The sequence below is a fragment of the Anser anser genome (genome assembly GCF_964211835.1).
Source record: "Anser anser genome assembly, chromosome: 9".
NCBI classification, from domain to species: Eukaryota; Metazoa; Chordata; class Aves; order Anseriformes; family Anatidae; genus Anser; species Anser anser.
This window is the reverse complement of record NC_139729.1, coordinates 4002701-4291058: the sequence shown is the minus strand read 5'-3', so window position 1 is coordinate 4291058 and position 288358 is coordinate 4002701. Positions and strand designations below refer to the sequence as shown.

At 38.7% G+C, this 288358-nt stretch overlaps 2 protein-coding genes and 1 long non-coding RNA gene across 5 annotated transcripts; 2 read left to right on the top strand and 1 right to left on the bottom strand.

Annotated features, from left to right (window-relative positions):
- The first annotated feature begins 11110 nt into the window (after positions 1–11110).
- CHST2 (carbohydrate sulfotransferase 2) lies at positions 11111–14383 on the top strand. The gene has a single exon (XM_083848199.1). The coding sequence runs from the start codon at positions 11231–11233 to the stop codon at positions 12524–12526; it is 1296 nt and encodes a 431-aa protein (XP_083704325.1). The 5' UTR covers positions 11111–11230; the 3' UTR covers positions 12527–14383.
- A 5920-nt stretch (positions 14384–20303) lies between these two features.
- LOC310904041 lies at positions 20304–41198 on the top strand. The gene is made up of 3 exons (XR_014587994.1): positions 20304–20736; positions 37128–37190; positions 38545–41198. It is a non-coding gene; the product is annotated as an uncharacterized lncRNA (long non-coding RNA).
- A 17977-nt stretch (positions 41199–59175) lies between these two features.
- SLC9A9 (solute carrier family 9 member A9) lies at positions 59176–278314 on the bottom strand. 3 transcript variants are annotated; one of them, XR_014587992.1, is made up of 17 exons: positions 277425–278314; positions 270952–271154; positions 265885–265962; positions 265179–265255; positions 231146–231261; positions 221454–221559; positions 194918–195056; positions 193980–194085; positions 183421–183509; positions 158386–158499; positions 156393–156504; positions 152274–152427; positions 132142–132228; positions 121271–121319; positions 115438–115517; positions 59988–60093; positions 59176–59453 (listed from the first exon to the last, which is right to left on the bottom strand). XR_014587992.1 is itself a non-coding variant. In XM_083848189.1 (16 exons), exons 1-16 carry the CDS (start codon positions 277597–277599, stop codon positions 59262–59264), a joined length of 1896 nt encoding a protein of 631 aa, XP_083704315.1. In that variant the 5' UTR covers positions 277600–278311; the 3' UTR covers positions 59176–59261. The 3 variants fall into 3 exon arrangements, 2 of the variants coding, with proteins under 2 accessions (XP_083704315.1, XP_083704316.1); XM_083848189.1 differs by lacking the exon at positions 132142–132228 and having other exon boundaries at positions 277425–278311; XM_083848190.1 differs by lacking the exons at positions 59988–60093; positions 132142–132228 and having other exon boundaries at positions 277425–278310.
- Between the last annotated feature and the right edge of the window lie 10044 nt (positions 278315–288358).

Sequence of the window (288358 nt, the reverse complement as noted above, 5' to 3'; positions counted from 1 at the left end):
ACACAAGGTGTTTTGGATGTACAGACTTTGGCAGCTAAACTATTAGAAACTGTCTAAGTTAATTTTTTCTTAAATGCGTTCTACTCAGACCTGGCACAGACTAGATGAAGTTTTCTAGAGCAAAAAGTAGGTACTAAAATCATTTGAGGATACGAAGATGTTTACTTCAGATCTGCTTAACTTCTTTAAAACTATTATTTTTTGTCTTGGAGCTGCTTGTAAATAGAGGAATGATAAATGGTGCTGTTGTGAGTAAAGTGAGGATAGTTTGCCATAGGAATATTATATCTTCAGAATCAGTTGTGTACTTCATTTACGAGCTTAAAAATCCTCAGGGTAGGCAATCACTTAGCATATGGGTTAGCCAGGCATTTCAATAATTAATTTTGATTTCAGCTTTTATAAAATTTTAATCAGTGATTATAAAAGGTTCAAGCCAAGTAGCTACAGAGCTAAAGGAGCACACCCATTTGTAGTAGCATTTGTTTTGTAGTAGTTTTATAGTAACTTTTGTCAGTATCTTTATTGTCTAAACACCATCTATATAAGCATTCTTCTACCTCTTACTCTTTGCTTCATATCCCTGGCTTTAGACGAGCAGTTTTGTTACTAATAGAATTTTAAGAGCAATTAAGAACCTGTGTACATAACTGGATGCATGGTGGTTGGTTTTGTTTTGTTTTTCCCCCTCCTGTTGAAAAGAACATCCTTTGCTTCTATCTACTCTGCATTTTCTTCCCTGCTTTTATAAGTAGCTTTTGTTCATAATTTGATGTTTCTGCAAAGAAAAGGATATGGGAAACGGTATTTTGGTAGCTTTTTTTTTTTTTTGTAAGACTGCAAATTAGTACTTAAGACTGAAAATTAGGCTGCCTATGTTTTTTTTTGGTAAAGTGACAAGGTGTAGTCACTATGTCCATTACTGTGTGACTTGGGTTTGACTGACTAATGCTCTGTAGCATTTTAGGGTCAAGTGGTGAAAAATCGTCTACTTAACATAGGGTAGGCACAATTTTCATCCCGGGATTCAGCAAGTGAGACTGAGCTGAATCCTTGTGAAAAAAGCTGTAACCTGAAGGGGGTGTGATCCAGTGTTTTCCAGTGTTTTTTTTTTTTTGTGATTCTTTAGGAGGAGAGCCCACTATCCTTTAGTACTCCATAGTCAGGGAGCATCCAAACCTTTGCTTTGGAAGGGAGAGGAGAGATGAATGGATAAGGGGCTTCTGCTTTCTGCTTCTGCCCTGCCTTATGGATGATACCAGAGGTAAATATTCATGCTGCAGCAATTAGCTTTGTCCGAAGCTGAGACACTAACGTAGCTGGCTCCATCTGAGTTCTAGTGTGGCTGAGTAATGCTCCTGCAGCCTCAAAAACCAGCTGGTAAGCCTCATCTTCACATGGGGTCGGAGCTTGGGAAAGGGGTTCACATGAGAAGTTGAGTATACGTTAGATATTCGTAGTAACGTACGAGGGCTTGTCATGCTCATAGATTTTGGCGAAGACTCCCTGGTGCTCTGTATGGCATTGAGTATTACAGCACATTCTGGTTTTACATAAAAACCTAGATGCAGTTACATGTTTGTCTAATTTTTTTCCTGAACCAGTCCTGACTTCTGTGAGTCTCTTAAGAATTGCACTCACACTTTGGAAACGGACCCCATCTCACAGGAGGAAAACTACTTGGTTGCATAGAAACTCCTGACAATTCAAATGTTTTCCTTATTGGTATTACAGAAGTGTTTATAACTTAACTGTCTTTTTAAACCCTGTGACTTCCTTTGACTCCTCTGCACACCAGCTGCGTATACCTTTTGTAATGCTATTTGAGGAAGAGTTGGTTTCTGAACGTCAATGTCAGGCTCGTACTTAGGCACTGGGCACTGTGCAAAAGTTCTGTCTTCTCCTTGCATGTTTAGAAGTGTGAAGATAAAGCATTTATGACCATGGATAACAAATCTTGTTTTACAGATCATATGTTTAGAGTTGTAACCATCCGAAGATTTCACTAGTGCATCTGTCCCAGTGATACCGAATGTAATGCTGCTTTCTGCATTTATAAATCACCTTCTGCACTAGTGAGCCCTTTAAAAGTGCTGAAGTACTGTATTCATTGTTTCTTTGAATGCAGAGTTACTCTAGTGCTTTTTTTGATTATGAACTTTATATTTGTTACTTTGATAGTGTGTCTTGAGTGGACCTAGTTTAATTTTGTACAGACAATTCTCGAGGTTATGCTGCTATTGTCCTAGATGATACTTATTAAAACAATAACAGCAAAAAAAAAGCTGTATAATTTGAAGTTAAGCCCCAACTTGACCCAGATAGGTTTCTTTGAGACAAATGAAACCCTCAAAATGCTCCCCCCTCAAGTCTTAGTTTTTGAGGATACATATTGGTGTGCATATCCTCTAATGTTTTTTCATCACATTTTTTTTAAAAAATGCTAGATTTCCATGAAGACTTTTATTGCCTTAAAAACATGTGCTGGTAGTTGACTCAAGACCCCAACGTTGGGGTAACTTCAAAATGTGTACTGGTTTTTATTTAATGTATTTCCGAGACAGATTTTAAAGCTGATGCTGTAACAACTGCATTGGTAGTCCACTCTGGCACAAATAATGCTTGAAACATCTAGGTTATGCAGCGCTAAAATGGAAAATCCACCTTTAGGAGGACTTAAGGGTCAACCGTTGTTTAAGGCATGTTCTTGGCATATTAAAAAGAGAAAATATTCATGTCTCTTAGCCGTGTCTGTGAAAGAAATCTTGTGATGAAAAACAAGATCAGCCAAAAATGGCAGATTCATTTTGAGCATCTTTGATCACTTCAGGCAATCTTTTTTTCCATCCACACACATTTACAGTCCTTTGTTGGAATTAATGCTTGTAACAAAAATTTGAAGCATTCTTTGTTGTATTTCTGCAGATGGAGTAAGGTCTGAATTTTGTGTCTATGTTTAGATTGCTTGCTTGTACTTTAATAGAGCTACTTGAAGAATTTGGGGAGAGACTTTCTCAAATATTTTGAGTCTGTGCTGAATACTTCCATAAGAACTCATATATGGGTACGTTAAGGTAAAAGCAGATTTTGAAGGACATTTCGAATCACTGCCTTCTAAGTAAAGCTTAGTCTACTTTCCATGTACTTCTTTATTGAAAACAATTTAGATTTTTGGGGTAGTTATGAAGGTCCAACAAGACAAGTGAATTCCGTACAGCTGAAGGCAGCAGCAGTAGAGTAATATACATGCAAATTTTGTAGTTTAGTTCTTTTAAGATCATCTGTTTAGTAATGTGAGATTTGTGAAGTTATAAATCTGATACTAGCAGTCAAACCCTGGAAATAGAGTGAACTTTCTTGAATAAGGCTGTTAAGTTCCTAGATGTGTATTTCATTAAAATATTTCATAGTAATACTAGGAAACTTCTTTTTGTTCTCATTACTGCATGAGATATTGCCAGACTTTCAGTATACCACCAGTTCATGCTGCTGCTCTAACTTCTGTTGCTCGGTATTTAAGTCACTCTTGTAAGAATCATAACTGAAATGTTAATTTTTGTCCACATGTATTTTTCCTGTGTTGGATGCAGAAATCTTAAAGAATCGCATACAATTTTTTCTTCAACCTGCTTCTGTCAGCACAGTCAGTTTTCATGGGTAAGCTTGTTCCATTTGTTACTTTTCTGATGTCTAATCTTGTGCAGGGTTGTTTTACTGTGTAAATCTGTCATAAGCTGGAAAGTTTTCTGTTTGTGGTTATTTAGAGGAAATGATAGTTTCACGTTAACCTTTTTGTCTTTTTTCGTTTTGTATTCTACGCAGAAAATTTTCCAAATGACACGGTGACAATAAAACTGTCAGTTTGCCAATATCCAGAAATGGTTTTCTTTTTAAAGCTGGTGAAGTGTGATGTTCATGCATGTTCTGCTGAGAACAGTGTCCTGGCTTTGCTAGCTCTTCTGGTGGTTGACTTTGATTCTGCCTGTGTTGCCAAGCCGTAATCGCTGCTGCTCTCCTCCTGCTGTTACTAGTGACCTTGTTGTTTCTTAGAAACTCCTTGACGAGGCATGGGCTGTTCACCGTGGAGTTGCTTGTATAGTCCTCTTGAACAAAGAAAACCTCCTGCTTGCAACTGCTATGTAGGTACTGAGATGATGAGCAGCTTTTCAACACCTGAAACTGCTTGCAGGAGCTTCAAGGGAGACCACGTAGGGCTGTGGTGTGAGCCTGTGTGTTATGGTTGAGCCAGGGGCGCAGCTTTTTGCTGCTGCGTGGTGCAGGTCCTGTTCCTGCCTTTCTGTGCCACCTGTTCTGTCACTTATCTGTCCTTTCTGGTGACTTTTATGTCCTCTAAGTAGCTGGTTCAGTTCAGTAAGAGAAAAAGATTTTTTGTGTGTTGGTTTTAGCTTGGTTGACTTTTTTCAGTTGATTTGCCTCACTGCAGGAAACGGGGGCAGCCAACAAGCAGGATGGTGCTTGTTTTTGGTAGTGGTTCACTTGCTAACATGCGACTTCATCCACAGTGTTTTCTTTTGGAGCATTTGTTTGGATAAGATGGGTTGAATCGACGCTGCACTCTGCAGCCTGCTCGCTCCCACTCCTGGTCCCATACTCCTCTCGCCTTCCTGCCACCACCTCTCGTGCTTGTTTGACCACTGAGACCTGCGAGAGCTTGCTAAACCTGGAAAAGGGTAGCCTGGCAAAACAAGCAAAATATAGCTTTATTGCTTCAGGAGGCTGACTCTCCTTGTGGGAAGGTAAGCTGAGCACAGGGGTGGGCAGGTTTGTGTGATGAGGTGCGTGGGAGGAAGGAATCGCAGAATGGTGCCATCTCTTAGCAGCCATGAGCTGCTGCATTGGCTGTGCCTCGCTCTGTCTCCTCTCTTTGTCCATGAAGTTGGAGCCCATCAGTCAGTCTGGGGTGCAAATGCCTCCAAGGCAATTGAGTTCCTGCAAGATGTGAAAGACCAAAAAGGGGAAGGATGCCTTGTGTCCCCACGTGATGAGAGGCTGGAATATGAACCGATGTTGTTCGAGTCCAGAGCAATTGTCTAGGAGAGATTGTATGAATCTCCCAATTATGAACAATCTTACATTTTCACTTAGTTTCTTGACTCACAGTCAAGAAATGTGGTACGTTGTGATACCCCTTGAACTGTTTGCGCTATTCTTGCTTTTGCGTGGACTGGAAAACTTCCTGTAGCTGCTTGTCTAAATACAGACCATCATTTGTACTCTTCAAGGGTTTGTCAGCAAGCCATTGTGGAAACTCTGCATGGCCTGGGGACGGCCCCTTGGTCTGCGGCGGCTGACCAGAGGTGTACTTGACCCCCTTAAGAGGTGTAGGGGTTCCTGGACAATGCAAACCTTGGGGGTGGAGGGTGCTAAGATGTTAATTAACCATTAACACTGTTTTTGGTCATGGGAATATTAAGAATACCTTGAAATGGGTGTAGCAGAGAGTAGTGTATTGGTGCAGTGTGGCTAAGGTGGCTCTTAGGTGTGACCTGCCAAAGGTTGTGCAAGTTTTTGATGTGGAACAACAGTTCAGTGCCTGTTTTAAGGTATGCAGTTATAAAAGTCGAATCTCTTAATTTCCTTTAGAACATAAAACTGTTATACAACAGTTGAGAAGGTGATTTTAATTTTAATAAAAGTCAAATAGAGACTTAACTGCACCATAATGTCCTCAGGACAGTCATAAAATTCTGGAATTCCTTCAGCTGCACAAACAGGACTTTATAAATATTTATTGAAATTAACTTTATTGAAAATGTCACCTGTGTAACTGGAAGTAAACATAAAGGAGAAATATGTGGGTAAGGGAACAGCTTGCTACAGATAGGCTGTCCAGTTTGCTGCATGTTTCTGTTCTGTGACCAGCTACTGACACGTGTTTTAATTTTGGTCCATGTCAGCTGCTTCTGCAGTGCTGGTTCTGCACGCACTGCACAGAAGGAACATCTGAAGAGAAACATACTCGAGAAGGCAGATTGCTGCACCCATCAGTTAATCAAACGTCTGCTGAAGATTTTAGCATCATTGGAGATAATTGTGTTTCAAGGGGAATCAGCTGCTACTACTGCACAAAACTTTCAGTAAGCTGTGAGACATTTCACCCAGTACTAAAAGGAAAGGTGCAAAAATATAAACATCTGTAATTTTTAAGGCTACTGTGCAGTCTTTTCTCACTCATCTCTATTGGTGTTGCTACAATACAGACTTAAATAATTTCATGGGTCTTCTAGTTTGGGCAGCTACTCAATTTTACATAATTTTTGTTCATATTGCCATCTATGAAATCGTCCATTGGTTTTAAGAACCTCACTTTTGAGTGGTGTTTGAGGAATTTGGCATCTGTATTTACCCTGAATAGGTTAGATACATGAGTTTTAATACCCAGAACTTATCACACTCTAAGTTTATTACAGCCTAAGCTTCCATCTTTCATCCAAAATTAATTTGTCTTAAAAGATCAAGCCTTGCTGAAACTTGTTTTCAGGAAGAACAACTTCACCTTGTTCCCACTCCATCCCTCTAACACAGGGGAAAGGCTTGGAGCATTAAAAAGTCATGTCAGGAAGTGTTCTAGTGAAGGTCAAACCTTTCACAGCATTGTGCTTTGCCAGCCCCATCCGTTAAAGGATGGTTCGTTAGTAGGCAGATTTTGGGGAATTCAGGCTAGGGCCATATCGCTTCTGGGGGAATCACTCAGCTAGTCAGGATTTGGGTTGTCTAAATATTACATGTAAAAAATCAAAATATAATTACCACGTATAAAATATTAAGGTGTATCATAAAATATTTAAGCATTAAATGCAAAAAAAAGTTTTTTCCTTGTAGCTTGAATTGTGGAGTTTTGATCACAGTTACTTAACCCTCAGTCAATGCATTGTTCACTGCAGAGGTTGAGGTAAGTGCAGCTGACTTATTTATGTCTGAGGAATGACTGGGTTTTGTAGTGTGGATCTCCACGGGCTACACTGTAATTATACTGTGTATCTGCACCCTTATTAGGGTGTGTACTTGCCCAGGAAAAGATGTGGTTTTGGCTCCTTCAAAGCAAACAAGATGTAATGCTTAAAAAGAGAAGCTGGCCTAGAAATAAGGTTGTTTTATCTGTTTATTTTTAATATAAGGTGAATTGTCATTATCAACAAAAAGATTGTTATTTAACGTGAGTGATCTAGTATACTGAATACTAAGGAGCATAAGTTAGACTGAAATGAGTTAAAATAGAGGATGGAAAATGTATAATGAAATATTTGGACAAATATTTGAAGGGCTGTTTCTGTTCTGCCTTGGAACGTTTGTCTTTCACATAGTTACTGTGGCTCTTATCGCATCAGTTTTTATTCTATGGGTCTTGCATATAGGTGAGACCATAAATGAGGCCATGCAGAGCCTGGACCGGCTGAGAAACACCGAGACTTGCTCTGCCCACTCGCAGAGCTAGGTCTAAGAAACTAAGCAAAGTTTAACCCTAGAAATTACTTGTAAAGATTTAAAATAACTCTTTCACTGTAGTACTGATTTTAATTCACTTTTTGATGGGCTACAGTGCCATCATTAAAATTGAGCAAATACTTAAATATTTCACTGAACCAGGGCTCTATTTCATAGTTTTTTAAAGCCTTAGGGCAGCTGGGGAAATCATGGAGTTAGCTCTGCAAGTGGGAGAAGTTATCAGTCGTCTTTGGTGAGGAACTTGTCCCTGGCCTTGTTATAAAAACCTGCTGCATTGCATTCCTTGATTTTAATTTTAATTTTAATTTATTTTTTTAATCTGTTAGTGTACATATTTTTTCTTCAAGAGCAAAAAATAAAAGTTCGTAACTACCAGCTGTCTGATGATACTTTTTGTTAGTACTTGGCGATAGATGATTGATTCATTGGTACAGTCTGTACACTTCCACAAGTCCATCCTTTAAACTTGGTGTGTGTAAGTGAACTTCTCAGCTACTTGCAGGAATTAAGATCATTGTTGCAGTCCATTGCTCTGGTTTACACAGCCAGAGCCTTACAAAACAGCTGGTATCTGCCCTCCTGCAGCACAGCCCCAAACTCCCTGTTGCAGCCCTTGATGATGACTGCTGCCTGCCTCCATTCTTTCTCTCAAAGACAGGCAAATAATTTAAATTCTAGACTGCAGAATTAAAAAAATAGACAAAACGAACCCAGAATCCCCTTAAGGAGAGTTCTTTGGATGCAAAGACACGGCCCAAAACAGTGCGTCTCATCTTCATCAACAGATCTGCAAAGGGAGTGATCTGTTTTTTTGTTTGTTTTTGCTGTCTATGCTTATAATGCTCTGCATCAGATTGATTTTGAAAAAAACCCAAACTTTGTGTGAATTGGAAGGTGACAGCGTAAATATTTTCCACACAGGCTTATTAAATATTCATTGATACTGAGTTGCTTAGAGTGATAACTTGACTACCAGGTCTGAAACTTGTTCCGGGAGGATCGAATATTGCAGCTGCACTGAACCTGATTGATTTCAGTTGGGTTCTGCATGGGTGCTTGAGTCCACCTGCACAGAATAAATACATACATATCTCCAGTTTTGAAAAAGAAGGTTCCATTTTGCAGTGTGTAGGTCGAAGTAAAGAGCTGCTTGGACCCGTGTTTTCCGAAGTTGAGACAGAGTAGTATAATGAAAGCAGTATTACTGTTAGTACTCATACGTTCACTGATTCAGAGAGATGTAACTGCTGTGTAACAGCAGGGAAGGTGCAGAATCCAATTACAGCTTTTAATGTTTGGATTTACTGATTAGTTTTGTCATTTCAAATGTTCTACTTCTGGTTCTTGTTTGCTTATCTTTGTTACTTGCTAAACTTTAAATTGTACGAGAACTGGAGATGGTGTTGTAGGTCATGTCGTCGTTCATCCCTCCCCCCCCCCCCAATTTTCTACCTGTCTCCAACCAAGTGAAGTGGAAAGAAAGGATTAATGTGAACTTGATGATATTTTAATGATTTTACTGATATGAATTGGTTTTTTGTTTGTTTTTTTTCCCCTCCCGCTAGTCTATGCCCTTTATTGCATTAGTGCTGCAGTACGACACTGGTGGGGGATGCTGCTTTATGAGCTATAGTGTCCCACTACCGATGTAGTTACTCATGATTTAACGTAGCCTAATGCTGTTACAGACCGTTCCAGAATTTAAAATTAACATTTTTTCTTTAGCTAGGTTAAGGTCATTTCATCTTTTAGTGTGTATGTAAAACCAAAGAAATATTAGATCCTTATCTTTATAAAAGGGATATAAATAGAAGCCTTTTTTATGCAAAGAACTCAAGGATTAGGTCCAAAGGATAAAATAGCTGCAGGAGTTTTATGCTGCATAGATGTTTCAGAGATATATCATTTTTCATTATATACTGTGTCCAAAGCTGCAGTTCAATTGTTACAAGCTCATTGGTTTTCAACTTTGTATTTATTTTGTGAAGTAGATGCACTTATTTTTTCAGAATGGGTCTTTAAATGCTTCCTCTGGACTGCTGTAGGTTTAAAAGACAAACAATAACAACATAAAACCCTTTCCCCCTTGCTTTTTGGTGAAATGCACTTTTCTCCAATATTTAGTGTTTCTTTAAATTTTGCTGTTAACAAGTTACCATAAGTCACAGTCACATTGTAACACTGCAGCCGCTGCCATTTGTGGAGCCATTCCCACTTTGTTCCGTGGCGTTTTATCGCTGCAGCTCAGGGGAGCGCAGGGGGTGGAGGTGCCCCCGTCCCCCTGGGCTGCCTGGGGGCCCCGTCAGCCCTCGTGCTTTGGAGGAGTGGGCTGGGGAGAGCAGAGCCCTCCTGCTGTGTTGGGTTAAAACTGCTCACCTTAGACATGCTCTGCTGGCCCCCAAGATTTTCCTAAGAGGAAGCTTAGCTGTTAGTATTGCAGCAGAAAATTTGGGAGGAATAGAGAAATCCTTTTATGAGGAGTGTAAAGATTCCTTACAGTATATTTAGCTCCTTCACCCTACTGCAGGTTTTTTTTGTTGTTTGCTTGTTTACAGAGTGGTACCGGACAAGATAGATGGCAGATAAAATGTAAATTCATCTCTGCACGTGCTGTATTGTTGCATTCCTGCTACACAGAAAATACACGTTCCAGAACTAACTTCAGTCACCGTCATCAGTTGAGGCATGAGCCAGGGGGAGCTCTCCAGCAGCTCCCTTCTACCACCTGCCCTACACCTGGGCTGCATCCTGTGCATGTGCTTGTGTGTCCCTGTCCCAAAGCTGTCTTGCTGCCTCTCTGCAGCTCAGCCGGCACCCAGGCTCCCCATCGCAGGGCTGGGCCTGTGGCCCCCCTGTGCTCAGCACCCAGCGCTCCTCCACCGCTGCTTTCGTGGATGCCAGGGCAGAAAGCGAACGGGGGCTAAACCAACCATTGCAACACCACCACCTGCTTACCGGTGGCAGTCACCGCTCTTTCCAAGAACTGAAGGCAGATAACTCTTCCCTCGGTCGCAGCTCTGCAAAAGCATCATTTTTCTTTTGCTTTTGGAGAAGTTCCTAGCAGAAACACAGAGCAGGTTGAGTTTCTGCAGCTTGGGTAACGGGGCAGGGGCCCTTCCTTAGCGCTGCCAGGCCCTTTGTGTCATCCTCCCCTCTCCTGTCTCCTGGCTCGGCCGCGCTGGCGGCACCCCCCCCCCCCTCCTGGGGAGGGGGCTGCAGGACGAGCCCCCCGGCCCGGGGCCGGCTCCCCGCCCGTTCCTCCCCCCGACACGGACGAGCGGCGCCGGCTGCCGCCAACGGGGGGGGGCGCGGCGAGGGGCGGGGCGGGCTGGGGCCGGGCGCCGCCATTTCGGGCCGCACCTCAGCGGCCGCTCGGGGGGGCCGGGACGGGATGCACGCTGTGGACGCGGGGGCCCCCGCCGGCTCTCCCCGCCCCCGGGGCGGAGCGCAGCGGAGCCCGGCCCGGCGCCGCCTCTGCCCCGGCGGCCGCGGCGAGTTCGGGCTGCGGCGGCGCCGGGCGATGGCGGCGCGGCAGAAGCGCGGGGGGCCGCGCGGCCTCTAAGTAGGGCAGCGGCGGGGCGGGGGGGGGGGCGGCGGCGGCGGCGACGGGGCCGTCACGGCGGCGGCGGCGGCTGCGCCATGTGGGCCGGGCGCGGGGGGCCGGCCGGGAGACGGCGCCGGGGGCGGTGCGCCCTGCTGCCCGCCGCGGGGCCCGGGGCGCCGGGGCGCTGAGCAACAGTTGGCCCCGCTGCCGCCGCCCAGCATGAAAGTGTGCCGGCGGAAGGCGCTGGCGCTGTGCCTGGGCTACGCGCTCCTGCTGCTCCTCGCCGCCCTCAACCTGCTGGAGTACAAGTGGCGGCGGGAGCCGCGGCGCTGCGGTGAGCCCCCGGCGGCCCCCCGGCACCGGCCCCCGCCGCCGCCCCCGGCGCCGTCGGTGGGGAGCCGCGGTCCGCAGGGCGCCCGGCGGCAGCTGGTCTACGTGTTCACCACCTGGCGCTCCGGGTCGTCCTTCTTTGGGGAGCTCTTCAACCAGAACCCCGAGGTCTTCTTCCTCTACGAGCCCGTGTGGCACGTCTGGCAGAAGCTGTACCCCGGGGACGCCGTCTCGCTGCAAGGGGCGGCCCGCGACATGCTGAGCTCCCTGTACCGCTGCGACCTCTCCGTCTTCCAGCTCTACAGCACGGCGGGCGCTGGGAAGAACCTCACCACGCTGGGCATCTTCGGGGCGGCTACCAACAAGGTCATCTGCTCCTCGCCCCTCTGCCCGGCCTACCGCAAGGAGGTGGTGGGCATGGTGGACGACCGGGTGTGCAAGAAGTGCCCCCCGCAGCGCCTCAGCCGCTTCCAGGAGGAGTGCCACAAGTATCGCACGCTGGTCATCAAGGGCGTCCGCGTCTTCGACCTGGCTGTCCTCGCCCCGCTTATGCGGGACCCGACCCTGGACCTCAAAGTCATCCACCTGGTGCGGGACCCGCGGGCGGTTGCCAGCTCCCGCATCAAATCCCGGCACGGCCTCATCCGGGAGAGCCTGCAGGTGGTGAGGAGTCGGGACCCCCGCATCCACCGCATGCCCTTCCTCGACGCTGGCCACAAGCTGGGTGGAAAGAAGGAGGGGGGGGGCGGCTCGGACTACCACGCCCTGGGTGCCATGGAGGTCATCTGCAGCAGCATGGCCAAGACCCTGCAGACTGCCCTGCACCCCCCTGACTGGCTCCAGGGCAATTACATGGCTGTGCGCTACGAGGACCTGGTGGTCGAGCCCATCAAGACTCTGCGGCAGGTGTACGGCTTCGTTAACCTGGCGGTCAGCCCAGAGATGGAGAAGTTCACCCTCAACATGACCAGTGGTCCCGGCTACTCATCCAAGCCCTTTGTGGTGTCGGCCAGGAACGCCACCCAGGCGCTGAGCGCCTGGAGGACTGCACTCAGCTACCAACAGATCAAGCAAGTCGAGGAGTACTGCCACCAGCCCATGGCCTTGCTGGGCTACGAGAGGGTCGGCAGCCCTGAAGAAGTGAAGGACCTCAGCAGAACGTTGCTCAGGAAGCCGCGGCTGTGACCGGGCAGTGCCAGACACTCTCGGGGACGGCTGAGCCCCTCCAGGGAGAGGAGCCGGTCCTGCGGGCTTGAGGGAGGGAGGGAGCTGGGAAAAGCAGCCAGGCTCCTGATTTCCTCCAGAGACTGATGAAGGGTAACATGCAGTAATGTGATGATTTCTTTTTTGTTCATTTGATTGTTTTTTGTTCTTCTTCACTTGCATTGGGTTAGATGCGATTAAAAAAAAAATAAAGTGGAACTGAAAATATGTGGAAAGTCCCTTTCCCCTTCCCTAAAATGCCAGGCGAGCTTCTGTACCAAAATGTTGTTTATGGAGTTCTGGTGGGTTTGAAGATGGTTACAAAAACTCCTGCACAATTCCTAATACTTGTATATCTCCCTTGGTGCAGAGGGGATGCCCTTGGAAAGCGTAATGCTGAAAATACACTTTTGTATGAAAGTAAATGTTCAGACATGATAGTAATAAAAAAACAATAAATGATATTCATTTTTATAATTACCTCAATTGTTTGGGAATTACAGTGTTGCATATGTACAGCTAGAAGGGAGGCTCGTTTAATAATAGGAAGGAGGACTTTTTTAAGGGTATGGGTTGAGGGCTGGACTGTAACGTTTGACGTGTTCAAAGATTACAAGCTGCTCTCGCAAAAACAAGTACAGATCTCACAAATGCAGTTCAGGTTTTATGGCTATGTCAGAGCAGGTTTCCATTTAACGACTGTCCTTTTTGTTGTATTTAAAAAGTCTTTCAAGTGCCACTGTATTAGTGTCCTAAGAGTTTTAAAGTGTTTGCCATCACAGCAGTATTTATTTTTGTCTTGACGTGTATGTCCAGGAGTCACTGTCAAATAGAAGTGGATCTACAGTGTGACAAAAACTGCAGGATTTAAAAGGACATTTATCATACTGGAAACATTAGCATGTGTGAAAACTAAAATAAAATTATAAATATATATATTATATAGTGCTAACGATACAGTGAGATATTTAAGGTATTTCTTGACATTCATTGGTAACAGGCATAGCAGGGAAGCATAGAAAAACACATAAAATGTTTTATTTTCCCCCCTTCTCTAAGTGTCTGAGGGTATATTTATGTATGAGGAGGGAAGAAACATACGGCTGTGTGTTCATAGCTGTAACAGAGCTTTTACAGAGTCAACCTAGCGTTTGAATTCAGAGAGCGCTGGTTAGAGACTCGCTTGTTGTCAATTGTCATTGCTCTACGATGGAGCCAGATGGTGATCTGGCTCTTTCTGGGAGCTTTGCCTAGAGACTCTGTCCTGTTGTTCAACTTGATTTAAAAAAATAAAAATAAAAATAGTAAAAAAAAAGATTTTACTACTAGTTTTATAATTTCCCGAAGAAGTCCCGGTTTGCTAAAGGTCAAATGACGTGTTGCGTACAAGAAGCGCAAACACCTCAAGTACTTTTTAATCTCGGTGGTGGTCACTAATGTTCTTTAAAGGCTCATTTTGGACCTTGTGTTTTTAAACAGAAGTGGTTTTGCCAAACTGTTCTCTTAGGAGACTACAGACTTTTCTACAGGAAGTATATTTTACATTGCCTATCTGTGTGTTGTGCTTTCTGCAAATGTGAAGAGTATGGGTAGGAAGAAGGAAATGGATTTGTGAAAATAAAATGATACAAACAGGATGCTGATAAGTGTGTGCGCGCGTGTATGTGTGAACACGTTAGTGATGTGTAATTTGTCTATTTCTTGTATTAGACTTTAAGTTAAAAAGGTGATAATGAGCTACTATGCTATTTGAATTCTTGGTGAAACCTTGGCATTAGATGTTAAACTTGCTCTGAAAAGGAAATAGACATTTAATAAACTAGTAAAAAGAGGATCGCATAAGGTTGCCTATACACTTGCTGAATGACTGTAAAACATGCTCATTGCCTCAGTTCATCATCAACAGCAGCATAAACAACATTAATGATATCAATCACTGGGAAATCTTATAATTGGCCTATTAAGATGTATTCTCAAATTCCAGAGAGAAGTGCTAAAAATTGAAGGGATAGTTAATTTGGTATTTAAAACACATACTGAGGTACTTGTGTTTTTGTGGAGTTAGGTGGTTTCTGTTACCACTTGTACGTATTCTGATTTGATGCTGAATGGATCCTGGACATCTAGGTTTGAGCTCTATGTTCTTTTTTCTTTTTTTCCCAGTCGCAGTGCTCTGGGACAGTGCTTGAAAATCTGACCTTACAGAGCACGTCGCTTGCTTTTTATCTGCCCATGGCTTCGTGAAATGCCGGTGCTACCCGTTGCAACAGCCGCACAGCGTTCGCCAGCTCTGCTGTCGGCAGGGCGAGCAGTGCCCGGGCAGGCTGCGGTGCCTCTGCAGAGCGGTGTGCCGCCCGCGGGGAAAACAAGCCCTGCTCCCCTCCGGGCTTGGACGCTGCATCCGTGATTTCAGCGCCTGCCATCTGAAGTACAAAGCTTTGCTGCAATTTCTAAACGGGACTTTCTCACGACAGCATGTTACAGCACAAGACCTTTTAATTTTGGGGGGCAGCCTGGTCATTTGTGCGTGCAGAGTTCCTTGCTCTCTTCTGCAAGAGTGTCGTGGTTTAGTAAAGTGAACAGGAATCGCCCTTTTGACTGAGAAATTGATGAGCCCTATTGACTTAGCCTCCTATAGTCTCTTTTGGATTCTAATTATATTAAAAAGCTCTTCCTGTTGTTCTGAGAAAGTGCTCACTGCTCTTGTGATGGTGCATTACAAGCATCTGCTCTTTGCTGATACAAACGGTGTGTCAGTCGAGTTATGCTATCTGAATCTGGTTCATAAATTGAGCTTCACCTACTACATTACAGCAAGGAATTACTCAACACACTCTGCAATTATACCTGGGCATATTTTGGTGGATAGAAGTAGCAATGCAAAGCTGCTTTTGTCAAAAATAAAGAACTGCAATTTTGTTTAGGCAAAGCTTCGGGAGAAATGAGTGGGACTTTGTGTAAAATGCTGGTGGGCTAAGCCCTACGTTTTATGCTGCTCCATTAAATAAGTAGGTAAGCAACTGGCAGTTAAAAGAGGCCATTTTAGTTCTTTTATATATTCAGAAAAGAGGATTAGAGGAATTAAAAAACAATTGAAAAAAAGAAAAAAATGTGGAAAATCATAGAGGAAAAGTAAGATATGAGAGATTATGAGCATGGTTACAAAAGACTTCTGTCCATTGTCAGAAGGGACATCGAGCAGAGGTTGGAATACTTAAATAACACTTGACTCTTATGCTTAAAATAGTGCCTGGGTTTGCTTTCTTTCTAATTTAATAATTACAGCATGCTTCTTAAACTGAAGATAGTTCTTGCATTAGTGAAGAATCAATAGCATAAACTAGATGCTGAGTGCACTAAGTTGCACTGAACTGGGAGGGAGACCATTTTGAAGACGTGGCATGTTGTTTCGACAGACCAGAAAGGCCAGTGCTTAACTATGTGCTGTTTTCTGCTGTGAACAAATGCAGAAAATGGTACAAGCATTGCTAATGATAGCAACCGCTACACGTACAAAAGCACAGGGAAACCCTCTGTCCTCCAAACACTGGATCAACTTAAAACATAATATATGTAAAAGCATGCAAGTTGCTGCAGCTGACCTAAATTAGTGATGAGGAGTTGATAAGGAAAAGATGGTCAGATGAAGTATCTTTGGTTCTTTCTAACAAAAGGGGGAAATTCCTCTTTCTGATCACTTCATTCTTCGTCAGGTGTTTAACTTCATGCTCTGACTGGGAAGAGGAACAGAAGTGACTTAAATTAAGACCACAAACCATGTTTTTCAGTTATGAATTGAACTCGGGTCTTCAGAGATGAAATACAGTGGTTATAATCAATTCTGAAACAAGTGTTTTTCATCCTCTAGGCCATGAGAAGAAGAGTGGGATTATTCTTTATTTCCCTTCCATTTTTAATTGCTGTAGTGTGTTTTAAATGTCCTTGAAAGTGAAGGGTGTTTCAGATGAGCTTCTACATACTGCAAGGGGTGGTCTTAGAGTCTGCGTTTCAGTTTTGCTCCTGTGCATCCCTTAAAATGCAGACGTGGGTCTCTTTTTATCTATGAAAACCAATTGTGTCGCTGCTTAATATGAACAGACTGAACAATGGGCAAATGCTGCCTGCGTTAATCAAATAGATCAAAACTATTCTTATTCCAGTGCCATTTCAATTCAGGGTGTTATAGCAGGATAAATATTACTCTGCTGGAATTATGCAGCGTGAGACTGCTTGCCATTGATGTGTCCAGCTTCGATGGTCACTGCTCTCTGATAATTACCCTGGCAGTCATTGGATGCAGTTCATTTTTTGTATCAGAACTCACAGGAAAGATCTTATGAAAATGTGTGTATGTGTTATAAAATCAAAAATACATGTAGTAGCATTTCAGCAATATTAATTACGCTACAAACACGTAAAGTATAAAAGAAGGTTTACCTGCTTTCTTTGGATTCACTGGTACCAAGTGAGTTGTTAACTTATTTAAACAAGAGCTCTTGGCTGTCACGACATCCATGATTCTTCACTTAAGTTATTAATTCTGCAAAGAAAATGTATAGATCCTGTACAATACAGACTTTTAACACTACAAGTTGGAAAACTTCCGTGTATTTACTTTTCTTTGCAGCTTGGGGTTCCCTGCAATCCCTGCATCACAAGATCATGAAAAGATCACAAGAGTGGCCCTTCGTTATTAAGTATTTAACATATGGGTCTGTGCAAACCCAAAGGGTGTGAAACATTGAGGTGTCCCGTCTTCCCCTGATGTATGAAGAGTTAACATCCCTCAGACACATTCATACAAAAGCTATGAAAATAATCTCTAAATGGTGTTGCAAATGGGAGAACTAGGACGGAGGAGTCATCTGCTTTTGCAGTGAAATGCAAAAACTGTAAAATGCATGTAATAATATATAACAAATTTCTTTGCCAAAGAAAATTCTGTAAGGGGCCTATCTGCAGCACAGGGAGGGACCTCCCCAGCCCCCTTATGCAAGTGAGATCTTTGGCATCCAATTCCATTCTGGTATAAGAATATGCTTATTATAACAGGGTGGTGGGAAGGGAATTGATACTGAGCAGTAAGTTACCATCTCTTTGTTCCTGTCATAGAAGTTGGTGAGTAGCCAGGACAGCCTGTGGCTCTTTTATAGTGTGAGGTACCACAAGCTTGTGTCTAGATATAATAGCATTATTCTGATGGGTTTTGAATGAAAATGGAGCTTTTCTGCTGAAAAACAAGATGAAAATCAGATTGGAGGAACTCTCAGAATGAAAGATTACTAACAAAGCAATCTGAGCAAGGCAGGCTGGTAGGAGCTGCTGAGCAAACTTTCTAATGGCATTAGTGGAAGCTGAAGTTGTTAAGTGGAATGGGCCCTACGGCTACAATTTTAAGGACTCTAAAGATGCTAGTAAGTTTTGAGTAGGATTTTCAAGAATGCCCTCACATGTAATTTCCATTGCACTGGGAGTATTATGCAGGAGTCAGTGGGACGTATATTTTCAGGGTGCCTCCAAAAACCATAGACTCATAAACACATGTTGGAATGGGCCTCAGGAAGTTTCTGGTCCAAACTGCTGCTCAGATCAGGGTCAGCTATGAGATCAAATGAGGTTGCTTCAGGCTTTATCCTGATGGGTACTGGAAGCCTCCAAGGACACAGACTGTATACTCCCTGAGCATCCTTTTGCAGTGCTTGACAGTTCTCATGGTGTACCACGATGCTTTGGCAAAACTTACCCCAAATCACTAATTACGTTACATAAATTTCTTGCTGGCTGCAGTTCAGCTGTTGCAAAGGGCCAGCAGCAAAACAGTTAGTGAGTAGTGATCTGTGGAAAAATGTGGATACACAGAATACTGCAACCAGCAATGTCCCTTGTTTTACCCATGAGTGATAAAGAGGAGAGCAGAGGCAAAGAAATTGATTTAGTAGAAAGGAAAGGAATACAAAGCAGAATCTACCAGAGGTTGCTTTTTCTCTGCTATAAGAAGGAGGAGACACTGTTAAGGAAAATGGAAAGAAACAAATGATACAATGCAGCAAGGTCGGAAGAGGATGAATAAAACCATTTGCATGTTAAAAGCAGAGGATAGACACATAAAGGATATAAGATAAAATGTGCTGATGCTGTGTGCTATAACTACTTGTGATTAATCACGATATGTGGAATGAATTCCTCACTTCTAACAGTTTTAGATTCAACCGTTTTGCTCATAATTTCAAGATGAATTTCAAACAGGAATAGTTTTCATACTTATATGTATACTGTTGGTTTCCTAATTTGTTTTGTGTATAAATAGAAACAGAATAGTTGACCTTTTGTCTAAATATTTCTTTCTTCAAACCTCTATGCATAAATTCTCAAGAAGCCTCCCATGTCTGTTGAATTCTTGGCACCTTCTTATTTTCCATCTGCCAGATGGTTCCTTCTCCCACCAGCCAGGATTATCAGTAATTATCTGTTTCAAGCCATGTGCATGTCTCATAACATTTTATCACAGGAGATGTAAAATGGAAAAGGGACATATTTAGTGTTCATATAACTTCCAGTATCTCTTTTGGCAGCTTTCAGTATTTGATTGTTTGCCAGTGTTTGTACCTATGGATGCTTGCTATACTGGTCTGGCATTAAGCCTTTAATTCTTACATTATCTAGCTCACTTACTAAAACTAGGCACCTTACATACTTGGCAAGCAGGTGTTTTTAGGAATACTAACTTAGTCTCTGGAGTGGTGACCTATTTCATTCTTCAGGACACCCTTTATATCACCTTGTCATCCTCTCCACCTAAGATACAGCAGAACCCACCGATACCATCCTGGGGTGGCTGGGGACATCTGGTGTCTTTCTACCTGTAGAGCAGTGAAAAAGATCTGACTGCCAGAGCAGAGCTGGGGCCTGAAGCATGTTGATCTTGATGGTGTTATGCACTTTCCACCTGCTCTGCTGGCCATAGCTTCAGCTCAGAGCATCAGTGCTGGCAGTGGTAATGAGTATCCATTTCAAAGAGATTTTGGTTCAGCTGTAGCATAGGAAGTATTGTGAAGTGGTTATTTGTGTTTCTCTGTTCCGTTACGGGGACGAGCAAGAAGCAGCCAATGCTGACCTTGATGCTTTCATTTTGTAGAAGTTTAACATCTGGTCCCTAATCACATGTTCTTTCATGCTGAAAAGAGGTGAAAATACACAGTGTAAAAAGTTTAATGTTGTGGCTACTGTCCAGAGGAGATTTCCTGGGTTGTTTTAGTCCAGGAAACCTCATCATAGGGCTCATTTCACAGGTCCTTGAGCCCCCTCAGTTTTATCTTGTTTTAGAAAAGAAATGTTGTGTATGATACCACACCAGAGAAGTAATCACTGACTTTCTGGAGGCAGTGCCACAGAAGTGCCAATTAGGAATCATGTAGCAAGTGGAGGAGGGACACCTGAAAGTAATTGAGGAAGTGTGCTGCTAACCCCTTTTGCTTCGCAGACATGTAACAGTTTCTTGGGAAGATGGGATAAAAACAGAAGTCTTCCCTGCCCTTCCAGATTGCAAGGGGCTGAGCTGCCGCCCCCCCCCCCCCCCTTTATTTTTGTCTGTGTATGTGTCGATACCTGTGTCCCGCTGGGTGCTGGTGAAGGCCTGGCCCAGCTGGTGCCCGTTGATCAAGGGCTGCCATGCGCCATCAGCCTCACAGGCAGCAGCTGGCTGAGGTGAGGGCGGCCCAGCCCTGGGGGGCAAGGAGCACTCCTCAAGGTGGGCTTTGTGGTGATAAGTGCGGGGTGGTGCTTCTCCTTGTGACTGGAGGAGGGCTGTTTTGTGCAGGTGGTGAGGATTTGTTTGGCCCTTCTGAGGGGAAGGAATGCTGCACTTTGAGTGTTTGGTGCAGCCTCAGGACTGCTGAAAATCTGAGGAAAGGAGACTGAGCAAAAACTCTTCTCAGGCCTGGTTCTGGTGGGCTGCAGTGTTCTAATAAATGGAGGGAGGTGGCAAGGTTGCCCAGTTCAGGCACCTTGTAGAAAGTGCCCTTTGGGATGAAGAGCCTTCAAAATGCTTTGAAGAGTATTGGTGGGGACTAAGGAGGTTCCTGAGTGCAGCCTAACAAAAAAAGAAGTTCAAGATAGATGTAGATGGCCCTATGCCACTCAGGAGAAGCAGCTGTGTGAGGAGAAGCTCATGTGGCACCCTGTGGCTGATGGAGGTGAGCTGGGATGGCTGTGCTGTTGCAGTGGGGTGGGTGAATTCAGGATGAGAGTGGGTGCTGCTCTGGTGAGGTCTGGGGGTGGAGATGGAGTGTGTCTGAGAGTGCTGTCAGCTAAACTGAGCTGTGGAGATGGGCACTGGGGTCCGCCTGTCATGGTGGCAGCAGGGCTTTGAGGGTGTTGTTTTGGACTGGTAACTGTAGGGGTTGAAGTCTGAAGAAAACTAGACTGTGACGTTAAAATTAATTAATATGGAATTAAAAATGCCCCCTAGTTAACAGGCTCTCATGGGGTGGGGGGAAGGAAGTCTGTAGCGAGGGCTCTGCTTGCAGGGGCTTTTGAGGAGCCCCTTTGGAGCAGCAGTACCTGCAGACTGTGGCCCTGTGAAATGGTGGGAGTGGGCCAGGAGTCTGGGGTGCCATGGTGTGGGATTCGGGCCCTGTGGGTGCAGCTCTTGTCGAGCTCCTGTCCTCACTGTGACACGCTGGCATGCTGCTGTGGGCTGCAGGGCACTGGCAGGTCCTGCCCGGCACTGTGGGCTTGCCTTCCTGCTTATAGTCACCTCTTCAGGGATGTGCAGCTGCTCAATTGACTGTCCTACAGGTAAGGAGAGGCTTCAGAGTTGATTGTTCCTCATATGCATGTACTGACTGAAAAGAGAAAAACAGCTGTATGTGTTTCCTTGCTTTTCTTAAGTCCTGTTTAGGCTTATGTGGGGTTCTTGCCTAGTGGCAGTCTTCTCCCAAGTGAACTACAGAAACTCTCTGCCTCTTCCCTTCCTTTGCTTACCGAAATGGCTGCAGCCATGGCTGCTGTGACCTATCAGCCTTTTTGCACAGGTGAGCTCTCATCTCGTCACTTGTCTCATTCCGCCTCTGTAGCCGATCAGGCTCCCTGTTGTTTAATTAGTTGTCTTGTAATTAATAATTTGGGAAAATGCTTTGCTGTGGGTGTTAACTAGCCATTTATCTTTATCGCTTTCATGTAAATAAAGACTTGTTTTGAAGTTTAACGCTTCCCAGTTGCTGGTTTTCATTATTACAGAGCTTGTAAGCTGTACTTAGATTCCTTAAATCATATTAAGAAATTGATGGAGACTCTTTCCTCACTGCAGGCTTCAGACCTTGGTACAGTATACAGGAGCCAGTAATGGCTCCTCATCTTCTTTTATGAATCTTTGCATAAGAGATGCTAAGAGAATGTGTGTGGGGGCTCACAGCTGGTACCCTATTGACTACTCTGACCATTGTGAATGTGTGTCCTGATAATCTATAACTCCTTGCTGAAACAATGAATTAGATATAAATTATTCTCACATATAAACCTTAGATGTTCTTGGCTTAAGCGTACAGACAATATGTAACACATTTCTGTGTAGCTGCTGAATTTATCCTTGTGGGAGGGTAAAATGGGGAAAAAAATGAAAAAGCTAAACATAATTTTAGAGAAGAGGAGCTAACTGTGTAGGCAGATGATGCATTTATAATGGTTTGTGTTTAAAAACCCTCATAACAATTTAGTTAACTGTTTTAATTAGAGAGCAGAAGTACTATTTCAAATGTTCTCACCAGTTCTGTATTAGGTTACTGAAGCAAAATCAAGATTCCTGCTCTTATTTCTTCTCTGACTCACCTGTAAAGTGCTTAGAGGAGAGTGGAGGGCTCCCTAACGCTCTCTGTTAGTGCTTGAAGTTTATCATCAGTTCTGGCACTCTGCTTTCCATGTTAGACAAGTAGACTTGGAGGGTAAAAGGGGGTATCCTGTGATATCCGAATGGTAAATGAGCTCCCTGTACCCACACTGGCTATGAGCATGTGTAGCAGCATACTGCAACCCAAGGCTGCCTTGGGTACTCTGGGAATCAATGAACAAGCTGGGCAGTGAGGAGAGGATAATGTGTCTGATGGAATAGACCATGTTACTGTCTGAAAAGTTAGTTTGAAATATGGTTATTCTTGCATGAATATTAAATATCTCATTATACAAAGCTATTACTGTTTCTAACTCAGCTCTCTAGTTCTTCAGGTAAAGCAGCGTATAGTTAGCATTCATTGAAGTGCAATGTGGCACGCTGGCAGCCTTAAGGATGTACAGAACAGGGGCAGGTACTGTGGCACAAGGGGTTGCTCAGTGGCTGGAGCAGCATGAGATAGGCACATGGGGCACTCTAGCTAATTGATTGAACTTACTCTTAATTTGAAATCTATGCTTAGTAAAAGAAAAATAAAAAATGTACATTAATGTAATAGTATATAGTTTTAACCTGTAGGCAATTCTTACATCACCCCTTGTTGAGTAAAAGATTAACTATCTAAGGCAGTTTAGAGAGGGAGACAGCATCTTCTATGCTGGAGTAAGGCTTTAGGGAACACATGCAATTGGTGCAGGCCACACAAGGTGCAGTGTCTGAGGAGCAGAAATTAAGACGGTTTCATTTATGCATGTAGTGGCAGGACCTTATCAGGCAGTAGAATCAGACTGCATTTCTGAAAGCTAGGGATGGGAGCTGAGGTATGGGCAAGACTCAGTTTGGATTTACAATGGAGGCTAGGTGAAGAGGTGGCAAATATACTTTTTGTATTGATTTCCCTTCTTGTTTTAATGTGAAGCATATTGTATAGTAACAACACTTTCTCCTTTCTGTTAAACTGAGTAGTCTTTGAAGTATGTGCTCCCCCTCCCTGAAGTAGAGTTGAAATCCCTAATTGCTTTCAGATGTACTTGAATTCTAATGCAGCCTTATCTTCCTTCTGGAGGCTTGGCTTTCTTCAGAGTCATTGGCACTTCATCTTGCCCTCAATGCCCCTGTGAGCTGCATGCCTTACCCTGCAGCCTAGTACAGAGCAGCATTATGCCTCAGCACTTGCACCAGCCTGCAGCTATGCCACATCCTAACAGCATCCCTAGCATGAGGCTGTTTCAAAATACATAACCCCTTCTCCCCACAGAGTTGTGGTCATCTGTGCTCATGCAGTGGGGATAGTGCCAGTTTCTCTGTAATTGAGCTTTTGGGGACAGAGGAGTACTTCTGGTCCTAGGAGGAATTTAATGTGATCTTCTACTCTGAAACTAGCCTGCTCTAAGAGAAAGTAAGGAGAAATTTTGCCCTGTGCTTCCAGCAGCATTTTTTTTTTTAATAAAAGCATTTTCCTGAGTGCTGCTGCTGTTTCTAGGCTGCTGTAGGAATTCATGTTGCTGATCTGGCACTCTTGTGTTCTTATCTGCTGCTTCATCATGATTTCACTGTAGTGACTTGTCTTGTCAGAAAGTCAATACAGTGAATTTGGAAAGAGCTACAACTGCTTGAGAACTGGATGCATCAAGCTAAACAGTTGATCTATCAGGTTCACTTGCAATATTTGTTTCAGTAATGGATTACAGTCTGATCCCGGTAAGTGATGGCCTCAGCAGTCTCATAAAGACTAACTCAGTCTGGCTGCGCTCAGGTAGGTGGTGCTACAAAAATCTCTTCAAGCAGTAGAAAATGTTTGTGCTGGAATCCCTGAAGGAAAACCAGAGAGTCAGGCTGCAAAGAGGGGAGATGGAGCCTGTTCCTTGTTCCTGATGTATTCTGTTGCTGTTCATATACTTGACGTGTGGGTAGGGGTAAATTTTTTTTGGTACTTGAATATGCTTAGCAAAGTGTTACCATGGGTGGCCACACATTCCTCCACAGTTTTTGCTGTGTAAAAAAAAAAGTGAAAAGCAGATTGAATATGCAGATTGAAATGACTAAAGGTATTTCCAGTATTGTTCCGAGTTGGGATTCAGCTTTGATTGTGTATTTTATTCTTAAATATATTCAGTGCAAAATGCCTTGTGTTTCAGTATGTGAAACGATAGGCGAGGCATCAGCTGTAATGGGCCATGCAGTGACTCATTAGGCAGTGCATCTATTTCAGTGGGAAGTTCAGTTCTCATGGGAGGCAGAAATGATCAGTAGGTGATGCAACAAAATCAGCTGGTTATTTGATGGGGCTGAAAAATGAACTTTGTCCAAAAATATTCACCCTTCACTGATCTAAGAAGGCCATTCAGTGGTTTGTAACATTGCCAAATTCAGACTAGCTACCTGGGAACATGTGAAACACTTGAAGTGCAGAGATTTGACAGTAACATTTTTGCTGAACTTTTATTTGTTTAAGCAGAGGCTCCTGTTCCCCTTTTGCGACCAGGACTGAGTAGGTGGCCTTTGGCTGAGTTGATCCCCTACTCCCAGCCATGGGCACTGCAGCAGAGGGGCTCTGCCAGTGCTGTCCTGAGGCAAGAACCATTTTAGCTTTTCAAAGCGAGGCCGGTCTCTTGCTGCCTCTGTGACTGGCATAATGGCTACTTGCTGTTCTGATGCTCTTCTGGTGGCTGTGCAATACTGTTATTTTGCTACATCAAATGACTCCAGCTGAACTAAAACTGTTGACTAGTATTCCTGCTCTGTGGTGAGCCATGTCCCTTGCTCTCTCTTGCTGTGTCTATGGTGGTGGCCCTGGGAGTTCAGCAAGGCAGCTTCATAGGACCACAGAGAAGTAGAGTGCTTCTTGTAGGCCCTTGGTGCTGGCTGCTTGCTAAACCTCTTTGACCCAAACCTGTTTGAGGCTGAGATCTCCTTGGCAAAGGGGAGAGGATGAGTTTTCTCTGAACAGCATTATTGGAGTTTCCAGGAAACTCTCAATGTGCTGGTTCAGAGCTGGTGATATCCCTTTCTAGTGTGAAGGTGATGATCAAATATGTTAGCAGAACATTTGGAAAACAAAAAAGCTAATTTAAAAAGCTCTCAGGATTAGCAGATGTTCCTAGGAAAAGCTGTCATGCCCAGGATCAATTTTTCCCTGATACTGTCTCAATGATACTTCTCCAGGAGGCTTTTGGAATTCAAATTTTAGAATAATGAATATTTAAGAGGATAGGTACTATTGTCTGGCATTTTTTCTTTATTTTTAAAAGTCATGTAACTTTAATCTAGTCATGTGCAAATATTAAAATCAGGAATTTTCCTATGGGTAATGAAGTTAAAATACTGCCTAATCCTTTCTGAGAGAAGCACTGCTTTAGGAATTGTGGCTTAGAGCTTTCTAGTACGAGTGTTTTCTAAAAAGGGCAGTATTTCTTCCAGACTGACTTGTTTGCAGGGTTCAAGGCAGCAGTGTGATACGCTCTACACCCCCCTAGGTCTAGCATTATAAATAGCCAAAATTATTGAGGTTGTTTTGGAGGAGAGTAGGGGAAAGGTAAAGGTGAGGCTGTGGAACACGGTTGTGGGATAAGGCTGCTCCAGGCTGACTGAGAGGTACTTCTGTTGCTCATTAGGCTGCCGTAGATGTTAAGACCAAACTTCTGTGAAATCAAATGCTCTTTAATACACCTTGGGTGCCAGATACAGGAACATGTCATCTTTTAAGTATTGGCAGCCATCTGCTCAGTTCATGCGCTGTATGGCATGTTGTCCTCACTGAAAGCGTTTGGTGATGGAGAGCAAACAAGTCACCCAGTCAGATAAGTAGATCAGCTTGAAGAGGGAAGCCCAGTACAGAACCATGGCAGCACATTCCAGCCAGCCACGTCTGTGTAAAATGCACCCTTGCTGGTGTGTGGGGCGCCTGCTGGGACTCCAGGTGCTGAATCAGCAGTGCAGATGCGTGGCCATCTTTTGTCTTCTCTGATTATAACTCTCATTATGATCACGCATTGGTATACGGGAGAGGGTGCAATAAACTTGTACAACTTGTTTTCTACTTATTATCAAGCTCTCCTAATTGCAAATAACACGAACTGTTAGTAATCTATTCAATGTACGCTTAATCAAATCTAGCGTATGTTTCAGAACTGGGCCGCAGCTCAAATCCAAATGCATTATTTAGATGTATTTTAACACCAATACTGCACTAGAAACAGACTGTGGCCCTTCAAGATATTTGCTGCTTGGCATTAGTGGACTACTGACAGGAGAATGGCTGATTTGCAAGGGAACTTGAGAAATAAGCAGGGAGAAGTAAAGTTAATTTGTGACTAATGGCTTGTTAGAAGAACTTTATAACATATCTTGGAGAAATGGGGTGAAGCAGGTAAGTTACACTGATGCAGAGACCAGCAATGGTGTTTCTGAGACACGCAGAGCTGTTCAGGGTTGAAGGTGTTAGAGCAGGGTTTCTTATAGGGTTCCTTGAATCTGATTGCCCTCTTGTTCCTGCACTCTTCTCTGGCAGAAAAGCGATGTGTGAAATCCTGCCTTGGGGAGGGCAGGGACCCTCATCCTGCAGTGAGGACTGCAGGGGTATCAAGATCTTGCTCTGAAGCTTTCCTCTGCCAGCTGAAAAGCCATGATGTTGGTAAGCTGAGGAGTTAGTGCCACTCATGTGTTACTGGTGTTACTCCAGTGAGCTCGGCAGAGGTACATATGGAAAGAAATGGGCTATGTGGGCCTGATGCGGTGACGTGAGGCTTTCAGCAGTCGGGTTGATGTGTAGTCTCATCACGACACTTCTGAACTTCTGTGGTGGTTTACACCCACATCATTGTGGCTTCCCAGGGAATGCAGAAATGTACAGGGTGGGGTGTGTGGACCTGCATGTGGTGGCACCCAAGTCACCTCTGAAGCCACAGCCAGTAGCCTCTGCTGTAAGCCTGCATTTCCCATGGATCAGCAGCTATTCCTCTTCCCTGCTCACACCTGGCTGGGGCTCCCTGCCTGGCTAGCTGTGTTGGTGTGACTGTTTTGATGTTGTGCTCTGAACTGTATCAGAGAGCTGGGGGCTGGGTTAAAAATAATCTGTTTTCAGCTGAGGTCCTGTCACAAGTCTGGTGAGTATCAGTCACATGGCTGGCAGACAGGGACCTGCCTCGCAGAGGTGTGGGTGTAGGGAGGAAGAGACATGAGCTCCCGGGAGGCAGAGGGGGCAGCTTGTCAAGCAGGCTGGATGCTGAAATCCCGCACTGTAAAACGAGATGTTAGGGTGCTGCATGTGTTCTAGCAGGGGCTGTGGAAGGGCTGTGCTCAGGGCCCCAGCACCAGGCGTGCAGTGTAGGTGATGGAGCACTTAAAAGAGGACGATGGCTGGCCTTGAAATAGAGCTGTGCTTTGCACTTGTGAAGATGTGAAACCTGTCCAGAGTGGGTGGGAAGGGCTGAGCAAGACAGATGGTGCTCCAGCAGGCTGGGCAGGGAGGTGCAGCCAGCGCAGGCTGTTAGAGCCTCCACGGGAGGAGCAGGAGATGCAGGTTGATTCCTTTCCTAGCTGGAGTTCTTCCTAGCCATCAGTCTAAAGTAAACTTAATAAAGGGGACTCTCAGCCTCTGATATCTCATTTCTACTACTTAAAACTAGGACAAGGCTCAAAAAAGGATGTGTTAATTGTGGCACTGGGGAAGGGTGAACAAGAAAGACCTTGGCTTTGTAGCCTAGTAATTAGAGCATGGAGACTGGTCCCTGCTTCAAGGACTCCGTTTGGTAGTGGTTAAAATGTAATCATCCCACAAGTGAAGCAGCCACATCTTTTGGATTTTTTTTTGCACACCTTCTTGCCTCAGCATCTGTAGCACTGCTCTGAGTTTGCTAGTGTTCTGCAGCTTGTAAGTAGCTAGTGGGATGTGGGGGGGGCTGGTAAGGCAGTCTAATAAACAACAGACTTTTCTCTGTTAATGGTTGCAATTGGGAAGACATGTATAACTGGGCTTCAAATTGAGCCAAAGGCAAGAACAATCGGGTACCCGATCTTTTTTTGAGGTTTTTGTGGGCACAATCACATAGCTAAACATCTAGGTGAAGCAGTTGTAAAACAACAGTACAAAAAGAAAAGACAACATTTAAGATGGAATTTTTAATATTTGACTAGCAAATAATGTGTGGTTGTCATCTACTTACTGTGTGAAGGCAGTAACTGTGTTACTGAAAACAGATGAGAGAACTCTCCGGATGTTGTGTTTGGAAATATCTTAAATTTTCCTTTAAGTGCAGAAATTAGTGGGATTTCAGTCTTCCTGGGTTTTGACCTTTTGAGTTATTTTTGGTTGCTTTTGTTTGTTCATATTTTAAAAATGCAATGTTAAAACCCAAATGCAAACTTCAGCTCTGTTCACAGGCACACGTAAGAGAAATAATGGCTGTTATCCAGAATCATTTTGCATGTGTCTACACCGTGCATTGCTTGACGAGGTAGGTCCCAGAAACAGCATAACTGCATTAACATTGTGCTCTGCCTCTGCAAGCATACCCTCCTCCTCAGCAGAGCTAATTAGCCTAAATAGGAGGCTGCAGTAATGTGTTTACACTGTTTCCAGGGCTGGGAGGTCTGACTGTACTTTGCAATATAAACCTAGCCATCTTTTCCTTCAGTTTCTTCCCTTTAAAATAGATTTTCTCATCTGTGGTGCCATGTACTTGTTATTACCAATATTTTTTCACTATCTCCAGTTGACAATTTTTAATACAAGCTGGAGAGGATGTCTGTAGGTAATGTCAGTAGAAACAATGTTGGTCTTAGAAGTCTCTAAAGTTCTGTGTATTGGTGCTGTGTGACTACTCATCCTTGCTTCTAGAGCTTGCATTTCTGTACAGTTAAAATAGCTGTACTTAAGCTTAATTTTTCAAGCTTTTCGGTTCTGGTAAGATCACAAGATGCTGTGGCTTGTGTGGTGTTTTTTTTTTTCCTCTGAAGAGACCAGGATGATACTGCATTGAAGTCCTATCATAGCTGATTTGAGCCTTACCTGTAGGACATTTTCCTCTGAAAACTCTTCTGTATTTTTGTGGAAACCATGCAAGTGTTTTGTGAACTGGATGAGAAACATTTCCATACTGTGGAATAGTAATCTGATAGAATCTGTAGGTGCATGATGTTTGTCCATATTACTTGTGATTCAACTTGTTGTTCCCATGCTGTCTGTAACTAGGAATATTCACTTGTGGAATCACTTGTTTTTCTCCACACTGAGCATTGCAGCTTACCCAGAGTTTATATTTTAAGGAAGCAATTCATGATTCTCGTTAAGATAAGCCTGTTGCTGTTTGCTTTTTGTGGAAGTTAGTCTTGGTTGTCAATCCATTGCTATATCTTTGGTCTGTTTGTCTTGGCTTAGTTTATTTCTATTCAGATCCAGATCCTATAGTGCAGCTCAGTTGCAGTCACCACCTCTGCAGTCACCACCTCTGGTGACTGTTGCAGTCACCACTTCTCAGTCACCACTGACCCAAAGGCACAAAACCAGGAGGCATTGCAGGACTCTGACACAGTAAGATCTTGGAGCATATAGTGGGGTGGTTTCTGGAGTATGTTGCCGAGCGTGAGGTGTGAGATTGTGGGGATTTGGGCCTGCATGGGGCTTGTGAAAGTAACTACAGGCTGAGGTTATTCGCTGGCATCAGCAAGTAAGATGCTGATTACTGCAGATATTGACTCTGGCGAGAATCCATCCTTACAGTTGATATCCTTGTCTTTAGTGTCAAAGAAACCATACGGCAGTGTCTGCAAAAATTGTCCCAGTTAAATCTCTCTGCAATGTGAAATACTGAATATTAAAGTATTCAGGGCTGTGAACCTGTTGCTCCTCTGGAATCCTAAATCAGCTTGGAAGGATTTGAGTATCTGGTGTTGAAATCTATTGGAGACTATTGATACTGGAGACTTAACTTAACTGTCCATTGTTCTCCACTTCCCCACTTCGTGTCTGTGTTCCTCCAGACAGCTTGAAAACTGGTCTGTCTCAGGGATCTTCGGCTGCCTGTTCTGGTTTCATGCATGTTGACTCAATTTCTCTTGTGCCTACTTAAGGAGACATAACTTGCATTGCTGTTTCTGTTGTTGCTGGATTTAAGCCAACACCTGACTGTCCCTGCAGTGCTTCTCCCTGGCTTATGGCTGTCCCTCTGATCTACAGACTTGGCTGACACGTTGCTCCCTGATAAGGCAGTAGTTACTGATGGTCGTCTCCCAGTAGAGGTCTGTTATCTTTGCTGGCTATTTTTCATTGACAACAGTTTCCTTCCTTGATTCCAAAACTCGTTACTATCTTTTAGTTTGAATGTTCTTGTGAGGCTGATATTTGATTTATTCTTTCAATTTACATGAAACTGTGGTAGCTTCAATTAACAGGCATCCATCTGTGCTCCTGGCATGCTGGTGGTAATTAAAATTAAGTACCTCTATGTTGTTCAAAGCAATATATAGAATGAAATTTCTCAAATGCTTCTTGAAATGTCTAGGTGTAGGGGCTGCCTCTCCTGCCAGCTTCCCTCAGTTTGTAGTGTTAGAATAGAATCATTGCTGTGAATTAAGCATGTATTTTAACAGCTTTGCCTGCTGCTTTTCTTCAAAGCTTAGCAGTGTTTTTTACAGCTACATACAGGAGTTCACATTCTCTGCCCAAGGCTGGGAAGTAGTCCACCAGCTCCTGTGAATTGACAAGGTGCTGGGAAAGCAAAATATAAATTGAAAGCATGACTGCAAAAATTCAGTGCTAGTCAGTCCTACTAGCTGTGCTGAAAGCATTGCTGGAGGCCTACCAAAGAGGGCAGTGTCTGGAGCTTGTGGGTTCCTGCTTGCACCACAACCTCAGTACTAGTGATGCACAGCTGTGTGCTTCATTTAGCCTGCTGACCCAAGTGTGGAAATGACTAACCTACAAAACAGTTATTTTTCTCCTGTTCTGTCTCAAGTTCTAACAGTTTTCATGGTCAGTCCTTAGAGGTTAGTCTTCTCTAGAGTTGTATTGGTATGCTTTCTTATTCAGGAACAGGAGTCTTAACCAAATTTAATGATTGGTTTGCTTGGTACAGCTTATATGTGTTGTTGCTATTTGGTTTTGTCTTCAGGAAAGACAATCAGAAAAGGGAAGAAATACATTGATTAAAGTGGACTTAATCTTTGTGTGTGCCTATATAGTCTATTAAAGGATTTCCCAGACCTCTGGATATCACAATGAACTAGTAGTACCTGATTTCTCACCTGACTGTTTCTTACATGTCAGTCATGACCGCTTTGGAAGCGTTTACTGAAGCTTTTTCAGAAGAGTTGAAAGCCATTTACAAAAGTTAAGCTTTTTAACAGGCATGTAAAGTCAGAATGTGTGCCTGCTGTACAGGTCAGTAGGGGCTGAGACTGCAGGGACCTGGTAGCAAGGCTGCTAACCACGTGCACCAGAACCAAGTGTTGCCTACTTATACAGGCACACATCATGGGGTCTCTTTTTAGATGCTCAAAGTTCACTGAAGATGAACACGTGCTCATTTTTGCTGTATAAAAATCAAATGCAGATCTATGACAATAGTTCAGTATCCAAATAATAGGTTGGATAGTACTACTGTATGTGCAGTTGCACTGCTCTGTAAGAATAAAAGGATAAACCTGCTTTTTTAGTACTGAAAAGTGACCGTTACCACTGCTCATGAAGTACTATGTCACGAACATAACTGTGAAAAGGAAATGCTTTTCATCGGTTTACATTTCCTTTCTTCTTGCTATCACTCCAAAAGCCAGAAAGTACTTTTCAAAAACTATTATTAAATTAAAAAAAAACATAAAGCTTCTCTGCCAACTTGCTCTATCAATTTTAACTCATTTTACTGAGACTTCCTACCTTTGTACCCGGAGTCCTCTTAATAATTCTTGATAATGAAAGTGTGGGAAGATGATGGGGGTTGTTAGCATGGTGTAGTGTGATTACCTCACATCAGATGTCTGCTGCACAGATCTTTAGGTGTGTTTCAAATTAAGTACCATCTCAGGTGCAACTTCAGCTGTCTTTAGTAGAGGACAGGCTATGGTATGAAAGGTGAGAGGGGTAACTTCAGGACACTGGGAACCTGTATGTAAAACGTGAGCCTTGGCCCTCAGACTGGCTCAGTTCACTGGAGAACTGTGTAACCAGCTTGTATTGGGACACCTGAGACACCACAAAATAAGTCTGATATCAAATTGTGGATTTCTTTAAAGTGCACAGACCTTTGCACTTGTGAATTACTGCTAAGTGTGAAGGGAGTTATGGTGACAAGCTGGTTGCAAGCACTGGGCTTTCTTGTACTGCAGGCTACTCAGATTTATTTCTGAGATTTTCAGCTATTAGTTTTGCCTGGTCTTTAGTACATGTAATACGACAGTATCTCATAAGCCAGGTGCCCTCCATGTTATTCGCACCAAAGCTTGCCTTTGACAGTCTTGGAGCAATGCACTGGCTACAACTTGCATCTGTTAGCACTTCTGCTATCAGTGAAAGATTTTGGGGAGCAACAAAGGATGAGTCTGACGGGGAAAAATACATTAAACACAAGAGATGAGCATGTTTTGAAGCTCTTCTTGATTTGATATGATTATTTATCATCATGAAAACATGGTTCTGCTTAAGGATATCAACAGAAATAGGTTTTTAACAAACTGTACCTTGCAATAATTTAGGGACAAATATTTAAAACTTTTACCTTTGATAGCGTGTCAAAAGAAGGATAGTAATACAATCTTAAATTCATTTTTTTTTTCCAGTTACATTTAAAAATCAGTATGCTTTTGACTTGAAGATCTGGTATCTTTAGTGTATTGATATTCATATTTTAAAGTATAGATTGGTTAATACTTGCCTAGCAGTACTGGTAGGTCTGTGGCATCCTGCAGTCATTCAGATCTGAGATACAAAACTTATAGGTTGAAATGATGTATTCTTATGGAAAGGGTGATGTAATTGGGATAAGTAGGAAAGCTTTTCAGGCACAAGGTCCCTACGTTAGGCTTGACAAAATTAGAGCGAACTTGAAGCTAAGGACATCAGCTATTGCTTTTAGCATAACCTCACTGTATCAGTCAGCTGAATAACTTCATGGAAGCGTATGGGTAATTGTAGGTGTGTAAAAGTGTTGTTGTTTCCACTTACCCCCCCAGTAAAACTACTCATGTGGCTACTTAAAGAGCTGTGAATAAGATAGGAAGGATTTCTGGAAAAAACTTGCAGGTAAATGGGTTTTCAGCTTTTTTTTTTTGACCATAGGCTGCTTCAGTGATGAGGCTGTTCCAGGATAGTTCAACAAAAATAACTTGTTGGCTGAAACTGGGATTCCCTGTGAAATGTTCTGTGTTTAATTTTCCATGGCTCAGAGGTGTCTTGAGGAGACCTCTAAATTTTTTTACCTTCTGGGAAAATTGCTTTGCAGCCAAATCTGAGCCTCTAATAACAGCAGGATAAGTGTTGTGAGCAATAATCCCACATTAAATTGTCAGTCATTGTCTTTGTTAACAATGATTAAGCTGTGGAGTTGTTGGAAAATGGGGCTGATTCCAGAGGGGGAAGCACTTAGTTATAAAATAGGATGTATGGTGGGTGTAATGCTTGGGGTCTGACCTGTTAATTCCCCTCAGAAGAGGAGAGTTTGGGGATGGAAATTAATTGTTTAAGCATATATTTGGATGCCCTGCTCATTAGCAGGAGTTTCTGCCTTTGCAGCTCTTTCCCCACTACTCCTGTGAACCTTTTTTCTTCTAAGTACAGTCAAACTCAAAGGCTGTTAACACCGCGGCTGGAATCAGTTCTTTTAAAAACCTGCTGCCCTATATTGATTTATGCTAGACAAAAATCGAAGTTGGAACAGTACCTGGTTCTGTTTCCTGTGTGAGCCCATTTAAAGGCAGGGAAAGAAAAGAAAAAATGCATGCGTACCTAACCAATGTCAGCTAAAAATAAATTGCAAACTTTCAAATGCTTGTTCCTGGTTAAACACAGTAGCCTGATACCTGTGTTGCAATAACAATTATTAATTCAAACAGTTGATGGCATAGATGAAATAGGTCTGATACTTGAATATTCCCTTGAATATTCAAATCCTATATTTCAGGGTATGTAGCTGATTGAAGCTATATCCTTAAATTTTTTTTCCACTTAGAGAGACTAGGTCTAGATTTGTAAAATATAACCCTTAGCAAAAAGTTACTCACCCAGTGTTAGTGGTGTCACAGGGGAATTGCTGTATCTGAACTTGTGTTTTGCGTCTGTGCGTTTTATTCTGTGGAAATATATACAAGAGAGGCAGACTAGAAGGACAGGTGGAGGGAAGATGGGTAAGGAAAATGAAGCAGAGTGTAAGCAACATCAGCAAAGGGAAGAGGCTGAGGGCTGCAGAGTTAATAAAAGGGGAATTGCTGACTGACCAGGAAGTCTTGTGAAGAGCAGACCTTTACTCCACATGTACAGGTGTAATTTGCAGAGCCCTGACTTTCTACTCTATTCCTCTCCTCTCTCTCAGTGAAGACTGCTCACAGCACTGTTAAGCTTTAATTCTTTGCTTTCTGACTTGTTCTGGATCACTTTGAGGATCACTTTGATCTACAGTGTTCCTTTTCACTAAAACAAAGTTATTCAGATAAGGCCAGTGTGTTATTTTTTTGACTCTGTCAATAAATTATTGATGTTGCACCTAAAAATATGTTTTAAAAAGCAAGAGCTGCAAATGCTCCTTATGATATGAAAAGGCATTTCTAGGTTTATTGAAACAAAATAATGGATATGAAATATTCCTGAGACTATTAAAAACCTTGGATGTGCTTTATTGCAGACCACAGGGACAGTGTTAGCACTATTTTATCATTATTTCAGTCTTACGTGGGACGGAGAATGCAATGTAGGAAAACTGGCATGTTCATGTTGCTAATAGCCTCTGTCCATTCCTGTTGCTAATAGCCTCTTGTGTGTTACTGTCTCAACACAGGTCAGATCTCTCTCACTTCTACCTCCCTGCAATGCTATGGAGAGTGTTCCCCACCTCCAAGACCACCTTGTATACCTTGTATCTGAGGGCAGGAGAACATGGCAGTCTGTCTCCTGTGGCTTGGAAAGCGTTGTGGAGCTGAAAAGGAGTGGAGGCAAATCACGTGCTGTCAGGAACGGAGGCCTTAGTACCACTGCTACAGGCCCTGGAGTTAAGGGAGGAGGGGGAAGAGAGGCTTCTAAAAGGCATCTCTGGGTACTTAATAACCCAGCATCAGACACTTGCTTTCCCACTTGTGTTCCTCTTCATTCTGGTCTTTTTTTAACTGAATGGAGGACATGTTTCTTTGCTTTGTCTAATTAAACTAGGTAGTTGCATTAAAATAGGCAAAAGTTATTGCTCACAGTAACAGGGCCTAGGCACTAAACACAGCTCAACATTCTTTTTTTTAAAAAAAAAAAGAGCACACACCCACCCCTCTTCAATCACAGAAAGTGAGCTGAATTTGCAAAATATGTTACCTTTTATTCATTCCTGCACCCTCTGAGATTGCTCCCAAATCAATTCACTTTGAAGAACAATGGAATTATTGTCTCCAGGCTGGCAGCAGTCATTTGTACAGCTTGGCTCAATGAATATTTTTGTCAGAATGTTTTTGCGTTGCCAGTCTTCTATGCGAACCCTCACCCTCAGCTTGGAGCTAATTAGTAATGCATAACAGGGGATGTGCTGCTTTTCTTTGCCTCTCCCCAGAAGAATAACTTGCCCTGCTAACAGATAACTCTTGGCAGTATGTGAAGAACTGGCCACAGAGTGTTTTTCTTTGTTGTAGTAAAAACACAGCTAGGAGGGGTGGGTAACTTTCTGGCGGTTCTCTTGGTATCATTTACATGTACAACATCCAATGTAGCACTGAAAACAGTTATTTGACTGCTCATGCTCCTGGAAATGTGCTGTTCTTACTCTGCTTTTTACTGTATATTTTGTCAAAATTGAATATACTTATATGTCTGCTAGAAAACCAATGATTCACGAGACCACGCTGTCCTGCTTACCCTGTGTTAGTTTATTATCTGAAGTTCCTGCTCTTTGCTTTCCTTCCTTTGTCCTCCACCCATTCCCCTTTACCTTTGCAAATTCTTTTGTGGCGGCTGCTGCTGTCTGAGCCCTTTAGTTGAGATTTGAGTAAAGCTATGTGGTGGTCTCCTTTGGGCTTTGTCTCTCAAAGGTATAAGGTAAACCAGGTATGTTTATAAAAAGATTAATTCCTGTTTTATGGCTAAGAATGGCTCAATTCAAAATCTAACTTACAACATAGTCTGGGGGAAGCATTTAATTACACACCAAGGAGAAGGGGATGAAGAGGGAAGCAGTATCAGGCTCAAACAACACAAAGAAATATATGCTTGGAAAAGCCACCAGAGCTGAAGCAGGCAATACAAACACTTATTAAAAATTGCGTATATCTTTTTTCTTTCTCTCTCGAAGGAAGAGAGCTGCTGTGCATTAATGCTGCTCTGAACAAAGCCCTTTCATCTTCTGGGGATGATTTTGTATTCAGTGGTATTAAAAGAATTCTAATTCAAATTAGCATTAAGGCTATCTGAATTCACCTAAAAATATGTCTGTCTCTAATTTCTGATAACTTGTTCTCCACATAGTACTTTTCATCACTGCGCATTGTGTTATGTCATAAACTGTATTCTTTTATTCACAGGGGGTCTGGCTGCCATCTCACACCAGAGTAATTCAGCAAAGTTACTTTTGATTTTAAGTCAGTGTAAGTGAGAAGTTTGCTTCCTTTATTAAAACTTCCAGCTTATGGTGTTAATTATTGGTGATATAAATTTAGCAGTAAACCTGAGTATTAACTCCTACATTTGCTGTAGAACTTCTGTCTCCTTGGCTGTCAGAGTTCATCTTGAATTTGATTTGAAACATGGTGCCTGCTTGAATGAAAAGTGGGATAAGTTCTGCAATGCAAATATCTTAACCTGGGTGAAACACTGTGTAAAAGTTGTAGGGGGTTCATGGCTGGTTATGATCCCAAATACATATAATTAGCGGGTTGATAGACAAGATCTGTGTTACCCTGTGTTTTTAGCATACAGGTAAGCTTACCATATGGACAATCCTCATCTCTTTTCATGGATGAAGACCTTCTATTAACTTGACTACAACTTCCATTTAGTGTTTACCAAATCAAGTCTTTTTCTAACGCTTATGAAACAAAATCTTACTGAAATAACTGCTTACACACAACAAAAGATGATTATGCAGCTACACTAGAAAATACTTCCCTGAAAGCATTTTTTTAGATTTGCCTTTGTAAATTCATCTTTCTCTAGGGGCAGCTGAAAGGCAGTGTCAAAATGCATGAGTTGGTTTCAAATCTGATCTTGCAGGATCCAAATTCAGCTAAACTTGGTCACAAATTTATCAAAAACAATTAAAAATTAATAACTGTGGAATTAAGAGAAGGTGTGAACATTGAGAATGACAGCGTGATGCTTTTGTCACCAATTAAAAATTAATATTGGCCTAAATTTTTCTTTTCCTCAAGAACTATGTAACGTACATTGCGTTTATGGTGAAAACTATTATTCTAAAAAAACACTATAAAGGTTGTTGTGTGGCTTCTGAGAAGGCTGAACGTAAATCAGCATGTGCTCAATACTTCAACTCTAAGGATCATGTTTAAGCAATTAGAAAGGCTTGAAGTCTTATCTGTGCCTTCAGGGCCTGGGATGACTGGAGCAGTGCAGGGCTGTCTGGGCAACTGGTCAGTGGTGGTCTTTGGAATTATGTTTTTGGGCAGAAACTGGGTGGCTTCAGCCCAGGCTCTGCAAATAAGGCCGTGTGTAGAAACCTGTAATGATTCTGATGAACAGGCTGGTGATCAGCCACCAGGAATTTTGTCTAACCTGCAGATGACCTCTCTCTGGCAAAATATAGCACAGCATTTATGGTTTGCACCTATTACATTCTATCCAAAGGCGTGAGCATATTTTGCAGTAGTTCTATATATTAATTTCTGTCTGCTAGTAAATGTATTTCATGGAAGAATACAGTCACAAGAAAAAATGTTTTGAGTTAGATACAGAAGCCAATTCTTCTGATTTGTTTCTTTTTAGATTTCTGAGCATTACACAGAATTGATAGTCAAGCTTAACTCCTCTCCAGTGAGTGTCCAGTCATGTGAGACATTGTGCTGTCAGTGGCCTTGTTACCATCAATATCAGCGTTTTTGGGAGGATATTGAGAAGTTTCAGGAAACATGCAGCATCTTGCAAGGCTGTATGTTTTTAAGGAATAATAATGCAAAACTATTCCAGGAGCTTTCAGGCATAGCTATTAAACCATTTATTGTTCTTCCACTCCGCATGAACTGTGGCAATGGCATCATGTGAGTAATTGTGGCAACAGGTCTGTGCCTTTCTCTGTGGAAAAGCCAGTTGTAAACTCTGAAGGACTATCAGGAGTACGTCTTTACTGTTGTCCAAGGCATGTGAAGACTCAGTGGAACTGTACTGCTGCTGTTGCCCTTCTGAAAGCAGTCACACTTCGAGAGCATGGACCAAGCTACTCTGTGTACATTTGGGATCTTGCTTGAGCAGATCCTGAAGGATGCCCACAATCTGCAGTCTTACTGTTGTGGATAACTACCTGGATTAAAGCTAGTTGGAGTATTTTTTGATATATTGCAGATGAACTGTATACATATGTTTACCCTGAAAAAGAGGAACACAAACAGCATGCAGGATTGTCCCTATTGTACTAGGTTTTCCCATGGCAATAAGCTGATTCCAAAGGAAGAGCTACACCTTGTTCATTTGCCTCAAACCGATAAAGTTTTCCAATGGCTTAGTAGGATACCTTAGAGCCTAGACATCAACTTTCAGCATCTTGAAGATGAATACATGCTTGTGTACCACAGAAACAGTTCAGGAGGCTGTCTGACATGCTCTCCTTTCTGTCCTGGGATACCTATGTAGTAGGTGTAAGTTCCTCACACTGGTTAATGTCAGTGAACTAGATTCACTTTAGGTAACAACTAACAAGTGAGAGGCTGGTGTATGCCTGAACTTGTCAGTAATATAAACAAGCTTCCTTTAGTATTTCCTTCATTACTTTTTTGAGGGTCTAACTGCAATTTCCATTTATTTTCAATGAAGTGTTCAAGTGTGTGAAACTGGCAATATGCAGAGTTCCCCGCACAATGCCATAGCATGTTTAAAAAAAAAAAAACTGCTGTGTGCTCAGCAACTGGGGGAGTGGAGGGGAGAGTGACACTGAAATAGCAATTAGCAATTTAGTCAAATGTTCAGAGCAAATAAACTTGTGCCTTTTTCCTGTCTTTTTGAAGTTTCTGTGAGCATGTTGCAGAGCTGGAACATAAAGTTCGACATGGCTCTAATTAGCGACTGGGAAAAGAAGGTGGATTGAGTCAGCTGGAAAAATGTGCCTTCAAGGATTCAGCTCTGTTGGTCTTGGATCTGATTTCAAATTGACTTGCAAAACAGCCCTTCAAACTTAGATACTCCTTCAGAAGGATTGCTGTCAAAACAGTAGAAAAAATAGTCATATATCTAACCCTGTAGTGCATGCAAAAAGCAGCTCTAGGAGCAGCATGGCTGACTGCTGTAAATGATGTGCCATAGGCATCCAACTGTGTAGCTTATAAGGCTTCTTCCTCTGGAAATACCCAAGTATCCCTTTATGTTTGAGGCATTATCCAAACTCAAATGTACAATATTTTCTTGGGAATTGAACTGCATTTAAAATGTTCTAGTGGCTTTATCAGACAGTCTGGAAGAAATGCAGTTGGCTGGAATATACATCTGAAAATACAAGAACAATCTCGCCTTTTCTATGCAGGGTTATGTGGGACAGATATGAGAGAGAGAATACTTGTCCACAGAAAATAGTGACATTTCCATTGTGTAACCTCCCAAGCTGTTCTACGTAATTTCATCTGGCTGTTCCAGTAACAAATCCTACCATTTCAGATATATCCATACTTTTGAGATGATTGAAGCTTTGGAGAGTTTGCAACCTAGTGCTGTTTTGCGCTTAACTTTTGCAAATATGTATTTACTTGCTTAGTAGCTTACACTTGAGAAGAGTCTGTAGGATTTTGAGAGTTGAGGAGTTCAGTAGACCTTGATGATGCAGTGAGCTACTGAGAAATGGAATTTCAGTATGAAAGCCAAATTAAAAGTAAAAACAAACAAACAAACAAAAAACCAAAAAAAAACAAACACAAATATCCTGCTTAGATCAAACAAACTTTGTGCATCTATCTTTCAAGAAAAGGGGAAAGAAGCAAATGCTTATTTTGTTGGCAAACCTATTTTTTTTTTAACCCGAAGCCAAGCAGATTTTTGTTTTACTTCACTATTTTCCTCCTCGTTATAACTGATCTTCAGAAACATAATTTCAGGCAACTTAAATGTTCACACTTTGAAAATGTAGAAACAAAATACCTTGGTATTTCCCATGAGAATAATTTAGTGCGAAAATGTTAAAGTGGAGTATTTCAACCTTTTCAAGGATCCCCATCTACGCTTTCGTTCAAAGCCTGTTTGCTGGACTTGATGTGGGTTTGTGACCAGTTTTTTTTCCCTCCGAGCTCCAGTTCTGAGCTTGAAAACAGCAAGCCACGACACAGGATTTGATCTCAATCTATCTGACTGTAGGCATATCACGTGCTCTCTGTCTCCAGTGCTCAAGAGGGGAACACCGCAGACTCATGTACTTGGTTATTCTGTTGTGTAACAAGGCATGCTCAGGGCTTGGACAAAAGCAGACCTTGTGGATTAGGTCTGCAGGGTTTCATGAAACTGCACGTAGCAGTTGGAAGCAGCAGAGCTGGAGGAGCAGTCTGATGCTGTGAAACAGAGCCACCATTCAGAGCAGTTCTGCATCTGTGCCGTGTAGGCTGTAAATGGCTATTGCCAAGCCTGGTCATCTCCAAGAATATATGTATGTACATGGCAACAAATTAGAGCAGCAGTGCAAGTAGCCTGGTGCTCCTGGCTTGGTTCGCTCTAAAGAAATGACCAACCCTCAGTCCAAATCCCTTTTGGCTGCAAAGAAGCAGGGCACAAGTTTAATATTCTGGATAATAAACAGAATACTGAATTAAGATCTGGATGATGCACCAGACAGGGAATCGTTTGTGCTGCTCTGCTTGTTTCTCTTTGGGCTTTTTGCCTAGCTGGCCAGCACCCAGGGAGTGCAAACTGCTGTGGCTCACTCCAGGAGACCAGCAGCCGAGGGAAACTGGTTGGGAATTAAGTCCCACTTCCCATTCCTGATGATGAGAGGCAATTAGCAACTGTGGCAGGGGAGTGGATGGTCTGTCTGAGGAAAGCAGCTTGCTGGGGCTCTGGAGGGAACAGCAGCTGCTTGGAGAGGAGGAGTAAAGCACTTGGACACAATGGTGTGTAAGGCCAAGCCTGCAGCTGTAATACAAAATGTTGTTTTTGAAATCCTGAGCTGATTCAAGCAACAGCCTGGCTAAACAATTTCAGTGCATAATAAATAAGGGATAACAAATACTAAGTGAGAGAGCTGCCTGAAGTACGCGTGCACACAATGCGGTGGGGCAGTTAGAGGTCAGCAGCCAAGGAGGCAGAATGGAGCAGCCTGGGGGTGGTTTTCAGGCTCAGTCAGAGGGTGTGGGGAGGGCGGGGCTAGGGCAGCATCAGGTGCCCTGTATGCAGAGAGAAAGGGGTGGGCATCAGTCAGGAGGCTGCTCTGCAGGGATGTGGGGGGCAGCGCACAAGAGTAATGCAGTATGTGAGGCTGTCACGGGGCGCTGGATGTGTGTGAGGGTAAATATACCTACAAGGAAAAAAGATCACAAAAGTGAAGGGGGGTGCGTCTGGGGTTATAGGAGGTAGGAAGCATGCAAACATCCAATAGGATACCCCTAAAATGAAAGGGCAGGAATGGAGGGAAAGTGGAGAAATTGAATTATTCCTGTATAAAGGGCAAAAGGGATTTGAAAGGGAGCCCGAAAGCATCTTGTAGTCACAAAGTGTACCTGGGGGAGTTGCTTCGACTATGAGTGACCCAGGTTATCACCAACAAATAATTAAATTTCTGTTATAAGCAAGAGAAACTTATAGAACGGGGACACTAATGCACTGTGTAATGATCTGCTGTAGGAGTGTATGCCTCTTTTGTGCGTGGGGAGGCCCAGAGACCTCCAGCAGGGTCTGAGTTTTTCTCATGACGAATGTTGTAAACAGCAGAAGAGCCCAGACAACTTTAAAAATAACTTGAAATTTAAGTGTATTTATGTATCACTGTGGAGAAACTCTTCATAAAAGTCCCAGCAATATGTTATGCCTTAAAAAAGAGGACATAGGTGGGAAGTGAAGAATAACAGAAATGGCAAGAATTGAGTAAATTAAGTTCATAGAAGAGGAGCTCTGAGCTGTAGACAGAAAATAGTGGGAACAGATTTCTCATTTCTGCCAGGTATAGGGAATAGAGTCTTTCCTGACCTTTTAATCAGATAAGTATCTGAAGTCTTATTTACTTTTAATCTTTAGGAAGAAGGGAAGGTGCACAAATCTGCTTTTGTCATGAGAACATAGTGAGACTATTTATAATCACCTGTAACTTATGTGGCTAGATAATGTGTGCTGTTAATTTTGTGGTTTGGAATTGCGGTGTTAAAAGGGTTATTCAGTGTCCTGCATGCATTTACTTGTCCCAAACGCTTTCTCTAAATGAATAGTTCAGGCAGACTGCATTTAATGCCAGTCTGGTTAGAAGTAGGGCTGTTAAATGGGAAGTGGTTTATTAATTACTATTTTTACAAGCTGTGATAGCTTACCTTTATCATTTGGAGAGATTCTTATTTTGCCCTTCCGCTTAGTGCAAGGTCATGGAACCATTGATTCAGCGTTTGGTACAATTTGCAGTTAAAGAGATGGAAACCAGGGGTGAGCAAGTGGAGTGGCTGCAGTTTTAATTTACTTCCCTCCCACCCAACTGATTACCTGCTGCACTTGCAAGTAAAACTAATAACCAGATCGTCAGTTACACGTTTCTGCTCAGTCTGGGGCTTGGCTGGATGCGTTAGTTCTTCCACCAGCAGAGGCCCAGGGATTCTTCGACTGTTGCCTCCACCCTCTTTGCTAAGACAGCAGCAAACCCACGTTGCATACTTTTCTCCAAAAGAGCATATGGTGTTTAGGGTACTGTGCACAGTTAGTCTGTCCTCCAAATTAATTTTAATCCTCTGTAAGACTTTCAACTAATATAGGATGTTTTTTTTAAAGTTGTAAACCGGTGTGATTTGACTGTCCTGGGAAGATATAACTTAAATGCTTCATTGAAACCAAAAGGAACTAACAAACAATGTAGTGCTCTCATATGGAAGGAGGCAGCACAGTGCTGTTAGGGACTGCCTTGCAATCGACAGACTCTGCTTCATGATGCAGTAGCTCTTTGTGGGGGACGGTAAGGATGTCAACTGTAAGGATTTCCATGTGATATGGAAATATCACATGGAATATCACATTTCATATGGAATATCACATTTTCATGTGATATTGGGTTGGAACCACGCTAGCAGCAGCCCTTGTGACCCCAGCTCTGTTTGTGGCACTTGTGCCATTATCAGGTCCTAGCAACTGTGCCTGGCGAGCGGGGAGCTGTGCTCATGGGGCTGCTGCCCTCCTGCCTTGAAATGCTGCCCTCCTTATGCTGCAGGCAGCTCGAGGCAGAAAATGGCCCGACTCCAGCCAGGACTGTGACTGAGCAGTTGGAGAGCAGCTGCTTTGCAAATGGCAGGCCCACTGAAATACCGTGTTTGTGTGTCTTGGCTTCCAGAGCCATGGCGTTCTCCAGGATGAAATACTTTGACAGATGTTAGCTGATGTTTGACAGCTATTGTCCAGAATATATCATACCAGTTAAGATTCCTGTAGGAATACTAGGCTTAGTACTCGGGGTGAGAATAAAATATGGACTGCACAGATTTCTTTTTTCTTTACAAAGAGTTCATGATTAGAATAATCTGTCATAAAGCAGCTGCAAAAAACAACTGAACCCCTGCAGTGTAGTCTCTGGGATTATTTTACATTAAGGAAAAACAATATGGAACAAACTGTCCTTAGCCGCCTTATTATTACGATAACGGAAAGAGGAAAAATCTAACAAAACCTTCAGTAATCCCAGTGATGTGCAGGCACTTCAGGATCTCTGCCAACAATAGCCCAAAGCTCTCTCTGCAACCTCAGCACTAGGTTGCTTCTTGCTCTGTTAGCAGAAGCTTTCTGGTAACAAGTCCTGTTTAGTGTGCTAAGAATTAATTTTATTCTGTGCTTAATAAGTTGTTAGCTCTTGAAAATTTCTGTACTGACAACTGTTGACATGTTTCATTGGCTGTTTTCCCTGGGTTTCTGGAAGTGTGATTGCGTTACCTTTGTAGGTGCTGGTGGTTTAACAGAGGGATGGATGATAGGAAAGGGAATTCCCTGAGAAAATGATGCTATAAAACACACAATGTACAACTTCTTTGGGAAGCTTCTTCATTCTTGTAGCCTTATTCTTTAAAGCATTTCAGATTCAGAAGTGATTGCGTACAATGAGGGCTATCCGCACTATAGAGCCACTTTCAGAAGAAATGTGGGAGGCAAAGGCAATTCCCCTACAGCTAGTAAAAATGAAGATGCATGATTATTTCTCCTGTTTATAAAGAAATGGGGCTTCATATTTATGAGAACAGACAAGCTTATTAGTATTGCAGTAAGCCATGGTCAATACAAATATCACAGGCACTACTTCATCTTGCTAACTATGCTTCATGATGCGGGGAAGGCTTAATCTGTTGCTTGTCATGCCTGGCTAATTGTACTGCTAATAAGAATTTGGTTTTGAGGACTATTGACCTTCATGCCTCTGTGAGAGCTGAGGATGCCCAGCACTGGACAGGATGAAACCTTCTAGTTTTCTCTTGCTGCTGATGTAAATGAGGAGTAAAATTCTTAGATACTCTAGCATGGTTATGGTGAAAGAGAAGACTGGGTGCTTGTGTGTTTTTTTTTTTTTTATTGGTGATACTGGCTGTTGTGGTGGCAGTCACCAGGTGTGAATGATAATGGTGAATGGAGAGGAACATTTCATGGAAACAGGAAATGGCAGATAATAGCAACTGAAATGAAAATGAGCTGGGTCTGCAGCACCTACACAGCAAGGCAGGGAAAGGAGAGAGACAAGACAGGTAATATGGCTTCTCTCATCATGTTTAATTTTTTGATGGGGATGGAAGCCTGAGACGGAGCTGGAGGCAGCAGACTTTCTTGTCTAATCCCCAGGCACTTCCCCCTTTTCAAGAGTAACCAGGGGAACCTGACATTAGTCATTCCTTCAGGTGGCTGGGGAGCAGGAGGGATTTATGGCTGAGCAGCGAAGGGTTTACAAGTCAGTCAGAACACATCTAATCGCAGCCACTGAGCTGACTTTAATTTGAGCATTTGGTGTTGTTGGCAAGCTTTCCATCTATCATAAACAAAGCCACCAAATTAATGAAAATACTTGCCAACCCTCTTACCTCCCCCACAAAAACATTAAACAGGCAAATGGCAAAGACGTGTCTGATGTTGAATTAATACTGGCAGGGGTGGGAGAAAGCATCTATTGATCTGTTTCACATAGGCATGTCTATAACTCAGATGACTGTGTTAAGATGAAATAGCAGGTACAGAGAAGTAGTTTGAGTATCGGAAGAGAAGGAATCTGCCTCTAATAATTGTACACATGGGCAAAGCAGCCTTTAAAGCAAATCAAAGCAAGGAGGTTGGTCTAAATTGAACTCTGCTACAACTCCACCGAGGGCAGTAGCATTACACCATGGATGGATTTGTCTTTCAGCCCTCCACAAAGGGGGCATTATTGTGGCTGCTGAAATGAATTGACAATATAGTGGGTCTCAGGAGGGGATATTCAGAACAGTAAAAGCCCTGGCCAGGTACTGCAGGTGGTGCAAAGGGCTCTGTGTTCCCCACAGTGCCACAGGGAGGCCTTTTTCTTCTTGAAAGGCAGTGATGAGAGTGATAGACGGCAGCCTACCTGCCTGTAGAAGTCGTCATTAATGTTGGCAGAAATAATCAGGCCTTTGTTCTGGGGTGGGGGGAAGCAGCCAGCAGCCTTGCTGAACAAGTGGAAGTGTTAGTCAGGTTGTGTGCATCTCTTCTCTGGGGCAGGGAAGGGAAACACTTGGGAAGACAACGCAAAGCTCATACGGTAGTAATACTCCCTGCTTTATTTACAGTTTGTAGCACTTTCAACTCAGGGTTCTTCAGTGACATCTAAAGCTAAGCAGTACCAGACTTTTCCAGATAAACAACCTTCAACAAAATAACTGTGTGAGGCAACTCTGATTTAGTAAGTGGCACTCTTCTCCCTGACTCAATTCTGTAGCACCAGGAGTCTGGGGACACTGCTGTCATTTAGGCAAGCAATGGTCGAGAGTCCTTGGTTACTTGTGACAGAAAAGATACCTTGCTTCCTTTCTGAAAAAAAAAAAAAAATGTAAGGATTGCATTCATGTTCAGGGTCAGCTCCTTCAGCAACAAAAATGTAGGTTACTCTAAATAAGATTTTTCCGTTGCCTTTCTCAGCTTGTGAATGTGGAAGGGCTGAAAGTGCCACTTCTCTGCCTAAATTTTAACATTTAAAAGTAAACTTTGATTTATGTTCCAGTCTTCCTCCCAGCTTAATTGAAATTTGGATCAGGCCATTTGCAAAGAGGAGAAAAAAAACAAGTACACTCGCTTTTCTGTGAGAACAGTAGTCTTCGAGTTTCAGCAGGGTGAAAATGCCAAGAAGAAAGACTTCATTTTCATAATGATGAGGAACACGCTGGGAGCAACAGATTGAAATTAAGGGAAGAAACTTTAGGCTTTATATCATGAACATAGTCTTGCAGTGAAGCCTATGTGCCACTGTGCTGTGTCCTGAGGAAAGAGGCAGAGCAGGCCAGCAGCTGGCTCTGAAGCAGGAAAGCTGAAACACTGAGCTGGGTGGCTGCTGGTCCTCTGTGATTCCCAGCCTTTCCAAGCTCTGGGCAGAGACTGTTTCAGCCTCAACTCCTGGGGCAGGGGCCAGTAACATGGGGCTGTTCTGCCCCAAGTGTGACTGAAACTGTGTGCAGGGTTTTTGCCAGAGGAGTGAGAAGCAGCCCCTGATGCAATCTGCTCCCACCAGATGGGTCAACTTTTGTCTGCACCATTGAACCTCAGCTCTCTGCTAGTCCAGATGCAAGTCCAAAAAATGTCTGAAGACAAGACTCCACACCCCATCTGCAGCTTGTCATACAACAGAGGCAATGCAACATACTTTTTGCTGGAGCAAATAGGACCTCTGAGTTACCTAGCAGTTGCTGATTTGCATGTAATTGTTTCCAGTAAATGCTGGAACATTCACTGTGTAACACAGTGCCTTCAAGTCCCTTGTCCTCCCATCCTTGGAGTACTGATTTCGGGTCCCTCTTGCAGTTCAGCGGAAAAGATGACTACAGAGGCTCTCTCCCCAGCCTGGCTTCCCGGTATGCAGTGTGGGGATCAGTGAAGGGCAGACGCAGCCTTTCCTGCTTGCTTGGCAGCACTGGCAAGGAGACCAGCCAGGTGTGCGTGGCTGGGATGTCTGGCCCAGTAACTTTCTAAGCTACGTTCCCAACATGAGGTGAGGTGTGGGCTCTAACTCATCCCATTGCAGTGGGACGTGCTTTGAGGTGGAAGGCAGACTGGAAGTTTTTGATGGTATCTCCTTTAAGCTCAAAGATCAGAAATCATTTGATATGTCTACCTTCTGAGTTATAAAAATCCTGAAGTCCCTCAATCCCCTTCAAAAAAAAAAAAAAAAAAGGCAGACCAAGTTGCTAGTCAGAGGGATTTTTTCTCTTGGGAAAATGCTATAGTGCTAGCAGTGCATTAGAGAAATTGGCTGTGCTGTCTAGATGTACACTGTTCAAATAGCTGTAAAACTTCTTTTAGGTATTTGAATTCAAGCTGCTGTTGCAAGACAGGGAAAAGTAGCCCCACAAAACAGGGAGCACTTATAGGGTAACTGCCATTGTGCATGGCAAGCCTCTCTCTTAGCTCAGTAACACTGCCCGCTTGGGGACTAGGGTAGGATTAAGCATCTCACTCATAAGAGAAACCTGCAGCTGAACTCACGCACAGTAAGATTTCAGCAGGTAGATTTGAAATGAAGATCACAGTGGGGTTCCGAGCCCTAAGGGAGCTAAGAGATGTCCTAAGGGAGCATCCCCTCTGACTGACACCCACCTTGCTTGCAGCTACAAAACAGGTGATTAAAATGTGTGTCGGTGCTATTAGTGACCCCTGTCTTATCAACACTGGAGATGAAGGTGGGTGACACAAGGACCCAGCTGCGTAGACCCTGGCTGGCCCGGTTCTGGTGGCAGATGGATGGGTTTTCCCATGGTTGATGTGTTGGGCAAGCAGAGCTGCCCTCTGACAGCACTGCTGCTCCTTTCCAGCCCAGCCGGGAGCCTGCTGGGGCCTCGTCTGCTCTGCTGGTCACAAGTGTCTGTTAGCTCCCCTCCCTGAAACTGAAAGCCGTGTCAGACGTTGAAATTTCTTAACTTCTCTAATTCATTTAAACTGAAAAGGTCCAATTGCAAGAAGAAGAGAGAATACATATATACGAAATATACTTTTTACCCTAACTTTTTTTCTTGAAAAATAACGATTGTATTTCATAGAAACTAAGTAACTGCTCCCCTTGTTATGAAATGATTTCTTTAGTTTGGAATCATGTCATCACAGGGAGAAAAATCCAAGAGAAAAAAGCTCAAAGAAAATGAAAACATCTTTTAAAACTAGGAAAAGTCTAGGCTTTATTCTAGCAAAAGAGATCTGACTGGGGAAAGGGTTTGTGTACTTTTTCTTCAACGAAGTTTTTTCTTCTGTGTGAACTTTCTTGTGTTCTCTTCCCAAGCTTAAAAAGCAAACAAACAACTTTTTGAACTTGGGGAACTTGCCAAGTTCTTCCAAATGTGCAATTCTTATTGTATAGATTTCCTTTTGATACTGAAGGTCGTGATACTTAAATGTCTAAATGTTCTCTGTAGGAGGATAAAATGAATGTTTTTGCTAAAGGGAGAGCTTATGAATGACTTTTGATTTGATTTTTTAAAATGAAAATCTGCCAGCTCCATGCAGCTGGGTGTTTAATTCATAGTGAACAATTTATGCAGAGGACTTGTGTTCATAAGTCCTTTTTTTAACGTAGTCCTAATTTCAGGCTTAACTCCAGTTTAACAGATGCTTTTGCCCATGAACTTATTAATAGACAGTTCTCTTTCCTTTAACTAGTGCGAGTTTCCTGGCTTTGTCATCATGTTCCCATTTAAACCTCTGGGGGTTTTGAGGCCTTGTCATGGAAAAAAGATGATTGTTGTGGGTTGGAGCTTATTTGGGTGAAGCCGACCCTGAGCCAGCAAAGAGAGGAAGCGAGCTGGTTTGAGAGCACAGGAATTCATGTGATAAATGACTTTTTTAATGCTAGCCCATCACTGCTGGAGCAAAGAGATATTTCTCCTGCCTTATCTGGAAGCCCTGTGCGTGTCCTGTGTCTCCGGCTGGGTTGTTGGGCTTTGGGCCAGGGAGCACCTGAGAAGGACGCTTAGCCGAGGCCCAAGGAGGCACATGCGTGGTTTTATATAATGCCTGTTCTAGGGGGGAACAGAAAATCCCCATCTCTGAAATCTTACTCTTTATGAACTTGAATTAAAAACTGAAATTTCTTACGGGATTCAATATTGTTTCACAACTTTAATCTTTTTAGCTTTACTTTTGAATTTGGGTGTAGTATACAATATCAAATAATGTCCTTCTACTAATATTTAACGCAATAAGGAATTAAATGTTCAACACTTGAATCAAAACAATCAGAATGATTGATATTGACTTCTGTTCCATTGAGCTTGTAGTGAAGTCAGTGCAGTATTGTGCAGTATTTGATTTTTGATGTAATGGTGCTTTTTGGATTCCCAAATGTCTGAGCAATATTTTTGATCACTTCCACTGAAGTGCCCTGCAATGATGAGAACTAATTTAACTATGCCCAAGTTGCTCTGAATCCTGTGGCTTATATGAGGTCCTGCAATGGAACAGCAAGGGTGAAGAGTGTCCAAGGGGGGAATGAAATAATAAGGTGCAGAAAACTGACCATCAATGAATGTCAAGAATAGAGGGCTCTGATTTTGTCCTCTGAACTCCTGTACTGGCTTTGCTGGTTGCCTGCCCTGTTGAGATGAAACAGAATACTTAATATACAGAGAAAAAAGGATGCGACTGAGTTCGGGGAAAAGAGGTTTAATTGCTACCTCCAGACACCTTCAAAGGGTGATGCTTGCTGGCCCTCACATTTGTATGAATACAGTTCTTTTTTTTTCTTAAAAAAAAAAAAGTTTTAAGGCGCCATTAGGAGCTGGTGGAGCAGATCATCCTTTGGAGAGGATGCTTCAGGCATTGCTTAGGTCTAGCCATCATGTCTATGGCCTTGCACTGCTGCATCCAAAAGCGATATTTCTCTGTGCAGGAAGGTTCTCAGGACATCCATGTTAACTAAGGTTATGAGCAATAGCCCAGATAGTACAGGAGGCATAAGCTGGAGCAGCCATCACAAAATCCACTGCAGTGCACGCTGAGCTTTCACACAAATCCTGGCTCTCCTGAGAAGTCATGCAGAGTGCCCCCCCCCTGCTTCGGAGGGGAGGCTGAGATGCTAAGCGAAGGATGGAGTCACCGCTCCTCATACTTGCCCAGGTCTTAGCCTGGTTCTCCTGGGTATTGTCTACTTCAAAAAAGAGAAGAGGTGTGGGTGGTAAAGAGAAAGCAATGGCCTGAAGGGCAGTCAATACAGTACTGCTTAAGTCTCCAAATTATTCCTCAAACAGTAGCTGAGTCATAGTGCTATGGAAATTGGTTGCAGTCTTTGAGTAGGGAACTTTATTGTGCTGACCAGAAAAGTGTGTTTTGTGCTATGCCTTTGTTTTACTTCCAAGCCTTGTTGGGAGCAGTGAGTGGTTTTGGCACTTCCGATGCCCTAATTTCAGTGTAATTTGAGGGTTGCAGTAGGCTTCAGTGTGAGCTGCTGTGTATTCATTACTTCTAAAAGTTAGATCACTTATTTAGGAGCTTAAGCTTAGACTTGCTGTTAACCTGAGCAGAGATATTTTTTTTTTAACACGAAACAAAGCTTTGGACAAGCTTGGACTCTTCCAAAATTAATTCAGTAGGAAGCAAATTTAAGGCAAAGCGAGGGTTGTTACCGACTGCCCCAATCTATCCTCTGTCAGGTTGCTGCAGGAAGTGAAGGGGGAAGAGGCAAAGGGGAGGCGGTGCGCTGCTGGCAGCACCTGGACTTTCCCTACCCTAATCCTGAGGGCTGGAGCAGGGCGATAGCGCTGGCTGGGGTCACCCAGTTAGTGTGCTGGTTACTGCGGCAGACTGAGGGGTACTAAAATAACTTTCTAAGTACTCAGAAGTTATTGAGAGGTCCAGAAAATCATTTGGAAAACCCTGAGACAAAATTGATGTACTCTTCTTTACTCCCATTTTGTACTGCTTAGATTTCTTGAAAAGAAAAATATGTAATGGAAGCCTTTGAGGTCATTCAGATCGTACTTATGTTACAGCCAGCTAAAAATCTGTAGAGGAGTTGCACTAAATCATTAAGGAGCTGTGACTATTTCAACTGAGGGCATCCATGAACCCGAATCCACTTTAATAAATGTTGTTAACTGGGGCTTAAATGGTTTCAGAAATTGCTGTCAGATGTCTAGAATAAACAGTTTTCCTTGTTCTCCTGATTAAGGAGAGACACTAAAAAAAAAAGTCAAAAAATACTTGTTAATGCAAATGCATTAAAACTGTTCTGGAGTATATATGTGGTACAAGAAGTGTCACTTGTTTGTTCATTGTAGGTGTTTCATCAGCGTTAAAAAATTACAAGTAACTTCAAAGCTGTGTGTACAGAAGGTATAAAACCTCCATAACGTGGTTATGAGTGTTCTTCCTTGGGAAATCTAGCTGGAATATCTGCCTTTGCTTACAGACTTAGGCAGGTTGTGTTCCTGATGTGTTTCTGAAGTGACAGTTAAGTAGTTATTGGCGAAGGTGGTTTAGAATTACCGTTTGTGAACACCTGAACTACTCTAAAAGTCAGGGACACTGTCTCCATTTTCCTTTCTATGTAATGAAGTTCTCTTCCAGTATTTACAACTTCAGCTTTGGGATAAATCACTGCATTTTCCAGTGAACCAGGTCAGGGTAAAACCCTGCCAGGTGCTGGTGCGTGGGGAGCTTGTCCCGGTGGGGAGGATTTGTTTTAAACCCAACATAGGGAATCGAAGGATCTCTGGCAGATTCTCCATTACTGATGTTCAGGCCTCTAAATATCAGGATCTGAGTGACAGCAGACTGATTCCCGCAGTAAGCGAAGCAGTTATGGAACAGAAAACAAAAAAAAACAGAAAACATTTTTTTTTTGTGTACATGTTGCATTCCGCAGGGTTTCTTTTTTTTTTTTTAAAAAAAAAAATCCTTTATTCTGGTTAATTCCTGTGATAAAATAAAATAAATGAGCACTTGCTTTTAACTTTCATAGCCATAGTGAAGTGCCTGAAGGATACCCCAGTGTGCTTGACCCATCTGTCTTCATGTACAATCTGTACTTGGAGTAGGCATTATGTAGCTGACACGCTCTTACATTGGTTTCTTTTTGAAGAACCATTACATCTTTGGGTGTGAATCCCACACTAAGGGAGAAAGAACTTCATAAAATATTTCTAGCCAAAGCAGTGAGGAAAGTGAAGTTTTCATTCTAAAAGTAAGCCAGAGAAGGTGAAAGAGACAACTTGGTGAAAAAACAAATAGCTGGCAAGGCAGGGGGAGAAGAAATGAAGAAGACTGAGGAACTTATATCTTGAGTTGTTTTTCCACACTTCTGCAAATAGCAGGCTGGGTGTTGCCTTTATTACTTTGCTAACAGTGCTGTTGAAGGATTAGCCTTTCATCCTGGCTCCTTTTTCTTCATTTTCTTTAAATTTGGTCAACCTTCAGCTGGCAGCCATGTCTCCCTTTAGGCCTGTGGAGTGCTAAAGTTTTTACAGTGCAGTATTAGAGCCAGGGATGGAACTCTGGCAAAAGTTTTAGCAGCATTCTTCAGGCTAATTCTTCATTTCTTTGTTGGCAAATACTTTGCTGGAGTTTTTAGTCTGCAGTTGCCACATAATATCTTGGTGATCTTTTTCAATTCAAGTGTCTTCTTTAGCACTGAGTTCTGTCTCCCCTTCCTTCCTCATTCATTTATTCATTTCCCTTTCTTATATTTTCATTTCCAGTCAGGCATGTATGCAAAAGCACTGGGTTACATTTAGATGGTACTGTACCTCTGGAGTCAGAAATTCCATTTTACTTATGGGATATTACCCTACTTCAACTCACTTGCCTGTAACTTGTCCTAGGCCTGCGTAATGCCTCATATCACGGCATAAGGTTATTCCTTTCAATGTTTAGGTTGTTAGGTGTAGTGCTCTCTAGTTTCAAATCCTTACTGAGTGAGGCAGCAGTATGTTATTTATGTCCAGATGCAGCACACAGAAGCAGACAGCTAGGTAGTAAAGAAGGATGTAGTGCTGTGGCTGGAAACCACCCCTGGGCATTCCTCACTGCTGCTTCTGGCACCAAGGTTTCAGGCCCTGCTGGGTTTTCACTGGGTTATGTTCATTCGGTTTGCTCAGATTTGAGAATCCTCTGAGGGCTGAAACAATATTTGTTCTTTTGTACCTCAGATCTGATTTTTGTAGGGGAGTAATAGAGACCAGTGACACTGAATTAAGTGGGAAGATGTTGCCCGTGCTCTGACAGTGGTAGAAAAAGGGTTATTTTGGAGCAGAGTTGTTCCTATGGCCCCCATTGCGCAGCAGAGCTTGTGCAGTGCTCCCTGCCTCCTGTGGTGTGCCCAGAGCCAGGGTGGGCTGCTGTGGGAAGAAGACAATGTGCCTGTTAACAGTGGGGAAACTGGAAGTATGCAATTATGACACTTAAACCTTTAACCCTCCCAATATTGAAGGAAAAATGTGTCCAAACGTTTGTCCAATTCTGCTGAGCAGTAATACCTACTAGGAAAGCTAGTCATTGAGCTAAAGGAAGGCATTTCATGAGCTGAAAATTAACTGGTATTGGGACCGATGCAATAACTTACTGCTTGCTTGGGAAATTTGGATTGACTGGAGAGTTTAAGCTCTGAAAGACTGTTTATAAAATAAAAATGTTGACAAGCCTTTCACGGTTCATGAAGGAGAACTCATGTCTGTTGGGATTATACTGTCAGGGATGAGCTTGCTTGTGTTAAGTTCTTTACAGTGCTCAGAAGTGGTTTGCTGTAAGATGTTGAAAAGGGCTATTTTGCATTTCACTGGAAGGAAGTAGGGGAAAGTAACTTTGCCTTTAGAAGTAGCTTCCAATCTTTAAAGTGGGTATTCAGCTTTTTCCTTAAGTGCGTAATAGATATTAGTGTCCTGAGGATTCACCGTACTCATGAAAAAAACAATTTTGAAAACATGTGTAGTGTTTATGTGCATCTAAAGTGACTTAAGTATCTCGCTGCTTTTGTGTTGTACCCCAATACACCTAGCAATTGGGACCTTACAGGTCTGCATTACTTGATGGCTGATAGCAAAATACAGACCAGCTGTCACAAGGGCAGACAGACCTATTGTACAGATCATTCAAAGCGCAGCATGGAGCTTAGGTTGCTCAGTGAAAGGGGTGTGAAACACTCTTGGCTTCAATGCAATTAGTTTAGCAGCTTAAGTTATGTACAGGGTTAGTTGGTCTGGAGTTAGCCCTAATGTGGTTACTGAGGAAAAATGGGATCTTTTTAACACAGCAGTGCAGATGTTTGCTTCTAGTGGCCCTTGCTTTCAGCGAGGTTACCAAATGTTTCACTTCTCTGTGAAAGTTATCATTGTGACCTGATATTTTTAGACCAGTGTCTTTGGGGCTGGCTCTCCTATCTCCTATTTATATCCTGGATTCATTCTGCTGCTTCCAACCAAGCAGACCAGAGAGTGTTTGCCAAACACTCTCTGCAGCTCAATATAAAACTTCACTTATTACTTCTGAAAACTGAAAGGTTTAGGAGTATTGCAGATTTCTGTCTCTACTAGTATGTTGGCCTTCAAACATACAGTCACTGTTTTGATAATATTTTACATCTCTCTTTTCCAAGCGGTGTTCTATTAGATTAACTTGGATAGGAAGAATAGCTTCACATTTATGTGTAACTTGCGGGTTCAGTCAAATGCAGTGAGATATTGAGTAGTTTAAATCTCTAGCATATGAACTGTATATTAACATTAAAGGCCTTTCAACATCCATTGCTCTGTTTAAATGGTTGTGCAGAATTACTTGTTGCCAGTAATTTTTACTTGAATACAAATATATCATCTGTTCTAATGTTGTTTTAACTCTCTTAAACTGCATGTCACGAAAAGAATAACTTAAAATTAGGCAATGGCAAGGCTGAGTAGTGTAATGGATCATCAGGACTTTTATTGCCATTTAATACAAGTTTCAGGTTTGCTTGCAGCTCAAATTACATTTCCTAAAAGCCAATGGTACTTTTGTTGCTGAGCATAGTCCCGGAGGATAAAGCCCCATCTTTCTGGGACCACTGATTGAGCTTCTTGACAGGCTTAGCATAAAAATCTGACATGAAGAAAGAACTTTCCTGTTACAAGAGATGACTTTCTTTACCAAGTTAAGTTTAGGCATACAGACACAACAGTGAGGGGAGTTTTCACTACTGACTCTTTTTTGAATAAACAGAACTTCAGACCCCAGAGCTCTCCATTTATCACGTTTCTCACAAGTGTGAGAGATCTGGACACAGAGATGACAAATCATCAAAAACTCCGTAGAGTATACTGTGGGATGGGTTGCAGAGCGGAATCTAAGAGCAGAACTCTTTTTGGGAAGAGTTTGTCATTTGCAGTTCATGTAGCAGTTGTAAAAAACAGCTTTGCATCTTCTTAATATAGTAACAGCTTATTGATTTGCACTGTAAGCTCAGGAATGGGGTCCATGCTTCCCAGCGAATTTGGGAAGCCTGGTGGCAAGTACTCAGTACTTCTGAAGAGTGCAACAGGATATCCTGGCTGCTGAAATCAGGACTGTGCTAGTACCTGTCCACGATAATTTCTCATGGTGTTGCCACATATTTATCTCACTGCGGCGTGTCTCTACCTGCTCTCCTGCTTCCAGTTGTCTTTACCACTTCCCACAATATGCTGCAGGATGTGCAGTACTAGGCAATAAAACCTTACTTTCTCACCCTTTCTCCTACTCATGACCTACTACGCATCTTTTTTCCACAACACAAAGCTAAACAAGGCAGGGAGTTGGAAATCCATTACTTTTTCTCAGAACTTTTCATGCCTCATTTTTTTTTTTTTTTAAACTACATGGGGACTAAGTTCCTTTGAAGTTCCTTGTTTAGTGTTTTGGGGAAAAAAAATGCCAGTTTAAACTTCTGATCTTTCATAATGGCATATAGAGATCCAGTGTTCAAACTTATGCTTAAAGCAGTTGTTCTAGAGCCACACTTTTCCAGGCTAATTAATTACTGGTTAAGAATGACTAAAGCTTGATTATATTGAAGCTTGTATTTCAGCTTCCATCTGTGGTGAAATCAAGATGTATTCAGCCTTATAACCATTCATGGAGATGGCTTGATTTTTATTCTTATGGTTTAAAAGTTCCTTGCTTATTGACTGTGCATTTGAGAATGACCCTACTAGAAAAGGTTGATTGGGAAAGTTATCATGCACTGTTAGTTGAAACTGTGGAGGTTAGGAAAGGTACACGTTGTGAGAACAATAGCCTGGTTCTACCACTGTGTTTGCAGTACCTCGCTGGTGCAAATGCTGATCTGCCCTAACGTGTGATGATAGTATGTGGCAGCTCGTTGTGTATGTGATTGACCACTTGTTTAGTCAGTTCCTGCACTTATGCAAACAATCAATACTTTCATACCTAAATTCTGCTCTTGTTTTTATATCTAACTACCACTGACTTCACTACCAATGTGAAAGTGTATGCCCAGAATAAGTACAGAAAGAGGTTTATCCTTGTTGCCAGTCTTAAGATATATTTTTTCCAGATATATTTGATAAGAGACTACTTTTTCCTTAAGGCAATACAAAATGAAACAGATGATTTCTTAAAGTATACACTTAAAATTATTTTACAAACAGCAACGCTGTTTACAGCTTGTAAGTTTTGTGCTGTGAAGCTGTAATGACAAATGCCTTGTGGAATAATTGCTGTATAAACAGTGGTCATGCCCATTCAGTGCAGCAGTGTGTGTGTGTGGGGAGACAGCTGCTGATTTTATCAACTTGAATGCCTCCTGCTACTAATGTTCATTTTGTGGCATCATGGTGTGACCCTATACAAACTATGCTATAAGGTGTATTTAGAAAGCAGCTCCTGGACTGGTTGTCAGGAAAAGGCTACACTGTGAGCATGAAGAAGCTTGATTTACCAAAAGACTGAGGTTCTGCAATGTATGTTAAGTATTTTTATATCATGTACTCTTCAGAAAAATCTTCTTCCTTTCCTGTATAAATTCAATAGTTACTAGAGTTCATGTTTACTGAACTAGTGATATCCATGTCATGCTTGTCTGCTCACATGTATGCGTCTTGTTCATCTTTTCTCCCTCCAAGTATTTTTTCTTTTCTGTACCAAGTGGGACATTCTCCACAGTGGTAGTGTCTATTATTTCAGCATAACTTACTGGCTTGGTGGCTGGAGTCTTTATATTTGGGTGAGGGATGCAGCCTCAAATCCCTTCTAAGCAGAGTTGTTTCCTACATTTTGGGTTATAGAAAATCTTGATGTGGGGAGTGCTGGGTAAAGCAGCACTTCTGATCGTGCTTCATGCAAAAAACCTATGCTAGTTCTTAAATGAATCAAAAGCTTGTATCTTGATGGGAGCCTCCCTGGAGTTTGTAATAAGCAGCTTAAATCTCACTGTTCTCTGGGTCTTGAGACAGCTCTACTTCGTAGCCATCTCCTACTAGCTGCCTCAAGCAGTTCATTTCTGTGTGCAGGCTTTTCTGGATCATTTAGGAGATGCTTTTGTCCTTTTAAAGACAGTCTAGGGAGCACTGGGGCTGTAGATTTGCTAGGCAACAAGAGAACCCAAATTGGGTGCTTTAACTCTGAGTGTTGAGAAACAGATGTTCTTTTTTAGGATGTACCTTAAAGCTTTGAATGCAGGAAATGCTGTTAAATGCTCGCTTTTATTTCTAAAATCCTTTCCATTGTGTTGTGGATCTGTTCAGGAGCAGCTGTATAAAAATTGCTGAGAGCATGAGTATGTTAGGAAGGTATTTCTTTCCATCCTGGCTGGTTAAAGCTGCATTCAAAGGCCAGCGTACATGTGTGAGTGGCATGATACAGTCAAATGCAATGTGAGAAAACACATGACTGTAATGGGTTTACAGTGGGCTGGCAGTGCCTACGGTTTTGATGACAACTGCTATGGTTTAAAAAAAAAGACAAAACTGCATATTGTTGTAGTTATATAAGTGATGGTAAACTTTATGTAGAGGAACAGGAATTTACTTGGTAAGATATGAGGTTTTTGTGCTTAGTAGCTTAGTACACTTTCTAGTATCTTGCTCATGTAATATCTTTTCTTTCTTTGGTTTACTTTTTTTTTTTTTTTTTTTACAATTTAAAATTACTGTTCATGCCAGTGAATTTAGCTGACGTTGACATTATGTGTGTTCAAGCTGGAGTTTGTATGTTCCTAATCCAAGGTCTCCTTCACAAATATCTTCCTTGCCTGTGGCCTGGGTGCAGCCTGTTCTGTCCTGTGTTGGCACTGGTGCATGAGCAGAGGATTCATAGTTTTCACTCAGTTCATCATTATTTATGATATAACCGGTGTCCTCGTTCTTCAGTTGATCCTGTGTTTCAGACAAGGAAAAACATCAGAGGAAGAAACTAGATAGAGAAGGATTTTTAATAAAGCTTAAATGAAAAACAGGTCTGAAGCAATTTTACTTCGATTTTTTTGCCTTTTTTTTTAAGCTACTAATTTACCATGTTAACCTCATCTTGATGTTGATTAAAGCAAATAGTTGCTTACCATGTTCAGCTCTCAGGCAGTACTGGGGAACATAGTTTACCATCCAGACCTAAAATAACTTCAGTACTTAGATATTACTGATGCCAGTGGAATGGGACAGCCAATACTTTCAGCATCTGACTGAATTATTTAAAATATTTCCCATATTTGAAGCTCACAAAATGTGTGGCTGTTCTTGAAAATGTAGCACTGCACCTTCTGAGGCCCCTCCTCTACAATCCTGAAGAAATCCATATAATGCTTATCGTTGAAAATAAGAGGCTTTGGAAAAGGGCTTTTATCAAGGTGTTTCATTGAGTACAGTGGGTTTTGGGTTACTCCTAAAATACCGTTAACTAAGCTAGGTACTTACTCCGTATGCACTGGGGCTGGTCAGAAGTCTGGCAACAGGATTACACCATTCGGGTAACGTCGTTGTGAGAGGTGGACCAGCATGGGTTAAAATAGGTTTTAGGTATCTGTGAAGTTCGTTAAAGAATATCTCCCATATTGGTTATTGATACTAAGATGCTTCTGTATCACGCAAGGAAACTTCATTTCAAAGCTTAAAGTAATTCTCTAATGGAATGGAAACAAAGCAAACACTTCTTTGCTAACCCATTACTGTGTTGGTTCACCTTTCATTAGTTAGGATGACCTGGTGATCATAGCCTGTCCTGAAAGGTACCAGAATGGCTGAAGGGTATGTCACAGGATACAGAAGTGGAGAAAGAATTCAAAGAGAAGAAATACACAGTAGATTATGCTGTTTGCTGTTCTCATCTGCTGGTTGCTGTAAGAGTGATCTCTTATGCAATTATAACAGGAAACGCTTTAAGATGCAACTGTATCAGCTGGTTGTGTAAGAATAATAGTAAACATTTTCTTAAACGTATACTCAAACTTTTGTAAGATCAATGCATTTCTTCAATCAGCGAAGTATATTTCAAATAAAAAATTTCAAATGTAAAGTGTCTTTATTTCTGGGAGTGTATGTAAATTCTTGGTAATACCCTATTCTCAGCATTCAACACATCTTACACTTTATACATCAATGCTCCTTTATATAAAATTATGTAAATGAGTTAAGAACAGGCTTTATGCTATTGTCTCACGCCTGTTTTTCCTGTCTTTTCATCCAAAATGGCTTTATTGAGATAAAAGAAAAACCTACTCATCTTAAGCAATTATATCATCTTTGTATCTGTCAATAATAGCTCTTCCAAGAGTCCTGCAAGTTGACTTATCTCCTCTGCTACTCGCAAAGTAATTTTTGGTGTTCTCTGGGAAGCAGGTCTGTCAGCTATTTGTGCTGCCAGGGAAAACTTGCTTTATTGACTGTTGACCCTCTTTATTCTCCCCCCTGCCCCAGCTCTCTCTCCCCCTCCTTAAAGAGGAGAGTAACAAATGCAAATCTGGTGACTTGAGCTCTGCAGCAACATTGCAGAAATACTGAGTAAGTAGCAGTACGTCTTCAACCTAGCCCTGCCAGTACCACCTTTTCTTTCATAACCCTCTGACATCACTGCTCCACACGCTCTGTACAAACTCTGTCTGCTGAAGAAACTGTCATGTAAAACACCCTTTATGCTCTCAGTTACAAATTGAAAGGCTAGATAATCTGCTCAGCTCTGTGCTAATGACACACAAGTTCTGTAATCTGTTTTTGCTATGTGTATTTTTTCTGTGGAATTTTTTAAAATTAAATGGTATCTGTTAGAAGACCATGCAATTCCTTCATCCAAGATTGTATGCTGAGCTCATGTGAAAAAATGAACGAGTCCACTTCAAAAAAGATTTTAAGACTATATTAAAATCTGATTAAATTGGTCCAGTGGAATTGACCAAGGTGGGAATCTCATGATCAAATTATGTAGGGAAAGTTTAGGTTCTACTTCTGTAGGAGCAAAACTAACTGAAATCTTTCCTGATCCAATCTTATTGGAAACCTCCAGGGAAAAAACCTTCAAAGTGCCAAGTAGTTGAGAACTATTATTAAAAAGCAATGTATAGAAGCTATCAATTTGAGTTTTCTGAAGTGCTTAGAAAAGGCAAAATGGAAGTAGGAGCCTAATTCTATGTTTTTAATTTTTCTTAATACTGGCTTTCTTATTACAAACTTGAATTGTTTGAACTGACTTGTCAGACCCAGCATGAAAAACAGAGGTTTGTAATGGAAGTTAAATTTGATTATTCTGTTTTCTATTATTCCTTCTAGAATAAGTAACTGAGAATGAATATTCCTCTACACTACCTCCTTAATCCAATCTCTTGGATCTCATGTGTAAACAGTCTTATAACTTTATTATAAGCTTTATAGCCCTCAGTGAAATGTGTGTTCTCTTTACCTCCTATGTTATGTACAGATGGCACGCATGCTTCCATGTAGCCCAGCACCATCATGCTGAAATGGGCAGACTACTTGGTTGGCACAGAAGTCTTCAGTGGAGGGAATTCTATTCTACTCCCCCCCCGGCCCCCCCGCCCCAATTTTTTGAGCCACCACACCTTTTTGGATGAACTTCTAGTGTCTGATGTGTTTAACTATTTAGTTGCTATGCATGTACTTTGATGGCTTTTAAAATGAGTGAAGACTTTATTTTGGGCTTCAATGCATCCTCTAAGTTCCCTTCCTTTTCTGCATTTGTTGTGAATTGTCAATGTTTTTGCTTTGTAGTTTCTTCTGATGCAGTTCAAGTGCAAGAAGACTGACTTCACTTTATTGTAATGCTTCTAAACCTGTAATAAATTTACTGCTTTGTTCCTTAGTTAACTAGTAATTATTCAGCCCACTAAGAACTTCACTTGCATGGGCCTATTTTTCATGGTTTTAATGACCTGTGCCATAAATATTTCTTCTTTATTGTTGACACAGTTGCTTTATAGTATTGCAGACATAATCACGTTGTTCAGTGCAGCATGAAAGGGGAATTCTAATCCTTGTGTAATGCTGGCATTTCAAAAATATATCAGACATGGGTCTACAGCATTTTAAGGCTGGCAAAAAAATCTTATCACATTCCAGCTGGTCTGATTACATCTCCAGGGAGAAATAATTTAAATACAGTAATAGAAAAAGATGAATTTTGCACTAAGGCAGCTTTACAAATTGGAAGATACTAAGTGTAGAACTTAGCAGAACTCAGATATAACTGCCTAACCAAATCTATGCCTTCCAAATTCAGGGATGGGGATAAGATAGCAGGAAGATATATCAGTCAACCCACTCTGACTTGCATTTCAGTCCTCTATGGGCATAACAGGCTACCTGCATGTCTCAGATACCATACAGTAAATATACTGTGTTAAAGAATGTTATTATTGGAGCGGTGGTATCTTGTAAGCTGGGAAACTGAGCTCGAGATGTTTGTGTATGTGTATTTATGGCATATAAATTTGTATACAGTGCTGGTGTGTAGCATGCCTTCACTTTTGAAATAGAATGCTAAATTTCCCATTGAATCCCCATATGTCCAAGCTTCTGCTCTCCATTCACGTATCCACAGATCTTTAGCCTGGGTCCCCTTATTGCCATTTGAACATCCTGGCAACTGCTTTGGCAGTTCCATTCTGCAGTTGCTGCTGACCAGGCATAGTTCATCTCTTTTGTACTGCTATCAGACTCAGCATCTAAATCAGTGTTTACTCCTCCCTGGTTCAGCTTCTGTCTTTCTCACTTTAAATCATGAGACTTCCTCATGAAGGGTCTCATCTAGAGGTAGAAAACACGTCTGGCCAATGTAGCCTGAATGCAGATGGGTGGTTTGCTAGGGCTGGTGAGGCTGAACAAGTCAAATGGGCTGTTGGAGGATGCAGCATACTCAAAAACAAGATCTTCAGAGTTTTGCTCTCAAGATTGAATAAGCTTGAGGGTATGAATAGCAAACTTTTTAACGAAATTTTCACAATGGGATCTTGTTTATGCTGGGCTTTCAAATCACCAGGATAGGATTTGAGTTTTTTCTGCTAAGTATAGATCACTTCAAAATAATCTCTTCAGGACTTTTAAGGGGGAAAATTTGGAATTGCTTGATTTTTATTCCCTCTGTCTGCCTGAAACAAATGCTTATTACAGAATTTTTCCTCCCATCTATTAAATGGCTCAGATTACCTGTAATTTTTTAAACAAAACCTTCAAATGAGAGAGATCAGGTAATCCTGATGGCAAATGCTAATACCAGTAACCATACATTTAGGATTTCCATTACGCAGAAAATTTGGAGTTTTCAAAGCTTTTGATTCATGTCAGAATGGGGAAAAAATAGAATCTCAATTTCTTTTGGTTAGTAAGTTTCAAATGACTACACTTCTGTTAAATTCATGCGTTCTGTCAAATTTTTGAGACTGTTGGTAAATGGCTATCTTTTTGACTTAATGGCATTAGCATATTCAAAGAGGGAAAAATATTATGGTGGAAACGCGTCTGTTCTGGCTCTAGGACTTACATTTTTCTTTTGCTTGAGGGTCACATTTCTCTTCTACCTGTGATGGTTTTGTTAAATATGTAATAGTAACTACTGTGCCCTCACTTTCTGCATGCTTGACTGGAGCTTTTGAGAGAAAACTAATTTATATATAGTTTGAAGAAGAAAAAAGCAAAATCCCATGGGCAGGAGAGGTGGCCACAGTTCTTAAATACATGTGGCAGCTCAGCTTTAGCTCTATAAAACACTGCATTAGGCTCAGAAGGTATGTTTTTTTACCTTTTATTTCATTGCATAATGGTGGTTCTGTAATTCAAGGTAATTCCATCCTCCCCAAAGGCCAATACTTTCATACTACAATATTTAGTATTAAAAAGCCCCAAAGTACAGCAATTCTTGTGATACTAGTCAAAATTACATCTGGTGATTTTTCCAGGGGTTACTTTCTTATAGCAGGTAAACTGTATCACAGGTACATGCTTGTTAAAACTATGTCCTTAAATATTCCATTCCCTAGTGTTACTTTTCTTCTGTGCACATATGTCTCTAGAGGCGAATGTTGCCACACCCAGAATCTTTCTTTTGTGCAACTCTTTTAAAGATTCTTGGGGATCGTGGCTTTTATTTTGTGAATACTTCTACTTAAATTGGAGTTTGTAAATTAGTTCTGTCATGAGTTTTTGTTATTTCTCATTTTTATATTTATGAAGAAATGTATATAAGAAAGATAACTCAGAAAATATATAATTTCTGTTCATTCCATGTTTTTCACAGTAAGGACAAATGATATCTTGGTCCTTGGAGAGCTGCAGTTTTCAAGAGTGATTTTGATACTAGCTGTGTCATAGCCTTAAAGAGCAAACACTCCTGTTTTGGTCATGCTTGAGTAGCAGCAGGAAAACCACTGAACTTTAGATTACCTGCAAAAATTTTGTACATGGCTAACTGCTGTTAATAGCTGACCGAGATTATTTAGTAATCTTCATACAACAGCTTGTGCGTGTGACTGAGCTGGTGAGGCAGAGAGACATCTCTAAGTCTTAAATGCATGCCCAGCAGATTAAGGGGGAACTTGTGTAAGGGAGAATGGTCTTTGCTCACATACCAGGGGATTTTCTTCTGAGGATGGAGAGCTATCAGTGTACAGCAGTTGAAAAAGGCAGGGCATGATTATATAGGATTTAATCATTAGAATAACAAGTATCTTTTTGAAAAGAGCATGAGATCTACAGTGATTTAACGTCCAAAGATAACCTGATCTGCATTGTGGAGAAAGCTGAGAAGTGACTAAATCCAGCATAAGTGATATTGGAATTTATCTTTGATATTGGTGAATAGTGCTCTGGTTCTTTGACTTTTTTTTTTTTTTAAATCCTCTCCCTAAATCCCACTGCTGTTTTAATTTGAAATACTAAACAACTCAGGATAAATGGAATTGTACCGTAGTCCTGCGAAGCTTAAATTATTGGGTATATTTGAATGATTTCTAGATCCATTCTCTCTGTCATGTATGAGAGCAGTGAGAGTGGGTGAAAATCAAGGGTAGTAAAAACTAGTTTAATGCATCCTCACAGAAAACTGTCTGACCGTAAAGTTCCAGAACGAGATGTAGTGTCAGACCCAAAGAATGAACTCTGGCTTTGATGCAGAATATGGCTAAAAGTTTGAAGCTTTCAGGTTTGGAATCACTGTAGAGATATGTGCAAAGTGGAAGCAGTTAGCTGAATTGATCTTAGCTGGGTCTTTCTATAGATAAGCAGCTGCAGACTGGGAAGTAGCTTGTTCTCTAGTATGCACTGAGTAAAATGTCTGGGATACTTGCACACCATGGGTTTCTTGTGTTGAGCTCACTGAAGAGGAGAGGAAAATTCAGGCATCTTACTCAAGTTATTTGAAGCCTATTATATTCCAAATTAACACCTCCAAGCAAGAAAAATCCGAGACATAAATGGAGGCTTGCTTATATAATTGATATGTGGGTATCCTGGAAACAGGATAGGGCATGTGGAAGGACAGAATGTTACTCATATAAGACTCAACAGGAGTATGTGAACAGGCACTAATGTCAGGCAAATTAACTATAGAAAGAGGATGCAGACTGAGGTAACTAAAGAGAAGAACAAAAAACCTCCCTCATGTTAGCTGCATAACAAAAACAAGGACATAACCATCTATCTAGCAATAACCCTCCTGATCAAAATACACCCAAATTAAAAAAAAACAACAGCCCTCCCCAATGGGTCTGCATGGGAGTCAGCTACATACCCAACAGAGTTAAGTCTGTGCTGTGCTAGTGACATCAATCACATAATTCATTGTGGAAAAGTATACAGTGAAGTTACAGAGGGTAGCTTTCAGCAGGATATTGCATAGGGGGATGCAAAGGAAATGTTCGTTATTAAGGCAAATGTATGAAAGCAAATTGCTTTGTGTTCTCAGAGCTGCATACAATGGTAAATGTCTCCAAGAAAAAAGTTAGGAACAGTAAGATAAAAGGGTATCTTCCTGGCTACAGTGCAGGATAAAAAAAGGTATTAATAACATCAGTGTGACTTTTCACAAAAAAAAAAAAAGTGATTCAAAACTGGCATCATTGGTAGGTTCCATGTCCCCCATCATCAGACACCTAATAGCAGGATATTTGAAAGAAAACTAATCTATCCATCTTACATTTTCATCAATAAAGAGAAATGGGCAAATCCCAAGGCAGTCTTATCCTGCAGCGCCTAAGTTAATTGGAAAGAATTGCAGCTAGGATGAGTTTCTTTCCCTTTTTTGACTATAAAAATCTGAACTAATAGATGAGACTTAAATGGCTAATAATTAGGTGTCTGAAGTTTGATGAAATGAATCTCTCTTCAGGATTTAGGAAATTAAAAATCCTGAGGCAAAATACATGAAACCAAACACAACATCCTCGATACCAGAGAAACTAAGAGGGTTTGAAAGGCATCCTTTTGTTTTTAATTAGGAAATAATGTATTAAAAGCAGTGTATGCATATTAGAAGAACAAAGGTGCAATACAGATTTCTGAAATAAATTTAATGTCAAAGCCAGAAGCAGAAGTCAAGACTTCAAAATCATTAAGTTTGGGAAAACCTAAATGACAATGGTATTCACAGAAAAATATTTCACCTCAAAATATTAAATAAATAAATCCTGGCATATTTGAAGGCATGGAAAATCTCAGGATGCTTTAAAAACGTGCATACCCATAGCTTGGTAACAGAATGTGTGCTGTGTGCAGTAATTCACCATGCAGAAAAGGAGCTTCTGATAGTGGTACACTTTCAGTGTGGTTACGAAGTTGGAGGTGTCATTGGCTTGGGTAAGCTAAACTGTATCGTTAGAAAAGATGAACAGTGGTGTGACCTGGGAATGCGTAGACCCTTAAGGCCTTAAAAAGACTGATGCCAGCTGCCTCAGATGAGATCACTTTCAAGCTCTTCACATAAAGTATGTCCATTGTAATAAGGTGCTGCAGGCCTGGTATTGGCAGAGGAAATGGCTGCAGAAGAGCAAGCAAGTCAGCAGGGATTTCTGCACTCTGTGGAAGACTGTTTCATGTGGGCATCTTTGTCATCACCATCTGCTCAAGAAGTAATCCAGAAAATAGATGTGTAAAGAATGAGGACTGGCAGTGTTCACAGATACTGCTAACAACCATCTAATACTGGTGGTCCCACCGATCTAATCAATTGCAAGATGCAGGGACAGTAAATCCCCAGATTTAACAGTGAATCATAGAATCATAGAATATCCTGAGTTGGAAGGGACCCATAAGGATCATCAAGTCCAACTCTTGACACCGCACAGGTCTACCCAAAAGTTTAGACCGTGTGACTAAGTGCACAGTCCAATCTCTTCTTAAATTCAGACAGGCTCGGTGCAGTGACCACTTCCCTGGGGAGCCTGTTCCAGTGTGCAACCACCCTCTCTGTGAAGAACCCCCTCCTGATGTCAAGCCTAAATTTCCCCTGCCTCAGCTTAACCCCGTTCCCGCGGGTCCTGTCACTGGTGTTAATGGAGAAAAGGTCTCCTGCCTCTCGACACCCCCTTACGAGGAAGTTGTAGACTGTGATGAGGTCTCCCCTCAGCCTCCTCTTCTCCAGGCTGAACAGGCCCAGTGACCTCAGCCGTTCCTTCCCCTCCAGGCCTTTCACCATCTTCGTAGCCCTCCTCTGTACACTCTCCAACAGTTTCATGTCCTTTTTATACTGTGGTGCCCAGAACTGCACACAGTACTCGAGGTGAGGCCGCACCAGCGCAGAGTAGAGCGGGACAATCACCTCCCTTGACCTACTAGCGATGCCGTGCTTGATGCACCCCAGGACACGGTTGGCCCTCCTGGCTGCCAGGGCACACTGCTGGCTCATATTCAACTTGCTGTCAACCATGACCCCCAGATCCCTCTCTTCTAGGCTGCTCTCTAGCGTCTCATCGCCCAGTCTGTACGTGCAGCCAGGGTTTCCCCGTCCCAGGTGCAGGACCCGGCACTTACTCTTATTGAACTTCATGCGGTTGGTGATCGCCCAGCTCTCCAACCTATCCAGATCCCTCTGCAAGGCCTTTCCACCCTCATTCGAGTCCACAACTCCTCCAAGTTTGGTGTCATCAGCAAACTTGCTCAAAATACCTTCTATTCCTACATCCAGATCGTTTATAAAAATATTGAAAAGTACCGGCCCTAAAATGGAGCCTTGAGGGACCCCACTGGTGACTGCCCGCCAGCCTGACGCAGCCCCATTTACCATAACCCTTTGGGCCCTGCCCGTTAGCCAATTGCTCACCCATCGTATGATGTTTTTATTTAGCTGTATGGTGGACATTTTGTCCAGTAGGATCCTATGGGAAACCGTGTCAAAAGCCTTGCTGAAGTCCAAAAAAATCACATCAGCTGGTTTCCCTTGGTCCATCATACGGGTGTTCTTATCATAAAAGGAAATCAGGTTAGTTAGGCAGGACCTACCCTTCACAAACCCATGCTGGCTGGGACCAATGACTGCTGAAGTTTATCAAGTGAAGTTTAATCAAGTGAGTTACTTCAATCACATCTTAGAGAAAGATCTGATCCGAATACAGTGGAAGCTATAAAGCTTTTAAAAACCTCTCACCAAGAAGTTATATCGGGTACAATGAACCCATGTCTACTAAGATTGGTACTGGGGATAGCGCTGACTGTGGTGCCTCTGCCCTGAGAGAGGAGAGCTGGGGAGCCGGGAGGCTGGTGGAAGTGGGAACGGCTAGCAGGAGAGTCCTGTGAACGATACTTTCCAAACGTGACTGGTGTCATTCAGCTCAAACTAAAATACTGCAATGAAAACAAAGCTGTACAATGGCAGCCAGAACTTTGCAAACGGCAGCTAGAGTAATATGCTTGCTAAAGGCTTCTGGTGACGTGGATTGAGAGCTGAAGTGAGTGCACCAAACTTGTGCTCGAATAGGAAAAAAAATTATTTGGCATTTTTTCAGGAAGTTGGGTATTTCATCACTATAGATATAGCTGTACAATTGCAGTTAAAATGGTTCACAGGCCTGTGGAGACAGTTTTTGATAAATCTCCGGCTTCTGCTTTGCCAAGAATCAGAGAATGATCCCAGTTACAAAGGTGCAACTTGAGATGGAAATATGAACCCCCGTATGAGAAAATCATTTAAAAAAACACTTTTCTTGAACAGTTTTGAACAATGAGATATAAATGTGGAGAAAGGCTTACAGGAACAGTGCATCTTATATTCTGATACTTGATTGTGTTTTTGTACACGTTAGCAAAACATGTACATGTACAAAAACATGTACATCTACATGTTAGCAAAAACAGAAATGAAAGTGCTGATTCATTGTAGTTTTTAGAAAGAAAAAAATGGGGTGTGTAAACAAACAAACAGGATCTTTTTCTCTGTCAGAAGCTTGTGGAGTAAAGAAGAGTAAATAAGGAGATGGGTAACATCCTGGGAGGGAAGAAAATGGTCACTCCAAAGAAAATGAGAATTCTGGAAGTTTTTAGAAGGCTGTTTTGGTACAGTAGTGAACGATAGACTGGAGAGCTATTCTCTTGGCCCAATATGAATCTATAAAAAGCCCTGTGATCAGAGATGTGTGTATCCCTACTAAATATGAAAGCAGAGCACCAAGGTGACATGCTGAGTGAAGCCCATGGCAAAGCTGACAGCAGAGAATTACGTATGATGCATTCACAAAATGATGATATTGCTCATTTATACACTTGTGGGAAAAAAGACTTGTTCCAGATAATGAAGCAGATTCAAAGCCCATGTAACAAGATCAGGGCATGTTTTAAGACTTTTCTTGGAATAGCGCTCTGCTTTCTAGTGTAACATATTGTGCTTATGGACAGTTAGGTAGTGACTAAGAGAGATGCTGGGAGTGCCAAAAAAAAAAGTCTTTTAATCTCACTGAGCTGCTGAGAGCAGGATAGCCTCTGTAAAGCCTTGTTAATAGGAAGCTTGTTTAGTTTAATATATCCTCTGAGAATCTCTAGTCCTATGAGCAGATTGGTATGGAGATTATGCCTGCAGATTCTTTTGTAGCTCTTTCCAATGTGCAACCCATGTTATGTGTGCAATTAGCTAGCTGGATGAAGTTGGAAGTCTCTAATGGGTTTGTTTAAAAAAAAAAAAAAAGCACATTAAGAAGTGGAGGGGTCAGTGTTTGAGGAAGGAAAGACACTGCATGGGAATAGGCTTCACTATAACCCAAATAAAGCAGCCTTCTGGCAAGTCAGATCTTTGCTCTTGAAAATATATTTTAAAATAGAGAAAGACCAGATAGAGAATGCTCATGACATAACATTCCTGAAGAGGTATGGGAATATTGCAACAAAGAACAATTGAGGGTAATGAGTTATGGTAGAGATCCTAGCAACAGAAAGATGTGTACTGAACAAAGGACAATAGGATAATAGCAATGTTTATACTGCTTGGAGCAAAACAAATTCGAGGTATTTATCCTAATTTTACAGCTTAAAATTCTAAATAGGTAAAAGGAAATATTTTGTTTAGGAATAGTGGCAGATTACAATAACAGTACAGGGGATCCATGTTACAAGAACTCGTACTGCCTTTTGATCGGCAGGGAAGTTGATTGAAATATAAAAACAAATAGAAAAACTGTCACTATATTTCTGGTTGGAATAGGTGATCTCACAGCTCCTATTAGATTAGCAGACTAGTCTGGAGTGGGGATGACCAAACTCTTAATATCTGTCTTTGCAGAAAAGAGCTTCCTGGGAGACTGTGAAAGGTACAGAACAGGACGGTCACTGGGAACAGTGTGCTGTGATGGGGGGACTTTGAGATGCAAGGGGAAAAATCAAGATGGATTTTTAGTGTGACGAGTGACTTTCTGTGGTCTGGTTGCAAATGTATCTGGACAAAGTTGGGAAAACTGGATGACTTTTGCTTGAATGAAGCAAAACATAGTTTTGCAAAGATGTGATATTCCAGATAAGAAACTGCAATGAGAATTTATAAGCCTTTCTACTATTTTTCCACATTTTTAAAGGAACGTGGAGATGTAGTGAAATGAAAAGGCACTCACTTTCAGGCAAACCTGACCTATAGTTTTATAGCAGGTATTCAATTTGTAGCAATCGTTTGAAGAAATCATGGACCCTGTGATAAAGGGATGTGTGATCTGGATACTGTAACACTTATTGCTGTGCAAACCAAGAAAATAGAGGGTACCAGACCTTAGGCCTCTTGAAAGGCAAGGAAATTGTCCCCTTTTTGCTCTACACCCTACAAGGAGTACTTGGAGGAGTTTATTTTTTCCGTCTGGTGCTGGAACATCAGCATGATGGTACATGCTCCTGCCACAGTAGGAGGAAATCTGCATCCTTGTAATGTTGTCATTGCTGTATTTGGCTAAAGGTTGTTAAATGCTTTTGTAATCCTTTTTAATGGATAACTGATGTGTTAATAGAGTTGTTGCAGGTATTAGGCACCAGTTTCAGAGAGGTTAAGTCAGTTTCTTAAAACTTGCCTACCTCACGGCTCACAGATCATTATATTTCCAGTGAAAGGTTCCAGAGACAGATTATGAAAGATATTTTTCTTTTAATTTGGCATCTTTCCCTTCTGTTTATTGGTGCAATACACTGTGCACATGTACCAACCCTGGCACTGACCCAAACACAGACAATAATAGAGAAGGGGAAAAGTACAGCATAGCATGAATGAGCATGAGGCTTTCTCATTCTCAGTGTTTCATTACAGATGGAGAGGTCAGCTATTGGGTTTTCAGTCATGAGTGGCTCGTAATACAAAAGGCAGCTATATGCTGCATGAACAAGCGTGGCTGTTCTGGGAATGTGATTTGTTTAAGAAACATTCACAGAGATCACTGCTCTTTTTTTTTTTTCCCCTCTATGACAGAACTCCTGTGCTCAACTCCTAATCCAGATCTGATTTCAAAACTGCTTGCTGATTGATTTCACTCTAATGGGTCATTTCCAAATGCCTTAATATCTTAATGGATTTAGACCTAGATGAGTATTCAAAAAGCCTAGCTCTTTGAGAACTCATGCTCAGTTTTTCTTTCCTAACAGTTGTCCCCCCTCAAAAATACCTATCTAGTCTTTTTTCTATTTTTTTTTTCTTTTTGAGAGGCATGACTTGGGATAACTCAGTTAACTTTAGAATTGTTTTTTTTGGCTCTTGATGAAAGTTTGGCTGGATGATGGCATTTAGATAGTTAAGTACATTGATCTCTTTTCACCCCTGTCAATGTAAGAAGGGATTTGGTCTCTTGAAGGCACTTGGCTTCTCCAGGTTCTTCCTCCCCCTGGTATGGTTCCATTTCTCTGCTGTGGAAAGGAGGCTAAAGATGGCCCTGTCTCTTCTGGGGCTTCGTCTTTCAGGAATTAATTATGTTAGCAGCCTTGCTTGCTTATGTTCCTAAGAGTGTCTGTGATTGCTAAGACCTGGCTGATATCAAAATGATTTCTAAGCCTGTGAGAGCATGGATAGTCTGGCCCTATAAATAACTGACCTTCTGTTATGAATGGTATGGTTTGAGCTAATTCGGTGAAAAAGTGAGTGCTCTAGTGCAGAAGACAGAAGATCAAGCAAAGAACTGAAGTCTTGTCTGGAAGTGCATTTCTCAGTGTGAATAGCTCAGGAGGCACAGTGTGCCTACAGCTCTCCATATGAACTAAGGCAAAGACCAGACTCACTCCGTGTGAGCTGTAGGAGTCCTGTAGGGTGTTTGGAAGTGAAAATCTGATAAAAACGTAGGTTAGTTTGATTTACCTTTCTAACTGAGGCAGTGTTGCATGTATGTGTGGTCTAAGGACAGAATTACCCATGTTGAACTACTATAATTCTACTCTTGGCTAGAGCTTTGCCATAAAAAAAGAAAAAGAAGCTTTTGGCATGCCAAAGCGTGACGTAAGTCGCATAGTTCTCCAAGCCCCTGTTGAACTGAAGCATTCGATAATGCCACCGACACCTTGATCGGCAAGGCTTTGCAGCACTCTGGCATTATTTTATTTTTTATATCTATATGTATCTTGATATAACTAGATTTGTATATCTTGATATGTCTGTAAGTAGTGTCTTGATATATATATATTGATATGGAGTACCGTATATATGAGATTTTCTTGTTAATCCTAACTGAAGGTCACCAATTATTTGTTAGGAAGATTATAAACTTTATTTTTTAAGGCAGAATCCAGGATGGTACTTTTTCCAAGAAAAAAGAAGAGAATTGTAAAAACAAACAAAAAACCAACCAAACAAACTTGGGAACTTAAAAATATACTGCTAAGCTCACTGGATGTCTTAGCAGTAGTCATATTTTTGAACAGTTAATGTATTTTACATAAGGTTGCAGTATAGAAAAGGTTGGCATCAAGGTATTGTCTGAAAAGATATAGAGCTGGCAGTACTCTAGCAGGAAATGAGCTGGCTGAAAGGTCAAATTCTTCTAGGAAAAAATGAAAAATAGGAAAGAAAGGCTCAAATAAATGCACTTGGCTTTGTCTGCAACTTGTTTTTGCACTAGACACCTAAACTTTAAAGAAATGATTTTAAACTAGACAACACTTACCTTCAACCTCCTTACTGTGGAATCTGGGGGCTAAGTATAAAACAGGCCTAATACTGCAAGTTGTTCAAAAATTACATATTAAAAACAAAAGGACCTGCCCAGGTTTTGTGAATCATAATTTAAAGTTGCATTATATAAATTTTTAAAACAACCTCTTAGTCCCTCATGTTTGGTACGAGAAACTTCTCCATCACCTGTAAATGTAGACCTTGCAGATGGACAGCTTTAGACTCTGTATTTAGAACTTTTCTCCTGTGGCTTTCAAGGAAGAATTTAAGTGTGATGTGGTGACAATAGCTGCATTTAACCTACTCATAAGGTTGTAGAGATTGGTTTATACAGGAAATAGATCTTGTTAGACAAATCTAATTTTATCCTTGGATGAAATTACAAGTTTGATTGATAAAAATGATCTGCATTTAATAAACTATGAAAGGGATTTGAAATGACACTATGATTAAAATTAGCTCTTTAAAGTATCAATAAGACATGCATTAAATTGATTAAGAACTGGCTGGTTGATAGACTTGAAACAGTAATTGCCAGAAGAGAACTGCTATGGATTGGTGAGTGTTTTCAAGTGCTCAGTGTTTGGTACAAAATGTGATATTCAGTAACTTGACCATTGTTGGTGGTGATGGTGTGTGGATGGATGATGTAGATTAAATTATGATAAAGACAGAGCAGTTATGTAAACACACCTTGATTACTTGGTAAGCTGGTCTCATTTGGATATATTTCCTTTAGTTGCAATCCTGAAAACAAACTAGCAAGAAGGGCCAAACGTACCTGCAGTGATTGTGGATTGTAGGATTTTCATGAGCTCCAAAAGGGAAAAAAAAAAAAAAAGGCAATGCATGTGAACAGTGAGTTGTGAGTAAAAGTAGTGTCAATACTTCTGTACAAAACACTAGAGAGACCAGTGCTGGAATACCGTGCCCGGTGTAAGTGGCTTCAGAAGGTTCAGAGGATATCAGAAAGAGAACCTTCATTCTGCCCTAAAGATATTAAAACTAAGTGAGAAGTTAAAATAGTGACTTAATGAACTCCTTAAGTATCATTACACGAAAAAATAACTGTTACCGGAATGTTTTTCAGTAAATTAAAGCAGGGTGATAAACTCAATCTGTTCTAAAAGGAAAAAAAAAACATGTTTTAACAGCAACTAACCAGTAGAAAACATTCCTAAGGGAAGTAATAAACTTTCAACTGCTGATTTTCTTCTGATCAGAAATGGATATGTTCCTGGTACCTGTAATACTTGAGCTGGTTCCTGGGATCAGTACAGGATGAAATTTGTGATGTCTAAGAGGTCAGACTGGATAATGTAAAGACCCCTTGTGGACTAAAATTTGTGCTTTACGAATTTAATTACTTAACACTTCAGAAGTTCTTTGACACTAGAAAAATCATAAAGGGGTTGCTTCAGTGAATTCTTTCTGGAAAGATAGTTGGCTTAGTATCAGAGAAATATTTAATCTTTAAGCACTTTATTTTATTTTTTTTTTTTTTTATATTTTCTTCCTCTCTTATGTGCCTAGTTGTCCCAAATCATGTCTGTGTGACTCCACTTGCTAATCCTTGTCTTTCTAGCTTCCTAGCTCTGCTTCATTTAGCTTGGTAACATTCTGTGCAAGCACATCATCTAAGCTCCTCTTTGTTCTCTACCAGTGGAATAAATATTTCATCATCGTTGTGTATGAACCTGTAGGTCTTGAATGAGCTTGACAAATTTGTATTTTCTTTGTACTCAGTTATAATCATTGACGTGAAGTTTGTCAACAACATAATGCAGGGGATGCTTAACTCATTTGGCATCTTGAGGACTCTGTCTAAGAGAATTAGATTTAAAATCATTTTTTTTAACTTCTGCTTCCAACATATATGAAAGCAATTACAGGAGTGAACTATTCTCTCATGTGATCTGGAGATATTTTTTTACAGTATCTAATATCTCATGGATGTTGACACCACTTCAAAGCAGTGTCCAGCTCTGCAGAACTGTTATTAATATGTTGTGGCAAGATACTTGTGGTGCATAGGGAAAGCACTGTCCCAGTCAGCACGCGATTAGTGATGGGCAACTTTAAGAGAGTCAAATGTTTTTGCTGCAGTTGTCACAAACAATAGATGTCCCAGACAAACGATGCCTTCAGTGCTGTCACAGAAGCTGACTTAAAGCTATGTGTTAACTAGAATCATTCTTCAGGAGCATCGTGATGCCAAATGCCTGATGCTGAACAATATCAGAATTACTAGGTTGTTGTAGTATCTATAATCCTGGCTTTGTGCATGGCCCTGTATCACTGCCCTGTATCACTCTGCCTAGCTTGGACAATCCTCTCTCCATTCAACGTCATTCTTCAGTTCTGTGCTACCCAGTCCTGAGAGAGAGCAGCTGGGAGTATGTGGGCCAAGGAAAACAGGGGCAAAGAAGGAAGGGAGCTGTGTTGGGGCTGGGTGTTCCCAGTGCCTCTGCCCACGGCAGTCGATATCCCAGGGGATCTGCTGGGGAGTTGGTGAGATGTAAGAGAAATACTAGGTATGGTTTGCAGAAAACAGATCAGCTCCTCTTCCAGAAGGCTTAACAGTATGGCAGTAGTGGGTAGGAGAGTGGTGCCTTGTTGGCGTCAGTATCATGACAGAGCTAAACGAGGCTTTCTCTCCTTTAGTTTCACTTCAGTCAAAGGAACACCTAAGGAGACAATTTCCCTTCATCCATCCCTGTTGGGTCATTGGCATTGGTATGATCCAAGACCTATGACACCTTTATTACAAATATTTTTTTGCCTGCATTGCTAATAATCTTCTACCTTATCACCATTAGAACAGCCCCCTCTGCTGCTTTAGCCCCCCCACCCTGATTACAGGCAGTAGATGTCTTTACTCCTTAATTATTTTTTTTTGTACTTGAGTGTGACACTCTGAATTCTGGCATAGCATTTCTTGCCTATTGCACATTGAGAGAAGTTCTTTTTGATCAGACTACAATTCTTGTGAGATACCAAGTTAACGTTTATAATAGAGATATAGTTGATTTCTCAGATGGAAATGTTTCTCTTTTTAGATGCCTAACACTTCAATGAAGAGTCAGAATTTTCCAAGAACGTTTTTATTCAGTTGAAAGTTTCTTCTTCTGTTGAAAACAGTTTTGAGGGAAAATATTTGACCACCACAGTTAAGGTCCAACTGTACATATGTATGTACAGCTTTGTATGACCTAGGGTAGCCATCAAGGACATAGGACTGTAAGTATTTTGGGTTGAGGGATGGATATGTTAGTCTGACCTCAGTACTAAGTGAAGTCTTTGAACAGTGAAAGAAAAGGGTAATCAAGGACTTGAAGTTATATGGAAAAATGGATAAAATGCCATGTGCTTCAACAAAAGCAAATTGTGTCAGGCTAGACTGGTATCTTTCTTTGATAAGATAACTGATTTGCTAGACAAGGTCAAAATGACAGATCAAATATCTACGTAGGTTTAAGCAAAACATATGAGGTACGGTGTCTCATGGGGAAAAGATTATTTGAGAGGCAAAAGGGAATAGTATATATTAGAAGACAGGTAAGAAATTGATTTCCCATTTAGCCAGCTTGTGTCACCTTACAAAAGGCATCCAAGAATGGAGAGAGACTGTGAGAGGTGTGTCTCAGCCCTCAGTCTTGGGAATAGTCCTGTTAAACTGAAGTGAGGCTAACGCATGAAGCAGTGTTCATGAGCAGACTTCATAAACAGGTGCAAGCAAGGATGGTATCACCAGTGCTGAGGAGGATTAGATTCCTCTGCTTGAGCAAAGAGATGATCCTGAAGAGAGCAGGAATAGGGAAGAAATTTAATAGAATAAAATACAATCAAGTACCTAGTGGCAAGTAAAATGAGAAAACACTGCACAAAGGTCTTGGTTAATACATTTTCCTCCTTAGCTAGCAAGTCCATAGCCAATAACACCACCTCTAAGGCAAGAAAAGCTCCTTAGTAGCTGGAGATCAAAAGCAGTGTGGCTCTGAGTGTCTGTAAACAACTTTCTCAAGAATTGCTTACCTAAATTACTTAGGTACAGTGACATTTGTCACACCTTAAGAACAGCTTTTCAGGATGTTTTCTGTAATTCCTAGATTTGGATATGTGAAGATACTACTTCAATAACATGAATTTAAGTTTGTTTCTAACCCTGTAGAAGTGTGTGCAAACACTCACAAATTCTCCTTACAGGGGAACTATGAAGCATTAGAGTGGAAAAATGAAATTCATTTGTTCCATTAGGCTTGTGACTCATTTTTAAAAGCAAAACTGTGTAAAAGAAAAAAGCATCAGTTTGTGTCTAAAAATTTTTGATAACGTCTTCCTATATTTCAAGTTTGATTCTTGCTTAAATGTTTGGCTTAAATCTTATTTTATTCCAACAAATTTGCGAAGTGTTTGATTACTGGCTGTTCTTTGCATACTTTCCACTGAAAGCTATTCTCTTGAGAGATGATCACGCTTTGCACATATTTCAGTGCTTCACAAATATTACTTGAACTTTGCAGCATACGTGTCAAATATCATTTTAGTAATCCTGTTTTGTGGAATGATAAACTGAAAAATGTATTTAAAAATGCAAAAATGCTTTGACTGAGCTAGGATTCCTATCTCTTCAATTCAAAGGTACCATATTTTTGTAATTTGCTCTATTTCTGTGAATTTATTAATGAAACCCTCCCTTCTTCTGATTTAAATCATCTGTAAAATAACTTTGAAAAGATATTCCATTTGAAAAGCAGACTTTTGTATCTATAGTTCAAACTGTTGAAGTAGACAGATTTTCCAAAGAACGTGGCAGTTCTTACTGAGTGTTGTTGCCTCTAATGTTAATGATTTTTAATTCACACTGACTGTCCAACAAATTAGATTTTTAAAGGGTTACATTTTAAAACCTTGATATTGTTTATTTGGTGTTGAGACTGAAAGAAACTTGAAACTGAAATAAATGAAAATCAGAAAATAAAATATGGTGACTTTTATAAAACTTTATTACTTTATTAATAGTGTGATTTAGTCCTAGATTGAATGCCAGCTATTGAAACAGTCATCAGTTATGTCGATTTACAAAGTAGACAGAAGTAAAACAAGGCAGACAGTGTAACCTTCTGGCAGTCTTAATGTGAGACGATATTTGACATGAAAATGCATTTAGATGACAAATTTTATGCAGTGTAATGGTTTGCATCTGTTAATCTGCAATATTACCTTCGACCTAAATAAAAGTAAATTTCTGGTTTATTTATCTCTCATTACTCTACTCTTTAAATTTAGTTTACTCTTGCTTTTGTGATCATAGCTCTCAAATAGATTAATCCTAAACCAATTTACTGAGAAGATGGTAAGAGGTAATTTCTATTAAAACATCTGAAAAATGTTATTGGCACACATGATTGTTATTTGATCAGATCCTTTTCATGAGGTGAAGTCTGACAGCAAGATAAGCTGCATGTCATTTAAAGATAAGTAATAAAAAAAATCCACCCTCCTTTTGTGTGGTCTTGTATTTTTTTGTGTGGTGGTATAAATGGAACATCACTACAAGTTTGAAATTACAAGAAGTAGATAGTTACTTAAAAGGAAAGGATGGAAAAAGAATCATAGTGCAATTTCAACTCTAGTTTGTCATAATTATTTAGTTTGGCTTCCTTATTGTAAGAGTTCATCCATTGTGGGCATTGAGCCCATTGTACAAATGGCACTTGGATACCTACGCTATTATTTTCCTATTTCATAAAGTGTGTTAAACAGGTCGCGTGCACATGCTGAGGAATGTGGTTTGATACAAAATCTGTCTTGGGCAATTGTAAACAAAATTATTCTGAACCTTCAGCTAAAGCTAGGCACCTAGCTCTGAATCTTTTGGCCTGTGTTATAACTTGCTTCCTAGTATCTGTGTTCATGTGTGTATGCAGTGGACTAAAAGCATCATCTTAGCAGAGCAATAAAAACAGGAACCAGAGGTTCAATGTATTATGTAGCATTAGGGTTACTCTAGAAGTTATCCTTCTGGACTGTTCTTTTTTTTCTTTCCTCTGTTCCATAGGAATGGGGGTCTGCAGTATGTGAAGTTTACAGGATTCCACAATTTTTTTTGTGGATTGTGAAAATGATTTACTAATCTTAATGTGAATTTATGTGTATACTACCTAGGTTTTATACGGCATTTTTCTTTCAAACAGCATTTTTCTTCCAAATATCTGAACATTATTAACTGATGTTTGTTGTAGTGTTGTATACAAGCTACTGTTTTTGGACCTACCAGAAATTGTGAGATTTTTCAACTTTTGCCAATTTGCTTGTGCCCTAAGGAACAAAGTCCTCAGTTGTTATAACCTGTTTGATTTTCATTATTGTCCTCTTTTACTTGCTGACTCCTGAATTAATTCATGCAAGTTTATTTAGGTTAATGGTGTTACTGCAGGTGAATAGACACAAATCATTACACACAGCATATGAATTTACCATCTAAACATATTTTCATTTCAACGACTCTCAGATTAACCACCAAGGTTCTGAACTGCCAACCTTACTTTACCTTTATCTGTTTTATAAATACTTTTACTTTTTGCTCAAATGAGGGTTGTGTTTTATTTTCTATGTAGCAAATAATTCTACTTTTCCTACCAGGAGAAAGATGAAAGGAAATATGAACCTTTAATCATCAATTGTAAATGATAAATTCCAGACAAGTACTTTTAAAAAGAATTTGAAATGAAAGGGCTGACCCTTAAAATTCAAACTTCTTGCAGCCAAGTTGATGTTTGGTGACACTGTCTAACAGGAGGATGAATTGTTTTTCCTCCAAAAAGCAATTGTAGCATATGCTTAATGATTGTAACTCGGTGTTTTTTTTTTTTCTTTTTTAACCAACTATACTAGTAAGGTAAGAATAGTAATACTGGAATGATATGAGAAACTATTTGTATTAACTTATTTAAACTACTGGAGGCAATTGGAATAGTATGACCCCAACAATAAGAAACCTGATAATATTTTGGCAAACAGTTTAGCAAACCAACATGATTTCCAAGGTTACAGGCAAGTCCGTCACATTGAAAAGAATACTCAGTGTGTTACTTTACATGGTTCACAAGGTAGTGAAGTGTGTTGGAAAGTATATGACACAAGAAACTAAAAGGCCTACAATCTTCCTAGTCTTCAGTGTTTGTGATGTTTGACAGGCCACTTAACTTTCCATGATTCCTCCCTCCCTCTTTATCTTGTTTGTCTTTTAAATTAGTGGTAAAGACAGTCCTGTCATCTCAACAAGCACTTAGAAATGTACGTGTAAAAAATTTGTCATGCAGTTCATAGGTATCCTTCCTCAGAGGTATCTGCAGAGAGGTTGAGAACTGAACTGGGGGGGGCAAAGTGAGGTGCTCTGCCTAACACACTTGATCCCCATCAGAGCATGGTGAAGTGGTGGAGTACTGCCACAACCCTGTGCTGACCTTTGCTGTGCTCGTGAATTGCATTTACTATAAAAGTGTTCAGAAGTTAGATTCTCACTCTGTAATTCCCTTCTTGCTTTTGTTATTTCTAGGCATTTCTCTTGTAGTAGCAGGCTGATTGTCATTTACTGTGAAGTGTCCTGATGGGGTGAGAGAGGTGCCTGAGCAGTGCATGTTTTCACTCCCGTCATGCTGGGACAGTCTGTGAGGTGTTCTGTGAATCTCGTCAGGTCAGCATATCCAAAGGTGGTGCTGACATAGGAAGTGGAAAAGTTTAATAGCAAACTGCTATTTTGACCTCACAGTTTTGGCAATGAAACTCTTCTTGCAACATTATCTTGAGAAGCAAAGTTTTTTTTTTTTTTTTTTCTGAAAGAAAAGATGACAGCATGTTCCTTTACAGCTGCAGTAACATCTGAATGGATGAATGGATGAGTTGGGCTCCTGTGGTTGTTTATGGATGAGACAGAACTCTTGAGCAGACCTAGCAGAGTTTTGGGATGACGTGTCAGGTAGTTTTTTTGTCTGCATCTCAGCAATGCTGCTAAGGAAACTAAGACAATTAATTCATGGTCTTTAGCTAGGCCCTGCTGAACAGCATCATCTTAAAGTTCTGCCCAGAGCATCGCAAATCTCCAGAAAATGCTTAGTGGTTTCCTTGAGGAATTTGGGCAGCAGGTCCAACTCCCAGTTAATATTTGCGACTCTGCTGTATGAAGTCACTTTGTTTTAATCTTCGGCATGGTCTTTACCTGCAGTATGGTTTTTAGTCAGTATAGTGGTAGGTCCGTGTGTGCGTGTGTGTCTGAGAAACTGTAAAGATTAACATTGGGCGATGGCCTAACAAGGGATGAAGAATTCAAATGTACAGTACTTATATTAATATTTTGATTCTTTTATTGGTGGTATAGTGATACCTAAAAGCACCCCACTCAGACTAGACAATATATTGTAATCTAAATAATATATTATAAAACACTTGATCAGATGAAACATTGTTTCAAGGAATTTAAGTACACAATGGTGGAAAATAAGCTCTTGCGCTCATTAAAATTGTGAGTAAGCTTTACTTCATGGCACTCCTGTGGCAATAGGAAAACAGCTAAATTACTTGAACTCATAAGTATTCTGATTTTGAATGCTTTTTCAATAACCAAGGGACGATTTTAGGAAATATTTGTGATTCACTTTCCTCTCTCCTCCAGTTCTGAACCAGTCCTGATGATCTGTCTCACAAATGCTAAGATAAATGATTTTACATGTGCATTTGGGAACACATCATAGAAATTAATGGGAGCATGGTGATTGGGAGGTAGTAAAAAGGGATAACAAATAGTGTAATCAGATGAATTTTGTGTCTAGGTGTCTCTTAGGCAAACTAGATTGGGGGGGGGGGGACGTTTACCAGCTTAGTCTCCCTGTATTCGTTCACTTCTGATGTTTGGATGGAGAACTGGGAGGTGACTAAAGCCCTACAGTGGGAAGGTCAGAGAAAAGTGATGTGCACTGACACTGAAATGGGAACAAGAGCCATCTGAGGAGAAAAAGTGGGCCTTGTTGAAAAAACATTGCGCACCATGATACAAATTGTGTACTGCATACACAAGGGACTGACTGACAATAGCAAGACTGTCTAACTTTTGAAGCTGTAACACTGCAACTTTAAAAGGAGAGTGAAGCATTTCAGTGTGCTGCTGGTGTTAAGAGAGATCCTGCTGAGGGGCTGCTGACGTATCCCCCAGTTTTCAGGCTTGGCAACAATTAGTCATGCTAAATCCCAGGGGTGTTCATGTGCATAGTCTGCTCTCCTTTTTTTCTGTCCTGCTAGGACTCCTCCTTTTCTGTTTCCCCAGATTTTATCTGATTGACATCATTTTCATGGATTTACCCCACCCTGTCATTTGTCTCTCTATGGAGTAGGAGCTCTCCTTCTGCCTCTGCTTGGTGAAGCATCCTAGCTCACATTATCAATCTGTTAAATTTTCCAGAAAGCACATTCTTTGTGTCTGTCTCTTACACTTGCATAGAGTTTCCTTAGAGAAGTGCTCAAGACTTAAACTCTAAATACGTAAAGTTCCTTAAAATATCTTCTTAAAGCTTACTGCTATGTCACAGGCAGCCATCCTACGCTCTCCAGAATCAAATATCTTTCTATTCCTAAATGCCCAAACAAGATGCAATAATTGTTAGTTATCAATCTTCCAATACCACAGCCTATTCTCTTATCAGATACTGTTTGGTAATTTTCTTCTACGTTTCCCAAAGCATTAGGCTGAATCTCTGTGCATTTCACCCTGTGAAAGGTGAAGGGTGCTGGGATAAGGAGAAGGTGTTAAACTGAGACCGGGAACTAGTGAGGTTTGTCAGCTGTTCTTAAGTCCTGTAGCAGAGGTGAAGCAATTACTGCCCTGTAATTCATGAAGAAAGATTCCTACCCAATATACACAGCTGCTTTTCCTGGGTTTTGCAGGTTATTGGTTGCTTCCCCTCTACCTGTCCTAGTTCCCAGGAGATGTCAGAATAACATAATGTTCAGGTATCTTTCCCCAGCCTAACAGCTACTATTAGTAATTCATAATACTGTTAGCAAGGATTGCCAAAGAATGTTTTTTTTTTATTTTTTTGTTTAGAAGTACACTATAAATCTAAGCCATGAGCAAAACATAATGAAAACCATATGGGGAAAGAACAAAAGAAAGCATAAAGGTTTCATTAAGAGATGGTAGGAAGTTAATTTGTAGAAAACATAAAATCAAGTGCAATTGTGAAGCACAGAAAAAGGACTCAACACACTAAACCCACTGTTCTTTCCTCATAGTGTGTGTGACAGAGCTTACTAAGAGCAGTATTTATTTTTATTTAATCTGTGCTTTTCCACATAAAATAACATGAAATCTAATTTTTGTCTAACTCTTGATCCTCACAGTATTAGAGAACTCATAAAACAAAAATAAAACTTTCTCTTTGCAAGTTGTTTCATGTCCCTTCTGTTGTATATTTGATGTATGTAGGTTTTTACGTTTTGTGGAGTTTTGCTTTAAATTGCTTGAAACACAAGAGCAGTATAAGCCCAACCCAACATGACTTACTAGCACAGCACAGTCTCCCTATCCGGGAGGTCCTTGTGACTTATCAAAAAGACAGGACTCCAAAAACTGCAACTATCTGATTTGGACAGAATTTCAGCATCCCTCCCCTTTTTGCATTTCTGAGTAAATAAAGCATCTTGCAAAAATAAGTAAGCCAAGAGCCTGTACCTGTAAGTGGCAGTGTGATAACACATCACCACAGCCACTGCAGCACTCCCTCAGGAGGCTGTGTGCTGGTGCTGGGTGTGCCTGAGTGGTGCCCAGCAGACAAGAGGCCCAGGCAGCTGACTGGCAGTGCCCAAGAACAGAAGCTGGATTATTAACACAGACTGCTCCCACTGCCGCTGCAAAGGGAGAATACCGTAGTGCTGTGGGCTAAGCTCTACCCCACTGTTGGGAGCACTGCTGCCTGTTTGGATGTACTGGGCCTCTGTTCTGGTGGGTGGTGGGAGCCACAAACACATCAAAAAGGATGACTTGTGCAGCCTTCCTGAGTGTCAGAAATGAAGATCTGAACATATTGAAAGCAATGTACTTGTGGCAATGTTTTAGTTGGCAACTGGTTTGAGGAAACAATTTTTCTTATGTGAAAAAATGACTGGTTGCATTCCTAGCTCCTTTACACCTCCTTCAGTGGCTATAAGTACTTCCAGAATGTGAAACAAATCTCTATGGGAACCTATTTTTAAAACTTTGGCAGTAAATCTGGCAACTTGGGGTGATGGTAGGATGACAAGCATGATATATTTTTATATCAGAGTTTAGTCATAAATTTATTTTATGAAACATGATAAAATTTTTAAGTGCTGGGTTCTAGGGACTCACCCCTTGTCATACTCAGAAAATGTTAGCAATGTCTTTTTGTAGCTACAGTAAGGTTAATGTGCAGTATGTATATTTTTGGGAAGCAAGCAAATATGACTATAGTTAGCATCAGATTAATTCTCAAACAAGGTGACAGAAAAACAAATTTCTAGCCTTCACATCTGATCCTTGATTAAAGCATTATTGCCACCATACAGACAATTACACCCCACCTAATGTTGCCAGTTATGCTGCCACCGATCCCAGTTTTACAGACAACTAGACGTGTCCTCAGAGAAGCTCATCCTGACAGAGATACTCTCCTGGATATGACATGTAATTGCAAGTAATTCCTTTGATGTAATGGAACTGAAGTAACTTGTACAAATTAGGAATTTGTCCTACAAATTTTTATTTGGAAATCTCTTAATCTATTTTTAAAATACTCTTTCAGATTAAGGCAAATGTTACTACTAATAATCTAAACTTTTTTTTTTTAAAGTGATAAAACTTTCAGTAAGAAACATTTCTTAAAAATTCTTTAATGCAGAGTTTTAAACATTTTTGCAAATTTCTGGTAGCAAAGAGTCACACGGTAATATATTTAAGTTGCTACTTATAGGTAGCACTTAGGGCTTAGTGGTGCCCCTGTAAAATGTGTTTAAAAAAAGGTGGCCAAATTCTGCTGGCACAACTGCACAGTGCTACTAGGAAGTCTACTGTGATTTTCAGTTCAGCATATATAAGGAGAAAAAATAGAAGGTGAAATCTGCTGTGCAGGTATCAGGAGAATTTTCTCCCAACTGACATAGTCTGGTCAAAGTTCAGTCGGGACATGGACTACCAATGCAGGTTGCTTTTTGAAGATGTATTTCAAGTCAGCATGTAAAAACTCAAAAAAAAAAAAAAAAAAAAAAGAAGTCAAAAGCAGTGGTTATTTAGTAGAGCAGAGTAACTGCATGTTCTTCAAATGATTTTTATAAAATGCTGTTCTTTTCTTTCCTGTTCTTATCTAGGTTAGCACTCAGACTTGCAATCCCCATCTCATTCTTTACTATGGCTATTCTTTTTGCTTCCAGCTGTGTTAACAACTTATTACACTTGGCTGTGTTTTAGCAACACCTCTTCATAGCACTCAAAATACTCAGCACTCAAGGATGACACTGTAAAGGGAGGATAATGTATTTGAAAACCATGTTAGCTTTGTAGCCACCCCACACTGCAGAGTGATTCATTGTAACCCAAATTTCCTGCGTGAGTTCCATGTAAGCTTTTGTGTTTTCTATTTGGTATTAGAATGCTCTTAATATATTTTTTTTTGTCATCTTCTCCCTTTGTGCATTATCTTCTGATAAAAATCTCCCATTTTTGCTGGGGACAATTTCAGGCAGGAGGAGTCTTGGAGACTAATTTTAAATGAAGTTTTGATGAAAGCATGGCATGGCTGGTGGATATTCAAATTCTCCAAGGAGGACAAAGATCTCTGGTCTCAAGGTGTTTTACTATTACTAACAGGATTATACTCTGAATATTAGTTTCATGCCAGTTTGTATAAATAAAGGAAAAATTATGTTGAGTACATTCATTATTATTGCTGCATGTTCTTAATAAGTATTGACACCTTCACTAATAGCTACTTGCATATGCACAAATGTAGAACACATTTTGGTTATTAAAAATGCATTTTTGAAAGCACCTCATTTTGTAGTAATTTCTACTGCCAATGGCAGCAACTGTATTTGTCTCCTATAGATGCATACAGGTGTGCAGTCTTTAGTCTATTGGAATAAAAATCTGTTTGTATCCATCTTCGAGAGAAAGTGAGGGTAAATAAACTATTGGAGACAATGGATAGTACCAGGATGCTTTTGTTACACAGAATGGTATTCTTTTTTTTTTTATAAAAAAAAAGCTTAAGTCCTTGAAGTTTGGATTTTTTTTTTAATGCAGTAAACTTTTCTTATTTGCAACAAACATGACCAAATGTCATCTAGTCTCAAAAGCCTTCAAAAACATTCTCAATCTGGGTATTTAAATGTCGTTTATATGATTAAAGGATTAATGAACTGGCTTTGTCTGTAGATACAGAAAAACTACAAAAAGATTACTGAAAGCACAGGAATATTCTCAGATTTTGATTTTAAGGACTTAATTGATATAACTATTCATATATTAAAAAAACGTTTGTAACAACAGAAGTAAGAAATCCAGTTCATCTCAAAAAAGTTCATTTCAAAATCAGACTTTTGGAGTCCTGTTCATATTGTAGTTTGTAACGAAGGCATAGTATGCTGATGGGTGTTTGAATACACAAAATGCCCATTAGCCTACTTGTACATGTGCACAGATTAATGTATTCATACCAGGAGCCAGTGCAAAACACAGATGGGAACTTTTTGAAAAATTGATTTGTTCATGAAGTTAATTTATTCTGTTTGTTATTAAATTTTGGCATCTCTCCAAAGAGCAACCAGAGTGCTCATTGCTGTTTTGCTACCTAATTCATTAGGTCAGGGCACGGTTACATTCAGAGCTGTACCACTGAAACTTAAGTAATTCATTCATAAATTCTGTTAAGTGTCTTGTGAACTGCAGGTGTCCACTCAGTTTTGCACTACTTCAAATAAGTTTTAAAATATCACTGTTGGTCCAGTATAACTTTGAATGAAGACTGGGTATAAATTCTCCACCCTGCTTAACTGGGTAATGCTGAGAGAAAGGGAAGAGATTTTTCTTTGTAATGCCAACAGACCCACAGTAGGATAAAACAAGCTGTCAGCTGAAAAGAGTTAGCAAGCTTATGCAACACAGCCCTCCAAAGGTGGATTGCTTCCCTTTCTCATATCCTGTCTAGCCAGTGTGGTTGGGCAGGCATTTCTGTTCTGAGACAGGAGAACCCAGTGCCACTGCGGGGGCTGGAAGTGTCTCTGAGAACAGAAAAGGAAGTATCTTGTCTTTGTGATCAGCTGTAGTGTGAGATACACTCCAGGATGGAGGCTCCAGCAGTTAGCGTGCTTTGTTTTCTCACTGGTGGAAATACAAACACTCAGGGCAGAAATTTAGCTACCAGAAAATGTAGGTGTTTCCGGGTTCACAAATGGAGAGCACCATGTCTCCCATTTAGGTTGATAAGCATCAGTATATGTAAAAGCTTGGAAGCTTCTAACTTGTTTTGGATGCTTTTGGGGGAATGACAGGACTCCCTGTTATGGTGCTTTTCATGCTCTTATACCTTCAGTTAAATATACTGCAAGCATGTCCTTGAATTCAATGGTTTTGTTTCTTTGGGTTTATCCTATAAATTAAGTTATAGCTATTATATGAAAAAAAAATTACAGTCTTAAATACACCAGGAGCGTAATATATATTTCAGTTGAGCTCAGCACTGCAAGCCATTTGAGGAAACTGTTTACACTGAGAAACACAATAATAGAAGGAGTAATTCATGTGAGACATCTATGCAAATCAGGTCAGCATATACAGAAAGGAACAGGTAATTGATATCTTTGGGTGACAGACTGAAGAGGAAATAGAAAGGTGAGAAATAGTGTACTAAATCAAAGAGTTATTGTTAGAATTAGCAGCTCTTCTCAGGACGTCTGCCTGCAAAGTTGAAATTTATGGAATTCCATTTACACTAGTTAGCCAAGAAAAGTATTTACTCAAAAAAATAAAAAGCCGGATATTCTTTTACTTGGGGTTGTTCCTCTCTGCTTTCGAATGCTGTGCAGTCTAGTGCACTGCGTTTCTGGGCTTACATGCTTATCCAGAAGATTATTGTCTGGTCATGCTAAGGATTTCCTGTACTGAAAAACCCGGGGTGTGTGGCAGAGAATTTTCTAATTACAGTGGACCCTTTTCCAGTGTGTGTATATACACACCTTTGTACACAATAAGTATGCATACGTTATAACTATTTCTTTTGTACTCCAGATACACAGCCTCTGTATTTGGGGCTGGACACAAAAAAAAAAAAAAAAAGAGGCTGGTAGAGTCAGCAAGAAAGGTGTTCACAGCAAACATGCGTAGGAAGGAAAGCTAAACGAGTATTTTGAAAAAAAAATCAACTTAAAAACCAACCTAACTGACTAGGTTTTGACAACATTAAGCAGTTTTTCTGTTGGACTGTTTTCGTGTGGTCTTAATGACATAAAGATCACAAAAGTGGGCACAGTAATCAAGCCTTACTTGTTATCTCATTAAATACGTGGAAGAGTGCTTTGCCAATTAATGCAAAAATTGTCAGATAAACCTGTTCTCCCCAGATATTCTATCTCCATAAGTCTTCTTTTCTTGGACCGTTCCTTTACCAACTAGATGTTGTCTGCCTCCTCTGATTAGGGCTCTGCTCCCTAGTAGCCACGGCTTTGGAAAGAGGACCTCGATAAGTAAATCAAGCTGCTGAGAAAGAAGGAAAGGAGACAGCTGGTACTGCAAGAAGCTCGGGGGGGGGACATGACACGACACACTATGCAGTGGCTAAGAGGCTAAGTTCCTTCCTCAGTTACTCTCTTACACTTAGATTCATATAATATTCCTCATTTCACTGCTAAGATTGAGTTTAAGGGAATTTCTGTGCATTATCAGGTCCCCATTCTGGTTACAAATGAAACAAATGTCCTGTGATCACCACCCTTCCCTTGGATCTGTTCTTTTCCCTTTTTATAGCTGCTGCTACAGGTATTTTTCTTTTCCAGCCATGACTCACCTTTTAATACATAGGTAATAACTCATCTCCTCATTTTCAAATTGAGTGTTACATTCAGAATTCTGCATTTAATATATTACATCGTAATTCAATATCAGTAACAGCTGACTTAATGTTATTTCATTTTTCTTTGTATGTAAACCTGTAAATACTTTAAAAATATCTACAGTGTCTGACCTCTGTGATTACTAAGCCTGAAATTTGGTTTTTAAGTTTTTGCTCTATGCTTTTCCATGTCAACAGAACATTAAGATTGGATTAGGTCTGTGAATTATATTGCAAAACTCTTGTATGGTACTGAATGCAGGTAGTTTTTGTGGATTGGTTATAATTTACTCTGGCTTTTAGAAAAGTGAGAACTGATGGCACTGCTTGATATCTGCCCAAAGAACAGCAGGAAGTATTCAAGTTTCTGCTCTTAAATCCAAACATACTCTTTAGTTGTGACCTGAAACATATTTACTTATCTATTGCTCTACTGAAAGCAAACTCTGTGTTTGAGAAAAAAATTCTTAGTGCTGTTTGACACTTAGTGCTCTGCTCATACTATAATAAGATGTATTTTATCTCTCATTCTATCTTGGATTTATTATTAAGCATTGATTTTAGTATTAAGGGATGAATGGCTTGTGCATTAGCTGGTTTAAAATGATTATATATCATTATTCATTCAATATGTAATTTGATGTTTTTTGAGACACATTCTGGTTCTCCTATGAAGAGCACTGAAATACTTCTCATTAGAGGTATTCAGATAGTATAGTATATATCTACATCTTTGTAAAAAAAAAAAAAGAGTTGTTAAAATGGAAAATGATTAGTCAATAAAATGTGGAATGACACTACCTTCTGTTCTGAAGTTCATGAGATGCACGCCTTTTGCACCTATCAGAGTAACAGAAGCTTATTCCTTCCTGCATAGCAGATACTGCAGCTATGGACATGCAGTTGGGGTATTGTGCCAGGACATAGTATTAAGAAGCTTGAAAGGAAAACAAGCTTGTCTTCAAGACGGTCATCTTAATCTGGTTGGTAAATGTACCTACACCAACATTGTTGGTGGCAGTTTGTCTCAAATTGGCAGAGGGTATTTTCTGCTTCACAGAAATATGTGAAATAAAGGTGCCCAAAGATGACATACCTCCCTATAGGAAACCTTGAAAATGATAAAGGAAACATCAAAATAAAAACAACCCCCAAACAAGCAAGAACAACAACTAAAAACCCACCAAAATGCCTTCTGAGGCATTCAGAGTGATACTCTGAAAAAATTCTTTTTTAAAACAAAACCAAACCAAACCTGACCCAACTGATCTTAGAAAATGCCTACTTAGTCTTAATTTAAGGTCACAGATGCGTGTTGGGCTGTTCTAATACTGAAGGGCAACATTTGAATCACAGTAAGAACTACACAGGAGTTTTGTCCAATTAGGTATTGATATTAATGAGTTTATTTTAGGTTTGTGGATTAGTTAAGGTATGGAAGAGACTGAGATTTGTGGCAGTATGTTTATGATGTTTGTATTTTCATTATAGAAACATTTGGAGGTTCTTGTGACAGTCTTGACTGCATTTTGCTAGTTGCTATGTATAGATAGAATAAGAAAGAGACAAAAGCATAGCCTAGATAGAGAAAAACCAAGAAAGCTAACCAAAGATTTTCTAGCAGTTTGTGGGGAGGGCAGTTGATGTAGTCTGAATGCCCTTAAGCACTCTGCTGGCCACATCATTTTCTTATGGTATGGATTTCTGACACTTCAAGTTCAGACTATCTGTTATCCTGGGCGATCTGGATACTCGTGAGCTCTCAGGTACGGACATGGGAGTAGCTACTTCCAGGGAGCCTGGTAAACACACTGTGGGACTTTATTGTACTTTCATTGTGGCAGCAAGTAAGGAGAATCCTCTGAAATTTGTCAAATTATTTTGGCCCTTACAGTGCTTACTAGAAGCTGAATTTTCTCAAAGCTACAGTCCATTTCCTTTATACCTGTCTCTTTCAACAAATACTGAAAGACATTATTGTAATTAATGTATTTCCATTATGGTCTGAAGCTGCCCCTGACAGCCCTCACTGTAAGTAGTGCAGCGTGAGTACGGCAGGCCCTGAACCTGCCATGGGTCCTGCCTGCAGCTCTTCTAACTCTGTGCTAAGTCAGAAAGGTGCACGTGAAGACTTCATCCAGCAGCAAGGAAGGCTACAACTGGATGATTTTATTGTGCTCAAAGTAGACAGCTGTGCATAGGGCTGGTATGACAGTGGAGAGTTGAGAGGGTCTGATCTCGCCCCGTGCTGCTTACCTGACCAAGGATTCTTGCTCTGCTGTGGATCATTTGTAGGCAATTATTATGACAGAAATAAGATTTATCAGTTAGCAGTTCTGTCAGGACTTTGGGTTGCACAAGGAATTAAATTTATTCCATTTTGGCATTCGGCATGTTTTTAGCAGAGAATTATCAGTCTAGTTTTTTTTTAAAGACAGGATTCAAATATAGTAAAATAAGAGAAAATGTCATGAAATGCAGATTAAGAGGAGCGAAGCATAGGGCTGTGCCACATGGACTCTGGAATTTCTTCTAAGTCTAGGAATGTTATTTAAGAACCAGGGCTTGGATCTATTCAGTTCATTTATGAAGCTTCTATATGGCAGCCTGATATGTGAGATAAATCAGGTTCTCAAAGAGCAGCATTCTGCATAGGCTTCAACCTTTTTTAAAAAGTTGTCAACTAGTAAAGGCCAAATGCAGTTAATATTCTTAGTCATCTGCACAATGCAACAAGGTGTGTTTCAGTCCCATTTCACCAGCTCTGGTACTCTAGAATCACTTTCCCCTAATCAGATTACTGCAGAGGTAAATGATGTCACCTGATAAGAGCTGAAGTGAGAGAAATGCACAGCACCTCTCAAATAACCATATGCTCATCAGTGCTCATTTGGGTTTTCCAAGGATAGTCAAGGTTGGCACTCCAGCTGTAGAAACCAGTGAATCATTCCCCTCAGAAAACACATGCATCAGTTTCTCTCTTACAACGGAAAAAAGGTGAGAAGAGAAATGTAATAACAACCACTTGTGGAAAGGACAGAAGTTTAACGTGAGTTTTTAAATGGCATGTCAAATGGTTATGTCATTTTTAAGGAACCATTATATTTTTAGCTACTGTAAGGTGTTTCTTTGCATAATATTAAAACGTATTTCGTATTCGTGTGCATAGCAGTAGAAAAATATGGATACTGTAATGCTGGCAAGCGTGTACATTTTGGAAAGGACAGATGCTATTAGAATTCATCTCAGTAGGAAGTCCACTGAAACCATCAGGCTTCCACGTACAAGTAGGTCAAGGAAGATGTTTTCCAAAATTTGTACTTCTTAGTTGCAAATAGGAAAATTTCCCTCATTTTCAGGTCCAAAAGGCTATATTAAACCTGATCTCAAGCTTATGTATGGTTTTGCTTGACCTTATTCAGAATCCCGTCTGCTAGAAAATTGCCTTTTGTTGTCACTTAAAATATATTTCACTGTCAACATTACTCAGCATTCAAAAAGAAGAGCTTTCAATCCAGTTATAGAGGTACAGTGCAATCCTGACTTCACTGATGCCAGTGGTAATATTTCCACCTGTTCTGATGGGACTAAGATTTTCTTCCACTATCTTTATTGATTCAGTTGCTTTCATTGGATTCCTCCCCCCCTCTATTTTTCCTCTGTATTACAAAAAAGCGTTATTTTGACAGAGCAGTGTATCTGTACATATAGAAACCTTCAGTCCCTCATTTATGCAATGGCAGTAACATTTACATAACAGCAGCATTATTGTGTTTTCATCACTTCATCTGTATGAAGGTAATGGCTCTCCAACTACATAAGAAGTGCACAAAAGCTGAATTATAAAATGTACTTCTTGTTCTGTTGTTTCTTCTAATTTTTCGTAGCAAGAACACTGACCCTGCCAGCAGCCATCAATCAGCCAGCATAAGAAATGCTCACTGGCCAGTTTTGCAGCTTTCTTCTCTAGTCAACATGAAATCTGATGAGAAAATTTTGATGAGAGCTGGAACAATAGCAAATAGGGATGTCTAATGCTCCTGAAATGTTTCCATGCAGTCTTTTTACTTTTTCTTTAATGAAATTATTTGGGAATATCTTGAAGTTTCTTTTTTCTTTTATACATAAATTGTGTAATGCGATATTCTGATGTGTTCACAGATATAACTCTGATTAGGCAGATGTTAGGCAGATATAACTATGATTATGCAGAGGATTCCAATTTTAGCTTAATGTCTTAAAATCTCTCTAGTACTTAAGAGCAAAAGCAGGACTTCTATACAGGATCTATCAAGTTAATGTTTTTCTTTCTTTCCACCGTTTTTAAACATTTCTGTTCTCTCTTGACTGTCTACCAGAGCACAAACATTTTTCTCATCTCTTGGCAAGTACACAATTTAAAAGAAATTTCTTATAAAGAGTGTGAATCATCTGTGAAGGTAAAGTTACAGGTGCAATTTATTGTCACTGCATCTGTAGAAATAGACATCTGGGTCAACAATCGGTATCTTAACTACTGTGTATTGTGGTTTATTCAGCTGCAGAAAGGGAACAGTAATATTTACATCATGGGTGAATTTGAAAGAATAAATATTGTGAGGTGCTTTGAGACCCGTGTTGAGTCTCTACTGCAATATCCATTACAGAGCTTTGGCTCGAAAACTGCGTGCCCAGGCCTGCATGTATTAAAATGGATGGAAAAGCTCCTCTTGATTTTAGTGGTGCTGTTCATGACCCACACAACTCCTGCAAAGTTATGCAGTGAAACTGTTCAGCAGCCTGGAAGTAAAGCCTATGATCCTTTAGCTTGCAAACATCTATCCTATGCTTTAAATATAAGTAAAATAGGGGTTGCTAAGGATTCCTATTTAAACCTCAGAGAATTTATGATTCAGTAACTCTTGAATATTTTGTGAAGTTTTCCTCCTTAAATTAGTCATTCTTAAAGAAAAATATCCTGACTGTTTTGTAATACCCTTGATTTATGTCCAAGCTGTACTAACAAAATTAAGACATGTAGCAGCAGCACGAAAACGGACTTGCCTACTGTCTTGACATGTGCATCTCATGGAATGATTGCTCATTGGTGAAAATGCCAATCATTAGGGAAAGTGATTCATTTTCAGGAGTAGATGATATCTCCTGATGTCACATGGCATAGAATCAATGGTGTGGGAACCAGCCACGGACAATTTTTAAAGTACTTGAGTGAAATTTCAGTCTTCAGAATACTCCCATAGAAAGAATTACATTTCTACCCTCTTGTAATCACAGAAGAGGAGGAGTTGCTTTTAGAAGAACATCTGAGTAAAGAAAAATAGCAAACTACTGATGGAAAAAAATCTGTGTATCCCACCATTATTAATTTTGGTAAAAAGGACAAGTAATGCCTCCTGCCCACTCCATGCTCACACACCAGTGCTGGAGACTGAAGTTATCATGGGAACTGCAGTGAGCACAGGAAGCGCTCAGTTGTTTCCAATAGGGTGAGCAGGTGGACTTTGCCAAAGCCCTGTGCTGGGGAATTTGGGGTGCTGCTGCCCCTGGGGACGTGCAGCCATAGGGCACAGCATCTGGGGTTTCCCAACTGCATGGACTGTGCAGAGAGAGGGTGGAAAAGGGAGTGGGTGAGCTGGATTGTTCTTCTGAAAAGCTATCAGCTCTGTGAGCCAGGACCTTTTTTTGTTGTTGAAATGCCAAAGTTCATTTTTCTGATTTGTCACTTATTCCCCAGATTCACTGATACCTCAGTGCAACTGCAGCCTTGGCAGCTCCTGCTGAGTGTTATGTTAGCTAGCTTGTGGCAGTGCAGTGGCAGGAGCAGCACGGCTCAGGGTGGGCCAACTGTTAGGGAATGCACCCCGTTCCCAGGATAGGACTGTTAGGGAATGCACCCTGTTCTCAGGATAGGCACCATACTGCCAGAAGTAGAGCAAGCATGCAAGAGTTGTCATAGCCCTTAAATTAAGTAAGATGCAGAGCATGCTCTCATCTATCAGGAGTAAAGAGAAAGTTAAGTTTCATTAGCAGGACATTATCAAATGCTTATGAAAATCAGAAAATTGGTTTCCGTTCACACAAGCTTAGCCATTTGCCTTCTCCAGTGACTGTTACTGATGGCCTGCTGGTATTGTAACTTGCAGTTTCCTAAGCAGCAGCCATGCTGGTGGTCTCAGTGAAGAATGAGGAGCCCTGAGAGACTTGCGCTTGAATTGTGAAAAACAAAATCTTTAAAAGTCTCTAAACAAAACAAACTGAATACATTTATACGGAGAAGTGCTGATTTGCAAATGGAAGACAACTTGGTGCTTTTGCAAAAAAAAAAAAAAGGGGGGGAGGGAATGAGGGGTGGGGTGGGAGAAACCACCATGAAACAGTAAGGCTAAAGAGGATTTTAGCTACTTTGGTATTTCACAGATTACCGAGAGGCAATTTTGTTAATGAAGCAGTGGGCAGCACTTTCCCTGTTCTTGCTGTATCAAAGCAACCGATGGTTGAGAAAGGTATTTTGTTCTATGCCATTGAGACTTCTCCAGGTATTGACAGATGGAGAAAATACCGCAGCAGGTTATTCTGAATCACAAGGTTACCAGCTTGCAATTTTCAGGCTGGAGGTGGAGAGCTACACTTAAATATGTGATCCTATATTGCTCCCCTTATGCGTCACTTTGAAACATGGCAATGGCTCTTTATGGGGAAGAACAGGGATAATTACAATGGTGGTAGACCCTGTGTGTAATTATGGAAATCACCTTACTAAAGTAAATGGAGAGCTTTTAAATGTCCCAGTTTGGAGCTCTATTATATTGCCTATGGCTGGATTAATATTTATGAAAAAGGTTGTACTTGGTTTTTGCATACAGCTCATTCATGTCATTTATCACACTATTGTATAGGAAGAAGGTTAACAAACAGATGATACTACTGTGTGTCTGGAAAATGTGTCTGCGTGTAGCTTCTAAAGCCAGTCATGATGCATCTTGAAAGCCTGTTGAAAATGTTGCACTAATGGTTTGAGTGAGAAAATGGATGATTCCAATAAAAACAATAATGCGAATCAAATACTTGTTGATTGATGGAGATCTTTTAACTTACAGGTTGGAGGTCACTAGAATACTGTTTCTTTTATGCAGGTTGTTTTTAAGTGATGTTAAACATGCAGAAATTTAGATCAAAGATGCTGTAGGATGGCCATAATGAAAGGATCTTACAGACTTATTTTAAATTGTTCTAAGGAAGCATGACTTATGATGTTTATCCAAGTTTCAACTCTTCACGTTTTACAAGAGTCCCTTCAGACCTTTTGGAGAAAAATTATTGCTCGTAGACAATAGTTACAACAGTCTCACAGAGGCTGAAAACATTACATATGGTATCTAGTGGTTGTGTTGCAATCTCAGTTCTGGCAGCAATTTAATATCTGACCTGTGGTTAGATACTCTAGGCCCAAAGGGTTCTGAAAAGATAGGTTTTACAGCTATGCTCCTAAAGGATGAGTATTTATTGGAAGCCTGTTGCAACTACAAAATGCTAGGCAAGTGTTTATAGATGGTAGAATGAGAGCTTAAAAACATATACTTACAATAAAGCTTTTTTGTCTACTGATACAGGCAGATCTAAAAGGCACTGTACTTTGTGCCTTGCTAACTTTGACCTTTGACTTGTGCCATGAACCATGATTTTTTTTTTTTTTTACCTCTTTCCAACAAAGCCTGCTGTTTCAATTTCCAAACTCCTTTAGGTCGACTAGAGTTTCATCATATGGAGAACACGTAGTCTTCCTTCATATGCTTACTAGAGCTTTCCCTATCACTTTTCCCATCACTTTGAGATGCCACAAGTGCATCTCACCAAACAGTGAGGTATATTCTGATTTTTTTTTTCATTTTCTGTACTTCTTTTGGTACTACCCATAAATAGTTATCATAGAATGTCACAGTCATGCTGTAAGATTGAGGGTGTGCGCATCCTCAGTAAGGGATGTGAGGTATGCACAGAGAAACCTAGATCTTATGAGATAATGGAATAAATGATTGTGTTTTTGTCTGGTCTTTTGCTACTATATTTTTTTTTAGCTGTATCTACCTAAACTGAAGGTCATCTGTTAAAAATAGAACAGCATCCTGAAAAACATATTTTACTAGTAGCCATAGTCTGTTTTGGAAAAAAAAAAAAGAAATATCAAAAAGCAGAGAGGAAAATTAAGAGCTCTAACATGAAAACATCTGAGTCTATTGAAAATTCCGACTTGAGCTGAGCTACAGATTTAAGGCCCTTTCAAACTCAGGTGGACACAAAATACAGAAAGAGGTAGAGGAACTATACAATTGCAACTGGATACTGGCAGAAGAGGAGCAAGAATTGGAGAAGTGAAGAGATGCAGTGCTTCACTGAGAATCAGAGGATTGGAATGAAATACCGAAATATGAACTCCTTAATATTCACTAACAAAACCAACAACACTAAAGAATTTTGGCTATACTGTTGTATTGGTATTAACGTATATGGTTATGGCAGTTGAAGATTTACTAGATCATGAGGGAAAAAGCAGATACATTTTCAACAAATGTCTTGGAAGGAATTCGGCTATCCAATGAAAAGACTAGTGCTGTGCTGACTGCAGAAATATCGCTAACCTGTTTCTCAGAACTGAAGGAAATTTTGAACATATGAAGGTGCAGGTGTTTTAGATACATGCTCAGAAACTCAGATAATTAATCTTAATCAGTGTGAGTAAATAAGGATGCTAAAGAAAAAGGGTGAATATATTCCTTTACCAGGAGAATGAAACTGTCCTCTGTACCCCAAACAGAGGACCAGAAATGGTTAACTTTCAATCTGTAAATGCCAGCATGGGAAGGATAAAACAGGGAAATGATGGTTAATGATCGTTCAGAGCTTGATTCATCATTCATGGCTTTAAAGCAGATTTACAAATCATGATCAGCTGTTTGCTTCCAACTGAACAATGTTCCTTTTCCTTTGGAAATCACAATAACAAGCCCCTAGAGTTAACTTCCTGCTGAGAAGGTGGCTGTTCCTATTTCACACAGTTAATAGATCACCTTGTCTTTGTATGGCTGCACTCGTTAGTTTTGGCTTGCAATTTGCAGGTTAACTTTGCAGCCAAGAGTATTATCAGCTTCCCAGTTGCAGTATATTAGCATGGTTTGGCATTTCAGAAAAAAATGGGTTATATATTATTTTAAAATGCCATCATATCTGTGAGTAGAGAAGATATAACTGAATAAATACAGCTTTAAATATAGGCTGCTTGTTTTTTTCCTAGTGTGTCAGTAATAATTTCCCTTACATTTTGTCATGATATATTTAATAATGTAGGAATCTTAAGGGAAGACTGAAGCTGAATGAAGTTTTTACTTATATTCCCATTAACTACATAACTTTTACACACACGCCCTGAAGAGATGTGTCTCTCCTTAATATGTCTGACTCCTTTACATTGCCTGTTTTCTGTGCTGTTTTTCCATACAACTTATAAATAGCCTATGTATATTATGTTAAAAACTCTGTATATGTTTGTGAAAGCATCTTAGATCACGTAGAGCACTTTAGTTAGGTTGCAGAACTTGAAGCTGGTCCCTCCCCTGTGGGATGATGCATGCCAACAGGTCAGGCCTCTGCTCTGCAGGCCTCTGGTGGGCCGGCTGGCTCTGTGTGCAGGTGCCCTGGTGTTCTCAGGTTCCTTGTGCTCAGCTTGGGCTTGCTTCAGCTTTCAGAGCAGATCACAGTAAAGTAGCTCAGGCTGTAGTAGAAATTGACTGCAAGCACAATTCCAGTGCCAGAACTCCTTTAAGCTTAGTTTCTATGATTTCTGTTGTGCCTGGGGCAAAAGAGAGGTGGTGGAGTCTCCGTCCTTGGAGATCTTCACAAGCAGCCTGGACATGGTTGTGGGCAACTTGCTCTAGATGCCCCTGTTTGAGCAGGGGGGTTTGGCCAGATGGCCCCTGGAGGTCCCTGCCAACCTTAATCATTTGGTGAAAAGGAAGCAGGAATAGTTATTTCAGCACCTTCTTGTGAAAGAGGACCAGAGCCTGCGTACAGCGGGGCTCAGATATCTACCCATCCACTGGTCAGTGCAGGATGCGCGTGACCTTGACTATTGTTCCCAGATAGTGATAGTTATGGATCAACACTGCAGTGTACACTGAACCATGCACTCTTCAAGGCAGGCCACCCTTGCATCCGTTTTCATAACGCAGTGAGACAACAGGAAGGAATCACCAAGGAAAATTCTGCCCCCAGTTACAGCAGTGTTAATGCAGAGTAACTGAGTCCATCTGTGCTGGATTTAGCACTTGGAACAAGAGCTAAATTCTGTCAGGAGTCATATCAATTCCACTCATTCCAAGGGACTTATTTTGGATTTACTTTTTCATTGGGTCGTGTGTTGTTTTATTGACACTAATACAAGATGGCAGGGAATGCATGTTATTTTTTTGCATGTAACTCATCTCTATACTTTTCCTGTATGCTCTTTTCATAACAATTTGTGTAACCCTAGTTTTAAAATAGAACATCAAATAGGCAGGACAAACAAAATAAAGAAAAGAAGTCACCTTTAGGCTCAGATAACACAACTGTTACAAATGCAATTAATGCACGGTCTAAGGGGACTAGCTGAAATTCTCTGCAGAATCATTATACCCTATGACCTTCCAAGCTTTGTCATTTATTGTGGAATTTGTTGCTAGAGAAATTCTCCTTTCTTTTGCTTTTATTTCCCTGAAACGTGTGCATTCTAGCAGTAGTCATCAGAACTGCAGGTATTAAGACATAGGGTAGGGAAACTTAAGAATCCAATAATCTCTTGAATGCGTGTGATAGATTTAGAATTAGTCTTGAGCATTGTTTGATGGCTGCAGTTCTGCACACAGTAGCTCTAAAAAATGTTAATTGCTGAGGAGCTTACACCCAACCTAGTAAGCAACTAGAATCCAAATTAATGCTAATGAGAACTATTCATACATCACAAGGAGAACAGAATGCCAGAAAAGTCATTTTTCTCCTGAAGCAGCCCGTCTCCTTGACTCTGTCAGGAGCAGGAATGCATACCGTAGGAAATCAGTCTTCTCTTGTTAATTCCAGCCGAAATACCCCAGAAATGTTTCTTGCAAGTGTTTTGACAGAAAGTACAGAGATAGATTGGAGGCCTGGTCCTGGGTGTCGCAGCTGGAAGTAACACGGGAAGGCTTTTCTAAAGGAATATGGTGAGGGGGCTCCACAGCCAAACTGGGAACTTATGCATTAATATTCAAGTCAAAGTAAAGCTTCTACATTTAAAAACTGACAACAAAATAAAAAGCAGAAAAAAATTCCTGAGAAACAGGAAGATCAAAAATAGATCAAAAACATTTAACAAATGGAAATAAGCACTTAATCCTCCAGTGTGCTAAAGAAAAAGGGCTCACAAAGGCTGGTGCTGACAACATAAAACCTTATGAGAGGAAATTTTCAGGAAGGGCCCCATGCACATGAAATGCAAAGCAAATGAGCGTTTTAATTCAATCTGTCAAAATTAATTAGAAATGAGATTAAAAGAAAAAACCCACACAATCAGATGAAGCATTAGCTTATTAATGTTAATTCCTGTTCTGTTATTGTTTGTGATAAACTGAGTCATAGCTATTTGCTCTGCCATTGATGAACTGCTCTGTAGAATCTGAATTTTCTTTTTACTTACCCCTGAAAGCTTGAGCAGAAAATGCCTATCTGTAGTGACAAGCTCATAACCATATCTCCTCAGCCTGTTTCAGAAGCTTGAGGAGGGAGGTTTTGGGTGTAAAGGTCTTGCTGAGGCTTCTCCTGTGGGAATTCCCTGCCCTAGGGAAGTGTGCACTTTTCAGGGAAGGTCCTGGGAGCTGCTCCCAGATGTTGCATGTTATGAGGAGTTCCTGAGAAGGCCTGTGAGCATGTGTTGCATTTGCCCTGAGCTTCTAGCCTCCTCTGATCCTTGGCTATTTGCTGTAGCTTCTTCACTGCATCTCATAGCATACTTAGTTGGTCTTTCCCTGCTGTGTGCACTCAGGAGATAGTTGCTCAGCCTTGGTATTACTTGTATGGAGTGTGACTGTTAGATTGCAGTTGCCTTGCGTGTAGAGGCTGGGAGAGCATGTGTCTGCTTGCTAGAGAAGGTGCAGGCATTTTTGTTCATTTGTGTTGATTGGACCTGACGCTCTGTGCATGAAATCACACCTCAGATGTTCATAATGTTTGTGCCAGATTGGCAAGAGGAATATTGCTGTAAATGCCCCTAAATAGGTGTTGTGCATTTCTGGAAGGAACACTACATGTCTGGACCGAGTGCGGGAAGGTCTGGTGCAAGGGTTGACTATTTTGATCAGACACGTCTGATGTTAGGAAAATGTTATCAGTCCATTCTTATTGGAAAAGGTCACAGATCACTGTTCTGTGCTGTACGAAGGATAGGTATGTCGATAAAGACCTAGTAAGCATTATGTCTAAGACATTATGCTCATTTTGTATTCATACTTGTAAGCAGTCACATCTTTATACTTAAAAATAAATAAATAAATAAAAATCTAGCTCTCCTAAGTGCAAAAGTAAAGATGGCACCATAAATACATGGCTGCCTTGTTGAATCTGCAGCAACAGAGCATAAACCAAAAACATATAGAGATGTGGAGTATATATATTGTCATATAAAAAGTTACAATAAAAATATAATTTTCAATGCTCCTTTATGTTCATGGATATATTAATGAAGATATATATTACAGTAAAATGAGCAGATTTAAGAACAAACCATGAGACATCTGCATTTTTAGCTAGAAATTTCTATAGGTTCCTAATCCTATCCCTATGCACTCTAAGAGGCAATCTGGGCTGGGGAGGGAGACATCAAAGAGGCAGACACCTCCGAATCACTGCAGTTTGGAGGTGGTTGTGGAGATATTTCATTTATGCCTTGTTTCCCAGAGTGACATGCTAAGTTAGGTGTCCTTGTGCCATCCCTAACTCATTGAGACAGCAGTGAACTGAACCAAAAAATCTCAGCTGCCAGGTGAGTTACTGGCTTTTTTTTTCTTTTTAAACATAATAGCTTAGGTGTTAAAGCACTCATCTGAGAAGTGACAATTGGGATTTTTGGTTCCTCTTGGACCAACAGGGGTTGAATTAATTGTTGCTGTTTCCTGAGAAAATTATCCTAGCAGGCAAGATACCAATCAGCCTCTAGTGAGGCTGTGTTGTTTCTATATGAATACAGCTGCTGAGGCTGCACCATTATGTAATTGAGAATGAAAGTGAGGGAAAAGACAGAGTTGAAAAATATTCATACATTTGATGTGGAGTATGTAAGTATTTTATACTTACGTATTTTTCACGTTATTTTTATTCTTTCCTTGTATTTTAAAATGTAAGGTGTTGTTGAATTGAGTAGCAGATAAGAAAACATAAAAACTATACATTGCTTCTTTAAATTTGGGTAGCAACCTGTGGAACAATCAGATCCAAGGCTGTTTTATATGCATTTTCACGGATCATTAATAAATAGCATTTTCTGCATATCACAAAATATGAGCCTCTAGTTTAGCTAGAAGGACCAAGCCCTACAGGCCAACCACATCTTTATTTGCTCCACTTTCCCTCTGGCCATGATGCAAAATATTAATAGCAGTTTAACTATGTCTTAGCATACTGTATATGTACACATAGATATACATTTTCAAATCTGAGTTTTAGTTAAATGTGAGTGAACCTGATATGCAGTCATTTGTGCAGCAAGTGTAATCATATTTTATGCATTTGAGAATTTTGGATGCCTGAAGTACATGAAAAGAACTTTATGAGTACTTGCATTATTGCATATTTCATTATAATGTAATTCTATATTAGATATTCTATTTATGCAGAATCCAAAAATAGTTTGCGCTGTGTAGCAATGCAAATTTCAGTGAATAATCCACAAAGAATTTCAAAACCTTAACCATTTGTGACATGCACAGTCCTGTAACTTTAATGAAGAATCAAGCTTTGAATAAATCATGCTGTGCTTTTTATGAGTAAAAACCATTTCTGTGCTTCCCTATTAAAAAGGGGTCTGTCAATTCTTATCTTAATCATATTGGAAATATTAGGGATTATCATTACTTTTCAAAATTATTCAAACTGGTTTTAGATATTCTGTTGATAGTTAAATTGTAAATCAGGTTTCTAAACTCTAAGGCTGAGCTCCCCCTTCCCACCTGACAGCTGGCCACTGGGGAATCAGACAGCATAAGCAGCTTCACGACCAAGGCTATGTAGGATAGTGTAACAGCTGTGGGAAAATCTGCTTCCCCCATCCTTTTTTTTCTAAAACACAGAATGGAGGAAATTTCTTTCTTACTAGTTTGGAAAAGAGCAGACGTTAATAGGGAAGCTTTGTTTTACTGGTGCAACTGAGGCTCTTACGAGATTGAAGCCAAAAGCATGTCTAATGAAAGGCTTGAAGACTATATGCTTTGATAACTTCTCTTCTACTGGTGTAAACTACGACTAATGGACTGCCCTAAAGTTGGTGGTATTAACCTTGATGTTACAACCACAGCTCAAGTCATCTCAGAGTTCAGACCGCAGGTTCTCAGCAGCGTGCATAAAAATATAAAGTGAAATGAGGAAGGAATCTCTTCTTGAACTATTCATAGACATTGCAAAGGAAGAGCAGGGACTTTTCTTTAAAATAGGTAGTACCGAGCAGAAGTTTGCCTAATAATGGTATAAGAAAAGATCCAACAATAATTGTTTATAGCTGGATCTTTTATAAATAAATAACAATTTACCATTGCTTAAACAATTCAAGATGATAGTGAATTAAGAAATTCCCTGTTTCAAAGAACTGTAGACAAATGTTTCATTTTTCAACTGTTTTTCTCTATTTCTGCATATAAAGTTAAATATTTAAAGTGCTATAATGTGATAAAGAATCAGTTCAGAAAAATCACCAGGTTGCTTTTACGAGATTGAGTATTTCACTGTCTGGTTGTTAGAAATTTTATAGGGTGTGTTTTATTCGAAGTCCATCACTGCTGCCTAGGAACTTCAAAGAACTTGAGATTTTACCATTCGTAGACTGTGTCCCTACTACATAATTACATGGAAAAACATAAAAAAGAAAAAGATCTATAAAAAATTGTCTGCATAAATATTGCATGCTTTACAATAACTTCTAAATATATATTTAAGAGGTTAAAACTGTTTTCATCAGGTACAATAGTACAATATAAAAAAAAATCTGACTAAACTCAGCAGCCCCAAACACTTATTCTATTCCTTTATGTAATTAAAGATGCATTTCCTAACCTTTCATGACAGTATTTGTTGCTTCTTGAAATAGCAGCTCCAGAACACTGGAGACACAATTTTTTGGTATTGTTTTCATGATCTTTTAGGTGCACTGTATACCCTATGTGAAACCTACTATTTTACAATCTGTTAATTATTTCTCTGCTCTGGGCACTTCTATGACTGGTTGTGACCTAGCCACAAAGGAGCAGCTGAAAACATTCTGTGCAGCCAGCTACTCCTTTATTGTCCATCTTTAGGAACAGCCCCTTCTTCTAAAAGTAGAAAGAACAGAGTTCATAGAATAAAATAATTGGTCTGTTCCACTCTGTCACAGGCCAAACCCTGTAAGTCATAGCATATTCCTTTTCCCCTCTACCACTAAGAACAGAGGGTAATAGGTTTTGTGGTTGTGATGCTGTCTTTATGGTAATAGAACCAGCTGAGGCTGATTTTCTTTATCTGTAAGTCAAATTAGACTCTGTTTATGATAACTAGAAACAAAAACAAAAAAACACTCAACCCCAAAACAATTAATATCTACCCCTCAGTCCCCTGGGATGTTCTAGGTCTGTACTTATGAATTTATTTATCTGAATTAATAAGCTGTATTCCTCTTGGCTCTATACTCAGGCTTTAATTATACTTTTGAAGCTCATAGTGCAGTGTTAAGATGAAAGACAGACTTTGTCTCTCCTGCTTTGGACTTACGCATCCTGTGAAAGTAGTTAAAATGAGCTCCTGAAATGTAATGTCCTGCCACAACCCCTCATGCAAGCCTATAGTCAGCCTTGTATCAGTATTTTCATTCTTCTGATTTATTCCCTCCACCTTCCCTTTACGTCCCCTTGAGGAGAAGTGCAAATATATTGATTCACCTTATATTTGAATGTGTGATGATGCATGTGTTATGGTGAATCAGGCACCTATTTCAATATCAGAAAACAGAAAACAGCTCTTGGGTTTTTCTGCTGTCGAGAAGTGCATTATTTTGAATCACTGATTGCTGGAGTTTTCTTAAAATTAGAGGCACGCATTTTTTTTTTTCCCCTTCACGCATTTGTATTTTTGCCTTAGCCTGATTGATGGTTCTGTGTTTGAGGATGCTGAAGCAGTTGCACTCAACTCAGCCATCAGAGCCCATACCAGCAGTGCCCGTTCTACAGCCACCTCCTAGGTAGGAAGAATGCCAGGCTACAGACAAAGCTTCTGAATAAGGCCTATTGAGGGTCCAATCCACACCCACTGGAACATTTGTCCAGTGTTTAAGGGCTTTGCATCCTGATATTAGCTTTCTATAAAAGAGTTCAATTCAACAATACTTTCTAATACATGGCAAATCATTAATGTGCCCTTTGGATTCCTGGTAATAACCTTAATCATACTGCATTCCTTTATAGTCTTAGGGCTTTTATGAGAATACCACTGTGATTTAACATTAATGACAAACCCTTATGAGGAAGTACAACCACTTTCTTGCTTAGGTAATGTTCTAATTAACAACATCTTGCTGTGACAATTGCTGCTATAAAAGAAGTACCATTTATAGATGGTATTACGTATGCAGCATGTGCTGCGTGCACATCCAAGCATCCTGATATGTGCTAAGTGGCTCAGAAGACAGTGGAAGATACACATGCAGAAGAACATTTGAAAACACTTTCGGTGTAATGCAAAGTAACTTTTTGTGCATCCAGGGCTGTAAATGAAATAATAAGAGCCTTAGAAGAAGAATCTAAGTATGGTTGATTAAGTCTACGTTAGGTGCTTCCGGTATTCCTGTATCATATTTAGGTCTCCTGGGTACTGTTAAGTATTGTCAGCCAACAAACTAATTTCATGCTCAAGTGGACTAATACAAGCATAGGCCTCTGCTGCTTTGTATGTTCAGGCTACAGTACGTTGTAATAATAAAGTGAGAAGTGGAGAAAAAATAAAGCAGAATTAAGAATTGTCACATGGAATAATAATCAATATCCACCAGTAAAATCAAATGCTAAGGTAGCCTGAGCAGTAGTTTGTCCAGGTCAATAAACTGTGAGTGCGTTCACTTCAATGGGCTTTGGATCAACTCCTTCAAGTTCTGTATTTGAGTGGATAGGTATGGTAACTTACAGCTGTACAGGCAGAAGTATGCTGCAGAAACGGATTTTTTTTTTTTTTAATGAAGGAATTTTTCTAGTTGTAAATTCTGTCCATTCTAGAGCATTTGACTCTTGGCCAATATCAATTAATATAGTACTTCTGTACAAAATATGCCTATATTCCTCTCATGGTAAAGCATAAATCTTGATACTGTTTAGATTTAACATGCAACAGCTGTCTGTGGTGGCTTAATGCAGCTGAAAAAAACATTAAGGGAAAAATGAAAGCAGTTCTGCGAGCTGGATTGCCTTACTGAGGCCTTGGTTGTATGAAGTGCTATGTGCTCGTAGTGGGGATTGAAAGTCTGCTGAATAGCTTCAGAACTGGCCCTTGGTAAATCTGGGAGGAATGACTCAAATATCTCAGCCCTGGGGTGTAGGCAAAGGTTCCTTAGGCCGGGGTACTGTTGGCTCCCCAGGGGGCATGAAGCAGGTGGTGGTGCTTGCAGAGAAAGGGGCTTCTTAAAATTTAGCTGCTAGAACAGGAAATTAGGCAGACCCAGTCAAAAACTTACAGATATGTTATCTCTGTGTCTAAAGCACTGGTTCACTGATAATAATAATAAAACAAAAAGTCCAATTCAGTGAGTGGCATGATAGACTGGAACTTTACTAGGTTTCCTGTCCCTCTCCCCTTTACTCCCCTGGCTCCAGCAACCCATGTGGAAGGTACATTAACAGCCTCTGCTGAGAGCCCCACAAAAGGCAGACTACAGAGTCTCCAGTTCCACTTCTCTACATTTTTGTCAACTTTCTGACTTTCTGGTGGGCTGCCAGATTCTATGCAGTGGATGAACCTTGGAAATGTTTCAGAAACATTCCAAAAAATAACATTTTGACTTTTAAAATAAGCTTTGGAGTTGTTTTGTACCAAAAAAAATAAAATGTCACTTTTTTTTAATGAATAATTTTATTTTTGAAACTTAGAACACCTTGTGGGATGAGGATTGTAGTTTCTAGCTGTTGCAGATCTTAACATGGTTTAATATAGGTTTACGTGAAAGGAAGTGGCATAGCTGCACAAAGACCCATGCAGTTATATTAGGCTTGGTAGCCTCAATGAAACATTCTTTTTGTTGTGGTCCTTGTCACCAGAAATTGAAAGAATCCCTTGAACAGCACAAACAAAATGTATGCTACGTCAAATGAGCCAGGATGTTAAATGCAAAAAACTGGTGATTCTACACTAAATCGTCTAGAATAAGCTGTAGGCCAAGCTCTGCATTAGATACCAAACAGAACTCCTACAAAAATCAATGACCGTTCGATGCCAAGTACAGAAAATAGAACCAGGCCCTGCATGTCTCCAAAGGACAGCAACATGGATTCAGTAGCAGCTTACAGAACGTTTTTCTGAACTTCACTGTGAATCTCTTATCACACTGAATCAGTTTGCCTTTTCTTAGCTCGCAACAGCAATGATATGCTCGCCCTTTCCACTAGTATCATGCCTGCACTACTTAGGCATTATTTTGAACATTGATTTTTGAAATCCTATAAAGTTTCCCCAATGTTTCCCTATTCCTTCCTTTAAAGGCAAAAATACTGCATACTCTGAAGATATTAAAGAAATCTTATATGATAGCTTAGCTACCAGTGAAGTAAAGAGTAAAGCCTTTGGAGAGGAAAAAAGAAAAAGTTCACTCTCAGAATGACTTTAAAATAAAATTAGACTATGAAAAAGAATCCAACCTTTCTGTTGTCTTCAATTGTCAGTTTTTCTTCATAACTATTTTTTTCTTTGCTATTTTTTCAGCTCTAAACATGTAAATAGATCTTTCCACAGTGTATTGAGTCAGAATGAAAAATCTAAATAGCAAAAAATTCAAACTTTATCTCCTTTTGATTATATTTTGTGGAACCAAAGTTCCTGCAGCTCCTGTCTTCCTTCATAATCATGGTGGGGAAAGGGTGAGTTCAAAGACTTATGTTGTGCAGTAAAAACAAGAAACTGTCACAAATCTTTACATAAGTCTTTATGCAACAGAATGGTGAAAAGTAGCATGTGTCAAATACTGTAAAAGAACCTTTTTTTTTTTTTTCATTTAGAACTTTGTATTTTTTATTCATAGCTGGTATTTAACTCATTTTTAGTAATATTTTCTTGTAAAAAAATACCTGGACAGGAAAGAGACTTTCAAGGAACTGAGGTGAGACAAACTTCCCAAATGAGAATTTTACTTGCATAATCAATGTGGATTGTTTAAGAATTGTTCATTCAGTTTTCCTTCTGTGAGTGGAGGACAAACTGAGGTCACTTATTATTCTGGCTAATCATTAGCCATGTTTATTTATTAGGTTAATTTGCAGAGTTTCAACAATCTTGCGTCCTTGGAAAGGGTCAGGTAATGGCACCAAATCAGATATACTGATTATCTGTGCTGTAAAAAGAACAATGAGTTTTCATAGATCGCAAGCTTTCAAATGTGTTGTTTGAATGAGGTTTGAACCAAGTTTAGGCAATTAGTGCTACTAATAAAATGTCTTTTGGGGACCTTGTCCTTCTCAAGTTTGCAGTGCTTGACAGAGCTTTATGATAGTCAACTGCTCTTGTGTCCTGCTTATGTAATGATGTCTCATGTAATGATGTCCACTCCAATCCATTGACTGGTATTTTTGCTTTCCTCTCAGATTTTATTATGATCTGCTTGTAACACCTGCAAAACCTGATCCCTGTGCTAGATTAGCACTTCTCCGCTGTGGATCCCACCTTTTGCTAGCAGCGAATTCTACATTACTGTTTGTGTGAGCTACTTGAATTTGCTTATATTGCCTTATCTGATGCTTCTTTGGTTCATAACAAAACTGAAGTCTCTGATATAGAGTTATCTTTACTCAGTTTGGAAGCTCTTTAGCAAAATAAGGTCTTGGTCCAAAGCTAGGACACTGAGTACTATTTTACTCTTGTCACTGAAGTGATAAATATTACCAAATCAGAATATTAGTAATTAAGAAAACTTTCCTTCTCTAGCAAGTGAAAGAAAATGGTGTGCACACGCATGCTTTTATCGCCTCTTGTCTTTTCTTTCCAAAGACATCTATTTCTGACAGGTCAGTAGCAAGTCATCTCTTAAGGAAAATTCAGCTGAAGGCCACAAAATGCTGAATTTTTCTTTGATTGTCAGTTCATCCTGGAATGGACTTTTGCTTTTAGCAGATTTCCCATTTTCTCCCAGGCACAGAATAGTACTTATCTTACTTTATAGGCAGCCATTATGTCTGTTTTATCCATGTACAAAGCACAGGAGAAATAAAATGATAGGTGCCCTGATAAGTTAAGGAGGATAAACTGAAGTCTACAAATAATGCAATTCCTTTTGGCTGATTGATTTCAGGTAAGTGCAAGGGACACAAACAACCTTTTTTAAACTGAAAGGAATGCATCTGAATGATGGATAACTGCAGTTCAAGTAGAAATGCTTTTAGAAGTTGCTTTATGGAGAATTGGCTCTCACAGTCCCACACTCCTGCTTCTATTCAGGGTAACTGAATGTTAGTTCCTCAAATTCAAAAGAAATCTGTAAAGGAGGAGAAACCTCTCCTCCTACTACTATTTGTGACAGTGTGCATGTGAGGGCACCAAAAATCACAGCTCAGTGGAAGTCAGACAGCAATATTCCTAGGAGGACTTGCCAACTTGGAGAGATATGAAAGATGCAGGTGTGTCACCGTAACACCTATAGTACCCATGCTTGCCAGCTGACAACAACTATCCTACCTCTTCTCAGCCCTCATGTCTGCCAAAGATAGGTAGCCCTAGAACTTTGGTCATTTGGTCTTGGCCACATCACGCAATCCCAATTTACCCCGCTGCCAGAGAAAAAAGGATTAGACTTGGCTGTAGGTGGGCACAAGGTCTATCTTTTTCAGTTTAACACTTACTAAATATTAAAAGAAACTTACCATGAATGTAAAGCCATCCTCTCTCTTCCTTCTCTTCTTACTTTCCTCTATCGTAGTTTTGCATGTTTTCATATTACAAAGTAACTATTCTCAATATAAATTTGAGCCTGTGGTATTAAAGAGTAAAGCTCACCTTTTAAACGTATGTATCCTGCTACATAATGTAGGCTTCTCCTTATGAAGATCATGAGCATTTATGGATGGAGACATCTTAGCAGATACATTATGTTCCCTTTTTTATCTTCAGTTTATCAGTTTTATCTTCAGTTTCAGTTATTTCTGCATTTTTGCATCCCAAATACCTTCTCTCAGTACACAGTGTAAGAAGCAGAACAGTGCAGTCATCTTCCTGACTGATGCTACAGAACAGCCAGTGAGAGCAAAAATAACCCCACACGCGGCAGACAGTATTGTATGAATACAGAGAGAGCAAGAAGTCTTAGTGGACACAAAGCCTTGGGTAATATTGTATTAAACTAGAAATTATTGCAGAAGGTTAGTCCAAAGGAGCTGGAAAAGCAGGTAAAGACTCTTTGCAAGACATGCTTAGATTCATTTTACTTTGATTTTAAGCAATAGCTTGTGACTGGGAATACAGGCCTATGTAGACGAGAAAGAATTCCAACTCTAGACAGGGATACAATGTCTTGGGATTAGGCAACAAGAAACGGTGATACTCTTATATACAACCTGGCTGCAGTAAGCAAGTAAAGACTGAGAAGAGTTAAAAGCAAATTGCTACTAGCTGGGAGCAAAGCTACAATTTTGTGGGATGTGTAGGACTGGACAACTTTGCTCACCATTTGTTTGAGCTCTGTCCTTATGTACACAGGTTCTTGTCCTTGCAGGACAAAATTTCCACCTACTTACTCATTAGCTAAAGCTGGCTACATCTGCTTTGGAGAAAAAACAACAACCACAAAACCCCATCAACAATACAAAGACATGCTTATAGAGCTGTTTTTTTCCCCCAAACAAATTCTTAAAATTTTTTTCCTTCCTCACATCTCCACTAGCCTTTAGGAGTATACCACAGCTTCAAATGGTAATGTACCAAAAGGCTGTAAAAACAAGGAAGCTGAAATAAATTCAGTGGAATTTACCCACTGTCAGATACCAAGTATTTTGTTTTATATTGTAATTGTTTAAATTACTGAAATGAATATCCAAGATGTTATCTTGGATCAGCATCCTCACTTATGATGACTTAAATGATGTCATCTTCATTTTTGTTATTCCAATATTAACATTTCTTAGCCTAGATTTTAGAGAACAGTATGTTTCTCTTAGGTGTCAATACCTCTTTCAAAGATACTTGCTTAAAGAAAACAACCTATATTGAATCCATCTGACTCTGGATCAGGAGTCAGATGGACTCCTACTTTTTCATTCAGAACAAAAATAAAATCTGATTCTCAGTCTTTTTTTTTTTTTTTGGTACAGTTCTACCCTAGTTGGGCCCTTTTCTGTTGTCTAGTACACACCTTCTTGACTTCTTCAGTGTTGTTTCTTCCCTTTAGCTTTTTGCCCATGAAATGAACAGGCATATAAGAGGTGTTATTGCCAGAAGAATGAGCATATTTGTGTTAATACCTAAGAGCAAATGTCGAAATATAGAAATGTTGCAGCCATGTATACTTTTGAAGTATATTACCAAAAAGATTGTTATTTTTCAGTATGTTTTCTTTGGAAACTTTATCATAATCCTCTGTACAACCTTGCACTAGGCATAAGTGCTGTGCTACATGACAATTTCTTGTTTTAAATTTAGCAGCACAGTTTCGTAGCATTAGGCAGAGAAAAGCAAACCTAGAAAGTTTGGGTGGATAATTTCTGTCTCCCTGAAAATAATGTATTTCAGAAATATAGTGAATAAATAAATGCTCAGTGCTGCAAGTTACAGCATTAGTGAGTTGAACCGTTATTGTATATGGACATACATTTTTGGTATTAGTAAAATATGGATGTACTGTTTGTAATGAAAATATATTTCAGGATATTGGCATGGCTATAATTTCTGAAAATCTGAATTCTGAAGGAAGATTATGACTTGAAGAGATTGAAAAGAATGTACTCTTTTTAAGAATCTTTAAAAGAAAACACAAACACTTTTACAATATTTTCCTGAAGTGCAGAAGACTTAGAAACCAGATTTTCTAGCGTGGAGCATCAGAAACCCCACTTCAAGATCTGTACTATACAGAAAACCTCTGAGAAGACAGTAGAAAAGACAACCTTTGTTTTCACTTCTGGTGAATGAATTCTACAGTCTTTTCGCTTTGCATGTAATGATGTCCAACTATTTCATATTGATTTCTGGCTTTTCCTTCTGTCTCTATCCCTTGTTTTCTAGCTCTACCCTTGTTGCTTCTTTCATTCTTTTTTCATACCTTTGCCCAGTTCTTGCCTTTCTTAGTTCATGTTTTCTTGTTTTCTCTCTCTCCTTTTTCTGTTTCAGAGCACAAAAATTTATTTATTTTTTCCATGTTCATCTGTCCCTTTCAACTTACAGCTGCTAATATGCAACCACAGGCTATTCCTTCTGAAAAAGAAGTGGGACTGGGTGGTATTTAAACCAGTTATGCTTGTACTCAGCATTAATTTTTAAACATTTTCCACTTCATACTGCATTTACCTGCTATTTCTAAGTATCCTTAAATAATTATCCTAGGGAAACATTTTAATTCTAAGCAATTTTTGGCCCTTAAAACTGTTCTGGTAGTTGAATTAGGGTAATGCATTCATTTTTAACCAAAAAAATGTTTTTTTCTTTTTTTCCATCAGACGTCTCTTTGAAGGATAACTTCACTTGAACTCCTCTTAGGAAGCTATATTCCCCAAGGGTAGCATTTTATCTGCTGAAATATTTCATGCTAGTTTGCTGTAGCTCTTATCAGAAAAAAACATACATGTAGTTGGAATGTTAATTTCTGCTGAGTAGTGAAGGGCAATGGAATAATTAATAGATGTGTTACTGAATAATGGAGACTACTGGTAGAGCTTTGCATGTATGTGTGGAACTTAGCAGGAGGACTTCTATTATATTCATTGTGTTTTCTGTTAAAGGCTTAGGGCATGATTGTTATCATGGGATCTCACTGATATCTATGCAAAGCCTCTTCAGAGTCAGATTAAAATGACAAATTAGAATTGTAGCTTTAATGTCTCTTTGCCACCGGCAGTAGTGACAGCATGGGTGTCAAAGAGTGTATGCTCTACCTTTGCTTTGGGAAGATGTAGCTGTAAGTGTTTTGTCTCAGTAGGAATGTGAATGGAAGCACAAAAGCTCAGAAATCTAAGGAATATGAAGTATGAGCTCCAGGGAAATCCTGGGAGCTACATCTTCACAATGGGTGCATCTTTCTCTGCGGTTTGTAAGAGGTGTGGGTAAACCAGTGTTTTCTTATTTTTGCTTCTTCTTGGGTAGCTACCACTCTGAGGATATAAAAGTTCAGAAGCCACTGGGCTGCTTCAGTCTATATAATCTCTTGGTTTCCCAAACACAGAATTTAAACCAGATCTGATTTATAACTGGCTTAGTTTTCTCCTGCGATTTAAAAGGTTAATTTGTTTAAACCTATTGACTATATACTGCTGTAGGGCAGAGGTTCTGATCGCAGCTGGTTCTCACTGCTATAGCCTAACCACTGCACTGCCCTGCTTCTCAACAACTTCTGTGTATTTGAACTTTGAAGAATTCTTCTCCTTACAAAAGTGTAATTTCTTTTAATGTGTTTAGAAATGTTTAACGTGTTTCTGAACATACAACCTTTTTTTTTTTTTTGAGTATTTCAAAGGTGCCAGTTGTAATGAAACTATCATCTGTGGCTTATGACAGAAAAGGATACCTGTGATCAAAGGCATACCATACTCTGAACAGCCAAGCGCTCTCAGCTTTGGTTGTATTTTTATCCGAGTTAGATGCACTCTGCAAAATGAATAAATAAAAAAGTGAAAAGCATTTTTATGTCATAAATAAAATATGAAGTTCTAATATTAAAAATACATGTCAAACTGAATTACAATTAACTGCTTTTTTTTTTTTTCCTTTTAATTTAAAAAGCCTCTTTCGTGCAGGAATGTCATCTCTGTGAATGGGTTCATGAGTAAATGGGCTCATATAGCACATTTCTCATAGCTATATACTCACTAGAAGAGTGCAGCATTTAGTTTTATTAATGATTCCAATTTTATTAAGCAGATGAGAAGCACTATATTCTAAGATCAATAGAATGATATTTCGATTTAATTGCTATTGTGGGATTACTTCAGTTTACTCCTATAAGCTCAGATGCTATTTGCGTATGGCTAACAAAATGTCATTCCCAAAGGGAACCTGATATTCTAATAATTATGACACTACTTTCTGTGCTTCTTTCCAAGGTTATAGGAACACAGGAGAATAGTAAGGGTAATTTTAAGTACCAAAATGCACTGACTCAAAACACTGCATTCGATGCTGCAACCTAACTCTGGGGCACAGGTAGATGGGCTGTCATTTTACTCAACGTCATATTTTGGAATGATGCATTTGTAACGGTCTTCTGTGCAGACAGATAGTTTGGTCATGCTCTGGGCATCACAGCGGAAGAACCAGTGGCAGGATGGAATTAGGAATGGGACTGCCAGCTCTCTAAAGGATACTTCATTATTGTCTTGTGTCTGTTTTGCTGCAAGCTAGATTTCTTTTTAATGGAAATGTTTTTCTTTGTGCAATTTTAAACCTATTTAATAATTTTTCTTTTAATCTAATAGTACATTAAAATTTTATTTTCCTGTAATACATAAACATGCATGTAAATGGGCCAATGATAATAATATTAATGGATAAGGTTATATGGAGACAGAAACTATGTTGTAGCTGTTGCTGATTTTGCTAACAGCAGAGCTGGTCGCAGTGAATTTACAAATGCACTGAATAGGCCAAATATTATTCTCGGGTTCAGATTCTTTATTACTGAATTGAGTATTTTAGGACAGAATCTAGTAGCTGGGAGGGTTGGAGGGGGGTAGAAGATGGTGCTAATCCCTAAGAGAGCAGCAGAGCACTCTTCTAGGCCCTCGATATCTTAACAGTGCATTTTGACAAGTGTCCTGGTTCCAGTTAGGACAGAGTTAATTTTCCTCCTAGTAGCTGGTAGGGTGCTATGTTTTGGATTAGGATGAGAAGAGCGCTGATAACATGCTGATGTTTTAATTGTTGCAGAGCAGTGTTTACACCAGGCCAAGGACTTTTCGGCTTCTTGCTCTGTCCTGCCAGCGAGCAGGCTGGGGGTGCAGCAGGAGCTGGGAGGGGACAGACCCAGGACAGCTGACCCAAACTGGCCAAAGGGGTATTCCATACCATCTGGCGTCATGCTAAACAATATATAGGGGTGGCTGGCCGGGGTGGGGGGGCCGGCTGCTCGGGAATAGGCTGGGCATCGGTCAGCGGGTGGTGAGCAATTGCATTGTGCATCACTTGTTTTCTTACACATTATTATTGTTAATACTATTATCATTATCACTATTATTATTATTATTGTTATTATTATATTCCTTATATTCCTGTCTTAATAAACTGTCTTTATCTCAACTCACCGGCTTCACTTTCCCGTTTCTCTCCCCCATCCCAGAGAGGGAGGGGGGAGGGTGAGCGAACGGCTGTGTGGTGTTTAGCTGCCAGCCGGGTTAAACCACAACAACAAGATAGACACAGATGGGAAAAAGGGTCAAAAGGCTTAAATGGGAAGTGTGATGGCAGGTAAGATCTATGTTAGGTCAGTTCTGGGATAAACCGTACAGAAAAAAAAATACTGAAAGAAAGAGGACAGTGAAGGACTAAAGTGGACAGAGATACAGATGAGAAGAGGACAATCATGAAAACAGACATCGTGATGGAGTGGGCTGCAGCAAACAGCCAATGAGCACAATGCAGAGGAAGGATACTTAAAAGCACAGCGAGCTCTGCAAATGGCCCTTGTGTACTTGGTTTTCATACTAACATCTCCAGGAGCCATAATTGCCAATTAATTCCTCTTTCCAAACTCACTGTATCTCTAGCTTCTTCTTGCATTCATGTTTCCATGTGAAAGCAGTGGACAAAAAAGTCTGCCCCAGAGTATAACTCTCCCAGAGTATGCAAGTCCTGCCTTGGGCCTATTTTTATTTCTTGAGTTAATGTTTACCGCTGCTTTGCTCCACACCTGATCTGCTGGGCTGGAACCTCTGTCTGCTTTGAGCTCTGAAGGTGTTGCACCTTCCTCCTGTATATGAAACCTGTGCTGTCTTGTCAGCTTTTGCGTTAATAGGAACGTGCGTAGTTCTCTGTCGTGCAGCTCCTGCAGAAGCAGAACAGTTAAGGGAAGGCAGGAGATGTCAGTGTGAATGCTTTTGGGCTGTTGCTGGTCTTAGGGTCCTACGGTCTTAAAAAGTAGCTTTTTACTTTCCCTGCAGTTCAGGGAGGTAACGGCTGGGGAGACAGCTCATCTCCTCTTCTGGACACAAACTTCTCTGTGAAGTGAAATGCCAATGTTTCTCATCCCCTACTCAGGAACTGGCGATTCTTCTAATTAGTCCCTTGCAATAAATTCACCAACCAGCTGGTGGATGAAGCTGATGGGGAAAGGTACTAATACTGTCCTTTATTATACTAATAAAGATATAGTCATAGTTAAACTATGAACATAATCTTGACAGAGATTATTTTGATAGGTGTTTTATCAGGTGTCCAGTTTTCTCCTGAGATCAATACTACATCTACCCCAGTCTTCCAAAATTTTTGTAGAAAATGTATCACACTGTCTTGCTGGAGATTAACATAGCAGAATTTCTGAGCTACAAACACCATCTGAATAAAAAATGTTACTTTTTTTTTGTTTTAAATGGGGAAATTAATTAAAAAGCTCATTGCCATGAAAGCTTTTGCCTTTTTTTTCTTTGTGGTTAATAGATACATTTTGTAACTCTGCTTAGTCATTATTTATCCTGCATTCTGCTAATTAGAGTTAGCTTTTGGTGTTTATACTCTGAATGTATACAATATGCAGCAAAGTGACTGCTTTTGGTTATTTCTATATCTAATTTTTTATATGATAATATATGCTATCTGTAGCAGTCCATCAGTAAATAAATAGATATGAGTGTAAGGCTGATTTTTCTTCTGTTAATGCTTTTGTAATGATAACAATTTGATGATAAACACGTTTTAAGGAAAAGCAAGGCAGAACTGATGCAAAGAAACTGAAAGATGGTTTTGATGTATGAAATCATAGCATTGTGAAATATAGATGGTAATTATAAATTAGAATATTGTATACCTTTGCTAGGGAACGAGCCCTGGATTTCCAAGTCTTACAACTAGTCCAGGTCTTACTACTAGAATTGGAATTTGCTGTTGGCTGACTGCCCAAAATACTGGTTGAGCCAGCCCAGGATAAAAAAGTGAGCATCATCAGAAGTCCTACAACTGTGTACAAGGAACTTGTAACTTAAATAAGTTACAGGCATACATAAAAAATTAAACTCTAAGGTGCCAACATCATTGCCTGTGTATTAGTACATGTATAGATATAACAAGCTTTAATTCAGGGCAAACTCTTTTAGTCTTGTGAGGTTACCTACGTTCTGCCAAATGGGATTTCGTTTTGATAAGAACTCAAAATATAATTGAGGTCTTACTTGTCTCGTTTGGACATTAGAGTCAGTTTTCATCATGTATAAAGTTTGCGTCAGCTCATATCTTGAATTTCCCTTTCTAGGGCTGTTGCTTTTCATTCCCTATAATAACATTTAATAAATAACATTTTAGGTGGATGACGCTTGTTTATATGGGGTATACATAAGAAAAATGACTTATTTTATTGTGAAGACACGCTTAATGTAGTAAGAAAATTAAAAGCAGGTAAAATAAAACTATCATGTTAGGAATAAAGGGAAAGAAAAAAAGACAAGGGGAGGGGAAGAGTAATGAAAGAGATGAGATAAAAGAGAAAATTAAAAGAAATAACCTAGAATAATTTGAACAACTCTGATATGTACTTAGTTAAAGAGGGTTACAGGCGACGCTGTAGAGATCTGAATTAGTAAAAGATTGAGATGTCAAATACAAAAAGCTCAGTGAAATCACAATGGAAGACCACAGGGTAGAAGAAATCATAGCAGCAAAGTTATTTTCCAAGGTAAAATTTATTCTGTAAGGAGTGCTGACATGGACATGACAGGGCATGAAAGGTGTTATATTTATTTACACCTTCTGTATTCTGTTGCAGAGTTTTGTCAACAGAGGTAGGTGTTGATTCACAGGGCACAGCTGGGACACTGGATGTGTTACTGTTATTCATAAACATGATTGTTTTCATTTTTAATACAAGGAGGAGGAAACCAGAAGCCTGTTGGATTCTGAAGAAATCTTGTTTTCACAAAACATATTAATTCAGTCAATATGTATACTGTTCAATTCAGCATTCTGTTATGTTGCTAATTTGTGACTGCTGCAAAGGAGAATATTTCCAAAATTAAATAGTTTTGAAATCCTAGCAAGAACAGATTAACATTAAGAATAAGGTTCTGTGTCCTGTCTTTGGTCAGAATTTGGGCAGAGGCATCGTAGGGATTACTACCAAGATGCTTACGAGAGTGATATTAGTGCTTAGTCCCTTCAGCTTCAAAATAAATCAATATCTTGTCTTGGTGAAATGGAGTGATAGCCCTTTTAATAGTGACTGAGATGTAAAAACTAAGGATATGATCAGATATGAATCATCTTTTTCTGTCTTTTCAGAGATACTTTAAGACATTTAGGCACCTGAATTCCAGTTTCAATGAGTGTTGAGACTCTAAATGCATCTTATTCATGTCTTGCTCTAACTCATTTTCTACATTTCTCTCATTTTTCAGTAATTCCAATTTCACTTGTAGTTGGGTGGTCTGAAGGAATGCATGGGATGGTATTACCTAGAAAGAGGAAGACAGTATTCTTTTTTGGCACTCTTTTTGTTTTTCACTTTGGCAATTTGTCAACTGTCATGCTGATTTTCCCTAGTCCTACTGGTGTTCCATTTACCAAGCTGGAGGATGTCCTGTTTGCGTACAGACTCTCATACAGATTTATACTGCTGTTGCAGACAATGCCGCACTTGAAACAATTCCATACATATATGACAAAAAAAAAAAGGGAGGTTGACAGATGAACAGCTGCAGCTTGCTAGATAGCCTCTTTTAGTTTAAAGTTTTCAAGTTCTCAATACACTCAGGTTTCAATGTTAAAATATTTCCAGAAACATGACCTATTAGGATTAAGCATTATATGCCTTCCTTTTTTAATCCAGGAAATTAAATGTTGTTATGAAATGTCTCATTTCCATAAGTGTGACATTTGGATGGTGATAAATAGTTGAATTTATGAAGGCCATACTTCTATTATTTTGCTTATTTGACTTCTCATGATATCTTTGCATTTATTTATAATTTTCTTCAAAGCTCTATAACATTTTCAGTTAAAAAATTTTAATGATACAAACACACTAAAAAATATATCTCCTTTCTTTGTACCTTGTACTATAAAGATACTTTACAGCTCCTTTTTATTTTTAATTTCCCTGTTTTAACAATTTCCAGCTATAACGCTATATTTGACAAACACATTCTACCAACTTCTGAATAACTTTTAATTCAGCACATACATCTGAAATCCCAACTTACCTGGCTTGCAGCTTGTCCTTTGAGGTCTTCATCTGGATCTACACCAACTCTGTTTTTTTTTTAAAAAAAACAAAAACAACAAAAAACAACATGGTAATGGTCTGATGTATAAGAGAGCTTTAAGGATAGAAATTTTTCTCTTGTGCCACTCATTTCCTACTAGGTGAACAATGCAGAGGAGCTGACAAAACATTAAGATCACTTTTCAAATCAAGAAGTTCAAGTTATTACAAACACCAAGACTGTTAAACTGCTGCTACTTGTAACAGCTGAGATTTGGTCTTCACTTTAGCTTTGATTCATATCTGGTAAAAGACAACCAAGTCAACCAAGGAGGAACTGGCGTTTAAGAGGGATATGGAGGAGATGGCAGGACTGAGGAGTTTCTTGACTATGCTGCATCACAGATGGCTTGTAGCATTTGGCAGGGCTTTGTTTGGCACACAGAGTACAAGGGAGCAAACCAGAGGGCCAAGGAGGTTGCAGTGGGTGATATGCAAGATGTTGAGAACCTGGAAAGCACTTTACTTATATGGACAGGGAAAAAAAATTTGCATTATTAAAGTGACATGATGGAAGAATTGGCATACTTTGAGTCCAGCTGATGCTCAGAACTGAAGACAAATGCAACTGAGAGATGTTATGAGCTGAACAACAGAGGAAGGCTTGTGCTGATGTTCACACCAAGGAAGGAAAAAGCAGAGAGCGGTCACTGGAATCTGAAGTCCACAGCTAGCAAACAGCATGTCTCACAAGCTCCCACATATTACCAGTTCCACTCAGCTAACGCGGAATTACTGACATGAAGAAAATGTATTAATTCCCCAGATACTCATTTAAGGTCACTGTGCTGTTTTTCTGACAATCCAACTTCTTGAGTATGTTTTTGCTTCCAGTAATATATTTTACACAAACATATTAAAACAATATATTTTAAAATCATATTTAATATTAACAATTACATACTCAACATTCTTTCCTCTAAATATTATGCGTAAACTTTTCAGTCAGAGACAATGACAGGAACTACATGCAAAGTAGTAATTTTTTATATGTAAATACTAGATGGAAGAGTTGAAAGGAGGTTTGTTTCTGTCACAGCTTTTGAGTTTCAACAAAGCTGTGTCCTCCAGGCACAAGTATTTCTATCTTTTTATTAAAAATAATGATCCTGATACTGACTCAACAAGGAGACAATGAACAGCTGTTTCTTTTCCTTTTTGTCCCGTTCTTTAAATTGCTAGAACAAGTTTCTGATGGCACTAACCTATTTGTTAGTTTAGAGTAAAAGCAAATTAAGTTTTTTCCATTTCATTAGAACAGAAACATTTACATGGGAAAAGAAACATACATGAAGGTTTAACCACCTGACACTGGATTTGTAGAGAAGCATGGTATTTAGGGCCTTCTCTGTGTCAGCATTGTGCAAAGCAGGCCCTGCAGTGCAGAGTGTATGGCTTGGTGGCAGCAGGATAGGAAGGCTGCTACAGCCGGAGGTGCAACTGTCCCAGACTCAAAAAGCAGGTCAGAACCAGAAAGAAAAATCGAGTCTCCTAAACCCAATTGTACATCCACTTATTAGACTGTGCTTGTTCACTGGATGTGTTCACCGACATTACTTGGCCAATGCAGAAAAACACCAGCAGTACAATAGTTAAGGGACTGCACAGTTCTGGGAAAAAAAACCAAAACAGAGCATTTACGAATGATAGGTACAGCTGAAAGGCTACAGCACAAACTTCCCCACACTCTCTTCTTAATGAGCTTGACTTGACCTCAAAGAATCAGTCTCCTGGGACAGAAGTAATTTAGCCTTCGTGCAGTTCTGAACTTGCTGGAGTTGAGAAACTGCCAGTTCTGACTGATTGTGTGTGTTGGAGTTGTGATGCGTTTATTACAGAATGAGCTAAGACAACAGCAAGCATTTCACCCGAGACTAAAAGAACTGTAAGCACGAATGCAAAAAAGGCTAGACAGTGGGACCAACAGGAACCGGTTTCTGGCTGCTATACTATTTCAGCAACAGTGATATAACTGCTAACTAATCGGGAACAACAGGAATCCACTGGCACAGAAAAAATCTAGGCTTAAAGAGTTTTGTAGAATTTGTTTTTTCCTCTGGTATGCTTAAGCTTCTCTGCATGTACAATGTTGAGTTCTTCTGCCTATACAGATAACTAGTGCTTCTGCCTTGTTTGTTCTGTACACAATAGATTATTATAATATAGCACAGATGAAGATATTCAAATGAAATCTTAGCAGGAGTATTGCAATATAAAGCCAGAAAAAACAGCAATAAGTATGTAATGAAATCACACTTCTGTCTTAGATTTTTCACATATGAAAAAGGAAAGGAATGCCACAGAGCTACAGCTGATGCTTTCTTTTTGGTCTGTTCTCTGCTGCTATCTAAAACAGGCATGGATGCCATCGTCCTTCTTCTAATGGAAGAGTATCTCATTCTCAGATAACACTGTCTTATCTACTGAAGTCCCTTGGGAAAAGGACCAGATCTTACTTTGCATTCTATGAGAGAGTCTCTTAATGTATTAGAATTAAAAAAAAAAAAAAATAATAATTTGAATGCTAGCAATTTTATTAAGTATACACTAAGCAGACTCAGTTCAGTCAGTTCTGAAATTAAGGCTAATTATTTCATATCTAGACATAGGCTTGGAAGCCTAACATCAGGCACCTAGTATTGAAAACCATAGTCTGCTATAATTAACTCTGATATAGCTGATATGAACTAGAGTGCTATTTTTAAATTGCAAATATTGAAAAAACAAAGCATAGCAAATTGCATGAGACAGTCAAGACAACTGAAATTAAGCAGTTATGTGCTTCAAATTTACATCCTTGACCTCCTCAGAAGACCTGCAGCATCTAATGCTCTTATCACTAGAATCTGTAAACTTGAAATTTGTCTCAATTACTATGAAGATCTCTAAGAAATATTCAACTCTTAATGTTGTTACAAGCATCGTTTCCTATTTAACATTCTCAATTTTCAATTTCTGTGAGAAGATTTAATGGATGAAGAGAAAAATATTTTCTGAACTTAGTATCATTTTTCCTTCCTTGCTGTCAATTATGTTCCTTTTCTCCTGTCATCTTGTCTTATTGCTTGAATTCTCCCTGTTCCATCCTTCTGTCTCATTTCCTGATTGTGCTCTATTCCTTGTTCATTTCTTCTTGACTCTTCTAAAAACTGTTGCTATTATTTCTACCTTTCTGTTTTGTACCTTTTTATTCTCTGTTTTAAGCATTTTGGATAACCTCTTAACAAATCTATTTGGATTGATTATAGAGTAGATGGCTTTTTCTTTGGTATAAAACGGCAGCTAAGAAAAAAATCTGACTTATTGAAATATTGGTATCACTGTGATCTTTACCTTTTTTTTTCTTTTTTTTTTTTTTTTAGTGAAAACATTGCTGAAGACAATTCTTGGTGTAACATTCATTGTTCACCATGATCTGTATCTTTAGAAGACAAAGAAGCAAAGCAAAATCCTTTGTTTACAGCACTTAATAGAAAAGATGCTAGGCAGATTATTTCTTTTAGTATTTAATACTACGTAGTCTTCAAAGGTATTAAATATGACTGGAATATTTTGCACGTCACAGGTGCAAACATCTGTGAAACAGGCCTATCTATTCAAATACGGAACTTATGTCAGCTGCTGGTTGTGATAAGAGATGTGGTTTGATGCAGGATGGTGGCATAGACAATTTGGTGCACTTTGAGAGCAACGCAAATTAAAATTAATCTAGTTTACTTAAAACAGCCTCTGCAAGCTCTGCTTCCCCTCCCTTCTGTCCCACTGGAGAAATCTCTTCACACCCTCTCTGTTCTGGCTTGGACTCCTTCTCCAGCCCAGAACCAGCTGAGATTACTTTGGCTGCAAACCCATACATAGCTTGGTTTTGCAATAGCATAAAGTGATTTATTCCTATGTTGTGAGAACGTGAAATATGGCATTTTACTGAATAGATTTCTCAGCATCAGCTTATGATGGGTAGCTTTAGATAAAGTAGGAGGCCAGCAGGACTGGTTGAAGGCAGCTGTAGGAAAAAGCAAGTTTTCTTTCCGTAGCAAAAACTTCCTTCTGGTGGTATCTGCTTCTTCCTGTGTTTGTTGAACCCTTTCTGGTTTGGAGCTGTGATATTGACAAATAGCATGAGGATTTGTGAATTTAGATTGTGCTTATTCTAGCTGTTGCTAATCATAGAAAAACTATTTTTTTTCCTACTATATGAACTATATGAATCAGATTGTACGAAGGGAGAATTAGGTTAAAAGAAAACCAAATAAATCAAACCACTTTTTTTTTTTTTTTTTTTTTGGGTGGGGGGATTTTGAAGAATCTATTGGTAAGCTTTTTCATTTTTTTACAGGCTTTCCTTTTAAATTTTATTAAAATATTTTAAGGATATTTTTGCTGAAATGTACACATCCCAAGGAGAATCTAGGTTTTAGTTAAACCAATGTTGTTGTTTTTTCCATAGAACAAAATGCAGTGATGACTTTTTAAACAGATCTTTATTGCAGTGCAGTTTACCTCCTGTAAATATTTTGGTAGGCTTTAGTAATGTCTTAGATATGAAGGAATTAAAAATCCTGAAAGCTGGTCTATGTTGTTCGTTCTGTCTTCCTATAATGGCCAGATCAAAACCTGGATTTAGACATTGTTCAGAGTTGCTGTATTCAAAACCTGGAGCTGAAGCTTGTGACTGCAGCCAGTTTCTAGCAATTAGGCCAGAGCGTTGCTAGGAATTGCGCTGGCCTGCAGAAGGACTCTTTGCACTTGTTGGGATTTAAATCCCCATGTGCTATGAAGTGCATCATTTTTTTAGCAACAGTCAGAATGCTTTTGATTATAAGAAGAGGATTTTGTCACTGAATACAAAGCAGTCAATAACATCTTTTATTATGTGGTTTGAAATGAAAATGGATGGAAAGATAAATCCCAAATTGTCAGGGGAACCAGGAGTAAGAAATACAAAACCAGTCTATAGGAATACTGAGTAGTAAATTACTATTCTGACACTACAAAATTTTCATTCTCCCATTTAAATCACCACCAAGTCAACACTGTAGGATTATATCTCTGCTTTCTGCAGTAAAGCAAAAAAAAAAAAAAAAAGGGGGGGCAGAAACACTTGTGTTCTCATAAAGATCTAGGCACCGTAGAGCAGAACTTGGGAAGTTTTTGGTGTCTATACCTACAGGTATGATTCTCAGCCCTCCCTCATTTTAGGTGCCAGAAAATCTCTAAATAGAGACATTTCTCTGACATTTGAATTCTGAGTATTGAAATTCTATTTTTTGGCCTGTCTAAGCTTTCTGTATTTACAGCCCAGTGCCTAGTTCATGCAAGTTGAATCATGTGTGCAGTCCCAGCTAGTCTGGTTTGCACCTACAGTGTACTCACAGAGGTGAGCAGTGCTCCAGATGAAGCAGCCAAGACTGTTTTTAGTTGAAAACATGACAGCAAGGAGTTGATTCCATGCCCTTTTTATTTAATGACTAATGTATTAGAGCATCCTACAAGGAACTGGGAAGCCTGCTCTCATCAATAACCTGAACTGAGGTGATTCCACACTGCAGCTCCTGGAAGCACCATAAATACTGGCCTGGAAATGATATGGAGGGTGGCAATATACCCTGTCCTGCTGAGGTTGTCATGTTGTACCAAACATCATTCAGCTTCAAGCACTGATGAAGCCATGAGAAACTTTTTTTTTTTTAATTTTATGTATATTATTTAATGTGGTTTATGATAGAGATCTATTTTATAGATCTGTCAGATACGGGTCAGAATTAGCAATAGCTCCTTTACTTCTTTTTTTAGATTAGAAGGGAAAAGAAAGCAATTCAAGAAGTGAAAAGTCTGGCAACTGCTTCTGACCTCTTGCTATAAAATGGGGATAATGCTTCTTCTGCACTGGTGCTCATCTGTCTTGTGTATTTAGATTGTAAGTGCATATCCTACAAATATATTATGCATTTGTACAAGGTCTACCTTAGGAGAGCTATGATTTTGTTTAGTGTCTTAGGAGTGCTGCTGTAAAATAATTAATAACAATATTGGCTTCTTTCCCAAACTGTCAAAACTTTTACTGAAAGAAGTAACCTTCTTGATGCAATTGCCTCAACCTTCCACAGGCTGTCAATGCAGCTAAAATGGTCTGTAAGCCTCAGTTTCTATCACAAAACCTGCATATACCAGGAAGGGTTTTTTGAATAAGTGATTTATAACCCAATTTTCAAAGATGGTCATTAAACAGCATTTGCAAGAGAAGTCTTGAATATTTTTGCATGAATAAATCTGAAGCTTGTGGCTATCCATCATGAGCATATTGAATTCAGTACAGAATTATTAACTGTGAAGTCTAGAAACATGAGCAAAATCCAAAAAAAGATTGTTTCACCATCTCTAATAAATCATTACAATTGAAATTAAAAAACCTTCAGAATAAATAATGATTGCTCAGGCCATGATTCTTGTCCACATGGCAGTAAGTGTGATGCGTATTCCTAACAAACTGACACCTAAAATGTGCTTTTCCTTATGGATTGCTATTAGTTGCTTTATATTGCTGCTGTTGTGGACTGATGCCCTCAGAAATACCTGCTTTTTATAGTACAATGTTTTGATTGACATAAACTTCTTGGAGAATTATGGCATGAGAATAGGTCTTCAAAGTTCAGCTCAAGCTGATTTTGTTAATAATTGAGAACACTTTAGCTTAAGTTTAAGGCAAGAAAAATCACTTGTGTCTCACAGCAGAAACAACAAATCAGTTTAATTTCATGCTGAGAAGGATTAAAATAGATTATCAGCTAAATGATTCTAAATGGCTGTGACAGCTGTTTGTCATGTGGCTAATGCCGTCTATCTTATATATATATCACAGAGCAAAGAGTATCATTTTAAATCTGTAGAATCATGTGAATGAGATGTGTGCTATAGTTTGATTTTTTAACTTCTAATTTCATAAAGTTGGTATGATAATTTGTTGGGAAAAGGTAGTGCAAAACATTGCTCCTACAGACAAGGCCCATGGACCATTTTTGGGGGACAGACAACTATTTGGTTGCAGAGTTGGCAATTAAACTAAATTAATGTACAGACGTAACTGTATAGATGCCTTCCAAGTAAAGAAAGGCTGCAGCACATGAAGGTAATGCATAAATGCAACTAGAAGAGAATGTCAAATTAAGGAACTGCAAAGCTCTGTAACAGAGATCCACAAGTTATACTCTTTAGATGTGATGTTACGTATTGAAAGGATTGAGAAATTGTGGATAATACCACTGCATAAAATTTTATAAATCACTTCCCTACAGCTGTGCAGCTTTGTGAAGTAAAACACTAAAATTTAAAAATAGATGATGGTTTACATTTACATCATGCTTTTATGCAGATAGTAACCAGAAAGATGAACTGGATCTTCAGATATCTAGTATCTCATTCACTGTTCTGTTAATCCTGCTATATCTTGATGTCAGTGGAGGGACTAAAATAGTTTGGTCACTACGAAGTAATGTAAGGTACATCTGTGTGGCAGAATGCGCTATTAGATGTCTTATAATCACGACAGCATGGCATTCCAGCTCATGAGAAGCAGTGATTTATGTCCCTATAATGCTTCTGGCACACAAAGTAGGTTATGAACGTCATTGTTCTATGTGGACATAGTTGCAGTGAGGAATCGAGCCTCCTACTCAAAAATACAAACCACAGCAGACTAAATTGAGCATCATTTTAACTACTGTGGAATTTCTGGAAATCATCATTTGTAGTATTATCAGTGCATGTAATACAATTGGTATAAAATAAGCGTGAGGATTGGCAGCAACTAAAATAATTTGAACTTAGTTCTGCGTGGTTACACCATAAGAGCTGGAGCTTGTTTTCAGATTAAGGGGAAGATCGTTGCAGTAGATTCTGTCTAGAATAAGAGATGTTAGATTGTTCATTACACTGTGACATATGGGCTGCTCATTACACCACAGATTACCAAATCTTAGCTGACACAGGAAATACAAGTTATGTATTTATCTCCACAATTTATCTGCAGCAATTTCATGAATTACATTGAATTCAATGTCAAAACAGAGAAAAACAGCAGCTACTAACTGCTAAATCCACTCTGCACACTTACTTAGCCATAATGGTACACTACCTACAGCTAAGCAGATCTTTGTAACTGGTAAATTTGCTGTTTTAGAAGATGCCATAAACTCTGTATGACTGAAGCTGCTTTTAAATCTTGATGGGGATCATTCCTGTACTTTGGTACATTGATTTGGTACATCATTCCTGTACTTTGGTTTTAAATTTTGATGGGATCATTCCTGTTCTTTGATAGATGCTTTAACTATATTTGAGTTAAATAACATTTAGGAACATCTATGTCGATTGGTCATCACCTTTGAAATGAATAAGCATGCTTCAAAATTGCTGCAAGTCAGTTGAGGACTTTCATTTCCAGGCAGTGGGCTACATCTGATTCTCACTTTGAAGCTTGCTTCTGAAAAAAAGTAGGGTAAGGCCATTTTACATTTGTGTGTACGTGTGTGCAGACTTTAGGAGTCCATGCTCATACTTGCATTCTGCCTCTCATACAAAGTGACTCTGTGACAAACTAGGTATCTCTAGAATGGTTAGTTCTAGAGTTCTAGTTTCTCTAGGTTATTTTCTTGGCCTTGTCCAATTAAATATCTTGAATACTACACTTGTGGCCTTTAGGCGGTGAAACCCACAGACCCTTGGCAGCAATGTTAAAAAAGATCATCCACTTGGTGCATAAGTTGATTGAAACTATCTTGATTCTGTGAAAGACAGTGACTGAACAGTGTTAGAGAACATAAGAACAAACAAAAAAATCTGGCCACAGGAAACAACTCAAACATGCAATAGCAAAAGATATTTTCCATGGGAAGGATAAATTTAATCATTAGAAATCATGTTTTATCATTAGTAAGCAAGAATGCTCTACAGACACCTATATATATATATATATGATATGATTAATCATATCATATGGTCATATGAATCATATTCGTTCATATGACCATATCATATAAAGATATGATATACTTACGATCCTATGAACATCATTAAAACTTTGACCCTGAAGGAGCAGCTGTAACAGTATGGCTGTATTCAGATTAGAACTTTAGATATATAGGTACATCTGTACTTGTGTCTCAGTAGGTGTGTGTCAATCGGAAACACAATAGATTATAATTTACTAAACAACAAAATATATGAAAGTCCTAGGCCCTTAATTTTATACTTGCTCTGTAATCTATCTTCTCTTGTGCCTTGTGCAATATGTAGCATGAATGGTTTAAAGTCTCTAAAAACTTTCTCTGCAATTCTTTCCTCTTTGCCATAAGTAGTAGTCCATGACTTCTGTTGCAGCTGCTTGTCACTTTATTGTCCCCGCTTAGAAGTCATACCACATCAGTACTTTCAGTATGGTTGCTGAATGTTGCAGAACCCTGTACCACTTTGTAGTATCACATTCTGCAAATAAAGGGGTGTTTTCTGTACCGAGGTCTTTTCTGTGAAAGTCTCCTTCACTTTACATGTTTTTTGCCTTTTTTTTTTTTGCTTTATTTTTGGTATTCTTATTTATATATGCTTATAGTCATGTTGTTCCTGTGCCTTTCATTGCACTGCAGTATGTGGTAGAGCTATCACTTTACATTTTGCCATTTACAGCTCTGCTTCGCCAAGTAACGATTCACTTACATGTTTTATTTTTCTACTCTAGCCTTAGGGAGAAGAAAAGCATTTCATAAAATGTTATATTTAGTAGTCTGAATTGAGATTCATACCCTTTGTTTGTGTGGAAAACACCACCACCACTCTTTTCCCCCCTTTATATTCTTATCTGGAAACCATATCTTCCAGTTGGGACTGTTTATCTAGGAACCAGACAAAGTCCAGATCCCTCTGTCAGCTGGGCAAAACTTTGTTCTGCTCCCTCATCATTAATATGGATGGGACTGGATGTAGTGTGCCTGTGTGTCAGCCATTCCCCCCCACAAGAAGAGCAGTTTTTCTTCATCCTTCCTTTTTCTAAAATGCCCCCTGTGTTTTTTGTATAGATTTTGAATTGCAGTTTTGGGGGGAAGGGGCACAAGGTGCTGCTCAGCAGGCACCTAACCCCTCCTTGTTCAAGGCGAAGTCCCTAGTGTCACTTCAAAAGGAGGAAAACTAGACCAGCTCTGATTGTGCCTAAAGAGCCTTTTCTTAGGTGGCATTTTTTGCCATCTATCAGCATTCCTGAGCTATTTGGGATTGTGATGGTCATTTTAGTATTCCACTTAGCATCGTACTGGCATCACCCACCTAACGCATGGCTCAGTAGCACGTGAATGGCGATTCCCAGTATTGCAATCAGTTGCTGTTTTCTCAGTGAAAGCAATAGATTGTTTCATGCAACTGATTTATGTAAAAAACAAACAAACTATAGAGGAAGGTGACTACTTCATTGCCTGCTTTTTAAGTATTTAAATCTGCTTATAAGCTAGTAGAAATGGTAATATTAAATTGTGCTACAAAGTTATTAAAATAAGGTTTGTTCCAAAGTAGAAGAAATCTGTTCAGATTCAATCAAGATATAGGCATCTCTGGAGAAAAATGTGGTTAGAAGGTCACATCATTCCGGAATACTACATCGTGATTAGAGACACTGAACAGTAAAAACATGAAAAATAATGTAACTTGGATAAGTCTTTAAAACTGCAAGAGAAGCTTAGATATGATGAACATGCATGGTAGTAGCTGGGATATACAGTGCAACTACAACTTTCTCAATAGAACCATATTTTGCTAGTTAATTCTCACCTGAGTGTTATGTCTCAGATGAAAGATGAGACTCCAAGAATAAGAAAATCCCTTGTTATCATATGGTAGCATTGGTGCAGCATTGACCTAGGAGAAAGGACGGGATTTGGTATCTCTTTAGGTGGTAATGAGGTGGTTCTTTGGAGTGCCAACCCAGTAAACCCCAACAAAGCTGAGCTTTTGAAATATTACTGGGTCAAAGCACACGAGTGACTGATGCCTTCCATCCAAACTCTTTTTCCTGTAACTATTGTGGGGAAAAAAAAAAAGAAAGTGTCTCGATTTACCTCACCTTAAGCTAAATGATCTTGTATTTTTAATACTATCTACTGGGACTGATATCAGCCAACCTGTGTTAAGAACAAGTGATCATGGAGAGATAAGGGTCTACTCTCGTGATGCCAGGTGCATTTTTCCTTTAACTTAAGATGTTACAAAGTGGAGAGATACGGACGTATAAATGCATTTCTGTGTCATCCTATTTCAAGAGGCAATGCACAAACCACAGCGTTACACAGTATTGATCAGCCTCCACGTGCTTTAAGAAACTCAGTGTTATCATACCTATCCCCATGCTGTGAGCAAGTCTGTAGATCAAATGCCCTGCACACAATTCTCAAATTAAAAAAATCCTTGGAATATTATTAAAAATGCATTTTCAGCTAATACAAAGAGAAAGAAACATCACTACATTACAAGAAGTATCTCTTTTTTGTTGTTTTTTGTTTTTTTTTTCTGTTTTTTTTTTGCATATAGCAAATATCCTGATTGCTACTTTTATGAACTCTTGGAGAGAATAAAGCTTTCAAAAAAAAAAAAAAAAGTCAGGAATTAGGCCATTTTGTTGGCATCTCACTTAGACTACTAATGAGCTTTGCCAGCAAGGAAAAATGAGAACTGATTCTACAAAAGATCTGTACGAGCAAAAGAAACTGTACTCAGATGTATTTTGACAATTTCCTGCAGATGAAGCTAGTTAATTCTTGGCTCAGAAATAACAGTTCTCTCCAGTGAATTATGTCAATGATTTTTAGAGCAGTAAAATGTTTATTCTCTGAATCACTTTAGGTGTCTGTTCCTTTATTTTCCTTGAACATAAACAGCACAGCTTTGGAAAGAAGCCAGGCCATTGTAGATGCATTACATTACTGTTAATGTGATTAACCCAAAGTAAAACATTAAATGCTCCTGAGGCATTTGTCTAAATAATGAGATGACCAACTCTGAGTTCCCTGGGCTCACAGCATGGGGAGACATATGCCATGTACTTAATCTTTCATATTGACATTTGAGATTTATCACCTAAAGCTGGCACTATGGGCAAGTCTACACATAGCTATTGTCAATAAATGCCGGCCAAGCTAAATGTATGCCTCAACCAAAAAGTACTGTGGAAATGCTGCTGGCTTTGCTGATGAGATATGGTGACTAGTTACCTTGCATGAAAGCTGTCACTGTCACCGATCTTTCTGTTGCTCACTTCACAAGCAGTTTGGAAATTAGCTGTATTGCTTAAGTTCATAGTTAATTCCCAGTTTAAAATATGTTAACCTAAACACTGTCTGAAATGCTCAGACAACTAGTACATGATAGTAAGAACTTGTAAAGATTCATTGACCCAAGACTGTATAAAATAAATGCATGGTATATTGGAGAATGTACTTGCAAAGATATGCTGTGCAGTTGTTTTATCAAAGGGCAAATCAACATGATATTTCTGAATTCCTGAAATGGTTTTAACCATGCGTGCACAATAGCTTTGAGACTCGAGGCTACTACATGTAGCAGACAGTGCAGCTGGTAATCTGAGTACGCATCGATATGGTTTCTGCATGCTTCCATTGTCTAAGAGTAAATATTGTAGGGCAGTGAGTGTTCAGTTGGCTGTAACGTAGTCATATAAGCATAGACAAATAATTATGAAATTAAAAATGCACATTATTATATGAACGACCAGTTGCACACATTAAATTTTGCCTATTCAGGGCTTTCACCTTTTCACATCTTAAAGTACAGGTCAAACTTTATAAGGGAAGAACCTAGGGAAAAGTGTCAGACTGAATAAAAGACTGTGTGCTTGAATGGAAGAGTTTTGCATAAATTTTAGTTGTCTGATGTGTGTGGTGTCAACAATTATTACCCTTTCAGTTTTAATGGCAGAGAAATACCTCTGCACATTGGTGTACAAACACTCTTTAAAGCTGCTCTAAGGATAAACAATAGTAGGATAAACAATAGTGTCATTTGTGAAGACAATGTTCTAAAATACTGCTTAATGTAAAATTTAACTTTTCACTTCTTTTACCACGGTTTGCTTCTCAACAACAAAGAGTAATAAAATGACTTAAAAAAAAAGTCACTTTAATTTTTTTACTCTACTATTCTAACAAAGAATGCTACATCACATACTCCTGACACCATAAATTTCAGTTAACCTGTAATAGTCTTTTTGACAGAGTGACTCTTTGCAAGTGCTGGAAAGGCGTGCTCCCCTTCATGATGTAGTATTCATCTCATTCCATGTCATTTTTAATTATTGAATTGTTTTATTCCAATATGATCTTGATCTGATGTTTCACTGTTCAGTTTAGGGTAGATTTTAGCTTTTAGATTTTAAATTTGCTTTTGCAACATAGTCCTATCTTCAGAAACTTGACTATGCTCACCAATTTCAGGCAATGCCCTTAGCTCTCATGTGGCTGTTTCATATAATATTTAGGTCATTCATAGAAAACCACACTGTCTCTAAAATAGATCCTGATCTGTAGTCACACTGTTTGCAATACTGGACAATGCAAAAGCTACTATTAATATAAATGCATGTGTGTTAATATTTGTAGACTTTCCAAGTCTTTGTACTACAGTTTCCAGAGGGGGAAAAATGTTTTTAAGTGTTGTTGGCACATTTAGACCAGATGTCACCCATAGTAGTTTAAGTTTTGCTAATTACAAGGTAATAGTGGAGTAGTATATAGCTTTGATAAAATATTCTTTTTTTTTTTTTTTTTTTCAATTACTCTCACACTGTCAAAGTACTCTTGCATTCTCAAATATGTCTGGCTTGAGAATAAATTCATTCTCATGGAGAGAGTAGAAGCTTAAGAAGAACATGGTACCAGACCTGCGCTTCTGGGCCATTCCTTATGTTGCTGAAATTGAGCTGATGTACATACATTTGCATTATGGCATGTTTTAGAAGCATTTAGGAAATATCAGTCACTTATTGAGCTTTTGAAAATACTTTGCCTGTTCTGAAGTGAAGATTTCAAATGCGAACACTAGCTTTTCTCTTTTGTGTCAGCACATCAACAGTGGCTGCAGAGCTCTTGATTTTTCTAATTCTGTACATGTTGAGTCAAACATTTCACAATTTAATTTTTTCAATTTTTTTTTTGGGCCATGAACTGAATTGACATTCTTGTTTGGTTTGCTGGGGACTTTCTCCTAAATGTGCTGTTCTGAGATTTTATGCTGTCTACACTAGTGCTCACTAGTGCTTACAAGCCTTTTATGAACACCCAGGAGGAAGGCGTCACCTATTTGTTGAATAGTACTGAAATAGAGTAGTTAAGATTGATAAAAATTGATAAAAGGTGACTCCATTTTAATCAATTAAAGTCTTCATCTTTTTACAAGAACATCTGGAGACTTTTTTTTTTTGACCTTGTACCTATATGCAGCTTGAGCATGAAGTCTGAAGCACCCAGTTGAACTTGGCTGCCATTTACAGTGAGTGTGTTGGAAGAGGAGTGCTGGGAGGATGAGACAGGGACTGTACTGTAAATATTCATAGTTTACTGCATTATAGTCGAGATAGAGACTCTACTTCGTTCCCGTTGTGTTTTTGTCTTCTGAAAATAAGTTGTATATAGCAACTATGAGCCAACATCTGAATTCAAGCAGTGATGACAATGAAAGCAGTAAGCTTGCATAAGATAATGAAAAGGCAAAGTGAGAAAGGACAGAGTGAGAAATTGCCTCAATCAGAGATCCCCAAAGCATATTACACTTCTGCCTACAGGCCAAGAAAATAAATGAACGTTATGCTGACAGTCTTTAGCCATTGACATTCAGCTTTCCTGGGGCTGTAAGTAATTCTCTACAGCTAGCGACTTCAGGCATACGTGATAGCTCTGTCAGTGTATTCATAAATATACGACACTTTGACATTGGCTCCAGGTTTGTACCTTACTGAAGAGAGCAAGAAACTTGATAGCTGAAAGGCAAGACTGGTGCTTAAAATTCCACATACCCTGCCACCTAATGAATCAGTAAATACTGTAAGACAGTACTTCTTAAATCTAAAGGATTTGCTGTGTGTTTGAGGTATAACATTGGGATCCAGAAAGAGTATATAAGTGAAAGCTGATTCTTAAACTGCAAAAGCTATTATAATTTTTAAAAGCCCTATAAAGTAAAACTTCCTTCTTGTCTAAAGAGAGGAGTTATTGATAAAATCATCCATAAATTAAGCTTTTTGAAAAGTTTTTTTTTCTTTTTTTTTTTTTCTTCTTTCTAGTTATTTGTTAGGATGAATGCTGACAGTCTATTTAGCGTAGTATGACTGAGACTGTTGTATGAGAAAACCCAGAGAGCTTGCTATCTAAAAGGCAAAACTGTGAAGGTAAGATACACTGGGAAACTAAGATAAAAGATTAAATTTAAATGTATCACTGTTCCTTTCTGGGAACATGCATCTTTTATGTAAGCATAGTGCAAGTTGAGGTACATGTAATAAATTAGATTGAAAGCTGTGACATTTGCTTAATCTAAAATGGAGAATCCGTCACATGTTTGTAATTTAGATTTTTAATGTAAGTGATAGCAAAATGGCACGCAGGCATTATGACTTGGAATTGAAAATGATATGGCAGTACAAAGACATGCTCTGACACTAGGTCTGATATAATATTTGTTTTTCCAGTATTGTATTGAACATAAGAAAGGATGTAGGCTTCAGACTGCCTTTTAGAATCAAGTTGGTTAAATGGCTGATTTAATTACTTATCAATGTGAAAGTATTAAAGCAAAGGCTGCTAGAAGGAAACGTAGTTTTTTTGGTCAGTAAACTAATACATGGCTATTGAGGTAACTTTGGCAAGTTATTTTAAGGACTGAGAAGTTTCCTTAATACTTTCAGAAACTGAAATATAAAGCCATAACCCATCATCAGTTTAAAAAGTAACATAGCACTCAAGAGACTAAATGGTGCTCACTTAAATTGGGAGCTAGTCACCCAAAGCCTGAGATCCTCAGATCAATAAGGGCCAGTCAGATTGATGGGAGATAATGCAGTCCCACTAATTTCAAGAGGAAAAAATCACGATCTTTGGTCTTTATCTTGATCTTAACTGAATTCAAATTGTATGTATGGGTCACTAGGTCAGAAAGCAAATGAGCAATCATTATTCTGTAGGCTACTGAATAGGGTACTGAAAGAAAAGAGACCTGTTTTCTGTTCTTTGCTACCCAGAAGATTACTGTATTTTAGGTGATGAAACACTTGGACAGGAGCTGGAACCTTCCTAGTGAACACAATAAAGGCTAGTCTATGGAATAATTTTATCTCATTTTATCTCATTTTCTGATTCAGTAAATTAAAATTAAATTCTGCTTTCCTCATCTAATGCATACATGTTGAGAGCTGCCTACACCATGGTGAGGTTTGGGCTAGGAATCCTCCAGAAAGGTGACAGAAAAATGTGGGTATCCAGTGAGGCAGAGGAACTTGACACAGTGAGGCCATACCACAAGATGATGGGATGCAGCAGGCAAGAGAGAGGTCAAGCCCTCTTTTGTTGTGTCTCAAATGGAAACAGGCTGCCATGGCATTTGTAGGAATATGTCTGGGTGGAGATTAAAAAAGCTCTGGGACTGACCAAGACTCAGGAGATTTGAGCAGAATACCTGAATGTATACTGTGATTGCTGACTGGGCTTAATGCAACAAGTAAGTGAATAGCTAAGGCAATTGGGAAGTTTCAGTGTCACAGTGTGCACCCTGCCTACTTGTAAGATTACAAGATTATTATTATTTTTTGCTTAGATAGCAAAATTGTTTTAAATACAACTTGTATGCAGTCAGGAGGAAGGTTAGACTCACAAGTGGAAATACTACCGAGGTGTAAAGCATTGATCTAAGTGATTTGGAAGCACTAAAAAAAAAACGCAACAGCTGCAAGTCCTCTATGATCATTTACATTTAATGTTAATTTGTAAGTTCTGATTAGAAAGCAATATATGGCTTGCCATAAGTGTTGTTCCTCTGCCTTCAGTGAACTGTAATTGACTGGGGTAATAGATAGCCTTCCAACAAAGATTCCTCTATCTGCTGTTTCAGTAACATTTGAAAGAGTGAGTATTTAGCGTCACTAAATTATACCTATCAGTGAAGAAGAAAAAAGGAAGACTGAATACAGATATTTATACAAACAAAACAAAACACACCCTAACAAACAACATTCCATGCAGTGACCTGAACTAAGACTTCAGATGCTTCACATCTGGTATATATTTGTATTTACATGGAAAACATCTTGGATTTATTAAAACAGGATAATTTCATGCACATTTTAAAGATTCCTTTATATATTATCTGTTATGTGACAAAATGGTGAATCTCTTTGAATAAATAGAAGAAAATGAGGAAACCAGTGATACATTTTTAAGTACATTGAAATCAATTACTTCCTTACTAAGATAAGAGGTAATTTCCTCATTTAAATCTCATAGACGTACTGACCAGCAAATCACTTTTGGTCCATTCCTGCACTGATAATTCAGTATAAAAAGCTTGTGTTCTAGCATAATTAGCTGTTTACTGAATGCTAAAAGCCCATACTGATATACCGCGCCAAAGTTATAAAATATCTGCTTTAATTACCGTTTCACCTTCAACTAACTCTGGAACAATTTGCTAGATTTGTTATCAAAGGTGCCAGAGCTTTCCTTCTACCCAATTTTTTTTTTTGCAAGAAAAAATAAAAATTCAAAACTCCCAGTGGAATGTTTTGTGACAGTTCAGGTTTGCTCCTGCCTTGCTCTGTTCACGTAGCCAGTAGGGCAGCTTCATGGGGAAGCTGAAAAGTTATGAACTTAAGCAGTGAGCATGGATGGAGGGAGAGGTGCACAATGTTCACTGCAGAATTGAAGTCACACGGTTCTCTTCTGTCACTAAGTCACTCTGCAAAACCAGCTATGCAGTTATACCAACATATGATTTTATTTGTTTAGATTTATAAGACTTCTATCTATCCTAGCCTGTGTACCATCTAAGACTGTTAAGGTCTAATGCTCGTCCCAACTAGCATCTTTTTTCTTGTAAGAAGTCAGAACAGTTTTTTTTTTTTTCCCTCTACACTTCATGTATAGTTAAAAAATGGAATTAAATGTTCTTCTACTATGTGAAATACATGATATCAGAACGAAAAACCTCAGGAAAGCTTAAAATAAATTGAAAGAAACTGAGATTTTTTTTTCCAGACTGAAATAATATTTTAAGTCAAAATGAAACTTTCATCCATTCAAAATGAAACACTCATTTCATATTTTCTTGCTGAAGGAGTTCCAATGTTATTTTTCAAGCAAAATGGGGGAAGAATGAATGTATACAATTTGGAAACAAAGCAAATGAACAAATGTGAATAATATTATTTTCATTCCCTTCTATTTTTTTTTGGGCCAGCTGACATTATTACACAGTTCTTTAAACATGAAAGTTCAGTGAGTTTCCAGAGTAATTATTTTGCAGAAAGCAACAGTATCTGATCAATAATACAGAGAGTTAAGAGGATTTTGATCAATACCTAAAAACCAGGCACATAAATTTCATCTCAGTAAAATTTTACCATTTTTTTTCTAGAGCCATGATTTCTTACTACATATCTATCTCTAACTTCTAAAGACTCAAATTTCTTTCCTCGACATTCTATTTCATTCTAAGTAACTCAGTTTTTAGACGTGCTTGAAGTCAACTGGGTTCATGCTTGCATCCATTTAATTCTGGGGGACTAGGTAGAAGTCCAAATTAATTTGGTGTATTTTGATATGAAGTAATAAATCAGCAGTTTGTTCTGAAGTCCTAGACAATTAAGAAGTTCCCTAGCAGTATTTCTGGATAGGTTTATTTGATTCTTTTTTTTTTCCTTTTTTTTTCTTTGTAATTTGTGCAACTTTATCATGTTTGCTGTATAAAAGCTACTTTGATATGTTGTAATGGAAGAAAAATGTTACTGGATGAAATGGAAGAACACTTTTTTCTTTTTGCCTACTCAGACATATTAATGCAACAGTATTTTAAAAGTTAACAAAAGAAATTCTTTAATTGACACAAGTCCTAAATTGCTGCTGGATAGATTATATGCCAAGCTATAGGCTTATTTATAATTTTCTGGAAATCCCTATAAATTATTCTGTTTTTTTGAGATACGCGGAATTCACCTAACTGTAAATTTCAGTTTTACTTTCAATAAACTGAAAGGTGTGGATCTTTCTTACTGCTATGTAATTTTCCCTCTCATAACAAATATTCTAGCAATAAAAGTGTATCTTTCATTTCATCTTTCCTTTTTTGTTTTCAATAGCCATGCGGAGCTAGAAATACAAGGTATATGAGGTGGGATTTAACCATCAGCCTGATATGTTAGGAGACTGCCCGACATTAGACCCCTCAGGCCAGTAAGGACCAACAGAGTTGACAGCAGAAGACACACGTCTCACACAAGTCACAACTGTAGTCCCAAAACTCCCATTCAGCAGCGTCCCTGGACTGCCTTTCCAGTCGGAGACAGAAAGTCCAAGTCCTCTGTGTTTTGTTCTTTGTATTTTGTTATCAAGGACTATTGCAACACAAATGTTTATAAACCTTGTTTAATATCATTCAGGCAAACTGCTATGGTGAATAACTCCAATAGATCAAATACACACCTTATCTTAGCAGGAAAGTACCTTGCAAGTAAATGATAGGCATTTCAGCAGATCACTGAGATTCATTCCCTGAACAATTTCTCATTTTCAGATAGAAATGAAAGGAAATTATCCAATTTCTCTTTTTATAATAACATCCAATACATTTAATGTCCAATTTTTATACTGCTTCTTGATTTATAGCATTTACTGGGCTACTCCTGCTCTAGCTACTATTATCAAAGTAGTTATTGTATTAACCCTTTTGGTGTGGGTGTGCCCCAAAAGGAGTTTTCTTTGCTCAGAGGTATATCTCATGTGTGATGCTGAACAACATTGCAGGTTCAAAGCAGAATGTGTTTCCCTAATATGTTTTTAGTCAGGCACACAAGACCATTCCCTGTTTCTCGTAGATGCTACGTACACACTAAGGTTATGCATACATGCAAGTCAAAAACTGGTGGCAAAGACCACCAGGCAAAGGAAGATTATCACATCTAGCAACACTTTTGTATTAAAAATACCTTTAGCTAGGATATAAACCAATGTTTTAGCAAGTCTGTGCTACCAGATCAAAGGGGATGAAGTGATAAACCGGAATCTGATCTTGCACTCCCTGTGACCTGTATCATGAGTAATCAACAGATCACCATGCAAATTAATCAAATGCGTCACAGCAATGATCTGTGATGTGCTTGGCCAAACTTGAAATTGCTGATAGTTCTTCACACAGGCTGAGTGTCTTACAGTTGAAGCTAAGTCTGCCTCTTGCTCTGTCTTTCTGGGTCACTTGTTACCCAAATACTGGGTAAGATGCAATGCAGTTTCCTGCCTCAGTCAACTGAAGACTACTATTTTTCTGTCACACCCAGAGTATTGTGCAGGAATGTGTGTGTGTGGGCTCATCAGCAAAGCTGTGTCTTGCAGATAACACCTCTTTGATAAACAGGGAAACGGTGTCTTCTCTGAGCTATTATTTCAGACTTCCATGAGCTCAAACCCTTCCTAGTTACATTTTCTTTAGAATCATTTTCAGGTTGTGATTCATAACCGGCATACTTACCTTTTAAATGGTAATGTAGATTTTTGATTTATTTATTTTTTTAACCTGAGAGTCTGCACTTAAATCAGCAATACCTTAATGCCGAGGAGAGCCTATGGAGGCAGAAACGTGGCCTCTTGTGTATCAGTCTGCAGTTCATGTTTGTTAGCATAGCAACATTCAAACTATCATCATTATAAAAGATGTTAATCAAAATGCTGTCCTTTATATGTTCATAGATACAGACAGCTGGCCAAGTACAGTTGTCATTTTAGAGTAACAGCAGTGTTAATGGTTAGGCTTGTTATGTTGTTACAGGTGTTTCTGGATTTCAGAGGCTTTCATTAGCATTTAAAAGACTTTCCAGGCAGACAGTATGATCACCAGTGAAAGCATGTATGGGTTAAGAGGAACTCAGTGGGCAGAAGTCGCTGTGCTGAAGCTGGGCTCCCAACAGGTGTGTTTATTGTAGCAGGACTTAGAGTCCTTACCGCACTATTGCTAAAGAAGAATCTGACCAAGGAAACAAAGGAAGAGCTTCGTTTATTGGAGCTATTCTGGTATGGCGAGGGAATACCAGTTGGACTGATTGTGAGTATTTTAAAAACAAAATAATAAGCTGTCTGAAGTGCACAGAAATATAGCAGTACTTGAAAACATAGTGCCGTTAATTTAACCGTTTATCTCTGTGTTGTGGTCACTTGCAAATTACAGTTGAAGATACTCAGGCTGACATTCTGCTTTCAGTAGTAAATCAACAGACCCTTCACTTTCACTAAATTGTTTTCGAGGACTCTAGAGGAAATATGACCCAAAGAAATACAGTTGTAGAAGAGAGAATGTGCCGAGGCCGAGAGAAAACATTTAATTAAAACTCCTTTTCTAAACTGACCTTCCTTTCTCTTGACAAATGGTGACAGGGAAATATGTTCAAAGGAATACAAGCAAAACAATTAAGAAGGCTTGTAATAATTTATAACTATTGAATTATGGATCACCTGAAGATATGAACACATGCTTCTGGCTGTTGATTTCAGAGTATGTATCTCAAGGATGAGCTGTGTTTCAGAAGGGAAAATCCTTGCATGCCTACATAAGGCTTAAAATGGAAAGCCAAGATGCATTTACTCAGAGCAAACTTTCCACTTAATTTAGGAATAAACAATGAGCAGTAGAGCACAACCTCCTGCATGAATCTAGTTCATGTCAAATGGCTGCAAGGAAATGCACTCTTTCACGCCCTTCTCTGTGAGCAGAGCAGAAGTCAGAAAAGGAGCACCGTACTCTGGCTGGGCTCTTCTGAACCAGGCCACAGTATCCCTCCTCACCTCAGCTGCCTGCAGCCTCTTAGCCTGGATGGTCACGACACCATTCCTCCCAGTGCTGTAATCATGTTACTGGTTTTCCTTTCCACATATTGCCCTCTCCCTTGCTATCCCCAAGGCAGCATGAGAAACCCTGTAGGTGCTCCCAGTAGTGTGATGAGAGCACGCAGGCACTGCAGTGCTTGTGGCAGTGGTGGACACAGAACGGGGGCACAGAGGGAGCAATGTGGAGCAGAAGCTGACACTTCTTGATATAACAATGATCGAGAATAAACTTTGGCTTACCATCCAGTTTCATTTTTTTCATCTGTATATAAAAGGCCTATGTAAGGAAGAGCTTCTCACCCCAGTAACATTTGCAAGGGCATTGCTCCACTTAGCATTACACAAAGCTGTCTAAATCAAACTTCTGAGTGGCTTAGTGGCTTAGGAGCTTCAGCTCCCTTGAACTTATATGTACTTGAGGTTTCTAGCCACTCTTGACTATGGTACTTTGCAATTCAGCATAGAATGTGTGTTTAATACTTGCTATTATTTGTTTTATAGTTTGGAAATCTACAGAGAACGGTCATTTTATCTCTCTGACAGTTTTATTATAGTCAGAAAAATCTTGAGATTCTCACTACTTGTATTTTAAAAGAGAGTGCCTCAGGAGCTGGGGGTGCTCAGTCAGCTGCTGGTGAGAAATAAAAAGGGCCCAGGACAGTTTGTTTTTAAAGCACTGCAGCAGGAGGTTGTCAAGCACGTACCAATGGTTTCAGATGAGGTTTAGGCTGAGATTTGTGTGACCTCTGCCTGAGTTTGCTGTGTTTGACTATCTTAAAGCTGTAAATGCCAGACAGAACAGACAGTTGCACATTGTGTCCATCTCAATATCTAAAAGGCTTCTACTTCGTTATCAGGTAAAGATTCAGAATCTCAACCTGGATAGCGATGGAAGAAGCCTTACCTGAGAAGAATTTCCTGTCAAGTTAAAGGTGAAACTGAGCAGTTTCTGATAATGGCTTGATCACTGGTAGTGTTGAGTAATACAAGATTCCAGCCTTGTGCCCACAGCACAGCAGATGTGGCAAATAGAGGCTGATAGGAAAATAATGGTTAACATGAGCTTTAACGTTGCCTATATCATGGTTAGGTCACTTTTAAGCTAGTATTGTCCAAATTTTTGGTATTTGGTATTGTCCAAAGACTTCCATTTAGCATACCTTGTTGGGATTAAGCACTAGTAATGTAGGGGTCCAGTTACATCACCACCTCTCCCATAGATCCCATTCATACAGATTTGACATGTGGTCTTGAAGAAGAAAAATTCTGTTATAATTACCATTTGAATAAGGAGAACAAATAATCCACGTACTGCAAGCATACGATAGCAAATCAGAATTAAACTCTGTCTAAGCACAGGAATAGGTAGATTTTTAATAATAATTCAGTAGGGAATTTTTAATAACAAAGACCTGTATGTCATTATAAAAACAAAAAATATCAATCTTACTATAGAACTGGAAAATTATAGTAATGTTGGCTGCACCATTCACCTTGCCCAGAACAACCTGTTAATGTTTTAATCTAAAAGTGCATCCTGCTTTGTTCTTAGGATGTGGTAAGGAAAGGTTCCTGCCCTGAGGCTCAATCATACTTTTTCCATTTTAGCCCCTAGACTTCTTACCACAACTGTTGTTTTTCTAGATAAGGCAGAGTTCTTTCCACAGCCTGCATTTTTTTTTTTTTTTTAATTTGAAGGGCCTCTGCTGGAAAGCAGAAAGAACAACTTTGGAAGCTTAAAGTACTGACCAAACCTGATGAAAGCTTCCACCTTGGCAGCGAAGAGTGCTACAACTGTGGCATTGTAAACTGCCATTCTGCAGCATCTCTTTGAACACAGCTGCTTCTAGGCATGGGAATACTACCATAGAGTTTGGGAATAACGAAAAGTATGTTTCTGTTACTGAAAGAGTAGCACTTAAAAGACTGGCCAATGTCATATTGTGACTCCAGTCACTCCATCATAAAGTTCTGTCTTTTAACACTTTATACCCAGTTGATAAAGGGCTGGGATAAGCATGGAATCTTACTTTAACATTTTTTTTGGTAGACAGCCACTGCCATGGTTACGAGCAGTCAAGCCACAGCTTATAGTCCATTTCCTCACCCTGCTGCCAACCTGCATCCCTAATGAGATGTTCTGGTAAACAAACACACTACATTAGCCTTTCCTAAATTATTTTTTGAGATCAAGAAGATGATTTCAGACTTTGAAATTGAAGCAATGGATTAAAGAGTTCCCTGCTGAAGGACCCAAAATTTTGATGTCTTGGAAGAATAACTTATCCACAGAATATTTAATTGTAAAGAGATATGCCAGGATTCCCAAGGATATTGGACTCTTCTGGTTCATATATTTTGGATGCTGATGTTTGTTGAAAGCTCGTTTCCTATCCTATTCAGTAGATTTGTAATACAGAAATAGGTGGGAGCTCAGGAGTTAGCAGTGTTTTGATCTTCCTACTTTTTCACCATAACACTGAATAGTTATAATTTTATGTTTCAGAGGAGATACAGTCAAATAGTTGGCCATATTTCAAAAGCATTAACAGCTATGCCAGATTCTCAAAATGTTTTGGATGCAATCCTATAATTTTCTTCCCCCCCCCTCTTTTTTTTTTTTTAAATTTAGAAAACAGTGCTGTAGCCAAGCCATACCACATAGAAAACCCCACAAAAGAATCCAGATGCTTATGAACTTGTACAAGTGGAGCAACAAAAAATCAAAGTAAAACTATAATCTTCAAAAGTTTAAATTTGCCAGTATAGCAGTATATTACAAGTTGGTGAGAAGTACTCCAATTAGTTCTTAGAGTTCTTATGTTCTGTCAGAATTATTCAATGCAGATTTACAGTCAAAATAGATAGGGGTAAACCCCTATAAGGGCTATATATTTGGTTTGATTGATTCAGTGTGTAAAGAATGAATGGAAGGACCAAACACGTCATTCAGACAACTCTTTTGACTTCAGTGGCTTCATATCACGGATAGAGTTATGTCTTCACATAATCTGTAACAGATTTTTCCTTTCCTTCATGGCTTTAGGTCTATATGGAAGGTTACTTCATGCTTGATCCTTGATAATGGCAAACGTTTTTTTCATGCTAATAACAATATTGCTCCCAGCTTACCTCCACTCTACTGTTAGAGCCAGTCAGCACCATTTCCCTTACAAACCAGAAAAGTGTCTCTGCAGCAATGATAGCCCCTTTGCTTATCTAATCCCTTCAAGCAGTTAGGTCTGAGGACTTTCAAATTAGAGGATAAGAATCCTCACCTCTTATTCTTGTTACATTCATTAGGCTGTTTTTTTTAGTGGTATTTTTTACACTTGACATATTTTTATATTTTATATTCTCAGAGATCATTGACTACATTAAGGTATGCTATATTTATGCCAGTGTAGTATGAATGAATGATCAGATGCTTTTCATCATCAGAGATCTTCTGTCTCCACCCATGCATAGAAAGTTTTGGAAGCATGCCTTGACATTTTTAGGTTTAGTTTTGACTAGATGGGCAATGAGAAATAGCTGCTGGTGGTTATAAAGCTGGAATCTGAACAGTAGAAACAATTAGCAGAGCTCTGGGAAATCTCTGAAAGCAAATCTGAAAGCTTGGGACAATTAGAAGGACATTAGAAAATAATAGTTTGAATATTAGAAGAATAGTTTGTTTTGATTAATTTCATTTCCTGGATTGGTGCTTTCTCATAGAACAGTTCAATGAGGAGATGCTCCTGCTAAGAATGGGAATTTGGACAGCCTTGGTCATCCCCCAAAAATATGGCGTGCCAGGCACTGGAGTTTAGAGAAAGTTGGAGGTCTGCAACTGAAGCTTTAGGTGAACTAGGTATGGCATGTTTTAAGGGCAGCCAGGCACACAGACATTTGCAGCCAGTTTGTAAAATACATACCAAAGGCAATGGCTGGATAGGCACAGTATTAAAAGTTACTATTCAGTGATGCTTTTTATTTATTCAGAATATGGAATAAAAATCTTACTCACTGAAGAACTGATATAAAAAATAAAAAATATGCACAGAATCTGGGAATCCCTTGACAAACATTTACATGGGAGGTGATGATAAACAAACAAGACTTAATACTTAGCACAACAATACTTTTAGAGGACATGTTTTATTAACAGCTTTGTATTTCTTCTCTGCCTGTCAGGAGATTCCTCTATTCCCAAACCACTCATTGCAGGTTTACTGTAAAATGTAGCTTGCTATTTTTAATCAGAGTATGAGAAATGAGGGGAGACGTAGATCCAAGAGCATTAGCAGGTAATACTCAACATCTCTGAAGGCACATTTATTGAATACTTCAATTTGACTGTGAACTCATGCTTAAATGGCTGTCTTTGTTTCGCTGCTGATATATCGTGATATTACTCTCATATACTGATGCAGGTTTATTCATTGTCTGCCAGGCACAGCATATTGTAGTCCTTTCACATGGGGAATAAAGAAAGTTTTTTTCTAGTTATAAGCGTCAGATAAACCAAAAGATAAGGTATTATTTAGTGACACGGTGCAATCAGTTCTTTCAGAATGCCAGTTGATAATACAGTGACTGTGCATGTGCCTTTATGCTCAGAAATGGTATGTTACTGTGCCAGAGAATGGGGAACATTTAAATAGGACCCAATTTTCAGAAAGGCAATACACTTGCTGAAACTTGGAGTTTAAAATCAGTGTGTCTGAAAAAAGGAGACAGCTAGAATAAATAAGACATTTTGGAAAACATATGCCATATTTTTTTAGAACAAAATTTAAAATTATTCAGACTGCCAAGAATTTTAAGACCCATTTTGAAGGCTACTCTGCATGAGTAAATACATTAGTAAAATAACTAGAATGATTCATATGGATTTCTTTTAAAATTTTGGAATATAGAGGCATGTAAACATAAATTCTGCCATTAGCAAGTCAGATTTCCAAGGCTTTAAGGATCTCTCTTAGATTCAAGGTACAGTTTAAGTAGGAGCATATATTTCAATATAATTCATTTGTTAAATGAAGAGACTTATAATTGTGAATTTTAATAGAATTGGGTGAACTCTTAGGATCCATTTAAGTGTCTTTTTAAGAAAACTCTCAGCACAGCTAGCCTTTGCAGCCTTGTGAGATAGCTGAAAGATACTGCTGCAAGAAATGGAAGTGGAGTCTTTTTCAGTAGCACTAGGTTAGTTTTGATAATACAACAACCTGTATGTTTTGGCAACAATTTAGAAGTGTTGTATCAGCTGTACGTACTCCTGGAAGAAGTCAGCTGCTAGTTATCTGTGAGGACAAATCTTTATCTTTTCTCTAAAAATGGTGACAGGTTTTATTTACATTGTTGAATTTTAACTAGAAAAAAGAAAAACAGATCTAATGCTATTGCTGTCAGGATCAGTGAAGGCTTATGGAAATTCCACATATGGAAACAAAGACTGATTTTTAAGAAGACCATCACTACTACTATTTTAAAATTATCATTGCTTTTTTCCTGGTACTCTGTTGATATATGACTAATCTTGGTTACAATTATGAGGATTTCACACTGTAAATTACAGAGAACGCAATAAATCATTGAAACATAGATTAATGTGTAGAGAATAATACAAAATAAGTAGGCCATACAGATCTTGAATACTGTCTTTTACTTTGACTAACACTGTAACATTTTGTGTTAAAGTGAGTAGTAAATATATTAGTATTAATTACATGTAATTTATGTCATTTTTACATGTCTTCAACTTAATGGATGACAGATTCATTTAGGTTTTACAGCCAAAATGTGGGTAAGTTGGTCTGTAACAAGTAAACTCAAACATTTACCTCTAATATAAGACTAACTTGATAAAACCTGATGAGTTGAATTGCATATTCTAAACTACTGGTAGGAACTGCAACCTATTCCACATTACTAGTGGAATAGCTAGTGGGACTAGCAGAGATTGAATGTATGTGAATAAGATTCCATTCACCTAAATAGTCTCAGAAATCACATGTTCCTCTTTTATTGTCCTCTGAATACCTTCTATTCCAAAACAAAACAAAAAACAAACAACACCCCAAAAACCACACTGAAAAATCATTTTATGATGAAATCGTTAATTGGCAATAAAAGAGCACTCAACAATGGACTTTTATTTGCCTGATCACTGTATTTTTGGCCATTCCTGTCTCCTGAGAAGGTTTATCTGTACAGTAACTCATAGGTGGTATAGGGAAATCCGATGTAATCGCTGTGACCTCAGTGCAACCATTCATGCATTTTTCATTTCCTATAAGTACTTACTTAATTTTTAACAATGTGAGTAACCTTATTTCTATTTTTAGATTAACTGATCTCGCACTGTGCTTTGGATTTGAACAGTAGTGGTAAATCTGGTTCCCTAAAGCACCGTGAAATCACTCCAGAAGTGGTTTTATACTGCCTTGGGATGGTTCTAACTTCATATCAGTGGGACATTTTTGGGTGACTGTGAGATCAGTCTCTTTTCGGTGTCTACAGATATAGTTGCAGCATTTCATTGGCTTCATCCTTTTTTTTTTTCTTTCCTGTAATCGATGCTATACCAACCCATTCCACTGAGTCTCTTCACAGGCAATCACATCAATTTTATACGCATAATGCAGTCGCTTTTGGCTTCATGAGCAAAATCCTCCAAACTAGCATGACAAAATGCAGTCTCTCCCTTCTAATTTTATTAAAACAAAACAAAAAAACCCTGAAGATAAATGCAGCTCAGAACTGCCATTTAGCCACAGCCGCAGACATACTGGGGACTGTGTCCTAAGCAAGATGGTATAAAAGAGAGCAGCCCCATAACTGTCTTAGCAAATCCAAGTCCGCTAGAAACCCTTCAGGTATTAATTGTTATGAATTACCACTACCTTTAATAAAATTATTTAGCAAATTATTTACTTAAGACTGAGATAACAAATGCAGGCACCTAAAATTCCATAGTGGGGTGTAATAAATTATAAAGACTGTTATATATAATCAGTAGAAAGAAATTGGAACCTTAAATTACGTTTGTAATTAAAATGTCTATTTAAAATTTTATCTTAGTTTGACCACACACTCATAATTTTTGAAGCTGAGTGTTTTGATGTAAGAATTTAAGTTGGCGTTGTGAACCTAATAGCTTTTTAGGATGAAAATCTTGGTCCAGTTACAAAACCAAACTATTTGGTTACTAAATCTAGATCCTGGCAGATCTGCTGGGATTCAGAGGAGATCTGAAAAGAGATGAGCATTTCAGAACAATAATGACTATCTACTTCCAGTGTCTTTGATAAAATCAACAGTACAGGTGGTTAAAGTAAGAAGCACATGTTTGCATTGAACAGTACAAATAGTTAATGTGTGCATCAGCCCCTTGTTTGTGGTCTTGTGGGTCTTCCCACCTCTGGTAGTACCTCTGGTAGCAGAAGAAATGCCATTGTATCAATTAAGTTGTTTGTATTACTGAAAGCTTGCAACAACAATCATTTAAAAATTTCCTAAAGAGCTGGACTAGGACAGGCATCTAGTGAGATAAGTTCATCCTTGGACTAGACATGTGACTACTGTTCCCAGCTCCTGTTTCCCTTACTGTATTTTCAAAAGTGTTTTTAATCTCATATTATAGCAACATAGTCCGCGAGATCTAGCCAGATTATTCCTCCTCACCCACATATCTGTTTCCGTACAGAGCAACTCTATTGCTGACCAACAGTGAAAAAATGGCAAATCTCAGAAAGATTGGCTGAGAGTGGTGGAGTATATTCAAACCCTATTAACTTGATTGACATTATGGCACATGAGAGATATTGTGAAAAAAATCAAACATCATGGAAACAGCCCCAACATTGCATATGGATGCCTGCGTTTTATGTTTATACAGTGTATTTTATGTTTATACAGTGCATTTGTACATTGCCCCTTATTTTGTCTGCAAACCTTTATGTCTGCTCTTTATTAAATCTTCTATTTAGTTATTTTCAGCTCGTATTTTATAGCAACAGTCTGACACAAAGGCTTGTTAATCAGACATCATTTTATAAAAAAGCAAAGTGTGTGCTATATATATAGGATAAATGATATGGAATTGTGAATTACAAACCTATATTCATACTGAGATTTTCTTTGGTGACGTTATGAACCATTGCAGGGACTCAGCTATGGCATTAGACTTTTATTGTTAAAGGTGGGATTTTAAAAAAGCATGTTGGGCAGGACACCATCTTTAAATTAAATATTAATTGTACCAGTTTTCTCATCTCTCTTTTTTCTCATTTAACCTCCCTGGTCTTTCATTGCTGTCTGTGAATACAAGTGACTATAAGGTAATTGAGAAAATAATGCTGTGAAGGAGCATATATAAGACAGTGAGCAATAAATTAATGGTTGAAAGGTATACAAAAGTAGGTAGATTTCCTTGGATATTCACAGTATAAACAGAAATACGTTCTATATGACATGTTTGTATAATAAATACACATTTATAGATGAGGGGAAGATCTGCCTTCATAGCTATTTTTTTTTTCCAGCAGTGAGGAGGACGCTCACAGTATTTAAAAGGATTAGTAGTGAAACAAATTTAGGAAATAAGGACACATTTGACCTAGGTCCAAACCTTTAACAAGCCTGGGAAGAACCTGTTCTTTGTGGTCTAGAGCTACCTCTACCAGGTAGCCAAATACTTGCTCTGTGCTTGTAAAACTCTATTAAAAAGCACATAATTAAGTCTTAGAAAGCTCTAGGAATGTAAAAATCACAGTGAACATAGTGACTGCATTATATTTTGATGGTTAATCTTGTAAAGTGAGTACTAACCTGATCTGAAGCCATGTGAGCATTGGTGTTGTGCCTCCACCAAATACCCAGACTGTGAAAAACACAATAAGCAGTGCTGTTGTGAACATCATTTGTTTGGGCTGGGATCCTGTGTCTCGAATAGCCAATGCAAATGCTATTGCACCACGTAAACCTGAAAAATGGATGAGAATGGTGAACTTAATGTGATGGAGAAATAGAATTTTACTCTTTCCAACCTAAACCTGATTCCAAGGGCAGAAGGGATTTTCAGCCACAATCATAATTATAATTTGTTGAATCATGGTAGTTGAAAGCATGGTGTTTAATGCAAGTGGAAGCAACTTAGCAAAAGTGGACAATGAAACCTCTATGATAATCACATAATAATTACACATCTGTTTTCTATCCACTGAATTCTCTGTTGTGAATAATTTTATATTAAACAGTAATTGGGCCTTTATGCATGTTAAAAAAATATCTTTTCCTTGTATTTTTTCAACAACTTCAGTAGAATTACTCATGAAATCAGGTGCAGGCGAGGAAAAGGGCTGGCATAAAAATCTGTACACAAATATAGTACTCATTTCTTGCTTGAAGCAATGGAAAACTTCATTTTTTAAAATATTCACTTGTACTAAGAACAGTCATAAAAATTATGATTTAAAAACAGTGAATAGATTTCAAAAGATAATTTTAAGTATCTGAAAAAGGGGATGCAGAATACATACAGATTTTTAGCAGTAACTTGAAAATACTTGAATATTTTAATAGTCATAAAATTATATACCTGAGTAAACAGAAAATCTTACAGATATGGAGAAAACAGCTAATACTGAGTTTAAAAAAAGCCCCATGGGTAGTAACAAGCTAATTAAATAGGTCCTCATACAGTGACACATTAAAAAAAGACAGGAAAATAAAGTCCACTAATGCTTCCAGACCTAAGGATGCATAATACAAATAATACTCTCTATTTTCTAATGCTGTTCATTAATCTATTTAAATTTACTTTATAGTTTACTAAAAAAAAATCTATAAAATATATGTAGAGAGCAAAGCCATTGCATATATACAATACACACTGAATCTTTGCAAATATCAAGAGATTAAACCTAACTATTAAAACTTTTGTAAGGTACTGATGGTTTACGCAGAATCATTTAATCAACAGCTAAAAACCCTATTTTTTTTAGTGGAGCTCCAAAGCTTTTTAGAGTGCATAGCTAGGCTATGAATTATTTGGTATAGAAGATAAACAGTTTATCCAGAGAACACAAAGCCATTTCTACAAGGCAGCACCAGACTGTAGTTACACCAGTTGAACTTCTTCAGTGGCAGAGGTTTAAAATCTCTGCTTTTATGAAAGTGACACTAAAGTCAACAAGGAGACTTGTCATTGATTTTGCTTTTATGTAAAAGACATCCCTAAGGATGCTTATGCTTTACTATTTTCTTCAAAGAAAAAACCATCAGCTCATTTTAAACGCGTTTCTGAGGACGGAATGAGCCACCATTTACATGGTCTTTTTCCGGTAGTTAAAGTGGTAATCTAGATGACTAGCTCAAATTAAATTTAACACATTAAAATATTTCTTTTTCACATGAGTTGAGACGGCTGGCCTGCTCATTTTAGCTAATGTTGAACTTAATTTGAGAAGCTGAGGCTTAATTACACATAGACTAATCTAGTTTTGATTTACAATGCGTTTTTATCAGGAATCATGATTAAACATAATTGTAAAAGTGAATCTACCCTCTGTAACATGATGCTAGAAGAGGGATACAAACAGATGAAGAATATAATAAATTAAATTGCTGCATAATCCACTTCCAAGACTAACTCATCCACCTTTCCTCAAATATATTAGTACTTCTCAAAAAGTAGCATTCAATAACTTCAGTAAAATTCTTGGCAAAGTCAGGTGTACTCAAATGCTAACTGGCAATGTACTTGCCCAATCTTAATTGCTTTTTTTTTCAGACTTTGATATGCATGGTGACTATGGCCATAAAACTCAGTAAAGAAAATAGTAATGTTGGGTGCATTTGGTAACCATATGATTGAAGGCAAAACTAATCCCAAATTCTTTGTTTTCATATCTTGGTGTGTGATGATGTGGTGAGTGAAGCCCAGTTTTCTCCGTGGCCTACTGGAACCTGAAGTTATGCCAGAACATTGCTTCAAAAGCTCTGCTGATCTTGCATAGGCACTGGCAGTAAGCAAGTGAGGGCGTTCCTCCAAACGCAAATTCAGTGTCTTGTTTACTCGTATCAGAAATGTGTCTTGCTTCTGGCAGTCATTGTCTTCTCTGTTTACCACTATACACAGGATGATCAGTTTGTAGTAAATAAGAACATTATTGGTAACTGAGCATAGATCTTAACACTTATAATAAAATGCAATTACATGGAAAATCCACACATCAGTGAAGTGTGAAGCTGCTGGCAGTGTGAAAGGCAGTGAGTCCTTATTGGTCTTCTGGCAGATTATGCCATTTATTTAAAAAAAAATGTTTTACAGATATTTCTCTCAAAAAAATACAGTATCTCTTTGAAAACAGTTAAAAATACTTTCTGACTATTTTAACATTTGCATTTTAGAAATTTTCGATACTACCATTTTCGGTCTTCAGCTGCCAGATTACGTTGGGAAGCTAATGTGTACTCACACAGTAAGTCCTCACTGGCTGCTTTCTGCTTCTAGCTCTGTGGAGAATGAAATTTGACTGAAGAAACAAGGACAGAAAAGTTGATGAATAAGATATATTTTAGAATACTTTGAAATCCATACTTTATCTGAGCAAAAATAAAAGAAAAATGAGGCCTGGAAACTGGACAACTAATGATAGCAATTTTTTTTTTCATGCTGTTGTTTATTTGGCCACCTGCTAGCTTTATCAGAGTGATCTACATATATATCTCACACCACTAACAACTGTAGATGAGCAGGCGGTCTGAAAGCCAGTTTGTAATGGATGTATGTCATCATCTCTGACTACAATCTAGCTGGTATTAACTGACATTTTCAGTGGCAGCTTTTAGCAGAAGGATTGAATGGATGTAGAAATGAACTACTGTGCTGCTCTCTAGAGATATGGAATTATATAGGCATAAATGAGGCACCCTGATGAGGAGTATTCCTGATGAGGAAGCTCGAAATGTAGTGCATTGTATTCTACTTCTTACCTGGCTAAATGGATCAGTGTACAGCAAGGCTGTCAATCAAGAACTTTTATCCATTAAAAACTGGAATAATTTTTTGTATAAAAAGCAAGAAAAAGACAAAAAAGTTCTGACTTTCTAACTTTATAAAATGATTTCATAAATGGCATCGGGGGATCTGTGTTTCTGTCTTTCAGTGAACAAATATTCTTAGCTTATTAGGGAATTTTTTTCTAAGCAGCCTCAGAAAGTCAAGTGGAGGTATTTCTAGCTTATGCAAATCCAAAAATATAGTTTTCAGCTGATATTTTAACAATTCAGTGGATCAGTGGATGATGCCCTGAGAATAGAAGATGGCTCCCTCTCCTGGATTTTTTTTAAATTTTTTTTTATTCTTATTCTTCATTGCTAATCAGATTTTAAAATGAATATAACCACTATTTAGAAAGTAAACTTGAATTTAGAAGGTAAAGTCCTTAGATATCAGGCTGGAAAACACATGAAAATGTCTGTGGAATTAAGGTCTCCTAATCTCATGTTTCAAAGTCAAACTGTTCACTGAAGTTAAAAAGAATTGCCAAAGACCATGATTGAGTATCAGTACTAACACCTTTAAAGTTGGGTATTTATTTCCTGGCAGATAAGCATACTGCTAGATATACTACAAATGCCTCTCAAACAACCCAACATGAAAATATGGTATTTCCAAATTGGCATGGAAGTGTTGAGACAGGATGAGGGACAACAGATTAAAAGACTGGCTTCTGGGTAACAGGTTTCCAAAAAAGTTAAATAAAATAGGTTCAGAGCACAGCGAATTGCTGAGAGTACGTCCATTTGCTTCAATGACTTTGAGGAGGCTATCCTGAGTACTAAAATGGTGACTTCTTTGTGACAGACGTGACTTCTAGTGATAGATGACTGTCTTTGTTAGTTGTTAAATGTGGACAGGAAAAATACCAAAATAGCACTTACCTGAAAACATCATCATGTGTTGAAAGTTCCTGGGAATCTTTTGTTTTCGACCCAAATTCAAAAGGAAAGAAAGCGGATATATGTTGCAAGCTCTTGCTATAAAAACTGCCACCTAAAATGTAAGATGTTAAGGAAAATGGTGGAGAAACTACTGAAAGAACAGTCAATTTAAATCCAGTATTTCTTCATAGTTATTTTAAAAGTGTAATTAAAATGAATATGAGATTATCTCCCTTCGTATTTTATATATCACATCCTTCTGGTTCCAACTTCATTATAAAACCATGCAGTAGCAGAGATTGTCTTCCCCAGACATCCTGTTTTCAGATTGATCATTATATATCCCACTTCAATCACTCTACTTTCACTCATCAAATTTGTATCACATGTGACTTCATCTACAGTCCTTCAGTAAAATGCCTGTCATCAATTGCAGGGATGGCATTATCTCCTTCAGCAGCAATTTGCAAAGAATAAATGTGCTTTTGGACATGATTACTTTCTTATTTCCTGAGGATTCATATTGTCTATATCCAGCATTTTTTTTTTTTTTTGAGATTTTTCAAAAGGGGTTCTTTATTACTGCCCTGTGGAACTATCATGAAAGTAGCTTTAATTAGAAACATAACGCTATTTCAGATTTAAAAAAAAAAGACGATCATATCTCCTTATACATGCTTTTGGCAGGTGCTGTCCTTCCCTTGTCTTGTGACTCTTAGGGCTCAATCACAGCTGCAAGAGTCTGAGACATGCTGTGGAGTGTAGAATCAATGAAGCACTCGAATGCCAGTGTCTGGGTGCATCCTATCTATGAGGCCAAGGGCCTGCTTAAAGCTCCCACGGACCTGGGAGAACAAGAGTTAGCAGTGGTTGCTTCACATGCCTTGTGCTGGCCAGACTAGCGCAACCCTGTTGCAGTCTGGTGGTTCTTAGTGTGAGGGAACAAGGGAGAGGGGTCCCTGCAGTGCTCTGCAACACAGTCTCCCATCTGGGTTGCTGAGTGCTGCTCTCGTGTTCAGCTGTCTCCCTGTGCTAGGACTGCAGGATGCAATATTGCACTTGCGTCATTGCAGTGGTGGATTGCAATGGGCTCTTGGGCTCCTCTCTGTCATCTAAAGCAACCTGTAGTGAAAGGAACTGGAATGCAGTTCTTATTATTCATTTGGAAATTGCACATACAATTACTGCAAGTAACAGTGTGATCTCAACTTTCAAAGCTTCTATAGTTCATCAAAAAGTAATGAGCAAAGGGCCACTGCTTGAAGTTTTTTTGTTTTTGTTTTTTGTTTTTAATAATTTGATGAATGAATTGTAAAAATGAATTATAAAATGAATTTGCTGAGAAACCATGGCAGAACTGAAGACACAGACTTTCCTACCCACCTCTGGGGCACTCATGATGTAAATAATTCCCTGTACACTAGAAATATCAAATACAAAGAAGGAAAGATATGAGCAATGCTAAGCTGTTGGATTTTTTTCAGGACTTTATATAATTATGTAGTTTTGGGGAAGTTCTGCTTATGGCACATAAGTTCTGCTTATGGCACTCTCTGAAGGCAGCTCTACAGTTTGTGGATCTACACTGGCTTTGTATGAGCAGAAAGATTTTGTGTGCCTGCACCTGTCCGCACAGATCTGTCCCAATACATATCCCAATTTCCTACCCCACCTCTAAACCTAATATCAAGTCCAGTGTCAGAAATTCCCTGGCTGGTTTAAAGCTATTTGCCTTATATCTGCAAACCAGAAGCCATAAGACCACGAACTTACATGCAGTGAGGCAGTTTTTGAGATATGCATAATAAAGACAATTGCTTTTTTTTTTTTTTTAACATCTAAGGAGCTAATAGGTTTGCTATTGACTTATTTATTTATTTATTTATTTTTTATGGAGCACACATGCTTTATACATACCCAGAAATATAAATATATTAACATATATAAATATATATATAAACACAGATAAATACTTCTTTAGAGCAAAGGATACAAATGCACCAAAAATAAAAAGAGGATTGAAGATATGATTTTGAAATGTGAATAGTGCGAGTCCCATGTAACAGAAGATGACATTCTCAGCCAAAAAATTCATGAACTCGAACAACTTAAATGAGAGGGAGAGAGAAAACACAATTATGATTCCTGCCTGTAACTAAATACTCTGTCACAAAGTTTCCTTGGCATATGGAACAATTTAGATGAAAGGAAAAGGAATTGCACTCATTTCAAGGGTAGATTTTAAAACCATTTAATTTGTTATATGGTTTAGGTAGTCCCAGTTACATGTTTTTCTCTGATTTGTGTATGAAAACTTGACACAGACAACTGGTAAAATACAGAAACAGCAATTAAGTTATACAAGCTTCAGTGGAAACTGTAAGGAAGCTGAGGGGATTTAGCTTTGGTCAGGTTTACACAGGTGAACCTGGGAACTGGCTCAGATCCTGACTACACAAATGACAGCACAGTACAGTAACAGGGATGGTACAGTAATGTCAAGAGAGAAAAAAAATCCTGAGTGCATTTTTAAGAACCTGTGCCTTTAAAATATAACATGATCTTTTTATTATCAAGAATATTATTCCGTAGGTGATGATTTTACCACATTATACGGGTGTCAGTATGAAGTTCTCATTTCAAACCAAAGTGTTTAAGATATCATTTAGACATATTATAAATAAGGCTAAAATACATTATTATGGTAGGATTTCTTCTGTGAAAAAAACAAGCAAAGCCAAAATACTCATTTGCCTTTAGGGGATGTTCCTGATTGCATTTGCAGCTTATTATATAAAAACTAATATAAAATATAAATTTTCATATTTATCCACATCTGGAAAAAATCAATCATTGCTGCCAAATAACTACAGAGGAGCGAAGATGAGGATTTAGACTTCTGAAATCACTTTTGGGCTCAGGAGATACAGAATTAGGGCTGAAGTTTGTCAGTCTGTCTACAAACAGTCATACGTCACTCTACCAGGATTGTTACTATGGAGATATTTTCTTCATCCTCAGTGGGCTTATGTACTTTTCTTAATACGTTTGTGCTTCTAAAAATAAATATCCAATAGCAGTCAATAAGATCTAACAAAGAAAAAATGAGAGCTGTCAGAATCATTATTTTAAACAAATTTCAGAGGCAAAAAAAACTAGTAGTATATGGGAAGATATTGTGGACCCTGTGGCAGCGCCATTAATTATCCCAAGCTCACATTCTGTGGTCCCCATTTTGTACTGCATTGCTGAACAACATGAAAACAAACACAAGAAATATTTGCAATCTAGTAGACTTTAATTAAATTTAATTTATATTTAAATGATAAGCTAGTTATTAAAATGTCCCAAATTATGGGTTCTAGTGATCCATAAGAATTATTAAGATATATCTTTGCATTTCCATATTGGGAGCAAACAGGATCCCATTTCTTTGCGGGCTTGTCACCTTGTGCATTTTTTCTAATGATGTAAACTTTCAGGAGTGTCATGACAGGATTTGCATATCTATATCTATACATTTGTATATATATATATATATATATATAAATCTTTGGAGGGAAGGGAACTGCTATGATGAGCCACGATTGTGAGCTTTAGTTGTTGTGATGAGGTAAAGGTACTCTAGAGGTTTCAATGCTGGGTGACGTTTTGCTCTTCATTTATAAAATCTCATTCAAGACTTAATGTAAAGTGAATCTACTGTTAGTAGTTTCAAAAGCTAAAGTTTATTATATTTCCAAAGTGTTTGTTGACATACAGTTTTGGAAGGAAAATAGATTTTGCTGTATCATTGCTTTTGCTGTACATTCTTCCTCAATTGTCTTCAACAGTAAATTCACACTCTTAACTCCTGCCTGAAGTGCTTTCATGACATTACTGCTTTCAGACTTCTCACCCCTTGTCTCCAAGCAATCTGGTCAAAATGCAATCATTAGGTATTTCTGTGAATTCATTCAGAGCAACTTTTATGTTTCCCTATAGCTTCACTCTTTCTGGCTACATGCATATTTTTTCAAACCTTCAGAACTATTTCAATAAGTGATTCCTAAAAATAAAAATCTCTAATTCTTGACTATGTGTTTCCAGTCAACATGAACAGCATGTACAGTATATTACTTTGCTCACTGGGACAGTGTTTCCTATGTCACGAGCATAAGACTATTTGTTCTCTTAGGCTATATTTTACAGTTTATGTGATGCTTGTTAGCCACATCATCTATGTAAGATACATACAAGACTGTAATCCATTGCAGTTCTTGAATCATGTTCCTGGGCATGAACTGGTTTGTTTGCAAGAGCAAACAATCCAAATCCTGTGTTTTGTTATTTTTTTTCATATGAATTTTAGTCCCGAACCATGCTTTTTTTTTTTTTTTAAATAAAATCTCTACTTTCTTAGTATTTCAATCTCCCAGTATCAGAGCACTGCCTGCTAGTTTACTTCCTTTTTGTAGCAAAAATCCAAGCGCTATTTGAATAGCTGATTTAGGGTAGACTCTAAAGAAATGAGACTCCTTCCTATTCCAGGCACAGGTATGAGGGATTCAGCTCCTTAGAACAGTAAAATTAGTTCTTTAGCCTCATTCATGGTCTTCTGTATTCCCCCTATAGTTTGCTCTCTCTTTTCAAAAACGTCACTCATATGATGCATTCATTCATGAAGTGCAGCCTGTTCAAATTTCCTACCCTGCGTTAACAAAAAAACAGAATATTAAAACTGTCCTTCAGAACTAGTTATTGGCACAAAAGAAGTGGTATTTGAGTGTCTTTCCTGGAACATGACACTTGTAGATATAATGTAAAACTTAAACATGGTCCTCCAGACTTCCCAAGATTTTCTGTTCCTTCACTTTTATTCCTGTATTCAGCAGTGTTTCTTCATATTCTGTTTTTTTTTTTGTTCAATAGCAATTGTGGTGGTTTAACAACTGATGGGCAGCTCAGCTCCACCATGCTGCTCTCTCACTCCTCTCCTCAGAAGGACAGAGAGATGAAAATATGATGAAAAAAATGAAAGCTTGTGGTTTGAGGTAAGGAACAGTTTAGTTAAAGGAAAGTAAATAAATAAAGCAAAGGCCACTCAGAAGGAAAAGGAGAAAACAATTATTCACTACTTCCCATAAGCAAGTGATGTTCAGCGATGTCTTGAGAAACAGGGCCTCAATATGGATAATGGTCGCTTGGGAAGACCAGTGCTTTCGTAACAAAAGCTCCCCCCCAGCTTCTTCCCCTTCCCCAGCTTTTACTGCTCTGTGTGACAACATTTGGTGTGGAATCTCCCTTTGGTAGGTTTACCTCAGCTGTCCTGGTGAGGTTTCCTCCCCAACTCTTGCCCACTGCCAGCCTACGTGCTGTGGGGGTTTGGAGAGCTGGCCTTGGTGCTGAGCCAGCACTGCTCAGCGATGGCCAAAGCGCTGCTGGGACAGCAGCGCTGCTCTGGCTACCGGTGCACAGCACAGCCCTGTATGGGCTGCTGCGGGGAAAGTTAACTCCATCCCAGCCAGACCCAGCACAGCAATCCAGGGCTTATGGAGATACTCCGTTAAGCATTTAACTGACACTGCTGTGTAGCATAAATCCCACCAGAACAAAACAATTTATTCTAAGGAGAACTTCTGAGAGCCTCTTTAAGAAACAGCTTCCATAGAAGCACATTCCCAGACTCTCATGCCTTTCACATTAATGTTTCTGTCAAGGTCGGACTAGGTGATCTTGGAGGTCTCTTCCAACCTAGGTGATTTTGTGATTCCGTGATATTTTAAAGATGAGATGTCAAGACCTTTTGATAAGAAGTGGAAGAATAGGAGGAGTAAGTTTTCTTCTGGAGGTCATAATTTCCTGGGACACCCAAGGATTTCCAAGAAGAGTTGCATTACACACATCAGTCTCTGAAAAATGCCTTTTTTTTTTTTTTTTTTGTCTGTGCAGACATAAGCAAGGTCCATACTATGGTCCGTAGTCTGCTTAAATGGGACTCAAAATTTTCCCTTATGTTGAATATATATTCTTGTAAGTGGGGCTACTTTCATGGAAAAAAAAAAAAAGAAAGGATTAGAATCCTAGATATTAAGTCCTTAGAAGTATTTTGTTCATAACCATAAATTCTCTTTCTTTGCCTCCCACACAGGCCACTATCCTATTTCTACTTTAAATGGAATAGATATTAAAATGTTCATATGCTGCCATTAGTTTCCCTAAGGCTACCAGAAAATTATACTAGAAACCATTTTAATATACACATAGTAATAAGACTTTTTTTCTGTATAAAACTAAAAGAACCCTAATTTTTAATGTGCCATTTCTACCTCTCCACATAGCCTATAAATCTGCTTATAGTTCTAAAGTAAGAGATGTAATAAATCACTAATGTAAGTTTGAAGTAATGTCAACATGTCTAAGGATAGAGTATTAATTACAAAAATATAAGTGCAACCTGAGCGCTTGGTTTAGGTGTTACCTCAGTGAATTACTGACACTGCTATGTGCTATTTGCTTTGGTTTGTTTATTTTCTCCATAAGAGTGGGTATTACAAAAGACTGATGTTAAAAATATCTATTAAATTCAACATAATATTTATGTATTTAAAACCTCATTGTTTGCCAGATATACCAATTTTGTTGTTGTTTTTGTTATTATTTTATTATTATTATTCTCAGCCCTTGTAAGAGCTTAGAGGGATCTGCAAAGAATCAGTTTCAGGTTGGGACATTCTTCTGGGAAGCGTCACCTGGAATTCTCACTGGTAGAGAAAGGAATGAATGCAAATAATGTACACCTTAAGCCTTGCTGTAACCACTAAGTTTCTCTCTTCTGATGTTTTACTCTAAGTCATGTGAACCATTTTATATAATATTAAGACTGTATTAGTTCTAACTTTTGAGTGAGGTAAGGGAAGCACTTTCTTTTTTCTTCTCCTTCCTTCATTCCTTCCCTCCATCTCTGCAGTTACGTTCAGGCCAAATAGGGAAACTACAGCAGAATATGTTTTGCAAGTTGATCCACTTTATAGAACTACTTAAATTTTCACTGAGTGTTAGAGAGATTATCTAGGTAAGTAATTAGTGCACCTGGAAGATGGGACACACTAAGTTTCCATTTCTGCTGCACTAAAAATAGAAAAGGACAAAATGAACATATTCTAGACCACGGTCTTTAAAGGACAAAATGAACATATTCTAGACCATAATCCCCTTATGGTTGGGGATATGGAAAATGAAAGATTTATCAAATCCTAATATTTTAAACAGCATTCTTTCGTCTCAGGGGAATAATGTTAGTATGAGATTATTGGGTAAGAGCAGAATTACAAACAGCATTCTTTCATCTCAGGGGAATAATGTTAGTATAAGAGTGTTGGGTAAAAGCTGAATTAGATCATCAAGAATTTATTTCCTGGAAAACTCAGTGAATTTTACTCACTAATGGGAATATTACATTCTTCCATTTAATTTAATACCCGTTGAAGGAATGTCATCCACCTCTTGCAGGTACTTGCAAGCCTCTAGTTGCATTGATTTATCTAGCAACATGAAGGAATGCCACCTGTCTAGGGGTTACATCTTACAGTGATATATTCTTGCGTGACATCAAAACAGGGAGAGTTGCAATAGTCCGACAGCAGCTGGGAAGCTGGGATGTGAAACTGATTATACTTTGTAAGAGAAATTTGGAGGTGACAGAGCTCTTAAAATCCCAAGCAGTTGGTGTTAAGTGATGGTTATGAAATTTATGATATTTGAATAATGCTATTTAATTAGAACACAGCTATAAAAAATGTTCCATGAAGTCAAGGATATTGATAAATCAATAGTTGATGAAAATGGCTTTTCCCTAACTATTTTGAATTAAAATGTAGTGGGAATCATATTTTTGTAAGATTGTAGAAGCCTTTATTATAGCCTAATTTCTTTATTTAATCTTTCTCTTTTGATTAAAAGTTTCAAAATCTGAAAAAGAAGGTTTGACTTGAAACTCTTGCCTGAAATCCTTTATACAGCTGTAATGAATCTTCACAGCACAGTGATATAGTGCTCATTTCTAGAATAACAGTCTTAGATGAAAGAATCAGCAAAAGTAACTCAAATTCATGATAGACTATAAACTTGTATATGGTGATAATTTTGATATCCAAGAATATTTGACTGTAAACTTACACCAACAGAAGCAAATTCTTACAAGATCTTTTTTTATGTCCCGGTGCAAAGTTCTGGTCTTTTTTATCAGTAGGCTTTGCTACCGAATTCAATAAATTTAACCCTAAGAGATTTATGGAAGGCACACAATAACTTTTTATTTCTCTCTAGAGCTGAGAGGTTAAAAAGATTCTTAAGGGCTGAGGAAGAAGTGGGAAACCAAAAGGAAGAAGAAATAAAGAAAGCATCAGAACCAAGGGAGAGGAAAGGCCAACAATGTTTTGCATTTACACATTATGATTAATCTTTGTGGCATAATCTACACACCACCACTAAAGTTCAGCATGGGAGAAGCTGGATAAATTACTGGCACAGGACATGTTAGCTTCTGACTATCAACAGCAAAGTAAAAATATTGGTCCCAGACATTAAAAAAAATCACAGAATCACAGAATCGTCTAGGTTGGAAGAGACCTCTAAGATCACCGAGTCCAACCTCTGCCCTAACACTAACAAGTCCTACACTAAACCATATCACTAAGGGCTACATCTAAACGTCTTTTAAAGACCTCCAGGGATGGCGACTCAACCACCTCCCTGGGCAGTCCATTCCAGTGCCTAACAACCCTTTCAGTAAAGAAGTTCTTCCTAACATCCAACCTAAACCTCCCCTGGCGCAACTTTAGCCCATTCCCCCTCGTCCTGTCACCAGGCACGTGGGAGAATAGACCAACCCCCACCTCTCTACAGCCTCCTTTAAGGTACTTATAGAGAGTGATGAGGTCTCCCCTGAGCCTCCTCTTCTCCAGGCTAAACAACCCCAGCTCCCTCAGCCGCTCCTCGTAAGACTTGTTCTCCAGACCCCTCACCAGATTCGTTGCCCTTCTCTGGACTCTCTCGAGCACCTCCATGTCCTTCTTGTAGCGAGGGGCCCAAAACTGAACACAGTACTCGAGGTGCGGCCTCACCAGAGCCGAGTACAGGGGGACAATCACCTCCCTAGACCTGCTGGCCACACTGCTTCTTATGCAAGCCAGGATGCTGTTGGCCTTCTTGGCCACCTGAGCACACTGCTGGCTCATATTCAGCTGCCTATCAATCAGTACTCCCAGGTCCTTCTCAGCCAGGCAGCTTTCCAGCCACTCTTCTCCCAGCCTGTAGCGCTGCTTGGGGTTGTTACGCCCTAGATGCAGGACCCGGCACTTGGGCTTGTTGAACTTCATGCAGTTGACCTCAGCCCATCGGTCCAGCCTATCCAGACCCTCCTGCAGAGCCTTCCTGCCCTCGAGCAGATCGACACACGCGCCTAACTTGGTGTCATCTGCAAACTTACTGAGGGTGCACTCGATCCCCTCATCCAGGTCATCGATAAAGATATTAAAGAGGACCGGCCCCAGCACTGAGCCCTGGGGGACTCCACTAGTGACCGGCCTCCAACTGGATTTGGCTCCATTCACCACAACTCTTTGGGCCCAGCCATCCAGCCAGTTTTTAACCCAACAAAGCGTACGCCACTCCAAGCCACGAGCGGCCAGTTTCTTGAGGAGAATGTTGTGGGAAACGGTGTCACAAGCCTTACTGAAGTCAAGGTAGATCACATCCACAGCCTTCCCCTCATCCACCAAGCGCGTCACTTGGTCATAGAAGGAGATCAGGTTCATCAAGCAGGACCTACCTTCCATAAACCCATGCTGACTGGGCCTGATCGCCTGGTTGCCCTGCAAGTGCCGCGTGATGACACATCAGATAATCAGATTATCACAGATAATCTGCTCCATGAGCTTCGCTGGCACTGAGGTCAAGCTAACAGGCCTATAGTTCCCCGGGTCTACCCTCTGGCCCCTCTTGTAGATGGGCATCACATTTGCTAGCCGCCAGTCGACTGGGACCTCCCCTGATAGCCAGGACTGCCGGTAAATAATGGAAAGTGGCTTGGCCAGCTCCTCCGCCAGTTCGCTCAGTACCCTCGGGTGGATCCCATCCGGCCCCATCGACTTGCGTACATCCAAGTGTTGTAGCAGGTTGACAACCATTTCCTCATGGATAGCGAGGGCCACATCCTGCTCCCCATCCCCTTCCACCAGCTCAGGGTACCAGGTATCCAGAGAACAACCGGTCCTGCCGCTAAAGACTGAGGCAAAGAAAGCATTGAGCACCTCAGCCTTTTCCTCATCTTTTGTAACTAAGTTTCCCCCCGCATCCAGTAAAGGATGGAGATTCTCCTTAGTCATCCTTCTTGTGTTGATGTATTTGTAAAAACGTTTTTTGTTATCTTTAACGGCAGTAGCCAGATTGAGCTCCAGATGAGCTTTGGCCTTTCTAATTTTGTCCCTGCACAGCCTCGCAACATCCTTATAGTCCTCCTGAGTAGCCTCCCCTCTTTTCCAAAGATTATAAACCCTCCTTTTTCTCCTAAGCTCAAGCCACAACTCTCTGCTCAGCCAGGCCAGTCTAGTTCCACGTCGGCTCGTCTTTGGGCACGTGGGGACAGACCGCTCCTGAGCCATTAAGATTTCCTTCTTGAGGAGTGCCCAGCCTTCCTGGACTCCTTTGCCCTTCAGAACCTCCTCCCAAGGGACTCTGCCAACCAGTGTCCTGAACAGCTCAAAGTCAGCCCTCCGGAAGTCCAAGACAGCGGTTTTACTGGTCCCCTTCCTGACTTCACCAAGAATAGAGAACTCTACCATTTCGTGGTCACTCTGCCCGAGACAGCTCTCGACCACCACATCTCCCACCAGTCCGTCACTGTTTGTGAACAGAAGGTCTAGCGGGGCACCTCCCCTGGTAGGCTCTCTAACCAGCTGCATCAGGAAGCTATCTTCCACGCTCTCCAGAAACCTCCTAGACTGCTTTCTCTGGGCTGTGTTGTGCTTCCAGGATATGTCTGGGAAGTTGAAGTCCCCCACAAGAACAAGCGCTGACGATTTCGCGGCTTCTGCCAGCTGCCTGTAGAACTCCTCATCCGTCTCCTCATCCTGGTTCGGCGGTCTATAACAGACCCCCACCAGGATGCTTGCCTTGTTGGCCTTCCCTCTGATCCTAACGCATAGGGACTCAACCTTATCATTCCCAGCCTCAAGTTCCTCAACATCTAAACACTCTCTAATATAGAGAGCCACACCACCACCCCTTCTGTGCTGCCTGTCCCTTCTGAAGAGCCTATAGCCAGACATTGCAACACTCCAGTCATGAGAGTGGTCCCACCACGTTTCCGTGATGGCAACCAAGTCATAGCCTTCCCGCTGCACGATGGCTTCCAGCTCCTCCTGTTTGTTGCCCATGCTGCGTGCATTAGTGTAGATGCACTTCAGCTGGGCCATTGCCTTCGTCCCCGGCTCTGCCATTGTTCCCCCCGGCACAGCTCCAACAAGCCTAATTTCAGTCCCATCCCCCTTCTTTCCTAGTTTAAAGCCCTCTCGATGAGCCCTGCTAGCTCCTGGGCTAGGATCCGTTTTCCCCTTAGAGATAGGGACCCGTCTGCGGCCATCAGGCCGGGTGCCGAGTAAAGCGCCCCATGGTCAAAAAACCCAAAATTTCTGTGTTGGCACCAGCCTCTGAGCCACGTATTAATCAGGTGGGCTTTCCGTGTCCTCTCGGTACCCCTACCTGCTACTGCAGGGATAGATGAAAACACCACCTGTACTCCCGCTCCATCCACTAACCGTCCCAGTCCCCTAAAGTCCCGTTTGATAGCCTTCAGGCTTCTCTCATCAATATCATCACTGCCAGCCTGGAAAATCCTTTCCATTATTAAAAATGTCATAGGTCTGGAATATCTTTGCTGAACAAAAGAAGTTTAAACCAAAAATATTGAAATTTAAGATGAATTCAAATATTTTTCTTGTTCTAAGCTACTTGGAGCAATGGAAACAAGAGTGAGAATGATTTAAGAATTAAAAACATCAGAACTTCTAAAAAGGTTTGACCTCGGGGTGAATAGAAGCACAGGTTGGTTTGTATTTACAATGAATCTGCCAACATCATTAATTACTTGATTCAAATCAGCCCTCAGAAAGAACTTTGTTATTTCCTTTTATCAATTAATTGGCAAGTAAGAGAGACTGTTCAAAATCTAAAACTCAATATACTCATTTCTTATATGTGTTGGGCATGGAAAGCAGTAGAAACTTTGCTATGCACTTGTGATAGATAGTATAGCCAGATTCAGAGCCTCCTGAGAATTTATATGTTGACTTCAATAGGCTTTGGATCTAGCTGTAGAAAAATTAATTATTCTATCATTACTCTTGTAATTAAGTTGCCTAGGAACGGGGATGGGGGGAGGGGATGTCTGCAAACTTTTTTTTTTTTTTTTCAAATGTGCATCATTTGTAAGAGAGTAAACCTTTTAGACCACTATCTGCCTTCCCTGCAGTACAACCAGCTTTTACAGCTATAAATCAAGCATTAAGTTGTTCCTATAAACGACCTGAGTAAGACACCTTAATGGAAGATATTGCCAAAATGGAGAGGATGATGCTGTTGCTCCTAGAGCTTCTCATCTAACTTGTTATTTAGTACACGAAGTGAGAACAACCATTTTCAAAGTGCTTATTTATCTTTAATTCCTGCATTGAGATGTTGCAGGCACAAAGGGAAGAAGATCCTCAGTGATCGGCTGTATCAAGATAATATGCTCAGGGATTACTGCAGTTAAAGCTCTGCACCTTTACTCTAGCAGTGAGTGCTGTGCTGTTCTGTAAGCATTAAGGAAGGGTTCTGCTCAAGACAGAGCACACCAGATTGTAGTTGAAGAATCGTTTGAAAGGTTTTAAAGAACTTTTGACTGGTCAGCAATTAATGGTGGTGCTAGGATCATAGTGTATAGGGATGAATTTGGAATTTTCTGGGAATGTTGATAGCTGTTCTGTTAGCTGATAGAGGAAAAGGAAAAGGAAGAGGCCATGAACAGCATGTGTTGTCTAGGATTAAGCTAGTATTCTTACAAACCTGAGATCAGAGAATAAAATATATCAAGACGAAAAAGAACTAAAAAAACTGCAAAATAATAATGACATCAATAAAAAGGAAGCTTTTGCTTATGACCTATTGTGGATATCTTGAAAGAGACTTTCTTAGAAGCTGTCCTTCTGGGGCAGTAAATTGCGAATCAGGTGGAAGAAGAGACATTATGCATTGACAGTTAAGGGCTATGGAACATCGGTAAAAAATAAGCAAAAGAAAGGAAGAGTTTGTGGCTTTGCTAAAGCCAATTTCAACATGCTTTTTTCACAGCTAACAAAGGAGACTTTAAAACCTGACTGCTCTCCTTCTGGTCAAAGAGAAACAGTAATGTTGTCAATATAATCTAGTTTGTAAAATTGTGATGAACTAACACATTTTTTGTGTTTGTGCATTTATGTTAGAATTAGAGGAACTACTGCTGAGTTTTCAAAAGCAAAACTCTAAATCAATCTCGTCTTCCTCTTTTTTTTTTCTTTTTTTTTTTTTCCACCCCCTCAAGTGTTTTTCTATGACTTGCTATTGCAGTCCTAACCTCAAACGATCAATTCAATTTCCATGGAGGACAAATGCAATTTATTCCATTTCAATTTGCTGAGAAGAAATATTCTGTAATATTAATTCTGGAAGTGAGTTCATAAAAACAATTTCCTCCCTTGCCAAATTTTGAGTGTTTGAAAGAAATTCACTTAGTCTTTGACATATTAGGAGCTAGTAATCAATACGAAGGCCTTTAACCTATCAGGAAGAGAAAAAGAAGTCTTCTTATCAAGTCTGTGGTGTCCTCTCTTTGTGCTTTCTGGCAAGAACCAAGACTGCAAAAAATTATTTGATGTCAATGACTTCCATCCCATTGCAAATTCAACATACGTGACAAGATATTTTCTCTCTTTGCACCTATAGAAACAGCAGTATTGCAGCCTCTGTCTACCTGTATTAATGCTGCCCTTTACAGTCTGTAAAATTTCAGTGAAAAATGCTCTAGAGCTGCAAATCAAGTCTCTAATTTATCTAAATCCAGAAAACAGTAGCAGTATTTGCATATGGTTTTCTAATGAGAGGCAGCTCTATTTTTGTCGAGTGCGTATTCTAAGATAGGAGAGTGCTTACTAAATAACTTCTCGACTTTCTGTGCCATAGCTATTTGTTCAGGGCTTTTCTAGAAATGTGGTGTTTTGTTATGTGTCTGTTTACAGTGGTTCAGGAGAATGGACACAAGACTTTGTCACTTTCTAATGTACAGAGTTTCCTCTAAGAACTCTTGCTCTAACTGGTGATGAATAACAAGAGCTCCTGACCATGTTAAGCTATATTTATTATTCTGAAAGACCTATTGCTGATAAACTGACTTTTAACTACATTACTATGGTAGAATGCTACCCATTAGAATTGTTCTGTAGCATTATTTGCAATTACTCTGCAGACTTGCATACCAGTTTCTGTAGCAGGATATTGAATTAGTAGTACCAATGATCTGATCTTATATGGGTGGGATTTTTTTTTTTGTTTTGTTTCATTTCTAGGATCATCCTTAAACAGCTTTCCTGCCTCTCTTCATGTAGGCTACAGTTTAAGATTTGATGATCCATTCAGATAAAAGACAGAAATGTGAATATCAACTATGTTTTTGTGTCACGTTTTTTGCCTAGGTATTGGAATATATGTCTTTTCTAATCTAGCAGTCACCTATGCTTACAGATATAATCTAGAGTGCAGACTGTACGGAGTTGAGATAAATGAGGCACAGAATGTGCGGGGGTTTTGCTTGAACATTAAGTGTGAAAGGTCCAATTACTTAAATACAGAAAATGTCAGATACTCACTGGTGATGCATATTAAAAAGGACCTTCTTGTGCATAAAGCACAGGGAAGCTGTCATCAAGTACAAGTTAGCTTGGAAGCGGCTGCAACCTTGGTACTTCCAGTCTGAGTAAATAATTGGCTACAGTGAAGAGCTGTATAACACACTGCATGTGTATCTGTGAGATACAGTAAAAAATTGCAGATGAAGGGTAAGTGGAGATGAACTTAAAATTAAAGAAAGGAAATTATCAGCAATGCTTATATGTCCATTTTACATAGCATAGAGTGTACCTCTGTGCATGTGTGTGTATTCACACACCGATAGCACATGTAAAAGCTGGTGGAGACAAATAGGTAGGATTAAGCACAACCAGGACAAAAATTTAAAAGGGCAAAAATACAAAAGCTACAACAGATGGATATTGCTAGGGTGCAGAGTCTGAAAGGTGAAATCTTGATCCCGAAGTGTGCACACAAACAAAGGGAGCCTGTTGATACTTGAATCCAAATGATAGAATCATAATTAATTTCAGTGGGACATATCCGCATTTGGCTATAATGACTTGATACGAAATGACCAGAAACCATTGGAGAAAGTATTGTAAAGAATTCCGGTGTTTTCAGATCTACTATGTCACTACTAGTGCCCTTGGTGTTGTTTCACAAATACCACTACTGATCCCAGAAACAAACAAAACACTGTAAGACAAGTAGAAATTAAAATCCCTAAACTAAGATACACCTTCAACTGTACTTTTAAATCCAAGAGTTCAGGCCACTCCTTATTTTTCATAAAAATAGCATGTTTAGTGAATAAATAAAACTAGTCTTTCTTTGATGCATTTTTAAAACAGCTCTTAATATGAATCTGTACGAAAGTGGGAGGTGGGTGGAATAGAGAAGTGTCATCTGGCACCTCGTACAAAGAAGTGGTTTTTCAAGAAAAGTATTAGTCACTACATGAGGGTGTGCTTCTGAGGATGCTGAGTGTCTGTATTGAATTATCAAACACCCAGAACTCTTCTGAAGTTTGCTGGAGTCAAAGGGTGGTCCACACCAACTAAACTAGTAGGACTGAAGCAGAGGAGAAAGAAATTGATGCTCAAACTTACGTGATATTTTCAGTATTTTAGGTGAATGGAAGCAGGTATGTACGCTGCAAAAAGAAAGGACACTTTTAAATGAATTTTAGTCATGATGTAGACATTTACTTTGAAAGATTTTGTCTAAGGGCTTTTTAGCCCTTGATGATTTCTGCAGATGGCACCATGAGAAACAGATGAGATACAGTTAGCTGTTTAGTATTTCTTGCACTGTGCTACCATTTTGTACAAATGTCTCTTTTGAAGGTATACAGTCCATTAATCACATAATGGAAACACAGCTGTGCAGTCACTAAAAAGATGGGATACTGGCAAATAGTTTAGACGGTTACAGTGCCTCATTTTTATTTATTTATTTTCTTCTTATTCCAACTCATTGTGCGAGAATTTTAGTGTTAGTTACATATTTTGAAAAAGTTTTGACCAAGGTTTTTGTGCGGGTTTTAGTTGATACTGAGATCTACAGAGCGTGGCAAGTGACCAGCAGTCATGTAAGAGTCATACAAATTAAAAAGCAAACGTACAAAATAAATTTCAGATTGCAAGAATGGACCTTAGTCAACAGCAGCTCGGTAATGCCAGAAACTACAAAACAGCTCAGATTCTTTCACGCCTCCCACTGCCCTAAGCCTCTCTGGGCAGTGCAAAGTCATTGCTGTTTGCAGAGGAAGGAGAAGCCCCAAAACATGAGCAAATCTGTTAGCTCCCAAACCATGCCAACTTCCTTCTGTCAGGTCAGTGCACATTTGTGATAAAACACTTGATGCTTTATAAAAATCACACTGTAACCTACCTAACCGTGCAAGAAATACCTGTCTTAATTACTACACCAAACACAGTGTCCCCACAGTAAAGCACATATTGACACATTCTCATGCAAGTGTAAGGGCTATACGGAAGGAACCTATTAGTAATACCCTCAAAATTAAAACTTTTTAAAACTATATGCTTAATGCTTCCATTGCATTGTGATTTAGAGGTTGGGAACACTTGGTTTGATTAGCTTGGAGAAAAGAAGACTGAGAGGTGATCTCACTGCTCTCTGAAACTTTCTGAGCAGGGGAAATGGAGAAGGAGGCATTGGCCACCAAAGACGGGATGCGCGGGAACAGCACAACGCTGTGCCAGGGCACGTTCAGGACATTAGGAAGAACTTCTTCACTGGGAGGGTGGTCAAACACTGGAACAGGCTTCCTGGTGAGGTGGTTGATGCCCCAGGCCTGTCAGTGCTCAAGAAGCATTTGGGTAATGCCTTTAATAATATGCTTTAACTTTGGCTAGCCCTGAGGTGGTCAGGCAGTTGGACTCTGGTATTTGTAGGTCCCTTCCAACTGTTCTGTTCTGTTCCATTCTATTCTATTCTATTCTATGTATAATAAACAACACAAAGTAATACAAAACAGATGCTTTACAGAGGTTCATTCCATAATCAGGAAATTCACTATCCTGTAGTAAAATCACCTAACACAATACATGTGAAGCGTCAGTGTTTCAGACAAAGAGAAAATTAAAGAGAAAATCATTACGATTAGGACAATATTTTATATTACATTACTATATTTTAAGAAAGAATCTCAGTACTTTTACTTGTATATTAATATTATATTTGGAGCCTCCTCATTTATAGCATAATCCAAATCTCATTAAAGTCAGAAGACTTTAGTTCTTGACATAAAACTATTAAATTTGTTTACCTGTATGAAAAATGAAGAGATACTTACATGAAGAATCCTACCTTTATTTATTTATTTTTAATCTCTGTCACAAATTCTAAGATGAAAGAGTTGTGATCATGAGTGTTTAAGGGGATGCTGTATTTATCAGCTTTTAGAAAAATCAGAAATTGACTAAAATATAATTCAACATAAAAGTAACTATATATACTCTAAGAATGGGATATTAAACTACACTTTGCTCTGTTTCAGTCCTACATGTTGATGGTGCAATAATATTTTCATAGGCCAGGATTAGTTTGATTTTGTTTTGCTTTTCCTCCCTGTGTATTCAACAACTGCAGTGACATGGAGATATCAATAATTAGGAAGAGACCTGATCTGATGGTCAACGTACTTAGATGAAATTCTCTTCACAACACTAGAAGATGCACTTTACAGAGCTGAGGTATAAGGCTGGATCTTTGCATGGGCACAGACCTAAAAATTGGGGATAAGTGCTAGCAACTCACAGTAAGGAGAAATGTTTCAGAGGTCATTCTTCAAACCTCTCGTGAAAAGACTGAGAGATACAATAATAGACATGTGAAATAAAATTACATGACCTGCATAGCTCTATGAATCAGCTTTTTGATTCTGCAGTAGCTTACTTAGCCCCATACAATTTGACTCCCCCATACAGATTTAGACATATGAGAGTCTCATTTGTATTTCAGAGCCTCTTTCAAAGAAAATACAGCATGTGTCTCCACTTGGAATTCCCATATATATTCCTCTATATGCCAATGAGAATTTGGCCTGTAGGTTTTAATTTCAGTTGGTATATGTTAGCTAATGGCTGGCATCTGCTACTGTGCCGTAAAGAGTAAACTATAACCTTAACAATCAAAGGACTATATTAATATTTAAAGAAAATGTTTAATGTTTAAACAGATTGTAAAAACTTTAATGAAGCTATTTGGGAACTAGTTTGCATATGGCATTATGCTGCCTTAGCCTACCAGCATCAAAAATGACATCATTTTCCAACAAGATGAGCTTCTCTGTAAGAATTATTGCTTTCACTACAGTTCTGGCTTTCTTCAGGGTGTGAATTACATTTGAGTGTGTGTATTTTCCATTTCCTGTGCTTAAGCAAAATGAATAAAAATTGTTTTACTTTGTTTTTCAAGATTTATTTTTCATAGGTCCAAAATACTTTCTTTATTCATGGGTGTGTGTGGGTGGAAGATACTATTCCTTAAAAAATGCTGATAACAAAGGGACACATGCTTGATAGAAACTAATGAGGCCAGGGTGAATCTGCACATTCTCAGTTGAGGAAACACGTAAACTGGTATGCAAAACCGGAGAGAAAAACAGATTAAAGAATAGAGTGTAGAATTGGATATACGGACAGGATTACTGTATGTGGACACTGAGTATTTTCAGTATTATGGCTAGGATAGCAATGTGTCTGATCTCTTCCTTTGAAAAAGTTTTTTTTTTTTTTTTAAGCATTTAATTAGCGATATACTATAGTTATAAATGTTATCATCTTGTAGCAATGTTTCCTATCTGCTTACCAACCATCACGTAGCACACAGGTAAAAGAGAGAAAACAATTAAAACATCTCCACATAAATTTAAGGGGAGCTGCATGTGAGGAGAGTGCAGATTAACATTCTTTTAGCATGTTAAGTAATCAGGAACATCAGTCAGATAATGGGGGATTTTGCTGAGAAATTCAGATTGAAAGACATGGTAGTATAATTCCTTTTACAGAAATCACGATTTTCTTGTGTTGTTATGATTCTTCTTGTTAAACCCACATAGTAAGCAGCTTTAGCTTTCTTTATAGCATTATACAATTCTACAGGGTTCCATAAGATCTTATGGTACATCTGGTCAAACAATGCATCTGGCACACTTCCCATCTTCAGCTTTTTCTGCTAAACACAGAAAATAACTCTGTAGAAAACTGAAATTAATTGTACACTTCCTGTCAATTCCAGTCCATTTTAAAGGTAATAATTATTACAAGCACTAAGCATGTGGTGCATATTCAATTAGAGATAAGAAGGCAATTTAGAAACTAGGGCAGCCTGTTTGTAACAGACCCACTGACTTTAGAGATGCACACGAAGGTCCAGCTCAGGCAGGCACTGCTAAGTGCACACTGTGCTGGTGGTGCAGCTGGAGCTCAGTGCCTCGGGAGGTAAACCTGGACATTGTAAGAGAAAGGGTGGGACAGGAGCGAGTGGCTACAACGAGGGGTTGCTTCTCACCACGGTGCCAGGCTAAAGCTGTAAGGATAGCTAATACCTAAAGATATGTGAGCTTTTGGACTTTTAGCAGGGTCTAAAACTGTGACTTGTCTTGTTTTCCATATGTTAGCTGTCCCAAAATTAGCAGAAATTTCTAAACAATTTCACATATCTACTCTTATCAGCCATGTGCTAAATGCAGCATAAGCCACGTCCGTCCTTCCTTCCTCCCTCCCTCCCTCTTTCCTTCTGTATGTTTGCAACCTTTTCATGTTTGTATAACTTTCCTCTCTCAGAAGGACAAGTGACAGGGACATTTCTATAAGAAGACAGAAAATACCCTGAAGTTAGAGAAATCTAGGGACCCAGTACAATCTTCTGCCATGATTTCAGCATCTGAGTGTTAGCTAAATCTTAGACAAGGGAGCAGAGAGAATATTGCTTTCCTCCTGATCATTTTGAATAGTTGCAAAATGGAGGCTTTTCTATAGGTCCTGTCTCAAAAAAAGCAAAACCCCCAAACAACCCCCCTCCCCGAACCCAGAATCTAGGTGAAATATATAAGAAAATATATAAGAAAATATATATAAGAAAATATATAAGAAAATATGACTTTTTTTTCCTCCCTAAGATAACATTACCAAAGTTTTTAATTTAAGCAAAATTGGCTAAAACAATGATATGACATGGTCTGAACTTTTGGGTAGACCTGTGCGGTATCGAGAGTTGGACTTGATGATCCTTAAGGGTCCCTTCCAACTCAGGATATTCTATGATTCTATAAAACTATACTAATACTATTCCAATAGGAATAAATCTTCCCAAGATAGCATTTAATTTTCTCATTCTTGTTATCATAATTTGGTGCTTCTTCAGACTGTACTGACCTCTGTAGCTTGGTCACCTGGACTCTTTCCTGAGCAGCACTGGCTGAAGCCCCAGTCTTTATTGCTGTTGAGTCTGGACTTGAATGGGTTCAAAGAAGCTGGAAATCAGCTTTTGTTGTTATTGTTGTTGTTGTCCAGCTGCAGAAAATAAACCATGGGGCAGAAGGGAAAATGTCCATCAGACCTGACTTTTATGCTTGGTCTCCACTTAAATGGAAGAAAGTGCTTTATGCATGCAACCTGTTTAATGCTCAATAGGAACTTGCACTTTATTGGCTCCTTTAGGCAAGGATCTCTTTTTGTCTGAGAGTGCCAGACCTGAGTTTCGTCTATTAGTTAGACAGAATTTCCATTTTACTCTCACAGTATTAACCATCAAGCACGTCATCTTACTTCAGCCGGTACTGTATTTCATTGGTACTGTATATCTGAGAAGCTAATGAAAAAATAGCCTAGTAAGAAAATTTCCTGCAGGCGCAGTGATTGTGGGATGCTGGGTAAACAGCTTCCTCCTGCAGAGCACTTAGGCAGGGACTGATTAGAATCTGGTACTGGTGGTAGTCTTGTTTCAAAGATAACTTTATTTTCTTTCCGTCTTTCTCTCTGCCAGTCATTTACGTGGAGACACCTGACCTCTCAGTGCCTTAAAGGCCATTTCTTCCTAAGTAGAGTTCCTGAACAAATCACAACAGCAGCTGCCAATTAGGCTGTTCATTTGAAAAGGATGAGAATTATGTTTTGCGGTGGTTGCTCCTTTGCTAATTATCAAAGACATTTTGCTACAAGTAGGGTTTTCCTTGGTTTTGAAATGCTCTCGAGTTTTTTAAAAGTCAAGAGACTGGATTGTAAGAGCCATTATATCCTGACATTTTTGTGGCCTTTTCTTCCTAGAAGCGTAAACTAATTATCTATAAACAATCCAACGTCTGATAACAGAAAATAGTTGTCATTAACCAGAGCTAAATTAATATAGGCTGTATGCTTTACAAGTATGCATAGCTCTAAATGTTTTACCTCTTAAGGACTCATACAAATAGCAGGACCAAAACCAGAGGGCCCATACTTGTCCTGTGTGACTGTGGAGGCTTTAAGATAAGGAGCACTAAACCCATTTCGTTTTGTGCTGTTGGTCCCTCTGATTTGAGAGGGCTGCTTCTCCCAAATGCACAACAGGTGCAAGGTGTCATGAGTGGGATGCCTCACAAACAGCAGATTGACACAGTTGGGCAGTAGTAGCACATAGCCATCTCTACTCAGCTGTTCCTCTTCTCTCATGGGAAGATAAAAACAGAAGCTGCAGTCCTGGCACGTGCTTTTAACAATTACAAGCTCAGGAGAAAGCATTCTGCTACTGGAGCAGAATTTGCAGTAGATTATTTCTTTTCTTAGGAAAAGAAAGCTGAGGGAAGAATCCTGTAGAAATCTCCTCTGTATCTAAAGAGAGGAGATTTGTTGTTTAAACTGAGTGTAGGTCTGCTTTTGTGTAACTTGTTTATAGAGATATTTAAGCCAGTAGAAATGCAGTAAAACACCTAGATCACAGTGATGGTGCTTCATTTGGCTATAGGGAGCTAAAAGCTGACTTTAGCTACCTCTTTGCCTTTAGTCCTAGAACATTAATTTCACTAATCAATCTGATGGTATTCAGGAAACACTCCTTTGACTCACTGACTTTTTTCCTCTGTCTGGTAGGTCTGGATATCACCATTGTGGTAATTCACTTTTTAAGTTATATCCTGCTGTTCAGATGTGTTCAGATGTGTTCCAGTTTGCTTCAGAAGTCAGTCTATAACTATGGATGGAACAGCAAAGTCTAAAATCTATATCAAAGCTATTCAGTGGCATATCAGGGTCCAGTCTCTATAATGATTTCGTTTTTGATGAATTAAATATAAATATATATACTTGTGACTTTCATCAGTCTTCTTCAATCGGTATGGTTAATAAGCATTAAATGAAATAATATGCTTATAAACACAACCCTTTTACACCCAACAGCTTTTGCAATAGAGCTCAACTTATGATGTAGATATTAGATGATTAATCCCTACCCTGTTTCCTTGACGAAAAATGTATAGCTATGTCATGAGCTAAACCAGTTTTAAGAACTGATTGTATTTTCAAGAGTTTTCCAGAAGATACTAACTACCTCTCTGTAAGGTGATGACTTTCCATAATCAGAGATAATCATATCTGCCTTATTGTGAGATTAAAATTTGAATCGATCAGTATCCATCAATGATCAAAGATCTAAGATCCCAGTCTGAATTTTCAATCCTTCAGAATAAGTTAGTTTGCTCAAGCAGTCCTAGTAATGCTACGTGCTTCAGTAAAGTTACTCAGAAGTTATGCAGCGCTGAGTTCTTTTGTTTTACTTTTACCCTGTTCTCAACCTTGGAGGTGAAGGGCCACTGAAATCTTAACACAATCTTGTACATACTGCACTCCCAGCACAGCTGAACAATCAGGCCAGAAACTTTTCTCTATAAGGTAGGTGTTCCCTAATGGGTTTGCTCTCAGGATCAGGAAAAAATGTGAGTAATTGTTTAACTAGTAATGTGGTAAGAGAGCCCCTTACACTTAATTTCAGAAAGCAGCCCTCACGAACTTGTTAGACACAAGTATTTCAGAGGTCACTATGTAAACAACTTTTAGACTGGTGGAATGACTGGAGACAGGCAGGGCAGTATGTAACATAACCCTTTGCAGGCTGGACATGCTTTGCTGTGCCTTTCAGTAGTTCCCTTTCTCTGCTTCCACCAGAGATGTGTTTCAGAATTCCCTTTTCAGAATCTATATACCTTGCTGGCACAGCATTTGGTCTGAAAGCAGAGTTCTCCAAACCCTTGTACACTTACCCAAAGAGAGGTATTACTCTCTTTTCATTGTGACTGTTCCCAGGAATTAAAGGAAAATAACTAGATGATGTAACTCACAACTATGTTGGATAACAGTTATAGCTGTTAGAGAAAGTTAGAAGCTTCTCTTAATAATCCATCAATAGGAAACTGGGCTGGTCTTAGTTTGGTATTTGAGTGAAACTGAGGGAGGGCAGAGACAAAAAAAATAGTGATGAATGTCTTCTTTTCATGCAGAAAATACAGTATTGTCCATGCATCCCTTTCTAGAGCTGATGTATAGAGATACAGTCTGCCCACTTTCAACAAGCCAGTAATTTCTCTTTATCTAGCAACATCCTGCCCAGCCGCTGACTTACTTGTAGCTGAGCAAATCAACCAAATACAACTGTACATCTGAAGAACCTAATTCAAAATATGGTCCATAATGTCCCAAGATTTAGAAGCAGCTGTTGTTTGCCTGCAGCATAACGTGAGGTTATACTTGCAGCTGTAAATAATTCTAGTGAAAGCTGCACAGAATCAAATATCTTTTGATAAGGTCCTAGCAGTTTCGTCTTCTCCTTCACTGAAGATATACTGCATAAATTAAACTTTATATGCATCCAACTCAGGAACACTCTGTTTGACCTAATCTTGTTGCCATGGAAGGCAGTGTCAATTTTAATGTTAAAATCACTGTGACCATAATCAGGTCAATGATGATGACTTAAAAATACTGCCATAAAACATCATTCACACTAAAAACAAGCTATAAAAACACATAGAATTTGTCTGAATACTTAGTGAGACTTGGGACTTTTGTATGAATGAAAACTCTCTCAAGTCTGTATTTTCACTAAATCTTTGTCATCTTTTCTTATGACAGCATTAAAATAATCCATTGTTTGTGACACGATTTATGTTACTTTGTAGTTTCAGAGTCTGTAAGTTTCAGATCCTTAAAATGTAATACTTCTCTTTTACGGAATGTTAATCAGCGATTGACTGGATAATAAAGGATACATGGGGACTAATAATTATACAGCATCTTTCAGCAGCCATTCTTAATAGAGGTTCTTAAATGCGAATTTAAGGTTTTAAATAGGCTTTAATTTTATATCAACATCTGAAGAAAATCATACCAGTCTCTTTTTATTTGTGTGTTCTTTTAGACCAAATGATGAGGTATTATGAGAAATGTAGGACTCAGCAATATGGCCAGAAACACCACCACTGTCATTGTATAGCGAATTTTACCATCAAGATATGAAATGCTAACAGCCAGTAGAAAATGTAAAGAAGATTATGCAAAATAAAGGAGAAAAAACATTTGTTTAAAGACAACTAACACAATTTCACAGTCAGATTTACAGTTTTAAATCTGATTTCCATGTTCTTCGTTAGTTTTAGCTCCAGCCTTAACTCACTGTCTTGTCAGTGTGCATTACAGCTCACCAATCCTTACTGAAAGGCCTGTCATATTGTAACAAAAGAGACAGAGTGCCCTGGAATAATTCTGTAAATGAACTGAAAAGCCTGTGATTTCGGCCAGTAATGAGCAATAAAAATGATTTAAATTGGGAGCGAGGCCATCTGTCTGAGCAACAATGTCCATTTATAATGCACTAAAGACATACATGATTGTGACAGTGCTGAGTGTGTGGCTTAGTAAATTTTCTTCAAGGTAATTCTTGGGGGGAGAGAAAGAAAATGACAGTGCAGATCTCACCGAAACAGCTACATATGAACGGGTGATCTATGGATTAGAAAATAAATTAGAAGAATACAGAGGAATTTGACAACAATTTTTGAACAGTAATATTGTAAGGGAGGCTGAGGATTAAGAGTTTATGGGGGAAGAGAAAAACAGAATTGAAAGGGTGCATAAAACTCATAGGTTCTTAGAGAAACACAATTCTTTTTCTGTGTGTTCAAGTGTAGATTCAGTTTATTTTCACTGTTTTGTTTTGAACTGCTGAATGTGAAGGAATAAAAGCATGAACATGAACAAAACCATTATGCATTTAAACTAAATGCTAATTCTGTTGTTGAAAATATTCATATGTAATTGGAATTTCCTTGCCGTCTATCTCTTTCTAGCTATGTATCACTAAATCATGCAGATGAATCTCTGAAAAAGCCTTGTATTCAAATTTCAACAATTATACGCAAGGGCAGTAATAGCACATAGAATTCAGTATATCTGCAAAATAAAAAAAAATCTGTAGTAGATATAAATGCTATGCTATTGTCTTAAAATACAGTCACCAGGGAAAGTTACTGTCTTCTGCTGGAATATTTTCTTGAAGTATCAACAGCTTCTGCAGGTATGAAGAAATGCAATTGAGAAGACTTACCCTGTTTGCTAGCTAACATTTCATTCTGGAAGTACGAACCAGAAACATTTTCTGATTTAAAATCTGTGAGAGTCTGACAGTTGAACTGATACTGTGGCCAGTATTTTTTCTATCAAACTGTTTGTTACAGAATATTGGATTTTTGATTAAATTGAGATGTGCAAGAAGAGATGAAATTTTCTGCATAAAATTTCTAATGCTTACAACAGAGGAACTGCTGAGAAGGGTACCAGATTGCATCACGAAAATTGTAACCTTGGAGCATATGTTTCCATTTTGTTCTAAGAGATAGATTTTCTATAACCTGGGGTTCTTGGGACATACGAGTCAACATTAAAAGGGAAGAAAACAGCATTTAAATGACTTGTCTCAGGAGCTAGGTAGTGACAAGGTAGTCTAATATTATTCCTTGTGCTGGAAAATATTTTCAACATTGCAATGCAATATCTCCTGTACTGAGAACAGCCCCAAGTTTTTCAAAATAATTACAATTATACTACTCACCTGTTTGGACTAAAAGCAGCTCATGTAATTTCTCATCTCTAAACTTTAAATAACAAAACGGAAAATTTTCACAATCTCTATAATTATATCAGATTTTTAATGAGATAGAAATAAAATGATGTCATTGCTCAAGTGTGGGGGCTGGACAGTCTGGACTGTTTCTACAGTCCCCTTCTAAAAGTCAATATGGGTCTACTTTCTCAGACCACTTCTTTCCTGTTTACCAGAGCTCTTGGATTTCTTTAACCATGCAGCATTTTTGTATGGAAACTGCTGTAAACTATTATCTCCTTACTCTTCATCTCCGTGATTGACATTTTGGGTCTCTTGGGAAGAACACATTTTTTGTTTGGCCAGAGAATTGTTACTGTTTTCCTGGCAAAATCTCATCTTCCCCCTAATGAAGTCATGGGCCTTTTCATTTACATTAATGGAATCCCATCCAGCTATGTTCCAGTATGTCTGTCTATTCCTTGTACCAGTTGAAGACATAAAGTCAGTTATTTCCATGCCCTACCTGTTTAGTTCTCATCCTGGAATCTAATGACAGATTGTTGTAGGTATAGTGGGCCTGCGTGACTCCACAGAAAAGGACTGCAACAATACCTGAAATCCAAAGAAAAGACAGTTAGCTGCTTCTATTTTCTTTCCTAGGTCTTTCAAAGGGCTGCATGAAAAAGCTAATTAGACTGTTAAAAGCATTTGGTAACAAAAGAACTGTAAGATATGTTTCATAAGAGCATCTTTCAAATAAACTAGAAGTTTTTCTTTGCTAAAAACCATAAAGGTCTTGAATCTTCTAGCTGGCGTCAGGCATTCATAACATTTCTACTGCTGTGCCTTTGGCCCGGGAGCATAGTATAATTTGTTTGAATTAATATGTGCTAACATCTGACCATAACCTGACAATTAGGCAGGACTAAAATAATTGTGATATGAAGGACTTCAGACTATATGAAAATTTTGGCAGAGACTGAATAGGAAAGGAAAAAAATAATTTCTCATTTTTAAATACTTTCTCCCCAGACCTGACCCTGCCTCTAACTCACTAGAACCGCTGAGTAACATCACTGCAATGCCATATTGTAATTAGAGTAGCTGATATGATTGTAACTGCAATTTGCTGTCAGCTCTGGACGTAGACCAAGCAGAAGAAACTGACACAGAAAGAAAATAGAAAATAAAAGTGTCCACCAGTGATCATATGCAAATGCTCACGAAGAAGAAAGCTCTGTGTTTTTCTTAAACTCCGGGCATATTTACATTGATAGTTACTTACACAACAGCTCAGGGCTTGTCCATGTCCATTCCAATCATCATTTCCCTGAAAACCTCCACCCACATTTCCTGAAGCATGAAGAGTAAACAAGTTCTGCTGGGTTTCTAGACACACACCTCCTCAGCATCCCCTGGTTCTGTACAAAGCCAGCTTGCAGTGTGGTCACAGCATGCCTGTGATCTCCAGGGCTCACAGACAGGCAGTTTTCTGCCATTCATCCCACGATGCTTTAGTTCTTATGCCTTTCAGCCCTTCCACTTGCTGCCTCCTGTCTAAGATGTACAACATGCCCTGATTGGCATTACAGTTCTGATTCCTCCTGGACTGCTCTGCGACTTGTTAGGTAATTTTTAGCTCATAGGCTGCTGACGTGTACTGAAATAACATTAGCGAATTCTACAAAACTCATTGAGGCATCAAAGCAAGCACAAATATACCAGCCCAGGGTTGGGCGATATTCATCATTGCAATGTGACTGTGTAACAGCTTTCTAGGCTTTCATTGGGTTAAACTGTCATGAACTAAATCATATACATCAATTCTACTGGAAGCAAAAGGCTTCCCAATTCTCAGAATTGGGAAAATAATCAGTTCTGTGCCTTCAGGCCTGGACTTGAAACTGGGAAAGGCTTCTCTCAGCTTCTCCAAGACGGTGACTCTCCTGAATTTATGAAGACCAGCCGGAAGGAGCTCAGTAAGGGGTACAAAATCTACAGTGCTGCAGGCTTCAGTACAGCAAAACTGACATAAAACAATCTGCTACTTCAAAAGGATTAAAAGAAGCAGGCCAAGCTTAACACAGTCACAGGGGACGAAGGGTAGTAATGTGCTGAACAAGCATCAGGTGAAAGTGCTGGTGCCTTGACAGGTCCTTTAACAGTCTTATCCAAACCTCCAAGTGTTTGAATTTTAGCAAGAGGGCCTCTGTGGCTCTCTGGGTGAAATCTCCTCCTCCCTTAAAGCAAAGCAGAGATAAGGAAACATGAAAAAGTAAAAATTTAGATAATGCTAAAACTATTTCACTTGTGGGAGTATGTGTGCAGGGGAAAAGCACACCAATACATACCACTTTGCCATTACTACCTTACCACATCTTTCTCAAGTTTCTGACTCTTTGGATTGCTAACCATGGAAGTGCTGTCCAACAAGATCCAACTGTCTTTATTTGCAAGCCTCTCTTGTTTCTGGGAAGAACTAAGGCCTGGCATTAATATGCCCTTGATGGAAATAAAAGCATGGAGGAACAAAACACTGATATGTATTTAGCACAAGGAATAAGTGAAAAAAATGAGAAAGCAAATATATATATATATATTTTTCTCTCCCACAAAGCAGCTTAGACATTTTCTTTGCTTCTAGGTCCTTTATTTATTTACCGGTCCTTTTCCTACAGAACACAGGCTCTGCAGCCAATAGATATTCCACTGAGCTTTAACTGCTGTCTTTGGTTTATAATATTTATTTTCTTGTGCCTGTTTTGATCATAGAATCATAGAATGGATCGGGTTGGAAGGGACCTTAAAGACCATCTAGTTCCACTCCCCCTCCCATGGGCAGGGATGCCAGGGCCTCATCCAACCTGGTCTTAAACTCCGGGGATGGAGCATCCACAATATATATTGATATATATATTTTTTCTAACTGCACTAAGGCTTTTCTTTGCAGTAAATAATATGGGTAGTGGTGAGATTGTCACTGACTAAATATGTTCCAGGAAGTTCATGTTTTTATTGAGGCATAATTGTTCTTCTAAATATGTCTTTTTTCTTGGTAACTGTATTTTATTATGAAGAAGTAATCTGGAGAGTTTATTATTTCTCAAGGCATTAAAATATGTAATGGGATGCTCAAACAATGACATCTGAGTTAAAAAAACCATACCTAATCAGTAATGTTGCTAAGTGTCACTAGCTCCAGGCTCAGTAATCGGAATGGAGATAAGAGTTTGTGATTTACTTTCTTCTACATGAATCATCGTCATGCCAAGTCTTGCATTTTTAAATTGACTAGTAAATTCAACTATGATTATACAATGCTTTTTGACTGCTAAGAAACTGTTAATTATTGGTAGCAAGAGAACTGAGTGACATAAGGAATAAAATGGCTTAAATCTGATTTTACAATAGGAATAAATGATCTGAACCGTGTAATTATGCAAGTGTAGAAACCAGAAACCCTGTTTCCCAGGGAATGAGGTGGAATATTTCAATCGCTACAATTGGAGGCTTAATATGTACCAGCTATGTCTTTCAAAATGAATGCTTCATTAAAAAGCTTGCAGAAAATTGTAATGCATTTCCTTAAAAATGATTACTTAAGACTAACGACCAATTACATGCTAATGCAACTACTTAAGAAAGAGGAGAGCAGCGCCTAAACAGGCAAATACGGAACTTTTTAGGTAGAAGGAAAAAATGGGATGAAGTATGGATTTCTTTCTAAGACTATTAAAGCTGAATTTTGACATTAGCTGGGTTGCAAAATACAATATGGCATATAAATTAGGTTGTTAAATTTTTGCTTTTTTTTCACAGAGAAATAGATAAGAATAAACGTGATAATTCTGGAACTGTAAACAGAACTAATTTAGGTGCAGTGAGGCAGATAAAGTGAGACAGTCCCTTTTACCAGTCTTTAGCAATCAAAGCTGTAATTTCAGGGTGCTGTAGATTAGCTCACTTTTTCAGTATTGTTTCATTATTTCAATTTTTAAGTGGCAAAGTTAGCTATTGCTGAGAGACTTAGTACTACAATTGCTGAACACAATGTGAACAGGAAAAGTTTAGAGATTAAATGGGTAATCAGCTGTTGAGTGCAATATAGCTGCTTGTCTCTCTATAGATAAAGTTACTGAAAATTTTCACTTGATATAAGAACGAGAAACTTAACAATACAATGTTGATAGTCACTAGTGAAGTTTCAGCTGAAGCTTAATCTTTTTGAAAAGGTTTCATTAGGTATAAAAGCCTACCATTTTACTTGATTTTTTGTTTCCTATGTAACAGAGAAATAACTTGTTAATTGTTAATGTAATTAGAGAACTTACTGTTAGTTTTGCTGAATACTTGTTGAAATCCTTGATAGGATAAAAACTAGATAATATAGGAAGGACAAAGGAGTAACTTATATCTTTAAAAGTATTTTGCTGATGCTGTGAACATTAACATGACACTATAAAAATTAATGCATACATACTAATCTTAAAATAATTTCTGTATTGTGAGCAAAAGAGGATAAACATCCTTCAATCATTTCACAAATAGGCAAAAGGATATATACCCTCATTTTCCAATATCTTCTGCTAAAATGGGAAAAAAATCTGTACTTTGTCAGAGAAGGGCAGCATGTCTAGTGGGTGCTTTTAATGAAAACCAAAGTGACTGGCTACAATTTAAACTTCAGAACTTGCTAATCAGAGAGAAAAAACTTAGATTGTGTCTCCAGTTGTCAGGTCTTTTAATGGTAAAAGTAAGAATTTAGAAAAAAAATATACAAATAAAACAACACTCTAACTTCTGGGGAAACAAAGGAGTAAATTACTCCTTTGTAGAATGTAGAACTTCTTTCAAAAAGGCAGACTGACTGGATTTCACCCCAACTTTGAAGCATTCCAGAGCTTCAGGGATGTAGGGATGCCCAGTGTGCTGCATATGCCACAGTACAACAGATGACCCAATCTTGCATCAAAGGGTGAAATGTGGGAAAAGAGGAAAGTGAGAACTGGAAAATAGAGAACTTATTTAAATCAAACAACATGGAATATTGTCAGAATGGAATGGAATTCATGGAATTATGTCAGAATATCTCCACAGAGCCCACTGGGCATATACCAGTTGTCCTGGTTTCAGTTAGGATAGAGTTAATTTTCCTCCTAGTAGCTGGTGGGGTGCTATGTTTTGGATTAGGATGAGAAGAGCGCTGATAACATGCTGATGTTTTAATTGTTGCAGAGCAGTGTTTACACCAGGCCAAGGACTTTTCGGCTTCTCGCTCTGTCCTGCCAGCGAGCAGGCTGGGGGTGCAGCAGGAGCTGGGAGGGGACAGACCCAGGACAGCTGACCCAAACTGGCCAAAGGGGTATTCCATACCATCTGGCGTCATGCTAAACAATATATAGGGGTGGCTAGCCAGGGTGGGGGGGCCGGCTGCTCGGGGATAAGCTGGGCATCGGTCAGCGGGTGGTGAGCAATTGCATTGTGCATCACTGTTTTGTACACATTATTATTAGTAGTACTATTATCATTATTATTATTATTATTATTTTCCTGTCTTAATAAACTGTCTTTATCTGAACTCACAGGCTTCACTGTCCCGTTTCTCTCCCCCATCCCAGAGAGGGAGGGGGGAAGGTGAGCAAACGGCTGTGTGGTGTTTAGCTGCTGACCGGGTTAAACCACAACACCAGTGCAGACTGAATCTGTGAGTGACAGGAAATGAGACACTGTCTTCTTCATCAAAGTAATAAGGCTATAAACCAAATAGCAACATCAACCCTATTCAGTCTGTTTTCACCATGGATAAGAAGTGTGGCTAATCATTTTCTTAAACCTACACCAACGCAGAACCAGAGTTGGTTCTTTTCTCATGGAACTCTCATCTTTGTAATTCTTAGGTTGATTTTATGTTGGAATGACAGAAAAAAACAAAAGACAGAGCTGAGGGAAATTTTTAGGTCCTCATTTGAGAAATTAGCTTTGATACTGCCCCTGTCTACTTCAAGTGAGACCTGAACTTCAACGTGGTGAGACATGCCAGGTTTTATTCTAGACATGCTAGGAGTGTTTTTTCTGTTTATCCTAACACTATTGACTAGCAATAATACCGCAAATTAACATGGATACTTACCCTCAGCTAAGAGTTACTAGTCTGATTTTATGCAACTGATCATCAGTCTCAGCCTCATGCTGTGCTAGAATAGGTACTTCAACAGCAAATGTCTTTCTCCTCTTCGCTTACTGTTTTAAAAGGGTGTACCTACAGCAGCACCATGTTAGCCAGACCAAAGCAGAGCCTGAAGTATGTCCATAGTCTGGTCAAGTGACACTGTTGCAAAGGTGAATGGTTTAACTAAAACTGCATAGAGTATTGGATTTAGCATTTATTTCAGCAAAGGATGTCTAGAACATCCTCGGAAGTACAGGATTCATTCCTGACATTCTCTGTCTTAGAATACCACAAAGATCATGCAGGACCATCTCTGATTTCCTGCAGACAAGTAATGGGTTAGTAATTAGTGTCAAACTTTCCCGGTTGTCATCTGTCTCTGCACTGTGGTGCAAATGCCATCTTCGTAAGCATGAAGAGCCTGCTTTCCTAATTAGACCCAAATTTCATCTTTTCCTTCTAGGAGTGGCAAAACTGTAGCTTAAGAGAGCTGAAGAAGTTTCTTTCCTTTTAACCTAGAAGCCAAGCTATGCCCTCTCCCTTATTACTGCATGGAGTCTACCTACTTATGTGTATGACACAACACGACACGTTACATATGAATAAGGAAAGAAAACCACAAAGTTGAGAATTTAAAGCCTGGAATAATGTCCTTTCATGGAATAATTTCAGGCCAGTGAACTAAAGACAATCAGATACTAAACTGCACTGTGCTTACACTCAACTGCAGAGAGAAAGAAATGTTTTGATCTCTTCTGAGAGGGATATAAGAAGAAGAACTGGTCCCAGCAGTTCAGTAAAGCAAGGAAGTAGATGACTGATCCTAGACAAATCACAGCAAACAGATGGAAGCAGTGAACAGCTACAAGGATGAATTCACTTTGTCAGCAGTATTAAAGGAACTGGGAGTTGGTGCATTTGTTCTTGCTATGTCCCAAATACAATGGGTAGCACAAAAGTGCCCCAGTGGTAGACCAGATCTTTGGAGTACTCTTTGGACTAGTCCTAGGTACATCAGTCATAAATAATTTGCTTATTTATATTTGGAGAAAACCCTTCGTCACTAGGTAGACTGTGCTCCTGTATGAGGCCCAAAATAAGAAAGCACGTCAGATATATCATGAAATGTTCAGAAAATAATTGCTGGGGATGAATAAATAAATTTGTGATCATAAACTATTTAATTCATAATGACTAGACAACAATCATTTTGGGCTGAGTTCTGAAAACCAGTCAGGGAACAAAGATGATCTCCTGCCAGATTTCTTCCTTCAAGACTTGTTTTTCCTAGCACAGGTCTCTGGCATTTAAATCAGAAGCTGAAAAGGTTTGAAGAAACCCTTCTTTTGGGATCTACATAATTTATTCAGCATCTCTTACACCTGCTCAGGAGACACTTTTCACTAGGAAAGTAGAGTAGTTGGCCATAATTTTGATGCTTTTGCACTGATAAATTACTTTGAAGTATGCATGAAATGGATACATACATGTATTTGAATGATATATCAACCGCTGTTTGAGTGTCTGCTTAGTTCAAACACCTGCAAATACAGAGGGCCTAGCCGAGGTGAATGTTACATACCCATGCATTTCATGGAATCTTTCACAGACTAATGACTGAATGATCACTTAAAAATTAGCAAATTTTGTCAATTAGAAAGCAAGAGAATAAGCAATTAATAAATGCAAGATGTACTTCCCTCACTTGTTTTGACAAATGTTTCGTTTATTTTTTTATGATTGTTTTTTCATAGCTTTTTAGTAAGTACTCTGTAATGAAGTTTGGAAATGAATGCAGCTTTATTAACACTGACCTTACCATAGTACTGTGCTATTACAACTTAGCAGTCAGGAATTATACACTTCAGGGCAAATCAGAAAATGCACAAATTAGATTCTACTGTGTAAGAATCAATTTATCATGCATATGTTAAAGCTTGATGATATAGCTATAAGATTAATAATGATTATATTAATTTATGAACTGTAGTTATCTGTTTAACAATAATTGTGTAGTCATCCCAGATTTGCATTTTGTTTTGCTGGTTTGATTGTATCGATTTTTCAATCAGGGTCAGATTCACATATTATGTGTTATATATCATGGGATATCTTGAGGAAGAGGAATAAATTTTGTATAAAATATTGCCCTGTACTAATGCCCTTTCACGTTAAAAAAAAATCCGCAAGTCCAACAGTGAGATCTACCACCCACTATACCTACACAAAACACAGTATAGTCCTTTGTTTATAAATTGACATACTTCTGTATTAGACTTGAAAAGGTGCGTAGTGATTGAAGAGATCGTGCGGAAAGCATTACAAGAATAAAATTAATTTGAAATTACATTACTTAGTAGCTACAGGGAAATACTGATGTCTGTGTTAATCTTTTGAAGTTTGTTCAGAAGGAATGAGTAGAGCAACCACAATATGCAAGGAAAATGAATATGAATATAGGTGTAAATGATGTACAATGGATTAATTTTTGAAGCGAGTCTGCTGAAGGCAAAGATTTTAACCTAGGAATTCAGTTCATTGAATGGGGTAGTAGAGCACAGCCATTCCATGGCTATGATGTTCTCTTAATTCTAATGATTGCTGGAGACTGGAAAGAGACTGGAAATGTCTCTCAATTCTAATGATTGCTGGAGACTGCTGAAGACTGGAAAAGATACCACATGGAGTACAAGCTCAGTGTGTTCTGAAGGACAAAAAGCTTCTCCCCTTCTGCAAGAGCCACCTCTGAAATCTATGCATCCAACAGAACCTAATTCAGCTGAAATTTTTTTGTCCTGGAAGTTTAAAATCATACTACCAATGGAGGAGATTTAGAGCTATTTCAGATTAGATTGAGAGAATATTAAATCAAAACTGGTTAAACCAAACAACTAAAAATATCCACTCTAAACTGTGATGTTAACACAGTATTAATAATGTCAATATATTTAGAAAATATTGCTTTGAGCTTATGAAGCTACAACAAAGGCTCCTTGAGGTTTTTTCACTCTAACAGCTTCTGACAAAAGCCTTCCACAGAAACTAAACAACAAAGACCTAATTGATAAAACTCTCAAGATTAAACTTTGCCTCCTTACAACAGTGTGATTAAACATTTTCCAGCTGAAACTCACAACACATGCCTGAAAAAAGGCTAGTGACAGATCTAAAAGGTCTTGCGTGTTTTCCTTGCAATTTCTGTATTGGCAGAGCAAATCTGTTTTATAAATCTATACCAATTCCTTTACTTATATGAAATAGCTAAATTTCCCTATAATTTTCTATTTTTCCCATTAATTGAATCTTGACTTTTGTTCCACTCTCTTTCTCTGGCTCTTCTTCTGTCCATTTAAAATTCCTTGCCAAGGCTAGCATAAAAACCATCTGTGGGATTCAGTAAGTGTTTCATTTCAGATATTTTATATGTTGCAAAAATAAGGAAAAATGGAACACTCTTCAGAGTGACTAACAGAAGAGACTGCACTGTCTGTCATCTCATTTGCAGTATGCAAAAAAGGCATATGACAATTATTTTTTGGTGCCTATGCAGTCTGCTCCTGTGCCCAAGAAATGGAAATTACCTTTGGCAAAGCACCTGGGGCTTTAAAAGATATTGATATTTCCCTTACAAATCCCCTTTTTGGGTATAATGTTTAACTTAGAGATTATGCATTTGGTCCTTGATGTAACATAGGATCCTTGTTCTCAGCCTGGAATGTATTTTAAAACATCTTTCATTGGGAAGTCAGTGATTTAGAAAATCATTACCTTCAGTTGAAGGCAAGAGATTATCATACTTCTTTGGTGATTTTTAGTAATGGCATCACATTTTAAAGAGCCGTTAAGCACAAAGAAACAAAATGGACAGATTTTCTCCATGAAACAGAATACAACACTTTTGTTCAGTTCATGTGCCCCTCTTTGTATTCATTAGCTTGAAGATTTTGTCAGGAAGCAGGACACAGAATTATATATTTAATAAGGCAAAGATGTCAGAAGATGCAGGTGTTAATACTATTTCAAAAATCATTTTAATTGTGTATTAATACTAAAAAAGTAACATGCTGGCTCTGTAGAGGTCAGTGGAAATATAACTATTAACTTCAGAAGCTTTGAACAATTTTGCAAACAAAACAGCATGGGCTGCATTAACACTCCCATTAAGCAGTTTTCTTCCCCTGACATTTCATGCCACTAATTAGAGGTGACAGCATCAAGAACATTAAAATGATGAAGCTATTATGAAGTTTGTTCTTTCGAATCACTCTACACAATAGATGGTTACCTGGGTAAACTATACAAATTTAGAATTTAGAACAATCAGAACATATGTGTTTTTTACTTTTCACTAAGACCTGAATGTACCTCTCTCCAGTTGCAAAAGGTGTTTACATAGGCACACTGAACAAGATGATTTATTTTTCAGAAAAATCCAGAGGTGGCTGCACCCCACTGGCAAAGGTGAAGACGACCCTGTCTTCCATTTTAGCATTGAGGCTAGGGAAACAGGAGGAGAGACCCAGACAAGAAAAGTAGGAAGAGGAGCTCACTGGCCATGACAGTCAAACAGCACTGTATATTTTGTTCCTCATGCTTACTGTCATCTATTGCTCTGTTGCTCTATAGGTGGGCAACAAATAGCGGGATTAATAGTGGGACAAAGAGTGCTGGGAAAATGTAGGTGGATGGGAAAGAAGACTGGGGAATTTAGCCTCCTTTAATAAGTCTTTGGAAGAACCATTCAATGTCCCTACAAATTTGTTTTTAGAGATGAAACAACCTCCAATGTAGCAACTGGCTTTTAGAAGCTTTATACAAGATGATAAGATGTCATGCCCAAAATAAACATGCCATTTTCCCACGCTAGAGGTATATTATAAAACTCCTTTTATTCAATAAAATGCTACACTTACCTGTGAGACCAGCAGCTTCTGCTGATAAGAAGGCGCTCCAAGATAGGAGGAAAAACAGACCTGTCTCCAGCATGGGGAACTCACACAGCTTTGTAAATTTTGTCAGGTGATGAAAGGTTGCTAAGGAGAAGTAAAAACCAACTATTTTATAAGCTTAAATTGTCCACAAACAGGAAAAAAAAAAAAGAGAGACACCTCCCTCCCCCATCTATACAAGGAAATTCAGGAAAAACTGCACAACTTCTAAATTATCTCAAAGAGGAAAATCCAGCACAGGTTTTAAATGAGTGAATTGTGCAAGTCTGCTATTTGAAGTGCTTCTGTGGTTTTTGAACCAATGCTTAATCGGTTGCATTTTATGTTATTTCCCCAGAAATAGAGGAAAGAAGCTCATTTTGTCCAGTTCTGTATTGATTGGCATTTGTTTGACATTTTCATCAATGCAAGAAATATGAAAATAGCTGCTCTTCATTCTTCATAGTATTTTACATGAAGAACTGTAAAACACAAAAAAAGTGCAGGGCAACAGATATGCCTTTTGTTTCTGTTTTAGGTAGACTGACTGTCTTCCTTTGTAGTCTGGAGTTTGCCTTGCATTTTTCTGTGATTGCTGCTAGTCTATAGTTCACAATTAAGTTCATGTAGTTCATACATTCACATTTTAACCTCAAAACATGTCAAAACCTCAATATCTCACTATTTGCAAACAGTAAAGACCAAAGTCTTGCCTAATGTTAAAATAGATTTGCATAAAATTTGGAAATAGTCTGAGGTCTTTGTGGATTCTGACAAATTAAATGTCTTGTCAGTCATGACTTAACTGTTTGCAAAGTCTTGAGTCGACAGTGAAAAGGTTCAAGCTCAAAGTAAAGATGGTCACGTTCAGATACTATACATATATATTGATGATCTCTCTGAAAACAACCCATGAAGGATATTAAAGCTGTGACAACAGCATAAGAGGATCCCATAGCAAATGATCCAGCAAAGATCCCCAGGAAATTTCCCACTGACTGGAAGAAAGCAGCAGCATCAAACGCATTAGGATTCTCCTTAGGACTGTAAATGGATATAGAGCTGAAAAGAAAACAAAGAGATTGGGGAGAGGGAGAGAAAATGGAATAATGAATACAAACACATTATTATGATACTGGAACCACTAACTGAAAATAGACATTTTTAGGGACTCAAAATGCAAAACAAGGCTTCTTGGTGCTGATAGCAGATGGGAAGGCAAAGCAGATGGAGACTGGGGTGGGAAACAGTTTATTTTCAAGGTATCACAACGGAAATCAATAGTCTGCTGCCAGTCAGTAAACATTTTTATACAAGAAGTGCCATAAAGAATATTGTTTCCAAGCCGACTAAACATTAATAGGTGGTAGGTGTATAAGAAATGTGCAGGGAAGATAGATAACTTTGAATTATTTATTGACCATATGTCTTCGGTACAGTTATATATTCACAAATATTCCTGATAAAAACTGCAGCTTTATAGCTGAGGCTCAAATGGATGATACAAATCACAGTAGGTACCAAATCTGCAGCAGCAATCTTGTCATAAACCACCTAGTAGTTCCCTTCTTGGTGTAACCCTTCATAAATACAACTGAAAGCATATCAAGAACTCAACAACAGGAAGCCTTGAGGACAGAATGAATGTTGTCCCACAGGAAGAAACTGCTGAAGTTGTCAGAGGTCATCTCCCATGTCCCACCTCTGAGCACAACCATCAAGAGTATTTCTGAATGGGAAATGATGTCACCGCAGGGGAGATTGTGCACTTAAAACATTTCTGAGACTTTCAGGATTAGTATTTGCCACTAGCCAGTTATTTCCATAGAAATACCAAATATATATGCATTTTTTGCTTCTGGAGCCATTAAACTTAACAGATACACAATAACCCTGAGCCTCCTAAACACTAATTAAGCAACATTTCAGATCTTTGTGGTTCTGTTGCATTCAGTACTGTAGGCCTTTTATGTTTGTTGTGAAAGAAAATGTACTGAGCTTGGCACTGGATTCCAGAATGTAGCTTGGGTTGCTGGAAAATGGTTGGTATTTTAAGCATTAAAAATTTAGAATTTTTAAAATGTTTTGAATATTTTAAGCTCTTGCATATTAAGTATGTGGTCCCAGCAGTATGATGTCTTCCATCTGGAGTTAAGACTTAGAGACATAGCTCTTTATGGAGGATTTTCTAAACAGTTACATTGATTTAGGAATCTGCAAATAATATGAAGACAAGTGAAAACAGACATCATACTTTCAATCTGTAAAAAAGGCACAAGGATTCTGAAACATGGTGAAGCACCACTAAATATGGGAGGTAAATACTAACGCACTAGAATGGAAATCACTAAGCACCAAAATCTGGTATCTCTAGTTATGCTGATCAGCACCATCACAAAACTAGTGAGATGATTCATACTGGAAAGTGCTATTAATATAACTACACAAAATACTGTTCCCAGAGGAAATGCTATTTGACAAAATGCTGCTCTCTAAGTTTTCAGTCCTCTTTCAGCTGTGACTCTCTTTGACCCTATTCTTAGACCAAGGGTCAGTTATAGTTCTTTGCTTCTCTTGCCTTCAAATGACTCTTGAAATGTTTGTCTTCTCTGCCCTATTGAATATTTGTTGTTTTAGACCTCGTAGGAAATAAAGAACTATATTAAACCACAGATATATTTGCTAAATGGATGGAATCGATATCTCTGTCAAAGGAAATCCTATCTGTAGTGATACTGTGCAATTATGTTTATTCTAGAGAAGAGAAGGCTCTCTGGACCTTATATTTTAGCATCCTTCCAATACTTAAAGGAGTCTTACAAGAAAGATGTGGAAAAGCTCTTTACCGGGATGTATAGCAATAGGACAAGGGGTAACGAACTTCAAGTAAAAGAAAGAAAATTTAGATTAGCTCTAAGGAAAAAATTCTACATTCAGAGGGTGGTGAGGCCCTGGCCCAGGCAAGCTGTGGGTGCCCCATCCCTGGCAGTGCCCAAGGCCAGGCTGGATGGGGCTTTGGGCAGCCCGGGCCGGTGGGAGGTGTCCCTGCCCATGGCAGGGTGTTGGGACTGGGTGGGCTTTAAGGTCCCTTCCAACCCAAATTTTTCTATAATTCTGTGATTCTATAAACTAATCTGCTAAGTGTATTTTGTATACTTAGGGAGGGCTTCAGTTTAGTTAGTTAGAGTTGAAAATCTTTAGTAGTGTAACTAGAAATGCTAGATCTAAAACTTTAGGCATGTCTTGACTGTAAAGCAGACACTTGGTTCTCTTTTATTTAACTCAAATAAGTATACAGTGCCTGCAGCTCTTACTATATATTGCTTAATGAATTATAAATCAGGAATTGATCATTTGTGTCACAGGTGCTCTGAATTCACTACTCACAAACATTGAGTGGTGAATTTAGGGAGGTCAGCCTGACCACATCCTAAAATAAAGCAAAACCATTCAATTATATTGATGGGCTCTGTCCTCAGAAAAGAATGCTCAGTAATAAAAAGTGAAACAACCAAAAAAAAGTATTGACATGGAGAGAAAGTTTACTAGTCAAATTTCAGCTATTGCCATTAATGGACTTTTATTTATTTATTTTTTATTTTTTATTATGTACGTTAACCTTAAGGCAAGAGAAGTTGACTTTGTTAATACCAGTCAGGGTTACAATTTACCAACAGCTTTCAGGTGTAGAGACAGCTAGAAGAAAACATCCTATTCTTGATGTAGTTATTTCAGCAACTAATATGGAGTGACTCATTCTCAGTGGGAAATTTTTCTACTCAATATGCTCGCCCAAAAACATGGTATTTTTTTTAACCTCCATAGCACAACATATGCTCATTATACCAACTACGGTTTCTGCTATAAATCTTTTCAGAACTAAGGTTTCCCATATACCAATTTCCTACAGTTCAAAGAGTATTTAGTTCTATTTTTCATTCTGTATTATTCTGAACTAGATTTATTATTTTCCTTTTCTGAATGTTTCTTCTTTAATACTATATTTTAGCTATATTTTAAGCATCCAAAATACATGCTAATTTACCTGGTAGTTTTTCTTTATGAGCTACACATAGATGGAACAGAGTTTTATACTGTTTATTCCAGTACTTCCTGCCAAGTCAATTATTTGATCTAAAAGCAAAATTTCAAAGTTTAACACTGGAGAGAAACATAATTAAACTTAGAGAGCCTCTACTCTTCTGCCTCTTCTCAGAGAGCAATTCAAGAAACACGCTGGCATGGCTTGCTGTTGCTGTTAGTCTGCTCTCTGTGCCTGTTGCAAAAGGGGGTGATCTCTGTTCATTATCAAGCAGTGTGTGAAACTTTGATATTAAATTTGAAACTGCATTTAGTTTTTTAATATTAGGGGTTTTCTAATTGTTAAACTAGTATAACTAAAAAATTGTGTGTTTAGATAAGTTTGTATCAACGTTGGATTTAGGAAATCCTAAAAATAAATACAATAGAAAACTGTCTTCAGAGTTTGATAACTGAACAGAACTAATGTCAAAGATATGCTTTACTGACCACCTATAGTGAGAAACAATTGAGGGACAGAGTGAAAGATTTTTGTTAGGTCCTCAGTGAGTGCTTGACAGACATATCTCACAAACACCTCCCCCAGTCCCTACTATCCTACTGGTTCTTATAAAGATTAACTAGTACCTCCTGTATTAGAAACCTATTTCATGGATCCCTTTTTCTACTCAGTTCTTCTGTGCTTCCTTGACCAAATATCAATGGACAGGGTCAAGTGTTTTCACAGCTTTCAAAATGGAAATATAGGCAATATTTATTTAGACAATAAAGTGTAAGTTGCGATCATAGCTTTTGCTTGAGACAGAAAGAAGGATTTATAGCTTGTGCCATTTATACCACACAGATCATTCTGCTTCTTCCCTCCATGACCTGTTAAGATCATTTTAGGATGAAACCTCAGGATGGTGAATGGTTCTTTCTATGGGGTTGTATAGAGATATAATACTAAAAGTTTCCATGGTAAGTAGAATTTTAAGTGCTGTCGTAGTAGGAAGAGTATAGCCATGTTTCAATTTACATCTTAATTGATTAGTTTTTACATCCCAATATTCTCAAGAAATATCTTATTTACTCGTAATATACTTTTCTTGCTACAATTTTTTCCAGTCTGTGAATTGGGAAATAGTCTGTGAATCTGTGAATATAATTTCATTTAAATGATAGTATTTTACTTTAAAAAATTGAATGTATTTAGGATTAGAGCAAAGGTTTTTCAAGAAGTCATGAAAGCTTTATGAGGAAAAATCTGTATATGAGGTTAAATCTTGTATTCTGCCTTTGGCCCCTGTCAAGGCCTGACATGCCTCGGGCTGGCATGGCAGCATCAAACAGAGAGGTGTTAATCTGTTGTAACTAACAGAACAGCACAAAGATCCTTGGTTTTGATAAAAGCCAAAGTGATGCAACACATGTATTAGATGAGTTTTAAAAAAAGATGATATGCTAGAAAAAAAGGCATGCAAGGATCAGAATAAAAATATGTGCAAACTGCAGAAAATTTCTGATAGAATGATGTGGAATCAGTTATTAGAAATAACTAGTAGATAAACTGGTTTATTCTTTTCTTTCTTCCTCTGTTTATTTGACCAACATGAAAGCAAAAAGCTTATGATCTTCAGAAAAAGACTTTTTTCCACTTGCTAGGTCAAAGGGCTTCCTATTGCCCAGTGGCCTTTTTCCTGTTTGCTGTACTGCTGTGTGCTACATAATACTGCACAGAAGAGAATCAGGGACAATGTTAAAAATAAAATCATGCTGAATATACAGAAACATGAGATATTCCTTAAAATACCTTCACGGAGTGAGAGGGATTTCCCTCAGGTGATAAATAATTATAGAACTACATGGTGATTTTATCAGCTGCTAATTAAGAAAAACAAAATAGGCCATTTTATGACAGAGTTCAAGGTTGTTTTTGAGAGGGAAAGAATGTTCTTCTTTCCTAACATTATACTTATACAGATAAAGGTAGGTCACTCTACTGTGTTAGAAAACTTGGAGTTTTCAGAGAAGTGGAGTGAACTGAACAATTTCTGTTCCCTCTAAACTTTTTAACTATATGATTTTCCTAAAAGTGTTCGAAGAAAGCCCGAAGCACAGAACTGTAATTTTCCCAAAAGGCAAGTGTTTGAACCAGAAGCTCAATGTGAAAGTGCGTGTGTACCACTAGACACCTACACCTTCTCTTGGCAAGTTTTAGGTTGGTAAAGGCTTCCGGGCTGCCTCATAAAATAGCTCCTTGCCCAGTAATAGCAAGTAGATGAACTATAAAAATGAAAACAAATGAGATAAGATTGGGATGTGAGTATGCTAAGCAAATAAAAGCATCTGTGAAGTAGAGACAAGCTTTGCAGATGATTAAGGGAGAGGAAAGAAGTGGCACACTGCTGCAGGAAGTCTTTAGGACTTGCAAAAGCAACCTATTGTAACAGTAGATTGAGGCAAGTATGTGGAGATCCTCTAGATGAAAACTTCCAAAACCAAACTTACTGCATTTTTCAGACATATTTAGAATGGTGTTTGGTAAACAAAGTCCACGCACAGAAGGTGCATTAGAAGAACATAGATGAGTCTATGTTCATCCTTCATTGTAAAGAAATCTGTCTCCCTGGAATTTATTCCTGACAATATTTGTGAATGTTCAGAAGATTAAGGCTCCAGAAGTGTGGAGTTCACAGAAATTTGGACTTTCTATTTATATACTTATAAGTACTGCAAAAAAAGTTGCAGTTGCATCCAAATCTGAATGTCCAAAATATTGCAGTGACATCCAAATCTGGATGTCGAAAACTTTATTCTTGGCAGTACATCACATCATGGTTTTATTCCACTCGCAATCTGGTTTTAGCACACTGTTAGTAGTTCTATTGGTTTTAGTTCTAGAAGAAGATCTAGCAGCTATTTAAGAATCTACCTTATAGAAGGAATTACACTCTATTACATTTTCTCCGTGTAATGGAATATTTGCTTCCTTTCTTTCCTGTCCTTACCTTTGTTCCTTTCTAGGCTTTTCTAGACATTATGAGCTGTTATTGGACTTCTTGTTTTGATTAATTCAAACCAAACTAACACTTTCTGTCATAGAACATAGGGATTTTACTGTTTATAGAAACCTTTCTTAAAGTAGATTTGTTATCAATTCCAAAGTGGCTAGCTGATGGCAGATGTCAAAGCACAAGGCATGGTAGAAAGGTACAACTGTCATAGAGTTTATGGAAAACATAAGTTTTCCCATTTATGAGGAAATGCAACATCTGCATGAAAATGAAGAAGGAATTCAGTCTCTCTGCTAAATTTTCACTTAACATAAAATATCTAGAGTTACTGATAGATTCAATCTTCTTTTTAAATGACACAAGGCATTTTCAGACCAGATTTAACTGCATAGCTTAGCATTTTTGATAGCTACTGACAAATATTTTCTACACTGGTAATTATTTCAGTTTTCTTCTGTGTTCAGGCCTGAGCTGACACAGAGCAGCACCTGGCAGTACAGCTGGAGCAAATAATGAGTAGTTTGTGTTGTTCCAGGTAGACATTCCCTAATGCACATCTTAGTTTTCATCTGCCCTCAAACATCAGGGGGCTGCAGAAAACCTGTCATTCTCCCTCCATCTCCACTGCCTCCCTAGCCATTACCCTTAGGGAGCCTCTTGCACCCTTAGAGAGTCATAGGTACCATCTCTTTACCACGGTGATCCTGCCCTGAAAGTTCCACCACCTTCACCTTTAAAGGAGCTGGTCGCTCACCCACCTTCATGGGGTTGAACCCAGTGTCCTGGTGCCCAAGAAGACCTCTGCAAGCTCCTCCTGACAGAAGTGCTGGGAACTCCCCCACCCTCTAATCCTGTTCAGAACTAGGTCCCTACAGACTTTTAGTCACTGCAGACACATAGAAAGGAGATGTGAGATTACAGTTTTGATGATGAGTGATACCCTAATGGGCTTGCAGACTGAACAATTTCAAGTCCAAAGCCATATCTCAACTAGTAGGGGTATTCTTTACCTGTGTACATCTGAGAAACAGGATGTACTGTTTGTGAAACCTGACATTCATACTCATTAAGGCATGGTGCAGTAGAAAAATTAAAGTAGGGCATAAATTTCTAAGTACCCCAGGCACACAAATTATGTTCCTTATACTGAAATTGGTGCCTTTGAACATGTTGTGCCACAGTATTCTTCAATTCTTGTAGTTTTCTAAACTAAATTCCAAGTGAATTAAATTTTTGCTTCTCTTCTCATAAGCACTGGATACAAACAACACGTTTTTATAACTGAGTCATGTACATATACAGTATGAAGCCTGTAAAAGAGTTATTGTGTCTGGAAGACATGATAAAGGTGAGGAACCAGATACACCCCCATGGATTCAGAACAGCACACTAATCTTTTCAGCAAAGGTGGCAGTGTCCTGATCACTAATATTCTAAAATCTACCTTTTTTGGAGTAGTTTTTCCTCTCAAAATGAGAGGAAAACATGCTGAACCCCTAGCTCAGCTGTGTCTTAATTCTTCCTTACCAAGTTTTCCCTTTTCTTTCCACAAGAAGTGTGTATGTACTTCTCCTACACTTAGTGTTCTGAGGCATACACAATATGGCATATCGTATATGTACAGGAGTCCTAACATTGTCATTACCTTGTCCTAGGCAAATGCTGCCTTCTTTTTATCTTTAATAGAAAGAAAGCCTGATAAACTGCAACCCTGACATAATTCTTTGTAAAATCAAACTAAGGCTTTAATAGTAAAATATGTTAGCATTTATCTGAGGCTTGGTATAGGAATATTTCTTTCTTAAATGACAGCTATTGCTTCTAAATGTCTAATTTTCATACATCTTTTTGAAAATATCACAGTCATTTTGCAGTGACAACTCTGTTCCCAAAAGCCTGCCCCATATCTTTGAGAGGAATGAAGCACATCAGCAGAAAACAGATGGCTGATAGTGGTTCATCTATGACGGTATGTGCTGTATTCTGCATTAAGCTGTTACCACTGTCCTTACTTATCAGCTGATCATATCAAAAAGCGCATAATTTAGAAACTTCTGTGCCTGCAACTGTGATTATTTCTCATTTGGGTATCACTAATGTAATCCACCTCAGTGTTTAACTTCCATTGTTTTCAAACATAGCAAAAAGAGAAATGGCTTGTGTATCTAAAGCGACCTGAAGGGTGTCCTCACATTTAGGGAGCTCTGAGTGGCAGCTGTAAAGATGCTTGTAGTGGGAAGAAAGTAGAAACAAAGAATCAATGTCCAAGGAACATAAATATGTAAACGTAAATTATTAATGTATTAATATGAAGAGCTGGATTTCTCTTCTGCCTTGCATCTCTCTGTAATAACTTATGCCCAAGTAAAATAGAATTTACAAATTAAAACAGTACTGTAAAAACTGTGCAGTTTTTCTGCATAGAAAACACGACTGTAAAAGTTACTAACCAGGGATGTATCAAACTGCCAACCCTCTGAGTTAACAAGAAAAAATGAACAAGGAAAAATCCTCCAAACACTTTCTGGAGAAACTGAAAGAAATACAGTCCTATGTGGTATTTGAAACAATTCTGCTCCACCATGCTACTTAAACAACCAGACATGAATGGCAGAGCATGTCTAATGAATAAGAGTACTTTAAATATAATATAATAAAAGTATAAAAGTAAAAAATAAATAAATAAATAAAAAATAAAAAAGAATAAAAGTACTTCATACTTTGTGAAGGCATTCTCAGACATCCAGGCACTAATCCCCAGAAAGTGCGTCAAATAAAATTGTTTCCTGAACAAGATGACAATGATAAAAAACAAAAAGAGAAACTAAAAATTTGAAGAGATATATTGTGCCATTAAGGGAATTAGATGTAGTGTATGAATTAACACTTCTGCTAACATTTGTCCATGACCCTAGACCACCTTTTTGCCTCCTTACTACTGATACCTGACTTAAAATAGCTGCTGTCCATTCTCAGCTTTCACATCTCTAGACCCAACCATCCAAACTTGTTTAAATGATTTAATGATTTTTATTTATCTAATAGTAAAATAAGGAACAGCACTTGCTTTCTTCTTATATGCTTGGACCTTTCTCTCCTATCACCTTTATATTATTCTTCTTTATTATATCATTCTTCATCTTTGTATTATCCTTCAGTTTTTTGCCTGTGAACCGTTCGCCACTATTTACTTAAAGCAGAGTTGATAAATATTTATCAGAAACATTTATACAACCTTCAATTTATGTGACAGTTCTTATATTAGGCCAGGGTGATGTGTTCATGAAATAAGGATATTCACTGAAAATGGTATTTCTCTTTTGAAAGACAAAAATTGAATTCAAGTGTAATTGCAAATGTTCCATGAGTGTAGGGCAAAGAGTTTAATGTCCTCTTGGAGGTCTAATTCTATCCGCAGCTCAGTTTTATTTTTACAAAAGTGGCAAAAGGTGATACTACGGGACTTATTTTACTCTATACACCCGGAGCGCAAAGAATAAAACATCAGAGCTAACAAGATGCTGACTGATATGTCTATAAGAAGCACGGGAGGTGATTGCTGACTGGATGGGTAGTTTTAATTAAGCCTCCCCTTGTACTAAAATTATTGGGATAACTCCAGAATGAGACATTGGAGCCATTGAACTACCCTTGCCTTTTACGGTGACGGCATTAATGCAAATAAATGCGATATTCATCTATGTCAATTGAATTCTACCTTCCTGTTGGTAAAATGATACTGCCTGATGGTTGCCTGCACTGAGTGATACACGTTAGAATGCTGCAGCAGATTACTATTAAATGATTGTGATTTACTGTCATTCTGCTTGAACACTCTGGATGAGAAACTGCCTCAAACTGCTTTTACAATGATGAACATCTGAAGTAACTCCACTGATTCAGTGCAATCGTTCCAGATTTGCACTGGAGTCATAAAAAAGTAGAATTTGACCCAAACACTTTATGAAACATCTCAAGGAGACTGACTAGCCATGATAAATCCTTTGCCCCTGTGGGCAACTAGTAGAGCTTTGGGGGACACAGTTTGTGCTAAACCCTTACTGAACCGTAATTTTATTTCTCAGAATCATACAGCCCATAGTTTTGCTCAGGAGAAGCTTAAAACTGAAATAAAAGAAAGTGATGTATATTTTATTTCAGACAATACTTCCTTCATTTAGAGTTTGACTCAGCGTCATAACATTGTAGCAGAACTCACAACAGCTATCTGCCTTGTAAAATACTGAGGGATGAATAACAACCTTCCATTTTTTAGGAATATCTAGTCCTTATCCTCCACAAACACACAGTCCTACTTGCATCACTCTCCTCTGGGATTTAAATCAACTTCTCCTTGAGAGCTAGGTGGTTAAACAGTATTATGCTGTACTATAATCTTCTAGCAACCTGGAAATCCCCTGGAATGAATCCAAATACAGGGGTAGAGAGGCAATGTCAGTTTGCTAGCTGATCAATGAAGGAACTGATGTGATAAGTTCTTATTCAATAGTCAAAGAGTTTTTCTTTTCTGTGGCCTCTGCTTATGAAGATCCTGATGTGTTTAAGTGTGGTGTGTCCCATTTGTGCTCTCAAGACAGCACTCCAGATTCACAGGAGGCCTGCCTGTAAATTACTCAGCTCCCAGAGACAGAGCAAGGAAGTTGTAAGTACCCAGAGCTCCTCATCTTGAGGAAAACAAATAGCCTGTTCTTTCACTCATTCTCTCCTCTTTGCAGCAAAACAGGAAAGAACCCCATTCTTTGGGGGTAAATTTGCTTTGGTAAATTTACCTCAGGCACCACAGAAGTAATTTTATTCTTTTTTCTCTGTTTTTCCTCTATGTTACCTCCCTGAAATAAGCTGTCCGTGGCACAAAAGTAATTTACTGAAGCAGGAAGCAGGACTACATGACAATGTGTGTTCAAAAGAACCCCAGAGTTCTGTAACTAGTCAGTGAAATATGGTACTGCTTGTCTGTTAAGAGGTCTTGTAAGCTACTGTTTTTGATTAAAATATTATATCCCAGACAGAGCTACATCTGCTTTTAGAGGATGCATGTAGTTGCTAGAGTGGCTGGATAGTCTATTGTCAGTACCAAAGTCCTCTGCCAAATTTCTGGCCTACCAACAACCTTGGGCTTTTTTACTTCCAGAATGTAAGAGATCCTATACGAGATTAGGAAAAGAGCCCTCAGTCTCCCTTCACACAACCTGAGCATCTTTAGCAACTTGTGAAAAGAGCAGTGCATTCAGGGGCCTGGTGCTGAATACAACTGAGGAAGATAAATTATGTTAAAGCCCATAAAGTAGAGTGAAAGTTATCTGAAAGTCTTTCTAAAATTCTTTTCAGTTTTAGCATGGTCCTCCTCTCCCACCTAAGACTCTCTAAAGTGTAAGAAATAAGAAAAATGTTCTTTGGTATGTGTCCACATTGTGGTACGTGGTCACCTTTCAGTCTGTGCTTACAAGCCACATTTTATCCTTGTTTGAAGGGATCTAAATAGGAAAACAGCTTTAGATTTCATGTATATTTTCAACGTCTGGGATACAGTTTGTTGATCTACCCAGATTCTTGTGGAGATTTTAAAAAGTGATTTAATGTTCTGAGAAATGTTGGAAGCATAAAGAAAATGGCCTATGTGATTCCTAAAGTACCTGGGCCATATGCTGAATGACTACACCTCAATCCTGACTTGGAACATGTACCTTGAGGCTGGCGCAAAACTGCCCTCATTAGCCACATTTTAATAGGGGAAATAGTACATTGTTACCTTGGGTAGCCCAGTAGGTTGCAAATGATATGAAGGAAAATCTTGAAGGATAGCTCATTTTGAACTATTTTGTGTTAGTATTGCAAACTGCCTATGAATTTTTTCATTGTGTTAGATATTAGCTTGTTTCAAGGATGGGTCACATCCTTTTTCCCTCAGTGAAGACACACCCTTCATGTATACTCAGTTTGCTGTCTCTGTGTTTCAGCTGAGAACGTAGCTGTTATGGGAATGATTTTCAAATCTCGGTACCCTAACAATTTTTTTCAAACCCCCACCAAACAGATGAAAATTTTTGGCTCTTGATAATCTGGATTTGAGATGAGCCAGTAATCTAAAGAAGAAAATCTTTATAATCGCCTGAGCTGTCCAATCCCACCTACATTTCATTATTGAAAATATTTTCTAAATTTTTCTTTAAAAAAAAAAAAAAGGAAAGGCTAGAGAAAAATGACTCTGGTGTTGTCTGAATGAAATACTATCTTGATAACAGAGCTTCTCTCACAAATATTAGTTCCACTTCTGTTGCTTTATAATAAATGGTTGCAGTTGTTGCCATGGCAAATTTCATTTTAAAAAATGTATCCAAGTGAAGACAAGAAATGCAGCTGTTATCATGAGAAAGTCTAAAATAAATCCAGATGTGAACTGCATGCTCTAGTGTTGGCAGTAACAATGTCAAAAACAAAACATGTTACATGTTTTGTCTTCTTGACATAGTGGAGCTGAGAATAGGGATTTAGGGATATTTTGAATTGTAGGTCTCTGGTTCCAATCTAAATATAGCAAATGAACAGAATAAAACTTACCTTAGGGAAAGACACTTCACTTGCTACAAAAGCTGGTCAGCCTCGCACTGAGAATGACAGTAATATTCCTATAGGAACAAGTTGGACTTGAAGCTCTTCTCATTTACCTTTCTGGTAATACTAATATTCTGGTACTTACAGCTTATAAAAAGAAAGAAAAACCCAAGCCATGGTACAAATTTTCAAATTGCAATTTTATTACTTGTTGTCTTATCACTCTGTATCCTGAAGTTCTTTAAAATCACTGCTATACATTTAATATTAGACACAGAATATTAAAACAAAATCATGGGACAGTGCACTACAAGGAAGGTTGGATTCAGCAAGTCCCAACACACCCACTTATAGTCAGGCACTGGAAAACTACACTATATCGGTTAGGTGTAGTCCATTTAAGTTACTGTAGAGAAAAAAGCATTTAAGGATAGAATTTCTGAGAAAGAGATAAAGGAACAGCTCTGGACTTATTTCAAAGTGAAGAAAAAAAGTCACAGTATGGACTTTTATCTTCCAAAGCAGGAATTAATTGTCCAAAGCATGAGCAAGAAAGTTTAGTTTAGAGACCGACTGTCTAGTCTGATAGAGTATGGAACATGGGCTGGATGCAGACACTGAAAGGCAGCTTTGCATCAAGCTTTTTCCTTTTCTCCTTGCCTGGGAGCTGCAGAAGACTACTTTAGCTGAAGCTATTCTGAATTGTACCTGGGTGTCCACAACCTCACTGGGTTGTTTCAGCAGCTTGCGGCTGCCGAGAACAACAGAGAGATGGCTGTGGAAGCTTGTGAAAATTGTTGTACTCAAGAGTTAAGTCAGTGTTGACTATGAAAACTGCAAATACCCTTTACTATGGAGCATTACTCAGACTCACTCACGATAAAATTAAAGAAGGGGGAGGAATCACCAGTTAGGCAATGAAGATGATGTGGATAGAATTTCAGTCCCAAACTCTAAGTCAATCACAATCGCAAAAATTATTTTTTCCTTAAAGACTATAGCTAGAAGAGAAATACTAGAACAGACATACCGTGTGTCTGGCTTCTATCTCCAGGGATATTTCTCTCAAAACTGTTGGTATCACATTTATTTCCCAATCCCTAGTAGTTTGAAATGAGCAAAATTTAAACAGTGCTACATGAACATGCGCCACTCTTGAAAAACAATCTAAAAGATAATTGGAATTTTGAAAATAGTTTGGATAATTGAATCCTAAAAAAAAACAAAACCAACCAAACAAAAAAAACCACGATGCAGTTCCTTAAATATATTGCAAATCCCTTAATCAAATAAACCTTATACCAAATATATTAAATGTGAATTCTTGCTTAAGAATATATTATTCAGAAGTACATATGCTAAGGTTCTTGGACATGCAGCTTATTTTGAACTATTTCTCAACTGCAAGATTAAAATAGTTAAGTAAGATCTCCCTTTGTTTAAAATTAAGATCTCTGCTTATTATCTGTGGACTTGATCCAATGCACTCTGGAAAATCTCACAGAAATGATAGGCAACCAAACATAATTTTTGCTTCTGGATTCATAAAGATTCCATTGATTTACTGTTTTAGTATGATGCATTAAGTTCCACTACTTAGTTTTCAAATAGATGCTTTCCCCAGACAGGCAGTTCCATGAGGCTTAACCATAGCTATTAATAAATGAAAATAATTCTCACTAGCTTCATCACCCTCATAATTACTAGAATAAAGAAGTCTTTCCTCACAAACTTTTGCATTCACCTCTCTCTTACAATGTGCAGTGAAAACACTCTCCTAGCTATGGGCTCAGTCATGCTAGCTCTAGAAATAGAATGTAAAACTGCAAACAAGGGTCCTAACATGATCCTAACGTCCCTTTAGCATTATTCTGTAGGAATAAAAATACTGTAATAAAGAATATGTATACTGCTAAAGTGGTTCAGGAGACTGAAACATTTTCTTCAGTAATATTTTCATCTAGCCATAACCATTTTCCAGTGTATTTAAGGCAGCTAACAGCATTCTGCTATGCACTCTTATTCTCATCTCTCTTGCTGTCATTTCTGTCTGCTTGCTACACATCAGCAAACAATGTAGAAAGGAACAACGGATTTATTATTATTATTACTGAGTATAAGCATGTAATGAATGGGGATACAAAATGAAAACACTGTGTTTAATGATGATTTCACTTTTGTGAAGTTTTGTAATGGAGAAATTGCTAAGGGAAAAGGGTGCATATCAATTTATTCAATGAATTGTTGGGATGCTATTTTGTTCAAAGTTTTAATCATCTTTAAAGCTTCCTTTTCAAAATACAAATTCTAATGTCACCAGGTCTCCCCAGAAATGTACTGAAATTTCAGTATGAATCCAAACATACACATAATAAATTCAAAATATGTAGATCATTATAATTAGCAGTTAGTTGGAGAACATCAAAGTACCACACGTATTAGGAGGAAACCGATAAGAGTAGATTTTTTATTTGGTACAGTGGTCTTTACAGCAAGTGTTCATAAGTCCCATTTCCCTAAGCGCAGTAGAAACTAACAAGCTTTGTCACGCTGGCCTCTCTCAGGGCCACTTAGACCACTGCTGCCCTGACTGTCTGATGTCTTTCAGTCTAGCTCACGCCTGCAGTGTGCCAGGCAATGCCCTAATTTTATGTCGGCATTGGTTTTTCCTGGTTTGTGCCTTTGCAAACTGACACTGATAAGGCTATATTTCCATGTTGTATTTCCACTTTTCATGACGACTTTTTTTTTTTTCTTTTGAGATTACTGCAGCTGAAATCTAGCCATTTTGCAAAACCAGTATAGAGAAAATACATTTATTTGCCTATCTTGGACAAAAACTGTACAATTGCATAAGTATAAGGCTTTCTCACTATTCCACTTTGAAATTCAGACTTGTCTCTCCTAAGGGGAAGAAAGGAAATTACCCGTCTGTTGCTCCTGTGTCTTTCACTGCTATGAAAAGATGCCTGAGTCTAGCAATATTTTAAGGTTTCGGAAATGTTTAGCTGACAAATCTCAGTAGAGATCAGATAAAACTCATCAGCTAAACATCTTCTAAGACCCTATTTGCATTAGGCTTGTGCCATCTAAAATTCAAATGTGATTTTTTTTCCTGCAATTGCTGTTCCTCAAACTCTTCCGCCTACTGTTTGACCAGCCATCAGAACTGACCAGCAGCATCACTCTCTTGTCCTCCTCTCTCCCGTTTTTCACGAAGTAGTAAGGAGGAGAACTAAGAGCTATGTGTACCAGAAATAAAGAGGGGATATCTCTTGGCTTTAGGTAAAGAAAGAGATTGGTTTAGCAGTTTACAGTCCTGGATTATGCTTTAGAAATAATTTCTTTCCATCTCAGATGGGAGAGAAAAAGACTGGTGACTGCAGCAGTAGTGCTGGAGTAGGTCAATCAATTCAGGGGAACAGGTGGAGCGAGATAGAGACAGTGACCCTTGTCTATTGAAAAGATAAAAGTGAGAGAAAGAAGAAGATTGGGACAAAAACAAAATCAGGTGGAAATGATGAGAGAGTGGAGCTCTATAGCCATTGGAATAAATTCTAAGAATAGAAGTTTGCTGAGTCTCACCATTTAAGTAGCTCTGAAATGCACTAGCTAGAGGTATATGCTCCTCCTGCTGTGCCTGGCATGCAGGGAAGGCAGCTGCATGCTGCTGCTATCAATTATTCTCTTTGCTCAAGTGACAAAAGTTTATTCTGAAAACACTAAAGTTCCTAATCCAAATGTCAAACCACACGCACTGAGGTAATGTCTTGGATATGGACTGAGGGAGGTTTCTGTGGATGAAAAATAAACCCTAAAAATTACATTTGATTAAAATGTTTACAGGAGGTGTGTCTCCATTCCTCTTCTGTAAGACATGAAAATATATTTTGGGCATTATATAACTTTTGAGTACTTGATAACATTTGTGTTATTTTGATGTACGTCACGGATGACTCCCCATGTAAACACAAGCCTATATGTACATGTGTGCACATGCAAAAGAGTTTTATGTGGATTGATGTTGGTTCACTCTAACAGACTCAACAGTTTATGGATTTGAGTCTTAAAATAGAAAGGCTTGCAGTAGAAACCAGTTTACCTGATGCTGCTGCTGGTCAAATAAAAAAGAGGAATTAGAGCAGGTTAGAATGATAAAATTCAAATTAAGCTGGGGAGGATCACTAGGGACTTCAGTCTTTCCTGCTGCTGGGTAGCCACTGGAAATACGCAGCCCATTCTACCACAGTGTGAACAGGTTCTTCTTGCATCTCTTTCATGCGATCACAACCTGATCTCCAAAGAATAAAAGAATTTTGATGGGGTTTTATACTGTTGGAACACAACCTCTGTGTCATTGAAATAGCCGTACTCTTCAATACAGTATTTCTGGAAAGGTTTTCAACAGTGAATAGGTATTGATGGGTACCAGTAAATGAACTGGCAAACTCTCCCTTGCCTTTCCAGTACATACACCTTTCCTACTGTCTGTCCTCCCAGGAAGACTTGAAAATATGTTCTACTGCAAGTACCAGGCAGACTGTTATGGACAGTGCCCTCATCCAGATGTGCTTTCTTTTGCAACACTTCAAGGGAAATAGTATCAATACATTCATTTTCGACTAAGAGGGAGTTGTCTCTCTAAGTGGAATTAGACTCTGTATGTAATTATCTTCCTCAGAAAATCTGTGTCATTCACTAGAGAAAGGTTATTTGGATAAAGAAAAACATCTGGAAGAGCTCAAAAAATAAGCTGACTCGTACCAGGGTGTATTTCAGTTATGAAGAGTTCCCAACTGAAATCTTTGAAATGAAGAAGCTTTGATGCCAATTCAGTCATTTGTATGGAAAATGTAGCTAAATAAATGCCTCTTAGATGTGATTTGCAAGCTCTGCAAGCAGCATGCTTAATTCCGAGCTTGCATTTCAAATTTTTAAATGTTATCATTTTGTTTGTGTAAAAGTGGACAGAAATACCTCCAGCAAGCCTGATTTGATTGGATATGACAAGTACAGACATTCCCAGCTGATTTGAGCTAAGTTACATTTTCATACATCCCTGAGGGTAATCTCCATAACAGTAGTCACTGAAATCTATTCTAGTTTACCAGACAGCAAACGGAGGCTGCCTATTCAAATAAATTGCATAAACAAAACAGAGTCAATTAGATAGCTTATAGCTAGAGACACCTTTAGCATATATTTACTAGAAGCTAAGTAGAATTTTAATGTGGAGCTGACATTGGAAAAAGAGGTATGAAACATTAAAAAGTGAAAGAAACACAGTGATGAGGAATATCACTATTTCCTGAAAACGGTCTGTTCCAAGCCTCCATTTCATAGTGAAATTCCAGCTACAGCAAGCATTACAGAAATTCAATAGTATTTTTCCCTTGATTTAAGCACAAAACTGTTCTGTACAGTAAGGTTCACGGAGAAAAAAAAAGAAATGAAGTTCTAATAAGCAAGGACTCCACCATATTATGTAGGATTTCCTCTATTCTAGGAAAGAAGCTCTTTTAAAGTTCACGCTAATAGCAAGCTTGGTCAGCTTCCCAGTGTTTGCATCTCCTGTTCCAGATGGTCAGTGACGTGAATCTCTAATTATCATCAACAAAATAAGCAGGGACTAAACCCTTCCTCAAAGGTAAAAAGAGCAGATGGGCAACCATAATTTCATTATTATAGAAATAATAGTTTGAAAGGATTCCACATCCCCCTTCTTAAATCACTCACTACTTGCACAATTAACTCCTTGCTCTATTAATTTATCAGTTACTCTTATTTGTTTGGTTGAGTGGCTGCTTGGTATATAAGCCTTTCTAACAGTAGTAGTAATAGTAGCCAATTTCACCTTGTCCAAGGGGAACCAGCAAGTGAAATGTTTGGGCTGAGCTTCCATCCAGCATTTTGCTTTCTTTCATGTTTTTCAGCAAATCCTATTTATTCCCCTCCACAATGTAGCAGTCATTCCTTCCCAGGAATCTTTGTGAGAATAATCACAAATAGTATTTTATGTGGAATGAGGCTGTGGCTGACTCCAGAGGTCTGGTTCTTAGTCATTTGTTCAGAACTGCAGCTCACAGAATTACTGCAATCTCCAAATCTTTGTCAAGGATTCAGAGTCATGCAAGACAGTATCATGGAGCAGCTCTTCATATGCCCGTTGTGAGGCAGCGCTGGTCTCTCTTCGACCGGCAAGTTCTCGGTCAGGTTGCACAAAGAGCAACCACCCATCTAAGCCTACCACTGCTCAAACTGAGCACAGAGAAGCTCCAGTTCCTCTAGGTCTGCCAAATTTATTTATGTAAAAACAGCTCCAAAGGAGGGGTCTGGGGACATATCCCATATATTCTGTTTCTGGCAGAATCTCATTGCTTTCCTGAATCAGATTCATCACCTGATTAGACTGCACCATTCTTTAGAACTAACTGACCTAACTATTACACTTTTCAGTTTCCTTCCACTTCAGGAGCACATTTTCAACTTACGGATTTCAAACACAGACATTGCTAACAAAACAAAATAAAATTCTGCAGAACTGCACCAGAGGAAAAATAACCATGCATGTAAACTAAGGTTTTCCTCTCCATCCCTATGAATGAACAAGAGTTAAGAGAACTTGTCTTAAGAGTTTACAATCTACAGGTTTCTGTATCAATGTCATGATCTGCATTTACACAGTGTGCCACATCTTGGTTTCTTACTATGTCTTTTCTTATGCTTGCTTCTTTTTTTCTAGCCATGTCTTCATAACGTCCATTTGTTGCCCTCAGCCTTTCAGTTTCATACTTTTTCTTTCATCCCTATTTCAGCATCCCTTCCCATTCTTAGAAGTCTATATGCCACTTATGTTCTTTAGGCAAGAAAATGTTGCTTTTGTTAATCCTTTTTACCTTTTTCTCATCTGTCCGATGGCACGTGCCTGTATTTTCCTCTTTTCTTCCTTGGCCAGAAGTATACCTCTGTGTGCTATTTGTACAGTAGCTGGCAAAGAATGAGGCTTATACACTTCTGAGAAAGAAGGACATAGGTTGAAGAGTTCTACGTGTGGGTACACTAAAGCTATTAATTGTGTGTGCAGAAGTGCCCACTTTTGAATAGGATGTTTTTTACACTATGATTTACATACTGATTTGCCTAGGTTGTGTGAGTAACAGCTTGTCAACACATTTATGCATGTTAATATACATGTTAGAAATAAATAGATAAATAGAATTTAAATGTTGTTGTTGTTGTTGGTCACTTTTTGTTCTTGTTTTATTTTTTTACTTCAGTGACTGAAAAAGTATGATAGTAGACATTGAGAGATGGTATGAATAAATGGTTAAAATGGCTAAAAATACAGGGACAAGGAAGCAACAGTCTTTTTTTTTTATTATTATGCTATAACTCAATACTGAAGCAATCATAGTTTTCACTGTTTTCTAACAGTTCCTAATAAATCTGAGCAGGAGATATGGGTTACAGGCTGGCAGACTTCACCATATTCTTAGATTGAATGAAATCCTATTTACTTACAGATGATGGGGAAACTGAAACAAAGCATTGGTGATAGAAAAGTCTTAAATGACTGCATATAACACGAAAGGTTTTGAGACAGTAAATATGAGATCCCACCATGTCACTTTTAATGGCCATTTCCTGACTGCAACTGCAGTATAAGGGAAAAATATGAGATGAGAACATTCAGCTGTCTTTCCTCTGAAATTTGTTATTCAGTGGGTTCAGGGATCAAAGTGTGGCAAACTCTATACAGAATAATGCTCTGAAAATTGAAGGGCAAAGAACCCAAATCATAGACAGTCCATGACAAAAGAAGAAAGCTTAAAATATTCTTAAAGGGAGCCTTACATCTAGTGAGATATGCACCAAGGAGACACCCATCATAACTTTCAAAGCCAATATTATTTCCTGCAAATCCCAGCTCCTAATTTCATTATTCAGCAGCATAGTTACACTGTCTTTTCTTTTCCTGTATAGGACTACTGATTTTAATATAAAATAAACAAGGAATCACAATTAGAAATAAAGCCTGCTTGTGAAAAGTAAGAAAGTAACATTTGCTGATAATGGTTGTTAATTAACCAAACCAGTGACCAAGTTAAATGGAATATAAACTGAATATTTGTACCTGTATTTGGTGTGTGTCAAATGTCTGTTTCTTCAGTCTCTGACTACATTTTTCCTCCTTTGTAAACTTACCCTCTTGTTCGATGCCATACCAATAGAATTTAAACCTCAGAAGTAATAAAAATACTGGTAAACAAATAAATATCTAAACCCAGAAAGATTTAAAGGTTCTTATTCATCTTCTATTTGAGGTCCATTTGATCAAAAGAGTTTCATGTATTTTGGAGAGATCTGAACTGAACTAAAATTAGTAATATCATGACTGTACCTATTATTAAGGATCACCGGTGTGACAGAAGGAATTCTCTTGACTTCCTAAGGCAATCATAGGGATCGCTGTCTGAGAAATGTCAACCTTAGAAGGAACTAGCAAAAACTGAGCTGAACACTGGCTTCTGAGTTATTTCCCATGGAAATTGATACTGTTTATCAAAAAATTTCTCTCACCTCTGCTCACTTGTCTCAGTTACCTCTGCTGTGTTACTTTAGAAAGCCCTATGCAATTACCAGAACTTCTGAGAAGACAGAATGGTTTGAACATGACATTAATTTGCATATGGTACTGCTAGACTAGAATGAAAATATTTTTTGAGCAGAGAAGAGCTATGCTATGAAAAGTGTTGGAACATGTCCATCCTAGAAATATTTAAGAGGAGCCATGAAACTACTTTTATAAAGGATTTCCCTACGGGGCATAGTAATGCTGATCATTATTCATTTGCCCTGCCCCCTTTCTCCTCAATACTAAGCCCTGCAATACTGCCCCCTTTCCCCTCAATACTAACCCACAAACAGACTGAATAATTGGAACGCCTCCATTATGCTGTATTCTATTCTAGTGGATAAGCTCTGATGTTTATTTTGAAGAAGGAAAGACAAAAGCAAGATGAAATAGGCTGTTTCCAAATTATTTGTCTTAAATTACAAGTCTTTAAAACTATTACAAAGGAGTTTGGATTCTAAGGACAGTTAATTTATCAAGCACGGATATGGTGTCATGTGCTGTAGCTGGATCATGAAAAAAGGACTTGAAATATATCTGTTTTTAGAGAAAAGTCATATTCCAACAATGCTGGGAAATGAAATTTCTTCATCGTAGTAAACTGCTTGGTAAATCTTTGAACCAACCCAGGGAAGTTTATTTTATAGAATGGGTTGCAGCACCTTTTTACTAGCGTAGATTTTCCAAAACAAAACAAAACAAAAGGAATGTTGCACATTCGTGCCATTTTATCTGGCCAATAGAGGCTCACTGAATTCCTGAAACATACAGTAACAGGACCTGTTACCCTTCCAGCTCCTACTGCTCTAAGAATTTAGCTTTTTAGTGCTGGTTCTAGATTTTTGCAAAAGGATCCTTACATCTTGACTATGTCAAAGTCCAAGCCTTCCATAGCCTAATTTTTGCCAATAAGCATGAGTGAACTTTATGAAATGCATCCAACCTGTTGATACTTTACAAAAGAGGCAGGATATCCAATTTGAACCAACTCAGTATTTTTCAGTTATGTTCCTCTTCACCTTCTTCTACAGAACCTCCAAGGTTATCATCTCTTCCTTTACATACCATTTAAGGTACCTAAAAACAACAAGCCAAACTTTATAAGAAAACTATGTTTGCAGTATTACTTTCCTCTCTGCCCAGAAATATCCAAACTTGGCAGTTTTCTAGGGCAATTAGCATTCTGACAAGGTAGGACTTCATTTCCTATGTCAGCTAGAATCCATGTTCTCTGGCTTCTCTGCTACGTGATCTTCCTCTACACTTTTTATCCCCAGGATTTCCACTTCACTCACGTATCAAACTGTTCTTGATTGCATATAACAGAGGGATGGGCAATAATAATTCAATTTCTTGTTGGAACTAATAAATCCATGTCCAAATGTCATACGTCCCATGTCCCCTGGCTGCCACTCACTTCTGATGATTACATATGAAAGACAATATCATATGTTGATCGTAGATTTTTTTATACATATTAGCTAACATGCTTGCTGCCAGTGTGACTTCTACACTATCACATCTTCTAGGAAGGAGATGAAACTCATCAGGCGAACTGAGCAATGGTACAAAAGCCAGTGGAGAAATGGAGGCACCTCTTTTGCATAACGATGATACAAACACTTCTCACACTGACAACAATGCAAACATTTCTTGTGCAATGTTCTCTAAGATAATTTGTTAGCAGAGAACATGTATCAGTATTCATTACTGCTTTCCACATCCTGCACTCAGAGAGCGCTCAGCATGAGGAATATTAAATAGCTCTGCTAAATATACTATCTTGATGCTAATGACCTGTTCAGCTACTTTTCTGTCATATCTCAAGCTATTCGGTGCTATTTTTACAACTTCTTCCACACTTTCTTATACAAATTCCTCTGTAAATATGCAAAAACTATGCGAAGTCCAAAACTACAGCATGTGCACTCAAAATATATGCAAATGTTTGCTTCAACAATTTTTATATGGTACATAGAACAATGAAAATGGAAAGAAAGCGAAATAAGAGGTTAATCTTAAAGATTTGCTCAAAAATATTCATAAATTATTAATTTTCAACCCGATTCAACAATCTTCATCACACACAATTCTGAATTTACTGAAGTTACTGGGATGTTTCTCCGTTATGATCTTTAGAATGCAGTCCACAGCTAGTAAGTTCCCCAGTGCACAAACACTTCTTCGTTCATTGTATTTGTCTATAAAGTAGTATTTACATTTTTTAGTAATGATAAATATTCCTCAGTCTGGAATTCATAAATGAAATATATCACCTTGAATGTTTCATCCTACAGCTTTCATAAAAGGTTGCTGCAATCTGATGTTTAAAATTAGATTCCAAATAGGGATGTTACACTATTCTAATCACAAAGTGGTTTCACTCTCTAATCACAAAGACTATATATAGCACCTTTAAACACCCAAAAGAAGCTCAAATATCTATTTTCCTATGTATGCCTTGTTTGTTTGTTTTAATTTTGGCACATATAAACTACTTCTAGAGATAAAGCTTAGGCTGTAAATAGACAGAGAATAAGTACACAGGTGACAAGTCCATTTCCTGGAGAACAAAGTACATAGTAAATATTCATGGCATAATTATTCATATAGCTTTTTCCACATAAAAGCAGGCATGTTTAGTCAGCTAATGAGTATTCTCTTGTAGCTCTGTTATTATTTTTCTTAAATATCATGAATCCTTGGTATAAACAATCCTTAATATAAACATTAAAATGACTAATTTTGAATGTTTAAAATGTGAAACGTAGGGTAACTGGTCTGACTGCTGTCCTTCTTAACTAAATGATACACAGTGCAGTAAAAATAGATGTTGGAGGGAGAAGCTGGAGGAAAAGACAGGTATCAATATAAAGCCCTGTTGGCAGATAGCCATGCTACTACCTTCACCTTGCCAAATCATCAACAGTTAACCATAAGGGGTTTCCCTCTTTTCTCTTCCTTTCCTGTAATGAGTCATTCCTGCAGACATTAACTTGGTTATTTTGTGAGTTGATGAAACACACTGTGTATTCACTGTGTACAAAATGACTTGTTATTGCTTTTCCGTATTTGTAAATATTATTCTCACACCTTTTTAAATAGTTCCCTATTACTGTAATTATGAGCATGCTGTGTTTGCACCATCCTGAAAATGTGTATACGTTACAGAGAAAAAAATAAACAAACAAACAAAAACACAAAAACCCCTAGCAGTTCTTTCATAGTGACAGAAAAATAATATTCTTCATTTAAATTCGGTTTGGTTTACTGGGTTGTTAACACATTGAAGCTGACATTATTAACAGTATAGCTTTACTTACAAAGCTACAGAAAGGAAGATCATTTTAAGTTGCAGAAACATTTCCTCTGTGCAGAAGCTGATTATTTAAGCCAGAAATTAAGGAAATGTGAAACTGACAATGCCATATATTCTCTTCAGTCTCTGCAAATGACTAAATCTATTAGAGTAATCGAGGTATTACTCACACTGGATATACAGAACAATACACTAATTTTCCAGGGACAAGAGATTCTATAGTAAAGAAAGTTTGTAATGTACCATGTATAGCTAAGAAAGCAGAAGAAGGAGATAGCCAGCATTTGTGTCAGGCACCATTCCTGTTGATTTTTTTATCCATGTACAGGCTGAGGGTCCTAACCTAGACCTGAGTACAGGGAAGCTGAGCAGAGGCTAGAAAGTCATGAATCAGGTGCTATCTGATAGTACTTTTCTTCCTAGATTTGTTTTGCAGTTGAGTTTCAGTTTTGAAGAGACCCATGCGCTTTGACATCACAGTGACTGAAAACTACAGGCACTTAAAACATTCTGAGTGTCCCTGTGCTGCATGTAGCATAATTGTTACACAGCCTATAGGAATCTTGCTTTAACAAATGAAGAGTCTAAATGAGCTGTAAATGTCTAGGTCTCTATTAAACAAAGCCAAATGAAACAGAGAAGAAAATTTCAGTCTTTTTGTCACCTACAAGCTTCTTTCCAAGTTTTAAAGCTGCCTTAATGGATGCTTTTCTGTCCCCTCTACCGAGGTTGCCATTCCTTGCTTAGTTTTCCTTTTGCGCATTTTATTATCTGACATACTAGATGCTCTGCTAAGTGGCATATTCCAACCCAGATGTGCTCAGACGATTCAGCATTTGAAAATATCATTCTTGCTCTAAAAACAATGCAAGGAGTTTAGTGTAGGTGAACATAACTAGACTGATAACTGTAATATAATAAATTAAATAGGATTACTATTTTTAGTACCTTGAAACTACTTTTTAAAAAAATTCAACTATTATAATTGTTTCAGACAAAATGTGAGGTCATTTTTTAATGACTAACCTTTGTAAAAATCTTTTTTTTTTCTTTTTCATTTTTTTTTCAAGAATAGCATAAATCCTAGTTCAAGGATCTGTATTTTAAGGAAAAAGGTGGCATTGAATTGGGGCTTAATGTGAAGCACCTTCAAGCATTCCAGAAAACTGAATTTGATTTTGCAGTTATGTTACTTTACAATTATTTCAGAGGATTATTTGTATTTCTAGCAAAGCTCTAGTAAGCTAATACATGTAGAGTGGAGTTAACTTGAGATCCTGTTAGTCATGTACTTAGCATCTCTCTTTTTAGGACAGCACATGATTTTTACCCATCATTTGTGATGTTTGAGGATTCCTGAGAATGAAAAGGCTTTATATAAATTTAAGATAACATTACCAGCTGAAACTCTGTCAGATTTAATAGGCAGAAGGAGATAAGCTGGGCTACAGTGTACCACTTTGTGGTTTTAATCATGGAAAACAATAGATTGCAAAAAGTAAAAGAATAAAAGATATCTTCTATTTCAAAAGTTCTGACTCCAATTTTACGGTTGCCCTATGTCCTAGGTGCCCATTCAGCATTATTTTTTCAATATATGTTGTTGAGAAAAGAAATCATGTTAAATTAAATATGCACATTTTACAGAATATACTGCTTTCTAGGCTGAAGAAAATGAAAGAAATGAAAGTTGCATTTTGGATACTCAATTGCTATTAATAATATTGGAATTATTTTATTTAACAAACCAAGAACAACTCCAAAATGACATCTCTGTGGTGAAAACTTAAAATGCTTTATCTATATTTGGACAAACAATATAATTTGAAAACGATATCAGCAATTAAAGCTTGGAATTACCTCACCAAGTAAAGAATCAAAGTGGCTGTACTTACTATGTCAGCACGATAGCCACAGCATCATTTAGAACACTCTCTCCAAACAGTAGTGTGTACAAATCTGTGTCCACATGCAGCTCATGGAAAATAGCAAGGACTGTCACTGTATGGAGACAAAACAGTGAATTTGTTATTTTCATATTCCTCTGGCAGTTCAAGAAATAAAGTAATGTTAGGGTGTGGGCTTTGAAAAGTCTAATCTGATTTACTACCCAAGTGGCTAATAACAGGGGTCAACTGAAGTATATAAGATACTAAAATCCAGCAAGTCTATGTATTTTGTTGCTTCAGCTAGTTAGGAAAAAGATTTCCCTCTTACACACAGAATCATGCATAAATGAAAATGTCACAGTATATTTTATTGTACACAAAGGACTTGGATCTTGTCACCAAGGAGTAATAAGGGTGCTGAAAAGAGTTGGGTTTGCTATGGGCTTTGTGGGTGATTAAAGTAGTGGTTTACCTGTTTTAAGAAGGTATAATAATGTTTATCCATCTGTAACGTGTTTTTATTGAGGAACACTCAAAGGGAAAAATAACCTTGTATCCTGTCCTACCAACAACAAAACCACTTTCACCTCAAGTGTAGCACGTCTGTAGTCATGAAGCTTTCATGCAGATCAGGACAACTGATATTTACAACCCATTTTAAGGTTCCTTCAGTGTATCATTGATTTAAGTCCCTTCCTACTCTCCAAGTGGTATGCTATATCTGACTTTTACCTTACCAGTGCAATAGAAAAAATTTAGATTGTGTCATATTTAAACTTGTTGGCTAAATCATTTAGACACACATCCTCAAGGACATTTAGATACCTGTACCATATTTAGGATTTTAAAGGACACCTTGTTTGCTTTATGCCTCAGTTTCCTAACCTGTACACAATCCTTTCCTAGACCTTCCTAGCATTTCATAATCTCTAAATGAAAAAAGCTATCCATGTTCTTTGTTGATATTAGTATTCTCTCTTTGCATGGAGGAAGCAGAGCTTTCACTTTTCAAACATCATTTAATGTAAATGCCTCCAAATATTTGTATGGTTGAAAATTACATGGTAACTCACTGCTTCACTGGTGCTCATTCTAGTAAGTAATTGTGCAATTGATTCAGTCCTTATAGCCTACAAATCTCAAATATTAGGAGTGCCTTCAGGATGACATGTTAACATCTGACATTTCAGAAATGGAAATTATACACTTTCATATTGAGATGACTGCTGATAGCTCACAAATACATGAACAGGTGATTATATTCTGTCTTAATCAAATTTACTGGAAATTTGAAATCATAAAATTTTCTGAAAGGTGCTTAAATATCTAAGTAATCTAAATATATACATATATATATATATATATATAAATGTACAAACCTAAAACAGATTGTCAGTTCTCCTGTGGGATTTTATGTCACAGTGATCTCTGTTGATGTGTTATCTTTGAAGAATTCTGGAAGTGTTATTCTACAGAAGGCAATTTAAGAGATATGTGTGGATAAACATTTGCTGATATAGCTATATTTAAATGAACTAGCTTATTTCACAATCATGATAAACTCACCCATCTAGACCTACTATGATTATACCTTAAACCAGGAAAAGAGTTATTTCCTCAGAACAGCTCTAAGGTATAGGAATAACCTTTATCGGCAAGGATATTTTCTTGGTTCACCAATACTCCGACTCTACTCTGTGCTGGTGCGGCCTCATCTCCAGTACTGCATACAGTTCTGGGCACCGCAATATAAGAAGGACATAAAAATATTAGAGGACATATAAAGGAAGGCAACAAAGATGGTGAAGGGTCTAGAGGGGAAGATGTATGAATGTCTGAAGTCCCTTGGTTTGTTCAGCCCTGAGAAGAGCAGACTGAGGGGAGGCCTCATGGCGGCCTGCAGCTCCCTCACAAGGGGAGCGGAGGGGCAGGCGCTGAGCTCTGCTCTCTGGGGACAGCGACAGGACCCGAGGGATGGCATGGAGCTGGGACTGGGGAGGGTCAGGCTGGGGGTTAGGGAAATGTTCTTCACCCAGAGCATGGTCGGGCGCTGGGACAGGCTCCCCAGGGAAATGGTCACAGCACTGAGCCTGCTGGAGTTCAAGAAACATTTAGGCAACACTCTTCAGACATATGGTTTAATTTTTAAGCAGTCCTGTGTGGAGCCAGGAGTTGGACTTGATCATCCTTGTGGGTCCCTTCCAACTTGGGATATTCTATGATTCTATGAATATCTCTCTCTCTCTTTTTTTTTTTTTTTTGCTTGATGAGGCAATGCTGCCTAAATTTGCTAAATGTGCACCCAATTTAGTCTCACATTCTTTGATGGCATAACAACAGACCAGTTTTCTAAAACTCTTTGCCACTTCCAGCTTTTGCTTATTAGCATAATACTTTGGGCTTGCACTAATACTCCCTCTAGAAATGATAGAAGGGAAACAGAACAGTAATCAAAGTCCAAGATACTGTTGGTATTTAAGTAGAGTAGACCAAGCTAATTAGACAGATGCCTACATATTCCTCTCCTTCCTCTTGCCTCCTACAAAAACAACACCTTTTCTTTTATGTAACAAGCATATTCTCTTACTCTCTGAACTCTATTCCCCAAATCTGGTTCCAGATCTTTTTGAATGAAAGCAAAATAATAAAGCAATCAACACAATAACGCGCCACTTGCCTCCTCTGTGAAAGACTCAACTAGTTCACCCACTTCTTTGGAAGTATCTTCCATTTTGTATGTCTCTCCCACTCCCATTGGAGGTTATTGGATCTTCTTTTCAGCATTTTCTGTCCCTTGCTGAAGAATCTTGGTCTCTGGAGGAAGACCACTACCAGTATCCACTCTGTCCTTAACCCCCCCCCTCCCCCCCAGCCCAAGACACTATAGGCTATCAGTGATACGTGTCATCACTGATGACACATATTTATCTGATCTGTTTTTAAAGAACTGAAGTGTTTCTGGTTTCACAAATCCCAGGGAAACTAATCCACTCTTCAGTTTATAAATGCAATTATTCCTGAATGTCTAACCTATATTTCCCCTCCTACTCTTCAAGTCTGTAATTTCCATTCCTAACCTAATGAGACACAAATAATTTGGCATATTTATTGACTTTTTCTTTCTTTCAGCAACATTTTTCCTATTCAAAGATTCATTTCAGATATATCCTCTCTAAACTGACTTGCTTCCTCCGATCATCTCCTTTCAAAAATATTTTCTATCCCTTTGAATACTAGCTAAAAAAAAACTCCGAACATTTTCTAATCACTTGGTATCTTTCTTGAAATACAGTGCTCATAACCCTATCCAGTTACTGTAGCTGATGCTTGCTGTCAAGAAATAGAGTGAAATGATGCTGTAGAATATGTTTATGAAACTGAAACTGTTTTCCTCCCCCCCCCCCCCCCATTTTAGTTATTAGTCCTGATGACTCATTTTCAGGTTGTAAACTTGAAATCCTTCTCAGCAGTAAATGCCAATTTCTTAGCTTCTATCTATTAAGATGACTATTCCTAACTGTAGCATTTATCCTTGTTGATTTTAAACTATTGCAAGGATTAAGTTGAATTCTAATCCTGTTTTTCAAAGTGCTTGCTATCTCCTCTCAGCATATTATTATATGTTAAAGAAGCATCCTCTATTGCATTAGCCAACTCATTAATGAAAATGTTAAATGGTATCTGCACAAGAACAGAGAGCAGCAGAACCTTTAGCACATCCATCCCATGTAAGAATTCAGTAAAACATTTACATTTTTTTTGCCAAAACCATATAGTCATTTATTCAAGATCACATTTGCTTTTATTGCTTATGAGAATCTATGGATACACGTGAGAACGGGCACATTAAAAAGGACATGACACTGAACTAAGGGAGAAAAAAAATGGAATTACTCTCCGGATAGAAGAATACTTTGTGAATAGTCATTGTTGTCCGAAATAGTCACACTATGTTTTGTCTGATGGACGACTTTAAAAGAGAACAAATTTAAAGATTCAGCATTTACCATCATATCACAGTAATCTGTGACATCTAATCTGTGGGAAGATTTACATTTAAGTAAAGTTTATAGTCTTTAGATACTACATTGCAGTATGGCCTCCCTAGATTTCTGAAGGCACAGTAGGTAGGACTTAATTTTTGTGTGGTAAACTTCTTAAAGACTGGTATAATTCATTAGATACATTGTGATAGTATGTATTAAAAAAATACTAAACTACATTTCCTTAAACTACACAGTGACTCTTAAGCTCTTATTTCAATCTAAGCATACGAGGACAGAGATAGAGACAGGTAAAGAACTAAACAGAAGTGTTGGTAATTTGGGGACAGCAAACATTTTTTTGTGGCAGTAGAAAACTCCCACAAATAGAAATAAACAAAACAAAAAAAATACGTCTAACAGAGCTCCTGACTCAGAAAAGGTAGTGAAATTCATTAAAAGAATCAGTGGTGGGAAGCCTGAAATAATGAAGCATCTAAGATTTTCTCAGTACTTGTGCCAAGAGAAATCTGATTCTCTTCTTCCTTGACTTCATGGACTGAGGGAACATCTGTTAGATTCTAAGCATAGCATGATTTTGATTGTATCCAAGTCAGAACTGGTGTCCATGGAGCTGGTCTGTGAAAGATATCTTTTGACATATATAGAAAAAAATTGACTTGATCTTAATTGCTGTAAAAAGGATAATTGAAAATGTATAACTGAAATATCAGCAAACTTCAACAATCCGTAAGCTAACTGTATCCAATACTTCTTTGCTGTTGTGTTTGAAAAGAACAAGGAAACTCAGAAAATAAATGCAACCATTATATAAATTACTGGTTTTATCTTACCTTAATATTCTGACTAGAACAATTAATATCCTTCATAACTCATGGGCTCTTAGGAGTTCAGTATCAAATGTAATGTAAATCCGATGAAAGAAGTCTCACTTATGTTTTCCATCAATTTTTCTTTAAAAATAACAATTCCAATTTTAATTATAGACTCTTTTCCCTAATAAACACCACTCACAGAGTAGATCAGGGGTGTATAAGGAGAAAGAAAAAATATTTTAATTAAAAACATGCATATAAACAGGCCTATAGAACCAGTGCAAAAATGTATTACTCTGCTGTATTTATAAACTGTGCTTTTTAATGCAAAATCCTCTGATTTTATGAGAAACAGGAACTGCTCTTTCTGATAAATATCCAATTTTATCAATAACAGCAGCAGTGCAACTCACATCTTAGGTTCAGCTGTAACCATAGTAACTTCAAATAGAAAAGAGCCTTGTGATTATCAATATGACCAAAGGTAAGGGAGTTCATATAGCTCAGAAATAGCTGTGCTTCAGCAAACCTTGTGAAGGTAAATCTGTTTTCTATGCTTGAAATGTCAAAAGTTAAAAAAAATAAGTGCTAAAGATACATGAAATGTCTCTGGATTGGAAGGTCATTGCACAAAATGTGTTAATAACAACAGCTATGACAAACTGCCAAAGCTATATTTTCCTATTATTTTTTGGTGGCTAAGGCAGAGGTCAAATCTTTTAGTTCATGTGCCAGTTTTGTTCTGTCATTCACATTATTCCATTACAGCTACTGGTACCCTGAAGCAGCCTGTTCCTGGGACTTATTGTTGTGTCTGCCTTTCAGCAACACAAGACAGTTGATGCCAGATATCCTTATCCATGCTCACACATGAGGCAGTTTCATTTTGCAAGTCTCTGTGCCCAGAGACCTAGAGTTAGGGCTCTATTCTCCACTCCAGCCCCTTTTCCACAGCCTTTTTGGTGCTCTTGATGAGTGACATGTGCACCAGAACACAGGCGTGAACAACTGCTCTGTCCCTTTTGAATGCATCACAACAAAAAAACTTCCAGCCTCCAGAGTTAGGTTATATTAGAAATCATAATGTAGTACTAAAACAAGGGAAACACTTTCAACAGTGAAAACAGTGAAACAAGTCTGTGCTGTTTTACATAGATTGACTAATGAGAAGACATGATTTCCCCAAATACATGATAAATGATATCTGTTGATCAGATTGAAAGATACTGGTCTGATGTTTAAAATCGAAGACTAACGAAGAGAGAATTTGGTGATGTTTTAAAATATTACTTCTTAAAAATTAAACTTCTCACCTGATGTCTTGAAATGAGAAGCTTTTTCTGTCAATAATGAATAAATTATTGGAAAGAGATATTTCTTGTAAAGTGATTGATTCACTTGAAAACAACCTGTCTGTCCAATAAAGTTTCCTTTTTTTTTTTTTTTTTTTTTTTTTTTACCGGAGATCTGAGAGCTTCTATAAAGCAAAATGTAGAAACATAACTAAATATTTTAGGGAGCTAAGATTCTTAAACTGTAACACTCAAAGGATTTTCTCTTTTTAATTTTTCTTTTTAGTTCAACGTTTGGTGTAATAATGGTTTCTATATCAGCTTGTGATAATTCATCTTTATTGGGAAGTAGATAAAGGAATCTCAAATACAGTCCCAAGTATAAACAATCATAATTTAATTTCTAAATTTTAGTTCAAATGCAATTTTCTATAGAAGGCAACCTATGGAATATTGTTGAAATTTTTCTGAATTAATTTTATGCCAAAATCTCTATATGAAGATCTTTAAATGCTCACCTAGAGAGTGCTATGATGTTATTTCCTTTTTCCTAACAATATAAGGAACTTCTAAATGGCACATATTTATTTACTGCCCTGGTAGTAAAATTCTTCATTTAACATGTAAACATCTACAAGTCATCTTTAGTATTACAAATAAGGAACTCAATCAAAACAACTTCTGTTGAGTCAACAGATCGGTTTTTAACATCTTTTGAGACTTAATTGCTTTTCATAACCAAGGGAAATTAAAACTGGTTTTGGAATGAGTTTATAATCCTACACAGTGAAAAATTAAATGAAAAATCAGGTAGCATATCTGACAAGAATTTCTTATTTCATACTAGGACAGTAATTTATTTTTCTATTCTACAACACCAACAACATTTCACCAGAGATTTCTCTCTTTTAAAGCTAGATATCAAATGTAAAATCACATATAAAACTGATTATTTTATATGCTTTATATGAGCTATCAGTCCTTCAGAGGATTGTGTTTTCACTGATTTTGGAATTCCTTTGAGCTCTTTGCATGGCTTGAGATTATAATTCACTAGCAAATTCTACAGGACAGTGAAATATTTTCAGCAATGTCTATCATTAAATTAAGCAAAAATTTAATGTAAAATTCTCTAATCCTTTAGGGGACTGAAATTAGATTAGATCAGTAAAACATCTAACAGCTTAGATAACAGAAGGAGCAAGACTGAACATTCAAACAAACCTTGGACATACACAGGTACTCTATATAAGCAGAAGAGTAATTACCAACAGCATTGATAGATGACAGTTTGTCCCACTAAAAGTTTTCACAACTGCAGTAAAGTAATCCTTGTCATTTCTTATTCCTTCCAGTGAAAGAGGAAGTTCTCTCCATCCCACCCCCCCTCCCCCCCAACTTTGCCAGATTATTCAGTGGTGATTTAACACTATTGTAATCAAAATCACAGTGTTTGTCTTATGTGTATATCGCCTTGTAAATCAGCATTTTCATTTGTGTAACTAAATAGTATTGGAATGGAAAATGGGAAAAGAAACTAAGCCAACTACGAAACTATTCATAGCACAATCAAGAAATGTACTTGGAAGCTTTAAGCAACCTTTTATTCCATATGCAATTATTTTTCTTATGTTTAATTTGTGCTTTTAGTTTCTGTGTTGTTCTCTTGTTCTGAGGATAGGCTCTGATCATGTGCTGAACCTTATTAAAGTAGTTGGGGGATTTTATAAGTGGCAGCATATTGGATGCTGGCTTAATTTGAGAATAACAATTTGATGCAGCTTTTACAGCAATCTTGCAACAACAGGTTTTGTTGAAATAAATTGTTTTACACCATATTTTTAAGCCATCAGAATGATAAATCACAAGCTCTCAAAGTCTTTTGTTAAATATTCAGGTTTCATTTAAAGAATGGAACAAATTTGTGGAACAATGTTTCTTTTTATCACTCCTTTTAATAGCCAAGAATTTGAAAGACTTATTCATATGTTTCTCAGAGAAGCTTGTCAGGGGTATTAGCACTAACACAGCATGTCATGTGCATCGTGAAATGCTTTTTGTTCTCTTTCCTGTAACCACTCAACTGAAAATTTTGCAAAAATCCAGTGTACCTTTCCATATTTTGCACTTTGTCTTTTACATGGTATTGTAGTTAGGATATCAACAAATTCTCTTTTCACCTCCTCCTTCACAGTTTTTCCATAGATGCAAAACCACTATTTTGACACCAGAATAGTCTTACTGTGAACATAGTCAATGTAACAAAAACTTGCTAAGTCTGTGAATAACTTTGAGGTTAGCCCTGTTTTAATTATTAAGTTGGATAGGAAATACTCCAGAGGTCCCTTCAGATATACACAATTCTATAACTTTATGACTGAATTCCACTGAATCTGTTTCTCCCACACTTGGGTATTTACTGTAACTGTAGGCTTTAAACCTCACATCTGCAAGTTCAGGTCAACATATTGGTACCGATCTTTTCAGAATTGTATTTACCATGCAACACTGCATTCAAATTCTAAATTGATACCTTATAAACTATATTTATATGGCCATATCTGAAAGCTAGTTCCCCATATCTTTAAACTAGGTTAGATCACACATTTTATAAATGATCTGGATGCAGGACTCAAATGCATACTAAGTAAGTTTGTAGATGATACTAAATTAGGAGGTGCTGTTGACTCCCTCAAGGGTAGAGAGGCTTTGCAGAAAGATCTTGACAAACTAGAGGGCTGGGCACTCACCATCTGTATGAAATTTAAAAAGAGCAAGTGTACCTGGGGTGTGGCAATCCTGAATACACATGCAGGCTGGGGGACAAGAGAAAGGATCTGCAGCTCCTGGTTGATTGCAAATTGAATTTAAGCCAGCAGTGTGCCCTGGCAGCCAAAAGGGCCAACCATAGCCTGAGGTGCGTTGGGCACGGCATGGCTGGCTGGCTGAGGGAAGTGACCTGATCTACTCTGCACAGGTGTGGCCTCAACCTCCAGTACTGTGTGCAGTTTTGGGCACCACAATATTAAGGAGGATATAGAAATGTTAGAGGGCATATGAAGAAGGGTAACAAAGATGGTGAAGGGTCTAGAGCGGAAGATGTATGAGGAGTGTCTGAAGTCACTTTGTTTGTTCAGCTCAGAGAAGACGAGACTGAGGGGAGGCCTCGTGGCAGCCTGCAGCCTCCTCACGAGGGGAGCAGAGTGGCAGGCTCGATGATCCTTGTGGGTCCCTTCTAACTCAGGATTTTCTCTGTTTCTGTGAATGTCTACATTAATTAACCATAAGGTTTAAGGCTTACAGAAGTTCTCATATTAGCAATAAACAGTCAGGTGTCCCGGGGGCTGGAGAACATTATTCCAATCTCTTCAGCAACTTCATTTGTAAAGTTTGTAAGATTAACACAGGTAAAATTTACGCACGGGATCTCTGGAGGCAATTTGACGTATGATAATCAGAATATCAGACATTTAAAGCTATGAGAATCAAAATCGAGAACAGACACTCAACATTTTTATGGCACATACAGACATATTTTTATTTACTCTTCTGACTTTTGAAAAAAATACATTATTTTAAATTGTTACCTGGATCTGTGGCAGACATCAGTGATCCAAAAAATAAACAGTCAGTGAAGTGGAATTCCCATGCTTTTAACTGGCCAATGTGTACCATGGCCTTCACAAAACCATACATTATCAACCTGTCAGAGGAAAGAAAAGACAGTCATTACGACACAGTATATAACACTTATGCATATTTCACCATACTAAGCAGTTTCTTGTTCTCTTCAGCTTCTTTTAAATAAACATACTGTATGAATACTGATCATAAACTGCTGTCATAAAAATCCTATTTCCTATTCAACTATTCAAGCATTGTGTCAAACTTTATAGATAATCCAAATGCAAAGACTTTTCTGAATAATTGCCATCTGCTGTTGTCAGAGGGCAATACCGTTTATTTTTTAAAGCTGTTTATTTTTCAGAAGGAAAGACAATATAAGCTTAAGAAGACTAATTCGACTAATATTGTAGAAACTTTACATAAAGACAGTTCTACAATCAGCTATGTGGCTTGTTCTAATATTTCTAAATGAAATTATTATCAGCTTTTAAATTTTAGTTGCATTCAACATTCCAGGTGATGTCTCTAAATGAGACAGCCATTGAACAACTCAAAATGACAGTGAGGCAACAAGGTCACACTTTAAAATGCATCGATAAATCTTCAGTAATTTCACAGAAAATCATTGGTTAAATAATTAGGTAATAATATCAGGGATGTGTATTCTAAGAAGATTCTTGAAATATCTTGAAAAAATGAATTTGCTTGCTGTTACAACCTGTAGTAGATTTTTTAAAAAATTCATGCAATTCCAATCCAATTAATAGTGAAAAAAATCCATTCAATACCTTTTCCACAAACAACACACAAGTTAACAGCTGTGCTCTTCTATCTACACATTTTAAAAAATTATTTAAACAGAGTAACATGCATCCACGTATTCAGCTACGTTTTGTCCTCAGCTGTATTCCTTAGAAGTTTCTGAAGTCACATGAATACAGAAGATCTGAGTGACAGATAAGTGCTAAAAAAACCAAACAACCAAACAAAAAAAACCAACAGCCTGAAAGTTAATTACAAATTGTTTTCAGTACCTCACCAAGCTGTATATTTTAGCTGTAGTACACTAAACCAATTAAATTAAGAGGGAAACAGATAGGTCACCACAGAATTTGTGATAGTTGGAAATATATATGTATGTATTTACATCAGCTACCTAGTTAATCCCAAATTGTACTAAAACAATTTATCCATCTGTGGGTTTTCCTGAGTGATGAGCGCACATTTTCTCTGTTCCCAGACAACAACAATTCAAGACCCTGTAATGAAGATAGTCTTTTTATCCCCAGCACAAATATGTATGTTTTTAGGAAAGAGTTCTTCAGTGCTGATTTGCAATTTTCTCAAATGTCAGCAGTAATTGAGGTTAACATATAAGTGTCTTTTAGAAATAATTGCCTGAAGCTACTCACAGTTTTGATCAGGGATATTCTTCTGATTCAGTTAAAATACTTTAAAATAATAATTAAAAATAAGATTTGACTGTCTGGCATATTTAGTCCTGATAATTCTTTAAATACCTACTGGAGTAATCATTCTGGACTTTAGCATTGTTTCTTATACAATAATAAGTATTCACAGTATGTCTGTCACAGTACAGAGTTGTAGATGAACTGGACAAGCTTGGATTCAGGTGTCAGGAGTCCTTTACTGACATAGGAGGTCTAAGTTTGCCATAAAGCTTAGTACGGTAGGAGACTTAGGGAACCTGGTCTTCATTCACATACTATTCAGTTCTTGGCTGCACAGGAAAGGGAAATAAAACTGAAGATTGGACTAAACAATGATGCTAATCACTGAGAGGTTAAGCTTCTCTTTGTCTTAGTATTCTTTTTTAATTCGAGAGATATTTAATCCATTTTGATAATGCTACAGTGGCAAAGGTCTGATTTTTTGAATATAAACCCAATTAAGTGCAGGCAAGGATTTGGATTGTGTGAGAAACTGCTGGCTTAAATAAACCTCAAGAACCTGTACTTGTACCACTGAGCACATATGAAAACATGTACACAAATCATTTCATATTGTGAATTAATTTTTCAAACACATTGGTTTATCTTTCTTCAAAAGCTGTAGATTTTTAATGAAGGCAATACATTATTCAAAGTGATCATTAATCATCATTTATGAGAGTAATTTCTTAATGGATACAGCCACACAAAATGCAAAAAAGCCTACTTAACTTCATATAACTTTAAAATATCTTAGAATTACTTTGAAACAGAACTAATTTCTTTCATCTTCAATTGTCACTTTCTCCTCATCTCCAAATTCAGTTTCTTGTCATCCTCTCCAAACTACACAAAAAAGTTCATCTTAGAGGCTATTTTGAAAAGTGGAAATCAAAGGGCAGTTCTGAACTGGAGTAAATTCTCTGATGTTTGTAAAATTAATGGAACTATGGCAGTTCATACCAGCTGAGAGTTTGCTCTTGGAAAAAATCATTTAATAAATTCTTCATAACACAGGATAGACTCACACATCTGATTAAAAATTTCAATTTTAATGGATTGTATTTCTTTAGAAATATCACAAGCTGAGCATGTCATGTGTTTAGTTTTTTTTTTTTAATTTACATTTTAAATTAAAATGCATAGTAACTCCTGTGATTTAGGTGGAATTTTAATTTGTTCTAACCTATGAAACTGAGAAAAGGATCTGATTTCATATGGAGCACAACTAAAGCAATTTTGAGTGCTAAAAATGAGATCAGGCTCTAGCACTGTGTATTCCAGCTTGTTATTTTTTATTAATAAAAAATGCCAGCCTGGCTTTATCATTTATTCACTGACCAAGAATATTTAGGTGACACAGTCTAGTATAGTCAAATTTAAATAATAAAGCAATTTACCTATGAGAAATGTTAACAACAAATCTCATTAGAGTAATAGTTAATAATGAATTGTGACTTTTCCAATGTATATTTAAAAGTTGGATCTCAGCTGGATACTTGAGCTCCTAACTATAGTGCTATTAAACATCAATACAGTACTGCACAACATAGCTGTTCTTAGTGGAAACCCAAGGAGCAAAGCATACCCCAATGACAGCAGCACATGAATCCCAATGAAACACCTTCATTTTTCCTAAATACTAACTTGCCAAAGAGAGACTCTAAGTTCCCCATGCCTAAAATCTGCTCCACCTTGCTTATCATTAGCCATTATTCATTAAATTAATTAGCTGAAAAGTGCATGAATGTGAAAGTGTGATGTGGTAACTGGTGATCTGGGTCCTCATCCTGTGTGAGGGAAGTCTGAGTGTGAGGCTACACTTCGATGTCTACTTCTTTTCTGCTCTACCCCTCCAGCTTTGTTTAGGTAACTTGAAGCTGTGGATTTTGCTAGGTGAAAAAGTGTCTCTCACCATGTCTGTTTTGGATCTAGGAATATACGGCTATTTAAGGAACTATGTGCAATCAATACATAGCAGGAACTTATTTTGGGTTGCTTCTTATCATGAATAAATATGCAAATTCAACAATTTCCATGTATGACCAGAAACTAGATGATTAGAAACATTATATTTTAGAAAAAAATGCCAAGTAAACAGATTAGTAATAAATAGTTACTGAAGACGTCAGATGGACTCGTTGGTGCTAGTTCACTAATGCAAGCAATATTTGTGAATAACTGATTTGGTCAGGGATTTGGAATATTAATCAAGGAATACAATAGGAGAATAAAACTCAGATTAGCTGTGCTGTAGAAAAGCTGACATTTTCTACACAAACGTAATTTTTATTGAAAGCATGGGGAGGAGCACATCAAGCCAGAGCAAGTATTTTGCACCTTTAACAGAAAAAGGAAAAAACAGTAATGTAATGAAACACAGGAGAATTCAGAATTTTCCAGATGATGCAAGTCTGGCACATACAAAGTGCCTCATCTCTAAAAAATGCTACATACGATACTGTCATTGCACAGTAGAGGAGACACCATATAAGTATTTGACTTGAATTGTTTTCTGGGAAACTGAGCTTTTACTATCAGTATTTCTGGTATGAATAAACAAGTAGACCACATGGAATTTCAATAGAACACAAAATAAACTTCAGACTGACCAAAAAAAAAAAAAAATTTTTTTAAAATATCTAAGTAAACAAATACCAAAGAACTAGAACAATCCCACATGGCATCAGTGGTTCTGAGCATCTGACCACCCTTGCTTATTTAGAAGTCGGACCATATTTAAACTCGTGTGAATAAAGGGGGAAGAATATCACAGAATCACAGAATCACAGAATCGTCTAGGTTGGAAGAGACCTCCAAGATCATCTAGTCCAACCTCTGTCCTAACACTAACAAGTCCTACACTAAACCATATCACTAAGGGCTACATCTAAACGTCTTTTAAAGACCTCCAGGGATGGTGACTCAACCACCTCCCTGGGCAGTCCATTCCAATGCCTAACAACCCTTTCAGTAAAGAAGTTCTTCCTAACATCCAACCTAAACCTCCCCTGGCGCAACTTTAGCCCATTCCCTCTCGTCCTGTCACCAGGCACGTGGGAGAATAGACCAACCCCCACCTCTCTACAGCCTCCTTTAAGGTACTTATAGAGAGCGATGAGGTCTCCCCTGAGCCTCCTCTTCTCCAGGCTGAACAAGCCCAGCTCCCTCAGCCACTCCTCGTAAGACTTGTTCTCCAGACCCCTCACCAGCTTCGTTGCCCTTCTCTGGACTCTCTCGAGCACCTCCATGTCCTTCTTGTAGCGAGGGGCCCAAAACTGAACACAGTACTCGAGGTGTGGCCTCACCAGAGCCGAGTACAGGGGGACAATCACCTCCCTAGACCTGCTGGCCACACTGCTTCTTATGCAAGCCAGGATGCTGTTGGCCTTCTTGGCCACCTGAGCACACTGCTGGCTCATATTCAGCTGACTATCAACCAATACTCCCAGGTCCTTCTCTGCCAGGCAGCTTTCCAGCCACTCATCTCCCAGCCTGTAGCGCTGCTTGGGGTTGTTACGCCCCAGATGCAGGACCCGGCACTTGGCCTTGTTGAACTTCATGCAGTTGACCTCAGCCCATCGGTCCAGCCTATCCAGACCCTCCTGCAGAGCCTTCCTTCCCTCGAGCAGATCGACACACGCGCCTAACTTGGTGTCATCTGCAAACTTACTGAGGGTGCACTCAATCCCCTCATCCAGGTCATCGATAAAGATATTAAAGAGGACCGGCCCCAGCACTGAGCCCTGGGGGACTCCACTAGTGACCGGCCTCCAACTGGATTTGGCTCCATTCACCACAACTCTTTGGGCCCAGCCATCCAGCCAGTTTTTAACCCAACAAAGCGTACGCCAGTCCAAGCCACGAGCAGCCAGTTTCTTGAGGAGAATGTTGTGGGAAACGGTGTCAAAAGCCTTACTGAAGTCAAGGTAGATCACATCCACAGCCTTCCCCTCATCCACCAAGCGTGTCACTTGGTCATAGAAGGAGATCAGGTTCGTCAAGCAGGACCTACCTTTCATAAACCCATGCTGACTGGGCCTGATCGCCTGGTTGCCCTGCAAGTGCCGCGTGATGACACATCAGATAATCAGATTATCACAGATAATCTGCTCCATGAGCTTCGCTGGCACTGAGGTCAAGCTAACAGGCCTATAGTTCCCCGGGTCTACCCTCTGGCCCTTCTTGTAGATGGGCGTCACGTTTGCTAGCCGCCAGTCGACTGGGACCTCCCCTGATAGCCAGGACTGCCGATAAATGATGGAAAGCTGCTTGGCCAGCTCCTCCGCCAGTTCACTCAGTACCCTCGGGTGGATCCCATCCGGCCCCATTGACTTGCATACATCCAAGTGTTGTAGCAGGTTGACAACCATTTCCTCATGGATAGTGAGGGCCAAATATCTGTATTTAAAAGGTGTAGGTATTTAACTACCACTGTAACTACTGCTGCTACTAACCTTTTATTGCTGTGCCTTCAAGAATTCAAGGATTCAGAGAGCACATTGCTATCTGGGTACTGCTGAAAGTTTCCAAAGGATTTATTTATAAAGCTGCTCTCTAGGAAGGCTAGTCTGGGATTGGGACATCTTTGAACCAGCTGCTGTTTAAATGTAAAGTAAGAAAAAGAGCCCTCTCCTAAAGACTTTAGAGTAACGACTACACAAGAAACTATTTCAATGCTCAGGAAAAGCTGTAGATGCAGCTGAACAGAAGCCTGTTTTTCACAAGAGTTTCCTTTAGCAACAGCTGGTTTTAAGAAGTGTTGTGAAGAGATACCGAAATTGCTTTGGTTTTTTTTTGGGAAGCTCTTGTCAGAAAATTCTAACAGTGAAACACTATCCAACACACAGCTAGTAGAAGAGAAATAATTTGTAGTTTTACAGTGGAGACAAGCAGGGTCTGTTTGATGTGGAATAGAATGGGGAAGCTGTAGGAAAGATTCAAGGAGAAGCTGTCAAGGGGCTGGGAAAACAATTTTAACAGAAACATTGTGAATAGCCACAAATGGGGTCAGGCTACATGAGGCAAGGCATGAGGAAAAAGATACTGGAATCATCAAGACAGGAAATGAGAGCCTGGCAAGAATTTTAGCTACATGGCTGGACAAGAAAGGCTACATAAGAGACATACCCGATATCTAAAAAGCTAACAAAAGGCTATACTATACCTAAACACAGCTGGCAAACAGCAACCCAAGATAGTAGCATTTCTGGGAACACAATACCACAGGATGTCCCAAAGAACTGTTGAGAGGGTTATATATTCATGAACAGTGAACAAAGTAGGGGAAAAGGTGACAATGACAGGCAGAGGTTGCCACAGACAACAGAAGAACCCTACCACATCTCCTAGTTTTGTGCTTTTTGACCTTCAAAAAGGAAATAAATTGCTTCCACCTAAAGTTTTTGTCTTCGCTTAAAAAGCACAAAAGTGATGCTTGCTGGTTCAGAAGAAAACTTTTTGTAGAATCACTGTCAAACAGCTGTTGATATTGTGGCTAAAAATGGTTCACCTTTACTAGTCTCAAATGCATATAGAACAAGAGGGTGAAACAGCAGAATCATAAGGGTTGAAATGAAGAAAAAAGGAAAAAAAAAGCAACAGAAACTACCCAACACTGTCCCATCAATGCAGCAGATGATTTATAGAACATAACCAATACAAAAGAAAATTGGTATTATGCTCACTCATATTTCCAGAGACTGACTCCAAGAAGCAGTGCTGTCTCTGGGCTCTGACCTGGCCTACTACACAAATGTATAGATTATTCTGTGTTTGTGTTAGGTAGCTTAGGCACATATGAGGTGAGAGAAATACAAGTTGAAATAAATCCTGCAAATCTCTCATGGTAAAAATGAGCCTGAACGGTGTAGTCAGAAAAGAAAACTTGTGTTGAGCCTTGATTACTAAAAAGTCCTGGCCAAATCCTCAGCTTGCATAACGTAGCATCACAGTACCTGGCCCTCTGCATTACAACAAAGTGAAAAAAATATGGCAATAAATACATATTGGCAGGTCGGTTTACAGGACGCTTCTTCTTTAGTAAGTAACTGCATCTTCATATGCAAGCTAAAGGGAAAACCTATCAGTTCCACAAGACTCTACTCTCAATTTAAATCTGTAGGCAACATAATTAGAATGTAACAGAAACTGCTAAATGAAGATGTACAATATACATACCATATCCTCAATACAGGCAGCCGCATCTGCATGATAACTTTATCAGAAGTAGTATTTTCTTCAGTTTTTTTATTCAGTGCAACATCACTGCTGAATCTCACTGCTTCAAGTCTTCACTGTGTTAAAGGTTTAAAAAAACGTAATTCCACATTGAAAGTGGGTGTGCAGTTGTGCTATGTATGAATGGGACCTGCAATTTAAAGATTTCTAGCCAAATTTTCTAATCTGCAGAGAATTTTTCATCTCATATTTTAACTCTCCAAAGAATCTTACTCTATCTAGGCATGCTAGACATGGTTATCTTGTAGCCTGAAGTCAGTTGAACATACATAGCTATAGATTGTAATCATGCTAAAAAATGAAAAAAAAAAAATATGAGGAGTTGCATTTCTTTCTTTTCACAAGGAATAGCAATATTAATAAATCAACAATAGGCAAAGGAGAAGAAAGATGTTATTCTTGCTCATGTATGAAGTAATATAGTGGTTGACTGATTGATATCACAACACTAATAAAAAGAGCCACTAGTCAGAATTTAAAATGTATGCTGCAAGCCATAAATAGTAGTGATGAAAATGAAATACTCATTCCTTTATACTCATTTCCTTTTAGAAAGCTCAGAAGCTTTCTATTTCTACCACACCAATATATTCCTATAACTTCTGTATAGTGGAATGTTTCACATCATTGTTTTTGCTACAATGATTCATTATCTCAAAGTGCTCTATGTGCTAGTATATTCTTTTTGTCATCTTCTAAATCAGTTTTGTCACTAGAAAGGTTATTATCGTGAGTTTTTCTTCAGTAAATCACTTGGTAACTAATCAAAGCAAGAGAAGACCTCAGTGAAGTGTTTCAGGTAACAGTGCACCAATAATAAATTGATATTAAACTGTTCTGCGTAAATTTCACACGTAGAAAACCCCTTTGGTTATACAAATAAATGGAAAAACAGAAGAGAAATGGGCTTTACATATCATATGTGTTTACCTGAGGTACAATGACTGTTCAACAGCTGAGTATCAGTACTGCTATATAAATAATTTTGTATCTATGGACCTGACAGCAACTGTTCAAATGAGCACAGCTTTGCCCCAGCAGGACATCAGCTGATGTAAGAAGAGCTTTTGCTTAACATTTTCCAATGTGCGTGATTTTTTTTTACTAGTTAGAGATTATCTCCTGTTTCCCCTCTTAACTCAGAAGTTTTGATGGGGAGGCCTAATGGAGAGAAACACACACCTCAGAGGTAGGATGATGTATGTGGGTGGGAGTAAGAAAGGTTGCATTCAGTAACCATGGTATCTTAGCTCATTAGGTATTCCTATCGTCTTGGACTTTTGGGAAAGTAATGCCTCTTCGGAGTTGTTCAAATAGGCAGGCAAACAGATAATGAATGTGGATGAAAAAATGCAGCTCATTCATTATATGAATAAATTTGGGGATGACTGGTAACAGAAAGTTCAAACTCAAATTATTCATATTATTCAAAATATTTATCTTAGGTGTTATACCACCCTTTATTAGTACAGGACCAAAGAGGGACTGTCCTTACTTATGCTAAAACTAGGAGAGATCACCTGAAACACATGCAATCACATCCAAGCATGGGCTTCAGCAAGGTGTCTACATGCAGGAGGGCAGCTCAGAGGTTACCGTGGGTACTGTGTCTGTACCCAGTCACAAGGCTGTTATGCCTGAGTAGGCTAAAGTAGTCAAAGCTTCCTTTGTCTTTAGGAAAAGCCCAACCATACTTGTGTTTGATGCTTTAGGTACGGCCTGAATGAGACTATGCAGAATGTGTGAGTGGTCAGAAAACCTGAAGGTCTGAGCCTTTGTTTAAAAGAACCCTCCTATGGAGTCTTGCTCAAAAAAGTAAAGACTTGCTACATTTCGGTATTTTGGTTAGTCTCCTGTAATGTTTTTGACCATGGAAAATGTCTATTGTGATACTAAGATGTATTTTGCTCAGGTTCAAAATTTAAAGGTGCAATTGTAGATTTTCCTAAGTAATGCTAACAATGTGGCAAAAGTAAGTCAAAGTAAGCCACATTCATCTCATTCTGCCCCAACTGAATGCTGTCCTCAAGCATATTTCACCACATGTAAATCAGTTGATATACTATTGTTTGGTTATGTCATGGTCTGTCTATTAATCTGTCTAAGAATTAACTAGGAAACCACCACAACTTTTTTTTTTTCCCCTTATAGAAGAATGATGCAATAGTACCATATGTTGCCAATATTTTGACTTTATGATCTATTAACTCATTCTTTGCATTGATTTCCAAGTGAGGGGTGTAGCTGTGTGAGCTGAAAAGTCAACTGAGGTCACTAAACATAGCTGCAAACTGTCAATAAATGGGATTTCAGGTTGTTATACTAAAACAAAACAAAACACTCTTTTTCAGATTGGATTTTAAATAGTCCTTTCTGTACTACAGTTTCACAACATTTTGCATTAAAGACATACCAACCAATCCACCTCAGTTTACAACTGCACAATATTATTTAATGCTTTTTAAATATTCCTGTTATGAGTGTATCACAACTCCAGGATTCCTGTGTTCCTGAGCTCCATTTAAATCACAGCCATTATGCATTATATAGATAAAAAACTGAGTGTCTTTGCAATGAAAAAGCTGCACTTGATCTTTGAGTGATGACTACAATCTCGTAATTACTTGGGCAAATGAGCCATGAAACATTGTCAACTGTACTGTGTCCAAAACATACTGCCTCTGAATATTTTATTGCACTACAAAGATTTAAACATTACATCAAGATTTACTTAGCTCCATATTATTTGTTGAGAGAACCTCCAATAAATACTGGATAATTGACAATATTACACACATATTTTGAGACAGATATAATAATGACAGTTTAAAAAAAAATAAATAAATAAAAAATGAGATGTATGATTTTCCAGACATGATAATGGTAAATTATTTTAGAAATCCATTAACAGATGTTATACAAGTGCTGGCAGAATTCTGGGAAAAATATTAGCAACACTAAGAGACTTCCATATGAAAACAGAAGGACTGAAAATACCTAGTTTGCAGAAGGGATAATAAAAATTTGATTTAGATTTTTTTTTTTTGATACTCCTGTATTATCAACAGGAGTTGAAAACATGATAATTTCAAGTCAATAATTCTCAGTTCTCAGACTACTCAACTGTTTTCACATAATGAACTAAAACAGAAAGTCAGGATGTTGGGTAAATGAGATTCACTAATGAATTGGCTAATTCATTTGGTCAGCACTGATTCAGTTCACCAAGCAGTTATTCCAATGATTATCAATCATTATTATCGCCATCATAAAATGCAAGATTCTTTCTATACCTAGAAGGTATTGATATCCTGAAGAATTTAGCTTGGTCAAAACATTGAAAAGTTTTCCTAAGTTCAGGAAAACCTGTTGCAGACAAACAAAATTGCTTTCTATAAGAGAAGTTCCTTTCTACTCCTTAGATGAATGGGTGCTTTGTATTCTGAAATGTGAAGACCTAATCCCATCTCATTATCAATATAAATGTCTGATTTTATTAATGATTCTGCTAAATCCATGGCTTTAACACAGTCTGATAGCAGTAAGCATCACAGATTAGCTACAGACTAAGAACAAAAGTTTATATGTTTCCTTCACCTTTGATCAGCTTCAAAAATGCTAATCTTTACTATCACTGAGTATCAACTCATTATTATATTGACAGAGGGATGAAATGAGGATCATTTTGTCTTTTCTTTTTTTTTACCTCAAGAACATTCCCTGTGTCAAAAAAATTTTATTGGAAATTTCTTCAGAACTCCACATAACAGCAAAATCCTACTTTCAAAACCAGGTTTCAAGACAGTTAAGAATGTTAGTATGAAAGACTGAAGAGAAATCTTCAAACCTCATGGACCTCAATGATTAAAAGGAATTAAAAAGCCTGATTCAGCAGAAATTCCGATGAAGCAGTATTTTGAGTTAAGAAAGTGAGAATCAACAATGTTTTGAACTTTCTCTCCAAGTATTGAAAAATTGCTAGATAGTAACCTGCTATCAAGCTGTGTGGAAGACAGCATGTCTCTGGCTATTATTCACTCTGAATTAATTAATGAGTATCTCAGCTGTTCTCTAAATTTCAGAATAAAAAAAAAAGAAAAAGATTCTGAAACAGCAATGTTTTTGCCCCACGTTTAAAAAAACCAAACAAACCCAACATTGTTTAAATACTAAACACTACATTTAAAACATGAAAATCATTTCATTTAATATTTTCCAACAACACACAGAAAACCTATGATCTTATGTTTGCGAGGACCTGTTACAACAGGTTTTCACTTGGGCACCTGATGTTCCCTTTAAATGAATTTGTATTATCATCAAAAGATAATTACGATCAGTTTGTGATTTCAAAATAATGTAAATTAGATTAGAGAATAATCTGCTGTAAAATAGGGCATAAAATGAACTATAAAGAAATGTTGGAAACCATTTTAGCATTTTTATTGGTTTAGCTCAGGCAAATAGTGATAAAAGTGCTCAAGAACAAAGAAAAGAAGAACTCATACCCATACTTAAAGTGGAGGTTGTCAGGTATCCTAGATGGACATTTAATTTACAGTGCAATTTTCAAACATAAAATATTTTTGATAGAACTGTTGAATATTTTAAGCACAGACAGGGACCTTGCTGAGGCTTGAGAGTTTTCAGGTATCTATCTACATGTGCTTGGTTCAATATCCCACAGAAAGAAGGGATACATCAACATCAACTCTGAGTTTCACATTTCCAAGCTGGGATGTGGTTACCTCTTGGTATATGGTTCAGATTTTATTTCCTAATAATTGAAATCCAAATATTAGATGCCTGAAAGTCTGAGAATCTCTGTAAATGTGTAGGCAGGAAAAAAAAGCCCATCCTTTAACAAACATCTTAATTCTTGTTTTATTTTTTAAGCAGAATGAAAAACTGAAACCTTAGAGAGGATAAAATAAAAACTTATTTAGGTAGTGGCCATATTCTTACATTAATACTTCATTTAGACTAGGTACTGGTCCTTGCTCCAAGATGTTACATTTTAAATTGGTGCTTAGTGTTATGCTGGCTTCTCTGTGCCCATGTCATGTGTCATGCTCTTGGCCTTTTCTGTACCTACAGCTTTCCACATATGAATCAGCCCCCTTTTGTCTGGAATAGACGATACAAGATTTTGACAGATAAAATTTCAACGGAAGATTACTTATCCCTGGTGGCTAAACCAGCATCCTTTCTATAGCAAACAAGGAAGGAGGAGAATGGCAAGATTTCATGTGTACAGGCTAGGTCCTATTTCCAGGGACATGAGAGTATTAATGTACAATGATGTACACTGGTCAACTGCAAACTGGTTTTTATTTATTTTTTTTGAAAGAAAATATGTTAACTGAACAATGGACAGCCAGACATGTCTAAAGTGACAAGAAACTAGGGTGGAAAATAGTCAGAAATAGGAACCTTTTATGCCAGTAAATAATTTCTGAGGGTGAAAGTATTTGGCCTGATATGATTCAGAATGAGTCAGCAAGCAATGAGCTTCAGAACGCTGTAACTTGTGGCTAACAGGTTATCTCCTGCTTACACTGTCATCCTTAATTAGTACAGTGGATAGAAATATTGTTTTAATACACTAAACATAGCAGCAGAGTCCCAAAGAAGCTTACTGTTATGCTACTGTCTTTTTATTTTAAAAACACTCATATTTAATAGGTTTGCGGCTTCTGAAGTTGTAATAAAAATAAATGTGACTAGTATCAGTGCCCTAGAAGTGGACTGAATCTGCAGTTATGAATCTGCGGTTTTATGAGAGTTGCATCTTCCCCAACCTAATTATATTACTGTATCATAAAGATTACAATGTTCAGTGGGTTCACCAATATTTTAATCAGATCTTTCAGCGTTGTCGGTTCTGCTTCATGAAACATAGCTCTTTCTTTGTTGTAGTTTTGTTGTTTTTATACAAAAAAATCCATCAAATAAAGATCTGTTAAAATAGTTCTTTAATTATGGCTTATTATGATAATAATAATGTTGTCCTGCAGTTTTGACTTTTTCCTCTCTGATGCCAGAAAACCCCTGTGTCAAAGATACCTCAGTTAGCTACCATATCTGAGGAGCACAGGAATGGGGAAAGAGTGGATATCAGGTAACAGGAAGGAAATAAGGACTTTTGCTTCCCGATTCACAGTCCATTCCGGTCCCTGCTCCTCAGGTAGCCACAGGGAATGGTTTATGCCAGTGACTAGCCAGAAGGAAGAAGGTCCCAAGAACTTCCACCAGATTTCTTGCAAAAATTATCCACCTTCATCCTCAAGAGTACTTAATACTATGTTGCTCCAGCACTTTGACAGAAAATCTTCTGGGGCAAATGCTAATAATGACCAAACATATTGCACGTTAGGCAACTGCACTTAGTGAAGAGTGTGAGGGTTGGGATTAGAGAAGTCATTCTGTAATCCTCTGCTTTTAAATATGTTTCAAAGGAATTGACAAGTGCAAGGTACTGTCAATGGAAATGAAAACCTTATCCACACTGCCAAGAATGTACTAGATATTCAGAGTGCACACTGCTTTTTGTCAGATCTAGACTATACAAGAGTGATCTGCAAACTTCTGCCTTGCCAGTTTTAGTCTTGCAAAGAGAGCTATGCAGAAATTATTATTATTTTTTTTATTAGTATTTTGAGTTCATACTACTCCAACTGCAATCACACAGCAGAGGGAAGTATGTTCTGTGGCGCTATCCTGTACTCATGCTCCTCACTAATTAACAACCAAGAATAAGTGAAGTCCATAAATAAGTCCTGTCCAAGCTTCCCATGGAAGAGCACATGTTCTCGAGTACTTGATTAATATTTCTAGTGAAAGTCAGTGCTTTGCAGACACTAGTCTTGTCCAGTTACAGATTAGGAATTGCCAGGAAATTTGGTTATTGCTAGTAGATGGCAGCAAGTGGAAGTTATTGCCTATTCCTTTTAGTTTGTAGGATATATGATTGAACCACCAGAATAAATCTACAGATGTGTCAGGATCTACTTCAATCCCTCTCCAGTTTTTCATTTCCTTTCCCCTGAAGGCAGAACAACCTCCTAAAGAATCATTCTGTATTTTACTGTCACTAGGATCTGTTTAAGAAGACTTACACTGGCACAAGAGTCAGCTGTATAAAAGACAGTTTTACCACAGAATTCGTGACTGGTTTGTGCAAGTAACATCTTGAGGAAAAATTGACTGGATGCATTTCATGAAGGACACTTTTCTAAACTCCAAGGCTTGCCCAGTTACGGGACACGCTATTTCCATTGTAGGGTCTTCATAATGGTTGTGTGTCTTGTTTAACTAAGAAATAAAATATACCATTCTACAGGATAAGGTCTGACAATCTTTAAAACCTAAGACTATTCCTGTAGCTTTTAGTAGGAATGATTAAGTAGAAAATTGCCTTAAATATTTCCTGGGTGAGTCAAATGAATGATAATTAAATTGATTAAATGGAAATGCAGTTGTGAGGTATTGGATGCTTTCACATGGAAAAAGTACTTTGTAAACATATGAAGAATAAATGGGTTTTATGAGAAAAGATCAAGATATTTGTATAAAATACTTTGACTTTGGAACAGCTCTAACAGTCGTAGTGGATCACATTGGAGATAATATCTTAAGTGTGTATGTAAAGACATCAAACCAGGGGACAAATAATTTTTGCATAACTCATGTGAAATACTTATCAAGTTAAATGAGATTACAGACATGAATAAGGCAGGCATATGGGATTTGCTCTAATCTAGCTGAAAATAACACTAAAAACCAACTGTGTCTCCTTTTCTTCACTTGTTCAGATTGAGTATCGCTAGAAGCTGACTCCTGTCCATAGGGTGCAATTGCAGAGTAAACTCATGAGCAAATTGGGATGTACACTGCTATTCACTGGGCATGATTGCCAGTCCCAGACACCTCCCTCAACAGGAGTTTGGTATATTCTATTGATCTTTGAGTATTTAGAGAGCTCAGAGAAAGAGTCCCCTTGTCTTTTCTAGGCAAGAAGAATTCTGTCAGATTAATCATACAAACATTTGCATTTCAGTGTTTAGTAGCATAAATTTATAATAAAACAGAGGAAAGTAAACTCAACTTCCCCTGTAAGAACAAACTGTTTATTCTGTTTATTTCATTGCAAATACCTCCCCTCCCCAACATGTCTATGATGACTGACTGAATGACATTTTCCCTTTACCTGGCATATCACGGCTTCTGCACTTGAACCAAGTGCTATAAAGGAGCAAGTAGAGCTGTGACCTTGGTGTAACAAATGATCTGTCCTCACCTCTACCATGCCCATTGCTCACATGAGCAGTCTGACAGCATGCCAGTTCTGTGCTGCTTCAGCTACCTCCTTTTCCCATGGGGATCTTTAACCTGGCCAGATTACAGCACTTATGTGCTGGGTGAGGGAGACAAAAATGCTGTACCAGATCTGAGAACTGTGTGCTAAGCTTAAACTGACTGTAAGTTCCCAGGCTGAAGGCAGAAAAACACTACTGACTGGGAGAAGAGCAGGTACAACTTACTCATATTCAGGTTAAATTTATAAGTATGTGTCAGTCACACTGTGCAGGTACATTTGCATCAGAACACAGCATGTAGAACAGGGAATGAGAAATACAGCCTGCAATCAAAACTGCAGGGGAAGCCTGGGTGAGAAATATGCAGTGTAATTATTATAGCTTAAGCTGGTAAGGACACTGGGGCAAATGTCACTATTCGTGCAAGAGTGTGTGATGGGATTTGTATACATGCATTATTCAGGACATCAAGAAGTTTTACAGTTCTTCTAGAAGCACAGTTACCCTTGCAGGCTATGCTGGGTGGTATTCTATTAAAGGTGAACGGAGTATTTACTGAACCACTGACACTGCTGTATGAAATACAGTTTCATACACGTCAGCATTGGCTTCAGAAATTCACACCACAGCCCTCCACTGATGTGGGCCAGGACATGGGTGGAGTAAAGCGGCTACGTGGTAATGCACTGCAATCAGACAAGAGATTTGACAAGAGACTGGAAAATATTTTTCCAGCAATAGGACTGATTAGACATTCACAGCTAGAGCTGCAGAGCTGTAGAAATGCAAATAGATTTGTTCTCTGTAATAGCAGCAATTACTGCTTTGCTTCATCGTATAGCTGGATCAAAGCAGAGAGAAAAGAACTGACATTTCTGCACACTAGGATTGTTCCTTCATTATTTCCATGCTCCCAGGTTTTTATGTGTACTGGACAAAGCACCCATGAATGTACTGCAGAGTAGCCTTTTAGGGATGGAATAATGAGCTGTATGGTCTAATAGCTCTTTTCTTGCTCTAATTTCTCTGCCTCCATGTTCATTTCATGACTTCAAAGATCAGAGAAAGAAGATTATATTCCTAAATAAGCCAGACTGAAGAACATTCCCTTCTTGGAGGACGCTGATACTACATCACTGAGCATTGCCTACTGTGAGCTGTGGTAACTTTTGTTCTTGATATTATTATGCAGCAGCTGTAGCCAAATATGTTTAACACACAAACACAGTTTTAAGGAGCATCTGTTTAGACTTCATTGAAAACTTAAAGTTGCAAAAATCACCCCCCCCCCCCCTTTTTTCCCCATAAATCTCATATGGACAATCAATTACTCAAAATGCTTGCCAGTAGCAGTGTGTACCATAGGCTGAACCACAGCTCACAAAATACTGCTCACATCACATTAGAGAAATCTTTCCTAAATCAGGCAGGATATCCACAGATGTGCAGATTTTTTTGAAGACTATTCACAAAAATAAGAAGTGCTTCAGAAATAAGGAAACATTAGCTGTTTTAGGTTGCCTGTTGGTATAGCTCCAAGTAATTAAGTTAACAAGTATTTTTGGAATTTATTAACAAAACTTTAAGAAGTGGCCATAACATCTCTACGTCCTTCAGTTTGGAGTTCTTGCTATGCTGAATTATGTTTTTTTTTTTTTTTTTTTTTCTTAATATTACATTCCAGTGTTTTATACACAGGCACACACTTTTTTTTTTTTTTTTTTTTTTTTTTTCCCCCCACAATAACAATTTCTCCTGTAGTGTAATCATTGGTCTATGTTATGGAGCACTGAAAGGGTTAGAGACCTTACAGAATTACTTTTTCTTGTCAAACACGTCAAACACCTACTGAAGTCAACAGAAGTTTGGGCTGCAGAAGGAAATAATGATGATGATATTTTTTCTAGTAACTGAATATATGGTAAAAGAATATGAGAGACAAGACAGAAGAACACAGCAGAGCTGCCTGCAGAAATAGCACTAGCAACAAGAGAACAGGGAATAAATCTTGATCCCATATGATAGACGAAGAAGGCTCAAGACTGGAAATGAATGTTAAATATCCACTCAGTCTCTTGAAGCTGCGTGGGTTGGGAACGGGGCGATCACCAGTTCCGACCAGTTTCCCGAGTCCGTGTATGAACTGCACTTTGCCACCCCCTGCTGTCCATATCCTGTTCAAGCAGCAGTCATTTAATCCAGTTAAAACCTTGTTTGAAGCAAACTATGTTTGCCGTGGCACAGAACTAACACAGTGAGTAGCGTTGTCTTCCAGTATCCTTCTAATTCCTGAAATCTTACAGGAGCTTGGTTCTGGGATGTTCTCAGCTCCCAGAACAAACCCAGAAAGGGAGCTGTAAGTATAACTTTGGTACATTCTGTTTGCCACTTCCCTTGCTAACACTTCGGCTGATTGCAGTTGGGATGTGACGCTGCTTCAGAAGGACAGGCAGGATTCTGCACCAAAGCCTCTGGCCCACAAGGCATTCTGTTGGTACCATACAGCATAACACTTTGACCTGGCCTAAGGAGTCCCCGAGGATGAACTTTTCCTGCTCTTCCTCGTCTTCTTGCAGCTCCAGCCTGAAGAATACCAGAGCCTTGTTTGTTCTAGAAAGACTGTTTGTACCTGCTTCTGCTGGTTGAAAATATTTTTGATCTTAAATTAATTTTAGTGAGTGTTAGAACTTCTAAGGGATAAAAAACATACCTAGAAGCTCCATTTACATTCACTGAAGCTTGAGTCCATTTGGTGGTGTAGAAAGCAGAGCTGCCTGCAACACCTTGCCAGGAGAAAAAGCCCAGATGAAAGGAGGAATTGTGGCACTAAGGATTTTATATTTCCATTACACTTTGATGTTCAGCTTTCACTTCCCTCCCTTCCCAAAGCTAGCTAACACCATGGTGTGTGACTATATGCTTCTAAGTGGTTGAATCTGCCTCCAGGCACCCTCCTTGTAGTCTTCCTTGCTACACTTGAAAGATCATCTGCCTCCCCATCATCTGTTCAAGAGTGATGACGATCAATGCTAAAGGAAGAGAAGGGGCATCCCAATGGCAATTTTATCAACTGGAAATCATACGTGAGGCTTTTGATATGGGTTAGCAAGAGGAAATTAAGAATAGGTTAGAAAACTATAATGATCAAACAGATCAAAAAGGGAGAGAAAGATGGGAAAGTAACTCTGACATGCTTTAAAGGCAGAAGCCCCTGCAGAAAAGGATGAAGGCACAGATATCTCAGCACAGCATCTTGGTACTGCAGTGTTACATATTCTCTTGAGATAGGGGCTTATATAGTATCACTATAGAAAGAAGACAGCATTCCCGCAGGGTTATTGGCTGAATAACACAGCAGTGTTTCCATGTTAAAAAAGCACCAAAAGATAAAAAATAAGTCCTCAAACAAGATCTTTATTAAATGACATAGTTGTATTCTTTGGCTTGTGCAGTTTTAAGTTTGCAGTTGGATCATATTTTCCAGTTCTTTACAATGAGGCATTAAAAAAAATAGAATATGAGCTCTTTGAACAATGAGAATATCCCATAGTGTGGCACCTAAATTAAAATATCAAAGATAATGAGGTTTACCAATAAAACCAGGCTTAATAGCCCAAGGTGTGGCACACCTCTGAAAGGTGCTGCTTTGCTTCAGCATCTGTCCTGGCTGTTACCAAAGGTTTTTGTCCTTGTAGCACAATGAGGTTAGTATCTAGTAGTGGAAAAAAGACACACATGCAGAGTTTGAATAATTAATTCTTTCAAAGCAGAAGCCATACAGAGGTCAGGACCTAATGAAGAGATGAAACATTGAAACAACACTGAAAAAAGTTTTGAATGACATTGCTACAGGCTTCTTGTTTATGGCCCATGACAAGTCAACCTCATGGTGTAGCATATGTTTTTCCTCAGCAGAGAAGCTCTTCCTAAGGCTCTTTAATCAGAGGGGACATTATTTGAGAAGGTTTGTGGGGATGCTTGTCCTTCACAAACTGTTTGTGGGCAATCATTCGAAAATGTGTTAAGCTGCTACCAGTGTGCCTCACTGAAGTGGAAGCAGAAGCAGCCTGTCTGGATGCTCCATAGCAAAGGCTTTTCCAGGTAAACCTGAGGGTTTAAAGATTTAAATCTGATTCAAATTTAGATAATTTAGAGAATCAGTGGGAAAAAAATGGAATTTGTTCTTCCATTATATTGAATATTTTTTGCCTGTACAACCCAGTGGCTACCCAGCACTGAAAGCCTATGAAATGGCAATTCAGCAAGAGAGTAACGTGAATACTACAAAGGAATGAAGGCCGACTTAAATAAACCTCAGGTGACCATTGGCACCTGAAGAGAAAAGTTGATCAAGTTTTTAGGGGAGAGGGAGAAGTTACTTTTTGACTTGACTCACTGAGAAAAAATGACAAAATTTATGTGCTTGCAATTATCATTAGATCTTAATTTTTGGCAGGTTTAACTACTACCTTCTCTTCCCATTTATTTTTGAGTTGTGTGTTCATGTATGTGCCAGTTTGATAGCCCCAAAGACAGAGAGCATCTGTTTGCCTATAAAGGAAATATATTTACAACATTCACTTCCACAAACTGCTCCCAAAAGAGTGCTTCAGTCACACACTTGAGGGGCTAACAAAAGGATCGGTAATGGAAAGCCCCCATCATCTTGCCAAGCATACTAATAAGGCTGCAATTAGCCAGTGAGAGGTTGCAGCAGTTTTGCAGACTATTCCTTATATTAGAAATGCAATGTAACAAGTAGTTCGGGCTTCTGAGTCACTTCCAAGCCTGTAAGTGTTCCCGTAACTAATGTTATTTTGCTGGTGCCGTCTTCAAATTGTTGTTTTGCAATTCTGGTAACTAGTTTGTACTTCGAAAACTAAGTAAAGCCATCTGAAAATCAGGCTGATTATTAATATTCTGACATTTAGCTACTGTGGCGTTGTGGTTTAACCCGGCTGGCAGCTAAACACCACACAGCCGTTCACTCACCCTCCCCCCTCCCTCTCTGGGATGGGGGAGAGAAACGGGAAAGTGAAGCCTTTGAGTGGAGATAAAGACAGTTTTTTAAGACAGGAAAATAATAACAACAACGATAATAATAGTATTAATAATAATAATGTGTACGAAACAAGTGATGCACAATGCAATTGCTCACCACCCGTTGACCGATGCCCAGCCTATCCCCGAGCAGCCGGCCCCCCCACCCCGGCCAGCCACCCCTATATATTGTTTAGCATGACGCCAGATGGTATGGAATACCCCTTTGGCCAGTTTGGGTCAGCTGTCCTGGGTCTGTCCCCTCCCAGCTCCTGCTGCACCCCCAGCCTGCTCGCTGGCAGGACAGAGCGAGAAGCCGAAAAGTCCTTGGCCTGGTGTAAACACTGCTCTGCAACAATTAAAACATCAGCATGTTATCAGCGCTCTTCTCATCCTAATCCAAAACATAGCACCCTACCAGCTACTAGGAGGAAAATTAACTCTGTCCTAACTGGAACCAGGACACGTGGATAACAAATTTAGCTAATAGACTGCCTCATGCCTATGACATCCCTAGTTTACTAATAACCATCACCAGAATTGTTTAATTTACTGTGTTATTCCGAGTTCTTGGATAGATCAGTGTTTGAAGCAATCTGTGAAGACTGATGCTTCCTTGATAATTCTTAATCTTCCCTTACAACCAATACTACAAGTTGGAGAGAAGAGCAGTGTGACCTAGCCCGTGCAGGCTTTGCAAACTGTTCCCACCACACCATGAACGAGGGCGCTGGTAGTCACTCTTGCTGATTTGGAATTGGAGCGTTACCTTGCTCTGGTTATCCTGAATCTGGATGCCAACATATCAGGCCCACGATGTGGGTAGTTTCCCCACTACTAGCCTAGCAAAGAGATCTAAATAAAGAACAGTGGTGGTGGAGTGGGGGGTGGTGGTAGTGAAGTTTTGTTTGAAGTAAAATGAAATGAAATGCTTTTTCTCTTCCTTTTTCATTAATCATCCAAAAATCAACTCAAAATCTGCCTTTGGATTGGCCTGGCATTTCTCCAGCCTCTGACATTCAGCAAAACCTTGCTTTACTCCACAGCCTGGGCAGGATGCCGTGCACGGAGCAGTGCTGCCCAGGCACTTATGACTTTCTGAGCCTTCCCCACCGCCCTCACACTCGCACAAAACCGAATAACCGCGACGAGGAAGGCTGCCAGAGCTTTAGATTTAAGCGGCCTCCAAATAAGCTCCTCACCGCGGCCTCCCGGACCACAGCGGCCGGGGGCTCAAGCAGAGCGCGGCCGCCACCTGCTGGCTGCCGCCGGGCAACGCCGGCCCGGCCCGGCCCGTGAGGGAGGCGTCAGGCGTCGGTGATCCGACCATGGACCAGGCCCGTACGCGAAAGCGTTGTGTTAAATTTTTCTCGCTGCAGTACAGGGTGCTAAAGTGAAATACTTGTATTTGCTGCTTCTCTCATTGCCTCTCGTTGTGGTGGAAAGAAATGCTGATGGGCTGTTTCTTTAACAGGGAAAGGAACTTACAAACTGTTCAAGCAAATGTGCTGTGTGTTACACGTATGACTCAGCTCAACAGCAAAACAGGATTATTCAGGATATTATTAAAACCATAAGTAAGGCTCTAGCACTGAATGACTAATTCAGGATCAAACGCAAAAGCTTTCTGGCTATGTTAGAACGCTGTTTCGGAAAGATGTCAAAATGGGATTATGACTTGGACAGGAAACTAGATTGTGTAGTAACCCACTTACATTTGTCAGCCCTCAGGCTCTGGCAGTGCTCTTTGATGCTGGCCTCACCATGGCTCTTCTCTCTTCCATTATACATGAAGTTTTGAGTCACCTGAATGGTGATGGCAAAAAGGGCTTTTCAGATACCCACAGTGGTAGACCAAATGGCATACCATAGATTAGAGCAGCGTGCTGGCGTTCAGAGTTGTCTCTCAGCTCTGCCACTGGCATGGGCTGAAACAGTCCCATCCCTTAATCATAGAATCATAGGGTAGCATGGGTTGGAAAGGACCTTAAAGATCATCTAACCCCAACTCCCCTGCCATAGGCACGGATGCCAATCACTAGATCAGGTTGACCAAGGCCCCATCCAGCCTGGCCTTGAACACCTCCAGGACATCCACAACTTCTCTGAGGAACCTGTTCCAGTGCTTCCCTATCCTTATATTGAAGGATTTCTTCCTAATGTCTAATAAATCTATCCTCTTCTAGATTAAGACCATTACCCCTTGTCCTATCATTATCTACCTGAGTAAAGAGTCCTTCTCCATCCTTTTTATAAAACCCCTCTAAGTATTGGAAGGCTGCTGTGAGGTCTCCCCGGAGCCTTATCTTCTCCAGGCTGAACATCTCCAGCTCTCTCAGCCTTTCTTCATAGGAGAGGTGTTCCAGCCCTCTGATCATCTCTATAATCCTCCTCCTCGCTCCACATCTTTCTTGTGCTGGAGGACCCAAACCTGAATGCAGTACTTCAGGTAGGGCCTTATGAAGCAGAGTAACATGTCAGCAAGTGCATTTTTCCACATCTGAAGTGAGGGCAGTATTCTGCTTTCTAAAAATCAATCCATACTTAAAAGGTATTTTATGATCTTTGAATGAGAAAGGCTATTTAGTAGACACGTAAGAGGTAATGCTATGCTTTCTGGATTCTGTATAATTTATAAAATATAAGGCAAATTGTGGATTTCTGCATGTACCAGATAAGATGGCATTAATAGGAATATTACTGAAAGCTGTTTGAATCAAGTTGTTCATCATGGCAGGACATGGTGGGTGGAAAACCCACTCACCTGCTGGTCGCAAATAGTAATGAACATTGGTTTGAAATCTAGCTGGCACTTGGTTACTAATGGCATTCCTCAGAGGTGGATGTTGGGAGGTATTCAGTATGTGATCAGACAAGGCTCAAAATAACTTGTTCTAACTTTGAAGTTTGCCTTGTTTTCATCAGGGGATTGGGTCAGAGACCTCCAGAGGTCAATTCCACACTAAACTGTTCTATGATTCTGCAAAAAAAAGAGTGGCGAAGACAACCTCACTCAGAGGGTTGTTTGAAGGGAGAGAAATGGCAATGAGCTGTACTCATATTCTGATGATCAATGGAGGGCAGCTGCATAATCCAGATCAGGTTTGCAAGAGAACTGAACAACATCAGATAGGTTCTTCTGCTTTCCTAAATTTCATTTCGTGATAAATGAAAAATTTCATTTCATGGTCCATAGAGATGGCGTGAACACATGCTCTTTCTTCTCCCCAGCTCAAATAAATGAAGTGGGTTGTAAGAACAGCTGGAAGGAAAAAATAAGGTGAGCAATTTTATAAAATATTCTGTTTTGTGTTTTTAATCTGAGAAACAGCAATCTTCTTGTACATCATAGGCTACAAGAAGGCATCAGTGGTGCAGTATGTAGGTCAGTGTATCTAGTCTGTATATGGCCTTACATTCTTATTGTAGAGTTTCACTATTAGTCATTGTCTTTACAGATGAAGTGTTTTTCTTTCTCTTTTTTTTTTCTGATCAGTGACATCATCCTACTCTAAATTTGCAGTATGCTCATAAATACCACAGAACAGATAAAGGCACCGATGCTTCCAGTAATGGAGATGCCAAAAAGGAATGAAGACTGGTGTTTTAACATGTCTGTTTTTGTTGCTGTTAAGCTTCACAGAAGGACTAGTTAGCTGGGAAGAGGTGAAGGCACAAAGAGCAAGCAAGCGCCAAATCATTATATTAAAAAAGTGAATGATTTTTCTGTATAAGCTGTGGAGCTGGCTATGGGCAGAGGCTAATGAGCATTTCAAGAGCCACCTTGATGCATAAAGTCCTTGCTGCAGCAGGAAGTGATATAATCCTAGCTGTTTTTCTTCAGTAAGACATTTTTATTGCAGTCTCCGTATTTCTAAAGAAGGTAAGAAGAAGGAAAAAACTGCTTGGGAAGCTAATTGTTGATGATGGGTACTAAGGTGACTGCATCAAAAGAAAATACGGTAGAAAAGAGGAAAGTATAGAATAGCTGAAAGGAATAGTCTGGAGGCAGAATATGTTCTGCTGTAACGTGTTATTTATAGCATCATAGAACTGCAGACTAACTAGGTTGGAAGGGACCACAGGACATCTCTAGTTCTACTCAAAGCAGTGTCAGCAGTGAGGTCAAATCAGGGTGCTGGGGCTTTAGCCAGTTCATTCTTGAAAATCTCCAACCCTGGAGATTGCATAGCTTCTCTGGATGACCTGGTCCAATGCTTGACTGTCCTCATGGCAAAAATGTTCTTGCTTGTGTCAAGTCAGAGCGTCTTTTATTTAATGTGCCTCAGTCATTTTGTCCTCCTGTCATGCACTGCTGTGAAGAACCTGGCTTGGTCTTTTTGATAACACCCACCCTCACCCCCAAAGCATCTCTTCCAGAGGCTAAACAAGGCCCAGTTCAGTTTCTCCTTACAGGGCAAATGCACCAGCCCGCATCCATCTCGGTGGCTATCCACTGAACTTGCTGCAGTTTATCAATGTAGTCAATGTATTGGGTATGGAATGAAATGTAGTGGAGCTTGTTCTCAGACAGAAGGTGTTAATGCAACAGCAACGATTAGGGAAACACTTTAGATGGTTCGTTGTCTTCTTAATACCCCAAACAAGTAAAAGCTGAAGAAAGGCTCCTATATTATTTTAACGTTATCTGTGTCTCAGATCTCTCACGTGGAGAATCTGACTATCTGGTGTGTGAACGAGCAATCCTCTGAGTTTGCTTATAACAAAACTTTTAAGGAAATAGATCTTTTCTCTAGTCCACGCACACCAATGAGTTACTGCCTATATGTTTTCAAATGTTGGTCAGCATTTTATCTGTTTGACAGATGTGATCCTGTGTAACATGCTCTAGGTGACCCTGCTTGGCAGGGGGGTTGGACTAGATGATCCATGGAGGTCCCTTCCAACCTCAACCATTCTGTGATTCTGTGACAGTAAGCTAGCCAGTTTGAAGAGACTAAAGATTTCATGCTCCATGCTACTAGAGAATAGGATTTTCCTCTGTTTTAAATTTCTGTTGCACTGTTCACCCTGAAGCAGCTCAAAGTACTTTGTAAACAGTTCAAAAATTCCTGTGTACATGATAGAGATCATGTCATTGCCTATCTTGATTCAGAGGGAAGCAATGTATTTGGTGTATTAGCATGTCTAACTACTTAGTAAAGCCGTACAGTTTTGTATGGCCTGAAGCAATGCATAGTGTGGGCTGAAGTAGAGATCTCTTCCTCAGTCATACGCTATTCCAAATGCTGCTGCAGCCAAGAAGCTGGATTGCAGAGGCGTATGGGTGGCCTGCAGCTAGAGAAATAGGGGGTGGTGGTATTTGGAGACCACACTGGGTGTCAATTCTTAAAGGATTCATGAAGACCAGGGAAGACACTAGGAGATCTAACCAGAAGTATTTATTCCTGCAGTAAAAAGCTTCTACTTCCACGGCAGTTGGAAAGAAGCTTTTTAAAACAACACCAAAATAAACAAACCAAACAAACATGCTCCTGCCACTCAACAGGACTTTCCTTTGGGGAAAAATCTGGACTTGAGTGTTTTTTTTCCTATTTTGCAACAAATTCCATTTGCATATTTTTCAAGAGTGCATGATTTACATTTTTGCTTGCTTCCTAGAGAGCATGCTGGGTATTAAACATCATTCTGCTTTTAGTCTCCTGGTATTACAGGTTCTGTTTGTCTCCCCAGCCACACACCTTTAATGTTCCCTATAATGCAAATCTTTCGATGTCCTTAGTATGCTGAGGGGTTCTTATGGAAGACACAAATAATTACACCCTGCTGTTCACCACATCTGTTTATGAGAAGAAGAACCGTGTTTTCTGCGTGATCAACTCTGCTGCAGTAAACAATGTCAGATGTTTGTTGCGAAATGGCTACAAATACTAAGACTGAACTTGTAGCAACACATACTTGAATTCATCAAAGTACTCTTGGAAGCACGTTCAGCTCTGTGTGGGTGTTAGTGGCCTTGGAAAACACTATTTTATATCAGTATCTTAATTTAACTGAGCTTCTTATCCATAAGTTGACAAGTCATACAAATTAGAGTGTTGTGTTGTTTTTGTTGTTTTTTGTTTGTTTAATACTTTATAACTTTTAGAACTGCTAGATCTCTGAGAATTATGTCTAAGAGAATGTCTCTTCCCTTTTTACTCCCTTTGTAAAATTCTGTTCTGGATTTGCCAAATATCTTTAAACAAAGGGACAAGCAGGAACTACCCCTTGTGACTGCAGCTGTGAGTTGCAGTTTGCAACAACGCAGGCAGCAGCAGAATTATTTTAGATTCATACTGACTGAAAAATCAGAGCTACCACAATGGGGCAGTAGGTTACACATTCACAAATAAAAACACCAATTCTTTTCCTGCTGGGGCTCAGGGTTAGGTTGTCTTCTTTGGAGAATGCCAGAGAGGCCCAAAAAGAGTACCAACACTGGTACTACATTCAAATGAATGTCTGCTCACTAGTTTTGTCTTTATTTCCAGTCATAGGCTGAATATCTGGTTTCAAAATATTAATGGAAATTATTAAAACCAGACATCTGAAGCATGTTCAGAGGGGTTTATCAGGGGAGGGCAAATGGTCCCTATACAGTTTTCCCTCCTTTTCTCTCAGTTAATCTTTACAGCACCAAGCTACTTGAACACTCCCCCTCACCAGTTTCTGTTTATACCAAAAATAAAGATTTTATTCTTGCCTGTGAGTAGGTTAAGCATTTGCCATTTACAGGTGATGTATGGAATAAAGTTAGACCTGTTTTCATTACATCGTTTGGTAGAAATGTGCGGTAGAAAATAATCTTAAAATTAGGAAAAAACCCTACTTTTCTTGTACATGAAGTAGTTCTGAACTAAAACAGAAATTATCCTCTGGGAAGGCATAGCTTATGTGGTATAACATCTGATAATCATTGTAAAGGTAGTTGCTTAGTTTATGGAGAGCTCCATAACAGAGGGATATTTTCCATTACCCTTAATGTGGCCCCATTTTTCCTTGCAGAAACAATTTCCAAAATTCAGAAGACTCACATAGCACTGTACAATAGATTCAAGCCAAGAAACATTTCATTTTGCTCTGCTGAAGCACAGAGCAGCTTCCAAGTTGTAAAGCTTGTTGTTTCTAAGCTCAGTACTGTCTCACATCAGCACGCCCCATTAGTATATTCCATTAAGCTTCAGTTAGAGAGTAATATAGAATGTGCCCATAACCTAGCTAAACATCTATTCATTTGCCAAACTACCCAAACATCTATGGAAATGGTAAGTGCAAAGAAAAATCGTATCTCTAGAGTCATGCAGTGCTTAATAAACATAACTATTGCATGCTGATCTCCTTGGGCATACATTGCCAAATCGTTACTGAGAAATGGAACCTGTGCCTACTGAGAATATGTTAACCTGTTAATTTGTCAATACATTGACAGTGATAGTCCTGTCTCCTATTACTATGAAGCCAGAGCAAGCTACTTATTGTTGAGAAGGTTATAAAGTAAGTTTACTTTAGAGGAGGAAATGAATACACATGCCTTTTTTTTCCTTTCCTTTTTTCTTTTTTGAAAGACTGTTTTCTAGTAAAAGTGGTTAATTGTGAATAATCTGTTTAAACGGTATGCTAGTGGAAAGAATTTGTCTCTTAGTCTTTAAAAGTACATTATTACTGGGAGCAGTTTGGGTAGGCATAATGATGCTAGAACAAAATCTTTGATTGGATAGTTATGTCAGGATGTATGGCATTGATGTAGACACTATAAAGTTGAACTTTTTCCTGCTACTGCTGCTTTTTAGGAACACTTATTAATTCAGCCCACCCATTCCTTCCTTAGGAGGCGTATAGAGGGGCTATTGAAAGTATACAGTTAAATGTGAAGAAAAAACAGTTTCATGTGACAATGGAATCTTGATACCACAAACAGTTGAATTTGAAACATTTAAAGTGTCTACTTAGGTTTTGCTGGAACACCCAGTCTCATAACCAGTCTCATATGGGGGTAAAAAATATTTAGAGTTGTATTTTCTGATTCTTGATATCTCTTTCCATGTCTCTCATGTATTGTATGTATATGTATAGATGTATGCATGTATAGAAACAAAACTGGTTTTGGTTTTCAAATTAAATCATTTAAGATTCAGTTTTTAAAAGAAGGAACTAGAAAAATATAAAAGAGAAAAATGTATTTGCATACTCTAAATTCTAGCCAAGTATTTTAGCATGAAGTGTCTCCCCATGGCTATAGTTTGCTGAGCTGAATACATGCAAAGCGTAACTTCTCTTTTGCTTAGAGTTCTAGAAGGTATCAAATGTTCTAAAACAACAGGTCAGTAGCTGAGACTGAAAAACCACTCACTCTTTAAAGGAGCATTCTCCTTAAAGTTTCCAAGGTTATGGCTCTGCTCTGTATTTTTTCTGTTATTATCTCAGCTTTTAGTGATCATATGCAACGAGTATTTCAATATTAATTTGTTGAATGGCAAGGCAAATGATTCTTGACTGCCCATTAGAAGGAAGTGTGAAGACTTACTCCTTGCTCTTTAAATATCAGAAGAGACTTTGTCCAACATGTCAGTCACTCCAGTTAAACAAAGATGCACAAAGAAAAGTATTTTGATTAGAAGTTCACTTTTAAACACTGATTACCATGAAATAATCTGATACGCTTATTCTAAAGCAAGCATCCATGTGCTCACAAACTTGTACTGGAATTAATCAGGGCAAACTAATGAGCTTTGGCTGTCTTTCGAATATGAAAGAGTCCTACCTCTTCAGTCAGAGAAGGTTGTGTGAACCTGAACAGCTAATAATAATCACCTTCATCTTTTCCTTAAAATACTATTTTAAAACACTGAGCAATAAAGGCTGTAAAGGCATAGTATTATTTTCTGGCTAGCTCTCTCCCCTTGTCAGAGACCTCAACATTGTATGCTTACACTCTTTTGTGGTTAAGCCGTTTTGTGCCAGATGTTCCCCCTCATCCGCAAGGCATTATATTGCCAATTGCACCCAGTGCCCATTAGCAAAATAAGAATGATTGCCAGGGAAGTATCAAGATAAAAAGACAATAAAGAAGTATCGAGACAGCAAAGGTAGAACAAAGGTGCAAAAGGCAGAATATTTTGAGAGAAGACTCTGAATATCATAGAGAGCAGAACGAGAAAGGATAGTAAGAGCATGAAGCAAAGGGGAGAGAAACAGAGGAAGAGAAGGCTACAGACTACATAGGGAAGAAAACTACAAAGGGAAACTGGTATCTTCCAATCCAAGGGCAGTGTTTCATCAGCTATGGTATCTCCAGTTTTTACCTCATTTATGTGGATACTTCAAGTTTTATACCCAGTTAAAATGCAGTAGAGAAATACTTACCTTGAGCTATTATTGCATGACAGGTTAAAGTGTGGTGTGTCCTTCCTCCTTGCCATTAAATTTAGAGGAAGTTGCATGTGTCTGTCAGATTTTCAGGGTACCCACATTTTTCAAATAGTGCTGCGCGAAGAGGGATGGATTTTTTTTTTAATAGATAATTTCTAAATTATTGTCTAATGATTTCATCTTTGGAGTAAATAAATTTTATACAAGATAACATCAAACTGCTAAGACAGAATGATGTAAAACTGAAATGAGCTTTGAACAGGAGACAGCTATAATGGACTAGCATACAAAGGGATGCTTTTTGCAAGACTGCCAGAATTAAACAGTTGAATCATAAAAGAGGAATGGAGTTCATGGAAAAAAATAATCGTCCACATTTAGCTTGTATCTGTTACAGGCCTTGTGCTTTTCTGCTACCAAGTTAAAGCTAGCCATAAATTTTCTACCTGAACTGCACACTTTTTAAAAATGACTAAGTGTAATTAAATAGGAAGGAGAAATCAAAAAGGCATCAGACTTTTTCTGGTGTGAACTGCTATGCTTTTACAAACTTTGCTTTGAATAAGCAACAGTGATGATCTTGGACTGCCTTGTGCAAACATTGATATTATCTGTTGTTTGTATTTCATGGCTTCATTGTCTTGAAACCACAACTACTCTTTTTTTTTTTTTTTTTTCTGATTCAACCACGATTTTTTTTACTGAGCTTTATTCAAGCAAAATTGTCACTGCAGCCATGAAGGCAATTCAAACTTGGCCTAAGTTGTCTGCAAATGCTTTTGCTATTTGAGTTGCACACTCACAGGGCTTTAAATTCCAGAAAAATGTGTCCTTGCCAAGCCTACTACACAGGCTGAAAAAATGAGTAAGCGACTGCAAACATGCTGGATTCTGAATATCTAAAATGTGATTTTGGCTTTGCAATATGAGAGAACACAAGTGAAGCAGAGGCAAAAATCACAGATAAGGCCAGCTTTATGAAGTCCATGCTCCTATACATAGACAGCTTGGCCCTGGCTGCAACTAGGAATGCTGATCTAAGAAGTCAGGATGATTTCAAGAGGGAAAAAATGCAAATCTTTGTACTCCCCTGACACTTAGTCATATGTTGCTCTGGTGGGTTGTTATCACAGAATCAAATTTTTTCCAATTTCTTGATCACTCTTCCAGCATCAAAATAGAAAATATCTACCAAAGGCATCAATTCGGGAAGATACATCCCATCAAATAACAGAGTTTATCAAAAATAAAATTTAAGGGAAGAGAACACCATTTCTTCCTGAAGCAGCAGTTAAGCCTTTTCCCTGCTTCTTCCTTAATAGTTTTAAAATAAATGTGGGAGAGAGTGTTTGTTTGGTTATAGCCTTTTCACTCAAATTCTACGCTGTTCCTCTTTCTTGATGCTGGAAGACTTTCACAGAAAAGCAAAGATTCTCCATGAGGAGACGGGCACCATTGTAGCAGCTTTGCCAATGTGTTCCTTGGCAACTTTTTAGCATTCATAGAGTTTGCACCCTACAACTGCTGTTCCTGTTCTTTATTAAAGATATTTCCCAGCTGTTTCTGGTTTACAAAGAGAGGTCTGGTCCTTCTTTGTTATCAGCCGTACAGTCACTACAGCAGAAACCACAGAAGGAGGTCACAATGGGGTGTTTTGTAGTTCGCTGTGACAGGAAGAGCCCAGTCCCAATGAGAGGCTGCAGATACGCAGCCTATAGGTCAGAGCCTATATATGGATTGACGTACCTATATGTTGTTGTGCATATGTAATAAAAAGTAAATACATGTTTACTCACAGCTATGCACAAAATATTTATCTACAACAATGCAGTCTAGAAGTACCTCAGGGTTCTGTCCTTTCTTTTGTAACAAGAACTATAGTTCTTCATCCCTTCTCTCTTGGGACAAGTTTTTCTTTTAGGACTTATTTATAGTTCCCTTCAGTAAAGCTTTTGTATTATCTTTCTTTTTTCTTCTTGAGCTCATTGTCTTATTCTTATCCTGATCTGTATGGTAGGCAAACATGTTTCACATTCTAATATGCCTTATTCTGAATATATTATGTGCCTTTGCTGCAACGATTTCAGTGGGGCTGTGACTTTGTAAGGAGCACAGTAAAAGGCTCAGTGCTACTCAGTGTTTACTTCTTTACCTTAGGGTTTCCTGACTATGGGCTTGAACTTTGAATTGCTAAAACTAGTAGGAACTTGCTGTATTAGATTCCATCTGCATTTACTCCGTTTTACATAAAATAACATGGGTACAGGAATGCCAGCATTTGGAATTTAGGATAAACTCAATGTATTATAATTCTTTTAACAAGCTTATTGAAGCTGCTGTGGCATTTTCCTTTTACCAATGGCAATAACACATGTGTCAGAGCTCAGAAAGCAAATGCATGTTTAAAGGCATCACCGGGCTGGACGGCCCTACTGCTTTTCTGCAGTCCAACAGAGCTATTAGAAATTGTTTTACATGAGTTTTCAATAGCTACAACAAGTTAGAGGAAGCACAGGAAGAGTCCTAATGAGATCCAGAACCACTGTTACCTCAGTAATGTCAGCATTCGGCTCAAATTGTTAGCAGAATGAAGATTTTTGCTGAACTTATTATTAGAAACTTAGGGGTGTTACCCCTTTTATGGGTAAGAAAAGAAGCAACTCTAAGAGCTGGGGTCTTACTGAGGTGGGTATTAGTGCAAATAAAGATGGGGGAAAGGATTTTTAAATGGTTTGCTTACTTTGATTGAGCTAATGAAACAAACAAAAATTCCACACCTTGCCAGCCTGGAAATAATAATCCATTTCTGACTTGCCAATCAGGCAAATTTTAACAAAATTAGAAAGTTTTCACTTAGGAAGAATGGAAGTGGAACAAGACTTTTCACCCCTCTTTTCTTCTCCCTTCCTCTTTTTCTGCAGAAATTTAGTCATGTCATATATGTGTTTAGTCATATCAGCAGTATAGTCAAACCATATATATATATTTCATATAGTTAAATTCACTTATAATTTCGTAGTGAGGTGTTTAGCATGACCTTCAACTAAAAGGTTTCACTTGGCCTTAGAAATGACTCCAGGAATTTTACATTTATGCCACTATGTATCTGTTCCCCCCCTCTTCCCCTTCCCTTGTGAGATTTAAAGTTCTTCCTCTTCCTTTATAGATTTGGTGTCCAATAAAAGGAATGCTGGTTAGAAGCACGGAATTTCAAAGGATAGAATGGTTCCTTTTCTTAGGAGAGACGGTTAAGGCTACAGTTGTAGAAAGCAGGTCATGCTTCAGTCACATCACCATTCATCAGTCACAGACCAGGAATGCAGGACATAATTTCCTGAGTGTCCTAGACAATTCTTATTGCCTGAGGGTTTTGTCTTTTTGCCTGAGAGTTTTGTCTTTTCCATCTCTGCATTCCCTGATAAAAGAATTACTTGATCTGTTACACAGGTCATGAATTATATTGACCATGCAAGGTCAGCAATTCTTCTTAGAGTTTAGTTTTTTTTACAATTGAAAAAAATACAGAGCACTAATAGTGACTTCAGCAATAATAGCAGAAGGCATTCACTTACCCTATGACAATGCAGGAGATGGCAGTTCCCAAAAAGGCATAGGTTAAAATTGATCCTAAGTTGCGAAAGAAATGTCTCTGAGGAGGAAAGTTAAAAAAAAAAAAAAAAGTCCTTTGTAATACAGTCAGTAAAAGAACATGAAAAGCAAGTTGAAACACTGCATCCAGAAGTGCCATTCCATCCATTCTTTTTCTTGTTACAACCCATAACTCAGATATTAAATGAAGCAATATAGGCTACAGAAGTTATTTTGGAAGATATGATTTGATTCATTTTTTGCCTCTTGGAGTGCCATTGAAATTCCCTCTTTTTACATATCTAGCCAAATGCTTCAGGGTCATAACAGAAGTTCACACTGAAAGTATCTGTTGAAAACTGTATCATAACCTCATCCCTGGAGCAAACTAAGTCCTGATCATGCAGTGTATAAAACACAGATGGGCTGTTGCCTATTTGCAGTGTTACCAGATTCAAAGTGGCCTCTTCTGAAAACAGCAATGCCCAAGAGTTACAAACTGCAAAATCAAATCTTTGCACAGACACAGACAGAGCAGACTGAGGACCACGCATCTTGCATTTTCCTCCGTTTTTGCCAAGTTCTTGCCATGCAATATAAATTGACTCTTTTCTCTGTTTCTGGCCTGTTGGATCTACAAAGCAGCAATCACATTCTGCCATTTCTGTAATATAAGAAAGAGGCACATACCTTCTTTAAACTATAACCAGCATGAAATATAATGGGTGGCAGCAAAATGTTGAAGAATATGGAAGGATCAAATGTCATCTGCCAGAAAAGACAAAAGAGATAGTAAAGACATATAAAACATTTCATTTGCTAGGAGAGATTTTAATTGTAACTTTTAATAGAATGGTATTATGAGTTTTCTTATACGTATAAATGTGTAGTTCCTTACTGCTTATATATGTAGAATACTAGTTGAATGTTTAAAGAAGGAAATCAGTCATGCGTTATTTTATGGGGAATACATACTAGCAGTGTTACCTGTGATATTAAGTACTTGCAGTGTGAGACCATCCAATTTGACAGTCCCATGCTTAATTCCTGGTTCTGATGTAGACATGAGTGTCGTGTCTCAATTCCCCACTTAACGAATGACAGTAACACAAAAGACCTACGCTACCAAAACCAAAGTAGTTTTTCCTTCAAAGCACGTCTATATAGTTACAGACAGAGCTAGCTAATATTGCTTAATGAGCTACTGGCTGTGAGCTAATACCTACTTTATCGAACTACGACACATGAAAACTGTGCACACCCTGACATCTTCATAAGGAGATCTTCCTACATAAGGAACCTCCTGATGTGTGTGGGACAGACAGCCTCTGTCTCCCTTTTGTTTTTTAAGGAATGAGAATTTATTTTACTGCCTCCTTCAGCGTAAAGCTGAAGGTGCTGCATGGGAGCTTCACCGCAGGCATACATGGGGAGTACAGCCTGCAGCACTCACCGGTCCTCACCGAGCTCTCCTGAGCTCACTTGGTGATCACGTCTTTTGTGGACCCTCAATATAGTTTCCTACTAAAAATTCTTAAAAGGCAGTATCACTTCAAACATACACAATTATCTACAAAAGAAGTCCCCAAATGGTTTCTAAATAATTGTGTTCTAAGTTTTTAGTTTTGAAATTTTATGAGTTTTAGCCACTCTTGAAAGTTGCTAAGTAATTTATGCAGACTCTGAGGCCTCCTCACCTCACACAGAGTTCTATACAGATCACTGGAAATGTTACAGGCATTTGGTAGAAGCTGGAGTTTCATGAATATTGTAATAAACCACAGTTTATTACAGTAATATTTATTTACAGAGCGACAATAAAGATTGTCAAAAGGACAATGAGTCAATTTATCTTTTCTGTGACCATTTACAAAAAAGCTCCTTAGGTATTTAAAGCACAACTGTGCATCTGTTTGAAAAACAAACAAACAAACAAAACCTAACAAAAACCAACCAAGCAAGCAACCCCCCCCTCCACATATTAACAGAATCTGTCAGCTATGTGTTGCATAAAGATTAACGGCTAACTTTGAACAAACACAAAGAAAATATGTATAAAATATCTGCTTTAAGTGAGGTTCACAGCAGGGTGTATTTGTCTTCTACCTTTTTAACATTGTTTGCTTTTGCATTGCAAATAGACTGAAGTCCAATTTATTTGCAATGCCTCAACAACAGATTTGACAGACAGTCAATGATTGTTTTCTAAGCTGACTCTTATCTTTTCATTAACAAAATTTTAAATTGAAAACAAGAACATTATAAAATTTGGTTTTAATATTTAAGGAATAAAAACTGCTTTAAAAGCCAAGCAGCAATCTGAACTTCAGAAAAAAAATGATTGTACACTCTGTCAAGGTGAACATTGCCTGAGGAACTGATTAATTGTATTTTTTTATAAAAGTAAAAACTTACTTTGTTTGCAGATAGTAGCCAAAGTAACTTTTTTTTTTTTTCCCATTCCATTGTAATTATTTTTTCTCTGGAGCATTGTCAAGGCATAAGTTTTTATAGTGTCAGATCGTCAGCTGGTATAAAATACCATAAATTCTTTAACCTCAGAGAAACTGTATCAGTGCATACCAACCACAGAGCTAGTTCATTATTTCCTCTTTCAGTTAGATGTGGGATCTTCATACTATCTACCAAAAGCTACAGGATGAAGTATTTAACCTGAATTTCACAGAGTATGTGAACAGGATGAAGAGTTTTTTGGTAAGAAATCATCTTTCTAAGCATTTTAGCCTAGAGTATGTTCAGCATCATTTTATCCTCCTTGGAAAAGATACTTAATCTTCTTCACATTCTCCTGATGCATTTGTACGTGCATACAGAGAGTATTGATTTATGTTAGTCAGTAGTGAGCTCTGGGATTATCCTTCAGCAAGAAACTAAGAGAACAAGCTCCACTGTTAGAAAGCTGCCAGCTGTCCTCCTTTCCTCATCTAGTGTGTTCCTGGCATAAAAAGGGGATCAATGAGTGGCATAAAACCTGGGACCATAAGACCAGCTTTACAATGACAGAACCATCCCCTAAGTAGATGGAGACAGACCTTAGACTAGTAGAAAAAGACCGAAACACCATAGAAAATAGGAAGCATTTAAGTCACCAGATCTCATTCTTTGTTTTCTGACTGCCATTGTAAATATTTGTGTCATGAAACTGGAAAAGCATCTAGAGTTCACATAAAGTGCATTCTTCACCTAACACTATTTTATAGATGTGAAACAAATTTTTCTTTTTGTTTCTACAGCAGCCAGAAACAATATATAAAATACCTGTTAAAATTTTAAAGTAATACTAGAATGAGAATGAGTTTAGGCAAGGCAAAAAGTTCTTATTTCAGCTGTCAGTATGTTGTTCACATTTGCCTTCAGCTTCAGGCATGGAGAGTGACAAAGGACAATGTTCAGTCACTGCACTTCATTTCAAGTAACTTTCAATAAAACAGAATGCTGTTTAAAACTATGGCATTGCTGGAGAAGAAGAAAATATTTTAATAAGCCTCCGTACTGTTCACTGTTCTGTCAGCAGCTATATTATATCAATACCTTTAAAAGAGACAGAACATAATTAGTGCAGTGGCTTGCAGCTCCTTTTACTCAGATGAAGTGATATTTTAAGGCTACAGTATGAATTATTTAGCTTCAGAAGAGTAAGAGCTGACTACAGAATTACTTCTGTCTTCTTACTAACAGATAGCTTGATTTGATAAACAGGAAGTGAGAGCTCAGCCTTTTTTTCCCTGTTCTGCTAACTTTGAATTATAAAGTTAAAAACAAACAAAAAAAAACTAGCTGGCCAATAATGTGCTGGCAATTTCAGCTCTGCTGGTAACTTCATGGAAAACAACAGAAAATGAATTTTCTTCACTTCTGAACTAACAGTCTCAAATGTTAATTTTGGAACTAATTCAGCAAATATTTTAAAATATTTTTCCATAAGCATCAGAAATCCTGAATGCATGTTTTACTACTCAAAACTGTGCTCTAAAGGATATGTATTTGTACGTTATGGGACAGTCCATTATTTCTGATAAATGCACTTAATAATCTCTTACACTGCAGTCAAAAGGGAATTGCAATTGTACAAAAACCAGAGCGTGGTGTGATCATGTTTTCTGTTTTGTATATCAGTGCTTTTGCCACGGTCAGGAAGGCTGCCAGGCATTATTTTTGTCTCCTAAATACTGTTGAATCCTTCCCTCTTCCCTTTCTTACATATTTTCTTTTTACAGGGGCACTTGCCAGTTAATTTTAAAGGGAAAAGGAGTGAAAATCCTAGCAGGCTGAGACCTTTCCTGTTATGTAGAGAATTCCACAATTCACAGTGGAGACTTCTAAGAATCTTCCAGCGAACTGGGACTATGGAAACGGGATTGGGCAATCCCTGTAATGGCAACAGGGACTTTTGTGTGAGCTAGTTCTCCTCCTTTCTCATAACACAAGCTAGATTCAGTATATCATGTCTGATGAAGATGTTCAAATGTAATGATTAGTGCATATGCTTTGGGAACTAAACCCACGCTTAGACTAAGACAAACCAACTGCAATCTACTAGCAGGAAAAAGGATGAAGACTCAGCAAGATCTGTCTAGTGTGACTACCACTGTGCTTTCCTGTCTCCACCCACCACAGCTCTCCTAGCCTTGAATGTCTAGCTCTCTCAGAGAAGGGCAAGAGTCTAGTAGTAACTACAGGCAGGCCCACAATGGTCCTTCATTAGCAAGGAATTTCAGCAGATGGTTAAATCCAAATTCTGCTGAGATGCCCAGTGTATATTCTAAGCATAATTTAAAAAAAAATAAATTGTATAATGATAATGGTATTATAACATTCTGATAACAGACTATGTATTACTATAGTAGATAAACAATGATACTTGTTAAAAAGCAAAATAATATATAAATAATGTTTTGTAATATTGTAAAAGTGTCACTAAGGGCTTAGAACCTACATGTGAATATATGATATCTTTGAGCTTAAAATCTGGATTTTAAAAAGTCCCTCTGCTCTCCCAAGTTCTTTAAGTTGCTGTCATTTTTAACAGAGTGACAGTCACAGGAAGCAAATATTGCAAGGGTGGGAAATAATAAATAAGTAAAATATTTTAATTGTCACATACTGGAAAACAGAAAAGGCCACAACATTGTAAGGGACTCTAAACCTTCTCCCACACTTCTCTTTTTGCATCCAGCCTGACTTGCTGCAACACTGTCTCCACAAGCTTGGGGATAGCCAGTGAAATCCCTGCTGAGGACCACTGCAATGCTGCACAAATGTGTCAGAACATTGTAATGCATTTAAGCATTAGCAAAAAAAACAAACACCTATCTACAGACATGTAATGTTTACAAATTCAGATTTGTAGAGAGTAAACCTCCTCTGCTTATACTGCCAGAGCAAGCCATTATTAAGTCAGCAGAACAAGATTTCAGTGGGGTTTATGAAGCTGTGGTGGCAACGAACCCAAGGTAACGGCTGTGTCTGCTCCCCCTGAACTCAGTGTCTGCAGGAGGTAGGACCGTTCAGGCAATTATTCTGCAAACATACAGCCAGTTGGATGCTGAGCAATTGTGAGATTTCTACTGTGACTTATTTCCTTTTTTATTCTCCTTCACTTTCACTTCTCACCTTAGATTCAAAATAGCCTGTGTCTCTGTCACATTTTATCTTGAAACTTGTTTTTCTCTCTTGAGGGTGTAAATAAAAGAAATATCTTACACAGTTTAGAATAAAAATAAGATTTTTTTTTACCTTTTGAAGCATTGCATTGCCCTGGTGACCATTGATATTGTGATGGCTGATCTCTCTTTTGTACTGGTATTCATAGACCTGATTAGTTATATTGATAAGTAGGGTGGATGGCCCAGATTCCAGCTTTTCACATTCATAAACTGTTCCGCTTTCAACATCTGATGCTTTTGTTGCATATCGTATAAGTAATCCCATTACAAGGCCTGGAGAGTATAAAAAAAAAAAAATAGAGAGAGATTCAGGTACCTTCGTGTATCTGATGTTGCACAATAACTGACTTGGAAAAAAAATGAACTTCCCTGCTCTTGCTCTGCTAAAGCCAGGACACCACTTTCTCAGTGTTTCTACCTTCACAGAGGTACATTTCTCTCAGTACTTCATGGACCACCAGGAAATTTCTTCCAAAGCAGTCAGTTCATTAGAATAGCAATGTTGTTTTGCCACGTGCTCAGTTATTCTCCTATTTTTGTGATCCAGTTGTTGGAATCATTCTGGTACAGTTATTAACTGAGTTGTTAAACTGTGTTTTCGATAGATATTTAGAGAAAGGGGATGGCTGCATATCTGAAGTGCCGTGCTGAGCATACAAAAATCAGCTGGTGCTGATTTTACACACTTCATCCTGGGGGCGAAGGGGTGGGTGGGCTCTGAAACCTTATCCTCAGGGTCAGTCTGCTTTCTGTAGAAGACTGTGTATTTATGAGACTGTATAAACATGGAGAATACAAACAGAATGAAGGAAAATTAAGTTTAGGATTAATTGGTTTATCTAAAATGTAGGACTCATATCTAAGACTTTTTGGCTCCTAATACAGTTAATAGTTATTACTTCTGCAATTGCCCTCTGGAAGGTGCGATTCTTCCTCTCTCAGCTCTAGTGGGAGTTTGAGTGATTACTTTAGGAGAGGTAACTAATATTTAGTTAGATAACGTTACTGGAGATGATTTCCACCCTCAGAGACTTGGACATGATTTCAAATTTAATTTCCACGCCTCCTGCATGTCCTAGGTGCTTTAAGTCCCATGTACAGGAACAGCTTTGCAGTTATTAATTATGAACACATTCATAAAATGCTAAGAATAGTCAGATGAAATATTTATGGAAGCCATCTAGATGGATATACTTACTATTAAAAAATAAGAAACAAATTAAATTACAGAAAATAGCTCATAGGAATCTGAAAGACAAATTTTATCGAGTAATCAGATGCCATGGATGATGAAAGTGACCATAGACACCTAGACAGGTAAATGTCTTTGTTATTTTCACATTTTGCACTGAGAGAGACCTCAGAACTGCCAGTTCCTAGCAATGATGTAGCACAAGCTTGTAGCTTCCTGGATTGATGCTACAACAGAGTAACAGCTGCATTGCCTGTTTAGTAGGCTCATGAATCTTCTTCTTTAGTATGGCTGGTTGCTTTAAATGGTACAGGATTTAGATAAGCAGAAGAAAATGCCAAGACTACTTTCTGAAGTTACACAGCATTTGTGCAGTAGATCAGATAACAAATCTAGCTGTAGTAAAAGACAGAATTCCTCAAAACTTTTTGGGAAAGCACTTATGGGAAAAGGGAAGCAAGCAGTGCATGTACTTCTGTGAAATATGATTTCTACAGTGGTCAGTTCCAGATGTCCAAAATCATGACTGAGAACCGAGGAAACCATTATTTAGTTAAAACGGTCAGGGTTTTCATCTTTTTTTTATTAGTTTTCCTCTTGAAAAAAAAAAAACACATTTTATTTTCAAATTCAATTTCAAACATATTAAAAACTCCTCTTCATTTGATGCTTGGACAAGACTTGATGTTTCCACCTCATTCTCTGGAATGGAAAACTTATTTTTTCCTTTATCACTTCTGCTCCTGACACTCTATCTTAAACTATAGCCTCGGTTTCAATCCTGTTATCAGGTATTATAAACTACTGTTTTCTACAACATTTTGAGATTCCTACTATGTTCATAGCACATAGTATGAACCAAATTCTGTTTGATAATTTAAAAAATGAAGATAAATGTTCTCAGTTATAGTAACATAATTGCATTAAATTGCTCAAGGGAAAATTAATTCAAACTTCAGTGTCAAGTTTAGACTAGGAGTGAAGAAGGACTGCTCTTATTTTGTATTCTGAGAAGATGTGTTATCTTCAGCAGCAGTCTCAAGCTACCTCTGCAGGAATTTTCTGGAATCGAAACAAATGCAAATATTGTTGATCATAATCCTGCAACATAGCCCTTGAGTATACATAAATCTATTTGCAGAAAAGGAATATTTTAAAAATATGATAACTGTAGCTGTAGAGAAATAATGATCACCACGGACTGAGAATTACAACCGGAATTCAAATCTGCCTTTGGATTTTCTTCTACAGCTTTACTTCTTATCCTCAGATGGAGTTCTGATTTAGATAATTTACTGAGCCACCCAAATAATGAAGTAAGTGATAATGAAGAACACAGAAATTGCGAGTCTTCAACAGCATACACGTATTGGAGAAATAGCTTTAGAGCAGATTCTAATGATCAATATTCTTAGGGTATCAGTGGGGCTCTGAGGTCCTTTTAGCTCTCAAGGGTATTCTGTCATGTCTTAGATTTGAACAAAATGTGGATGGGATCCGTTATGATGGGTCAATTCAGAATATTCTCAAGTGCTCTGTGGAAAGTTCAAACAAAGGCAATTGCTATATCACTACATTATGCTGCAGGAGTCAATACAGGTGGTGGGATAGCATTCTTCCTTCGGTAATAGGAAATGTGCCAAGGACTCTCTATACAAACCCTGATGAATTAAAAATCTGGGAAGAGTGTATTTAATATTTTAGTAGGTACATCATTTATGGAATGCACTTGCTGCTTTAAATCATTACATAAGGCTTCTCTACTTCACGCTCCAAATTGAAATTATGCTTTTATAATATATATTCTAAAACTTTCTTTCTTGTTTATTTAAAGAAGAAAATGGGGAAATATCATGGTAAATATTTTTAATGCATCTACTGTGGAAAAAAAAACACAGTAATTTCTAATTTCCTTGCAACCGGTGTTTCATGGTAGAGTACTGAAACACAAAAATTTCCCACAAAGGTCTATGGACCTAAAATGTAAAAAGCATACCTTCTGTAGAATAAAATAGCAGCTCACTCTGTTTCACACTGGCACATAGAAAGCTTAACTTTACCATGTAAGTCTAGGACTTGAGCAGTTAAAAATTCCTGAAGATGAATCAGGAATGATACCACATCAGTTACCTGACATCACAAGTAGGTATTATACTACTGTACTGATGAGCATGAATAAAAAGTTTCAAATAGTATTATGTGAATTAGGGATTTAGGTCATCGTAAATGAAAACTCTCAGGCAAGGCTAAATTTGAGTGTAATATCACAGAGAATATATATTTTGTATTCTAGGAGCCCAAATTCCATTATAAATGTTTTCATCTCGGTTACCCTTTATTTAAGTCACTTCCATTCAAAATTAGTACCAAGTCCTCATTTAATTGTTTCAAGCACATGTATTTAATTCTGGATTGAGAGAACAAAGAGTGTAACTTAAAACAAAAAACTGAATTGTCCTTTGCAGTGAGATCTCCTTGCTGCAAAATCTGACTCTGAGTTAAACCTGAATTGTTTCAAATGAAAGTTGCATTTTTTTTCCCACCTTCACTAGTGGAAGCAGAATAAGATCTTTAATCATAGAGCAGTATTAGAAGGGATTTCTTAAGTCACCCATACCAAACTCTTTAGCTAAACAAGACTGTTCTTTTTTTCCCAGGATTTTATCTGGACAGCTATAAAATGCCTTTCTTTAAATTAGAACATTCAGGGAATCCTCAGCAGAGGCTGGGTAAGGCTCACTCAGCCTTCCCATTGCACACCTGTCAGGAGTTGAACAACGGGGGGGTGGGAGCGGTAGATCTCCAATCCCTGCCCTCCAATCCCCTTAAAACTTCAGGAGGTAGCTCTAAGCCCTCTAACATGAAGTCATTTCTCTCTCTTGAGTATTGTAACGAATGTGTTCTGCTATTTACCCTTTTTTTTTTGTTTTCCTTTTGGTCTCATCAGCTGGTCCTATGGAGCACAACTTTGAAGGCAGGTACAACTCCAGTCAGCCTCACCTTCACCCTGTGTTTCCTGGGGCTGAGAACAAACCAAGCTGAGAACAGTTCTTAACTGACGTTGCTGAGGAGCCTAGCAGATAAATGTCACAGATCCTGTTGGTGGGGTGGTTTTTGGTTTTTAGATTTTTAGTTTAATTCTAGCTGCCTATTTGCAGGAGTTTTTTTAACTTAATCGCATGTATCTGGTAACACCTGCACCTCCACCCTGATACCTGCGTTCTGAGGTGGATCAGAAAGTTGGAATTCTTATTTTTATTTTTATTTTTTTTATTGAACTAGCTCTGGGCTATTCCCCTCTACTGCAGAGGGCTGTGACTTAAGTGTTATACGGGGAATTTGGGCACCTGACGTGGCTTATGAAGTATCTCAAGAAATCTAGCCCTACTGGAGCTGACTAATAGGCTTTAGAGATGCCCATCCAGTTTATTTAGAAGCCTTGTTTTGTTCTGTGTATACATTCCCAAATGTATCTGAGAAAGTGCTTACTCTTCAGGATTACAGTAAAACATCTAAATATGTAAATTTTGCTCTTTCCTTTCAGGATCGCACAAAACTTTCACCTGCCTCCTTGATATACAGAAACCAGAAAGTAAGCTGAGCCAGCTGTTTGGGGTCTGTTTGTCAAAGCAAGCAGAGAAACTTGTTCTCCAAGATACTGAAAAACAAAGGGATGAATGAATAAACAGATAGGTCTGTGTGTATTTTTTTTCTTTTTGTGAGTAACTGACTTTTCAATTTGGTGCTGAAACAAAACAACTGGAGTGTGTAAATAATTTCAAGCTAAGCACCTTGAAATATATATATATACTAATATATTTACATACATGACATTTTTGTTGAAATAGTGTTTAAGTTTAAACTAAATGTGGACTTTTTTTGGGGGGGAGGGGAAACTACAGAAAGATTATTAATGTAAATATGGCTATATTTAGTGTAGAAACATTGCCTTGATTTAAAAAAAACAATACATTTCCATTTTTAAAGTTTCTAAATGGATTATTTTCAAGTATGGATTTCTTTTTAGTTGAAACTCTTTGGCCAAAAGCTGCATTTTCCTTAAAAGCTTATGCAGAGGGGAAAAAAAAAATCTATACTTTAAATAGAACTTTCTATCAGGATGTTCTTAGTGTCCAATTTGTCTGTTCAGCACTCTGCAATAAATTTAAAACATCTTCCTGTTTTTGTATTCCTATGCTTTCTTCCTGATTTTCCTTTTTCACTCTCCCCATGCCTTCAACGGCTATACCCCGACAGTATACTGCCTCGATAAGTACACTGACCCATCTATCATACTGTGGGATGCAGTCTGCAAATAAGTGGTTATGTTATTCTGTCACTTGAAGGAAAATTTATAAGCTTCTTGCACTGCCATTCATGTATCTAGGAAATAGCTCCATGGGCTGGAGTAAAGCAAATTTCAGGGCAATATATTTATTTATGAAACAAGTATAAAAGAGAATTCTTCTCATAATGAAGACCCCCCCCCACACACACAAAAACAAACAAAAAAAACACCTATGTGAAGCAGGAGAAAAACAGTTGTACTGAAGTCATTCAGGCTTAACTGCGCTGTGAGTAAAGGCAGGATTTACCTGACTGCCAGCACTTGGTCCCCTGTAGATTTCCTGAACTGATTTTTCTCCTGGAGTTGCTGCCAGTAATCATACACTTGAGGAAAAATGAAGTGATAGCAAGACAGAATGACCAGATAAGTCACTGTACACTTAAGTGTATACCTTTAAACCAGTGAGTACTTCCTATCAGTAGGCAATGCGGAAAGTTCTACTTGAAAGTGATACACAATATTGCCAAACAGCACAAAAGAAGATTAGAACTGGACAGGCAAACTGAAATAACAGTACAGTGATAACAGTCAGAGATGACTTGAGGCATTCTTCGTAGCCTGCTTTTCAAAGACACAGCAGAAAAAAAACCACAGGAGTCTCAAAATAGTTTAAGCGTTATTAAATAACATGGGTGGATTCACAAAGCTCCTTAGTCTATAACCTTTGAATCTTATGCAAAATAGGAACACACAACTTTCGCTGTGGGTGTTTTAATTGTAAATTTCCTACTTCACAAAGTGTCATTCAGTGGCTGTCTGCCCATACAGGAACATACCGTGAACAGGGTGAGGATAAACAGCTCGTGTTAGTCACTCCCTTACCCAGCCAACCTGTAGCAACTTTAAAAGAGATGGTGTTACATTACATTTTACTGCCCAGTTAGGGGGCTGATGACACTTCATTGAGTATGTTTTCTGAGCCTTGTCAGCACTTGATTTGAAGTGCCTGCTCATAAATATGCAGCTAGTCCCATGTTAAACTGGCACTTGAATTTATACTCACCATAAACCATAGCTCCTCCAGTTTCATGCAGAAAGCGGAACCGATGGTTTTTAAACAACCAAATCGTTAATATGGTAAGAATGAGCAGAAAGTTAAAGACTAGCAGCTCCACGGCTCCCTGGTGATAAAACTGATCTTCATCTTTCACTGACGCATATTTTTTCAACTTCTCCATTTCATTCCCTTTATGAAGAATGCAAAATAAAAGAAAAAAAATCACAGAGGAAGGAAGGTGTTATCACCTTCAGCAGAAAAAAAAGGTCCGGACACTACAGAAATTCACAGCAAGCACATCTGCTTGATTTGCAGCCCTACAGTGAAGTGCCCCAGCTCCGAATTCAGCTGGATTCTAGTTACAGCTTCCTGTTTCTGTCTTAAAGCCGCCCGGTCTCATTTCTAACGTTACGGTTGCATCGCTGGACTGTGCTTGCTCCGGCTCTAGATGCACAAATGGTCTCCAAGGCTTAGACTCTGCCAGTTTCTCAAATCTTGTGAAATTTAGGCTGTGTTCATAAAGCTTGTTCCTGTAACACAATCTGAAGCCTAAAAACCGTATTGGGTTTTAATAGTTTTAGAGCGAAAAACTGAAGTTACGAGAATGACATAGCAACCTTTGCTAAAAAGAATCTTTCCGCTCTCTCACTTTCAAATGCAAGCAAGTTGAAGGTGGGAGTTTAGTACAGTGCAAAGACAAGAAAATGAAGCAATGAATAAGGATTTCAAGGTTTAGGCCCTGAGCAGGCATCAATCCTGTATGTAGCCAGAGATCTCTATGAAAGCAAAGGTCCAATAACCTAGAATTGAAAGTACCTTAAAAAAAATCAAACCAAATGAAGACAGTAGAATTTACTTTCCATTGTTTCTGCTGTTTGCATATTTTCATTTACATTACTCAAGCGAGGAAAACAATAGAAACTGTCTTACTATTTATAGTTAATCCCTAAGCCTCATGGAAGTTTTTCTGTCCTGGCCTAAAGCTGCAATACATGTCCAGTGCTGGAGAGAGGGATTCCAAATAAATTCTCATCTTCAATTCATCATGAGGGGAAAAAAGAAAAAGGAAAAAAAAAAAGTCTGCTTCTCAGTAGAAGAGGATAGTATTTTCCTCACTATTCTTTGTCACAAGTTCATGAAATTTATTTCTCACAAACACTTTGGGCCAAACTTAGTGGTATAGTATCCATTCCAAGTGAACGGATACTGTATTCCCAAGGTGAATAAAATAGAAATAAATACCTAGATATCCAAACTCTTGGTAATTTCAAGGCTGTAGCTCATAAGAGTATGAGTATTTCTGAGGAGGTGCTGTTGTTTCAATCTGCAGTGTTTGGGCAGCTTGTTCCAGTGCTGTGCCACCCACCAGTACAGAAGTGCTTCCTGATGGTTAGACAGAACCTCTCATGCCCCGGTTTGTGCCCATTGCCCCTTGTCCTGGCACTGAAAAGAGCCTGGCTTCTTTTTTTTAATTCATGCTTTTTCTTCACTTAGCGGATTATTCTTTTTTATTTTTTTTTCAGTCTCTGTCACAGGTTTTACTCTGTCCTCTGCACTGTTTCACTGTCTTCTCTCTTTTGTGTTTCCCTTATTTTTCTTTTTCCTTCTGTAATTTTACCTGATGATAATTTGCAATCTTAGTCAGGATCAAGTCAAAACTGTATTTCTGAACTGATTATCTATTGAGTCTCGTTGGGATGAAAAGTAGTCAAAAAACAGCTGATACTTCCCAAATTAATGAACCATACAACTCAATCTGAACTCATATGTTTTTCTTTCTTTTCTGAGAATTATTCACTAGTGTGTTGTGGATAAAACAATAACATATACGAGGATTTGATGTAGCAATTTCATTAACTGATGCAGCTCTTTTAAAAATATTAGTCACGTATCTGAGGTTTAAAACTTTTAAAAGGGAGAAAAATAAAAAGGAAGACTTGATTTGGATTCACATTCACAATTTAGAAATGGCAGTGACCTGAATGAATGTTGTGACACTGATTGTCTATCTCCACCGTGGAAGCAACAAAAACAAAAAAAAATGTTTTGACATTAGCCACATTCGATATTTATCACAATGAAAACCAAAGATTTTATTATGAAAACCAAAGTTCTTTGCTCTCCTCACCAAATAGGCAATTTGTGGACACTCAGAATCAAAGGGAAAGAAGCACAGAACAGTGGAAGGAGGTCACTCTTTACTGAGAATCTCTGTGACTGTGGTATTCACCTCAGAGCTGGGAGACAAGATTCAATTCCCTTTCCTATCTGAATGTACTGGAGCCCATATTTCGCACCAGACAATAAGGAATTCACCCATCTCAACTGTTAGACCAATTGTGGTATAAAATACTTGAAACACTTAAGTGTTAATTTCCCGAAACTGCATTTCCCCTATTGAAAAGTAGGGTTATAATTCTTCCTTATCCCATCCATGCATGTTTGTATCATATGCTATAGCAATTTGCACCCTGCCAGAGCTTGGATGGAAACATAATTTTAGATTTAGTATCGGATGTGGATAATAAACATATTTTAACTTATTGTCCCATAACAGGAAGTGGAAATGATGGGAATTTCTAGTTATTTGTTCTCTGTGTCCTATCCGCTTGCCTACTGGTCATATCAGTTACGTGAGAAAACAAGTATGTAAGTCATACGAATAAAAGATTTATTGCATAGGAACAAAGGGGGAAGAATGTACCTTGTGTAAACAACTGGAATTCTTTATTTCCCAGCCTGTCCCACTTTCCCACTGTCTCTTTTAATATGAAGTATTTTAGAGTGTACTGAACATCCTGAGAAAAATATTAAGAGGAAGAGTTATGCTGACTACGACATGTACAGTGCACATTGCCAAGCAGTATATTAGTGGGCAAAAATTAGTACAGTTTCTCCTGTTTCTACCCCCCAGTAAGGCATTTGACCTAGAGTTTCTAAGGTTTTGTTTGTTTTTATGGAAAAATACTATTCAAGGGTAAAAAAAATCTAGCACATGATGATTAGATAACAAAAGACTGGGCTTTGTTCAGAAAGAATTTTCTAAAAGTGGATACACTGTGAAAAATAATTGAATCGTGTAGTGGTTGATCAGTCATTTTTGTGTGTGTGAAACTGTAGGGTCATCAGAGGGAATGATTTTTGTTTGTTTGTTTGACAGAAGTGATGAAGGCATTCTTGGACCCTTTTTTTGTAAGAAAAGACATCTGTGTCAGGAAAGGCTGAACTCAAAAAGCATCCCTGTCCTCAGGAATGAGGGTTTAGACACTAATAACTGTGCTTGAGAGTCAAAAAATCTTGCCCCCATTGGGAATTTTTAAAAATTTTTAATTGTTTTTGTTTTCTTCTTTTGTTTTCTACTGAACCACAAATCATGGGCTTGTTCCAAGATTTACTTTTTTGTCAGGCTGTGAGTTTATGAAGGCTGACTCTTAGCAAAATGAAGGCTTCAAAAACTTTTAAGCACGTGCTTAACTTTCTGAATGGGAATGCTCCCAGTTAAGTCACCAATTCAAACCTCACTTACTGAATAGGTTTTGGGCTTAACAAGTTAATCTAGACACAAAGCAATTTTTCTCTTTACTGATAGTTAAAGTAGTTTCCTTAACTTTGACATAACTGCACTGATAAAGATGTGCTTATACATCAAGAGCTTATTGCTGTAATGGGTGAGGGATAAATTATGTATTTTATCCCTTTAACTGCTTCCACATTGTGGGTTGCATAGAGGTGAATTATTTTAGAAAAAAATCACACCGCTACAGAGAATAGCTAAATTATTTCAAAGCAACCTTTGAGTATTTGTAATAACTGTTGTTGGATCTTGAGACCAAACCTCGCTCTTTTCTTTAAAATATTGCCATATCTGTTATATCCGCATAAAGACTGGAGAAATGATGTGAATTGGATTTCTACCTCTTGCAGATAATGTCTTTACACACCAGGCCAAACAGTTTTGTTCCTATGTACATGTGCAGTTTGGCAAGTGATTTTTAATTTTTTTCCTTTTTGCACAGAAGCACAACACCAGATACCGGGGAAATGGAAATAGTGTTTGCTATTACCTGAATGGGAGTTTTAGGCTTCAAACTACCATTTGTCATGTTATGGGACTGGGCTTTTAGGTACTGCTTTCCTCTCAGAGATGTAAGGCATAATTTTATATCAGCTGTCCAGACACAGCTACCCAACATAGTTGCTGTTTACAGGGAATCCAGATATGACATCCAAATCTGTTGGTTTTCTTCTTTGCCTACTGAAACTGTGAAGTAAGGTCTCCTTTGAAAACTTGCTGGCAGTGTGAGCAGATGATCGGCTTGATTATTTCTGTGTTCAGGTATTTCTATGTTCTGATGTGTAACTACATTTTCAACGGTACCCAGCTCCCTCACAAATCCCCCCTCTTAACTGGAGTAACTTCTCTCCAAGTTGTACTTGATATGCAGGTCAGATAACACAATAAGGTTTTGCAGCAGCTACATCATGTTTACAATACTGATAACATGATAAATCAAGAAGGAAGGGAACTGGATAAACTAAGAAGTTACATTTTGATTTTCAAAACAAGCTTTCAGAGGAAAGATATTTTGAATATTAATTCACAGGCCAAAGACAGAGCCAAGATAAGTTAAAGTTTCTGTTGGAAGTTAGTATGTCAGGCAATTCTCCTAATGTCATACTCTTAATACAAGTAATATTGTCTTCATCTCTCTTGATGTGTCATTTTTATGAACAACAGGTAGAAGTCTTGCTTATTTTCTATTTCCACCTTATAAAGTATCCTTTCTGAATTTGACAGAACAATAATCCTTTTCTCCTTTAGTCAGACAGTTGTAGAAGTCTGGTCTTACAGAAACTATCAAACTATAGAGATTGAATAGAAAGTGAGAGGAGTCTTGTAAATCAGTAGAGAGATCCCCATTTTTGAAAATATAAAGTCAGAAAAGCAGAAAAAATTACAAATTACAATTATAGTGATTATAGTTAATAGGAATTCTCAGCAAAGAGACAATGCTTTAGCAACCCTGGTGATTATGAAAGCATACAAAAAGTACAGCTAAAAGTAAAAACAAACATTGAAAACAAGTACATCTCTACATATATGTGAATAAAAAAACTAAGTGAAATCAACTCTGAAACTGAGGAATCAACCACATTGCCAGTGCCCGAGTAATAAATGTTCTGTCACAGCCTTCTTGCCTAAAATCCCCAGATAGACTGGAACTGGATTAGTGGGATCACAACTGGTTATCCTTCTCTAATCCATTCCAGCCAGGAAGATCTGCCTTTCTAGCTCCTGTTCTGATACACAACTGTCTGTGAAATCCTGTGGGCTAAGGCCACTTAAGGCCACTAAGCCCATAGTTGTGGGCTAAGTGTCAGTTTGTAACAACTGGTCTCAGTGTATTTTGAAATCTGTTCTTCTGCTGCTTAGAAGAGCCTCGCTATGACGTCATTTATTTGCTGGTTTCTACTGATTCAGTCCACACTTTTTCTGAGGTCAGCCTCTGGTTTTACTATCGCTTATTTGGTCTTGATGATAATCTATCTACGTGTGTCACAGTCTCTAGTACCAGAAATAACAGTCCCCATAATCTATATATCTAGTACATTACAGCTATTACTCTTAGACGAAAAATAGCCTCAAAAACAATTTTTGCTTCCTGGAATATACCTTCCTATCTAGGAGGCAGTTTTTTTTTCTTTTCTTTTTTTTTCTTTTCCTCTTTTTTTCCCTCCTTGGTTTGTAGCCTGTTTTACTGCCTGTTCAAAACACAATACTAATCATGATGAATATACATTGATTTAAGTAGAATTTGACTTTTAGTCTCCCAAGAGGGTTGTGATATTTCTGATTATATGTCACTGTCTCTGGTCATTGAATCAACATGAAAAAATCTTTTCTCCCTTTCGAGTGCCAATGAATTCAGTACACCCTGTGATGTAGCATAATAACGAACAGTTCAGCACACTAAAATCATCGTATTTGAACCAACCTTTACAGATTAATTTCAATTAAAAGAGAGCTGAAATGCTCGTATGCATTTTTTTCTCTGAGAAGACAGAAATGCCAGTACTTCTAGAGAAATTAAACCTCTTAAAGAAGGGATGATTTGCTCTGTAAGTTTTCAAAGTACAGTTGATCTGCTGTGTTGTATCCAGTTTTAGCCAATTGGTTCAGAAATAAGATATGAATTCTTAAAGAATTCTGAGAAACTTATACTACTGATTTATATGTTTTAAATTAATCCCCATTGTGAAATGTCAGGATCATGAGTTTACTCCCATAGGTTTAATTTTAATGTTCATTTTCAGCTTGAAGTGCTGCCCTGAGGCTCGGGTTTTTTTTTTCCCTCATATTTTGATAAACTGAAAAACCGTCTAGATAGCAAGATTTAACTTAAAAATGCCAATTTTAAAGATAATATTTAAATGGTAGTTTCCTGATGGGAGACTCTTATGGAAAGCAAAAAAGGGGGGAGAGGTGCACTGTGAAATGTGATGGTCAATCACTGAAATCTCAGCACACGCAAAAGCTGATTTGCTTATCTCAGAAAGTCCTTTACTGAAAGGATGGTAGGATCCCTGTAACCTGACAGAGTGAAATATCCCTTCACCAAAGAATGGATTGGAAATAAGTTCTGTTTAGTAGTTAGTGTTATAGCATCAGAATAATTTAGGCTGGAATGGACTGCTGCTGTTACGAGGTTCCTGACAGCCCAATTCACCAACTTCAGATTCCTCTGAGTGGCAGCCCTGCCCTTCAACCATACAGACTGCTCCCCACAATTCAGTTTGTCCACAGACTTGGTGGCAGCGAACTCCAGCCAATCATTCAAGGCAGACAATAAGCAGTACTGGCTACAGTATCAGTCCCAGTGGGATATCAGTAGCAATCAGCCAACAACTGGACTTTGTGCTACTGATCACGATTCTAAGCCTGATGCTCCACAGCATTTTCCACCTACATTATCATCCACTTCTCCAGTCCATATCTCGCCAATTTGCATATAATGTTGCGGAAGACCATAATCCAAGCCTTGCTAAAGCCAAAGCTCTTCCCTTGCAAAATCCATTGCTCTCCCCTTATCCAGAAGAACAAACATCTCATCATAGAAGGCAATCAGGTTGTGTAGGCATAATGTGGCCTTGATAAAACTATGCTGGCTGTTCCCCAACCATCTTCTCCTTCATGTGCTTGGAAATATTTCCAAGGAGGATTTAATCCGTAATTTTTGCAGAGACTAACATAAGGCTGACTGTTCTAGTTATCTGTATTCCTCTGTTGAAGACGGCCATGACATTTGCCTTTTTCCAGACATCAGGAGTCTCCCATAGCCCCCATAACCTTTGAAAAGTGATAAATGGAGGCCTCACAAGTATATCAGGGAGCGCTCTCAGTACCGTTGGTTGAATCCCATGTGGAACCAGGGACTTGTGTATATCCAATTGGTTCAAGTCTATTTTCCTGTACAGCAGGTAATATTCAGACCCACAGGCCCTGCTGCTGTACTGGGAGGTGTGAAGGCAAACCTGACCAGTTAAAACTGAGGCCAAACTGTCGCTGAGTACCTTTGCCTTTTCCACGTTCTTTCTCACTAGCTTCTCTGCCCTACTGAGCAGTTGGTCTACATTTTCAATAGTCTCTTTTGCTGCCAGTGTACTCATGGAAGCCCTTTTTCTTATATCGATAGCAAGTTTCAACTCCAGCTGTTTCAGCTTTCCTGAGCATTTCTTCATGTGCTGAGGCAATGTCTTTGTATTCCTCCTGGACTGTCTGTTCCTGCTGCCACCTTCCGTGCTTCCTTTTCCCATTTCAACTTAGCCAGGTATTCATTCTTCATCCACACTGGCCCCCTCCACACTTGCTTGAGTTTCTTCATGTTGGAAGGTTCTTGTACTTTGAGGAAGCGGTGTTTGAAGATCAACCCCCTCTATCCTGCACTGTTGGCATTAGTAATACCTGTCCTTCCGTATGAACAGGGAGTGACAGCACATGGCTGATTAAATTGTGTTGGGAATACAGCAACTACAGAAATGCACCAGGATTAATTCATGACTGCCACATGTCAGCAAGCAAGCTTCCTGACTAGGGTTAACATTTAAATTAAAAATAATAACAAAAAACCTCTGCCTGACGAAGTATATTGCTATAGTGCTTTTCACTTTTCCCAGGTAGATTATTCAAAAGTATGCCATTTAGTGACTTGTTTCAGATGCTAGCTATATTGCAGCGTAGTGTATTGTAGCGAAATGCTTACTAAGGAAAGAGGGAAAAATACGCTATTTAACTGGCTGATACATTACAAGGATTATTCTTTTTCACGAGTTGAATCTGAAAGTGTATTCCACTAGAGGGCTCTCTTCACACATAAAATGAAAACCAGACTTCAGCAGTACTGGATCTTTTATCAATTCATCAGGTTATCAAAGGGTTTTAGTGTAAGTAAGAAATGTATTGTAGTGCATCAGTATACCGGATAAGACCCTGTTTGGAATATATAATTAATCTCGTGACTGCATTGACACAAGAAGCGTTCAGGTCCACTGTTCTGGTTTTGGCTGGGATGGGTTAGGTCACCATCCCTGGAGGTCTTTAACAGACATTTAGATGTAGAGCTTAGTGATATGGTTTAGTGGAGGACTTGTTAGAGTTAGGTCAGAGGTTGGACTAGGTGATCTTAGAGGTCTCTTCCAACCTAGATGATTCTGTGATTCTGTGATTCTGTGAGTTAAGATTCTTCCAGGTAGCTGGTACGGTGCTGTGTTTTGGATTTAGGATGAGAGTAATGCTGATAATGCACCGATGGTTGAGCTGTCGCACAGCAGTGCTCACACAGAGCCAAGGACTTTCCTGCTTCGTGTGCAGCCCTGCCAGAGAAGAGCCTGGGGATGCACCAGGAGCTTGGAGGGAACAGTAGCCAGGGCAGGGGACCAAGTCTGGCCAGAGAGGTGTCCCATACCTTGTGGCATCATGCGGAACAATAAAGTGAGGGGAGTTGGTTTGGGCAAGGTGGGGGAGCTGCTTGGGAGCTGGCTGGGCATTGGTGGGCAGGCGGTGAGCGACTGCATTATGCACCTCTTGTTTTGTGTGTGTTTGTATAAATAATTATTATTATTTCCCCTTCTTTTTCTTTCCTATCAAACTGTCTTTATCTCAACCCCTGAGTTCTACCTTTTTCCAGTCCTCTCCACCATTCATCTGGTGGGGGAGTGAGCAAAAAGCTGTGTGGTGCTTAGCTGCCTGCTGGGTTAAACCATAGCACCCAATGGAATTATTTTTGGTCCCTGAACATGAACATTTTGGATAACTCTTAACTAAATAAAAATTCCATCCAAATTCCTATCTCCCTGAGGTCAGTAAGAATCGATTAGACCAAAATGGTTATTTTATACGTTCTGCCAATATCATTTGTTGTGGTTTAACCCGGCTGGCAGCTAAACACCACACAGCCGTTCGCTCACCCTCCCCCCTCCCTCTCTGGGATGGGGGAGAGAAACGGGAAAGTGAAGCCGGTGAGTTGAGATAAAGACAGTTTATTAAGACAGGAATATAATAATAACAATAATAATAATAATAGTGATAATGATAATAGTATTAATAATAATAATGTGTAAGAAAACAAGTGATGCACAACGCAATTGCTCACCACCCGCTGACCGATGCCCAGCCTATCCCCGAGCAGCCCGGCCCCCCACCCCGGCCAGCCACCCCTATATATTGTTTAGCATGACGCCAGATGGTATGGAATACCCCTTTGGCCAGTTTGGGTCAGCTGTCCTGGGTCTGTCCCCTCCCAGCTCCTGCTGCACCCCCAGCCTGCTCGCTGGCAGGACAGAGCGAGAAGCCAAAAAGTCCTTGGCCTGGTGTAAACACTGCTCTGCAACAATTAAAACATCAGCATGTTATCAGCGCTCTTCTCATCCTAATCCAAAACATAGCACCCCACCAGCTACTAGGAGGGAAAATTAACTCTGTCCTAACTGGAACCAGGACAGATATCCACCCCTTATTCCATACCATTTATGTCATGCTCAGGTTACACTCTTTCCAATACATTCTAATTAATCACCATTTTCATCTATGATATATAGCAATCATAGTAGTGATGACATACAGTATTATATAATAATTAACATACTACAATTCAACTCATGGGCTATTCTCACCCAGTATCAAATCCCCTTGAGGTACACACCGGACCTCCCCATTCTTTTGCATTACCCACCAAGTGCATCCAGGTCCCTGAGCAAAAGCAATTCCACAAATGGGTTTGCCTTTTCCTGAGGCAGGAGTAGCCCAGACTGTTTTACCCAGCATGTTTCTTACGTGCACTACAGGAACTTTATCCCCTTCTACAGTGCGTAACAGGTTTGATTGGGCAGGTCCAGCTCGGTTGGCAGATCCCCTGGTATTGACTAACCAGGTGGCCTTTGCCAAATGTGTATCCCAATTTTTGAATGTCCCAGCACCCATTGCTTTCAGTGTAGTCTTCAACAGTCCATTGTATCGTTCAACTTTTCCAGAGGCTGGTGCATGATAGGGGATGTGATACACCCACTCAATACCATGTTCTTTGGCCCAAGTGTCTATAAGGTTGTTTCGGAAATGAGTCCCGTTGTCTGACTCAATTCTCTCTGGGGTGCCATGTCGCCATAGGACTTGCTTTTCAAGGCCCAGGATAGTGTTCCGGGCGGTGGCATGGGGCACAGGATATGTTTCCAGCCATCCGGTGGTTGCTTCCACCATTGTAAGTACGTGGTGCTTGCCGTTGCGGGTTTGAGGGAGTGTGATGTAATCAATCTGCCAGGCCTCTCCATATTTATATTTCAGCCATCGTCCTCCATACCAAAGAGGTTTTGACCGTTTGGCTTGCTTGATTGCAGCACATGTTTCACAGTCATGAATAACCTGTGCTATAGTGTCCATGGTCAGGTCC

Bases quoted from the DNA above. Each gene is read 5' to 3' on its own strand.
- CHST2 (XM_083848199.1), top strand. From the start codon at position 11,231: ATGAAAGTGTGCCGGCGGAAGGCGCTGGCGCTGTGCCTGGGCTACGCG.
- SLC9A9 (XM_083848189.1), bottom strand. From the start codon at position 277,599: ATGGAGAAGTTGAAAAAATATGCGTCAGTGAAAGATGAAGATCAGTTT. The intron at 231,262-265,178 runs GTAAGTGAATGC...TTCCTCTGACAG, and splicing joins ATCTCCTGCATTGTCATAGG to GTTGATAATGTATGGTTTTG. The intron at 195,057-221,453 runs GTAAGTACAGCC...TTTTCTTTTCAG, and splicing joins GTGGCTATCGTGCTGACATA to CTCTATATCCATTTACAGTC.